Below are 271459 nucleotides of genomic sequence, written 5' to 3' on the forward strand. Positions count from 1 at the left end.
CTCACAGGAACCACGCCCCTCTACCACAGCAACTCTGCTTTTGAGTGCTGCTTGTTCTGTGGGTCCAGGGAAGATTTTAGTTTGAATAAAAATTGTCTTATCCTATACATACATATTATATGTATATTTCATACACACACACACACACACACACACACACACAGATGATTGCTACAGTCTGTTTCATCAGTGACACTCTATGTATGATTTCTTTTCTGCATCTGATGGGTAAGTCAATCAGAAGATGGCTTGTACAAATTCAAAGTTTTAATGGCTGTTAAATCATAATAGGAAGGGTATTTGCACTGTGCACATGTGTTCACTTAGGGCGCTGTCAGCCAGCCACGCGCATCTCATTGCACAATGAACAATGGACGAAGATCTTGAAGACGTCTTAGCCATACAAGGACTGCATTTCGAAGAAATAAAAGCCATTTTACAAAATATTGAAGCCATTCATATTATACAGCCAACCACAAGAAAATACTAAAAATTAATATCAAAAGAAATATTTTAATCTTGAAAAAAAAATCTCTCAAAACAAGGATTACAGAGCTTCATGTTGCCATATATACATGTAAAAAAAAAATATTTCAGGACCCTGCATTCCCAATGCCCATCAAGGTGCAGTCATCTAAATTCCTATTTCTATAATCAACCTTTGACTGTCGCTTACACTGAATACGCTCTTTGTTCAAAGTGTTTTCTTTTTTACATCATTATGCTATTGGACAAAACAGGTATTTGCGCAGTACAGGAAAATATTAAAATATATTTTAAACTCGGTTAAAGTGCACAGTACATTTGATAGGAAGTAACTGCTAGCTGCCAATCCAAATGACTATTTTCAGTAACCCCTCCCTCCTTGCCTAGAAAGGAGGGCAGCCTTGGCGTTGGCTGATGTTAATTAAGTCTGTGTTCAATTTCAATGCATTACTGTCCTCCTGGTGTCTTTTCTTTTGTGTTCGCCTTTATATTTGGCTTATAACTTGTGGCTGCTGCTCTAAAAACTTACAATGGCTTTTCACAGAGGTGACAATGCAGTCAGCATTCACAAGATTTTGAGAGACGAATTACTGGGCTGTCTGTAACTGCAGGGCAAGTGCACACGCATGTTAACTGCCTAAAATAGGTTGTGTGTCTGAAGTCTTATGTGACTCTCTCAGACCAACACGGACCCCTTTCCTTAGCTGGGTTTCCTCTAGTCATTGCTTTCTTTGAACTTGCTCCCTCCTGGGCCACTCAGCCTCACAAACGCTACTTACTTCACCTTCTCCTGAGCCCTCCTTGCTCTTGCATGCAACTACTCCACCAATTTACTGACTCACTTCTGTGGTTTCACACCAGAGGCTGTGAATCTTGCCGTGTTTGATGGACTACTTTGAAAGCCACCAACTAAGCTGCAATAAAATAAGCACGTCTACATCTCAGAATCGTTTCCTCTTTTAAAATGGGCAGCTGCAGAAAGTGCTGGTCCCCTGATCCAGGTCCTATATGCCTTCAGTTCATTCTTGATCACTCTTCGCCGAAGCTGCCCTTAAAAAACTTTTTGGTTAAACGATAACCTTTTTCTCATCTCCACTTTCCTATACCACTTCCTTATTATCTACCTTTGGTGCTAGACTTTTAATTACCCAAGTTACAGTGCAAAATTACACTACAAGACACATGATGCCAACACTTGTTACTTCTTCGTGTTAAAACGTGAATGTTTTGTGCATAGCAGAATAAGTATGAACCCAAAAAAATAACTGTTCACATTTTATCTTCAAGTTTAATATGTCTTTTTTTTTTTTCCATCACAGCTATTTACAAACAACTTTGGGGTGCTCTCTTGATTTCTGTCAGTTCATTATATCAGGGGACAACAGGGCTGCTGGAATGTAGGAAGCTGGATGGAATGCAGAAATATAAATAAGACCAATGTTCCAGGAACCAAAGTATAAATAATGCCTCCTCAGAAAATAGTTCTTGTCACAGAAGCACCTGCTTTTTGCTTAATTTTTTTTTTTTTTTTTTTTTTGCGTCATATACACCAGAAAACATGACTGTGGAGACCTAGAACTAACTACTTGCACACCAAAGAGGATAGAAAATAACTCAATATTTATAATATTAAAATAAAGTGTTTAACCACAAAAAAGCAGTAATAAAATAGTTTCCTAATTTACAATTTGCATCCAAAGGATGAATAACAACTCACTAATAAATAATATTTATATAAATATTTTGTATGTCGAAAATAGTTTTTTTGAAAGGCAATGGTCTCAAGAAACTTCTTGAAAAATTTGGTGGCAAAAAACCTGACTGCAAGTTCCCCTCCCCAACCCCCCCAAAATACACATCGCGTTTGGTTTTAATAAAACAAATGCATCTTGCTGCAAAACGGCTGTGCTTGGTGTTTTGGTAATGGCAGTGGGTGAGCATGGATGGAAGGGATGAAGGAGGTTGTAGAAGGCATTGATGAGCTGCTTGGTCCTTCAGAACCAGCCCCCTCACGGGGTTTTAGGCAAATACCTGTCAGGTCTTAATGTCAGAGTCAGTTATGAAAGGTAGAAAATCTTCTTTTGTGTCCTCCGGTCAATTCAACTAGAGTCGGGGAACTGACAAGCAGTGAGTGGGAGGTTGGAGGGGGCAGGTGCTGAGAGAGAGGAGAGTTTATGATCTCTGACCGGAAAAGCGTCTGAGCCACGACCCAAAGGAGAGGAGTTGGTCTCATGTGAATAGAGCCTTTGTTACAGTTACGTCTAGCAATGCTTGAACGGTGATGCCCACTTTGACCAGGCCTTTCTCTTCAAGGATGTGATGGGGCAGACACAGTTTTTCCTAAAAGGAAGAACAAAGCATTGATTTTTAGATGACTGGAATCTAATTATAAAATCTCGAGACACCACTGACAGGAGTTAAGTCGAGCTCTGAAGTATGCCTATCTAATCACTTCAGACTGTGCTCTCTCCCTAGCTTTCAACTCATTTTGCAAAGACCTTCTCTGTGTTTGCAAAGAAAACAATGATTTCCCACAAGCGAGGTTGCTCTAGAAAGACTTCCAATCATCCTGAAATGTGCAAAAGAGCTAAACACTTTTTAAAAACCTTAACACTAAATAAGTGAGCTACATACCGTCAGTCGGAAACCACCCACCAAGAACACATTAGCTTATATTCTTATAAAGCAAAATTTCACACAGCCTCTCACACATTTTAAAGGAACTTGAATACTCATTTATACAGACCACACACCATTCCACTGACCATAAATCTTGATTTAGTTCATTTTATTTCCTGTGATCTCTGGAATGGAGGCATGCTTTCTTCACAGTTTATGAACAGCCTTGTCAATAAGTAATTTTAACCACAGCGTTTAAGAGCCTCCCTTCTAAGACTCTTTTATAAAACTGTCAAAGACACAAATATCCTACTACTTTCTCATATTGTATTTTTGCTCTTGGGAAGTGTCCAGCACATACTACTCAAGGAAGATGATCCAGGCGACTCACCCCCTGTGTGTGGCACCCTGCACGCTCAACCACCAGTTTACCAAAGAGCAAAAACAAAATAATTTTACACTTTTGTCATTTGACCCTGGTCTGATACCATACAAGGGAATCTCCTTCCAGAGTGTGTCTCCTTGGCTGGGAAACGACTCCACAGCAAACCTCCCTCTCATCTACCCAAAGATGGTGTGTTTTCCACAGTCCAATAACCACTGGTCTTAAGGACAGTTGAAATTGGGAGCTGCGTCAAGCCCCAGGCGGTGGACACAGTGTTTAACATGAAGCCAATCAGGTCTCTGGTCAGCACTGCTTCCTTGCAGTTCTCTTGCTGGAGGAATCAGATATTCCTGCTGCGTCAATGCAGGACTCTCCACTAAGTACCCCACATGCAGGCACTGTGCTCTTAAAAAGATCATCCAAAGACACATCATGACATCTCCAAGAACCTGTTCCACAACCTCGAAATGTTGGTGGGCTCTACACTCGTAGCCTTACCATCCCCCATCCCTCCCACTTCCCTAACTTACGGTAAATTCAGAGTAGCTCAAACTCTGGCTCCAGGCCTTGAGAAATGGCCACTTGTCAATATAAAACAGCCGATTCTTTAAAATACAATTTTAACAATTATTTCAAGTGGCTGCTGTGTATCAAATAGGATTGTCATCAATGGTGTGTTGAGGGGAGGCAAGTTTATGCTGCTTGCCAACTTAGCAGCCAAATGTCAGCCTGAGAGAGAACAGGAGGTTCTGAGTTGTGAACTGGGCACTAGGCTAGGATGGACGGTGCTTCCTGCTTCCACCGCAGCCAGAGGTCACTGTGTACCCTTTCCTGACACCTTCTGCTTGCTGTGGGCTTGTGAAATCACCTGAATCTCATTTCATTGGTAAGGCTGGTCCCACGGGGGCAGGGATATATTTTCCTCATTCGTATGGCTTCCACAGCACCCCCAGGAGGATATTATAAATGGCTGCTAATTATGGTTAAGTTCCTGGTACAAGGTATTACTTGGGGAAAAAAAATAAGTCTTCACTTTATACCATATGCTAAAATCAATTTGAGATGAGTTGAAGAGTTAAATGTTAAAAAAGTCCACAATATTCCTCCCAATAAAATATAGATACGTATTTAATATTTTCTCTAGTAAATGGATGGGGATGAAAAAGTGATATAAAAAGTACAAAGGAAAAGATAGAAACAATTGATCACCTGAGAGTATACAGCTTCTGTGTGTCCAAAAAAAAAAAAATTAAGGATAAACAAACTAAAAAAAATTATTTGCATTAAATTACAAAGGGTTTTATATTGACACATAAATGCTCAACAAATTGGTGAGAAAAACACTGAGATCAATAATGGAGCACTGGGCAAGGACCGTGAATAGAAATATTAAAGCAATAGATTTGCCCAAGGCATTGTGAGCAAGATATTTTGCTTCTTGACCTCAGTGTTCCCCCATGTTTAGTCACAAGTGTTCCTGAATTCTAGAACTAATATCTGCACAAAGCCTAATCTCTGTGCACCATGGCTTTGAGGGGGGCTATCCTGAGTCCTGCTTGAGCTGTGACATGTCTCCACTGATGAGTGGTGGCGCCAGTGGTCTGCAGAGTTGAGTTTCCACGCTCGAGGTCATGCCTGGGGAGGGCTGGGGCTCCAGAGAAACAAGGATGGGAAGATACTGCTAACAGGACGTTGGGAGGTGTCACACACCGAGTCAGCTTAAGGTCATGCCCTCTCCCAGGCATTTCTCACCTTCCTGGTCTCCTCACTCCTAAACCAGATGCAGAGTTCAAAATTCTCCCTTCCACCCTTACAGCTGATGACAAGGAGTAAATAAGAGACATAAAAAGGTATCCCTTGCATCCTTTCTGGCTTTCTCTTTTCATTAGGACTTCCTAAGAAGCCCTGAGGTGCCCTCAGATTACATTATAGGGTTAGAGGTACCTACGAAGACTGGCGTCAGATCATAGAAACCTTATGAAAACACGGCAGTTGTGGTTGTTCTATCACAGGACTGGGAGGGAGACTGATGAGAATCATGACTTCAGATGCTGGTTGACACGACAAGCAAGGCGAGTCTGCCAGAAATATGGAGGGGCTTTGAGGATGGCCAGAGGCCATTTCTAGTCCTGTCACTGCATATCCCATGGGGGAGGGGACCCCTGAAGTGAGCTACAAGTCATGATGGGGAAGGAACTGCTGCAGATTTATAGCTTGATGGGAAATGACAGCTCACCTTGTACATAATGAATCTAAAGGAGAGAGGTGAATATTTATATTGAGTTTAAATGCATTAAAATTTCTTTGTTAGAGGAGATGAGTAGCTTTCACTGAGAATGTAGCAGCAGACTGCTCTAGGATACCCATGAGCTCCTTTTGTTGTATTTCTTTTTAAAGCACAGAACAGAATCATAAAGTAGTATCCTGCATAAAAATATTCTGACCCCCGTCTGAAGGACTCGTCCTGTCCTTTGCATTGTTTCTCCAACGGCGGAAACAAATATTCACTCTTATGCCCTCACCCACCCCTCTTCTGAGCCACAGCAAGCAGGGTTGGAAAAGCCAGGTAAGCCTTAAAGACTAAATTCCAACTTTGCAAGACTTCTGGGGGCACCTCCTACAGGCCTGGCACCAATGCTATGGATTTGCACTGGTCTTTTCTTTATGGCAACTCTGCGAGGTAGATACAACATCTCTACTTTGCAGAGGAGAAAACTGAGATATAGAGAGTTTAACTTTGCTGAAGTCACACAGCAGGTAAGTACTGCAACCAGGATTTGAAACTTGTGTCTCATCTGACAGCTGGGGCCCCTTCCACGACATCATGCTGCTTCCCATAAGGTCCTTGACCAACCAGCGAGCAGGTCCCGTCTGTGCCCAGGAGATAGGATGAGGCCCCTGGCCCCTCGGAGTCCTCTCCAGGCCAGTCCCACCAAATTCAACGTCAGGTGGGCATCAGAGAACCCTCGACTCGGGGAAGGCCGTTAGCTCTGCCACTTAGCTCATCTGGTTTCTCTTCGCAGTGAGGGCCAGACGTCTTGTTCTGGCGGCAAATGCCTCATGGGAGTAGGCAGACTGCCATCACCGCCTGGCTCTCCGTTTTCTATAGTTTCTTACACTCCCCAGCAGTCACAGGCCTCCTGCCAGGCCCCCCGCTCGACAAAATGAAGTCACCCATGCAGCACTTTTCATGTTGTTCAGTCTGCTTCTAAAATGTAAAGTCCTGGCACTGACTGATTGAACCTTCAAACAAAACTGTCTGCATCATTTTAATGTAAGAGAACTTCAGTTCCTGCTTTGCCGTGTGAGGGCTCCGAGGGGCAGCTTCTGCTTTCAACGTGAAATGCAGACCATGTCAACCTCTTCCAGACAGAGAGGATTCCTTGTCACTCTTCATTTGATTCTCTGCTTTTCAGCTGTGCTACTTTCCAGTCCTTCTTTCTAGAACATTTATTCTCTACACACAACTACCCCTTCTCTCACCTCCCTAATCCATACACCCTTCACCTGGCTATTCCTACACATCTTTAAGGCCTCAGTGCAAACATCACGGTTCTAGGAAGGCTTCAAAGACCACCCACTCCCATCAGGGTTGGGCCCCCCTGTCCAAGTGTTTGATATACAGAATCATGTACCTGATCTATCACAGGACCTTATCACATTGAATTCTTCTTTATCTGTCCACTAGATCCACTACACAGGGTCCAAAAACCTGCAGGCCAATCCAGCCCATAGGCTGATTTTGTAAATAAAGTTTTGAGACACATTTACGAGTGTCTGTGGCTACTTTCACACTATAGCAGCTGAGCTGTGTAGTCCTAACAGAGACGGTATGGCCCACAAAGCCTAAAATATTTACTGGCACTTTACAGAAGAAGTTGCTGACTCCTGATTTTTGAAAACAGGGTCATGTGTCATGGTCACCTTTTAATCCCCAAGATGGCATCTTGTACAAAGGGTGCTCATTCAATATTTGAGGAATGAATGAATGAACACAATCATAAACAAAATCCAGTGAAAAAGCAAGGAAGTGGACCCTCATAATCTTAAGGAGAAAAGTGTACATTCTATCATATATACCTGAGAGTTTATTGAGAACTAATTTCAAAATCTGAAGCCTAATTTTAAAAACCTAATCTCCTGAAAGAAGATCACATTAAAATATTTTTCACCTCATCCAGAACCACTTTCAAGCTCCTGAAATTTTAATCTACTGTCCATGACTTTTACCCTGTAGGTGAAACACACTTTTTCCTTATGACAGAGACCAGCATGGATTTTAGATAACCCTAGCCACTATGCCCTACATTTAATTTCTTACTCACAAATAACTAGTATCCGGATATCAAGTGTCTTTACTTATTTACTCATTGACGAAACTCCTACTCAGCTGTCTTGCTTTTGAGTTCTGTAGGGTCCTTCCCACCAGCACTGTTTCATATGTCTCTCCCCAAGTATAATGAGCTGCATACGAACCACAAATCCATAACGAGAAGGAACGAATAGAACTCACTTAGTTGTCACATATTTTGGAAATCCTGACACGGAGTAGCAAGTTGCTACCAACTGGAAGAACCGGAGAAAGAGAACTTTCTATTTCAAATAGATCTTTCTATTTCAAAACGAATATGTAAATAAATACTTGGTAATTTTTATCAGGCATTGTAAGTACTGAAAACAATGGTCTTCCTTGTGAGAGGAAGATTTATTGCACATATAAATCACCCAACCACCTCCCAGATGACAAGTGCATTGGCCAAGTATCCCTAGTCACGTGGCAACAGCAGGCATCATGCTAGCCTATGAGTCGCTGTGTGAGTGCCTTGGGGAGGAACCATGAGGAGGCTTACTAATATTCGGAATAGAAATGAGCAGTAACGGGCAAGACAGTTCATTCCAAGCTTTGCCTAAAGGGCTAAATTAACTGTGTTCTGCTTGTTACCAGACTACTTGATGAAAAAATACCACCTAACAGATCCCCAGAGGAGCAACACATTACAGTACAGATACACTAATGACATGAGAAGTGAGAGTGCATCCAAAAACTACTTTGGATGCCAGAACTGAAATATGAACACAGCCAAAGAACTATGTCAAGTCGGCACTGAAAATTAAATCTGATCTCCCAGGATTGCGCTACTCAGTTTTCACGGACAGAATTTTCTTTCAGGTGGTCACCCAGTAAGTCATCTCTCTTCTTCCCCTGTGCCCCCTCCAAGAGGAAAAATCCAAACGGCAGTGATCCTTGAAGGGAAGCCTCAATGCGCTGCAGAGCTGGACAGAAGTGCTGAGCGCGACTCTGGATGCAAACAAGTTTACGTATTGATGGGCCCATAAAAACTTGGATCTGTCACCCAAAATGTATTTATTAAGCAACTTATGGCTCGGGGCGCTCGTCAGACATGGTACAAAGGGATTTTATTGTGTTACAGATTGAAGAGTACAAGATAGCACCAAAGGCAATTCAGTACATCCGCGGGTTACTTATTACACAACCGACGTTAGATAACTTCCACATACCCTGTTGATTTCACCAATCAACCCAAAATCAGGAGGGAAAAGCTCAGTTAACTCAAGACATTATCATGTAAAGAATGTCTCCTGTTAGAAAATCTGATCTGATTTACCAACAAAGGATCTTTATAAATATATTCTTCTAACTATGTAACCTTTCCACATCCTCAAAGTCCCCTGGATTCATGGAAACGTTCAGAAAAATAAAATTATCTTCTTAGTAGCCATCTATAAAGATTGTTTCCATGTTGAGTAAACTAGAAATTTATCTTGAGGACATGAACTCCATCATCCCCCCCCCTCCCCCAATTTAAGAAACAATATTTGGCAACCAGATGTAAATTGAAGCACAGGGGAGTCTGTCTTCACCATGGAGCAGGGCCGTCTCATATTATACAACGACATCCCAGAAGCAGGAAGATCTTGTCCTAGATAAGATGCTAATGTCTTTTTTCTTTAACTGCAAACTGATCTCATTGCTCCGAAAGCAGATATAGTTATTAATATATAATCCTTTAAGCTTACTTACACATAAAAGCAGGTTGCTAACGTCACTGGAAATCCAAGGTTAAATGGAAATTTCAAGTCACTGAAGAAACTACATTCTTCTAAAATAAGAGCAATCTTGTTGGCTCCCGTCATAGTAACCCCAGCCCTAGGCCCAAGAATGTTCCATAACTCATGGCTTTACTTGAAAATAAATACTGTCAAATCCATCACATTCTAGACCTGAAGTTATGATGTGATGTAGCGAAAAAAAGCGAAATGACCCATTACCTTAGTTAAAAATAGAAACCCTTTTTGGAAAATGCTTTTCTAAGAGCCTCGGTCAGAGTAGACCAGACAAGGAATAAGTAAAACTACGCAGAAAGAGTGGCGCGCTGTGGATCCTCCAGGCGGCACTCTGACCTCGCCGGACCCTTCCTCTCCAGCGCCCTTCTCCACAGCTCTGTCTCAGGCAGCAGGGCAGAGGGGCTCACTCAGGGTGGAAGTGGGGGGTCACTCTCCCTGGTGCCCTTCACAGCTCCTGCTGCAGGAAGCAGGGAGGAAGCCAGCTGGGTGGCCAGCAAAGCAGTCATTCTCCAGATGGTATTTTTCAACGTGGTCAACAGTGGCATTATTAAAGATTGTTAGAGACCACATTGGACCCTGGCTTTCTGTCTTCCCTCTACAGTTAAATTGCCCAATCCTGAATTAGGAGTCGACTTAAATACTGACCCAATGGAAAGATCTTCATATGCTAAATCCCCTCTGCTCCTGTTCTGGAACCTTCTTCGGCTCTACCCAGGGCAGCAAAGCTCACTGGGAGAGAGAAGAGGCGCTGCAGAGCACTGCTGCTGGCACTAAGGGGCGAGGAAGCAAGAGGTGTGGATACACTCTGTCCTCACTGCTTCTCAGCCAGTGAGAGAAACTATCGAATGGGAGCTGCTTCCTGTAAAGTTTGTGCTTCTGGAAAATCTGATGCGGAAACGTTCGGCTTCAAAACTCCAGAGATTACTGAAGAGATGACAGGGATGGAAGTTTGCAAGGCAAAGGCCCAGAGGGAGAAAGGACCCTGTCATGGAGCAGGGCGACAGAGCAGAGTGTAGAGATGCACATGCGGGCATTATGCAGACAGGACATTCCAGCGGTAAGTGATATAGATCAGCACTACAAAGAGAATATGGACAAGACAGAAGCTTATAAGGTCCCTGGAGCGGAGGGCAGAAGTTGGTTGTGGGGCTTTCTCCCCGAGTGCCAGCAGAGTGTCAACAGTCTTTCGAATGTGACGAAAATCCAACTGCAGGATGTCATACGGAGAGCAGAGGTCAGCCTATTCCGAGGGCAGCCATCAGAACAGAAAGAGACAGTGCATACAATTAAAAATACACAGAACAACGGCTGAAAAGAAGTACACATTTTTAGTTACTAGCAAATGGCAAGAGTAGCCCCTTATTTCAAGCAGGTAAAACCCGTTCCACCACAGATTTTTAAATTAATTCCAAAAAGCAGCACACCCAACACGGTCTATGCAAATAGGACAAAGAAATTCCTCACCCAGAATCTCACTATCGAGGAATAGAAGGTTCTGTAATTTATACATCCTGCTGGTATTCAAACAGTTTTAATATTTAAGGGGTATCATGAGTCAGCAATGGCATAAAAATAAGAGCTTTGCACCTGGGACATTTAGGTCTTCACTTTACTGAACGGAAAAATACAAACTTAAAAATTTCATCCCCACCTTTCCTCACCATTCTCTTAGTGCATTTTTTACCCTGGTCTATGAAGACTGAATATAAAGTATTTCTCTCCGAAAGGTAATACATGCGCCTAATTTGTTTTCCTTTTAGGATTATTGATAAACTCTGGGGAATGCTGGTTTTAATCATGTCCCTGCATGTGCCCCCAAACTACATTAAGTTTCACATTTTTACAACTGGACATAAACCAAAAGTTTAAAAGAGGCTTCTTAGATCTGCAGTTAGAATAAAAGTACATTCCTGCAGAGAGGAATTATGTAAATTTCTTCACCACTAAACAGGTCTGTGTAGGGGGAGGGGCAGGGAGAACAGGCCTCCGTGTTTAGTCGACTTGACAGTCACCATGTAAGGAGGCCGAATTCCTACTTTATCAACTAAACACACAAATAAGATAGTCCTATGAGTTGACCTCGGGATGCCTACTGCTATCAGGAAGCAAATGGTTTTCTGTTACCCTGAATTCCTGAACCAGAAATGACCGCAGCTTCAAATTAGAAATGATTATAATTGCTATGTCAGTATGCACCCAAGTTCTGGCTTTGTTTCCAAATTAAACAAGGATTGAAAATATCTGTGATATATTTCATAAATGCAGCTTTATGTCCAAATTAGGCAAAGCATTTAAAATATATATATTATATATTTTATCATATGCTTTGCAACAATATTGCCCTTTGTTTTAGCATCACTGCTAAGCAGATGCAAATCACAGAGCTACTGAAAGATGATTCTAAGATAGAGATTCTGTCTTGCTCGTATCTTCTGCAGTTAACTTGATGCCCTCTGGTAAAGAGGGATAATCAATGGAAGTGCGTTGAGTAAGACCATCAACCTCCTAATCTTAAATTACGAAGGTAGAGATCCTCTTAACAGAAGATTTTTTTAAGGATATTAATAAATCATGTTATATCTATTCAGACTGTGCATCTTTTCTCAGCGCATTTAGAGGAATCAAGCTACCATTGTTATTTTCTCCAGAATTAAAACAGCTACACATAGAATGGATTTCACTGGGACAGAGATGCTGATCGGGAATTAACAGGTGGGGAAACATCTCAGAGAAGTACTTTCCTATTGCAATAAGAATTTTCTATTGCAATGGTGTGCTTAATCAGTGAACCCTGAGCAAAACAGACAGAAGACAGAAGGCGTATGCACACGAAAATGTGATTGTCACCAAAGTGGTATTCCCACGTTCAAGGCAAATCATTTTATCTCCAGGATATATTTCAATACATTTCCCAGAACCCTATGGAAAATGTCTGGTCTGCTCCCCAGCAATTCTCATCAAAGAACTAAGAAGTAGACTGTCTGCAGTTTCCAGTGTATTTATTCAGTAGTATACTTCTCGCATGGGTAGGCAACACAGACCATTCTTCTCATTCTGGAAATAATTTCATGATGCCCCAGATTCTGGGCTTTATTCAGATTAAAGTGGGTAAAGCCTAGACTCACAGACCACAGCAGGTGGTTTAAATTAAATCACGATCTCTGAGGAAAAAAGTAGGGGTCTAAGACTGGCTGGGAGGCAAAAATCTGAAGCATCATAATGTGTGGAGTGTGGGCTGCTCTCTGATTCTACCCCCCGTTGCACAGCCCATGGCCGTCAGATCAGTCCCTCAAGGATGCTATGATGGGAACCAGGGCTGAAGTTGCCAGGGGAACCTGGGAGTTTTCTGACCCTTGGGCTTTCCAAGTTTCAGTCTTAATAAGAGGGACTTACAGATTATGCTTTATTTTTTTCTTACAATTAAATTGGAAAACACTAAAAAGGAAGGAAATTTAAAGAGGCCAAATTTCACCATCTATCTACAGAGCACTAGTAATTATTGCAAGGCATTTAAAAAACATAGTTAATACACTCAAGAGTCCCGAGAGGCAAGTGCAGATGCTAATTCCCGTTACGGTGAACTGAAATCACAATCGCCAGAAGTTAACTGATTCTCATACAAGTCAACACAAGAGTGTGTGACTAAGATTACTATTAAAGATTAACTCAGGTTCCCCAAATACTACAGATAGAAACAAAAATGTACACAGATCTGTCAAAAGGTCTAATTTACAGGCATTCTGAGTACAATACAGACTAAAGTCTAAGAAATTTAGAATATATTGTTTATTTAAATTTGATTTTGAAAGGCAGTATGCTCACAAAGTATTTTTAATCTAAAATGTCATAGCACAAGAATGTTGATGGTCATTCTGAAAATATAAAGCCCTAACTGACAAGGTGTAATTTGGCAGAGAATGGAGTGAGGTAGGAAAAGGTTTCCAGAGTTTTCTCCAGATATATAAGAACTAATCACCAGTTTTATGCACTTAGTAACTCTAATATCAGTAAGCTAATTCATCTAGAAATGCAATTTCAGCTCTTTGAAGATGCTGCTTTGAGAAAGTATTTGTTCTCAACCATGGACCAATGTCAGACCATTGACTGGAAGTGGTTCTACCACCAGGAGACACACAGCGGGAAAGGATTCTTACATGAATGGTGATACACACCTACTAACCATTGGAGATGACTGGTTTTACAAGCTAGAGACCGGCTCTTCTTAATGCATTAGGGATTTAAAAATTTACATTAATAAAATAATAACTTGGTGTCAATCTGCACCTCTGATCATCCAACCTCGGAAGTAACCAATGTAAATGGAAACTTAAAATAAATCTTGTAATAAGAATCTCACCATCCCCCAAAAGTGTTTATTAGTTATGACTTAAATTGATACTAAAGTCATTGATTTGGGGGAAAAAAGAGACATAAGGTTCAAAGAGGCGAAGGAATTCATCTCTCCTATTCTCAAGTTTAAAACAAACAAACAAAAAAGGTAGCTTCAATTTATAGAATGACTTTCAATTTAAAAAATTCAGATCATTTACATAAACTGTCCTAAACCCTTACAACAGGTATAAAGTAGGAAAAGTTTTGCAATTACTTTCAAAAATAATATCTCCTTATAAAAGTCAACAAAATACAAATATGAAAGGCACTGAAAAGAAGACTCGGCCATAATTCCACTTGTATCAATGCAATCATCGTCAGCATCTCAGCGTACTTTAGGATTTTATTTTTAACTCCATCTGGCTGATGCAGAGGCCGGACAACAAGGGACCTGTCCTTGTAGATACGGAAGGAAAACCTTCCACCTCTCACAGTCTAGTGAGGACCCCTGGCCTCTGTGCTACCTGGCAGGCAAGAGCCCTGTACAGCTGACGGAGTTGCTGCCCTGACCCTCCTCCCCAACTCCTCTCTGGAGACAGCGATGAACAGGAGGGGCTGGGCAGCTAGAAAACAAGGTGCATTTCTATTCCATGTCCCTACCTCCTCTAAACAGGGCAAGTCTGTTAAATTAAGGACCTTGCTCCTTACAGAGGTTTGGAGGCCAAGGCTACTTATTTAACATCAGGTAGACAGACAGAGACCAGGGGGTAGACAGACAGAGACCAGGGGGGTCTCCCCTCAGAAAGGGACCAGGGCATCTTCCCTCAGACAGAGACCAGGGAGCCTCCTTTCAGACAGAGACGTCAGTGTCTCCCCTCAGACAGGGACCAGGGCAATTTCTCTCAGAAAAAGACCAGGGTGTCTCCTCTGAGAGAGAGAGAGAGAGAGAGAGAGAGAGAGAGAGAGAGAGAGAGAGAGAGAGAGAGACCAGGGGATCTCCCTTTAGAAAAAGACCAGAGTGTCTTCCCCTCCAAAAATATAAAATCAAGGTGAAATACTGCCCTGGTGAGTAAAATATATATATATATTTTTTTTTTCTAATACTTTTGAGGCTTCACAAATGAGAGATTTCTCTCGACCTGCAACAATACTAGTAAGAGCCCTAAAACAGCCCTAAATTTGGATCAAACTGGAGACCCCCAGTAGCCAATCATGAATCCTCCACATCAAGATCAGAGGCCAGGAGTAACCAAGCTGACTCAGAAAAGGCCAAGGAAGCCTCAGTATGTCCACAAATAGCCTCATGACCCCAAGGCTTAATTGAAGTCAGATTCCTGGGTGATACAAAGAGTTTACAGTGAAGAATTTGGAAGCCCGCCAAGGGTAAGCCTGTGTTCAAGATCAAGTTGACACTTGCACCAGAGGTCAGAGACAGCTGCACAGTCTGACCACGGGCATCAACGCTACAAGCGGCCATGGGATGGTGCCAGCAACATCACCTGACCCCCAGATTTTCCAGGGTGCCTTGAGGCACGTGGGGTAATTTTCCTGCCCCGGAGGAGCTGGTGGGGGAAAGCAATCATGGCGCTGCGGGATGGAGCTGAGCGTCTATGGACTATCAGCTCAAAGAGACCTTAAGGGTCTAGTGATTTTCAAACTATAATTAGCAACAGGACACTTTTCCCCCAAAGGAACTCTTAACTGGAAAGCCAATGCATGCCACAGAGGCAAGGGAGAAATTGCCGCGACTGAATCAAGGGGGTGGGAGTGATCTGCAGCTCTGGCTTGGCTTCCGAAAGAATCAAGGGGCTCTGGAGAATGTGGTTTAATCCATTGCTTAAGTCCAACACCTGCAGTTTGCAGAGAAGGGAACTCGGACGCAGAGCACCCCTGTGTGTGGGGGAAAGAAGGCAGGCGCTGGACGCGGACGGACCGCGGTTCGAACGCCAGCTCTGCTGCCTCCCAGCTGCGGGCACGAGCTTAGGAAATTGTGTAACGTCTCTGGACCTCATTTTCCTCAGAGCATGGTAATAAGGTAATAAAATATTGGCCTCCGAGCCTCAACCGTGAGCATCTGAGAAGATGATGCAGCTGCAAGAAGATTCCGGCGAGTGGTTCACGGCTCTAGGCTTTAATGCGCTTGCCTCAGGGCACATCACCAGTTAACAGCACAGGTGCAGCGAATTCACCCTAAATCTTGTGTCCCTCGCTCTGCTCACAGATCCTCCGCACTCGCCCTCATGCCTCTCCTTCCACGTGGCGGGCGCTCAAGCTGTCCCTGTAGTTGAAGAACTGGCCCCAAACAGAAAAACAAAAACAAAAAACCCCAAGGCACTGGAAATGGGCAGCAGGAAGTGACCCAGGCTGAAATATACTACCTGAAGAGATATTAACTCTGCCACCAGAAAAGGAACTTGCCGAGGTGGGGCGGGGGCGACATTTCCAATTTGTTTTTCAGGATCTGCCCTTGGTATTCTCATCAGCAAACCTCTGCCTCTTCCCAGAATCCCTCACTGATGATGGCAAATACGCCTGCTGTCGCCCTAACAGAATTTCTCCAGAAACCCAACACCGACTTCTTTCTGTGATGTCAACCCCTTTCTATAGGTGGCGTTGACTGCCAAGTCCTGTCTGTGCCCCTGGACTAAGGAAGGTATAGATCTAGCCTCATCCAAACATCAGGAATAACAGACAGAGGTCTAGAGTCGCCGTATCCATCTACTCTTGAGGCATACTCCGACCTTCTGCAAATAAACTAGGCCGCTTACACTGTGTGCAGTTCTGAATGCAGCCAATTCGAAGAAGCCACATTTATAGGGAAGCTTCTCCACTGGGCACACAATAAAATGCTTCATGAACCTTGACCAATCCTGAGGCAGGTACCTGGGACTGGGTTCCTGAGGACTTCTAGAGAAAATATAATAAAACCTATAACAACTGGAACGATTTTAAAATTGCTTCCTTCCCATTGTATTCATTTATATGTCATCATTTGCTCAGTGACCACATTCCACCCAGATAAACCTCATAAAACTGAGTAAGCGGCCGACCCTGACTTTGGGTTGTAGTTTCAAACTGTGATTCTTTTACAAAGGGCAACAAACCTGGGCTGAGAGCCAGCTGTGACTTCTCAGTCTCTACAGGATGATTTATCATTGTCAATTAGCTATTTAGCTTAAAATAATACAGAACTCCAGATCTCCGTGACTTATCCGTATGTGTATGTAGATAAGTTATGGATGGAGAAGAAAGCAGGGCAAGCTTGCCAATTAGGAGGAATTCACTAAGCTGCCGGGAAATCAGTGAGTATTTTGTTACCCAAATATTAAGTTTGAAGCAAAAAAAGAAAATGTAATGTTAAAGGTCCTCCGCTTTCAAGTCACCAGGCTTTTAACATGTCTGACTGCAAGGGGAGAATTCCTGCAACTAGAATTGCAGTGTGCTACATATACACTCAAATCATCAACCATCTTAAGTAGTGGAAGAAGGAGTTATTTCCACCCCTCCCCCAACTTAGTATCGCATTCCTAGATGAAAACATTTCCTCATTTCCAATAATTTATGACTCATTTATTCCAAGAGATGAAAGCACGTTCCTTTGCGTATATATAGCAAGATTTGCCAGCTGTACTCCAATTGCAATTTCTGGTTTTCCACTAGAATATTCCTCCCTTCTTTTAACATGTCTCATTAAAGAAGTTCAACTGCTAACCAACCAACAGACTTTTTCTAGTAGCAATGAACTTAATGTAACTCTAGCCACCAGTAAGATGCTACTGGATTATCCATCAGGATGGATATCACACACACACACACACACACACACATACACAATGCAGACTTGAAAATCACCTCAAATCTTAAAAATTGTTTCAAAAATAGCCTTAGTGATATATTTCTTACTAAGCATAGTTAAGTTGGGACACTGGCAACAAAGATGATTTACTTCTTGTAATTCAATTGTTTCTGGAATTATCAGTTGCCTATTAGTGCTAGGGGCATAATTCAGATATTACGATACAATTTTCTCTGCATTTTGATGCTAATTTAATTTCCTTTTCCTCACTTTAAAAGGAAGTCATAATTACCAATCTTTACTCACAATAAATGGTTAAGGGCATTTCCACGTCATTTTGTGTCATCATAAGCCAAGAAAAATGATGAGTTTTAAAATATCACAGGGGATTGGTCATAACTCGTCACTGCTTTTGAGTACAGACACAAATAATTTACAATCTGAAACTTGGTGTGATAATTTTGATTCACACATGGGAAATCTTATTAACCCATGATGGAATCGAATCATTAAAAATGGTAGGCGCACGACAATTTCACGAACATTTGAAGTCAAGAACGTATGGGCAATAGTAAAATGCACATGTACAATGCAGACACACAGATTAACACTGCTGAAAGACATCTGGATTGATCATAAAGACATTTAGTACCTTATACAAAGATTATACTCTATTTAAAAACGAATTTGAAAGCTTCTTTTAATTGGTACAGTTTTGACTTAAAGATGATTTAATAATTCTCTCCTTTTCCTCAAATAAGATTAGAAGCCCACCATTTAACTCTCACCTTCAAATGTCACCAAGCTGAAAAGTAGGAAGGAAGGAAGGAAGGGAGGGAGGGAGGGAGGGAGAAAAAGCCTTACTCAATTCCAATAACTAACTCCTATCAATGAGTAGAACTGCATGAAAATGTAATTCCTTCACATACGCAAAAACAGTATCTCATGATAGAGTTTGTCGTTACTTTATTCCTGGAACATTAGTAAAGACAGAAGAAAATTTTAAGAAATGTAGTTTCTATTTCCCTTTAACACAATGATGAAAAGCTTGTCAACTTATCCCCAAATTCTGAGTGAACTGTCTTTTATCTCCCTAAGAAATCATTTTATGTTACTGATAGTAAAGTTGTTAGAAGACCCAAATCAGCTATCGGGCTTAGCTTGGGAGAAAGAAAAAGTAGCAAATCATTGCTGGGCTGGCTACAGGGAATTGCCCGTTGGGTCTACAGTGGACTAAAGGGGAAAATGTAAATGCAAACAGTTAACAAACTATAAAGCAATATACAAACAATGTTATTATGAATGGTTGTGATTAATGATAATAATAACAATTATAATATTTTCAATGCTTATTATTTTGAACTACATATCCCAAACCTACAAGGAGTGCAAATCAACAAATCAGAGGTCAACTACAGGTCTACTCTGCTTAAGAGCTTTGGATAGGGAAAAAACATTACCTCCAAAATTCTACCCTATGTAACCCACAGAAGGCTCATTGAAGCTTCAGCAATTTCTGCTCTTTGAGACGAGAAACAAGCCGACTAAATTTTTTTTTTAAGTTTGGAATTTTGTATTTATTTCAAAACCTTAAAAAAATTATATTCCCCTTTCCTTCAGAGTTGACCATACCATTTTAAGCCATTTTTATTTCACTGCAATAGAGTAATTTAAACTAAAATTTTATATAACTTATTCAACATTATTCCTCAAGAAAGACTGAGATGAAAAAGGGTGGACAAAGGTGTATATGTATTCAACAGGTTCAAACGCATATATTAAGTAAAATCTTTACTCAAACATAGTTACTGGAACTAAGTTTGATGTTACCTCTGGTACTCCTAATTTTCGGCATGCTTCCAGGAAGTTTTCCACGTTTCTTCTGCATTTGGCCATGCTAAGTTTAGGCTATGAATGCAAATATTCAGAAATAAAGAATTATTAAGAGAAATACTTGTAATAGCAGGTTAAATTTTAAACTTTCTAAATGGCAGAAGTACTACATGTTTATTGGAGAAAAATAATACATAAGCAAACAGAAGACAATAAAAAATTATCTAGAAACATTCACCTAAAGAGCTGTTAATATTTTGGATTATATTCTTCTAGACACTGCGTGTGTACACAAAGATATGCATATATATATATATATATATATATATACGCACATAGATATGTGTTTATGTGTAGAATTTCTGCATACATGTATATACATGTGTGCAAGATTTTCTGCACATGTATGTGAATGTGTATGTGTGGATACACACACACACAGTTTTTATGAGATCATACTATTGTGTAATCTACTTTAGTTTACTTAAAAGTATACCGTAAACATCACCTTTTCCCATCAGCAAATCTATTTCCATATGAAGGGTTAAATTCACCAGGCCAATGACTCTCTTTCTCGCCAGAGCAATCGGTTTTATTAGAAAGCTGGTGATGCCGCAAGGCGAGGAGATTTAGAGGCAAGGTGGGGAGCAGCCTTCTAGGTTAGAGCGAGCACCTGTGCAAACACGGGAGTGGACAGTGAAGGCACAGACCGGAGGCGGAAGCAGGTTCTACGGCTATGCCGGGGCTGCGTCTGGTCAGTGGGGGCTCAAGATGCTCAGTGAGGGCTTCCCTGGTGGCGCAGTGGTTGAGAGTCCGCCTGCCGATGCAGGGGACACGGGTTCGTGCCCCGTTCCGGGAAGATCCCACATGCCGCAGAGCGGCTGCACCCGTGAGCCATGGCCGCTGAGCCTGAGCGTCCGGAGCCTGTGCTCCGCAGCGGAAGAGGCCACAACAGTGAGAGGCTCGCATACCGCAAAAAAAAAAAAAAGATGCTCAGTGAAGAATTTCTGAGAAGTGGACACTTAGAAACATTTCTAGAAGGCAAAACTACAATATAATAGCATAAGCTAAAATATTTCACAGCTGTTAAAATGGATATTCATGAAGAGCTTTAATGACTTGGGGAAATACTTAGGTTTTCATAAATTTAAAAAACTACTAAATAGTATATATGAGAAGCTCACAATTCAAAAACAACTTATATGTAGGAGGCATGTTAGCAGCATAAAAGCCAAAATGTAAACAGTGGTTGTCTTTGGGTGGTGGGATAGAACATGATATATTTTCCTCCTGCATTTCTCCATTATCTCCAATCAAGCATTATTCCCATTATATTTTCAATTAAAGTTTTTTATTTGAAAAATTTAAAAGGTGACAACCAAAGAATGTAGCAGGATTTTTCCTGAAGAATTGATCAAATATACAAATGTGTGTAGATACATGACTCATAGTACATAGGAGTATTCATATTCCTCATACCTGATAACACAATAACTGTATATTTAAATTGGAGGCTGAGGAATCGTACTTTCTTTCTTGTAAGTTGGGGAAAAATACTGAATGAGAATCTGGTACACAGCTCAAACAACTTAACAGTAGTTTGGACTTCAAAACTTTTTCATATTCGATTATAGGACAGAATTTACTGCCCAAACTAAGGCAAATAAAGCAGATTTGAATCAGAAGACAAATTGTTTTGTTTTGGTTTTTTTCCCTGTGTTTTCTGAGGCAAAAAAGTGGTCAGTCTTTTGAAGGGAAAAATATATTCAACTGTATAGAAAGAAAATTGACAGTTCAAATGCGATCATCAGCTAATTTTTCCTGCTGCCAAGAGAAAAGAAACTAAGAAAAATAATGCCACTCCGATGCTTTCCTGGGCGGGGAGTGGGGCTTCACGTGTGGCTTTCACTCCACACACCCTTCATATGATATTTTATGAACACTGTGCCTTGAGGTTGGGGGCTCTGGCTTTTGAAAAATCTGTTCATAAACACTAATGGTCACAATGGCTTGCATTCACATTTATATCACAGGTAGGCCCTCATTTCATCCTCATGGGAGAAGCTCCATGACAGAGAAGAGCCAATCAAGTTAAAGAAAGGTTAAATAACTTTCCCAAACTCATATGGATTATATAGATGTGGAATTGGAATCCAACCCCTACATTCTTAGCCCCTAAACTCTTCTGCTTCACCTAATAGTAAATAGTATGGATAGAGGTTCTTCTCTACTTGTCTGAACCCTACGTAGGCTTCAAAGACAAGCTTATCTTTGATTCCCCCTCCCTCATCTGAATGACCATAAAATGACTCTTTAGCTCTCTTCTGGATGGTAATATGGTCCATGATGTATAGGAAGAGGATGCCAGTGCCTGCTTTATCTCTCCCACACGGAGACAAGGATTTTTAGGGACTAATGGTATCTCACTCGGTCTCTTTCATCTTTCCCCAGTTTCCTTGGTATCTCCACCTACCCCTGAGCCAGTGATGAAGGAATTGTTGAATTAATGACCATCTGACCAACCTCTGGCCTGACAGGTTACTAATGATATTTTATACAGAATCCACATCTTTTCAGAGCTATCCTAAAATCCTCAGTGATTAATAGAGGAAAGAGTTTCCATTTAGAAGAGAACTCATCAACCAAAAGAAGTTTTCCAAAAAGACTTCTCACTGTTTAAATAATTCCTTGTGAGGAATGAATCTTTGTGTCTCTACAGTCTTAAAGTTAGCACCCCAAGCATTTCTTTAATGTGTTTTGCTTTATATTTGAAGTAAGTTCCTTTTCTGTCATTTACATACTTACTTTATTTTCCCTTTTTACAGTGAAAATATTGCTTCATTCAGAAATGTTATTCCTTTTCTGCTCTTCTAGTTGTTTGGGGCCCAACACAGAGGATTTGAGCAGGGTCCTGGAGATCCCATCGGTATCTTTAACCAGCAATACTGTCCCAAAGGAGTTTGTTTGATGTAAGAATTAGTTTCCTTTTATATGGTGTTACTTACAACTGCTGGTGAGGGGACATGGATGCTTGCGACGGATCGTGGGCGGATGTGGTTGACTAGATGGCAGAGGACGACGCCATCCATGAGGGCAGCCCCCAGGTCTTCGTGCAGGCTGACCTTGAGTCTCATCTCGATGCTCTGGGAAGGAATCAGAAGGAAGCCAATTGCTCTCAGGCAACTGAGGGTAAAATACAGTTATGGGTATTTATGAATTGAGACTTAAGTTTCATTATGGAGAAGGATAAGAACATGTGGAGAACACTGACATGATTTCAACCTTTTCAAAAGATATTAAAATAAAAATCTCTCTGTAGAAAAACAAATTCAGTTGTGTCTAAAATTTTTAATTAGTTGAGTTTTTAAAAGAATGGCCTTCTTGGGACTTCCCTGGTGGTCCAGTGGTGGTCCAATGCAGGGGACGCGGGTTCGATCCCTGGTCAGGGAACTAAGATCCCACATGCCACAGGGCAACTAAGCCCACGCGCCACAACTACTGAGCTCGCGCACCTCAACTAGAGAGCCCGAGTGCCGCAAACTACAGAGCCCATGTGCTCTGGACCCCACGCCACAACTAGAGAAGAGAAAACCCACACACCACAACTAGAGAGAAGCCCGTGTGACGCAACAAAAGATCCCACATGCCACAGTGAAGATCCCATGTGCCACAACGAAGACCTGAGACAGACAAAAAAATAATGGACTTCTTAAGCTCAACATTGCCTCAGACTTAGCAATGAAAATAGAAAAACAGAATGAGTTGAAAAATAAAAGCCAAATCCATAGTGATCGTTTTGCCACGTGTAAAAATATCACATCACTATGTTGTACACCCGAAACTAAAATCATATTTTAAGTCAATTATACTTCAATAAAAAATAAATAAAATAAAATAAACAAAAATAAATTAAACCCAAATCCAACTGGCTCAGACAGACTGCAAGGGGCAGAAAAGCGATTAAGAGATGCTTTTCTCTGAGACCATGTTTTAGTTCAAAAAGCAATTTTTCTCCCTTTTTAAAAAATTAAACACTTTGAGATAATTATAAATTCATATGGAGTTATAAGAAGTTAATACAGAGAGATCTCATGTACCCTTTCCCAGTTTCCCTCTAAGGTAACAACTTTCAAAAATATATACTACAACATCACAATCGGGACACTGGCATTGACAGAACATGTCCATCACCACAAGGATCTCTCACAATGCTGTTTTACAGCCACACCTACTTCCCTCCTACCCCCAAGTACCTCTTTGGCCCTACTCCCCTTCTCCTCTCCTTCCAGGACTCCCATGACATGAATGTGTACCATCTGTTACACTCCCACAGGTCCCTGTGGCTCTCTGCTCATTTATTTTCAGCCTGTCTTCTCTCTGCTATTCAGATTAGGTAATCCCTATTGTTCTGTCTTCCAGTTCACTGGTTCTTTCCTCTGTTACCTCCGTTCTGCTGTTGAGCCCACCCCCTGGGCTTCTGCTTTTGGATAATGTATTCTGCAGTTCTACATTTCCATTGGTCCTTCTTTATGTCTTCTATTCCTCTGCTAAGATTTTGTATTCCTTTGCAGAGGCATTCTATTTTTTTCTTTGTTTCACCTGTGTTTGTGATTGCTTGTGGAAGCGTTTCTATCACGAACAGTATAAAATCTTTGTCAGATGATGACATCTCTGCCACAATAGTATTGTCATCTGTTGATTATCTTTTCACATTCATTGTGGTTCTTGGTAGAATGAGTGATTTTTTTGGTTGAAACCTGGACTTTTCTGGTATTATGAGACTCTGGATCCTATTTAAACTTTCTGTTTTAGCTGGATTTTTTGGACACTGCTCTGGCAGGGAAAGGGAGGCTACCACCTTGTTACTGCTGTGTAAATGCAGATTTCCACTTGCTGTCAGTGACTGGGGTGGGTGTGGAAATCCAGGCTCCCCATGTGGGTTCCACTGACACCATGGGAGGGGACGGGATCATTCTTAGCTCATGGGAATGAAATTCCTGGCTCCCAACTTGGCCTTCTCTGATACCATCCCAGCAGAGGTTAAAGTCTAGCTGCCTATGCCATCTTTGCAGGCATGGGTAGGGGTGGGACCACAGGTTTTCTGTAGTGTTTAGCTGGACTAAGAGCCCTTAATGTCTAAACATTTTCTATCTCACTAGGCTGCCCCTTTTCTGGTCCTTTGCCCAAAGTAAGCAAGCTTTCATTGGGACTTTTTTTTCTTAATTCGTGCCCTTTAGCATTTCTGGTTTCCAACTACTTCACCTTCAAGTCTGAGAAAGATAAGGCAAAAAAGAAATCCCAATGGACTCACAACCACTGTCATTCTTAGTCCCGAGGAGCCCAGCTAGTCTGAATTATTCTCTCCACTTTACAGATTGTTCCTATGCTTATTTTATATATAATCACCAGGGGGTTTAGTTGTACTTAGTGGGATGAATGAGGAAAAGTACATCAACTCCATCTCCTCAGAAGCAGAAGTAGATAGATCAGTTTTTAAAACTTCAAATACAAATTTCTGATTGACAGCAGAAGCTCCTTGTAAATGGATAACAGCATAAGAAAGGATGACTTTATTGGGAGATTTGCAATAAGTGAAGCACTTGAAAATCAGTGCATGTAACAGGGTTGCATAATTCTCTTTCAGAACTGTCTTGTATAGACACCTCATTTTTTTTCCAAGCATGCTTTGTCTCTAATTTTACATCACTAAATTAAAACATAAGCTATCAATATGACCCAGGCTTTAAGATAAAATTATATCACTCTTTGAGAGGCATAGCTCAACTCCTGATCTTATTTTTACATATCTCTGAAAGTTCACCTCCCAAGTTCACGGCACATCCAAATATTCTAGGCAAATGACAGAGGACTGACTTGCCCTATGTGACTGCTGAGTCAACCACAGTGGCTTAAAGTGGTGGTAAGAGGTTTCTGGGTTTTTTTTTTCTTTCCTCCTGTCTATGTGCTAAACCGTATATAAAGTAGCATCTGCAACAACAAAGATTCTGACCTACCTTAATTCGGCGTTAATCTTAATTATAGGATTCACTGCTCATTTGTAGAACTCATTGCTATCTGAAATTGTGTATGTGTTTGTTTCCTTCTTACTTACTCTGTCTTCTCAGTAGACTACAGGCTTCATGTGAGCAGGGACCTTTTTGTTCTTTTCTCTATCACCTAGACTATACAGCATGGCACAGAGAGCAGTCAATAATCATTTGCTAGTGAAAGGAGAAGATGTAGTATAAAATCTACCTCCTCTAGTTCATGGCTATGGTACTTCTCTTTAAATATAAAGAACTTATGTAGTAATTCATGATGTACTGCCTTTAATAACTAATACCAGTGTGTTCTTTGGTGACTGACTCTTGTCCTGCTCTTTGATCTTCCACATATTTACATACGATCCTCCTAACTAGACACAAAGACCATGAGGGTAGAAAAATACATACACAGTTCCCACTAGGAGCTGTGCTGGGGATAGAAACACAACAAGGAATAAGACAGCCGTGGTCCCTGCCATAACCAAGCTTGAAATCTTCCCTGGCACCCAGCACAAGACTTCACTCTTGGTAGGAACTCAAACGGCTTGCCTATTATGACATTCGAAACTTCTGGCCGGTTTGGGGTACGTAGTAAGGATAACTATAAATATCTTTAAATTCATGGGATATCATTAAGGAAATTAATAACAGTGCATTTTTAAAGCGTACCAGAACTGAAGTAATACTAGCTCTTATACATAGGTGTTAAGTATTTCTACTTACATTATCTCATATATTTCTCATAAAATCCCATGAAGGGAGATGGGAACTATTGTTTTTAATACATGAAAAGGCTCAAACTCAGGGATGTTAACTGACTTGTCCAATATTAAACAGTGAGGCTGGCTAGATTTGAAACTAGACATTCAGTTTGCAGTGATTCCAAGTCTACTTTTTTCTTTTTAAAGGTTTTTTTGATGTGGACCATTTTTAAAGTCTTTATTAAATTTGTTACAATGTTCCTTCTGTTTTATGTTTTGGCTTTTTGGCCATGAGGCATGTGGGATCTTAGCTCCCCGACCAGGGGTCGAACCCACCCCCCTTGTATTGGAAGGTGAGGTCTTAACCACTGGACCACCAGGGAAGTCCCCAATGCCTACTTTTTAAAAATACAGAACGCTGCTTCAATTCTGGAAATAATTATTCAGTTATACAATGTTTCCCGGTACCTCTCGGAGCTGTTCCACCAGTTCTTTTTCTTCTCTCATCTGCTCCATTTTCCGCCGAATTGTAAACTGTGGGTCTATAGATTCCAAATTTCTCTGTGGTCTAAGAAACACTGTAACAGAAAGGGAAAAAAGCCTTTATGGGCCGCCTAGTACAGGTTGCCGTACAGGGCTGCTCATATTTAAATCAAATAGTTTATTTATCCCAAATAATTCATTCACCACTCACAAAACAATAAATTCTGACTTCACATGAAAAGCTTGATTCGAATATTCTAGAGAGGATTATGTATTCAATTATTCTGGGTTGTGAGGACGAACCATCAGCTGAATCCAGGAAAGGGCTTGGTCACCCTTGGCACCATTCCAGATCCCTTCTCTCTCATTTTCCCACTGCTTTTATTCCAAGTTTTCATCTACACTCCAGGTTTCACAATCCTTTCATTAAATTTGGATACTTCGTTTCAACTAATAAGACAGAATTGCTTTACAGGTTCCAAACAAGCACAGGTTAAGGATTCTGTTGGCTGAGGTTTTTCATCAGCCTGGGTTAGGAACTAAGGGATGATACACATTATCCACTCAGATAGGTATCTGAGCGTGGAGGGAAAAATTCTGCCTTCTATCATGTCACTGACAGCACATCCCCAAAGTCGGCTCTTCAGAGATGACCACAGACTCCTTTTAGAAAAGCTGGCAAGATGGGAGACAGTTTTAAGAGAGCATCTCTGGCGGCAGGTCCTTAAAATTACAACCTCCAGAAACAGCGACTCACAGTGGCAACTCTGGAAGGAGTTAAGGCTCTGGCTGCAGAGAAAATGAATGCTCTCAACCTTTGCAGGATGACATCTTTTAAAGACTAACAGAGAAGGTACAAAATATGCTATGTATGGGCAGAGTGATTATGGCAATTTTTATTAGGATACAAAGCCCAGGGCGAATTTAAACTTGAATCTTTTTCTTCCTTGAGATCCTTATCTTATTAAGACTGTCAACTTTCCATGCACACCAGAGGGGGCAAAGAACAGAACGGTTAAGAGCTGTAGTTGGTTCCCCGTGTCCCATAGATTTTCAGATTGGGGGCAGGGGGGACGAATGAGGGGGGCGCCTCAGAAAATTTGGGGCAGAGAACTCCAATTTAAAAAATCAATACCACGTAGAAGGCTGCAGTGACATACTGCAATTCTAGGAGTTTCAATCACCGTATCTTCAATAATGTAGAATAAGATTATGTAACGTTTATTCTATTCTGCCAAACATTTGCTATGAACCACTTTAAAAGCATTTCAATTTATTTGTTTTTTAATTAAATACGGTTTACAAATATACTTTGAATAAAAACAACTGGAGTTCACCATATAATCAATTATCCCATATTCACCCAACTATGTCGTTTGAACCTCAACTTGTATCTTTGAACCAAAACACTTTAATAAGTGTCTTGCACTATACTTCTCACATCTCAGTATTTTCTTTCTAAATCAGTTCTTGGATATCTGAATCAGCCCTCTGGTGCTCTATAGAGGACCAGAAAGTTGACACATCTTAAGAAATCCGTGACTTACAGAAGTTAATGGAACGAGGGAATGATCTGTTGTATGTTAACACCTTCTGGAACCTCAGAGAGAAGTCAGCCTGGGGCCTGGGCTTCTGCCTCAAGCCACCTAAGGAAGTCACAAGCAGAAAGAGCCAAAGTCTTGTCACCAAGACCTACAAAAACCAAACCCCACAGGAAGCGAGACCAGTTGTTTCAAAAATAAAGGCAAGGCAGGCAAAGGAAGTAGGATGGACCAACCAGCAGGGAGAGATGAGAAGTTCTCAGAGCAAAGGGAAATGAGGAAGAATTTGACAAAATAAGAAGCACGAAAGAAACTGGAAATGCATTATATTTGCCTTTACACCATATTGAGACCAACCAAAAAATCTACCCGTTTAAACATAGTGACCAGAAGAGATATATATTAAAATGTGAAGTCTAGAAATAATCCACACCACCAAAGAAAAAGTCAACCAAATTTACCAAAAAAAGTCAAGGAATGTGGACTTAGCTGAGCAATACACACACTGGCCAGCAAGGGGAACCCCAGAACAGTTTAAACAAATCTAATGTTTTCTTTGGAGGTTTTATTTTCCTTTCCCTTTTTTTCTGGGGGAAATCTTATCTAATACTACATGTTTAATATTTTCAGTATGTTTTTACTGGCAGATTTCATTCTGAATACGAAGCTATCAGAAAGTTAAATTAACGTGAGCTTTTGGCTAACAGCAACTCTTCAAGTATCTTATACCCTGTTAGAGCCCTGTGTAAGACACCAAGATAATTCAATGGTATCTGGGTTTCAATTTCCTGGCATTGCTTTTCATCTTAAATTCCCATACATCTCAAAAACCACAAAATGCATGCTTGGGTATTTGTTTTATGAATGTAAGTAGTCAAAAAGTGTTAAAACATGTGAACCATTATTTTTAAAATGAATACTTCAAATGTATATAAAATTACTGGAAACCTGACTATAATACTACTAGTTTTCTAAATAGATTAATTATTGTAGAATATATTAGAATTTAAAACGAACTATTTAAACTAATAATAAATCTACAGAGCACATAAGTTTGTTATGACAGAATAATTTTAATAGGACCATTATGATAGCTCTGATTATTTTATCCACAGTTTTTTGTTTTTTTTTTTTTTAAGTCATATTTAAATAATAAATGCAGTGACCAGCCTGGTCAAAACTTCAGGAAAGTGATCTATGGAGGAATTATTCTGGTCTTCCTTAATTTCATATCACTGCATTTTTCAAGAACTCCCCTACTTAATTCAGGGGAATAAAAGTTTAGCTTGTGGCTGCAAGACACTATTAAGAGCCGCCCTGTTAGTAACTGTCTTTCACATCAAATGTCACACTGACTGTGTAAATAAGAAGAAAAAAAGAGGGGCAAGTGAGAAGAGTGAGGGTGTGTGTCAGTGTGTGTGTGTGTGTTTACACACACATATGCATGCACAAGGGGTACGAAGAGACAAGGAAATAGGTGATTTAAGATGTAGGAAAAAAATGAGTCCTGCTTAGCTGTTTAATTACTGTATATCAAACATTGATAACATTCAAAGAATGAAAAGGACGATTTGTTCATGTTTGCAATTTCTTTAGCTGAAGAGACAAATTTCTAAGCAAAGACTCTGCAGGGAATAGTGAATATGCTTATGCAGAATATCAAATGCATCCTTGCAGGTACACGTTCAAGTCCACTGATTTTTCTCTACCTCCTCCTTCACCCTCCTCATCACCTTCATCCCTGACCTGGGAGTGGTCTGTCAGCTGTGAATGTACAACATGCTTTATCTGTGTCTCTCATGGCACTCTTCACTTTTTGTCTTACAGGAGAGATGTGCTTTTCTCCATTAGGACTCTGTAAGAGTTTATGTTTGTTTCAATTTAAACCTCTGCCCCTGCCCCACAAAGCAGTTTGTTAGATGAATAAACAAACAAGTGTTTCAAAAACTCCCTCATTCAAAGATCACTTTCTATGGAGAATACCTTGTCAGAGATTACCCTACCCTGATAATCAGTCATCTCAATTTTTTTTTAACATGAAAAATCTCCTAAAGCTTAGTCTCCAGGTCTGGATGCATTAGACTCTGAAATAAAAGTTCCAGGAAGGCAGAGATCTAGTCTGTCTTTTTCAGATCTGTATCCACAGTTAAAGAGCATCATGTCTAACACATAGGACACACTCAGGAAATATTTAAGGGTGTGCACAAGAAACTTTTTCTAAATGTTGTAAAAGTATCTTTCAGTTAAGCAAAGAAAGCTCGCTCCTCTAAAAATTGCCTGAAATGCTACTTATTTAATTATTAAGTGAAAGGAACTTTGCATAGAAATTCAGTCTATATTATTAACCTTTATTATCTAAATTTAACTCTAGATTTCTTCTCTGTGGACACATGAGGTTTTGGAATTTGGCTCTCAACTTCTCCTTGGAAATTAAAAACCTGGACTGGGTGTGATGTTGAAGACATACAAATTCAAGGGCAGCAATATGGTGACTTTGAAAAAGTATCATGAGCTGCAGATCCAGGTTAATGTGAATCCGAAATCTAATTAGTGCATTCATTTATTCCCTGGTGCCCAAAAATGAATTATGTAAATCCTCTGCCCTCAAAATGCTCAGATTTGCTTTCTATGGTCTTGGGCAGTTTATTCAACCCAGTGGTTTTCACCTACTTAAGCATAACATAAAATCAGTAAAATAATGAGAATAATAATCAGTGCGAAGACTCCATGCTACTCCGAATAAATCAGCACAGGCAGTGTGGGGTATAGGCAGCTATTGTTTATAAAATGCCCAGGTGATTCTAATATGAAGACAGGTTGAGAACCACTGAAAACACCTCTCATCTCACAGCTTCAGTTTCATCATTTTTGTGATGGGGAAAATAATACCTAGAAGTGCAAGATTACGGTAAAACAATTCCAGAAAATGTCTGTAAACTGACCCAAGATAGATATGTCCATTCATTCACTTTCCAGTGACAGTTTAAAGATCAATTTTAAGTATAAATTAGCACCCACCAATTCACTGCAAATGAAAAAGGGAAAATAATTCAAAGGAAGATAGGAATGATTTTAATTTCAAAATGAAGGGGAAAAGGAAAGAAAGATGCAGAGTATTAAGAGGGCACAAGAAAAAGGAGCAGAAGAGAAGTTATCAAGTTAAGAACAACTTGAAGTGAAGCTGCCCCATCCAGCTCCAGGGGTGGAAAGACATACAGACACACATCCACATCCTTCCCCATCCATTTTAGGAGGCAGAACTTTGGGAATTGTGGGAATTCAAACTCCCAAGGACCTTCTAGCCAGTTTGACTTTTTTTATTTCTTTGAAGAATGAGTTTTAGGGAAAATAGGGAATTTGAAATGGGATATATTTGAAACAAAATATTAGAAAGCTATGTTTATTATTTTAAATGTATTTCTTTAAATAAAATTTAAATTTTACTTAAATATTGAAATTTAAATAAAAGGGTAATTTTAACATAAAGCAAGACAGTGAGCAAGGTATAAAAATGCCAACTTTACCAAAAATAATTAATAAAAATATAAATGAAAGGTAAGCTATATTATGCTGGGTTGAATTGGTAATATGATGCCATTTATTTACACAGGGTGAGATAGCTGCAGATATTGGATAATGGAGAAAATATGAGGAAACAAAACTGCTGGGGTAATCAGCTTTGAAACGCCATGAGAGGTCACTGAATAGGATCTACAATTTCAGAGGAACCAGTAAGAACAACATAAAAGTAGGCTGTATTCCTTCCTCTTCCAACCTTAGCGCATATACTTGGGGATCCATATAGTGCTTCTTCATTAATTTAAAAAATGTATTCAAATCAGAAGGCAATATTTAGCACAAAGAGAATGAAGATTCTATTTGAAAGGTCAGATCTGGGAACCTACACAAATATTTGCAAAGATTTCTGTTGCCAGAAAATTAATAGATAATTAATAGAAAATCATCTCTTGCCCAGGGCATATTGTAGACAAATTACAAATAGGGGAAAATAACAACTATCCAATATCTGACATGATTAACCCAGGTAGATAAATACTGAAAACAATTCTTTTATTATTTGTGGAGGGGGGGGTGTGTGGTACAGCATAATAGCTACACATGAATCCCTGGAATTTTCTCTCAAACAAAAACTACCAGAGAAGTATTGCCAGGTTATTTTATTTTCAGAAAGATTTTCACAATGATTATTTTTCTATGGAAATCTTAGGACTTTCAATAAAAAGAAGGCCATCTGGTTTAGTAGCTTGCACAAAGAACCCTCAATAAACAGCTGTAGATGAAGGTAGATATGGTGGAGAGGAGATGATCAGAGTTAGGAGCCTTGGGTGTGACCCCACCTCTCCCTCTACGTAACAGCGTGACCCAGCGTGACCCACCTTTCTCGTTTTCGTTGGTTCATCTATAAAGACAGAAACCTTACTGCTATGTAAGATGTCTAGATCTCACCCAGCTTTAAAAAAAAAAGTCTTTGGTTTCAGATATCACTCCTAAGGAAATACCAAATCACACATAAATCTTTCATTCTAGGCTCATTTCCTTTAAACAATATCAATCCATAAATAGCCATGCTTTTTGAAAAACAAAAATGCCTCTCTCCCCTTTTTATTTTTAAGTAAAGGAACAGGCTTATCAAGAAAGTTTCCATTTAGCCTTCCTCAACTTCCAGAATTTAAAATGGGATGATATAAGAAGGGACTTTGGTTTCCCTGTTGTTGTTTAATCACACTTGTTTTCGGTTAAAAATTTTAGAAATCTAAGAAATAATGAAATTCCTTTTGTAACTAACCTGCCAAGATATACATTATCCTTCTACATAAGGAAGTCTGGAAAAGCATTTTTGGGTTGAATTTTGACCAGAAATCACAGCAAATGTTTTAAATATATGGTTTCTATTCATTACATATAACATATTGATACTTAGATTAAAAAATAAGTATTATCAGAAAATACATCTTCTTATTGTGCTTGCATTGTGGTTTTACCCCACATATCACACTCTCTATTTCATTTCACGTTACTTTTATCTTCTGGTATCCTGGAGTAAAATGTTTAAAATCTGAAGTAACAGACCAGTATGGAGATTCAGATATCTGTGGTAAGTATATCTAAATAACTATATTTATTTTATTTTCATCTTTTAGGCTACTTCAGATATTTAGTGGCATGAAATCAAACGATATCCACATTAATCCTAGCTAGGTGTCCGCAATTTTTTATTTACACATTTGGTTCTCAAGCCAAGTTACCATTCTTGAATATCATGTAGATGAAATTACACTCAAAAGGGCTGAAGGTATCAAAAGTCAAAATGTGCAAATAATTTGCAGAAAAAAAGGCAAGTGATTTCTCTTCATATTTAGGAATTTCTCACTTCTAACTATTTTCAGTGCAGTCCTCTTGGATCAGCCACAGTATGTCTTGATTACTTTAAAAATTTCATATGGTAAGCATAGATGATAAAAGATGAAATTCTGAAAGCATTTAGTTCAGAAGCAGGAGCAGCAGAGATTATCCAAATGTACAAACCCCCAATTTTTATAAACAAACAAACACACCAAAAAAAAAAACCCCAAGCAGAAAGGATAGAGAAGAAATTATTGTACAGTCTTTCCAAAATTCAGAATATTCAAGATAATTAAATGTAGTTTGACAAACTGCCAGAGAACAATGCACATGCACTTTTCTGGACTTTCCAGGTTTACTATTATCTCTTATATCAGGCATGCAGGAGAATATACACTCTATCTTCAGCTGCACAGAAATGAATGTTCAGTATATTCATTCACTGGCTTATTAATGAGCACATCGAAGAATAGGTACAAAGCCACCTACCATTGTCACTGTCTCCTTCAGATGGAACACTGTAGCTAGAGTTGTCCCATGTTTGTGCCTGTGTAAGTTTGTTGAAGGAGATAGGAGGAAGAGTGAGGGCTGGGTCTGCAGGAGAGCGAGAGAGCCAGTCCACGTACAGTTGCACAAGGACCAGGAAAAACCAAAGGGGCAGCAGCATTTCACAAATGGCATAAGGATTGTATGGAAATGAAGCGAATTTCATATTATGGAATTTAATTTCAAATGTACAATATAGGAAAAGAATGAAAGATGGCGCATGGAATAAAAAGAATGATAAAAAACTGAGTGTTAGTACTTATCAATCATATACTTGGCAAGCAGTTAATACCGTTAATCGTTAACAGTTTGCAAGCCCACAGACTTAGAATACTAATGAATGTCAGTGGAAAGAAAGAGTACCCATAGATTATGCAGATAAAAAGCAAAAGACCTACCAGATACCTTTCCCAAAGACCTAAATAACTAACGATCTTAGCAAATATGATTCACACAAAAAATTTGTTTACATAGAAAAAGCTTAATATGTATAAATATGTCTATTATTTAGAAATAAATCTATTATAGAATCAGTGTTTACCACTGGTGGATTTTTTTCCCAACTTAATGTAAAATTTCTCTTTAAAGACATCTGTAAGTCTGCTGGCATGCTTTATGGATAAGTGAATCTAGCCAACTCTGCTCAACCCTTGACACACAGGTATACCTCTCAATACTGTCTTAGATACTGATCAGTATAGAACCTATTTCGGACACTAGTAGAGTCTCTAACAACAAACCTAATTAACCAATAGATGTCAGTCAATTCAAAGCACTTCTAAATTGGTCATTTATGAAATAACATCTCTTTTTCTTTTTGTACTAACTATCCATATAGTAATTTTTGATGTTTGGGAAATAGCTATACAATTTTTATTCAATCATAAGGCAGGGCCAGTAAAATACAGGGACATGATTCTAGTAATGCATATTTGGATATATACAGTTGTCTTTCTTGGGAGGAAAACACAGAAAAAAAATTTCTTTTGAAGAAAACTATTAGCCTACTTTAAGAATCTAAGTTTCTATTCCCACTTGCTAATTTGAGCAGTTTTGTTTTTATTTTTAACACAGAAATCACATGAATTCATATACTTAACTTTAAAATAAAAATTAAATCACTTTTTAAAGTTCCAAAGCTACTCAATCAAAAATAATTTCTCTCTTTTTGAGTCATGTGATCTTCAATTAAGATTAGTATATATATTATTTTCTAGAAAATGTGAAAAATACATACTGTAATATTTTAAAGTCACTAAATAAAAGTTTTAAAATTCCCAATACATGATGCTAGTTTCATAACATTCCAACATGCCACTTGATGTTCCTGAAGAAAAATCAGCATTACTTACGACAACCAAACTCCACAAAGCTTTCAACAACTGGCACAATTTCCACACTGGTTAGTCAGCATTATAGAAAGGTTGGAAGCTAGGAAAGGAAATTATCTTTGTTTCCTGCTATTCAAAATAAATACTTCATTTATTTTTCACCACCACAAAGAGTCTGAAATGGTTCAACAGTGTGGGTATGAGGTTGATAAGTTGAGTTTGGACCCCATAAAAAGAATTGAAAAAGTCAGGGAGACAATTTTGCAACTAAATTGCAAAGATGCACATTCAAAGGAATATTATTCTTTGGAGATTCTTTCAACTTTTGATTTGCTCAATTATAAGGTAGTTTTTAATTGTGTAAAAGTGCCTGTAAGGGATAGGAGAAAGTCTGTAGCCCAATATGAAGTCCTCGGTGTATAGAGAACATTCCTGGCAGATCATCACTCAAGGCATGGAAACCTCCATTCCTCCCAGCACAATCTGAGACCTTGGAAATGGGGGCCCAACCCAGATCGGGCTGCATACGCTCAGCTCCAAGAATGGTGAGGCCAGCCACTGGAGTCCTATTTCATGCACAATTTGGTTCTCCATAAAACACCTCTTAACCCTTGCCACACCCAAACATCTTCTCAAATGGCTTTGTCTTACAGCCCATTCAAAATGCCAGGAAGCCATTACACCTGGCCACGTTACCATCAATCAACTTTCTCCAAAAACGAAAAAACATTCCTTTATAAAAGAACCATCTTCGTTTTTTTTCTATGGGTACCCTTTTTCAAAATATACACAAGTATAACTTCAACTGTTGCCAAATGCTTTATTAAAAAACCCAAGAACAGGGCTTCCCTGGTGGCACAGTGGTTGAGAATCCACCTGCCAATGCAGGGGACATGGGTTCGTGCCCCGGTCAGGGAAGATCCCACACGCCGCGGAGTGGCTGGGCCCGTGAGCCATGGCCGCTGAGCCTGCGCGTCCAGAGCCTGTGCTCCGCAACGGGAGAGGCCACAGCAGTGAGAGGCCCGCGTACCGCAAAAAAAAACAACCCAAAAACATATGAGTTCTTTACTATCTTTTGCTTAAAGCGTCTGAGTCCTTTCTTAGCACTTACTGAAAAGCATTGGCAGTGAGTATATGCAAAAGACTTAAGAATCAAAAATATTAAAACAAAGAAGCACCTAAAAGAAGGTAGATAGTACTAGAACTTTAAGTATGTGGAGAAATCAGAAGAACCAAATTTTTCTACACAGAGTCCTTTTTAAAATCAGTAGTTGTTTTGCACATTGCTATAATTTACATTTGTGAATATACTAAGTTAAAATAAAGTAGGTAATATAAGCAGAAATGCTGTTAAAAACGTCTCCTGACCACTCATGTGAGTCTTGGGATGACCACTCTGTCACATGAGTAAATTCACAGTCCTTCCCAAGGCCCAGAGAGCAAATGAGGAGTGTCTCAGAAAAGAGTCACCAGCCTTAATTCAGCAAGGTACCAGGAACCACCGGGGCAAAGGGGTGGCTATTTTATCAACAGAATATTTCTTTCCCACTTACATGTCCCAACATCTTTTTCTCTTTGCTCTGATTCAAAAGAAGGTAAGATAATCTATTACTGATATCATGGCGTTAATAGGTGATTCACGACCACAAGGCTCGAAAATATGGCCTCCCCACGCTGTAATGGGGTTCTGATGCCAGGACTCAAACTCACCAGAGTTGACAAGGCTGCTCACACTATAATGTGTGCATTTAAAAGGCTAAAGAGAAACTCCTGAGCTGTTCACACATGCAAGAACACTAAGGTTTCAATTTACCTGATCGAGGCTTCAGGCCAAACAGAGCTGTGCTAGTGTTGGTAGGAGAGACGGCAGGGGAGTTCTCTCTCATCTGTGGTGTTAGAAGGAAAGGACATTTTTTAAAGAACTGGAGCAGAGCTATGCATGCTTCTCTATGATCAAGGATTATAATAAAACCACGACCTCCTTGCATTTGCTGCTGTGAGGAAGTCCTGACTAAAAAGTGATAATTGATGCATCTTCACATTGCTAATGCTTTAAGTGGTAGAATCGACAGAATATTGTTTTGGGGGAGATGCGTCCAATCGTTTATGTTCTCACTATAAAAACAGTTCATAGTTGTGTGATACTGGCAATCCCTTTCTGCTCCCGAATAGATGCGGGCATTCAGGTGCAGGCATTCACACACACAAGCATTCACTCACATCCACCTCACAGAGGGCACATCTGCTAAAGAATTGCATAACACAACGAGCTGAGAAAACAGGTAACACCGAACAGATGTCTCAGCTATAGGGAAACCACACACTGAATCATCTATAGATAAGGAGACATTCTAAATGTTGCCTACATGAGCTATTTTCACTTCGTTTTCTATAAAAATGTTCCCACATTTGGTCTTCAAAATATGTCTTATAAAATGAGTCTTTAATTATGGATAGGGCTGGATCAGGCTATGAGAGCTAATGAGAGATTCCCTCAGAGATTCTGCAATACATTTAACTCATGAATCATCATGGTCTCAGATTATAGATTTCTGTACAAGATATTACAATTCAGTCTTCACAAAATACCTCAGCTTTCATTAATCTTCAGGAAACTTACCTCACTGGGAGAATACTCGCTCCCATTACTCTGTAATGTTAGATCATTTTGCACCTTAAGGAAGAAAAAAAATACATGGTACGTTCCATCAGACTATAAAATTAGTGAGGCGAGAACTGAGTTTTTCTAACTTCCATCATATCCCTGGCACATAGGGACACAATGAATAATAGGCTGAATTAATTAATTAGTAGTTAAGTAGGCCATACTTACATTTTCTAAAAATATGCAACTATATTCACAGAAAAATACCACTAAAATATCACACAAACTAAGCAAAGGGATTTCCCAGATCAAAGAGCTCAGCCCGAAGTACCTGTGAACATCAGCTTGCCTTGCTAGGTTACCAAGCAACCTGCAGGCTCCCACCTGCTGGGAGCATAAGGGTTTTTATAAATGGTCCAAGGCAGTAGTTCCCAAATACACAGAATCTCATTGGGAGCTTTTTAATAAATATACACACCCGGACCTAGGAAAATCCTGCGCTATCAATTCAACATCAGTTTGCTTTGTCAACAAATGGGGAAACTCGATAGTTTATTTTACCCAGATCTGCCTTCTTTATAAGGTAATCAAGAACCCCACTGAGGGAAGTCCCTGGCTGTCCAGTGGTTAGGACTCCATGATTTCACTGCTGAAGGCCCGGGTTTGATCCCTGGTCGTGGAACTAAGATCCCATAAGCCAGGCAGCACAGCCAAAAACAAACAAACAAAAAAGCATTGATCCACCCTAATAAAAAATTTGGTGATAGCTAATATAAACATCTTCATACATACCACCAAACTAATATAAATTTAAGATGTCTGTTCCTATTCTTATTGTTGAGGAGTGCTATCAAAAATATTCCCAACTGTGACAAATCCAAGGGAATAACAAAGTTTTAGAATAAACAGTCATTAATTTCCCTATTCAATTAAATGTCTGAACTGCTAACAAATAACTTGCAGGTTTGATTCTCTCTGTAAGAAACTCATTCCTCTAATTTTCCCTGTTGTCCCCACCTCACAGCATCCTTCCCTATTGGATATTATTTATGTATAAGAGAATAATTTGCAATTCTTCCTGAATGGTTGCCAGTGGTACCCAAACTTGTGAACAGTCATCTAAAGTGTGTTAAAAGTCAGATAATGTGATGTGCTGACAATTAACAAACCATTTCATAATCTTGGCCTCACCTGTCTAACTGGGCACCAGCCTATCCCTCAGTGTTTCTTTCCGGTTCATGCCCTGTGCTGATTCAACCATGGCCAAGCTGCCTTGCTCAGCACGGCCTCCTGGGACCGATCCAAATCCTAGCTGCCCCCCAGATCTAGGTTTATTTCCCTTTCCTGAGAATAGGGATTTTATCCTATATAACCCCATTTCAGTTATCAACTTCATACATTTACATTGATAAAATATTTTCATCTAATCTGCTATCCATATTCCAAATATTTAGGTTGATCTAATAATGTCTTTCAAGGCACTTTTTCCCCTTCAGTGTAGGATCCACCCTAACCTCTTATCCTTTCCCCAGTCTCAGAGAGCACCTAAAACACTCAGGATTATGGACTATCTCATATTCTTCTCTAAGTTTTCTCAATATCTAAGCCTTCTTTCCTCCACAATTTTTTAAATACCTTAAAAGTGAGGGCAACTTCATCTTCTTCCTATCCCAGTCTTCGACACCCCAAACAAGGCTGAATCCAGCACAAGGACTCAACAAATACTGGCCAACTGATTCAAGACTATGCTAAAGAGACTGCTTTCTTCCTGAATGAGAAGGAAGAGAGAATATAAAAATAACCAAACCATAAAGGAGGGTCCCACTTAAGTTCCACGTAATCATCAGCCCTGGCCTTGCTAATCTACCACTTTCTTTTCCTCCTCCTTGTGACTTCTTTTTTCCACCAGAGCCAGCAATTCCCCTGCCTTTTAAAACTCATGTAGACGTATGTCATGGACAGAGAATTGCCCAAAGAAGGAAGACAATGTGTAAGAATTCCTTACACTGAACACGACTCCTCATTCAACCAAAAACGGAAAAAAAAAATATTAACATTGTAAATCAGACATGGAATGGAGATCTTTTTTCCTAGAGGCTTGGTGTCTGCCTGATACTCCTGAAATCATGCACACAGGAGGGCATCTATTTCACTGGAATCAAAAGTGGGTCTGCAGCAGGATTCTAACACGGTCTCAAAGTACCTCTTGGCTGACTGATTGTTAATTGCAAGGGGAACATAGAATACTTAGACGGTGGAGAAATCATATTCTACCTCGATTGGGCAATCAAATTAATGTCACCAATGAACCACAGATGTACACAGTGTGCCTCCAAATGTGGTACCTGAGAAGGACACTGCATCACCTGTGCAGCATCCCAAACACGAATGCAGGGACTCAATCTAATCATGAAGATATATGAGGGACTTTTGTCCCACAAAATAAGGGACAGTTCATTTTACAAAAAGAGGAGCACTATAGTCTTCAAAATTTTAAGGTCATAAAAAACCAAAGAAAGGTTATGGAAATGTTCCAGAATAAAGCAAACTATAGTTACCTGACAATTATTGCCTCTAGACTGGATCCTACACTGAAGGGGAAAAAGTGCCATGAAAGACATCATTAGATCAACCTAAATATTTGGAATATGGATAGCAGATTAGATGAAAATATTTTATCAATGTAAATGTATGAAGTTGATAACTGAAATGGGGTTATATAGGATAAAACCCCTATTCTCAGGAAAGGGACACTGACATGTTTAGAGAAAAGGACTATGATGTGCAAAACTTTTCCTCCAATTTTCAGAAAAAGAACTATGTGTGTGGAGAAGTGTTTTAACACAAATGTGTTAAAATGTTATTCACAGGTAAATCTGGGTGCAAGGTTATAATTTTTTATAACCTTTTGTAGAATCTTGTAATTTTTTAAGCGTTTTATAAATTTTAAATTATTTCCAAATAAAAAGCTACAACTAAAAGTGAGTCTGTACAGAATCAAAAGCAGCATGTCTCTAAAGAAGAGCCTGAGGAAATGGGCCCAGGGCAGGCTTCACATAAGAGGCTTCCTGATGTCCCACTGCCGGGTCATTCAGTGATGCCTCCACCTGGGGAACAGGGAGTGCAGTGATTCTAAGGGCCACACTGGTGACAATCACAGAGCACAGTAACAGTAACAGCTAAGTTAGGTGTCCTGGGCTACAAGATTGATCCCAATTTATAGAAAATAAAGGTGAAGTTAGAGAGGTAGCCCACAGGAGCTCATCGTTAGCCAGTCTTTGAGATAGAGCCGAAACTTAACATAATTCCAAGTCACTACACTCAACTATGAAACCACACTCTCTGGGAACATGGGTTTTTTTATTACAGTTCTTTCCCTCATTTAACACAGAGACTTAGCTAGTTAAGAGCGTGAAACTGCTTTACTATGGTACGTGTCCAGACACCTCAGGGGACATAAATTGGTTGTACTGAAATTAGACATCCTAAGCCTATTCAGTAAGAAGGGATAAAACAGGTCGTATGTAAAACAATATTTTACTCCCATGTCGCTGACTCAAGCCTATCTGTCTAAGCCTGCTTCTTCGGGACCTTCCAGGCTCATCTCTAGTTAATTATGTCAAATCTGCTTTCTTCACGGACACCCAAATTTCACCCTCTGTAGCTGCCTGACCTACCCTTACTCTGTCCCCAAACCACGCCCCCCAGCTCCACCAGTTTCTCTTTGCTAGAGTCACCTAATCCTCCTAGGCATATCTCAAATCATTCATTCTTGTCTCTCAGGTCTTTCCTAGTTTATGTTCATCTGTGGCTGTAAAACTTGCATCAGATGGTCCTACCTCCAGTTTTTGACAGAGGAGGTTTCTGTGTGGGTCTTAGTTGCCAGGGCCTGACTTAAGACAGACCATCTGACATAAAAAGTTTAGAGAACTTAATGGAAACAGCCAACTCTCATCTTTAAGGGGAGGTGAGTATAATAGATAAGCAGGAAAACAAAAGAAGCCAGAACTATAAAAAAAATTGAAAACTAGATCTTGAACAAATCTGAATATTGATCTCACTAATGAATGTTCCACCCAACGATAAATCTTGATAAAATATGGTGGCCACTCTTCTGTGGCAGTATTGCACCAGAGCTCTGGTGAATCCAAGAGCAGCCTTACCTCACATTCTGGAGATGTCTCCAACTGTATTTGACCACTGTAGGAATTAGAGGAAAAAAATGATACAAAGTGGAATTTAAAGCAAAACTATTTCAATGTAAAAAGGTAAAATATATTGTTATAAAAAGGTCAACATACTTTAGTGCAGAGTCTTGTAATTCTAAGTCTTCTGCTGAGTCCACAGGGTAAAAGTTTACAACACTTCTCTCTGTAATATCTGTGCTTAATCTAAAGCGTAAGGGAAAACAAGTGTTACCAAATTTATTAAACTTCTAATAAATTCTACTGCTTTTAGTCATATATTTAAAAGTTATATCTATTGTTAAGATTTAATAATGAAAGGTTTATGGTAGAAATTTCAACCTACATGGTATTCTCCCACCATGTGCCAAATACAATATAATGTAGTTTTAATATAATTTTCCATCTGCTTTGGTATCAAAATCCAACTTATTTGAAATATACTAGTAATTTCTGATAAGGTCATAATATTCATAGGTAGCACACGCTAAATTTTATTCTAGAACTTTATTAGTTTACAGAAGCAAGTAAAGTTGTTCTATACTATACTATACAGTACTATATTATGGTATATGTACCAAGGGCATTTGTTTTAACAGGAAGATCTCTTTGATAGACCCTGATACTCTCGATTTAAAAAATAAGAATTCATAAGCAATTTGATATGCATTTTAAATTCTGAAATTGTCTTACAGTTTCTGAATTTCTGTGATTTTAAGAGCTGAATGTTTTTTTAAGATCTATGAAATAAGGAATTTCTATAAGTCATATACAAGTTATAAAACTATTTTTAAAAGTAGGGATAAGTTCATATTATACATGCCCATTGAAAATGGAATCAAACCAATAGTGAGAAATCCTTAAGAGAAGAAACCAACACAAAAACAAAACAGGATAGCAATATTCAACTCAATTTTTTGATGTTAAGGTTGTGTGAAAGATAAAGCTCTAAAATTTAATCCTGTAATCAGCAGCTTGACTAAAACAAAGAAATCTGGATCTAGGAAATACGAGACAAAGGAAACCTTTAATGTGTACATAAACTTTTTATTACTATTATTCAAAAGCAGCTAGAAATAAGTGACCTCTTGAAGTGCCCTCTCTTTATTAGGACAAAAACAGGACTCCTTCTTTATCCCTATTACGCTGGCACAAAGACACGTTATTATCAAGTTAGGATTGTCGTATTATAATATCTATTTCAGGATGTACAACGAAGATCTGCAGCAGCCAAATTAGTGGATTATTTTAGGGAGGAAATCAAATCCCTATAAAGTTTTACAACGTAAATAATTTTCAAATAGAAATCCATAAAGATGCAAATCAACTATCCCTTGGAAGGTTACTCAAGGCTGTTCTCTTCCACGCCCACCAGGCTGACTTGCTTGACACCCTTGGTGACTCTTTGCCTCAGACCTTTCCAAGCTGGAGAGGAATCTCCAGATCCTCAGTTCATCCCGCTTCTCAGGAAAGATGATGCAACTGAGGTCCAGAGCGGGGAGCCACACCTTCCAGGTCACCCCGATCTTACACTTAGTTCCAGCCCCACATTCCCTGTTATTTCCATCAAACAAGGCTGCCCTTTTTCACTTTGGGGCTCACATAGTAATCTCGAATTTGTAAGAAAAGTTTATTGGAAAAGGAATACAAAATGTAGAAATATTAAAACAATATAAAGTTTGAGCCCAAGTGGGGCCTTCTCTCTGTCACATCATGTCTTCTAGGCTCTGTCCTGGACTCACACTCCCTTCCCATTGCTATGCTTGCCCTTGGGAACCTCATCCCCTTATACTACTTCTGTTATGGCAGCACCTTATGAAAGTAACTTTTAAACCTAAGTCTCGAAGCCCCAGACCTAAACATCTAGCCGCTGAATGGATGTTGTCACATTGCCACCTTGGATTCTACTCAGCAGGTCCTAAACTGACCCCAACATTCTCCTCCTAAAAACCTGCCGTTCCTCTTGGTTCCCCATCTCAGATGGAGACATGAGGGGTCAGGTCTAAAATACCTTAGATTGTTCCCTCCCATCCTCACTATCCACTTTAAACAATCACCAGAGAACTACCACAGTACCTACCACTGTGTATCTACAGTATTTCAAAGTATAAAGAAAAGTAGTAATTTAGAAATACCCACAGAAAAAAGTCCATCTTAATATATTTCTTTCTAGTTTTAATTTCTCCTAAGCTTCTTATATAATTGGGACCTAATTCTATTTATATCGTTGGGATCAAACTTTATGCATTTTTTATTCTATTTATATCATTGGGATCAAACTTTATGCATTTTTATACTTTTTAAAGTTAACATTATATAATGAGCAATCTAAAATATAGTGGAAAGTTTAAAAAACATTTTACTGGTCACATATTCCATCTTATTAATGACCAAAATTTAAGTATCTCAAAATTGTTAGATCATTTCCTTTTTTGCAAATATTTGCTATTAAAAACACCTCTCCCCTCACAATTGCTGTTCATATATCTTTGTCCCCTAGGATATTTTTTAGAATTAATTCCAAAGTTTTATATCTATTTTTAGACTATGGCTACAAACTACAAGGATGTCTTTTGGAGTGGTTCTGCCTGTTCACCTTTCCACCAGCAGTTCATTTATTATTTCAAATCTTCACAACACTAAAAGGTAAGTACTTATAGCCCATCTTATAGATGAGAAAATTGGGGTACAGAGAAGTTATATAACTTACCCAGATTAACTGGTATTAGAGCTGGGTTTGCAACCAGTATCTGGTTGATTAAGATATGTTCTTCTCCAGCCATGCTATTTCCCCATTCCTTATAATTTCTCTCTCTCTCTCTCTCTCTCTCTCTCTCTCTCTCTCTCTCTCTCTCTCTCTCTCCCTCTCTCTCTCTCTCTCTCTCTCTCTCTCTCTCTCTCTCCTTCTCTCTCTCCCTCTCTCTTGTAGGATGTGAAACTCAGCTCTTTAAGGAACACACCTTGGTTAGGTGTTTACTGATATGCCAGGCCCTGAGCCAAACATTAGGGAGAAGTAACAACATGAATTATCATATTTTTAAACCATCATTACCTCCCCCTACATATAAAATAAAGTCTCAGCTCCTCCACACAGCATTCGAAGTCACGCCTGCATCGCTCCGAAAGGTGTCTCTGGTGAGTCTCAGTCCTGGTAGCACATCACAGGCACTGGCAGAACTTTTTTTTTTTTTTTTTTTTTTTTGTGGTACGCGGGCCTCTCACTGTTGTGGCCTCTCCCGTTGCAGAGCACAGGCTCCGGACGCGCAGGCTCAGCGGCCATGGCTCACGGGCCCAGCTGCTCCGTGGCACGTGGGATCTTCCCGGACCGGGGCACGAACCCGTGTCCCCTGCATCGGCAGGCGGATTCTCAACCACTGCGCCACCAGGGAAGCCCTGGCAGAACTTTTAAAGAATAAAAACAGCCAGACCCCCAGCACCACAGGTAGTGCCGGGCAGAGTGTCTGTGTTCTGAAACTTCTACAAATGATACTGCAGCACAGCCGGCATGGAGATCACCTTTTCTGCCTGAGGTTTTCCAAGCTGGCTCCATTCTTTTTGACCTCTGTGCCTCTGCATAAGCTTTCAATTCAATCCAGAATTTGCTTTCTCCTTGAAAATGCCAGCTATTAAAGGCCCAGGTAAAATACTCCAACCTTCAGGAAGGTCAGCCAAGCCACCTTCCCTTCTCCGTCTGGGGTCAGGCATTCACTCTAGTTATCACTCTTCGCCTTCATTTCAAGCACTTAAATCAATTGCACTTATAAATCCCTACTCAAAGCAATGTCTATTACTATAGTTTACCTTCCTAGAAGGAAGAGCTGTGTCTTGTTCATCTTTATATCCCCCAAGGGGCACACTGTAGATCTTTCCATGCTCTAAGCACTCAACTAATGTCTGCAGAATTGAAATGCTGTTCAAATCAATTGCTAAAGATTTCCAGCCATACTCAACCCGAGCTAAAACGATTCTTTTAGAGCCAGACAACAGTGGTGGTGTACTCTTACTGGCACTCTGGGACTCACTCATCACCCTGTTCATAAATTCCCAGAATGTGGTGTGATTTCCACGCTCACCATATTATCAATACAAGACCACATTATCCTCACATTTAAATTCCCAAGATCCCTGAATAGTTTACCAGGGATAAGCTTCGGATCTATTTCTCTATTAATACGGTAGTTATTACCTGATACCAGGTATACTGCTTTACTGAAAAATATTTTGTCTGCGGGAACTCCGTTATCCTCAGCTAAGAAACCAAAAAATATACCTATATATAAAGTGCTTATTATTGATAATGACTAATTCAATTAAAAAATTATCTTGTCACCCAAATCTTTAGAAATATATGATTTAGTTATCATATATTTGGCACCACCAGAAATAAATATGGTAGTACTTGATAAACCAAGTCTTCTTTCTGGAAACTCTCTTATATTTCTCTATTCCAGGAGTTTAAACTTCAAGCTATATAAATTATGCAATTTTACCGTATTTCTGTTGTCTAAGAATTATACAAAAATTGCCCTATGAATTCCACGAAGGGTGAATGAATTTCATGAAGGGATGGAAAAGCGGGGAACTGATCTCAGTCCCTCCAGAAGAAGTTTGACTCTTCTACTTATGGATCTCGGGAAAACAGGCAGTTAAAATGACTTTTCTTTGTTAGTGGTTAATGGTAAGCCCATACTGTGTGTATAAATATCTTAAAAACTGAGATAATGCACTCAATAAATTAGTGTACATTACTGACACCTGAAACCTGGGCCAAGGAAAGACACACATACCTATTGGGATCTTGCAGCAAATCCACCGCTTCTCTCAGCTGTTCAATCATTGCTATATTCATGTCCTGGTCTTTGGATGAACTTACTCTGCAACATGAAACCAAGCTTTAGACTGTAAACGGTCACTAGAACATGAATAGCACCTAGGTTCTTAAGAACACACTTATAAAGATCCATCTGACACTGCAAAAATGATTTTTGACAAACTCAACATTTTAGTGAAGATGTGTCAGTGCCCTGTGGGGTGGGCTGCCGGAGTGTAGCAGAAAGAGTTGCTGGGTGGGAGGAGCCAGCTAGGCTGTAAAGCAGCTCACACAAAGTCTCAGTGCCCGTGGGCATTGCTCATCTGTAAAATCAGGGCAATGGACTGGCTGGGTAGTTCTCACGCTGTACTTTCCTGAGCCTGAAGGGGCTCCACAGGGGTGCTCAGCTACGGCGGGTCTGCACTACTTCCAATTCCAGTTCAACCAGCCTGGATCAGTTCTATTGCTTTCATACAATATGGGACTTCAGTGTGGGATGGTGGTTCCCAGTCCAGGCTCTTTAAGCAGCAAAATCACCTATGGCGCTTAAAAAAATATGCCAGGTCTGATACTCCTAAGTAGATCTGTCTGGGGCTTGGACATTTTCTTAATCAGATGATACGGATTTACAGGTAGGGTTGGGAACAATAGATATAAGCTTGAGAAATGGGGTTTCCAAAGCTTTACACAGTTTAAAAACTCTTTCCCTATAAAATCCTTTTCCCTATAATTCTATGATCAAGCTAGTCCTCCTCGGCATCACAGAAATATATCCAACAAATAGCTGGTTATACTGGACAGTGATTTGAAAGGAACTCTGCAATATTTTTAAAGGGCAAGAGAAATTTGATCACAGTTACTGCTTTCCACTACAGAATATAAGCCAATGGAGTCAATTCGCACTAAGGGGAAAACCCTCATGACGTTTGATGGACGGTCCAGGCCTACATGCCAGATCATGGAAAACAAAATCCTGGGAACCAAAAACCTACCCTCTGCCATATGGTCCAAACTCAATCCCCCTGGGTGGTATACCAGTAAAGTGGTTTACTGTCGGTTAGATGGATCACTCATGCCCTCCTGTGTAAATCTTTATATGCAACAGAGCAGAAGCAATGTCCATCTGGTACGAGATCCCAGCCCTCTGTAACCCTGGGGCAAGATAATCCATCTCCCTGGGCCTCAGTTTTGTCATCGGTGAAGTGAAGGATAACAATAGGACTTATAGGATTGTTGTAAGGAGGAAATGAGTTACTACCTGTGAAGTATTTAGGACAGTGCCCGGCACGTGGTATTTAATAGTTAGCTAGTACAACTATTAGACTTAAGACCAAGACATTGAGGTCTATGGTTTTCTCAGATCTTGAACTTGAAGACTCTGGGGAAAGAAGTGGGAACAGGACCACGTATCACTTTAGGTCCAGTTGTCAGTTTGTTCAGAGAAAGGAAAGCTAGAATCTCTAGTCTAGAAATTCTATCTGATTTCCTGAATCACATCCTACCTACAGCCTCAAATCAGATAAAACTCAAGGCCAAGGGACAGGTATGACCTGGCCCAGTCTGGCCCCAATGCTATGACAGTAAGCATCAGACAGAGGAAACTTGCAACTTCTGATCAATATCGTTGAGCAAGGTGTCAGCTTGCTCAAAGAAAAGCGGACCCAAATTGCGTCAGGACAAGGCTGCCATTCGGCTTGAAACATGAACTTTACAGGATGCTGGCTCATCACCAGCCTTCGGTACTCACATCCCCTCGGATGGCCAGTGCGCGTCCTCTTCTATCCGTAACAGTTCTTCACAGGCCTCAGTCCTTTCCTGTGGACGGAACACATGGGTCTTCTGAGAGCCACCGGCTGTAACAGTCAACAGTCTAAACCTGCCCTCATCCATATTCACAACAGCCAAAAGGTGGAAACAACCCAAGTGTCCATGAATGGATGAATGGAGAAAATGTGGTCTATACATACAATGGAATATCATTCAGCCTTAAAAAGGACGGAAATTCTAACACATGTTACAACATAGATGACCCCTGAGGACATTATGCTAAGTGAAATAAGTGAGTCACAAGAAGAAAAACACTGTATTATTCCACTTACATGAGGTTCCTAGAATAGTCAAATTCATAAAGACAGAAAGAAGAATGGTAGTTGCCAGAGGAGAGCGGGGAGGGGATTGGGAAGTTATGGTTTAATGGGGAAAGAGTGTCAGTTTTACAAGATGAAAGAGTTTTGGAGATGGATTACACAACACTGTTTTGGTTACACAACAATGTGAATGTACTTACCCTTGAACTGTATACTTAAAAATTGGCTAAGATGGTAAGTTTTATGTTGTATGTATTTTGCCACAATTAAAAATAAAATAAAATTTTAAAAAAGAAGAAAAGAAAACCTAGCCGAGGACTACAATACCTGTTAACTTAGAAAAGAGTCAGAAATGCAAAGCTTAACTCCATTCATTATTGCCCTCTTAGCACGGCCTGATGTTGACAGATTCCTCAGTTGGGCTTGTCAGTCACATGAGAATAGGCATTCTGATGTTGGTGAGAGGAGCAGTGTGTGTGTGTGTGTGTGTGTGTGTGTGTGTGTGTGTGGTGTGCACCCGTGCACATGCGCACTGTTAACAAAAAAGGAAGTATTAACGACAGAAAAATGCCTCAAATTGCATCTAATAGTTTTCACATGTACAACGTGCAGATTTCACTGAAATGCACCCCCCTCTTAATATCCCAAAGAAACACTGTGGTGGGAGTATTTAGAAAGGCGTGTCCCACTGTTGGAACTTCCATGCGAGTCTTTCCATTTTGATCTCTGACACAGAGAAATGCTGCTTTAACTCAGCTGACAGCTAAAACGGAAGCCATCCCTGAACGGGCAAACATTCCCCTAGCAATGAAGGAACAACAGACAAAAGCACTGTTTTCTGTGTCAAAGTTCTGACACTTCATTAACTAACTCAGGCCCAGCCAATTCTCCAGATGTGTCACAGAAAATAAGTCTTTTTCGGAGGAGGCATCTAGCTGCATGATGTCAACCTCTGGCTTGAAAAACACTCAGACTTTTTCTATATAGATTATACTTTTAGTGCATAATAAAATCAATATATAAATTACTGTGTCTCTACCCAAATGCTAGTGAAATTCATGGGTGAAAATATACTACAAGAAACAACCAAGAAAACATGTTCTTATCTCTTCCTGTTGGGTTTCAACTATAGGAGCCATGGGTATTTCCTTCTAATTTTCAGTTTCATAATAAAAAGTAGCCAATAGTAGAAAATATACTTTTTTTTCAGTGTGCAAAATAGAAGTATACTGGGTTTCTTTTGCTAAGTTAGATGGTGACACAGTTGATACACATTATTCATGGATTCCGTATTTATGAATTTGCCTCCTTACTAAAATGTATTTGTCACCCCCAAACCAATACTCCTGGTGCTTTTGCAGACACACGCAGAGCTTGGTGAAAAACTGGAGTTCCCAACCCCAAAATGCACTTCCAAGTTGAGGCTGAACAAGGTAGCGAGCAACCTGCTTTCTTGTTTCAGCTCTCAGACTGTAGAAAAGTGTCCTTTTCAGAGCCTATTTAGTATCACATTTTCACACTTTTGTGCCTTTCGTTGGTGATTTCGCTGTTTAAAATGCCCCCTAGCATAGTACTGAAGTGCTGTCTTATCCTAAGCACAAGAAGGCTATGATATGTACTGTACCTTATAGAGAAAACACCTGTGTTAGGTAAGCTTCCTTCCCGCATGAGTTACGGGGCTGCTGGCCGCAAGTTCAGTGTTAATGCACTAACAGTACATATTAAATAGGGTGTCTTGAGACAGAAATACACATAAAACCAGGTTATGTACTGACCAGTTGACAAAAATGTGTGACCAGAGGCTCGTAGGAACCTAACCCTGTATTTCCCGTGGGAGTAACAGTTCAGGATTGGATAATTCAGTGTTTGAGGAAACTCTATCGAATAGAACTGCTGTGAATAAGCATCAACTGTAGTTACAAAAGCACACGATGCTTACTCAGTGGAGAGAAAACAGGATTATATAAAACACAGAACTCTTGATCGTCGAGGACTGAGTAGTTCAGCACACTGGCTGGCGGTCAAACACACTCTCACAGACTTTAAAAGTGATGCAAGTCAAGGGTAAAATGGGCCTGAATTGCAGCGTACAACTTTTAATTGTAGATTTATGTTTTATTTTATTATTAGCGTTCTTCTCCACTTGCCAACAGAAGCCTCTTGTAGGAGTGGGCACTCAGGAAACATTTGCTGTAGATTTCTACACCCCGTTTGCTCCCCTAGATTCTACCCACAGGACCCATGCTATAGAGCAGCCATTCCCATGGAGCCCTGTGCATCCTGAAATCTCTACATCTAGAAGAATTTGCTGTTTTGAAACATGTTTTATTTTACTAATCACTTTAATTGCTTTCCTTCAAGTCTTCCATCTTTACTTTAGACCCTCAACTTAAGATAAACTCTTCATAAAAGAAAGACAAAAGCCCAACTTTCCATGTTTTCCTGACAGACTTGTCTCAGAGCTGATAGACAGGCACCAAGTCTGGGAGAGCCTTGTGAGAACCACTGGCTGGAGAGTCATAGGATGGGGTTTTTACTTTAGGAAAATGTCTGGCGGAAGCAGGGGCGAGGTGCTCGATGCTCAGCTGGGGTAGGAGGGGCTCCTGCTGTCATACGAATAAGCAACGATAAAGCTCCACTGAAGTCATGTCAGTGGAGGTGGAGGACAGAAAGGAGGCAGTGGGTGCGAGATATTTTGAAACAAGAACTGATGGATTTATGATGGATTAAATATACAGAATAAAGAATTAGGTTTTCTACAAATGTATGTCGTATGAGTACACCAGTCTCCTACAGTGTATGATTCAGCTGTTTTCCTCCCAGTTCCCTTGAAGGTGATACCCAGAGACATTAGTTGAGACACAGCCCAGCCATCCTAACACCATCCTCAGGAAATAAGAACCAGCACCTAGAGACCCTGGGCCCGACTTTAACACAGTAACTTAGAGACCATTGTCTCTCACAAGCCACAAAGGAACCTGAATTTTACCAAAAGGATTATCTTCGTGATCCTTGGGTGCCATGACCTGAACCAAAAGGACGGGCAGAAATATACCAAGGCACCTAATTGTGCCACAAAGTGGAACCTTAACTACCAGGTTCATAAAGGGCTAGTTTTTCTCTCGTTTTTGCCGCTCCTATGACGAAGGTCTGCCTGACAATTTAGTGACTTCATCTAACGTTTCAACACCTCAGCGCCACTCTACCTGTTTATGAATGTGTCCTCAGAGTGACCCTTCTATAAAGGGAAGACACTCATTTCCAGATTTTAAAAGTCTCCATTTTTCTTCTTTTACTATGAATATACTCCCAAGAAAAACTTACATACCTAGAATATGCTGAAAAGCATGTGAAACTTTGTTTTAGCTTTTTACTGGATGGTCATGGTAATTCTGATAGCTTACACAATGCACTGACTACCAGAGAGCTGAGTAATTTCTGAATACAAAAGAAAATCATCCATATACACAGACAAATAGAGAGGTACGGATGAAAGGGACAAGTTCCTAGTATCGGCAAATAAACACATTGGACTTTGAGAAGATGTTATAAAGGCCCAAGGAAGGTGGTAGCAAGCTGACATTTAAGGTGATGGACTGGCAACCTTAAACATAAATTCTAAGGCGCCAAACAGAAGTAAAAAAGTTAAAAAATTATTATCCTCCACTTGCCTTAATATAGTTTATAAATTCCGAATGGAGAACGTCTGTTCCATGGGAATGGTCTCTCTCTTCTCCTGAGTTCTCATTGTCACTCACAAGGGAAGGCGCTGGTTGAAATTCCTGATGAAATTCCCCTATTAGGAAAATATAGAGAAAGAAAGAAAGCATGATTTCATAAACAGATGAGCAAAACATAGATGACTGTAAAATACATCACCTAGTTTTTCAATCTTCTCCCTGACCCCTTCTGGAGGTATATGAATGATCCAAGTTTTCTCTTTCTGAAAGGATGTGAGGAAAAGGTGAGAAAAGGAGGAAGAAGAGGAAGAAAAGAAATGGAAAAACCCAAATCAAATGAGCTTAAAAGTCAAGGCCCCTATATGGCTTAGTTCCTTATGAAAGAAATGAAATTTCCTCTGATTTATTTTTTAGGAACAGAGAATAGAAAGTATAAAAGAGGGCTTTTTGCGCTCTCAGCAATGTGTGACGAGTAAGTATTTCAAACTCAAAATTCAGTAGTTACCGAACAACTACTAAATGGTAGGTATAATACTAAACATTTTGGGGATTAAAAAAATTAGTGAATGGGACTTCCCTGGTGGTGCAGTGGTTAAGAACCTGCCTGCTAATGCAGGGGACATGGGTTTGAGCCCTGGTACGGGAAGATCCCACATGCCACGGAGCAACAAAGCCCATGTGCCATAACTACTGAGCCTGCGCTCTAGAGCCCGCGAGCCACAACTACTGAAGCCCGTGTGCCACAACTACTGAAGCCCGCGTTCCTAGAGCCCATGCTCCACAACAAGAGAAGCCACCGCAATGAGAAGCCCGCGCACCGCAACGAAGAGTAGCCCCTGCTCGCCACAACTAGAGAAGAGCCTGCGGGCAGCAACGAAGACCCAACGTGGCCAAAAATAAATAAATTTATTTTTAAAAAAATTAGTAAACAACTGCAAGAAAGAGTGTGGGAAAGGACTAAAATAAGGACCCAAAATCATAACAACAAAAGAAGTGACTATGATGAGGACCACATGGAGAGGAAAGCAGAGTCAGAGCTCATCCAACAGGTCTGTGTTCTAGATGGTGCAGGAGAGGTGAAAGGAGGAAAAGTAGGTCTCTTCTCTCTGATCTGGACACTGGGAAAGAAACAAGTAGGACCACACCACCTTCAAGGACTCCTAGCCAGCAAAAAATACCCACTTCTAGAACAGAGGGGAGAAAAACTGGTGACAAATGATATAATTCTTTTATTTAAAAAAATGTGCCTAAAACACTACCTCTTATACTGCATATATTGTTACAACGCTTATCTAAATTAATAAAGTGGCAGTCATATTTTTGCATAATGTATACAGTTATACTTGGGGACAATGTATGGTTCCAATCATCATCTCAGATAAACAAATGCTAACCTTAAAAACCTGAGCATAATAAGTGAGAGCAAACACTAGAGCGTGAGTTGGTTTAAACAGTTCTCCCGTCACTAGGGAGAGCAAGTCAAACTTTTAGGGAGATAATCTGCATATTAATCTAGTTCTATACTATCCACATGTCATCAAACAGTCTCTGCCACAAATCTAAACATTACATTTTACAATTTACTTAAAAGTCACTGAATAAACAGAAGCAGTCAAATTACTGTCATAATGTAATCGAATGAGGGCTACTCACCAAGATATGAAGTGTATTACTAGGATTTTAAAGTAGGCAAGATGTAGACTGTTTAGTGATCATCTGGTGATTATCAAAGAATCACAGACTTTTAGAGCTACACAAAACATTACAAATCACCTCATCTAATCATCTCATTTACAGGTGAGAGAATTAAGGTCAACTGACTTGTTCAAAGTCAAGTAGATTCCTGGGCACACGTCCCAACTACATTTTCCACCCTTGCATGTAGTTAGATGTGACCTCTGGGCCTGTGAAAGGCCCAGCCCACGCTTTCTGCGTGGCTGGTAAAGTTCTGTTTCTCTAACTGGGAGCTGGACCCTTTGTTCCCATTCCTGGAGCGAACCTCCATGCTCTTTCCCCTTTAGCTTGAAACAGATGGACTTGGAAATACAAATTAATATAAATTAAAGATGGTAGAGTCACCAGATAAAAGGAACTTGGGTTCTTGAAGAACTGCGTGGAGGAGAGTTGCCTGGGAATCACTAACTCCCCTTTGGACTTACTTTGGATTGTGTTAAGTCAATGAAATTTGGGGATTTTATGTGTTACAATAGCTAGAGTTGTCTTAAATAGTATATCTACATATCAATATTTTTTTCCAATAATGTATTTAAAGAATCTTAAATAAATCTTCAGAATGAGAATAGCTCTACTATTACTAGCTAGGTGACCACTGGCAAGTTACTTAAACTGAGACTCACCTATAGAATGGAGATGATTAGAGTATCCATCTCAGAGTTTTGAATTTTAAATGAGATGACCTTCACAGATTAGCACAGTGCCTGGGGCATATGAAATGCTCAATAAACATTAACTATCACTGTTGCCATGTTTCTGCATATTTTAAACATAGCATTTGAAACTTAAAAACAAGCTCTTTCTCCCCATCCTTCATTCTCAGACCTTTAACTGGACTAAGGCGATGGCAGGAGTCCTCCTTGATCTGTTCTTCTTCCATGATATTTGACATTGGCACATTGAGGCTAATGGTGTCTTCATCAGAAGGCTGAAAAGAAACAGAACACTGCCTCATTCAAGGGAGAAGTGTTAACAATATAGATTAAGAGAATGCTATGTGATTTACAAAAAAACATACTGTGATTCTCACAAACATAATATTGAGTAAAAGACACCAAAGGACAATGCCACTTAATGTAAGTTCAAAAATGGGCAAAACTAATCCACGGTGTTTGAAGTCAGGATAGCGGCGGCGGCGGCTCTTAGGTTAGGGGCGTGGGCGCATGATGGGGGCTTTCTGGGTGGCTGGTAAAGTTCTGTTTCTCTAACTGGGAGCTGGTAATAAGTGTGTTCACTTTGTCAAAATCCATCAAGCTAACACTCACGTACTTCTCTGTACATATGTTTTGAGCTGAAATTTTTTCAGGTACCTGATGATATTTTCGAACCTAAGAGCCATAGTCAGGGCACTAAGAAGGACATGGTAACACCTGAGAGAACAAAGAAATAACTGGAAATACACTACCATACCAGCCCTAAGTCTAATCGACCACTTCAATAGCAATGGTGCTCTGAGATCTGACAACACAAATTTACCAAAACTATATTAAGGTTTCATGTGGCCAGTCACAGAAAGCAGGCAATCAGCCTCTGGGGCAACATCTCATTTATTTACAGTGCATCTTACATGCAACATCAAGCTTCAGTTTATTTCCCTGTTTAGTCTGAGGAAGCTGCTTTAAATATATAAGAAGCTGCTTTAAATATATAATATACAGTACTTAAAAGGAACAGGGGTTCTGTGCAGTTTTCAGAATAATGCTTCGATTGAGTAACTAGAGTTAGTTCTCCCTGGGGGTCTTGTTTCCCACACTAACTGATGAAGTTTATTCAGATAATCTATGATTCTGTCACAAATGAAATAGGAAGCCTCATTTATTCTCCTATGTCTCCATTTTAGCATCGCTATTTCATGAAAAGCTTTTCAAATCACAGGGATCAGGAACCTCCACAGAGCATGTTTCTGTGGCTTGCTTCTAAACTCCTGAGGCTATAAGTTTTCACAGTACAGTGTTCATTTACTTTTGGACACGTGCACAGATTGTTCAGAAACTGGCAGAAAACAAATGTACATTTCATTCATTACACAGCTATTCACTGAGCCTCACATTTTTTTTGCTGTTTATCTGAGTGACAAATGCTAAATCAGCCAATGGCAACAGCCAAAGAAAGGAATGAGGTGTGATTTCTGAACCCCACAATGAGATGTAAGTAGGAAGCAAGACTGACTGACCACAGATAACAAAATATTTGCCAAATAAAGTGAAAACAGAAAGCTACATAGAATAATCCAGAACCCTTATCCTTGTAAAAAAAACATTTCTAGGAGGTGTTCTCAGGTAAGGAGGCCACAATGCAAGACAAAAAAAAAAAGCCAAAGGGAAAATGTATACACTTCATGCTGTTGAACATAATCCTTTCTGTAGTCCTTCCTTCCACTCTCCTCCCATCTTAAAAACTTATTAGCAAAATTCCAAGATATGCATCTAGTTAAAAGGAGGAAAATAAACCCTTGGCCTCCTTTTAGAATATTAGCATCCTACTTATACTAAGTGAGAACAAAAGGATAATGAAGTTCTTTGTGTAATGTTTTATTAATGAACTTAATTATCCTTAGAAGACAGATAAAGGATAAAGCAGAGTCTGTTTTAATTTAACAGAAAATAAGCTCGGGTGAGTAATTTCTGAAACAAAGGGCTATTTCAGGGGACTTATGAGTTTTAATAAAGTTAAGGGAGTAGAATTGAATACAACTTATAAAGCAATGTGTTGCGTATCTTCTCCCCCAGGGAATCACAGTAAACTATTCATGTAGGTTCATGAGGGTAATTTTATTTTATTGATACTGGCCTTCTTTTTCTGCCTACTACTCTTCTTCCTTTTGAAATATTCTGTATTAGAAAGATTTTAAGGTATCCTAGTGCTTTATGAAGTATATTGTGGAAAATAAATTCGAATATCTTAGCTACATATTAAACCTCAAAGGCCTTAAGAGAACAGGGAAAAGGCAATTCTCCTGGACTTATAGATAGTAAAAATGTGGATTTCTTAGACAGGGTAACTGACCTACTAAATACATCTTCAAAGAGTATTAACAATGTTTCAAAACTCAATAACCACAAAAACTCAGTAAGTTCCCTCAAAAAAGGAAGGCCTGATAATACATACATCCCCTACTCCAGCTATCCCTCCTAGCTCTGCTGGTCAATAAACCCCATTTAATGGTTTATTAGTGAAAGATTTTGGGGAACCTAATAGACTATAAATAACAAATATTCTAATTGAGCTATATATAACCACTTTACAAAGCTCCAGTGTGGGAGGCCTCTTAGCTCACAAATAACCAAACTTTTATCCAATTATCTGAAAACAACACAATCTAAGAATTTCAGGAAAACAAATATTGATATAAAAATTATGGCTACCCAAAAATGCATTTCCTGTGGATAAAATGCAATGTACGTTTATAGTGGGAAGCAGCCGCATAGCACAGGGAGATCAGCTCAGTGCTTTGTGACCACCTAGAGGGGTGGGATAGGGAGGTGGGAGGGAGATGCAAGAGAGGGGATATGGGGATATATGTATATGTATAGCTGATTCACTTTGTGATACAGTAGAAACTAACACACCATTGTAAAGCAATTATAGTCCAATAAAGATGTTAAAAAAAATGCAATGTACGTTTGATTCCTTAACATTTATGCAGGCATATAACAACTTTTTCCTAAGTTACTCTGTCACTTAAAAACAAACATATTTATAAAAATGCCTCTGGGTACTTGCGCACCACTTAGTCATTTCATAATATTTATTAAGCATGCAAGAATATTCCAGATTATGTGAGGGGTGTGGTAGGAGGGGAAGGAGATAGGGACTCTGTTTTTGAGACATTTACAAAATACTAAAGATTCAGAAAAATCTAACAACAGTTAATATTTACATAACAGAGGATTTCAAATAACTTTCACAAACATTATCACATGTTCTCATGCAACTGCCTTTTATCTGAAAGGAGTACAGTGAATGAAGGTAGATACATCTACAAGCACAAAAGGAAAAAAATCTGATCACGAATTTACCTCTGTGGCAGATAATCGCTTATCTCCATTATCACTCCCAACGCCCGAGTCAGAATCCTTCTTGCTGGGTTAGATGCCATCGATATTGAATTCATTTAGAAAAAATTAAAATCACAAAGTTTACAACAAGAGACATCAACTTATATTCGAATAATGACTTTACTAAACAAATTTTTATTATTACCAACAGACAACAAATCCGCCCAGTATTGAAGGTTGTTAAGACAAGGGCCTAATGAAAATCAGATACTTGTACCGTCTAAATATGGTACAAGATAAATTCTTTGTGTTCAGAGTTTCATGGATTTACACTCTACCTGAGTGGCCCGTTCTTTGAAACAGTTAACAATTTTCTTATTTTACTGATTCTAGCATATGAAAAAGCAAAAACTACCAATTGCTTTTCCCTCTTATGTTACGAAATTTCCTAACTTTCAATAATTCTGTAAACTTTTATTCAGTGACTAAATAAATTTGATAGTATGTTTAAAACTAAAATAAAATAATGAATACATATTTTAAGCATTATATAAAGGTACCATTAGAGTAGGCTGAGATTTTAAGTCACTACAGTATATTTACTTTTTTTAGTAAAAAGTTCAAGAAAGATTTCTGCAATGAAGACATTTCAAAAACAACCTGCATTTCTACAAGTGTATTCAGTGTGAGAATTTTGTTCTCTGAAAATTCAAGGCTCAGTTTACACCACAAAATGGCCAAGGACATGTTAAACGATTCTAAAACTTCCATTCTGAACAGGAAATGGCAAAATCTATGCACACTCCTAGAGGGGTGGGATAGGGAGGGTGGGAGGGAGGGAGTCGCAAGACGGAAGAGATATGGGAACATATGTATATGTATAACTGATCCACTTTGTTATAAAGCAGAAACTAACACACCATTGTAAAGCAATTATACTCCAATAAAGATGTTAAAAAACACACAAAAAACTATGCAGTGCATTTTTAAAAGACAATTAACAAAAATAAAGTCTGCATTTTTTTCTTAACATGTTCTGGAAGCATATTAAAAATTAACTTTAAAAACCATGTCTCTAACACAACATTGTAAATCAACTATACCCAAAGAATTTTTTTAAAAAAAACAACAAAAAACCATGTCTCAGTTTGATGTGGTTGTTTTAACTGATAGGTCAAAAATACATATATTTATATTATAGATCTGATTTATAATATGTGCACACAGACATATGTTGCACTCAGGAAGGACTGATTCTTGATTAGGAGAGGGCAGATGAAACCTGAAAGATGCCAAAATGTTGTCAACAGCATCAATTTTCCCTTTTTTATTCCCAAAGTGTTTGAGACTCTGATGTATAAATCTGCATTGGCTGAGTGAAACAAAAGGATTTTTGGAGTTAGTTATCTGGAGCGCCTTGGCCTAAGCAAACTTTAAACAGGGGCTAGTAGCCGAGGGGGGGTCACACTCACCCGTCTTCCACGTGCTGGTGTAAATGTGGCCTCTCCATGGTGTGGAGATAAAGGGAGTCCGTTGTCTTAATCTGGCATGCTTGGATGCTCAGATACTTAAATATGTGCACTTTGCCCTTGGTGCAAATCTATGGAGAAATTAATAATAAATACATTTTTAACGGCAAAAGAAAATGTAAACACTAGACATCTCACTCTGTATATTTTAGTTTTTGCATTTTCACTTTAAGTAACACGCCAACAATGACCACCAAATTTGACCTCTCCAAAACAGGTAAGATTTTAGGCAATCATTTCCTCCAAATTCTACTTCAATAGAAAACCATGTTCAAGAAATTTCTAGTTTCTCTTGCACTAAACCGCAAAGTTCTAACAGAAATACATTTAAGTATAAATAGTGTAAAACGTATATATGTCAGATAACTAACCTGGTAATGTTCCAATTCTGCAAGCATATATACTTCATTCTGTTCTCACATAGTTTAATATTTGAGCTTGAATCTTGTCTCTAAATGACTGACAATCATATTTTAAAATGGTTAAACTCTAGTTTCCAGCTAACTTCAATGTAAGGAATCTATTATTCCTTTTGTAATCCATACGCTCCATGAAAAAATTTCAAATGCACGTACAAAATGATAAACACAATAACTGAAATAATCAAACATCATAATTCTGGGATTGCGGTGGCCAGAACAGTAAGGCAAATCGGTGGTAAACAATTTTGATGTCACAGAAGACAACATACTGTAGTCAGATTCACCTGAGGTTTCATTTTTTAAGAGATTGTGACTTTATGGTCGTATCCATACATTAATTCTGCAAAGTATCAACAAACCAGTTCTGCTGAGAGTTGCTTAGGTGCTATTGATAGCTTATCCCCCCGGCCACAGCTTTGCTGTGAGACCCCTCACCTGTGCTGGAGGAGACTGCAAAGGGTTATTCTCAAGCAGTAATACTTGCAGCTGCTTCATCTCTCTAAAACAAATGGGAATCACGAGCACTTTATTGCAGGAAAAGTCAAACTTTACCAAGGGAAGATCTACTAGTTCTAAAAGAACAGAAAAAAAAAAAAGAAAGAAAGAAAGAAAAAAAAAAAAACTCAGAAAGCAACAAGATTAAATGGCTAAACACATTCAAAAATTTTCTGCTTATCTGGAAATATATCATTTAGCATAATTAAAACCAAGTTGTGTACTAGGAATATAAGTTATGTATATATTACACTTTACTAAAGAGGAGAGGAAAGCTTTCATTGGGGGCCCAACAATTCTTAATTTGGTGTTATTTCTGATACGAGCTGGAAACACTTGACATATATAACACCTATTGTTTAAAAAGTCTTTTTTTCCAGCGAAACAATCACATAAGCCACACCACACAAGATATGCTTATGTTTTAACTTCAAAGTGTTTTCAAACAGCTTGCTAGCTTATGAATAATATGTTAATTACAACATATTCTTATGCATTCCATGTATGTGGGCTGGCAGAATCTCAGAACCAGTTACTAGAAATACGTTCTTGATTGTTTAACTCCACTTTAAAAAAGAAATGCTATCAAATTTGGAGCTTTGCAACAGACCCTGTAATCCTGATTTGATTAGGCTTTATTCTACTGCTTTAAAAAAGTCTTCTGTAGCTCCACAAACAAGACAGAACATTATATTTAGCTTAAAATCCCCACCCAGTGGCATAGCAAACACTCAGTAATTTCAAGCATTCCAACCGACATTGGCAGCTGCAAGAAACGAAGTCAAATATATTCCATAGAGCAAAGACGCTAAGCAATGCCAGAGTCGGGTGACACGGAGCAAACCACCAAGATCTCCATGTGAGAGGCTACGGAGGGTTCATTTCAGAACGGGCCTCTCCACGTTTGCTATGAAACCCGGTAAGGGAGGATACACGGAGCTTTCAAATACTCAAGGAATTCTCAAGCAAATGAAGGGCAGGGACTATAGGAAGAAAGGAAACAGAAGGCAGTGACCTGGAGAAAGAATTCATACTATCCCTCCGCTCCCCCTGTACTGCTGCAGGGTTTTCACTAGACTAGACTAGACTACTTCGTGTTCCCCCAACAAAGGTTCACTTAGCAACCAGTCTCTGCAAATTCAGCTCGCTCTGCGTGTGGAAGGGACTTTCCTTCTTTCATACCTTAGTGAACTACTTTGTATTAAAGAAAAGAGTCATGAGGTTGAAATGCAAGGACAGAGACACAGGACCATCAGCTCAGCAGCTCCCAAACTCAGGTCCATGATAGGCAGGCGGCTGTGTAAGAGAAACTCAGGATGTGTATTTTTAAATTTTTTTTATTGAAGTATAGTTGATTTACAATGTTGTGTTAGTTTCAGGTGTACAGCAAAGTGATTCAGTTATACATATATATGTGTATATATATTCTTTTCAGATTCTTTTCCATTATAGTTTATTGTAAGATATTGAATATAGCTCCCTGCTAGGTCTTTGTTGTTTATCTATTTTATATATAACAGGGTGTATCTCCTAGTCCCAGACTCCTAATTAATCCCTCCCCCGCTTTCCCCTTTGGTAAGCATAAATTTGTTTTCTATATCTGTGAGTCTGTTTCTGTTTTGTAAATAAGTTCATTTGTATAATCTTTTAAGATTCCACATATAAGTGGTATCATATATTATTGGTCATTCTCTAGCTGACTGACTTCACTTGGTATGATAATCTCTAGGTCCATCCATGTTGCTGCAAATGGCATTATTTCATTCTTGTTTATGGCTGACTAGTATTCCACTGTGTGTGTGTGTGTGTGTGTGTGTGTGTGTGTGTGTGTGTGTGTGTACACATTACATCTTCTTTATCCATTCATCTACTGATGGACATTTAGGTTGCTTCCGTGTCTTGGCTACTGTAAACAGTGCTGCTATGAACATGGGGGTGCATGTATCTTTTTGAACTGGAATTTTCAAATTAGAATTTTTGAATTCTTATTCAAATTGGATGTGTATTTTTTAAATGGCCCCAAGTAATTCTCTGCTCAAACTCAGCTCTCCCACCAATAGTGGGATAAGTGACTTGCCTCAGGTCTCACTCGTCCTGGTTGCCTTGAAGAAGCACATGGAGAGCAGTGAGAGATGGAAGAGAGGACGTGAAGCCAGAGGATGGCACGGAATCAAGAAAGTCAAAGCGAAAGGGAAAGTAAGATCTTTTCAGTTAATAGTTTGTTTTGAAAACAGGGCTGAGAATTAGGGGGACTGTATGTAAAAAGAGTATCTCCTTGCTATAACTTCCAGTAATATGAATCCATCTCTCCGATGGCTAACTGGACTCCCTCAAGTTAGGCTGGCAAATCAGGGATGAAGTTTAACTGCACTCTGGCTTTTCAGCAATTTGCCACTTAAAATGAAGACTCTGAAGCAAGACTAGAGAACTAAGTGCTTGGAAGACATAGCAGGAGGCAAAGGAAGGCGACTTACAGTTAAATAAAGTAAGAAATGGTTTTTATAGTGACAATTCCTTTTAGTGCCTGTTGGGGACAGAATTACCATCTTAGTTCAGGAAAGCTAGAATCTGACATTTTCACAACAAGGAAACGAAGGAGAAAATGATAACTCCAGCTCAGAAAAAGCCAAAGAGACAGAGCAGGAAAAAAGGGGTAAGAGAAAAACTAAAAAGAACAATGAATCCAACTCCTCTGCATTGCAAAGAGGGGCAATGAATGACTACTTTAATCTTCTGTCCATTCTGGTGCCAGAAAGAACAAAATAGAGTCTCCCTGTTGCATCAGTTGTAGTAAAACCACCACAAGATTGATGTGGGCAATTAGGCCACAAACATTTTCCCCCTCCTCAAATTGAAAGCATATGAGGAGGGGTACTAAAGAGGAAAAACAAGTGAGTAAATATGAAAAGTCTTTAAATTCACTGCCTGAGCGCATTATCAATGCTCTTTTGTTAACAGAGTTCTCCAGAGTAAAGCAAAAAGAAACTTGATATTCAGGAAATTATTTTTTTTTTAAAGAAGATTTTCCAGTAAACTGACATTTTAGCTCCTAGTATATATTAAAATACTAAGCCTGAGAAAACATAATTATGAAAAGTATAGAAATTTGTAAGTGATCTTTTTAGGAGAAGGAATGTTTTTAAGTTAAGAGAGCAAGGAGTGGTGAGAGAAACAAATATCTTGATTTTACAGATGCACTTTCTTCCCACATGTTTCTAAACCATTACAGGAAACTTAGATGATTAAATTAAATTTTTCTTTTGAAAACGAGAGTTCAATAATTTGTGATGACTTCTCAATAATTAACCTAAATTAAGAGCTTAAATTTAGATGAAAGTTTTCTTTAATGCTATGAAAGGCTATATGATTATAAATTTGCTGTTAGTAAGAGTTTTCTCTTTGTACTTGCTCAAACCAAGAAAAACAATTTCATCCATTCAGAACTGGAACCGCACAATGACAAAATGAAAAATCAATGTTTTTATACCAAGTCATCTCAAGTAATAAAGTAATAAATCTTTAGGCCGAGATAGTTTCTAATTCTTGTTCTTTAAATACTAGCCAGCATGAGAAAGGTGAAGATGGCAGATAACACTCAAAACTCCCATCTTGGGCTTCCCTGGTGGCGCAGTGGTTGAGAGTCCGCCTGCCGATGCAGGGGACGCGGGTTCGTGCCCCGGTCTGGGAAGATCCCACGTGCCGCGGAGCCGCTGGGCCCGTGAGCCGTGGCCGCTGAAACTCCCATCTATAAAGCACATTACATTTTATAAAGTTCTTTCCCTTTCCTGAGCTCCATTTTCTTGCCTTGAAAAATGAAGCACTTCAAGCCAAAGATCATGAAGCAGGAACAGAATAATAAAAATCAGGCAGCTCTCAAATAGCTGCATTAGAGTCCGATAAGCCAAATACTGACTGTTCCCAAATATACGCTTTAGCTTATCAGGCATCCTAATGTGTTTAAGTGAAAGTGATAGAAACCAATGTGATCTCTGAGAACCAGAGTACGTTTCGGAGAAAGCATTCACTGTCCTGCTGTTCATCAACTCATTCCTGATTAGGTCCAAATGAGGATCCCAAAATGTGAAATTCAGATCCAGCATGATCTACAAGGCTACTTATCAACGTTCTTAATGGTATAACATTTCTGAATAAATATATCTTTTTAATTTTTAATTTATTTCTGTTTTATTGAAGTACAGTTGACTGACAATTTCTTTTTTTTGGTTGCGCTGCATGCGGGATCTTAGTTCCCCAACCAGGGATCGAACCCATGTCTCTTGCAGTGTAAACACGGAGTCTTAACCACTGGACGGCCAGGGAAGTCCCTGACAAATTTTTTATTGAATCTCTTTTTATTTTAACTTCACCACAACATATCAGAGGGACACACTATGGAAGCCCAGAGCTGCAGGGAAGGGTTTGCCCGCGTTTGGCTCCTGGGTGGGGCTGTGTGAGGGGCTCGGTGTTCGTGCTGTTTCAGGGAACCCGAGTCTCAATGCTGAGGCTCTGGAGCCATCCTTGCTGCAGGCTTCAAGAAATTCATCAAAACAACCTGTGATATCAGTCCAAGTTTCACTTCCGCAAAGGCATGCCCTCGCCTGAAGCATGGACTCGAGACACTCAGGGTTCCTACTCAGGGCTCCCAGATCCCCAAAGCCCCAAACCCTGACTTCTGGATCTGCAGGACCAAGTGCAGCAACTAACTATTGGCTGGGTGTTCCAGGACATCACACGTCCATCCATACCAAAAGCAATTCACGTTGCCTCCTGTCAGGAGCTGAACTGGGTGCCCCCCAAATTCATATGTTGGAGCCCTGAGCCACAGTACCTCAGAAAGTGACTGTATTTGGAGATAGGGTCTTTAAAGGGTACATGAGTTAAAATGGGGTCATTAGTGTGGGCCCTAAGCCAGTGTTATGGGTGTCCTTACAAGAAGAAGAGATTAGGACACACACAGAGGGAAGATGTGGGGAGAAGACGGCCATCTGCAAGCCAAGGAGAGAGGGCTCAGGAAAAGCCAAACTGACCAATACTCTGATCTCAGACTTCCAGCCTCCAGACCGAGGGAAAATACATTTCTGTTGTTTAAACCACTCAGTCTGTGGTACTTTGTTATGCGAGCCTGAACAAACTTAATCACACACACACACACAGCTTTATACAGGGGAATGATTTTGTTACTGAACCCCCGACTAAAATTACAACCTGAATATAACTTCTCTGTTATCAGCACATGCACTTCAAATTATAATTAACATCAATAGGCACACACAAACATGACTAGAGCTACCTTCTTCACAAAGGTAAACAAAAAGTAATAAAAGCCTCCTGTTTGATTCATTGTTCCCTCTTGCTTTGTTTACCTTGTGGTAAAACTTTAAGGTAATTTCTTCTGACATTCAGTTCTCGTAGGGATTTCAGTTGCCCTATCTGCTGAGGCAGGGCTGTGATCTCGTTGCAGCTGACGTCCTGCATTGAAAACAAAGAGAGAAACAGTAAATAAACGCCTTTTGCCGGGAGATCAAGCACTTCATGTGAAATCCCCTTATGGAATTTAAATATTAGGACAACTACACAGGTACTTTTATTAATTTATTTATTTTTGTGGTACGCGGACCTCTCACTGCTGCGGCCTCTCCCGTTGCGGAGCGCAGGCTCCGACTGCGCAGGCTCCGGCTGCGCAGGCTCCGGCTGCGCAGGCTCAGTGGCCACGGCTCACGGGCTCAGCCGCGCCGCGGCACGTGGGCTCTTCCCCGACCGGGGCGCGAACCCGCGTCCCCGGCATCGGCAGGCGGACTCTCAACCACTGTGCCACCAGGGAAGCCCCACAGGTACATTTTTATATTGGTCTCCGGGTCCGAGGTCAAGTGAGGGTTAGCACAGAGAAGAATAAAGAAAGTGCAACATTTAAAACATCCTCTGAGAGAAAACGGAGAAAAGAAGCATGTTAGTAGCCTTCGGTAGCTACTCTGCCAGCCTCGAGGGCTGCTGTTCTCACATGCTTCAGTCTTATTTCTCACAACAAACCCATGAGGTAATATTAATGGCCTAATATTCACAGATCAGAAAATTGAGGCTCAGGAAAGTTCAGTCAATTGTCCAAGGCTTGCAAGTACCAGGGTTAACACTTGGAACAAATTTCCAGCCCACTGGTCAGTCACTGGTCAGTCAAGTCCTTAAACATCCCACATCACTGCTGAACCTGCAAAAACTCCCCTTCACTCATCCTTTTAGAAAGCAGCAAAGCCTTGTTTCAGAAATTGGTTTCACATTCACTCGGATAAGAACTCACCATTGACCAATTCCTAGAAACCTCTGTGCTCCGTGTAAGAGCAAGGCTGTACAGAACACAGTGGATCACTGCCCTCTAACCTCATCTCATTTACATATCCTCAGGTGACCTCCCAATCTGTCAAGGTCATGAAGGCGCTAAATGGATATCACTTGATGAAGAGGAATAACATCGCTCCTCTTAAAGGAAATGAAGCTGTGATCTGTAAAGCCTGGGTGTACGCATTGGAATCAGCCTGCCATACTGTTCCGTACTCAGCTGTCTGACTTGGGGTTGGGGCAGGGGGCTGGCGTGTGACAGGTTAAGGACATTAGGTGTTCAACCGCATCACCCGCAAGCTGGCTATTGCTGCATTGCTTCTGGCCTAGAAAAGTCACACCAAATTTTATGAAAGACATCCCTAATGTTAAAAAAAAACCCCAAAAAACAGACAAGTGTATCTGCAGAGACATAAATGTCTAAGGAAGTAATTACATAATTAGGAGGTCCAGAGATTTGTTCAGTCACTCTTAGCCCCTCACTGAATCAGTAAATTACTCTGCCTTTCTGAATATACTTCCATATATGAGAAGTGAAAAGTAAAATGCCACCTTTTCCCAGTTACTATGGCATTTCATCAGCCACAAAAGTCAACAACCAAAACCTTTCAATGAAAGTTTTAGCTTTCTTTGCTTCCACCAAGTTACCGATAAGCAAGAGGTACCATTTTAAAATCTAACAGTCCTGGGCTTCCCTGGTGGCGCAGTGGTTGAGAATCCGCCTGCCGATGTAGGAGACACGGGTTCGTGCCCTGGTCCGGGAAGATCCCACATGCCGCGGAGCAACTAAGCCCGTGAGCCATGGCCGCTAGGCCTGCGCGTCCGGAGCCTGTGCTCCGCAACGGGAGAGGCCACAACAGTGAGAGGCCCGCATACCGCAAAAAAAATAAAAAAATAAAATAAAAAAATAAAAAATAAAATCTAACAGTCCTCACACAAATGGTACACAGGTAAGCCCTAGAAATATATGAAATTAAATCATTTTATTGGACTCAGGACCAGGCACAGTCATGTTGGTGATGGCTGAGAGGAGGGGAGGTCATGGGAGAAGAATGAGTGAGAATTATTTTCCACCTCTAAGGAGAATTTATGTTGACACCTAAAATGTTTTATAAGTCTGTGAGTGATAGCATGAGAAAGACCCTTTTGCAGATTACGGGAATCACGTATGTTTTTTCAATGTGAAATTGATGATTTTCAGAAGTTTTAAGGACATAATTTTTTAAAAAAACATTTCTCTTAAAAATAGAGAGGTGGGAGAGGAAAGCTAAAAGAGGACAGATATATTTAGGCAGCATAGTCTCACCATGAAACCTCCTGAGATGAAATGCATCTTTATTCTATTTTTTCCTGTGTACTACACTCACCTTGCACGTTGTTGATTAACCCTGGCTAGCCATGAAATTAGAGTATGCTGTTTCCATAAATATAAGGTAATTTTTCCAACATATATTTCTAAATGGCCTTATCAAAGAAAATAGACTCCCCTCAGCTATACTGAAACACTTATTTACCTGCAGGGAAAATGCTTTCCTAATTTCTTTTTTTTTAAAAGAACTTCACATAATGATAAAACAAGTTTTTCCTTCTAACTTACAAGACAGGACATCTGTAGACAATTAGAAACAAAGTCCAATTGTCCACTCACATTTTGAAGGGTATATGGTGAAAGTCAAATTATTTTAATAGTACTCTGCACTGCTGTCAGTTACTTCCTGTCCTGCCAAAATAATGAGGGAAAAAGCAAGATAAAGACTTTTCACTTTTTTTTTTTTTTCAGTACGCGGGCCTCTCACTGTTGTGGCCTCTCCCGTTGAGGAGCACAGGCTCCGGACGCGCAGGCTCAGCAGCCCAGCCGCTCCGCGGCATGTGGGATCTTCCCGGACCGGGGCACGAACCCGTGTCCCCTGCATCGGCAGGCGGACTCTCAACCACTGCGCCACTAGGGAAGCCCCCTTTCTCTTGTATAATCAATATTGCAGAAAACTGTGCAAACTCAATGCCCTCCCAGCTACTGAACCTTGCCAAGTTTTAAAGAGGTTATGAATTTCATCACAAAAATAAAACCCCATAGGTAATTATGTCTTAATTAGTTGGGAATGAGGAGGAGGACAGAGAGGAAAATAGTCTAGATGTTTTCAGATAACATATTTCAGGTTAAAAAGTATAAAAGCAACATTCCTAGAATAGCCTGGTTCTCTGGAACATGTCTGTCCACATTTAGTCTAAAAGAAATAATGGCATTTTGTGTGGAGGTGGGGAGTTCATTTTTAAAAGATATGATTTAGGAAAACAAATTTTAAAAATAAACAACATTAATGCCCCATATTTCTGCAATAGTGAGAATTTATCAAGCTATGAGTTCCAGATCCAGTAACTTCTTAGAATAGTCAAATGAATCCTTTCTAAATTGTCTATTAGCCCTAAGCTACGTCTTGGAAAATAATTACTCCAAACTACAGTGAAATCAAATTACCATATATTCAGCATTATAAAGTTATAAATATACAGGTAGGCCCAATTCTATTGCTTGATACAGAAATGAATCTAATCATTGTACATTATATAATCTAATTCTATTCTTCGATACAGAAGTGAATCTAATCATTATGCATTATATAATCACATAAATACTCAAACTTAAGTTTTATGAACCAGCCAGTCTAATTTTGTCATTTAGATAAAAAAAACAAAATACAGAATTTTAGCTATGACTTAAAATACACTTATTTTCCACTGGTTTAATCAAGATGCTTTTAAGCAACCAAAAGAAAAAAACTTTAGAAGTTAAGATTCTCATTTCAACACAACTCTTCTGGGCAATTAAAAAAGTCTCTAGAAGGGTTAACGCATGTTGGAGATTAATACATTTTAGCTGACTGACTGCTAATTGCTACCTTACCTTTAGAATGCAAAAATGACAAGGATTTAAAACATCAGCGTAGGTTCAAGGATTATTAAACTAGGAAATGTTCACTTTCAGAATATATTTTTTAAAAGACTAGACATGCTTTTTTTTTTTTTTTTTTTTTTTTGTGGTATGCGGGCCTCACTGTTGTGGCCTCTCCTGTTGCGGAGCACAGGCTCCGGACGCGCAGGCTCAGCGGCCATGGCTCACGGGCCCAGCCACTCCGCGGCATGTGGGATCTTCCCAGACCGGGGCACGAACCCGTGTCCCCTGCATCGGCAGGCGGATTCTCAACCACTGCGCCACCAGGGAAGCCCTAGACATGCTTTCTTAAGTTGTGACTTCTAATGAAAGCCAACATAACTACTGCGTCAAGATGATCTTGGTTAGAGAAGGTTTCCAGTAAGACCAGGCTAAACGGCAGAACTGCACATGGTATTCTCATGAGCTACCTTCCCCTGACTCTTAGGTTTTCAGGAACTTAGCGTGATTATACTACAGCTTAAGTCGTATTTTAAAATCTACCTCTTGGGCTTCCCTAGTGGCACAGTGGTTAAGAATCTGCCTGCCAATGCAGGGGACATGGGTTTGAGCCCTGGTCCAGGAAGATCCCACATGCTGTGGAGCAACTAAGCCCGTGTGCCACAACTCCTGAGCCTGTGCTCTAGAGCCCACGAGCCACAACTACTGAGCCCGCCTGCCACAACTACTGAAGCCCGTGAGCCTAGAGACCGTGCTCCGCACCAAGAGAAGCCACCACGATGAGAAGCCCGTGCACCACAAAGAAGAGTAGCCCCTGCTCGCCGCAGCTAGAGAAAGCCCACGTGCAGCAACGAAGACCCAATGCAGCCAAAAATAAAATAAATAAATTTATTTTTAAAAATCTACCTCTTTATTTAATTGAAGAAAATGCAAACTTTCTAACAGGAAATATAAGCTATTAATACTGGCCTCCCATCATGTAACCATGTCCATTTTTGGAAATGTCTTTTGTATGACTCACTGTGTAACTTTAGGTAAATATCTTAACCTCTCTGTTCCTAGGTAAAAAGAAGAGGTGAGATTATAAATAATTCCAATTTCCTTCCAACATCAGGAAAATCCATCTACCATATCAAAAATAATGAAGAGGGCTTCCCTGGTGGCGCAGTAGTTGAGAGTCCGCCTGCCGATGCAGGGTACGCGGGTTCGTGCCCCGGTCCGGGAAGATCCCACATGCCGCGGCGCGGCTGGGCCCGTGAGCCATGGCCACTGAGCCTGCGCGTCCGGAGCCTGTGCTCCGCAGCGGGAGAGGCCACAGCAGTGAGAGGCCCGCGTACCGCAAAAAAAAAAAAAAAAAAAAAAAAAGAAGAGATTTTGTTTGAAAGATAGATACTTAACTCAATTAGGAGTAATGTCAATTTTGATTCTTTCAGCAATCAAAAACCTAAATGCCTGCAGTGAGAACTTTAAGACAAATCAGTATGTTCATTTAAACTCAAAACTTTTTCAAGCAACCTCTGATATGATAAATTATTACCTCTCAACACTTACTGAGAGCCTCCTTGTAGTATAAAACTCTACCTCACACCCTTCCACATACCCAGCAAACACATACCTCACCCCCACTGCTCTTCATAAGAAACGCAGAGATAGAAGCAACAGAAAGGACCCTGCACAGGCCATGAGTTTCCAATTCCCTCACAGAAACCAGAGAGGTTAGGAGGCATCTCCAGAGACTACGAATGGACCTACGATTACATCAGACGTGAATTCATGTCTCCATTACACCTACCTCAGAGACTGGAATGTGACACATAAAAAAAAAAAAAAAAAAAAAAAAACGAAGAAGAGATTTTCCTCAGAAGTTCCTCAATACATTCTGTGTCTATAATCAGTCCCTGAATTCCAACTCTCCACACAACCAAACATTTCACAAAAAAGAGAAAAAAAAAGTAGCATGTCTAGTCAGGGCCAGGAAGTGAACCTTCCAGTCAGTTATTACCTGAGTCAGGCCCAGTGAGTTTGGGGTTGTAAAAGCAGGTTTCTGAAACAGTGATATTATGTTCTCTTATATGAAGTTAAGAGCCGGAAGACACAATTTTCACACACGGCATGCGTTGGGAGAGGGCAGAATTAAGAAAAACCAAACAAGAGATGGACCCCAGTGTGTCAGCATGTACAGAGAACTGGTGAGAAAACTTCTAAGACCTTTGGCAAATGCCCCATAAAAGGTTCTCAAATTTACTGTGTTCTTACTTAGCGTGCCTGTCCTTCTTCAGAGCCGTCTGTTAATTATAACATGGCATTCATACAGTATTTCTTTTTTTTTTTTTTTTTTTTTTTTTTTTTTTGCGGGCCTCTCACTGCTGTGGCCTCTCCCGTTGCGGAGCACAGGCTCCGGACGCCCAGGCTCGGCGGCCATGGCTCACGGGCCCAGCCGCTCCGCGGCATGTGGGATCCTCCCGGACCGGGGCACGAACCCGCGTCCCCTGCATCGGCAGGCGGACTCCCAACCACTGCGCCACCAGGGAAGCCCCATACAGTATTTCTTACCAAATATTTAACACACCTTATCCTTCGGGTATGATTTGACAAGTAAAAAAAAAAAAAAAACATGTTTTTTCCAGGATGTTGACACTGTCTTTATGAGTAAAATGAGGTTTAGTCAACCCAAGAGAAGTCTGCTGACCCTGGTGCCTGGCTTGAGGTTCTTCAGTGAGGGAATGCTCAGACAGACGGCATCCATTTGTACCACACCCTACTTTGGTAACATTCTCCCTACTGTTCACCGCCTGCCCCAACTTGAATGGGAAAACCACTGCAAGTTGAAACAGGGCAACTGCCCAGAAAGGAATCATGGCTCCTCTCCACGAGAGGCTTACGATCTAGATGAGGACCCAGTGAGCACAGCTGCATTGTACTGCGGAAGGGCCTTGGGCTTTCAACAGACAAACCTGGTTTTCACTGCAGCTCCATCACGTCATAGCCCCACGCCCTCTGGGTAAGTAATCCTGAAACCCACACTTGTCTGTGCAAGGTAGACAGGATATCCACCTTGCTGGGTTACTTTCAAGATCAAATGATAGAACACATGTCAAGTACCCAGCAGAGTGCCTGGCATGCAGTAGGTGCTCAGTAAATGCCAGTGCTTTATCTCTTTCCTGGATAGAAAGAACATGCAGATACAAAGACTTACAAAGCAACACAGACACACAGCTACAGCTCTAAGGAGACAAGTGGTACAGAAGTAATTCAAAGTAGCTGAGGAGCTCAGAAAGTTCTAGATCATTCTCATCAGAAATGACCCTTGAGGGGCAGCTCCATAGAGCTTAGGTTCCCCTAAGTCCTCCAGCACCCGAAACAATGTGGAAATATATCCTCGCCTCTCCTGTGGACTCAAGAAAAGACGTCTCAGAAGTGTTACTTAATGAAAGTCTTCACGGAAGGAGGAAAAACTGCTTGTCCATATTCTTTGCACAATCACAATCACTAAATTGCAATGCTTTATGTTTTAAGATTCTTAGATAATTGTGATATAGTCAAGAAAGTCAGATACTGTTTTCCAAATCCAACTCCTCTCAAAAATTAGAGAGGGCACCCTTCTTGCAGATGGACACCGGTGCTTTGGTTTTTGTTTTTTAAGCGAACGATGACTCTGGAACATTCGCTCATACTTGGAAGAGAAGAGAGTTTACAACTCACTTTAGGATACTCTTTGAGTCTAATGTGAAAATTTCTCAAATATTTCTACCAAAATAGTTCAACAGGGCTCAGAGCCTAATAATAAGCTGAGAGATTTTATCAGCGCTACGTGACTGAAGGTATTCTGAATGCTTGGGGAGCACCCAAATGTTTTTAACAAGTTGGTTACTAGGTAACTACAAAACAGGAGCCTCCCACGCAATTCTAGAATTACTTCAGGCTCTCCAGGGAACTGTTTTTCCAATTGATAGCTAAAAATCATCTGACATGGTTACCTGTAGTATCACTACTATTTTAAGCAAAAAGATATGAAAAATAAATAAGAATGGATGGAAACTAATCTTTTTTTAGTCTGTGACCTTAAGCAAGGCCAGTCACCCCTTGCGGTTAAATAATGGCAAGTTATTAAATATTCACCAACTTCACAAATAAATGCTTTTTGTGAAGGTCACACTTGCCCACAGAGCAGAAAGAAGACAAGCTATAGAGCTGCCCTGTCTGGTAGGGTGGCCACCAGCCCCATATGGCTATTAAGCAGGAGAAATGTGGCTAGTCCGATCTGTGCCGTGTCAGTGGAAAACCTCAAAAACTTAGCAGGAAAGAAAGACTATAAAATATCTCATTAATTTTATATTGTAGAGATGTTGAAAAAATATTTTAGCTATCTAGGGTAAACTAAAATATATTACTAAAATGAATTTCACTTGCTTCTGTTTTTATCTAATGTGGCTGCTAGTACATGTAAAATGACATTTGCAAAAGGACAAATATCATATGATACCGCTTATATGTGGAATCTAAAAAAAATGGGACAAATAAATTTATTTACAAAACAGAAACAGAGTCACAGATGTAGAAAACAAACTTATGGTTACTGGGGGGGGAAAGAGGGGGAGGGATAAATTGGGAGATTGGGATTCACATATACACATTACTATACATAAAATAGATAACTAATAAGGACTTACTATATAGCACAGGGACCTCTATTCAATACTCTGTAATGACCTATATGGGAAAAGAATCTAAAAAATAATGGATATATATATATATGTGTATATATGTATAACTGATTCACTTTGCTGTACAGCAGAAAGTACACAATATTGTGAATCAACTATACTGCAAGAGGGAGGAAATTTGGTAATGTATGTACAGGTATAGCTGATTCACTTTGTTCTACAGCAGAAACTAACACACCACTGTAAAGCAATTATACTCCAATAAAGATGTTAAAAAAATTAAAAAATTTTTCTTAAGGCAAAAACAAAAAAATAAAATGACATTTGCTGTTTGCATCATGTGCTGGGTGAGGGTGTTTCTGCTTGGGTTCTAAGTCAGCTATGCCAGAGTGACCGACCCTCTGGACATCGCTCACCGTCTCTCTGCCTTGGGTTTCTTCTTTTGTAAGATGTTGAGAGCTTGGACTAGATGTCTTTTTTTTTTTTTTTTAAAGATTTTTTTTTTCTTTGATGTGGACCATTTTTTTTTTTGTCTTTACTGAATTTGTTACAATAGTGCTTCTGTTTTATGTTTTGGTTTTTTGGCCCCAAGGCATGTAGGATCTTAGCTCCCTGAGCAGGGATCGAACCCACAGCCCCTGCATCGGAAGGCGAAGTCTTAACCACTGGACCGCCAGGGAAGTCCCGGACTAGACGTCTTTTAAAACCACTATGGCTTTAACGATCTAGGATTCAAGCGTGCAAGAGTTATTGCTGGTGGAGAAAAGACACAGGACAGGCTGATGGCAGTGCTGGAATCAGGAGGCAAAACAGCTTCCCTAGAGCTGAGCTCCAGACGGGGGCCTGAGAAAAGCCCAGGGCATCCCTTACAGCCACCCAGCAGCACATGTGCCCCGAGCCTAGAGACAGTGCTCTTCTACCTCTGCCGCCTGCCACCAGCAGCTGACAGGAGAATTTGAGGAAAGCCCTGCCCCGTGTGGAGCTGGCTGCAGGGCTCAGCAAGTGCACCACCTATTAGCGGATGAGCTGGTCTGTAGCAGCACAGCCCATGGCTGGCACGCTGTCAGCTTAAGCCCGGGGTGCAGTGGGACAGAAACACATTACAGCTGCCAAAGGCTGACTTCACCGATGAGCCACACATCCACTCCGCAGGAGCCCGACAAGTGGAAAAACACCAACGCTGTACTCATACAGTGTTTGCAAGACCTAATCCAAATTCTGGCAAACCTGGATCTGGGGGTTTATCACACTCCTGAAAGAAGCATTTTTTTAAAAAGCAAATAACTATCAGTTTCATCTGAAGTGTTATTTCCTATATCTTTTGTTATCCAGAATCAGTTAAAATGGAACCTTCTGAATTAACTTGGATTGAAAGACAGAGTCGCCCCTCACTGGCACGGCACTTGGGAGTCCTCGCAACCGGTCCCAAGCCACCTTCTCGGTCCACTGTCCACGATTTGACTGCAGCCTTCAGCAAACATTTTTTGGGGGCATCTATCTTGTGCCAAGCACTGGGATAAAACAGCTAGTAACACGCAGTTCCGGTCCTGAATCAGCTGTCAAGGTGTAGCGGGTGTTGGCCTGGAGAACGCCAAGTGAGAAGACAAATGTGGTTCCATGACAATTCGGTGATACGTAGAGGGTGCTGGCCTTAGGAGCACCCAACCCTGGCTTGGAGGATCTGGGAAGGCTTTTGGAGGAAGTGGCTAAGAACTGACCAAGAGAAGAGAAGGAAGAAACAGTCCTTGTGGAAAGAGTGATGTGCTCAAAAGTCTGGAAGTGAAAATGAACAAGGCTGGAATTCAGAGGGTAAAGGAGCCAGGGACAAGAGATGAACCTAGAGGTGTGCAGGGGGCCAGACTCAGCAGGGCCTTGAACACTCTGGGAAGGAGGTGACAATGGCCTAAATCTAAGCCGTGGCCTCGAGGATACAGCGCCCAACCTCACTCCACCTAGCCTCGATGGGATTACACTGCTTCACACTCCCAGGGCATGCTGTGCCCTCCCGGGCTGTCGGGCCTTTGCACAAGCTGTCCCTTCTCTCTTGAGTGCCTCCTCTGTCCCTTACATGGACTTATGTAAGGCGCCTCTCAAAGGTCTCTTCCTGTACAAACCCTTCCCAACCCCAAGACTGAATCAATCCATCAGTTCCTACACCATGCACTTACTTCTTGTAATAGAGACTTTGTGGAGAGGAGGATGTCTGCCCAAATTAATATCTGTCTTCTTTCGGAATCACCCCTCTCGGTGGCAGCCGAGCAGCCATGTCCGGGCCACGTGACCATGTGCCTTGGGCATCGCTGACCAAGTCAGGAGAGGACGCTGGAACCAGGTCTCGCCTCTCTCACTCAGAAACCAAGGCTGAGACGTGCTAGTAGGTCCTGCTATGTGTTTTATCTGGGGGGACATTTAAACTTGGGATCTCTGGGCTAGGCGACCTCTCCATTGTATGGAAAAGAACAGAAAGCTGAGCAAGAAAACCAGTGGCTTCCATGGTTCCTGACAACTTTCCAGTACCTTGTTCTAGTCACCCACGATCCCTGACCAGATGTCCTGGTGCTAGTGATGTGAAGACCCCTGTATCCTTATGACTCATCCCAACTCTTGGTGTGAGCTAGTTGGAATGGGTTTCAGATACTGCTCTCCTGAAAAAGGCACTCTTTTTAGGGCTCTATTGCCTTTATAAAGAAATTACTCACTTCTGTCCTAAAATCAAAGTGGATACATATGTGACATGGGGGCCGTCACTTTCAGAGCCAATTCCAGATGAACACATGATCATGGAGTCATAGCACTCTTTATCTGGGCCTCACAAGCCATCACCCCAGTGTTCCAGGCGGCCCTGAAAAAATTAACTGGAACTGGCACACAAGAGAAAAGTCATTGGCCATCAGTGTTCTAGACTGGAGACTACTTGACGGAAGGTATTATGTCCTTTGCATGGTTGTAATCACAACATCCGGCTTTGTGCTGGACACGAGGGGTATGGAACAGTGCTTGTTGGAGGATAAATTATGACTATTATGGTTTAGACCAGTTGCTCATTCTTGCCTCTTCATTCACCCAAGATATCTTAGCTCAACAGAAGTACAGAAAGAACTCATTCTTTCCCATTTTAGAAACAAGGTCAGTAATTCAACGAGTAGTGCAGGAGCTGACATCTCGGCCTCAGGTACGCACTTACAAGCCATCTCTGCCTATCTATAACTTGTTCTTCTTTCTTCTCCCTGAGGATATGGACACATTTTAAAGTTACATCAATTTGGAGCAACGGTTCCTAAAATCCTTAGAGAATCAGAGCATTCTCTTCCTTCCAAGTTAATTATATACATTTATAAGGTTTGGCCTACTAACTTATTTGCAGATTATTTTGCCAGTGTATCCATAATTGATCACAAATTTATTTATGCAATCTGAAAAAAAAGTGATCTAAATACCATAGTACAATCTGTAAACTTCAGGGACTGTAAATCCTGCAAACTTCAGGAAGCGTAAACTACAGGAAACCTGTAGTCACAGCAAAGCCATGATTATTCCTTTCCCCACTTAATGTCTCTAATCATATACAGACCTTCCCATGACATGATCCCCTCCTTGACCCACTGGAGCAAAAAGTCTTTCTGACTACCTTTGGTAGCCTACAATTAGTAAACAAACAAAAAGGGCATCTTAAAAATCAGTAACATACCAACTCCATTAACTGTTTGAGCTGACCTATCTCTTCAGGCAGTGATCCAAGTTTGTTGTTACTTGCAATTAAGACTTTGAGAGGAAGACCACACAGGCAGGCAGGCAGGGCGGACAGCTGATTCCGACTGTGAAGAAATACAAGAACTCTGGTAAACAGGCAGGCTACTTCACACTGTTTGTGAACATGTCTTTTTTAACAAACAAGCAGAAAGGAGGGACCCAAGAAAACATTTTGCAAACATAAGAAGTCTGATACACTTTTATAAAAATGCAAATCCCAAGTGTAGAAGAAAATTACAAATAGTTTTTAAAGAGAGGCATAGGCAGTTTTGAGGGAAACAACTTTTTCCAGCACAGGGGACCTTATCAAGCCCCCTGCAGATGCTGAGCTGTTGGCCAGCCCGAGAGCATATGGCAACACAGGCTGTACCACCAATAGCAACGGGAGGCTGGTGCCAACTGTTCCCTGTCTGACAGTGTGAGCGGGAGATTCAGCGAGAACGAAAGCAACCAGCCCAGCGCAGGGAAGTGTCATCGCATCCATCTTAGTAGTGACGAGGGAGATCATTTTGCTGTAACAATCCACAAAACCACTGGGCCCATTTCCAACATTTTGATTCAGCTTCCCTTTGTTAAAGCGAGAGCTCTGTGGTTAAATTCTGCTTGGGTTATCTGTGAGAGAGCTAATTAAAAAAGAAAAAGGAAAGTCGGCATTCTGGCAAAAGTGAAGCTGGAGCCAAGAGGGGTTCCGTTTCACAGAGGAGCATGAAAAGTGTGAGTCCAGGCCTGACCTCTGCTCTTCACCGAAAGGTCTCCACTTAATGGTCCACATTGAGAAGTCTTTAAATTTCCCATCGTCAATGCTAGTTGACTGAGAGAGGGGAAAATATCGGATAAATGAAATCTATGAATCACCCGTAAGTATATGTCGGCCATTTATTTACCTTCCCCTCCACAAGGAGCCCCTTTCCTGATATCAAGTAAGGAGACAGATGGCTTTCAGTTTCCCTTTCTTTCTCAGCCATTCTGCTGAGGGAGCCAACCACCAGGCAGTGAAACATCTACAAATCTGTATTTGGAACTTCTGTGTGTATTCGCACACATGTGTGAGACTTCGGAAGCTGTGGTGCCATGTGTGTATTTGTGGGTGTGCATATGTCTTTGTGTGTGAGAGATGGGAACAGACAGATAGACTGGAAACACACCAAAATGTTATCAGTAGCCATTTTGGGGGAGTAGGTACAGTGAGTGGATTTTATTTTCTTTATTATACTTTGCTGTATTTTCCAAAATTCCTACCAAGTGCTTTCATAATTTGGGAAGAAATATCATTATAAAAAGAAACTTCCCTTGGATACTGGTTACCTGGGTGCTTCTAGGTGTGAAAATTCATGAAGATGTACACTTACAATCTGTGCACTTTTTTCCACACGTATGTTATAGTTCAGTGGAACCTTTTTTTTTTTTTTTTTTTTTTTTTTTGCGATACGTGGGCCTCTCACTGTTGTGGCCTCTCCCGTTGCGGAGCACAGGCTCCGGACGCGCAGGTTCAGCGGCCATGGCTCACGGGCCCAGCCGCTCCGCGGCAAGTGGCATCTTCCCGGACCGGGGCACGAACCTGCGTCCCCTGCATCGGCAGGCGGATTCTCAACCACTGCGCCACCAGCGAAGCCCAATCAGTGGAACCTTTTACTGCTTCACCCTACCGTGTGAGGGGGTGGGTATCTGATTAGGAAAGGGTGTCTCTAACGGACGGGCTCAGAAAAAGCAGGTGCTGTGCTGTCAAAATAGCCTTTCCAACCTGGGTGCCCCCCTGTGACCACTGTGACCAGGTGCCTGATGCCAGGTAACCGTACTCCAGCAAGAAAATGTAGAACCGTGTCTTCTCTCCCCTGCCCAGATGTGAAAAGAAAGCTCTTTGCAAGAAGGCACAGAAGGAAAAGAGCTTTCTCCCAGGGGGTCCACCAGAGGGGGAAGGAGAGTGAGAGCCCTGAGGGTGGAGGTTGTATCCTGGTGCTGGAAGGACGAGCTGGCTCTTAGCTTCCCCCTGGTTAGGATAACAGGCTAGAATAGGGGCAATGGGCTCGCCCTGACACTCTCTCCTGATGTCTGGAGGCAGCAGACGGGAGAGCCAGGGCTACCGGGCCGTCTTTCTGTGCCCTCACACCCCCTTGCCCTGCCCCCTCTCAGCTGCCAGAGCCCAGTGGGGCTCCTTGGTCTCGAGGAGGGGGCCTTCTCAGTGCCCTGCTGGGACAGCTTTCTTCAAGCTCCAAAAAAGTTTCCGGAGACACTCCCTCTGCAAAGGAGAACTCAGTTTATTAAACGGCGGCAAGTAAATAATTTGGAATCTGTGGTTTAAAATATTTCTTAATATACAATTTCACATAGTGAGGACTGGTAAACTAAAACGTTAATACGGTAATTCTGTTACGCTGGAGCCATATTTGAACTTCCTGTGGAAGAGAGGATAACGGGAACAAAGATAAGTATTTTTAGAAATTTCTACGCTCCTATTTTCCACAGAATCAACAATTACAGTTGGAGATCTTTCCTGTGTTTCTCTGCTTGGAAACTCAGATTTAAAGTATTCCCAGTCTCACTACCTCAATGCAGGCATTTAATCGGATTAGCAGGTATTGCATTGAATGGTATATAGCAGGTACTGCTATATACCATTTATTAAATACCATTTGTTAACACCAGGTAGTAAATGGTATTTAATAACATACCTTTATAGCAATAAAGGTATTGCTATATACCATTTATTAATACCAGGTATTAAATGGTATATAGCAGGTATATAGCAGGTATTGCTATATACCATTTAAGCAATGCAGTGAAGCTTCTACTCCTTCAGACACGTGAGCATTTGAAATTACATGGGACTATTCCCACTGCAGTTCTTCCAGGATGGGTAACTAATTTAAAATAAAATTCAGGCTAGTGAAAGCATTTGCAGTTTCTTTGATGGGGAATGAATGCTTTTTATGCTTAAAGCAGCTGATGGAATAGCCTATTTATTTATGCCCTACACATTCCTCTACCTGTACTGTAGTTAGTCACCTGTAGGCAAATCGAGATGTCAGGACTAGTCATAATACAGCATGCCACAGGCCCGGGGCACATTTCTTCTATTTCATCCATCCGTTCCCTCAGCCTGTACTTTGTATATTTTATCACAGGATGTTCCTGTATTACTGGTAATTTCCCCCACAGAAAAAAGGAAATACACACGCACACAAAAACGCATTAGCTCTCCAGCAAATATTTATAAAGAAGAGGAGAAACTGCACACCCTTTAATCCTCTCCCCACTGAAGACCACAACAGCAGCCTGAGCTTTTTGAAACTACTCATCTGGCAGCAATTTTTCTCAAGCAAGTAAGTGCTTCAGGCCACAATCCACCACTCTGGTCCCCCACTTGTCTCCTGCAGCCCTCTGCACTATGAACAGGCCCTTGAAGGAAAGAATGGCTAAAAATAAGACTGTACAGCATCTGATCAGGTAATGGCCAACATTTATTTTCAAATCCAGCCTGGGAGTCACATCTGAAAGCAATATTTAAAAAAAAAATTTTTTTTTTTAACTCACTCATTACAAAAGAGTAAATTAACGGTGGAAAAGGGCCACTTATTCAAAAGTAGAAATGACAGATTCGGCCATGGTGGCCTGAGCCGTCCTGCCATCACAGAGCAGGGCCTCCCCAGTGTTTCTTGTCACTCTCCCTGCTCAGGCTGGGTGGAGGATGGCGCGAGGAGGAATGAGGACGGGAAGGAAGGCAGTGGGCTCTTACCAGTCTGTGATTACTGCTAACCCTTTGTCTTCCTTCCTTCTCGGCTGAAGGACTTCCCACTAGACTTACTGGTCTGTTTCCTCATTTCAGGGTGAAACAAGGCAGCTGGCTCATCATAACCTGAACAGTTCTGATGGCCTAAGTTTGCAGCCTGAATTCCTCTTCAAGTATCACTACCCTCGCTTAACAAAAGTCCTAAATTAAGGAATTCACAAACCAAGTCACTTCTGCATGGTTTCACGTTTATTTATTTATTTTTAAAATAAATTTTTTTATTTATTTTTGGCTGCGTTGGGTCTTGGTTGCAGCGCACAGGCTTTCTCTAGTTGCGGCGAGCGGGGGCTACTCTTCGTTGCGGTGCGCGGGCTTCTCACTGCGGTGGCTTCTCTTGTTGTGGAGCACGGTCTCTGGGTATGCGGGCTTCAGTAGTTGTGGCTCACGGGCTCAGTAGTTGTGGCTCGCGGGCTCTAGTGCGCAGGGTCAGTAGTTGTGGCACACAGGCTTTGCTGCTCTGCGGCACACGGGATCTTCCCGGACCAGGGCTCGAACCCATGTCCCCTGTGTTGGCAGGCAGATTCTTAACCACTGCGCCACCACGGAAGCCCTGGTTTCACTTTTAGAGAGTGTTATTTTAATGTACTTTGACTATGGCCTTCCTTATCAATATCCATGCTTTCAGACTTAATTTTGGTATTTAACATTATTTATTACTGGTTTATCAGAAAGTTATTTTCCTTAATGTATGTGATGATAAAAACATGCTATAGTCTTACATGTGATTTTATTATCAGACATCATATGTGTTTTTTATTCTACTGGAATAGATCCCTTTTGTAAGTGAATGGGTTCACTTAATAATGAAACATGGAACTCACTTAAAATAATTTATAGAAAGATTTCTACAACAGATTCACCTACTCAGTTGGTACAGAGATCACCAACTGTGGAATTAGAAAACCTGGGTTCAAATTTCATCTCTGCCATAATCGTCCATAGAACTTCAGGTAAGTCACTTCACCTCTCTTTGTCATCCATAAAACATAGATAATAATACCTACCTAACATGATACATGAGATTATGGATGTAAAAGTGCTTAGCCCAACACTAAATCCACATATTAAGGTTAAACCACTCCCAACACCACTAACGTGGCAAAGCAATGGGAGGAGACCAAAAAGAGCTGAATCAGGTTTTAGTTATTGATTTTATTTCCTAACTGCTAACATTTCAACCACTCTTAAACTAAGGTTGCATGTTCCATTTGTTGAAAACATATGCCAATTAAAGATGACCATTCGGAGGCATGTTGGGGAAAACCAGGCTGGTTTCAGGCCAGAACAAACCAAGTAACACTTTCCAATCTGGAGGACCAGAACTAGAACCAAAAAAAATCACATGAATGACCTTTTCCCTCCCATCTTCTCTAATTCCAAGATCCTACCATTACTCTGGGAAAACATGAATACCCAGGGATCATCATCTCTAGTTACTACTTAGTTTCCAAAAACTAACAGAAATAATAATGTGAAATCACAAGCCTATTAAGAAAATGTCACAGCGTGCCTCTAAAGGGCACCGAGAAAGCAGGGCAGGTTTCATGGTATCGGCACCTCAGGCTCACCCTGTATAGGTCTCAGGCAAGGAAGGGAATAAACAAGCACACAGGAGTTACTGTATATTGCTTGTTTGAATCACATTGTCTGTGCTTTTGGCCCATGAACTACGGTGAAGAGCAGTTATTTTACTTGAGCCAAATAAGTTTCCTCTTGCACAGGGTACCTCACGTACTTTTGATGTATGTTCTTTCTGCATAAGCTGTTCGCCTTTAATTAAATGCAGAGTGATTTTTTTCTGGTGTGTGTTTGCCACGTGACTGTTACTTGTCTTCACGCCCACACAACAGTGAACAATATCCATAGAGAAGGACTTCCTTTTTCCTGCTTGCTTCATTCTGTAAACCCACCATGGCAAAATTTCTCACCCTCATTTCCTCAAATGACTAAATACTTCCCCTGCATGGCCAGCCCTCCCCCTTCATTCTCACCATCCTCATACGCCTGAGACAAGGACCAAGAACAACCAGAGCCTGGCTTTAAGTCGCCTGGAGGATATCTTGGCCAACTTTAATCTTGTAAATATAAATTCTATAAATATAGCTTTAAAAATGTGTTACATGACATTTTTTAGATAGAAATTCTATTGAAATTATGTATACACATAAAATCTGGGAGTCCGCATCTACATATAACTTTGAAAGCAGTTCTGCTACCTACAACTTGAGGATGACAATCATTTGAAATGAAATTAAACGTGGCAAAACTAGAAACACAGAGTCATCATTTCAAGCGAATCTTAAACCAGTTTTGAACACTATACCAATCCATTTCACGCACTACACAATAGGGCCATTCTTTGAGAAAGTAAAAGGCAACTTTAGAAAACTAAAAGAAAAGGAAGAAAGAAGTGAGCATCTAAAGCAGCTCAGAATTCAGGCAAATTGCTGCACCAGCCATTTTGCTGTGCATACCTGCGCCATATTTGGCTTCTGCAACTGAACTGGTTTCCCACAAAAATAGTCTATCGGTCTCCTCTTGAGTATAAATAAACCTTCGCTTAAAATATTCTGGTTTTCTACACCCCTAACAGTCAGCAACCACCACTACCAATGTCTGTAATTAGATTTCAAAGTGCAGTTATTGATAACTTGCCCCTTTCTCAGCTATTTCCTCTCCTTTTTTCTAAGAGCTCTTGAATTCTATAAGGACAAGTCTCTAAAAACTATCCCCTAAAGTTTCCTCTATAACACTCATCATTTCCTTCCTTCATTGTAAAATGGAGCTAAGTGTTCAAAATCAAGGAAGCTTTAGATTTCAAAGAGAACTCAACACCTGATACTAGCAAGAATAATAACTGGCCAAACACCTCCAGAGGCAACAATGTAGATTTGAGGTTTTCAGTATTGAGACTGTAGAGGCCTGAGCCTTATGCAAAACATTGTTGCTGCCAAGTGGGAAAAGTACCACTAAATGGCTGGAAAAGATGTACTGGCGCTGAAGAGAATCCTCCCACTTTCAGGAACCATGTCCCAGACAGAATGGACACCACCTTTCTGTTACCAGGAAGGTACGCCTACCTTACCTGCCTTCTCCTCCATGCTACGCCACACCAAAGCCAGGGAAATAGATACTTTTTACTTTACCATTTTTCCCTGCCAAAAAAGAAAGGGCTATTGATGCTGATTGAAATGAGCACAGGCTGCTCAGATCAACTTTTACCCAGGGGGACTGAGTTAACAAAAATCATTCATAATAAAATTTAAGGTGCCTGAGCATTTTTGTTTATCATTTGAAGACGTGTGCCTCTCCATCCATTTCCAGGAATATTTGAATGTGTAATGCAGGTAGACATGCATGAATATATTACTCTATACGCATCCTCTTCTTCCCACGTATCCTTCCAAGTAAGTGAGCGTTCAGAAAGCTTCTCTCATGTAACTTGACAGCCAATAATAACTCAGTTCCACTTAACTGCTCTAAAACTTAAACAAATCAGCAGCATATCCTCTTTACTAAAAATGCTATAAAATCCATTTACTTTAGTCAAATACTAGCCCTCTTGCCACTATTTTTCTTAACCCATTTTGGAATCCATAAGATATAGTATGCCACAGACTTCATTCACCAGTTCAACAAACATTTCTTGGGTGGTTATTATGTATAAGGCACCACGCTAGGCACTTAGACAACTATTATTTTATTTATATTCACAATAATCCTGTAACATTAAACTCCCTACTTTTCAGACACAAAAACTGATGTTATTCAGTGAATTTAAATCACTTGCTCCAAGGTGCCTAGCTAATGCTAAGATATGAAACCATGTGGCTTGGGCTTTAGATCAAAGTCTGTGGTCTTCCCTCAATACAATACAGCCTCTTCTCATTTTACTTTGGAATAAAAAGTACAGGTAAACCAGGAAAACAGTAGGAGGAGAGCTCCAAATTCCAAACGGAGGCAACTGAGACACTAGACTGACAATTCAATGACTGATATGCTAATCTGGGAAAGAAATGGGCTTAGTTTAGCCGATGTTGAACTTTGAGGTGTTCCATCTAAGAGGAATTGAATTTTAGTCAATTGGGAAAATAAGGACTAGTGTTAAAATGAGTCAAAGTGACAGAGAATGTATTGGATACACACACACATAAGGTATGAGGTCTGAGAGAGAAGATTTAAGGCCCAAAGATGGGGGCTTCCCTGGTGGCGCAGTGGTTGCGAGTCCGCCTGCCGATGCAGGGGACACGGGTTCATGCCCCGGTCCGGGAGGATCCCACATGCCGCGGAGCGGCTGGGCCCGTGAGCCATGGCCGCTGAGCCTGCACGTCCGGAGCCTGTGCTCCGCAACGGGAGAGGCCACGACAGTGAGAGGCCTGCGTACCGCAAACGAACAAACAAAAAAAGGACCAAAGACGGGGCTTTGGAGAATACTAGCATTAAGGTGCAAGAGGAGAAAGAACATTCAGCCACCGGAATAGAGAAGAGACAGACAAAAGTAGAAAAGTGAGCAGGAAAGCATGTGACCAAATCAAGGGAGGAAGATGCTACGGTGTCAAATGCTGAAGGAAGCCAATTATTTCCTACACTTACTGAGTGCCACTCTGCTCAAGAACCTGTTCTACGCGCCGAGAAAATGTGAAATGTACATGAATCCTAAAGCTTAACTCCTACCAAGATAGGCAACATCGCTCTGAGCTGGTATCCCCTACCTCCTATTTGAACGCGGATCTTATATTTTAAAAGTGCTGGAGCAGCAAATATTTCCTACTGGGTTTCTCAAATTTTTTTTTTTTTTTTTTTCGGTACGCGGGCCTCTCACTGTTGTGGCCTCTCCCGTTGCGGAGCACAGGCTCCGGACGCGCAGGCTCAGTGGCCATGGCTCACGGGCCCAGCCGCTCTGCGGCATGTGGGATCTTCCCGGACCGGGGCACGAACCCGTGTCCCCTGCCTTGGCAGGCGGATTCTCAACCACTGCGCCACCAGGGAAGCCCGGGTTTCTCAAATTTAAGATAAAAAAATGAGTGACTCTTAAGGAATAAAGAAAGTGAGACTTCCTTTATGGGTCTCACCCTGTAAGCTGGAATGAAGGATTCCAGGCTCATCCTAAACAACTCTTTACACAAGTGTCTGCAGATTTGGACACCACTGTCAGATGCTCAAAGGTTGCCTCTGCCGAAGTCCCCAGGTGTTCCCTCCTGGTACTGAGGTCACAGTGGTCTCTTGCAGGGACTAATGCGCACCAGAGGGGCCACCACGCATACCAGTGTACTTCAATTCCCTGAAGATCATCCATTTAAACGGCCAAACAAAAGTGAAAGCAATGCACTGCCTTCAAAGCACTCTCACTATATCCTCAGTCCTCCCTGCCCACCTACATGCAAACAGCCTCTCACAGTCTTTAGAACACAGGATTTGAAAGGAAGCGTTTCACAGTCCCCACTGAACACCTCTTTATTTTCTTCTTCTACCTATAGTCCTGTTCAAATAGTTCAGAGAGCTATACAGTTCTTGCACGTGGTGATAGAAATTAAATTATTTGGTGTATCAGGAAAAACTGTGAGTTTGAAATGGACAAAAACCATTACTGGGGGTCTTGTCTAGCACACCCTTCCAGACTATCTCTGCTATTCATTGTCCTTGAGTTACTGTACAACTAACTCTGTGTTTGTAGAAATGGGTTGTAATGCAAATCATTTTTGTCCACACAAATACAGATGAATCATGATGAGTGTAGAGGAATTATAACTGACTACTGCCCTCTGGATACTGACCAGCTTTGCAACTATTTGTAAATTTACTTCAGCAAGCGCACTAATGTGTGTGTGTGTGTGTGTGTGTGTGTGTGTGTGTGTGTTGAATTCTCCTTTAAACAGGATATAACATTCTACTGGTCCCTTCATTAATTAACGGGTTAAATACAATCTTCAACAGATGTACATTTTATATTTGTATAAGAGTCATGATTTTACCTATTTTTAAAAAATTACCCTTTAACAGGTGATTAGTTTTAGCCATAGCGACTCTAGTGTTTCAACAATGAAATTTCAGGGCAGACAATTTAATTTAAACACCCAGCTGCTTTAGACTTTTGGTCAAGGTCATTCTTTTCCTCATTATATAATACAGAGCTCTGAGAAACTGAAAAAAATCCCCTCACGCCCTCCAGAAAAAGTTCAATCTTATTAAGAAGCTGGGGAGAAGAAAAAACCTTAAACTTGAGTACTAGTGAGTGACTGATATATTCTTTGTACTTTTCAGTACTTATTTTTTCTCAAAATTAATTGCATATTTTAATTGATCATTAATAATAAACAAAATTCAGATTTATACATATTTAAAAGGTGTTAAATAAAGAATAAATCAGCCTGGATGGCAGCTGTGTGAACACACTCTATGCTGTAGTACTTCCTGGGCCTTTCTCTTTTCTACTCACATTTCACCATGTCTTTTAACACATCCAGTCCATACAGATATCTTGGCCTCTGAACAAGGCATCACAAAGGCACATACTTTTTAACCTTATCCTTTTTTAGACATGAGATCAGTTCCTAAACCTTTAGGTGATAAACAATCTTCTAAATCAGTGTTTACAAAATGGTGTTCTGAAAAGCACACTCTAGATGCTAATAGGTAGGCCTCACAAAAAAAGGGAGGAGAGTTCTGATAGCACAATACATGGACTTCTTTTTAAAGCAAGCACACCTATTAACATCCAACATAACACTTTTCCATAGACAATACTTTTAGGAAACGGTGTTCTACTTACACCCTAATGTATCTAATGGCATCAGTGTGGTTAGAAATACGTAACTTCTTTTCTCCTAGAGAATTTGGCAAGCAGGTTTTCTCCAGTTCTGTTGCTCTCTATTCATGAACAGAATACTAATCATTCAGTAGAATGGATCAATTTTCTCCTATTATTTTCCCGTCCCTTTCTGTGATGGTTTGCCAGTTGCCAAATGGGAGTTTCAGAAACACATTGCCTGATTTCATGAGGATAAGGCAGATAAGCTGGGATTAATAGATAATACAGTTCCACACAATCCACCTCTCAAAATGACCCAAATCTTCTGGTTATTTGGATCTCACCATTCAGAGAGATCATCTCATTCCATCTGTTCTGACAGTCCATCTGGTCCAGAGAGTATAAAGGTATTCCAGGAGATGACAGGAGATGAAAAAAATGCCTTACAGAATAACCTGCTCACCTCACAACCACTCCTGTTGTACCCTAAGCACCCAATCCCTTGACTCTTTCTAGATAAAGCACTACAGACTATGCATTTATTCTTGACATTTCTCGTCCCTGAAAAAAAAATGTCATTTGGAACTATTACACATGCTGAAACTCCTGGCTACATTATTTTTTTTTTTTTTTTTTTTTTTGCGGTATGCGGGCCTCTCACTGTTGTGGCCTCTCCCGCCGCGGGGCACAGGCTCCGGACGCACAGGCCCAGCGGCCATGGCTCACGGGCTTAGTTGCTCCGCGGCATGTGGGATCTTCCCGGACCAGGGCACGAACCCGTGTCTCCTGCATCGGCAGGCGGACTCTCAACCACTGCGCCACCAGGGAAGCCCCTGGCTACATTATTTTATCGAGATTTCCCCTCCCTGAGTTCTCAGAGCACAAGCATTCCTTTCAGAAGTAGGATAATATTTTTAACATAATAATCTGCAATTTTCTAGCCACTACAGTGTATGTTTTATTACTTTTGAAAATGAAGTGATGCATTTAGATCTGGATTGGGAAAAACAGAAAACCAATATTGCGTCTCTTTTTCTCAAAAGCAACTCTTATAAAGAACTTTATTTGTCCAGTTACTGTCATTGTTACTAACAAGCAACAAAGAACACTAAGAGAACAAAGGGAAGACCTGGGTTGGCCATTATACCTCCAGACTGCAGTCAAATCCTACTTCCTTAAAGCCCTAATTCCAGGAAGGAAGGTATGGAGGATGCTGACAAGATAGAAAATGCAGAGTTCAACAAAGAAAGGATTGAAGATTAAGAAGTCAAATTCTCACAAACTTCAATTTAAGGTCGAAGGCAACAAGACTGGTTCTCATCAAGTTTTATAATAAAATAAACAACTCAAAGGAATTCAGGATTAAGTTGTTTTTAAACAACCAACAAAGTATACTACTATAAGAGTAAGAGAGTGCATAAGATTTCACTAATGAGTCAAAATGTATAGTCCCTGTGCTACACATCTCAATCACTAAGCGTCTTTTCCATTAAGGAATCCCATGGTGCTACAATTTTTCCTGCTTTCAAAGTATTACTGTACTTTCACTCTCAATATGTTAAAGGCATAGTCATGCTTGAAAAATACCCCAAATATAAAGAAATAAGAATAAAGAGACTAAAAACTGTGAAAGAATGAGAGGTCTAACATATAACTAATAGAGAGTATACAAAGAAGACAAAAATGATAGAGAAATAGAAGAAGGCACAATATTAAAAAAATAAATTTTTCTAGAATTCATGAAAGACATGAATCTTCAGACTCAGGAAGCAAAATTAAGTGTATAGTCAGGTAAATCAAAATAATATATGCCTATACATATCACAGCATAAAGTACAGAAACACCAAAGACAAAGATATGGGAAGAAATCTAATGGAAAAATATAGAAGGTTTTCTACAAACTTAAAATATGTAGACAAGCAAGGATTTTTCTATAGCAATACAGAGGCCAGAAGGCATAATGTCTTTGATATACAATAGAAAAGAACTGTCAACTTAAAACTTTATACTAATACAAATGAAAATTTTGTACAAATAATTGAATCTTCTAAGAATGAGGAAAGACATTTCAGAAAGAAGATTGTATTTACGTACCCTCACTGAATGAACTACTTAAGGATGCATATTATAAAGGAAGGAGAGTAAACCCTAAAATCAGTGAGATGCAAAAGCAACAGTAAGTTATACTTAGTGGATTTACTAGAACCCAGTACACGACACTTAGCATACATTCTTTTCAAGCTCATGTGTAATATTTATAAATTTAACTACACATAGACTATAAAGCAAATATCAACCAATCTAAAGAATCAACATCAAACAAAATATTCTCCAAACACAATGCAATTAAATTAAAAATCAATTTTAAAAGATAACTATAAAAATATATTCTATCTCCAAAATATACAAACAGCTCATGCAACTCAATATCAAAAAAACAAACAACCCAGTCAAAAAATGGGTGGAAGACCTAAACAGACATTTGTTCAAAGAAGACATACAGATGGTCAACAAACACATGAAAGATGCTCAACATCACTAATTATTAGAGAAAGGCAAATCAAAACTACAATGAGATATCACCTCACACCAGTCAGAATAGCCATCATCACAAAATCTACAAACAATAAACACTGGAGAAGGTTTGGAGAAAAGGGAACCCTTGCACTGTTGGTGGGAATGTAAATTGATACAGCCACTATGGAGAACAGTATGGAGGTTCCTTAAAAAACTAAAAGTAGAACTACCATGTGACCCAGCAATCCCACTCCTGGGCATATACCCAGAGAAAACCATAATTCAAAAAGATACATGCACCCCAATGTTTGTTGCAGCGCTATTTACAACAGCCAAGCCATGGAAACAATCTAAATGCCCATCAACAGAGGAATGAATAAAGAAGATGTAGTACATATATACATTGGAATATTACTCAGCCATAAAAAGTAATGAAATTGGGTCATTTGTAGAGACAGGGATGGAACTAGAGACTGTCATACAGAGTGAAGTGAGTCAGAAAGAGAAAAACAAATATCGTATATTAACACATATATGTGGAATCTGAAAAAATTGGTATAGACGATCTTATTTACAGAAATAGAGACACAGACGTAGAGAGCAAACGTATGGATACCAAGGAGGAAAGGGGTGGGGTGGGAAGAACTGGGAGATTGGAATTGACATATATACACTATTGATACTATGTATAAAATAGATAACTAATGAGAACCTACTGTATAGCACAGGGAACTCTACTCAGTGCTCTGTGGTGACCTAAAGGGGAAGGAAATCCAAAAAAAGAGGGGATATATGTATTCGTATAGCTGATTCACTTTGCTGTACAGCAGAAACTAACACAACATTGTAAAGCAACTGTATTCCAATAAAAATTTTGAAATGTATATATATTCTATAGGAAACTCATGGGTCAAAAATGAAATACTGGAAATCAGAAAAGATTTAGGAGTGATTTTTTAAAATACCGTACATCAAAACTTTTAAGCATCAGCTAAAGCACTAAGTACAGGGAAATCCATGGCCTTAAATGCTCTTATGAGAAAAGAAAAATAACTAGAAATTCCAGAAATTAGAAAAAGAATAAAGCTATAAGAAATAGACCAAAGGAAATATGATAGATAATATCAGAAATTAATGAAAAGGAAAATATCAACAGTTAGTCGTTAAACTTAAAAACTGATTTTTTTTAAAAAAACACAATAAAAACAGACAAACTTCTGAAAAACTGAATAAAGGAAAAAACAAAGGCACAAATGTATAGGTGTTAGAAATTTAAAACGGGAATCGAGTATGAATATAGTAGTATGAATATTTTTAATTTCCTTATTTAAATATTTAGGCTGGCCTCCTGGAAAATTCTGTAACAACTATGTTTATGATTCTGAAACGATTCAAAGGAGCATGGAATGCATCAGAGCACACAGCATTAAGCAAGATGACAACGGTGAAAGTGCTGAGCAAATAATAAATGCCATAGAAATAAGTTCCACTAATTCCTATTATTCTTATTTATGAAATAGTGTATCCTAGGGAAAAATCACTTTCCTATTTCCTACCTAAAGTAAAGGGCTGTTGGGACTTCACTGGTGGCCCAGTGGGTAAGACTCCGCGTTCCCAACACGGGGAGCCAGGGTTCAATCCGTGGTCAGGGAACTAGATTCCACATGCATTCTGCATGCCGCAACTAAAGATCCCGCATGCCACAGTGAAGATCCCGCGTGCCGCAACTAAGGCTCGGCGCAGACAAAATAAATAAATAAATAAATTTAAAATAAATAAATAAATAAAGTAAAGGGCTGTTGAAGGGCTCAAATATGATGGTATAACAACGAAATCCTACTTAGCTATTAAGAAGTGATAATGATCGTGATGGCGACAATGGTGAAAGTTATTTCGAACTTCCACACCTCCTTTCACATGTTTATGCTGTTTTTCTTCCTTTCCCTCTTCTCGCCTACATCACTTGTTATAAGACTTGGTAAACTGTAATGCTCTTGGAGTAAATAGAAGTTGATGATTGATGAAGTGGCAATGTTTCAAAGGACTTTGGTCTGTCTAGTGAGAAAAATAAATGTAATTTGCAGCTTGCTCATTTGGAGCTTGCAGAAAATATTTTGAGAATTTCCATAAACAAAAAATCTATACAGTGAATTAGGAGTGAGTGTTCACCCTATTTTCAGAAAGCAAATCTGCAGCACAAAGATCTTAAAAACTTTATTAAGATCAGAAGCAGAACTGAAAACAAAACCAACACATTCTGACAGCAGTCTGGCTATCAAAGCTATAATGCCCCTTTTGTGTCTCCCTGTCCTTTTTTTCAATCCAAACACTGATCTAAAGCAACGCCTGTGATCAGGTGATGTGAAGAATGGAAAAATCCCTTTTGGAAGTCTTGCCAAGCATGGGTTATACTAAAAGGAATGGAATCTGATAAGAAATACCTGTTACGAACTCATTCGCATTTAATGAAGCCCTTCAACTACCAACATCAATAACTTTACTGGCACGGTAATTTATAAGTATACTAAAATTTTTAGGGACTGTTTACTCAAGGTTCCACCTTAAAAACAAATGCCCAGTGAGCACATTAGAAAAGGCAAGGCTTAAACCACAAGTTGCTGCTCCTGCAATGGGTGACTCTGGTGACCACTTCCAACTCCAGCATTCTATGAAAAATACCTTCACATTTTAAGATGATACTTCCAAATTCCAACATGGTTCATAGTGTTTTTTTTTTTTTTTTTTTTTTTTTTTTTTTTTTTTTGCGGTACGCGGGCCTCTCACTGTTGTGGCCTCTCCCGTTGCGGAGCACAGGCTCCGGACGCGCAGGCGCAGCGGCCACGGCTCACGGGCCCAGCCGCTCCGCGGCACGTGGGATCTTCCCGGACCGGGGCACGAACCCGTGTCCCCTGCATCGGCAGGCAGACTCTCAACCACTGCGCCACCAGGGAAGCCCATGGTTCATAGTGTTTTGGAGCCTCCCTCCTGACTGTCAATTCACAAAGCACAACCTAGTCACCAGAAGCCAGTTCCAAAATATATACACTAAAATATTCTCCCTTCCCCTTTGAACGAGATAAGATCTTCACAAAGGAAAGAGGGATACATGTTTGAACTGAGCAAAATTCCTCCCCTTTTCCAGTTTAAGAAGACATCGTCCGTTTCCTCCGTTTCTAGAAAGAAAAAAACACTATCCTACAACTGAGACTTTCTTCAGAAAGGTCAGTCACAAGGAGAAGGTATATTTCCTAGGGATAAAAATCAAAATTCTTAGGAACAATGAAAATTAGTTTTTTGTTCATAACAAACAATATAAAATCTGTGCTTTCTAAGGCAGTCCTATAGCATGTAGGATGCTTCTCCCAAGTCCTGCAAATACAGAGCTATAGTCTGAGGTTTAAAGATTAATTCTCCAAATGAGCCCCCAAAGGAATGTGGGTATACAGGTTATACAGCCATCAGGAAGTTGGCTCTTTCTGCACACTGTTTAGCAGCCTAAAGGATGCCAGGCTTCATAAAAAGCAGCCAAAAAGGATTCCTTGTATGGCGTGATGACATTTTGCTCAAGAGATGGCCCCCTTCTCTATAGACAAGCCCTCACCATCCACTCCTAGGAGGCTGGGAGAGAAAAGGGCTTCTAATGAATAAACCAGCTTCTGGCTCTGTGCGTTTCACCCCAGGAAGGTAAAACCACTCACTGAGAGTTCTGAAAGCACTACGATCAAATGTTGTAAAGAACTTGCATTTCCTGGCTGCTTCTATTCCAGAACCTCTCTGAGATGAAACTTTTAAGCTAAGCTCCCTATTCTTAGCTGCAACCACAACACCATTACACCCGCCCAAAGCCTCTCTGCTCTGGATTCTTCTATTTTTCTAAGGTACATTTTCTTCATGAGTCTCCTCAACAACAACCTCTCCAACAATTTAAAACAGATTTTACATTTTGTGAGGCTTTCCTGTGTAACCCAGGTTCAAAGCGTTTGTTCCAATATAGGAACAAGTCTTGCTTAATCACTTTTATTGTTCTTGGCCACATTTCTTGGATTAAGACACTTTTCTAACAGGAAGAGCCACAGTAGCACATACATTAAGTCAACATAACCTTTTGTTGTGAACACCAAGAAGCAAAGATTAAAAGCCCAGTTCCTCAGACGCAGGCTACATAAACAGCGATAAATTCATGTTTTCCACAACAGGACATTTCTGTCACAAGAGGAAAAACTAGAAAACACTTCAGTGTTTTTAACTGTGTTTCACAGTGAAGGTTTTCTTTCCATGTGCTAAGTAAACCCGTCTCTAGTCTAAGATGGGAATTGGGTTGCTGGCACCAAGCAGCCATCTGACATTTAAAGATAATGTTGCTGAGACATCCCATCAGCCAAGAAGCTGGTGAGGCAGTGACTCACCATCACCGCCACCATCACCTCCATTGTCACCTCCACTGTCATCATTATCACCCACACCATCAAATATTTATGACTGTTTACTCGGCTGGAACATGCAATGTATCCTGGAGGGTGTGATCAATTTTGACTGGTTCCCATGCATTGAAAGTCACTTCACAGGATATCTCTCTTATTTTGGAACATACAAAATCAGCAATTTCTACCTGTGATTTATTTTAAAAGAGAAAAATGGTAAAAACACAGTGAGATCATGTTTAATTTTAAGTATAGAAACATGAAATCTGTGGAACTGGAAAAGCAGCTTCTCTGCACTATTTTATCGAGCAACTCTTTTTCTCTGGCTAATAGAAATAAGAGGAAAAATCCTAAGCACTACAGAAAAGAAAGTGTTTGGGGTATTTACTGATAAAGCCTACTGAACTTGCCTCTTTGTTAAAGCTGTTTCACACCATGCTATATCTGAGCCAGTCTACACTGTGTGCTCAGAAGTAATTTACAGTATTTCTTTAATTTTCTGAAATTTATACAGACTTCCCCAACACATCTAAATTAGTGACAATTTGATTAAATGCTTGATTTGATTAAATGCTTCTGTCTAGAAAATGTCTTTTCAAAATCTGTATGATATTGTTTATATGTGGAATCTAAAAAATAAAACAAACTAGTGAACATAATAAAAAAGAAACAGACTCACAGATATAGAAAACAAACTACAGGTTACCAGTAGGAAGAGGGAAGTGGGGGGCAATACAGCAGTAGGAAATAAAGAGGTACAAACCATTATGTATAAAATAAATAAGCTATGAGGACATATTGTACAACACAGGGAAAATGGCCAATATTTTATAACTATAAATGGAGCACAGCCTTTAAAAATTGTGAATCACTATGTCGTACACCTGTAACTTATATAATACTGTACATCAACTATACTTCAATTAAAAAATAATCAATCACTCAATCAAATGGACTACGAAAAAACAGAATATGAGTTTTTTTTCACTGTCATAATATCTCATTTGTAACTATCACAGAAAAAAAATGAGACTGAAGGGGACTCAGCAGCTCTCCTACAAAGCAGTCCTTTTGCAGCATCCTGAGTGCCTTGTTTCTTTTGCAATTAAATGGATTGGCAGTTTCTCCTCCAAAGGCCAAGACTCAACAGAATTCCACCATGCCTCTTCACCATACCCAAGAAGAAATACAATTTAATTAGATGGCACTGGTATTTTCTAGATATTATTATACATTTGGAGAAACAAGATGACCATCTGCTGGTCACTTTACAGATTGCCCTATGTTACTATTTTACATTACAAGTTTACATTTATGAAGTAAATTTGATAGAAGGCATCAAAAATAATTATATATGTATAGGGACTTTCACCGGTGGAGCAGTGAATAGGACTCCGCGCTCCCAATGCAGGGGGCCTGGGTTTGATCCCTGGTCAGGGAACTAGATCCCACATGCATGCTGCAACTAAGAGTTCACATGCCACAACTAAGGAGCCCATGTGCTGCAACTAAGGAGCCAGTGAGCTGCAACTAAGGCCTGGTGCAACCAAATAAATAAACAAGTAAATATTTTTTTAAAAACCTAGTGAATTTATTAAAAACATAATAATAATAGTTATATACGTATATATAGTACCTGGCTTTCAAAGAGATTAGAGGACGTACATACATTTTTCATATACCCTGATACAGTATCTCTGAAAAGTAAGAGACATACTTTTTCTTAATCTCCATTTAGTTATCAATTCCTTTAAAGAGTTCAACACTAGAGAATATGTCTTAAAACATGGCAGTATTAAAGTAGGAGATGTGAGCAAAGAAAACCAAAACGAAATAAAAATGAGCTATATAAATAGGACCAAAGATAAAAGAGATATTAAACCGAATGTGAAAGCAAACCATTACAAGCAGAAAACAAGCTTTAAAAAGTTGGGTGCTGGGCTTCCCTGGTGGCGCAGTGGTTGAGAATCCGCCTGCCGATGCAGGAGACACGGGTTCGTGCCCTGGTCCGGGAAGATCCCACGTGCCGCGGAGCAACTAAGCCCGTGAGCCATGGCCGCTAGGCCTGCGCGTCCGGAGCCTGTGCTCCGCAACGGGAGAGGCCACAACAGTGAGAGGCCCGCGATCCCTTTATTTCTTTCCTTTCCCTTACTTAGAAATTCATCACAAAACTTTGTCTACAATACTCCAAACACTTCCTCTTCAACCACTGTCAGTTTCAACAAATTCTCTCTGTTCTTGAATTAAAGACTCCTGAGATTCATATTCCAATATAGTCTTTTGACCATCTGAAGACGGCAACATTATTTTACCCTCAACTAGGCTCAACATAAAAATCATCCTACCAAAACAAATTTTATTAATGCTTTTAAAGCAAAATACAAAGTTAAGATTAGATTCTCTAGTATTTGTAGAATTTTATAGTTTACATCATGCCAGAAGAAATATGTCATCTATATCCAAAAGTTTCTCAGTGTATATATATTTAAAACAACAATGCAAAGTCAAATCTATTTACTTGCTGTATGCAGGGCTGCTGGAGGTGAAAGTGTCAGGAGTAGGTAAGTGAAGTAAACAGACCAACTACATAGCTCTTGGGTTATTTCCCCTATATGGGTTGGGATTAGAAGGTAGATGTTTTAGGGAGCTAGTGAGCCAATATCTGTAGACACCACTCTACTGGTTCCATCAGGCAACAAGGTAATCAACGTTCTGTTGCAGAAGAAACAGCATGAATGGCTCTTACACAAGAAAACTCAAATGAACTAGAAACCTGGAAAAATGAAAGTTACATATGTTGAGCCTCTAGATTATCCTAATAGTAACCTACATCTTATTTACCAAAAATAAGTAAGAGCCACTTAAAAACATGACCAAGATTTATTTTTCACTCCCAAGGAAAAAGATAGGCAGTCCTAACGAAATGCAATGGAAACCCATTTTTGACTGCAAAGAAAGCTGCAGAAGACTCCTAACTCTCAGTGGTCAACCAAAACAAACAAACAAACAACAAAAACCCTAAAAAAATAAACGACATTATTATCTATCATAAATTAATGCTATACCTGGTTTATTGGGAATCCTACACTTTAAAGTTCGTCATATTGTTACACAGCACAAGCCCTGCTAGTTAGGTGCTACTCTTTGCACATTAAGATAATGCAACTGACAAGAGTGAAGGCTGCACAAAGGCTTGAAGTTTCCAACTTTGTTTTAATAATAGAGATAGATTTGACAAAACAGCTCCCCTTCTCTCCTGACATCCCACATGTGAGTCAAGAATTTAGGAAACAAGGCGTCAAAATCTGGCCAGAGAAGTTGACAGTCACAGCAGCAAAGTCTAAAAGTTAGACCTTAAAATAGTTTTCTTAACTTCAGGGCTACTTAGTGCATTCATAGGTTACCACTGTGTTGTGCTTAATCAGAGTCAATACAGACCACTGACCCATCCTCAGCAAACACTGACCTAATTTAATGGGCTAAAGACAGCAAACTTTCTATCTTGCTGCAGTTGCTCAGTGCTCCTCCTTAACTTTCTCCGGTGGCCTAAAGTGAACAGGCCTAAAGTGAACAGTCAGCGCTGGGTAGCAAATCTACTGGCACCAATAACGCCCCAAACCTGCAAGGCCCTAATTTGTCCCAACCCCCAAACCTTTCCCACTTACTTCATCCTTCCTCCTCCAAAATCTATAGCAATACCCAAAGAAAATATACCAACAAGTTTCCAAGTACCAACTGGTCAAAGCGTATAAATGATGCTGTATAAATTATTTTAAGAAACCAAAACATCTTGTCCTCTTGACATTCAGAGAAGTCTAGTGCCAAAAACGAAATTAACGGCACCACAAATGTATTCGAAAAGATATTCTTCAATAATCTTCATGTGATTTACTTCAAAGGGTGATAAGAAAAGAGCAAAGAGAAAAAAAGAAAAAAAACTGATGGAAATGCAAGCAATTATTTTTTTTTCATCGAATTTGATTATAACCTTTATAGTCAACCTACCTTAAATTTAAGTAAGTCAGCATCTGCAGATTAATGATGGCCTCCGGAATGACTCTGATACAATTATGATACAGATTAAGAATTTCCAGTGATACAAAATGGCACAATTCCATTGGAACTTCAACCAGTCTGTTTTTAGATAAATCTATGAGAAAAGGAAAAAAAAATATCTTATTAATAACTCTTCAACATAATCCAATACAATCTTATCAACTATCAATACTTTTTCCTTAACACATTTTAAAATAAACATTATCATCTACATTTGAATCAACACTATCATTTTTTGCACCATTGTTACTATGGCGTTGTGATTCCCCTTTCCTAGCGTTGTATAGCCCAATTCATATAGAAAAGCAAAAATACTGCTGAAACACTTTTAGCTCTATTTTTTTAAAAATAAATTTATTTATTTGTTGCTGCGCGTGGGTTTTCTCTAGTTGTGGCGAGCGGGGGCTACTCTTCGTTGTGGTGCGCGGGCTTCTCATTCTGGTGGCTTCTCTTGTTGCAGAGCACAGGCTCTAGGCGCGCAGGTTTCAGTAGTTGTGGCACGTGGGCTCAGTAGTTGTGGCTCGCCGGCTCTAGAGTGCAGGCTCAGTAGTTGTGGTGCACGGGTTTAGTTGCTCTGCAGCATGTGGGATCTTCCTGGATCAGGGCTCGAACCCACGTTCCCTGCATTGGCAGGTGGATTCTTAACCACTCCGCCACCAGGGAAGTCCTAGCTCTTTATATTAATTTGTAAATTCAGGCCAGGTATAAGGGCAACTGAATAAACATTTACTTTTCGCTCCATCTGAAAATTATTTTTCCCCCGGACAAATATGTAAAATTGAATCCTTTAATATATCTGAATACACATAGTTACCTTAATATTTCATTTATTTAATTCAATTTTGCATTCATAGCATATTATCTCTCAGAAATGTCTTTTATACCTTTCCCAAACAAACACATAGTAGATACTAAAGTATTTCATTCACTAGAATTACTGAGCACGTACAATGTACAAGAAAGAGATAAATCAGTTTATCTATGAAGGATGAATACTATGCCGCATGACCTTCAGTAAAACTGGCTCCCTTGCCAAGTGTACCAAAGACAGTAATAATAGTCTACAGAGTAATGTAAACATACAGTACAGTTTACAGTATCACCATCTCAACAATAAAAATATGGAATCGTCCTTAACGTCCAAATCTGGGAATGGTAAACATGATTGTGAAATGCCATGAAACGCTGAATATAAAAAAGAGCCACCAACTCTTGAAAACAGTAACTCAACAACAACAGAGCACCTCACCCTTATTTAGCAGGGGCTTAATCAGTATGAATTGAAGATGTTCAGTAAATAATATTTCAGATACACTTAAGGAATCACGCTATGTGGGTGAGAGACTTACATAGGTCAATATTATAATGAAATATGAGTCAAAAAGCTACCTCGCTGACTGACCTTCCAACAGATAAACACATAATTCAACAAAAACAGGTCTAGATTGCTTCAGAGGGGCAATTCCAGGAAACTTTTAAGGGACAATTCTGACAATATTTAAACCATTTCAAACCATATGAAAGGCAGGGAAGTTTCCAAATCCTTATTTAAACAGCAAGGTATAATATTGATACCATCACCCCACAAAGAAAGTACACAAAAGGGAAACTATATATGAATCTCCTTTCTAAATACTGATGTGAATCCTAAATTAAAAATGAGCAAATAGAATTAAGCACTTACATAAAAAGATTAACATACTATGATTAAGTGGGATTTATTCTAGGAATATAAGGGTTTTTTAAAATTATTTCAACAATTCATCATATAAAAAGAGTGAAATATGAAATAGTATATGATCATCTCTCCACTTTCATCCTTGTTTTCCCTTCCCCTTCCTCTATGATCCACACTGCAGTAAACTTCTTTTAAGGTCTCTAAGAATTTCAATAGAAAAATCACATGCAAAACTATCAGCTGTCCAGGGCATGGCCAACAGTATCGCCCTAATCGTTTAATTGAGCTATTTTGTATTTTTCCAGGAATTCTTTTTTTGAGAGTATTATATTATCCACTATAAATAAAGTTACAAGGTGTTAACGGTGGGCACCTGTCATGCCCGAACCTACAATGCTAGCCAAATGAACAGACGTCCGTGTCCACGGAGTTAGTGAGAATTTACCTATGCAACGCACTCCTATCGTCCTGGGTTTGCGTACCAGTTTCTAAATTAAAAGGGAAGAAACTATAAAACCTTCATGTAGCTTAGATTCTTTCAGTGCCTGTATATTGACAGAAACAGTTGCCTAGCTTAAATTAAAACAAAGCTGAAAAACAGAAAGAAACAAAAGTTTTCCTTTCCTCTTTGTTTAGCATCACTACCCAGATTATTGACATTTTCATCAACATTTACTAAGTACATGATATCTGCAGAGATGAAAAACACAGAGGGCTACTTTTAAAAAGTTTATCATTTGAAAGATGAAAGGCACAAACCCTGAATTGAACCATAAGGTGAAAGGTTCTAATTGTGCTTAAAAAAAAAGTACAAATAAAGAGCTAAAATCCAGATGGGTAAATGTTATCATCCCTTGAGCACTTCCATCAAGCCAGGCATTATGCCTGGAGCTTCGCATGCAGTACACCTCGTTTAAACCAACGCAAGAAGCAGTGTCACCACCAACCTAAAGATGAGGAAACTAGGCTCAGAAAGCTTATGTGACTTGTCCAAAGCCACAGACATAAGTAATCATACTCACACCTAAGTATGTCTAACTGCAAGGCCTGACTGAGTTCCCCACGTGAGACCACTCTGCGAGGTCATGATGTGTCCCACAGCTAGAGTATTAGGAAGATACGGTGATTAAACCTTCAACTGCAGTTTTTATTTGCCCAAAATGCAATAAAAACAGAGTCAACATGTTCTGTGTAAAGACTCAGAGGATAAGAAAGTTATAAACATTAAGTTCAAAAGAGAAAGTAATGTAAACAATATGTCACCTGATGGGCTAGATTCTGGAAGTGGCTACAGGAAACTTGGTAAGTAGAAACCCTGGCTTCAACTGCCAATTATCCTAATCTTACATAAGCACTCTGTTTCAATAAAGAGTTTAGAATGAGATTTCAAATACGTGACTTACTTTTCCTGCTTGAGTCTGAGTATCACTTAATTCTCAACTAACTTTCTTATTGGAAGAGAAAAAGAGGGTGAGAAAAAACGAGCAGGTTTGCTTTCCTATAATTTACTTAGGCTCACGCAGAGAGCATCTTGGATCCTTGGGCATCCACTAACCGGCAATGGGAAAAATGCCCAGAAAGGCCGGGGAAGTCAGTCTGGATTAAGACGTTTTGACTTTGATAATCCAGAATGGATAATCCGATTATAAACAATGGAACAAATGACATACCAGTTTGTTCAAAATTCTTCCTATCAGCTGAAAGCAAAGAACTAAAATGGGGTCTGGTCCCTCTTTTAAAACACACACACGTACACACACACACACACACACACACACACACACACACACACACAGGAGGAGGAGGAAGAGATCCAGGACTTAGTTGTAATTAAACACGTGAGCAGATGGTCAGTTCATGGTGCCCACACAGATGTGAGTGTCCTTAAACTGGGACTTTGAAAGGGCAGATCCATGCCAGAGGCAGAGAGAGCTCAAGCAGGAGCCTGGCTGTCCCTGTCATGACTACAGACAGACCAACATGGGAGCAAAGAAGGCTCTCCAACTCAGGAAAGACAGAAAGAATAAGAGCTCAAAGATAACAGGCAAGTGTTAAGGAGGCAATTTGTATCTTTATTTTGAAATACAACCCAAACCAGCTTGGACAAACGGGTCAGGAGCTGTGAAGAGCCCAGTACTTTCTGAGTGATAGAAAGATAAGTAAGCTTTTAAACTAGGGATAAACAGCGATGAGGAATTGGTGTTTATTTTTGTTGTTTATTTCTCTAATTTTGTTATAAATACATGGAGGTATAAATGAACCCACTTATGAGCTATTTCCCTAAATAAAGTATTTGCCTAGTATTTCTCAACCTCGTTGGTATACTAGAATCACTTTTAAAAATCCTGAAGCCTGGGGTCCATGGCCAGAAGTACTAGGGTGTGACTCGGGCACCCCTGTATATCCAGTTGATCCCCACTATCCCAGGGGAAACACCAGTGATCCACCCTCTCAGCTTCCTACCTAAAGCAAGACCCACCAATAGGTGGCGCTCTCCTAGGAGCAGGCGATCAGGCCCAGGAAGGGTCCGGTTTAGACAACAGGCTTGGAAAAGAAAGCCTGTGCCAATCCAGAGTTAACCACTGCTCAATAAGATTCTTACTCTAAATTCCAACTCAACTGTTTCTTGGATACAATCAGAGCAATAAAAATCCGATCTGCAGGGCTTCCCTGGTGGCGCAGTGGTTGAGAATCCGCCTGCTGATGCAGGAGACACGGGTTCGTGCCCTGGTCCGGGAAGATCCCACATGCCGCGGAGCAACTAAGCCCGTGAGCCATGGCCGCTAGGCCTGTGCGTCCGGAGCCTGTGCCCCGCAACGGGAGAGGCCACAACAGTGAGAGGCCCGCATACCGCAAAAAAAAAAAAAAAAAAAAAAAAAAAAAAAAAAAAATCCGATCTGCAATAGAGTTTTCATATCATCGGTTGGCTACGATCAGAGAAAATTTGGTTTTTTCTTCACTGAATCTTCACCATAACCTAGGGAGGCAGGTGCTGTTATGACTCCCTGATATGTGTGGACACCAAGGCCCAGAGAGGTTAGGTAACTTGCTTGAGGTCACAGAGCTAGTAAGTGGCAGAGGCAAGAACTAAACCAGTAGGTGGTTCTGAACCACTGCTGGGTCAGCCTTGTAGGGCTGCGATTAGGGAAGGTCAGTTGTTCTTGTGCATATCTCTAATTAAAAGAATAATAATAATAACAGATCCGTTTCTGATGCCTGATCAGGAGGCATTAAATGATCTCTGGGCAAACAGCCGGGCAGCAAACCGGAACTCCAGAACCACGTCCTCCTCGTGTCTCCTTCTTAATTGAAACGTTCACATGAGAGCAGAGCAGCCAGAAATAAAACAATAAGTTCCGACCCGGCCAAAACAAGCGTTGCAAAGCCCTAAAATAAAGTAGCCAAAGGAATAAAAATGAGCAGAGGAGGGTAGAAAAACAGTCAGTGGAATCTGGTACGCAGTCAGCACCCTCAGAGGCACGATGTTGTTTTTGTATAAAAAAGGAAAGCGGTGCCTCAGGAGGGACTGGACGAGGCCTCCCACTCTCCACCGACGACATCCTGAGTTATCAGCCGCCACAGCCACCAGCGGGAGCCTAAAGGACCGCCACAGCTGGCAACCTCATTTGCAACGTCTTGCTTTCTGGTCAGAAGAAAAGGCCTGATCACTGGCGGTCGAATCACGCCCAGTTCCAAAAGGACCAAATGAGACATGTTCTGAGTTGAAGGATAAACATGTTATCATGGAAGTTTAATTTTAGCCTATTAGCACCTATCATGATGTCTCAATAATTGGGCGAAATATGTGTCCTTCACACATAAATCTAAACCCCTGACCCACAGACAAGCACGTGGGACCCAATGTCTTCTTTGTACTGAAGGGACACTCTGTGCCAGGCCATCTGCACTCTCCTGCTTGGTCCCTCCTGGGTCCACTGTTCAGAGATAATCCTTGGGTGGAAGGATGGTCTGGGGCCACTTGCCCTGTCTGGACAATCCAGATCTCTTTTCTTCTAGATAGGCGGGGGTCTCTCCAGAAGAATCTCAGCTATATCCTTCTACAGGCGAGCACTCCACAATGTCCTGGGTGTTGGACTGTCCCTCCTCTTTCAGCACAGGCACCCCACCCAGCCCCAAGATTCAGCCCCCATGGGCCACTCCTGGGACAACTGCACATTTGGAAATGCTCTGGAGTAAGGGAGCCTACTCCGGGCAGGGAAGCAGAGCCCATGGGCTGACTCATCCTTGACTCCGGAGATAAAACCACCAGACGCTTCCAGTGTTAAACAGGCAGAACTAATAAGAGAATTCATAAAAGTTTTGAGTGAGTCAGCCAAGATTTCATGCTACATCTCTAAGAGATCAAGAAAAAAAAAATCTTGTCAAACACTAGAGATTTGTTAAACAATTCCTCTGTATGAACCATGAAGTCTTCCCTGATTACCTACTTAAAATGTCAGCATGTCCATCTTAGCCCCCCTCCCTCTGTTCTACATTTTCCTTTTTGTCTTAGCACTTGGATAACCTTCTAAAAGAGCATACAATTTACTCATGTATTTTGGTTGTTAATTTTCTCTCTTCCTCTATTAGAATGAAAGTTCCATGAAGGCTAGGATCTTTACATTGTTCACCGGTAGACAGTAAGAGCTTAATAAATATTCATTGAATAAATGTGGTAGGAAAGCAGATTCTTAGGTCAGACAGCTGGAGTTCAAATCCTGATCCCACCACTTAGTGTGTAGACTTGGAAATAATTACTTAATTTCTCTATGCCTCAGTTTCTTTGCCTGTAATATGAGCATAATAATAGTACTGGCTCCGCTGAATTATTGGAAGGATTAACTGAGATGATACATATAAAGTCCTTAGAGCAGCTCCTAGCACACAGGGAAGCACTGTAAGAATAGTCTGTATCATTATGTTAGCGCTAATGCTGGGTTCCAAATGCAGTATTTCTAGCAAGAAAAAAGGCCTGGGCTGGGAAGGAGTTTAAAATCTAGCTGACAAGCACATGAAGCACACCATATGTACAAATGCCTCAGGATAATAATAAATCAGAGATGAAAGAACAGAAAAAAAACAATTGTGTATTATGAGTGAAAAACCTATAAGCTGGTTTGAAGGCTCCCTTTCCCAAGCCGAAGGAGGAAATAAGATATAGAAATTAGTCTTGGGAAATGCCAAAAAGGATATGACAGCCTCTTGGCCTGGTGACTTTATTAGCAGCTGATACCTATTAAGCCCACAAAGTACTAAAGAGGTAATTACCTATAGGTGGCCTTTTCCTGAACAACTGCATTACTGAAATGCTGATAGCAAAAATTGATTTCTTTATTGTACTTCTCCCATCCGAAGTGTTGCCAAAAAAAATGAGGAAATAATATTTTAAAAGACCACCGCAGATGGAATTGGCGGGTGGCGGGAAATTCCTGTTCCAAAGTATAATCATTTTGCTTAAAGAATCTCTGAAAGGCTCACTCAGAAGCTTTTACTCTTAAACACAATTCTAACAAATGCTACTATTGACTGTTTCAGTCCCACTGCATTTCAGAAGCAAAAATAGATTTTTTAAAGGGAGGTAGCCATAAGAAAGTGTGCTTCTAAAAAAAAAATAGTAACAAAGAGTGAAATAGACAGACATATTAAAATTTAAGTATTTTAAATGTAATGGTCAGAGCCCTTCTAAATATTATAGCACAATGTACTAGTAGCACCAAAATAATACAGTGCTGAATAACCTAGCAATAGTTAACATATTTGGGAATTAAACTGTCTTTATTTTTCATTTATTTTTGGCTGTGTTGAGTCTTTGTTGCTGCTCACGGGCTTTCTCTAGTTGTGGTGAGCTGGGGCTACTCTTCGTTGTGGTGCATGGTCTTCTAATTGCGGTGGCTTCTCTTGCTGTAGAGCACGGGCTCTAGGCACAAAGGCTCAGTACTTGTGGCGCACGGGCTTAGTTGCTCCACAGCATGTGGGATCTTCCCGGACCAGGGCTCGAACCTGTGTCCCCTGCATTGGCAGGCAGATTCTTAACCACTGCACCACCAGGGAAGCCCTAAACTGTCTTTCAAATGTTCTGTTCAAGAGAGCAGGGCAGTGTCTATTTTTAATGTTTTTGTGTAAAATTACTCAAAACAAAAACATTTTAGATGGTTACAGTTTCTCTGAGGTGACCCATTCCCTGGTGATTCTGTTTAGCTAATGAATCATTTCCCATTTGCTTGAACAGAACTTTCGCTCCGAGACATAATAAAAACAGCCCATCAACAGTAATAATCTTTAAAATGAGAAATACTAATTTGAAAGGAAAATACTAATTTTTTCATGGAACACGGTTGCTTGAAGTAGCATTATTTGCAATAGTCAAAAGGTAGAAATAACCCAAATCTCCACTGAAGGATGAATGGATAAGCAAAATGTGGTCTATGCGTACAATGGAATATTATTCAGCTTTAAAAAGGGAGGAAAGTTTGCCATATGCTACCACATGTCCTTGAGGACATTATGCTAAGTGAAATAAGCCAGTCACAAAAAGACAGATACTATATGATTCCACTTATACGAAGTTCCTAAAGTAATCAAACTCATGGAGACAGAAAGTAGAATGATAGTTGCCAGAAGCTGGGGGAAAGCAGGATGTTAAGTTATTATTTAGTAGGTACAGAGTCTCAGTGGATGGACGATGGTGACAGTACACGACAACATGGATGTACTTAATGCCACTGAACTGGGCACTTAAACATGGTTAAGATGGTAAATTTTGTGCTACGTGTTATTTTATCACAATTGAAAAAAAAGAATGCTTTTTAAAATGGTCACTAAATACAAACATTATCCTGGAACTTACAGTTTCCCAGAATCACAGAAATTACTAACCATGCCAGGCCGGAAGCCTGGTACTTGGTACTCTATGACCGAGTACCACTAAATCAGCACTTAACTTACCTAACAGTGTTCTCTAGCTCCATCCACTGATCTATATATACACTCATCACACTGCCAACCACTGTTAGGTGCTTGATACAATTGCACCTCATAAATGCTGGGAAGAAGAGAGAGCAGCAGTGCCTGGAACTCAACAAATGACCGTGGAGAAAAGAAATAAATTAGGGCATGGCTTCGGCTTTAACAATCTCACAGAGCAGGAAGGAAGAGAGACACAGAGCCCAATGGTAAAATTCTAGAGAGACATGTGAGGAGAGGCACGGTCACAGATAACTGCAGGAATGGGGGTCCCCGAGGGTGCAGAGGAGCCCAAAGGAGACACAGCATGGGGCTCTGCTGAGACCCTAGGCGGGGAACAGGGAGCGTGCAGGCCAGCCCCCTGGCAGGTCAGACTAAGGGCAACTGCTCAGGTGCTGTGAGCGGGGCGGGAGCCCTTGGGTTCTCTGGGGTGCAAGAGGGAGAAGACAGTCTCTGGAGCTTTCCCTGTGAGGTTCTAGAGCTCAAAGAGCGCTTCAGTAAAGCACATGATATTTAAAATGAAACAAATACCTTGCTGCTGGACTAAAGTTGAGCAGCTGATGACAATCTCTCACCCGCCAGTTCCTGGATAGTCTCTGTCACATTGTAACTAGAGGAAAGCTAGTTACTAGTGATTAAGGGATCTGGCAAGTGCTGCACAATGAGTAATTCGGGAATGCAAAGAAAGTGAGTCCCAAGGGCTCTAAGGGCTCAAACTCACATGAGTGTACTGGAGTTAAAGGAAGAGAGTGGACTTTCTGTGGACAGAGAAGGGAGCAGGGAGCAAGAGAGAGTGGCCAACCTTGAACTCCGTGACCTCAGTCTGGCTGGAGTTTACTGTCATTCCAGGTTTACTACCCCAAGTGAAACAAGGCACAGTTGTGAGTTGATTACATAAATATTAAAACTCTCAACCAGGGGATTCCCCGGTGGCGCAGTGGTTAAGAATCCGCCTGCCAATGCAGGGAACACGGGTTCAAGCGCTGGCCGGGAAGATCCCACATGCAGCGGAGCAACTAAGCCCGCGCGCCACAACTACTGAAGCCCGCGCGCCTAGAGCCCGGTGCTCTGCAACAAGAGAAGCCACTGCAACGAGAAGCCCGCGCACTGCAACGAGGAGTAGCCCCCACTCGCCGCAACTAGAGAAAGCCCACGCGCAGCAACAGAGACCCCAAACAGCCAAAAATAAATAAACAGATAAATAAATTTATTTTTAAAAAAACTCAACCATAAAAGAAAAGTTATTTGCTGAAAAGAAAGCCCTTTATAATAAAAATGACCTTACCATAATTTTTTTCCAGGATTTTTACCTTTGTTAGCTTTTGAAATCAAATACACTGTGAAAGAGTCTACAGAACGTCAGAAAACCATAAGCATCAATTAATTAGATTCTTTTCTTATATATTTTAAAAATAGCAAATAAAAACATTAGGAAAGTTAATATTACCCCCCCCCAAGGTAAAGAAGATGGAATGCTTTTATATTTTTTATTATTGATTTGGTCTCTCGTTCAAAGGAGGTTTTTAGAGGCAAATCAAATATTATCGTTTTTTGCAATGTTGTAAATAATCTCAGGCATGAGACCATGTAAGATCTTTAATTATGAAAGATAAAATTATTGACCCTCCAAGAGACTTTATAACTGGCATGGAAACACACTAGTACATTTTTAAAGAGTTCTAAGATAAAGAAATGAATCTTTCCTTTTATTAACTCTGAACTAAATCACAGTTCTACTAGCCAGATAATCCATTATTCAAGTTCCCCAAATACTTGTGTTAAACATCAAGGAGAGTGAGGGTAATAGCCATCACTTTGAAATAGAAATCATACAGAATTCAAAATTTATATCATATGGTGTCAATTATATCAGTGGTTGATTAATCTCAAATGAGACAAAATTTTAACAGCTACCCACAAGTTCTGAGCCAGTTTCAACATATTGCTGATAATGTCAAAGGAGGAATCATTACCACAAACTTAATTTTTTTAAAAAACCTTTAAAGATATTGCTAGTGATATTTTTAAGTAGATATGATTCAAGGAATCTAAAGTTATTATAATATTTAAATGTAATATTCCGTAAGAAAGCCAGTCTTACACATCAGTCTATTTGAAAATCTATCGTAATCTTCTGATACATAATAAAAATACTATTTTTACCACTAATGACATTTTACGTGTATAAAAATGCTCAGAGCACCCTTAAATTATTGTTTCATTTGTCTGTCCTTCTTTGAAAATAGACACATTATTTAGGGGAATTTTAAATTCAACTTTTGGAAAAAATGGAAACTTGAAATTTCAAATGAAGCCTATAGCTTTAAGAGAGGGAAAAGGACAATTTATTATGCTTTTCTGTTTGGGAAAGCTTCTTCACAACAGAGTCACTCAACAAATACTTTTTGTGCACCCACTGGGTACCAGGAATAGTTCTGAGCAGTGGGCGAACAGCAGTGAACACCAGCAAAATCCCTGCCCTCCAAGAGCTTACATTGCAGTGGGGTGTGACCTAAACAAAACTAAGAGAGAAAAATAAAGTAGAATAAAGAAATAGGAAGTCTGGAGCAGGGGACTGCAAATTTGAACAGGATGACCAGGGAGAATTCACCCATAAAGTGAAAATGAGTGAAGAGTTGAAGGAAGGAAGAGAAGAAGTCATGGGAACCTCTGGGGAGATGAGCCTCTCCCCAGGATGAAAAGCAAAAATGGAAGAGCCCTAAGGTGGGGGGAGGGGCCATAGGGCAGGGACACCCGGGAACCTTGTGGGGCTCCAGCAGAGGGAACCAGTGTGATGATCTTAAGAAGGTGGAGACGGCAGCCTTCCACAGGGGCGTGGACAATTAATTCCTCTCCAGCAACAGAGGTAAGGCAGCGAGAGGATTCGGGCACGGATGCAGATAACTGAGCGGATAGGGTGGTGGGCACACAGCGAAGTTCCCTTCTGATTGCCTGCAAGCCCAAGCAGCTGAGAGGGAGGGAGGGAGGAGAAGATGTTAACGGTTTTAGGAGAGACAAAGTCTGAAGTCGTCAATAAGACAGCAGGAAAGTGACAGCACTAGAGAAACATAGAGTGAGTGCCGGGTGACTTGAAGATTGTGGTCGTGAACTGAAAGTGAGAGGGCTGGGACAGCCACAGTGCATACAAATGCCCTAGAGAAGGTGCATATTTCACTGTGTTCATTTGGTCAGGTCCAACCTCAGTACCTTTGCCTATCAAAAAGCTCAACATAGAGATGAAAAAAAAAAAAGTATTGGCTTATAGTTTGCAGCTCTGGTCCCAGAGTACGTATCTAACTGGAGAGAGCCAAGCAAAGTCACCACATGTGAGCCTACTCAGCAGTAAGTCACAGATGCTGGCGAGGTTGCGGGGGGGGGGGGGGTACACTCCCAAGGCTGTGTGGCATGTGGCATCTTCCGTATCCCTTCCCACCACAAGTAAAACCTTCTACACTCACTCAGTCATTTACTGGATGTCTCTACAAGCTGGGCACAACATGCCAGATGCTGTATACAGCAACATGAATTGAACACTCAATTCATAACCTCAAGTAACTCAGAGTCCAACAGGGGAGGAAGAGAAATCAAAGAAAATGTACAATGAATTCGATCTATATTTATCAGCATGGTTAAATATCAATTCTGTCTGAAAGGTTGAGAAAGGCTTCAAGGAGGCATTGACCTGTAAGCTGAGTCTCTGTACAAGTGTCCGGGAGACCAACCAGAGGCAGAGAGGAGAAGTCACTCCAGACCCACAGGTGCAGCCCACCTGGAGAATGGAGGGAGGGGGTAGCTCACTGAGGAACTGGCACTGCCATTATGGCTGGGGCACATGGGGTTGACGTTCAGCAGGGATGCACGATTAAAAATAGTGGCGACAAAAATCCAGGTGAGAAATGAGAAGGGCCGGAAGTAAGGCAAAGACACTCGATAGGGAAGAATGGCCAGTGTCATTGTCACCCGCACCATCACCACCATCATCATCCGGAGGGAATGGATAACGGAGACATTTATGAGGCAGAACTGTCGGTGCTTAGTGCTCCGTTAAATAACAGGAAGTGAAGAGAAAGAAAGAGCTGAGGGCATCTTGGGGTTTCTGGCTTTGGTAAATGCCCGGAAGCATGCTACTTGCTCAAAAAAAGAACTAGGTTTGTGGGTAATGGTGGGAGAGGAGAGCCATGCTGAGTTTAGTTTTTGATACACTGATTTAATGTATCTATGGAGCAACAGCGTGGTCTGTTGGCCATTGGATTTTGGCTCTGGAGCCCATAAGAAAGGTCTTGGCTAAAACGTAGGTTTGGAAGACATCAGCATATAAATAAGGAGTGGTCCTATATGACATTACCCTGGAAAAAAGTGAATACTGACGAAAGAAAATGAGCTAGCAAAGGACCTCCAGCAGCCGCTACCGTAAAGCCAATGTCCTTCTCTTTGCAATCACAACTTTTTGAAACCCAAAGGCTTGGTTCCATGGCCTGAGAGCCATGATGAGTTCTGGAATTCAGACTTTCTGAACCAAAATCCAGTGTTATTTCCACTATAGCATTCTGTCCCGTGTGTTATTGTACAGTTCAATGATAATGATAGTTTCATACTGACACCCTGACCAAGTGTGTGTAATATGATGACAGCATTTAACTGCTACATTATTACATTACTCCCCTTTTAGGAACCAATCACGATCCATGCTTTAGAAATGAGTATCCTTTCAGTTATACTTAGGGTCATGATCAATTCTTACAACAACAAAAATACTGTAGGCTAAACTACCAAGGCAATTGAGAAATTTGACTCCTTCCAGAAACACTTACTTGGGCAATTTTTTTTCTTAGCGCAAAAATACGAAACAAAGTGTGGACTGTCTGCAAAGTGCCTGATTTCCAATTTTTAAAGTTCACACTTAGCTAGGGCAGCACTGATAAGAAAGGCATTTTTGTGATGGTGACCGAATATAGTATATTCCATTGTAGGAACATGAATTTTAAGTCTAGAAATAGTTTCAGATGATTTCTGTATCCTTTTTACAGATCTAGCTGGAAGCTTCTTGCTGAACCAAAAAGTAATAAGATTGTTGATAATAAAACAGAAACTGCTTCACATTATCACTTATTAGAAACTATAATAGAAATGCAGTTTATCTAAATTATTTAAGAAAATATATTGAACTGGTATATTATTTTCAAATATACGGTTTCTGGAAGATTTAAACGTAAACAAAATGCTCATTTTCTTGAGACTTTTTTTCCTCTCATTTTGGTCAATGTACTTCATCTACAATTCATGCATAACAAATAATTGTTGCTCACATTTTTGTAAAGCAAGAGCTTTTTATCAAAGATTCTGAAAAGAGCTAGTGTGCATGGAATATATTCAGAAGTCTACCCACTTTCAGCCTCTTGAATTATGCTTTAAACTTGAAATCAACATAGGCTTTTATCTTTTCATTATTAATTGCTTCACAAACAATTTGAAATCCAAACCTTAGAAAATCTCTTTTTCCTCCTGAAGTTCAAACTGCACATTAGTCCCAAGCTAAAGTGGACACAAAAATGATGGATGCAAAATTATCCGGTGTCTAATTCTCTGGTCTTCACACTGAGTCAGTGGGCAATAATTGCCCCACCTAAGCGTTCATATATATATATATATATGCACCACACATACGGCACTAGTTCATCCTCGGTTCCTACCAGCAAATGCGGGCCCTGCCAGTATATAAGTCACCATGGCCACTAATCATTATTGAGCATTTACTGTCTCCCAGGCACATCGAGTGTTTTCCATGAGCTTATCAGCTCCTAAAAACTTAATGGGGATGTTATCCCCACTGGATAACAGTTTCTCAGATGAAGAAACTGAGACAAAGAGGGGTAAAATAATTTGATCCATAACACACAGGTAAAAAGTTGTAAATGTACTTAATGCCACTGAACTGTATACCTAACAGTGATTAAAATGGTAAACTTTGTTATGTAATATTTCGCCCCCAAAATAATTTAAAAAAGAATAAACAGCCAGAGCCAAACTTGACTCCTTCTACCAAAATAAATTCCAGGTAGATTAAAAATGTAACAGTAAAAAGAAACAAAAGTACTAGAAAAAAAAAAGCTGCAAAGCTGAGATTCAAACCCAAATAACCTAGCTTCAGAGTCCAGGCTACATGCTAATGGTCTTCCATACTCATCATCATCAAATTAAGTTTCATAATAACTCAACAGCACCGCATGGCTTGTTGGAAAATCGGAATGCACTGGGCAGGTCTATCTTCTGAACATGAGGGGCAAACCCCAACACAAGGTTGGAAGCCACCTAGAAAGCCTCAACATTGTAACAAGTTGTTCATTCCAAGGGAGACTGCCAAATGCACTCGAGAACCCACTTTTGGAACCTGTAGTTTAGAGGGAAATGTTTGCTATGGAAAGGATGCAGAAAATAATCACACGCGTGTTTTAAGAAACCACATGCATACAGCGGAGAACAAACAAAATTACAGTTTTCCAAAATACCTCAGAGTTGAAAGCTTGCAAAAAGCCTCAAAACTTTACTGCAGATCTAAAATAGAGTTCAGAGAGAGGAAGGAGAGGACAGATCCCAAGCTGAGGGCTCCCGGTGGCCTTCAGAGAGAAAGAGTCCCAGACCTAGGGTGCAGAACTGGAAGGGAGCTAGAGAAAACCAGAGAAAAGCAGAGCTCCCCAAAGCCTGCGGTTTCATAAATGTCTCCCGTAAATGACTGCCCCTCTCATTTGTTTTACCATCTATCACATATTAAGTTAATTAGAACTTTCTCATCATTGTTCGAAATATCAGTTTAACTGCACTTGAAAAAGGAAGAGAAGTCAAAACGCCCCTCTCCCCATGGCATTCAAAGCTTCGATGCTGAGTATAATTTCCATTTGACAAACAATGTGGTCCTTTCCCTGTCCCAATTTCTTAACGCACACAAACGCCTGGCAGAGAACAACTGATCGAGAAACAGAAGGGACTGCTGGGTAGAGCTCTCATCAAATTGTGCGACTGCTGAGATGCAGTTAAGTGAACCTTGGATTCTTGGACAACGGGTCACCTTATGACGACTGGCATTGCAAGATAACACAAAATACATTTCCATAGGATTAGCCAAAATAAAAACAAGTGAGATGTGAAAAGTAAAAGACAGACATGGGCTACAGACCCAGAGAAGACAGTTTTCATCAGTACTGTCTTACTAATTGGGGAAAGATGTCTTTTCTTCCTACAAAGGATCCTATCTGGGTCTCACGAGTTTGCTGGGCTGCTCACTGATTTTGCCCAGGTTTGAAACCCTCGAAAAGCTCTGCAACATGATCCTTGGCCTTTTTTCATTTCCTTAGCTTACCGGGAACGTGCAATTAAAGTTCTTGGGAAAGACCTCTGCGATATCTTTACTTTCTGGTATTGGCGGATATTTAGCCCAGGCCACTGTCACATTCACAGTGAATAAGACATTCAAAATACTTTGTAGGGCTTCCCTGGTGGCGCAGTGGTTGAGAGTCCGCCTGCCGATGCAGGGGACACAGGGGGGGGGGGGGGGGGGGGGGGGGGGGGGGGGGGGTTTGTGCCCCGGTCCGGGAAGATCCCACATGCCGCGGAGCGGCTGGGCCCGTGAGCCATGGCCGCTGAGCCTGCGCGTCCGGAGCCTGTGTTCTGCAACGGGAGAGGCCACGACAGTGAGAGGCCCGCATACCAAAAAAAAAAAAAAAAAAAAAAAAAATACTTTGTAAAAATTACTCTATGGGTAATCCAATGGGTATGTGTTCAGTGATGTTTAGTGGCATCAGCAGCACTAGATATTGTCTGTCACTACCCAGCATTTTCTGTCATGTGAATTAGACGGGCAAGAGGGGACGGGCTGAGGACAAAGCGGGAGTCACGCATCGTTTAATAAGTTACAGTCATGTTTACCAAAGTGTGTCTGTATACAGTAGGAATTTAATATGGCTTCTGAACTGTGCTTTTTATTCAGGTTTTTACTGTTTCTGTTAGTGCTCTAGTTGCAAATTAGCATAGATTTAGAGTCGTCAGCCCGACGACCCTGTATTTTTCTGCAAAGCCGTATTCGAATGCGTGATTTTCTGGAACTTGAGGTTTTCAGGAATGTGTGTATCAAGCTTTCACTGAGACACCTGTCACGGTAATTCGGTCCACAGAAACTGAGAAAAAGAGAAAAGAACGCAGGCGCTTTAAAGATATCATATGGGTCCCAAAACTACAGATGAAAAGGAAAACCTGCAAAGAAAAAATTATATTTAGCTCTTTAAAATAAGCTATTGTTGTAAGTGACCAACAACCAAGGGCCATGTCTCACCAGGAATGGTATTGGCAGCTCCCGTGGAAAAGGAGCCTGGACGCTGCATCCTTCTTGATCTTTGCCATTTGTGTGTGTGTGTGTGTGTGTGTGTGTGTGTGTGTGTACACACACCCTAGTGGAAGGTGGACCAGGTTGAGAAGGAGGGAGAAGGGGAGGGAAAGACCGTGGGAAAACAGTAGAACAGGCAGTGACCTAACAATACAATAAAACACTGGACAAAGTCCCCAACTCCGCCTCTCACGTGTTACAGGGACTTGCATGGTTCATTTAGTCCTCTGGGCCTCAGTTTCCGCATCTGTCAAATAAAAATCCTGTCTTATCTAAGTCTCTATGATACACTAAACAAAAGGAAAGAGTTAGAACAGAGCCATGCCTTCTCACTACCTTCGTTTCCAGGGAGATGGACCTGTCATCACATTTACATTTACAAACACCAGAATACACAGAAGCATGTAGATGCTGAAGACCAAAACGTTCCTATCAAATTTCAAATATACACATAGACTTTCAGACACGGGTCAGCTGGATTGAACTGAATCTTTCCAACTGGCCAAGAGAAACTATTATTATTTCTACTTTTCCCTTTTCCCAAGTAGTATGCTTACAAGTAAATGACAGAAACAAAACCCAAACCTAAGTGCATCTGACTCCAAATCCAGGGTTTATTCCATTTTACCATCTGTCTATATAAAAGACGTATGGGTTATATGAAAACTCCCAACCATGCCTCAAACATTAATTTGAGAAAAAAACATGAAAAAATTAAAGGAAATACTACCTGGTGTTTATCTAATTTACAATAAAACAGAAAGTCAGGATTTTAAAATCACTTTCACTTTTGTTTTTGTTCTGGGGAGTTCTCTTTCTTTTTTCTTCTTCTGCGTAAACCCACTGCTAGGGGCAAATAATGAAAGAAAACAAAGAAAAACAAGAGTGCCTATTTATTTGCTATATTAACATATGTCCTCTTTCCACCCATCTCAGCACACGAAAAGGGCTAAAACTGATCTAACGAAAATTCAGTCTAACATCACATGGTTTACACATAACACCTCATTATCAAGGTGGCCAGGCTTAAAATGTAATTAAGTAGAAACTAACCAACAAACAAAGGAAGTCATTCTACTTCCCAACTCTTTGAACGACCCAAGGAGCCACTGTTTTAGGGTGATCTGTTCCACAGAGGCGGAAAGCTGGAACACAGAGGTCCACAGAGGATGTGAGGGGAGTTTGGAAGCAGGCAGTCCTGATGGGGACTGTGGAGACAGGGAAGAGGAGACACTTAGGCTTAAACACCACATGCCAATAGGGCATCACTGAGTATGTGGGCGGGGAGAGGGCTGGGCATCCAAACAGGCAAAGCAGGCAGGTATGGTCAGAACAGGGGCAATGCCCAAGGCTGAACAGATTGTTAAGGCTCTCTGTGCACATGACCCAGAGGCTGCCTGAGCTACTGAAGGTTTTCTGTTTTCGGTTGTTTTTTTTTTTTTTTTTTTTTGGCTGCCTTGGGTCTTCATTGCTGCACATGGGTTTTCTCTAGTTGTGGCGAGCAGGGGCTACTCTTCGTTGCGGTGCGCGGGCTTCTCATTGCGGAGCACGGGTTGTAGGTGCGCGGGCTTCAGTAGTTGTGGCACGCAGGCTCAGTAGTTGTGGCGCACGGGCTTAGTTGCTCTGTGGCATGTGGGATCTTCCAGGACCGGGGATCAAACCCGTGTCCCCTGCATTGTCAGGTGGATGCTCCACCACTGCATCACCAAGGAAGTCTGCTACCAAAGGTTTTTAAGAAAGTAACACAATGAATTTCAGTGGGAGGAAGATCACTGAGCATAATGAATCTGCCTAATACAACATTCCACTCCACAAGTAAATGCTGTTGTCACAAGGGTTAAAATGTATCTTGAAAAAGTAATTCACACATTTGGAGTGGCTGGATTAAGTTCACAATATTGAGATTTTTCCCATCAATAATATCACAAAGTCATGCCAAAGGTGTTAGTAGTGTTTTATTTTTTTCCTTCATCTTGGCTAAAACAGATTGTGTCCCCAAGATAAGCAGCTGAATTCTAACTTTGCAAGGAATTCCCCCTACCCGCCCAGTCCTGCACCTGTTCTGGGACTTCTCAAAACAGAATCCCTTCAGGCTCCACTGATTCCCTGCAAGACTTCTCAACTCTGTGGATCTCCTGATATTCAAACCATTTTAAGAGGCATTTGTGTCCTCTTACCAAGGAAAAATGAAAAATTTCATTTCCACTGAAAATGGAGCTTTGGGGACTTCCCTGGCGGCGCAGTGGTTAAGAATCCGCCTGCCAATGCAGGCGACACAGGTTCGAGCCCTGGTCCAGGAAGATCCCACATGCCGCGGAGCAACTAAGCCTGTGCACCACAACTACTGAGTCTGCGCTCTAGAGCCCGCGAGCCACAACTACTGAGCCCATGTGCCGCAACTACTGAAGCCCTCACGCATAGAGCCCGTGCTCCGCAACATGAGAAGCCACCGCAATGAGAAGCCTGCGCACCGCAACGAAGAGTAGTCCCCGCTCGCCGCAACTAGAGAAAACCCGGGCGCAGCAAGGAAGACCCAACGCGGCCAAAAATAAATTAATTAATTTTGTAAAAGCCTCTATACAATTCCTTAATGACAAGAAACAATGTCAAGCATATTTTTAAAAAAGAAACAAACAAATAAAATGGAGCTTTATCAGCTGCAACAGCCCGTGACTTGGTGAGCAGGTATGGGTTAGCAATGGGGAGAGACTGACGGACTGACTGCCAAAGGGAGGTCATTCTGAAACTCAGTTTAGTGGGTCCTGGCGGCCTCTCAAAGTGCTTTCCTTAATGAGGTATACAGCACACCCGCTCTCAAGCTGCACACCAGCCAAATCGAACACCAGAGAACAAAACCCAATAAAAGAAGAGATTACAGTGGAGTGTTCTATTTTATCCACATAAACTCAGTCTGCAGAAAATGTACTGCAAGTTAAAAAAAAGAGTCACGGTTGCATAAATTACTCTTTAAGTCAAGGAAAGGGGGTGGGGCAGCAGAAGGGAAAAGAATGATCAAATTGGCACCATCACTAATGGAAGATGATTAATTAAACATATCCCTGGAGGAAAAGGCTGACTTTGAACAACCAAAAAAGTCACCCTCCAAGGATAAAGCAGATTTTTATAAAGGCAGCTAGAGATTGGACACTTTCTCTTCCTGGTACTTAAAAGCTATCACTTTATAAACATTTTTTAAGGCTCTTAATCATGTATTTGTAACTTTCCTTATCCAAAATATTTGCCTACCCCTCATCATTACCCTTTTACTAAATACTTGGCTTCTCCCACCACTATCACCTTTAATGCCAAAGCCCCTACTCAGTCTGCACATTCTAATAAGCACAAGCATTATCTTTCACCAAGAATATGCTTATTATCATTATCAGGTCCCAGAAATTGCTCCCAAGATGAGGCAGGATTGCATTAAACACACCAGATGATAGGTCCCCAACTCACATGGAATCTGCAGCCCTTCACCAGCTGCTCTCAGCGGAAGTAGAATATAAAGCTCAGTCTGAAATCTCTTGCTCAGTTTCAATGGATGCAAATGACAGATCGGCATCTTTCAACTACACTCAAAGCTTCCAGCCCTGCTTTCTCTGGGACACGTACCAGTGGGATCAGCTATTATATACCCTGGGTCTCTCTGCAAATGCTGTTTTCCCAAAAGTCTTCACCACTGATACTGGAAACACAATCCACTTACAAGGGTTCTAAAAGGTAATGCCTGCTGCTAGAGACACCGTCAGGATCTGCACTGATTTTTAATGAGCTTCTGCAGGCGAAACACTTGCAGATGCTTGTCTGTTAGGAAAGATGCAAATCATACCCACCCAAGCTGAAAAGAATTAAAATCTATTTAATAGCTGAGATTGTACAACGCTAGATGATTGACGTCCTTTGGAGGGGTTCCGGTGACATTGAGTTGGTAGATGCTACACTCCGTGAACCAAGCAGGAAGTTGGCCAGCTGGAATCCAGTCAACACAGAAGAGAATAGAACATGGAAAGGAGAGTGTGCTTATTTGGATTTCAGTTTTTTTAAGTTCTTTATTTCACAAAAGTTTCATCATAGGGCTGCTTTAAATAGCAACTTACGTTAGCACATTCCATTTAATTCAATTTACTCAGGACATTTACACACACAACCGTGCATAAACATTTCTATCACCTAAGGAAGAACAATGCAATACTTGTTTCACATTTGGAGTCCACTGTCTGGAACACAAGCATAATAACCGTGTATCTTATCCATCTTCTAAATCCTTCTAGCTTCTAAGAGCACAGAGAAGGGACTAGATGAAGGGCTACGGTATCAAGAGGTGAACGCAAACTTCTGAAATCAACACTCCCACCCACTTGATGAGTTTTCTATTTTACTATCGTAAGACAATGTAAAAAATATCTATTGTTTAAAAAATATTATCCTTTCTGATTATAAGGTGGTTACTAACTCCCTATATTCCTTATTTTACTAGCCTTTCTATAACTTTACAATATGAAGGGTATTTACAATGTCATATTTATCATATACTTCTGATATAAAATTTACCTTTTTCTGAGCAACTTAGCTAGAGCAATGGGAAATAAGTACTGCAGAGCTCCATCACTGCTCACCTAGACTTTGTCAAAAGCCTTACCCCAACCTCTCCCCTCACCTAATGCCACGAGAATTCACTTATCAGGATGCACATGGAAGCCTGTCACTCTCCTGATCAATAACCTTCTATTGTTTCCTACTTTGGTTTCCAGACCAAGTCTAAACTTGCTGTCTAAACTTGTCTGTATGGCATTCAAACGCCTACAGCTCAAGAACCGAACTCTGGAGAGTCAGCTTGGTCTCCATTCATTCAACATGCGCCGCGTTCCCACCGCGTGCTAGACGCTGGGGGTAAGCACAGCCCTGACCCTGAAGCCAGTCAGGGCTCAGTGGGAAAGACGGACGTAAGGACAGACGCAGAGAACACACTGTGGTACCTGAAGTGCGTCTCCCACAGGCTGGCAAATGCCATTTTGCAGGTGGAGAAATATGATTGACTGCATTTACATGATACTGGAAGATCTGTCTGGGCTGAGGAAGGGGTGTGAAAAGGCTGCTAGGTACAAGACAACGTGCTCACACATAGCGTTACTTGAATGACCCCAAAATGTCTTGGGTGCTGAGGTGCAGAGCATGAAGAGAAGGGTCTAGGGGAAAAGGAGCGTGTGTGGGCGTGGCAGACCAAGACCCAGAGCCTGTTTTCAGAGCCCACGATGCCTAAACCGGTTTGCCTTAAATGCAGTCAGAGCTCAATGAATGACACACTTCTTACAGAAGCCAAGAAAGGTATTAAGTTCCTCACAACATTACAGCATGTGATATAAAGTAATTATCATCAGCTAGTGATTTACTCAATATCCCTGTAAAATGGAAAAAGAAGTAAATGCGAATTGAGTATAGTCGTAACTAAAAGTTAAATTAAACGGGAGGCGTGGAAATGACCAAATCCAAAGGCAAAATTATCCCTAAATAATGAGGTAAAAAGCAGGTTCCTGTAGACTTCAGCGACACAACTCATCAGTGCTCTAGAAAAATATGGCAGATCATACACAGATCACTTCACGACTGCACAGCTCCACACCTGATAAATTACCTAAACAAGGTTTCTGTGATGACAGAAGGACAGCACTGTCCTTTGAGGCCCACACCTGTTTCTAGTGGAGAATACTATAGACTTTCAATTTATATTTTCATTTTTTCCCTCAGGAATTAACCAAACATAAATGCATACACCATAGAACAGTGAACACAGCACATCATCATTAGTGTAAAAAGAGGAAGAAAATAATAGTCTTTTGTATCTATTGGTACGTATAAGGACATACAAGAACCTGGTAACACTGGCTGCCTGGAAGAAGTTGAACTGGGCGGCTGGGGATAGATCTGGTAAGGACTTTGCACTCTGTACCTCTTCGTGTCTGTCAAATCTGAAAACGTGGAAATGAATTACTGAGTCCAAATATTTTAACAGCCCAACACAGACACCAGAATTACATGATCTCCATTCATAATTTAAATTGTTATTGAACCAAAAGGAAATTAACTGTACTCTTTCTCTTGAAAATATACTTCATCCGATATTAAAAGAAGTAAAATGCAATTCTGGCATTCTGGAAAATGTGTTGCCAGCAGCGGTACCAGGACTGAGTATGTGGGTGTAGAATTTAGGAAATGTTTCAACATAAGGACCCATTTTAGCTAAAATTCTCAACACATGAAATCCACAAGGCTCACAATTTGCTACATCTTCCAAAGGAAAAATAGTAGTGAAATTCATGCCTATCCAACAGCTTCTTCATCCAAATGTTCACTTTCCTTTCTTCTGACTTCAAACACTGAGCTTTGTGTGTGATCTCTTTTTAAGAATAAAATTACCCCAAGGATGGTTTCCATACTGGAATATCTTCTCTTTCTAGAACATTACCATCTCCTTGCCTCTGTCCTTCAAACCGGGGCCTCATTTTGAGCCTGTTTTGCTGAAGAATTCATTCTTTAATGGATTCTCTGGAAATACTTGGTCACTGCTTCAAACCCAACTTCTTAAACCAAAAAGAGGTCAGAAGAAAATGTTTTAAATGGATACTTAAGACATGAAGCTAAAGATCCCAAGAATCTGGGAGGATTTTTCTAAACATCTTTGTAAACTGTGAAGCACCATCCGTTAACAGTTATTATTTCACCTAATAACAATTCATTAATAAAACCCACACAGGGAAAACATGCCATAGGGAGAGACACAGAGGCAGTAAAGTTTTATGTGGCTACTAACAGAACTCAACTCTGTACCTCCTCATGGCCAAAACGAAAATTAAAAAAATACAAACAAACAAACAAAAAAACTATAACTGATGAAGTAGAAAATGAACAGTTACAAGGGGGAAAACCCTACAAATTACTCAGGGTACACTAAGTTTTGTTGCTGTCATTGTTTTGTTTTGTATTAAACTTAGGCTTTGAAGAAATGCCCACTGAGGCCTTCCTGAGGGGCCGCTGTAAGCTAATGTCCCATGTTCTCAACATCATCTTCGCGGGAAATGCAGAGATGCCTCTATACTTAGGATTTGGGGCAGCAACTTTTCTTTTTTCTTGTAAATTAAGGGGAAAGTATCAAAGCAAAATTCAGTGCAGCCAACACAAAAGAATAATTTTCCTACACTCCAGGTTTTGCTCAACTTTGAAGTAGCTGTCATTTCAGTAGAGGAGCACCCATATACACAGCCTATGTAACACACTGAGGGTGTCACACTAGCAGGGTAGAAAGCTTCTAGAAGACAGGGGCTGTGTCTGATTTATCTCTGTGTCCAACTATCTAGTAATAGCTGATGCTCAGCGGACTCTCAAAAATATTCATTGAATGAACATCATGTGATACCACTTCTATGTGGAATCTAAAAAATATGATACAAATGAACTGGCTTACAAAACAGAAATAGACTCACAGACGTAGAAGACAAACTTATGGTTACCAAACGGGAAAGGGAGATGGGGAGGGATAAATTAGGAGTTTGGGATTAACAGATACAAACTACTATATATAAAATAGATAAACAACAAGGACCTATTGTAGGGCACAGGGAACTCTACTCAATATCTTGTAATAACCTATAATGAAAAAGAATCTGAAAAAGAATAGATATATGTACAACTGAATCACTTTGCTGTACACTTGAAACTAACATAACATTGTAAATCAACTATACTTCAACTTACACATTTTTTTTAAATCTAAAAAAATAATGAATGAATAAGTGAACGAACAAATACGAAAGGAGGAAACGACATCCTATCAGGATGCAAAGAAGGAGCTGGGGCCCATCTTTGAGGAGAGCTTTTATTTTTTCTTCAGGAACTTTCTTAAAATGATCATTTTCTAAGGAGAATCTGAGTAAATAATTCTAAGACAGTAAGACCACTTAACTGTACCAGAGAGAGGGCTTGATGTCTGTCTTCTAAAGAGAAGGGTTAGGGCAAGGACCAATGACATCCAAGATTATGAGACCTTCAGGGGACTTGAAGTCAAGACTGGCCCTGCAAGGACACTGCCCTGGGTCACATAGTGGCCCCTCTCAGCCTCCCCAGCAGCACAAAGGAATGCATGGCTCAGATGACCCTCTGTGAGCTCCTGCTTCAAATGTGTGGGCTCCAACTCACAAAAACACAGTGTAGGGAAGACCACACAGATGAGCCGACATCCTGATTTCACAAAAGAAAACAGGGACGTTCAGACAAATGAAGTGACTTGCCCACTCAGCTAGTAAGTCACTGGCCCCCGGATGCGAACCAGACTCTCCTGGCCCTGCGTCAATAGTTGTGCCTAAATTCACCACACTGCTCTGCCTGAAAGGCTGTCTCCCAGACTACTCCCGTCCAAAGCATACAAGTACCAACAACCCAAAACACATCTGCCATCAGCCAGAAGCCTGGCTGGAAAGCTCTTCACCTGACACAGACAGTCTGACCCTTTTGAACACTGGGTTATGCCACCTCTGAAAAAACAAGTATAAAAAAATGTTCAGATCACCTACCCTCGCAACAGAAAAGAGATTTATTCTGGGGTATTTTTTAAAAAAACAAGTGATAGTTCACTTCTGTTTTTCAGTACAGTACCACTTAAAGCTCTCTGGGAAAAATCCGGAAGTGACTCAAGAAATTACACTTGCTTTTTTAGAAATTCACTAAATACTAGATAAACATCAGCTGCCCGCCCCCCACCCAAAAGGCACTTGCACCCCACCCACCCTGTTATTTTTTTTACAGGTCAGGCTTACAACCAAGGATGAGGGTGAAGGATGCTGTCCTCTTAAGGGCATTGGAAAAGCTGTCTCTCAGACAGTAGTTCTGTTCTGAGCTTATTTTGATAACAAATAAATTATTATTATGGAGCTGTAGCATAAAAAAAAAACTTAGTTTATAGGGCTCTGTTTCTGTTTTGTGCCATTTACTTTCAAGTTTTATTTGCAAGTTGGTCTTGTGACCAGGTAGACTCATCTAGGAAGAGAAAGTACTGACTTCAGGGCACCATATCTTGTATTGTTCCAATTGGCTAAATAAAGCCAGTTTCCTTATCTACAAAACTGAAACTCACTCCAGGATATTTTTCTTTTTCCAATACACAATTCCTCTGCCAAGTGCATTAGGCAACTTAATTCTAAGTCTCATGTTTACATTTCCAAGAAACAATGTTTAATTACTCCAGGAGGGAAATAGGAAGGAGCTACTCAAATTGTTCACCAACTGTGTCGCCTCACATGGGGTGCAAACAGAGAGGAAAGGCGGGAAAGGACCCAGGATCTGCTGTACTTCATCTGGTGGGTTCTCCTCACCAGCACTCAAAGCATAAGGCTTCCTGGGAAATTTTTCCATCAAACCCGTAATAATGATACTTCATTTCTAAGACAATCCACACAGACTAGCATAGTTGGGCATGTCTGTATGTGTCAGAAATACTCGAAGAAAATACAATTGAAAAATATCCAATCTTGGGGACAAAAACATTCCTGAAACTCTTGTGCTTAAAAGTCCCTTTTGCTCTTGGGAAACAGTAAGACAAAAGCAGGTCCCAATACATATCCACAATGAAGGTCTGGATGAAGGAACAGAAGGACACTGAAAGCTGGATTTTAAAACAGTAAAAATTGCTAGAGTTACATCTGATGCTACTTAGCCACGGAAGAAATGTTTTTAAGAATAAAAAGAAAAAGAACCAAGTCATCGGTAGCAATAACTCAGATTCATTGTTACGCAATGAATTCATCAATGTGGACAAGAAACCAGTTGTAGCCCTAAAAAGAACAGCACGCTCACAATTAAATTTATAAGGAGGTAGGGCCACGGAATGAGGTCAGAGTCCCAGGTGCCCAAATGTCAGACAGTGATTCTGAAATGGTTTCTTACATTATAACTCAACTCCAACAGGATTTTCTGAGTCACTGTCATCTCTTCCTGGGACAAAATGTTTTGATATTGCACTGATATCCAATAGAGGAAGTCCTTCTTACGTCATTATTCATCTCAAATGTCATAATACCCTTCATCTGAGTTTGGCAGAGACAGTTAACACAACAATATATAGGATTCTCCTTGAAACAAGAATCCACTGATTATTCATTTTCAAAGGAAAAACGAACAAAACTGTCAACCAGAAAACATGATTCAGGGAAAAATTACAGATGTGATCAGGAAGTAGCACCTACCACTAGAAATCAGATTTTATTAAGACTTTCTTTTTAAAAGGTTTTCTTCATTGTGCACGCTTTTCCCTCTAAGAACATTTTGGTTATTTAGTCTTTTATGAATTCAACATTTCTTTTTGATTTTTTCCTTACGTGGATTTGTTTGGCAGATGTTTATGACTTTAGTTTTATGATTTTGTTCACAGATCATCTTTAAGCTCTTTTCATATTCTTTCCTCTAGTCTTTCCCTATCAATTTCATCACTGGATCCAGACAAAGCTTCCCAGAATTCAGTGATTAACAACCATCACAGTATGTTACCTCAAAAGGCATAATTAATGAAGCCAGGGTCAAGAGATTAAAATACATACAACCTGATGCACCTAAAACAAAACAACCCACTAATGTTTTTGATGCTGGAAAAAAAAAAAAAGTGTGTTTGGACCAAGCCACTTCAAAAGCCTAAGAGTGGGAGCTAGGAATTCAGAGGACGTTGAGGAACATATCAGAGTTGAATGATAAATTCTATGGTTACCTTACTCATCTTGTGTCTCTTCGAATGCTTTCAGCTACAAGTTACAAAGAACCCATTTCAAAATGGCTTAAGCCAGGTCCTTCACCAGACCGGTAAATCAGAATCTCGGTGGGTAGAGCCCAAGCATCTGTATTTAAAGCTCCCAGAGCGATTCTAATGAACAGCCAGAATTGAGCAATCACAGCTCTGGCCAGTCATGTTTCAGCCCTCAGGTCTTACACCACTTACCTAAAGAGCATAGAAGGTAGAGGCCTGAGCAAAGTTGGGGTTTTATTATTAAGGAAGAAATGATGGCGATGGGGGAAAGTGATGGCTGATGGGGAAGGAGCAGAGAGTGGTAAGTAAAAATTAAGAGGTTCGTGGGGTCTTTTTTCCAAGGATACAGAAAACCTGATAACATTTATTATGCTGAAATAATAATATACAAATTACAGGTTCCTGCAGCTTTTCTTTGGCTTTCAATAAATTACATTATCCATCAACGTACACACAAGCATATAGACTTAAAATTACTTAAGTTTTACATTGTATGATTTCAATAGGTCAAAATGAAAGTGGTTTCCTTATACTGTGGTTCTTCACAATTAGCCAGGTGCATAAAGAGCAAACTGTATTGCCTTGGAGATGAGCAGGAAATAGTGGCTTTCGATAACTTACGTGATCCACCAATGTACATATGTTCTTAACCAGGAACCCTCGCAGTTACTTAATCATTTCATTCTATGATTGCAATAGGTAAAAAATGAACAGAATCTTCCTTAAATTGCTGCTCTTAACTGACCAAATAAATAAACAACAAAATACATAGCCTCAAAGATGAGTAAGGAAATAGCTTTATTCTTCAAAACAATATTGCAGTGTTTTCTTAGAAATCATCTGCTAATCTAAGAAGCCATGCATAAGGAGTACAGAATTTTCCTTCTTTCTCTGATTTTGCTTTGAAAACACAAAACTAAACCTACTTAAAACAAGCAACTCCGGCATGCTAGCCTATACATTTTCCCCAGGAAACCCAAAGGTAAAAATAGAGTGGTTTTTCGAGTGATCTGCCTGATCTCAGGGCAAGAATGGAGGCTTCAAAATCAACATATACAGACCAGGCCCATCTCTCCTATGAGGTGAGAGTTTCAACAAAACTGTGGGCTCCTTTTATGAATTTACACATGGAGCCCATAATGTAACAGGCCCAATACCAAAGCATTATGGCACATCAAGTTATTTTTTGCCTACACACATTTAAAACTATGGAATAGATATATGTAATGCTGTTGTATGTTGATTATACCACAATAAAAAAAATAAGTGAAAATATTTTTTAAAGAAAAGCAAATTGTAAAATGATGAAGCTGTGTTTTATCAAATAAAAGACTCTTGGAATTTGTGCTGAAAGAGTAAACAATAAAATGTTTTTAAAAGTGAAAGAAAACTCTACAAGATAGAAAGAACTATTAATCATTATTCTACTCATTAATATGTTTATACCTTTATAAACATGTATATAAAATACACACATTTTTATTGAAGGTCTTCACTTTAAAAAGCAGCAAACATAAAAGTTATTTCCTTTTTTTTAAAATTTAATTTATTTATTTATGGCTCTGTTGGGTCTTGGTTGCTGTGCACGGGCTTTCCCTAGTTGTGGCGAGTGGGGGCTACTCTTTGTTGCGCTGCGTGGGTTTCTCATTGTGGTGGCTTCTCTTGTCGAGGAGCATGGGCTCTAGGTGTGCGGTCTTCAGTAGTTGTGGCACACGGGCTCAGTAGTTGTGGCACATGGGCTCAGTAGTTGTGGCTCACGGGCTTAGTTGCTCCGCGGCATGTGGGATCTTCCCGGACCAGGGCTCGAACCTGTGGCCCCTGCATTTGCAGGCAGATTCTTAACCACTGTGCCACCAGGGAAGTCCAAAAGTTATTTCTTAAAAGACCTATTTTATTTCATTCTCCAAAAGGACTGGTACATACCCCACCACCCAAGTCCACAGGAGCCCAAGGAAGGGAGCTATGGCAGCTCGGCCCTAAATAGGGTTCACCAGTGTGGACGCGTTGAGAAAGGCTGGCCCTCATTTGTCTAAATGGGTGCTGTCCAGTAAGGCCCTTGGAGGACCTACATGGGGGTTCAGAGGGTGGAGATACATCTCATTTAGGTGACAGCTGCAAAGTTGGCCCTCAGAAGCAAAGACAACAGAGGACACTGGGACCAGAACCTTATCCTAAAGCTTCCTAAAGGATGGGTAGTTAACTGCAACCAAAATGCTTAGGCTCCTGGACACAGCACCTCTAGAGCAGGTTCTAACTTTGGTTGTAAAACACCTCCCAGATAACATTTTAAAATTAAGAGTCACCTCTTCAATACCAATGTTAACAGGATGAGCGATTACTGGGCAAATTATATTCTATGTCGTTTACCTAAGCCATTGCCAGTCGATTTTGTGAACGTTGTGAATTTAAATCCCCTGCATCGTGGTGGATGGCAGAAAGTATGTCAGATAAATCCATATCTGAAAAAATATTGTGTTATTTCTGGGGAGGAAGATTTGGGTGAGTAGATTAATAAAATGTTACACGATCTTAAAGAAAAAATATAAATATAGTGACCATATTTTTTGCCAAATTAAAAAAAAAAGAAAAACAGGATGATATCGTCTGAAAGAGGCAGAATAAATCAGTTACTACCCTAGGAAATTTGCCTTTGAACATAAAAGAATGGGCAAAAAAAGACAACAAAGTGTTAAAAACAAGTTAAATGATTAACTTCTACAGAGGTCCCAAGGGAGAGATCATTTTGGACTGTCATTTCAAACTCTCTCCCAAATAAATTCGCACTAGGATTTAAAGTAAACCCTAAGAAGGGAGCATTCCACTTCCTCCTCTTTTGTTTTTGTCTGATGTTGACAGTGGAGCTAGTGAACAGAACAAAGGTCTAGCTGGCAGCCATGAAAATAAGGAGAAAAGAGAAATGGAGATCTTGTCCAGCTGGCTCCCGGACATCCTGACAACCACAACTCATAAAATACTGCCTTTTCAGGGCTGGGTTTCCCTGGTGGTGCAGTGGTTTAAGAATCCGCCTGCCAATGCAGGGGACATGGGTTCGATCCCTGGTCCGGGAAGACCCCACATGCCACGGAGCAACCAACCCACGGGCCACAGCTACTGAGCTTGCGCTCTAGAACCTACAAGCCACGACTACTGAGCCCGCGTGCCACAACTACTGAAGCCCGCGCGCCTAGAGCCCGTGCTCCGCAACAAGAGAAGCCACCACAATGAGAAGCCCGCACACCGCAACGAAGAGTAGCCCCCGCTCGCCGCAACTAGAGAAAACCTGCGCGCAGCAACGAAGACCAGACGCAGCCAAAAATAAATAAATAATTTTTTTAAAAAATACCGCCTTTTCTCCTTTCCTCACTTGACTTCCTTCTATAAGGACACTGGTTTAAGACTTCAAGAAGGGCCCTCTCCCAGACTGCCGAACCCTTGGGGAGATCCCTTTCCCTCCTCCCTCTTCTGATTAATTCCTCCTCATCCTCTTAATCTGTTCAAACATCCACTGCCCCCTTCCCCCCGACTAGATCTGGTCCCCTCCCCTCACATGCTCTCAGACCTCCCTAACCTCTCCTACGGTGGACTTGCCATAGTTTGTTTAAGTTTATGATGAGAGATTTTTTTTTTCCCCAATTACTTGAATATTGTCCCTCACCCCCCTAAAGATGAGCTCCGGGAGACAGGGACCACTGCTGTTGCGTTCAACATGTAATAAGCAGAGCCCTCAGAACAGCAGTCTCCACCCGGTAGGTGTTCCCTAAGTCTTTCTGGTTGAATGAATTAATTGGCTGTTTGGTATGTTCATCTAAGACCCCTTTTCATTCTGAAATTCTAAAACTCTCTATGAGATCTTCATTAAATGATGCTTTCAGCTTCGAATAAAGAGAAAAGATCAGCAGCCGAGTGTTTATAAAAATATACGATTTTTTTCCCTTGTTACTCTTGTTCCTGGCTTTCTCAAAATGCAGTTTTTAATCTTAAAGATTATCAATGAATAGCAAGGAGGCACAGTGGTATGAAAACTTAGGGAAAAGTGATGTCCAGGTCTTGTCAGCAAAACCGCCCCCCTCTGAGGATGAAGAATGCAGATGTTCTGTTTAAGGCAACGGCCCTGGACTTCCAGCCCAGAACAACATCACAAAACAGGGAAAGGCACACAGGCCTCGTGCCTTAGGCTTGCGCCCAGATGTGGAGCATGCGACAAAGTGGCCGGCCTCGGCAGACAAGGTAGTGCTCAATGCCCTCTCTGTGCAGAAATTACTGACCCTTTTAAATTACGGTGACAAGTTGACGGGCACAGACAACTAACCTGAAGTCAGCGAGGCTCTACGGACACTAAGAAACCATAGGGAAGAGGCTGCTTCTTCCCTGGTTCACTCGAGATGGTTATACAGCTTGGCTCACACAATTCCATGCTATGCAGAATGAACAACTGAGGGAAAACCAAGTTCCAAAAAGAGGATGATATTGCATTCTGTCCATTTTGCTTAAAAGACGGATGTTTACAGTGTATAGTAATTTCTAGAAGAATTTAAATCACTAGGCAGTGAATTGTCAATTACGTGGAAAACTAACCTACCTTTAAAAATCCATTACGTGGGGGCTTCCCTCGTGGCGCAGTGGTTAAGAATCCGCCTGCCAACGCAGGGGACACGGGTTCGAGCCCTGGTCCGGGAAGATCCCACGTGCCGCGGAGCAACTAAGCCCGTGCGCTGCAACTACCGAGCCTGCGTTCCAGAGCCCACGAGCCACAACTACTGAGCCCACGTGCCACAACTACTGAGTGTGCGCTCTAGAGCCCGCGAGCCACAACTACTGAAGCCCGCGTGCCTAGAGACCATGCTCCGCAACAAGAGAGGCCACCACAGTGAGAAACCCGTGCACCGCAACAAAGAGTAGCCCCGGCTTCCCACAACTAGAGCAAGCGTGTGTGCAGCAATGAAGACCCAATGCAGCCAAAAAAACAAAACAAAACAAAACAAAAATCCACTACGTAATTATATACGATGCTTCTTAAGTCTTTTAACAACCGACTGACAAATGTCACTAAATTTTAATGTTACCCACTTGGAATTCAATTTTGCCCTCTTAATTGTATAGAAAGAAAAGAAGCAAAGTGGGAGGAGGTATAGGTTACACTAAAAACCCTCTAATCTGTAGACTCAGGAAGAGAACTCGATTTGCTTTCCCAGAGAAGTACAGTTCATAAAAGCGTGTTCATCATATACTTATTATGAAAAGACTCCACTGAGCATATACTTCTTTTCTTCCAGAAACTACTCCAACTGTGTTTTATGGTCTTTTCCTCACACTGAGTGGAAATAAAATTCAAAGCTACCTGCAATGACACAAGGCACTGTCCATGGAAAATACGATCAGCAATGGACACAAAGAACTAAGCTTCTTTAATTCCAAAGCAAATCACCTCTACTGATGAGAGTCCCTCCCTGTGTTTGCACTACATCTGGAAAAGACACGAGAACATGCCTCAACTTTTCTTCTGCCGTGCAGTGAACTAGGGTTAATGCAAAGGATCAGGAAACAAACTTGAACTCGGACTAAGAACTAAATGTCCACTGGGCCCAACATTCTGGCATTGTTGGAAAAGCATCCGTGACCTATGACTCCCCTCCTCACAGATTCCTCACTTCTCGGACTGCCCACACGGTCGGAGTACATCTGCCAGCAACTCCCAGAAAGTAACCCATCACGTTCAATTCTGACTATAAAACTGGTACCTCGTGGGGAGGGAAGTCTCCTGACTGCCCCACAAGCAGAGAAGATGCCCTGCCTTCAGCTCTGCTTCAAAACTAATCAGTAATTATTAAGTTTCTTAGAAACGAACAGCTGCACTCAGTGCCACAGATCCTTCTCCCAGAGCCTAGGTGTCTCATTACAAAGGGAACCCCGCATCTCCGCTTCTCCGCCAGGCCTCTGAGACCTTCCCCACCCCACCTCTCCCCTGCACAAAGCTGCTCACCTGGTTAGCAGACAGGAATGACAATCATTTTCCTAAAGCATCTGAGGACGTTTCACAACATGCTTTCAACGATACCAATAAAAGCGCTTAACATGCCAGGCATCATTTAAATGTTCGCATGGAGAGCAGAAATGTTAAAAAGGGAAGAGTTGGTTATTTCTGACAGAAAATGTCTAATGCTGACAACTTATTGATAAATGAAAGGTTTTGGTCTCAACTGTGCGAAGGCAAAGGCTGTATCTTCCCTTTCCCCGAGCATCTTTCAGAATCCGGGCAGCACACCGGGGGCATCCAGCCAGTTAAAACCAATCGAAACACACATTCTTTCTCTCACCTATTTCCTCTAAGTAAGTGCAGGCGTGTGCATGTGTGTGTGTGTGTGTGTGTGTATTGCTGCAGAATGTGGGGTGTAGTTTGTGTGTGAGGGGGGGGTCTTGCTTTGATTATTGGAGAACATGTAGAAATCAAAGGCTTTTTAGCCCAGCACCATGTGTGAACCCTTTCTTTTCATTCAGTCCAAGTATCTGCAGCACTCATAACCCAACAGGAATTAGGAAATTATAAGTTTCTGACGTAGACTGTATTAGTTTCTTACTGTCACTGTAACAAGTTACCACAAACTTAGCATCTTAACACAACATAAATGTATTAACTCACAGTTCTGGAAGTCAGAAGTCAGAAATGGCTCTTACAGGCCCAAAATGAAGGAGCTGGCAGAGCTAGATTCCTTTGGGAGGCTCATTCCTTGCCTTTTCCAGCTTCTAGAAGCTGCTCGTGGCCCTGCATTTACCCCCAACCTCTGCCTCTGTCCTGTCATCACATCTCCTCTGACTGACCCTCCTACCTCCCTTTATAAAGACCCTTATAATTAATTATGTCGGGCTCACTGGGAAAATCCAAGAAAATCTCTCTGCCTCGACATCCTTAACTGAATCCCATCTGCAAAGTTCTTTTTGCCATGTAAGGTAATATATTCACGGGTTCTGTGACCAGGACCTGGACATCTATGGGGGGGGCGGGGGAGCAGGGGGCAGGAGAACATCATTATTTGACCTACCACAATAATAAATTACATTTCAGTGTTATTCATAAAGGTTTTGGCACTGGGGATTTTCATTCAAATAAAAATATAATGTCTGCCTACTAATGAATAAAATTAGGTTGAAGTATTTTTGATTCAATATTTTTCATTATTTGACCTTGGTCACCCCAAACTCCCTTTCTCTGCCTCAGTTAGTCCACCCCTAAAATGCAGGATTACCCCCCATTAGACCCAGAAATTCTGAGTAAGGCCTGTCTAACGCCTTAGAACATTTTATATATGTAGGCCGATTAACAGATCGGCCTACATATATAAAACAGATTTATATTACACAAAGTAGTTTCTTACAATCCAGGAGTCACTCAGCAGACAGTCTCAACTAACAAAACAAATCTGACATCCAGCAGGTAAGTAATAACAGCAAACAACAAGCCACTGTACATGTCAGTCAACAAATATTTACTTATGGGCACCTACTAAGCACACAGCTCAGCACCAGACACGAAGGGGAAGACGTAAGATAATAGAGGACCATGCCTAGTAGAGGAAAGAAAATGTACATGGCAAAAAACCGAAAAGTAGTAAATATCATATTAAAAGTACAAAAACAGTGCTTGCACTGTTAAGATGGCACCTGGGCTTGGTCTAAAACCTCGGTAGAATTTCACTACAGAACCTCTCCAAGGAGAAGAAAGAAGATGAATCAAGGGTCCCAGGACAAGAAAATCCTCACTCAGAATCTATTCATCACTTATGCATACTGTGTCTCCAAATAAAATAACCTTGTTTCTAATTATAAAACATATGTAGTCTTTGTTTTTAAAAAAATCCAAATTTACAGAAAAGCACAAAAATAAAGTAAAAATCCATCCCAAACCCCACCACTCACAAAAAAGTACCCACCCTTCCAGACATCTCTCTATGAAAATATACCCCAAATATACACACCTCCAAGAGGTTTGGGATTTCTTGGTTCACCACAGAAATAAATGTAGCTAAGTGAGACTGGGAAGTGAGACTTAGAAAGTGCTCTCATAAGGTGGCAAAAAGTGAGAAGTGACAATGAGGAAGAATACCAAAAAGTTGTAAGTTCAGATCTATGCATTAATGAGCCTGACATGCTGGAGTTTTAGCATACCTAAGGGCCCGGAGTTTTTTACATACAGTAGACGCTTCCCATCCATGGAGGATGCATTCAAGACCCCCAGTGCACGCCTGAAACCACAGACAGTACCAAACCCTAAATATACTGTTTTTTCCTATACACACATACCTATGATAAGGCTTAATTTATAAATAAGGCACAGTAAGAGAATATCAACAATACCAATAAAATAAAACAATTATAACAATATATTCTAATAAAAGTTATGTGAATGTGGTCTCTCTTTCTCAAAATATCTTATTGTACTGTAGGTACCACCCATCCTTCTCGTGATGACTTGAGATGGTAAAATGCCTATGTGATGAGATGAAGTGACCTGAATGACGTAGGCACTGTGATGCAGAGTCAGGCTACTATTGACTTGATCTGTCGACAGAAGCAGAGGATCACCTGCTTCAGGTGATCACGGATCACGGAGCCGTGACAACGTTGATGGTTGGGGAGCCTTGGCAGGACAAGCAGGATGGTGGGAGATTTCTTCACGCTACTCAAAATGGCATGCGATTTAAAGTGTATGAATTGTTTACTTCTGGAATTTTCCATTTAATATTTTTGGACCGCAGTTGACTTTAGGTAACTGAAACAAATGAAAGCAAAACCTCAGATAAGGGGGACTACTGTATTCAACAGTAGCAAAGGGTATCTATGTGTTAAACCACAAACAGTAACTGATGCTCACAAGACGATGTTGATAATGATGAGGTTTAGAAAAGGTTAAAGTGCATGCTACATAGTCAATGTTGACTTCAGAAGGTAAAGTATTTCAGAGAGACTTCTACCAAAAACTGTCAAAATTAGAGTTTGGACATTTAAAGGAGTATTTCAATTTTAATACTGAGCTCCTTTTTCTTCAACAGCTGGGGGAAAGCTCTGCTCTGGAGTTGGGCAACCCAGGCACCTACTCTCAAACTTTACCACTAACTTTGCTGTGTGACTCAGGGGAAGTCACTTCATGTCTCTGAGTCTCCATCTCCTGTAATGAGGGAAAGTGTTGGACTAGATCAAATCTAAGATTTCTCCTAGTTCTGATATCTTATATTTATAAGTGAACTGTCACTGTTAAACTGAAAATGTGAATTCCAATCACATGTTTCAGCCATTATCACCAATGATAGCTTTGGTTCTGCCTCATAACCAGAGATGTAAGGTTTTTATACAGTAAGGAAACTGAAAGAAAAAAGAAAACTCAGAGGTCAAAACCCTTCAAATCCTTCCTTAAGGAATGTATCGTATGAAGAAATACCCAACTTCCCCTATCAGGATGTTTAGAAATCACAGTCAAAAATTCCCAACAAAAATATTTACAGGCACATGATGAGGAAAAATATCCTTGTGATTATTTACAAAAAAAGAAAAAAGGCTGCCCAAGGAGGGAGGAGGGGGAGAGAAAGAGAGGGGATGTGGAGGGAGGGGGAAGGAGGGGGGACCTCTCTCTTCCTCAGCACATGGAGCCTCTAAACATAAAATACTCCATAATTTTTATACCTCTGCTCCTGCAGGACCCAAGTATGTTTTCCAAATGGATATGAATGGATAAAAGGCACAGGAATGCCATAAAATAAATACGTAAAGTAGCATGGAAAGAACCCATTATTGTTCAAGAGTCAGGAAGCTTTGGAGCCCAGCCCAGGAAAACACTCTGTAACCTAAGGTGTGCCCTTCTAAGTCTTGGCCTATTTATTTATAAAGTACTCAGAGAGATAATTCCAGACACGTGTGTTATTATGTCAATCCAACTTTTTTTTTAACGAGAAAGTGCTTTAAACTCAGAATAGTTAAGATTTGCAAAGAGTAGGTGGGGATTACTATTTCCATATACTTCTGGGTGCTGCTCTCTGCTAAGAAAGCAGAGGCCTACAGGACTGCCTTTCCTAAATGAGGAATGAATGGGTCGATTTCTTGAGGAAATAGCACCATGATGTAACCTGCCATTCTTCTCATCCCTGTGAGTTTTTACTCATTACCCCTCAACCAATAGCCAAAATGGCCTAAAAAAAAAAAAAAAAAAATGGCCTAGAACATTTTCTTATGCACCTTTTCCTCTCATCAAAGCATTAGGACTAAAAGAGCTGGCCTGCTGCTAATTCGATAATGGTCACAACAATGTCTGGTTCCTGAGAATAAGGGTCGAAAACTCTGCGGATAGTCTGTGATGAGATAAATGACATAAAAGTCCTTAGGCCCTAAGCTCCTCTAGCTCAAAGCATTTCACAAATCCACATCAGATCTTTCTGGTATAGCTCAGTCTTTGGGTCTTGGAAAAAAAAGAGAGGAAAAGTTAAATCTTGTAGGAAGTCTCAGGCTGAAGACAGAACAGGACCAACACGACCCAAGTTCTACCTGCTCTGCTCCAGTTATAACTCATGCTTATTCAGTATCACGGGGAAGAAAAGGCAGACAACTGATAATTCAAAGCACACTATCATGAAGTAACCTGAATGTGTTCCTTCAGAATGAAGCTATCCTATCACCTCGAGCCATCCCCTACATCCTATTCTGACTACAGGAGAGGACCCAGGACCACAGACTCAGCCAGTAAAGCTACCACACCGCAGTCATCTCCGCGTTTCACAGCCTCTCCTCCAGTCACACTCAGGGCCCTCCCCACCACTCCCTACCCCAGTTAGGGCTGTCAGATAAAATCAGGGACTCCCGGGCTTCCCTGGTGGCGCAGTGGTTGAGAGTCCGCCTGCCGATGCAGGGGACACGGGTTCCTGCCCCGGTCCGGGAAGATCCCACATGCCGCGGAGCGGCTGGGCCCGTGAGCCATGGCCGCTGAGCCTGCGCGTCCGGAGCCTGTGCTCCGCAACGGGAGAGGCCACAGCAGTGAGAGGCCCGCGTAACGCAAAAAAAAAAAAAAAAAAAAAAAAATCAGGGACTCCCAGTTAGATGTGAATTTCAGATAAACGACCAACAAATTTTTCAATATAGGTATGTCCCAAATGTTGCATGGGACATACTTATACTAAAAGCATGTTTCCTTGTTTATCTGAAATTCGAATTTAACTCTTGCATGGGACATACATACACTAAAAACATTCGTTGTTTATATGAAATTCAAATGCAATTGTTGTCCTAAACTTTTATTTGCTAAATCTGGCAACCCCTCCCCCAATTTTTTCACTACCCCTCTATGGTAATCTACAATACGAGAAGAAAACTTAGTTCCTGCCAGCGGAACAAATGGGGAGGGGTGATCAATGCGCTGTTATAAAAAACTCAACAGTAGCAAGGCCAAATGATTTTAGACGTGATCACTGTCCCCACCCCCTGCAAAATCTGAACTTCATTGAAATTAAAGGGTTTACTATCATTACTTGAAACAAACAAGGCACTGGGGTCTGCAGAACATAACCTCTTTTCAGAGTACTTTGAATATTAAATCATCTGATTAAAAAGCTGAAGGTAGATTAGACGGTGTTTTTAAATGCTGAAAATTCACCAATACTTAAAAAGTCTTCTAAGAAAATTGACTTAAGTTGCCTACGGTAGATATAATTTTCAAACCTGTTGATGGCATTCAGTGTTAGAATTCAGCACTTTCCACTTAAATTACTCGCTTTGGTGACACATATGAACCGCCCCCACCCCCCGAAATTCTCGTTAAACACAGAACACCTCTGCGGACCCCAGCCTTGGAAACAACCCATTTGGGTTATGTAAGGAGGGCAGCTGATAGAAAGAGAATGGGGCTGACAGAAGATTTAAGGGAGACCTGAGTCAGGGTCAGGAGGAGGAAACTGGATGGTTTCCCAGCACCTCAGATCTCTGCGGTGCGGCTTTATTCTTCCCTGAGTGGTCAGACACACCCATGTTCAAAATACAAAGCCAGGCCAAAAAGAAGTCATCTGGAGATCATCCATGTCTCTGTTTGATGCATATAATAATGGTGACGCTGAGTGCTTTCTGGGTACAGCCATAGCACTAACAGTTTCGCATAAATTTACCTCATTCAATCTTCATCACACTCCTATGAGTTAAAAAAAAAAAAAAGTATTCTTATTTCTATTTAATCTCACAGGAAGACTAAGTTCAAGAAGTTAAGTAGCTTGTCCAAGGCTACAGACACAGTAAACTGCAGGTGAGTAATTCCGATCCTCGGGAGACCAATCCAAAACCCATGCTCTTAACCTTGAGTGGACACCCTGTCCCAGATTAAATGACACGTGTTCTGGGTGGTAATCATGACGCTACCACTGACACAGTAAACAGAGGAAACACACTTCAATTTCTCTGACTCTCGGTTACACACTGAAGCTAGATCATCTCCAAAGAAGCTCCCACATCCAAAATATAGGCTCTATTCAATTTGAACCCAAAATTTCTCAGGGTCAGCTATACCTAAGTCACGTTTCATCTTCCTGACACCTTTAAGGTATGGAGAGGTTAAGTGACTTCCTCAAGGCTACACAGCTAGAACAGAAAGAAACCAGACACAAATTCCGATCTTTTGAATCCACAACCAGGGCGGTCACCATTAAACCATAGGTGGATCCATGATCTCTAATTTATATGACAGTGGCGCAAGTTGGTAGACACAAGACATGCAGCCTACAAACCCAACTACGACACACCAGCTATTAATTCTCAGGTTTACCAAACAGACTCTTTCTTCCCAGTAGAAAAGAAAGTACCGTAGATGAAAACTCGGACTTATAGCTGGATTCCAAGAGTTAGGAGCAGTGCTGACACCATGATGTGAGCCTAGCTTATGTCCCTAATGTCCCAGGCACTGGTGACCTTGCCGGGGGACCTGCCACCCCATGGCCCAGCCACAAAAAGCACATTGGTCCTACTGGGTCTTCACAGGGTGAAAACGAACTCAACAGGGCTGGGCTTGACGGGTGCTGGGTAACGGGCCACCAGAACATGGCTATAGAAATCCAATTAGCCTTATTAACCTAAGACTTAATTCATTAAGGGTTTTGTGATACTTCATATAGATCCAAGCCCCAGCTGGATTGAAAAGGATCGGATAAGAAAATTCAGATTGCAAGAGGACACTGAACGAACCTTAGGGGACAAGTCACTTAACATTTTTTAAAGCCTCTATTTACCTATGACCGATGAGATAATTAATAATCATTCTTCTGTATTCACTATGGCATTTAAATTTTTTTGTAATCTTACTTTTCCTTAAAGAGTCTTTTGCCCCAGTTTGCCTCAAACATAAACTTTCACATACAAGCAGTCTCCACCTCCCAAGCAAGTCACCCCCCTCCAGGTCATTCCACACTGTCTCTTGCTATATAAAATTCTGTTTTCTGCAGGGAGGAAGAAAAAGCACTGGAGAAAAGAAGATGGAGAATGAAAACACTCTACCGGACCCGAGGCTGATGTATCTTCTCCACGAGGCGTCGTGCTAAGGATTATTAATAGAGAAACCAGACACAGCACCTCTGCTCAAAGCACCCATGAGGTAAACGATCGTAGGTGAGCACACGTGATCGCAGGTGACACATGCTATTCCAAATGGCCACGAACTATGCTTTTGAGGTCCTGAGTGGGCTGACATGTGATTTCCTTCCTGCTGAGTCTTCCTCTGTGAACACTGCCCCCGCCCCCAAGTATAAAGCTGTTTCTATGGAACATTCAATCTGCTCTGAGGGTCGCACCTCCTGTGGCACAGCTCCTGCACAGGTAAAACTGAATGTACAGCCAGAGCTGGCATGACATCTACAATCAAATTGCTTTAAAGGGCTGACAGCATCCCATGGCAACAGGCAATCAGTCACCAGCAGAAAGATTGGCTGTTGTTGTAGAATATGAATAACAAAGGTCTAGGATGCCAGTGCTGGGTGTTTGTCAAACTGTACGACAAAATAAATCAATTCAGTGATTGGCATTTTATGCAAAGACATGGAAACACATATCCTTAGAAAGATCTGTATGCACTGCAACAAATACTTTAGGTTCCGTTGTGTGTGAAACGGGTCAGGATGGAAAATGATTTTAAAAGCTTGCTGTCTTAGGCTCAGTGGAAAACTCAATTCTGAGTAATAGCAGCAAAAGGGACCCATGAAAAGGCAAACAAAAAGGAATAAAAATAAATACTTCCTTGGAAGGGCTGACCATACAGTTCACTGTCTGGACCCTCTACTTTATTACTCTTGGCTCAATGGAATTCAAATATCTGAGAAAACTACGCAAAACACCTGAAAGCTTTCAAATGCAGGTGTTTAGAAGGCACACACACACACACAAAAATCACATCAAGTTTTAAAAGAAAGGAAGCCACATTCCCAAACCATAAAGGTATTACAAGAATAAAAATGTTTATGTTTCTACATATAAAAGCCTGGCCCAGTAGACAATGCATACTAAAAAAGCATGAAGGTGGCCCCTGGGAACACCACAGAGATTAATGTCACATGGGCAATGGCTTAGTGTGGGAAAACAGAATGGGATCATTTTTTTTTAAAGCACTAACACATTTAATATTTAATATAACTAACACATTTAATGTTGGGTTACATTTACCCAAATTCTCTTTTAAATTTATTAAATGTTTACCTTTGAATATTTAAAGTGAATATTTTAATGTTTTTGAAATAGCTAAGGAGTTAATAAAAATTTACCCTAAATCTTTTCTAACCTCAATATGTATCTCCGTAACAAATAACAGCTCAACTGACATCATGGTCACTGATTCAATCGTTTAACAGAAGTTCAGACGCAGACATGGAGAATGGACTTGAGGACACGGGGAGAGGGAAGGGTAAGCTGGAACGAAGTGTGAGAGTGGCATGGACATATATACACTACCAAATGTAAAATTGATAGCTAGTGGGAAGGAGCCGCATAGCACAGGGAGATCAGCTCGGTGCTTTGTGACCACCTCGAGGAGTGGGATAGGGAGGGTGAGAGGGAGACACAAGAGGGAAGAAATATGGGAACATATGTATATGTATAGCTGATTCACTTTGTTACACAGCAGAAACTAACACACCATTGTAAAGCAATTATACTCCAATAAAGATGTTTTTTTAAAAAAGTTCATTGAGCATCTACTAGATATCAGCCACAATTCTACGGTAATACAAGGTAAACTGGTTCTATCAGGTTTATTTGTAACCTACATGGGGGAAAAATCTTCATGACGTTGGATTTGGCAATAATTTCTTGAATATGACACCAAAAGCACAGGAAACAAAAGAAAAAACCAGATAGACTGTACTTCACCAAAACCAAAAACTTTTCTACATCAAAGGATACTAGCAACAGAATGAAAAGGCAACCCAGGGAATGAGAGAAGATATTTTAAAATTATATATCTGATAAGGGGTTAATATCCAGAATATATATATTTTAAAAAACCTACAACTCAACAATAAAAACAACCAACCATCTGATTAAAAAATGGGCAAAGAACTTAGACATTTCTCCAAAGAAAATATACAAGTGGCCAAACAAACACATGAGAAGATGCTCAACATCAATGATTAGTAGGGAAATGCCTACAGAAAAAAGAAATAACAAGTGTTGACAAGGGTATGGAGAAACTTGAACCCTTGAGCACTACTGATAGGAGTGTAAAACGGCACAGCCACTATGGAAAACAGTATGGCAGTTTCTCAAAAAGTAGAACTATTATTCTATTATAATTATTATAGAATTATTATATGATCCAGCAATTCTATTTCTGGGTACATATCCAAGTATATACCCAGAAATAGAATTATTATATGATCCAGCAATTCTATTTCTGGGTGTACCTCCAAAGAATTGAAAGCAGGGACTCAAACGGATATTTGTACACTCATATTCATAGCGGCCTTATTCACAAGAGCCAAAAGTGGAAGCAACCCAAGCGTCCATCAACAGATGAACAGATAAACAAAATGTAGTGTACATAGCTAAGGGAATAATATTCAGTCTTAAAGAGGAAGGAAATTCTGACACATGCTACAACTTGGATGAACCCTGAAGGCATTGTGTTACATGAAATAAGCTAGTCACAAAGGGACAAATAATATATGATTCCACGTATATGAGATACGTAGAGTAGTTGAATTCATAGAGACGGAAAGTAGATGGTGATTTCTAAGGTCTGAGGGGTAGGGAGAATGGAAAGTTAGCATTTCATGGGTATAGAGTTTCAGTTTTGCAAGATGAAAAGAAAAATTCCGGAGATTGGTTACACGACAACATGAATAAACAACGCTGCTGAACTCTATACTTAAAAATGGTTAAGCTGGTAAATTTTTATGTATTTTACCACAATTAAAAAAATATATAGCTAATATATATAACCAATATATACATGCATATTAGCTCTGGGGATTTGTCCACCACAGTGCTACCCGTGATTCTGGATGTAAAGAACAACTTTTCAAGTGTCCTGTGGAAGCTGAACCCCGGGTTTTGCAGCCACACACATTTCCCTTCCAAAAAGCCCATCCAGGAAGTTCTGAATCTTTAATTCATTGTCTAACCAAATAGCCTCACAAAAGCATTTCCTCAAAACACAGAACAGGGCTGTTTTGTTCGTGTCCTTTCTTTTTTTTCTTTCAGGGGTGGGGATGGGGTGTGAAACTGCAAAAAAAAAAAAAAAAAAAAAAACAGTCATAGGGACTCTAAAAAGGCAGACAACTTTTTCCCTTGAATTTTCTAAAATTGGATTTTTTTATCCTGTAAAATTTCATCCCGAAATTGGATTTTTTAGAGCCTGCAGCATATCATTATTCAGATGCAAAAGCTTCTAAAAGTCTGCAAACTTCTCTTTCCCCCAGACAGGCAAGTTCCTGTGTTGCCTATTTTTACTCTGATTGTACACTGCACTGGAGCACCCTGGCTGCAAGAAAGCCAGAGGAAACCACTCCAGAGATGCTCAAAAGAGGCCATTTTACACATAAAGAAATAGCGGTGTTTCTGGGACTTGTGGAGGAAAGAGTGTACTATGTATGCACTGACTTACTTTGAAACTGCCTCAAAAACTGTGAATTTTGAATTCTTTTGTCATTTTTGCTCTGATCTTATACTTGTTCATTGTGGTAGTTTTGGTTCAGTTGGCTCACAATAATGATAGAGGAAAAACCACTGCATTTTTTGTTAGGTATTTTAATCATCTATCATTGCCCATACAGGCATACCTCATTTTATTGCTTTTGATTTATTGCATTTTGCAGATATTGCTTTTTTTTTTTTTTAACAAATGGAAGGTTTGTGGCAACCTTGCATCAAGCAAATCTATCGGTGCTGTTTTTCCAACATCATTTGCTCGCTTCGTGTCTTTGTGTCACATTTTGGCAATTCCAAACTTTTTCATTATTATTATATTTGTTACTGTGATCAGTGATCTTTGATATCACTATTGGAAATGGATTATGACTCGCTGAAGGCTCAGACGACAGTTATCATTTCTTAGCAATAAATTATTTTTAAGGTAGGTACATTTCTTAGACATAAAGCTATTGCACACTTAATAGACTACAGAATAGTATAAACATAACTTTTATATGCACTGGGAAAATGTGTGACTCATTTTATTGTGATATTTGCTTTTTTGTGGTGGTCTGGAATTGAACCCTCAATATCTCCTCAAGGTATACCTGTATAAGGCTAATTTTAATTTGATATGGTAAAATGTAGAGATATCGTTATGTATTAAGTATTATAACTTCAAATGGTGCAGAATTTGGAATGCTAAAGTCATCATCATCATCATCAATCATCAAGGGAATAACACACATACAGCATTTACTACATGACAGGAACCGTTTTAAGTGCTTTACATATTTGGTTTACCCATTTAACTCTCATAATAATCCTATGAGGCTGTGGCTATTAGTATCCTCACTGAAGCACAGAGAGTTTAAGTAACTTGGCCAACATCACACAGCCAGTAAGTGGCAGGGTTGTGATTTAAACGCAGGCAGTGTGACTCCAGGAGACAAAAGTCAAGACAGTCATTGTCTTTACTTTCTTACCTATAGTCTTACTGTTTGGCACTGGACTCCTCCTTCATTTCAGGGAAAAAAAGTGGAAAATCCACATTTAACAATTAAGCAAACTAAGCATAGACTGCAGTAAATTTACAAGCTGATAGGGTATTGTTGAAAAAGTATATTTGTTGTAAAGCAATTATACTCCAATAAAGATGTTTTTAAAAAAAGTATACTTGTGGATGCAGTTTTTAAGAATGTCACCATAGGACAGATGTGGGACCCTTGTTATCTGACGAGTGCTACTCACCCAGAGAAAAATTTAATGAGGGGATCCTTACAGAATAACAAGTGATTTTTTTTTAATCCCCCTGGAAAAGTAAAGACCCTTTAGTTTAAAGCCACTATCGTGCTCTCTCCGTGAGGTGTAGAGATGCTTAGGGCCATGGGACAGGTCCCAGCTACTCTGGCACTTCGATGGAAGGAAAGCTGGCTTCCAGCTGAGTTTTACAGGAGAATCTAATATTTGAAGTTTCTCAAGTTGACTAAATTAGCACACATGACTTCATAAGTGACTGCTTCACTTAGCTTTGATGAATAATAAAACCACCAAATTATGTGGCTGCAAATTCTGAAGAGACACTCACCCCTACTTTCAAGTCTGTGCCTTCCAGAAATAAAACATCTCAGTCTGAAACGTGTAAGACTGTAATAAGATCAAATAACGAGAGTATCACTTTGGAAAACCTGATTGCCTCCAGGCTATCAGGAAAGTCTCATAACAGATTTTATCTGACTCCCATTCACATTATTTTCAGTATTGCTGCATTAACCTTCCTCTAATTTTTCAGGCTTTGGGTTTTCTCCCTACCTGATTCTCAGTTTACAGTCTTTATTTCATTACCATCTTTATGACGATCATTTTTAGGTTTGCTTTTCCTCCTAGGTTACTGTAGGTTTAATTTTATACCCTTCCTGGTCTTTCCTAGTTGGCTCTCTCATTCCCCGCAGACTCCATGAGAACGATATTCCCTCATGGCACACGGTGGGTTACACGTTTTCTTCTCCGGGGAGCTAAGAGGATGACTAGGCCTGGTGCAGCTGTTGGGAGAAGCCGTAGTTTGCCCAATTGTGCCACCTGTAAAACTGCCCCTGATCATGTAATACGCTCACTCCGTCGCGGCAGACCTGCTCTGTGTCTCCATCCCATTTCTGGATTCTGTGCCAGGTTGTGGGTCTATCTCCACACGGCACACTCAGAACGTGTAGGAAGCAACCGTGATCCGCTGTTAGATTCGTGTCAGCATTTTCACTTAGGGTGCGTGAGAGATGTAAAATAACCTTTGTTGCTCTCTGAGGTTTATTTCTGACATCTGTTCTGCCTGAACATCTCCAGCTGGCGCTGAAGCCACATCTGCACTTTAAACTTCCACCTACTTTTTTTGCTTTAAATGTATTTTTAGATCTCGTTTGTTTTTAATGGTGAACTCAGGAGAGAAAGACGGGTTCCAGCTATGACTCAGGGTGGGTTCCTATGTCCTAATTCTACATTTCTGGAGTGTCTGCACCTGACAGGAATTGACTCAAGGAAACAGAAAGAACAGGAAAGGCCCCAGGCACATACTGGTTGGCCGGACACGAAATTTTGCTGGTGACTCGCAAAATCGGCCACGTGAAAAGCTCAAACCATGGCTCAACATTTTTTCTTTGAATATTTTATGTAGGAAAGGGGATGGTAAAGGTGGGAAAGTAATTAAGAACGACAAACATATCTTTAAACACAGCAAATCATAACTTGAATGCGCAAAAGCTTTTTTAGTTGTGATTTCAAAAAGGCTTTAAACAACTTTAGAAAAGACTCTCGAGACCAATCTAACTTCTCCACGGTGTTTGTCCAATCGTTGGCTGTTAGAAACACGTCAGTTTCTCCTTCTGGACTTCTTAGGAGACTTCATCTTCTCCTGCCCAGTGACTTATTAGATTCCACAGGAATAGAATCAAGGTGAATTTTGTTTGAAAACAAGGCTTTAAAAAAGTAACCGGTTTCGAGACTTTGAAAAAGCAGAAGTTTTGGAGAGCAGTGCTTCCTATTTTCGTATGACTGGAAGGAGGCCGAGCTGAGAACTGAACGGGGGTGGTGGTGGTGATGGGGGAGGGAGCTGAGACACAATGAAAGGTCTCCTTTCCAAAGAACATCTTGGGCCTGATTGCTTTCATTCCAGGAGAGTGTTGGGTTGGTGAATTTTGAACTTTCCCTGCAGCTCTGAAGAAACACTGTGATCCTAATGAACTCCCAGGGCACCGGCGACCTGTCTTACGCCGCTAAACATTTTCTGCCTCAGAGACGTTAGCATGATTTGGTGCAGTCTGATACAGTGGTGATAAGTCAGAGTCTTTACTTCTCAGAGAGATAAAAAAAAAAAAATCATTTGTGGGCTTCCCTGGTGGCGCAGTGGTTGAGAATCCGCCTGCCGATGCAGGGGTCACGGGTTCGTGCCCCGGTCCGGGAAGATCCCACATGCCGCGGAGCAACTAAGCCCGTGAGCCATGGCCGCTGGGCCTGCGCGTCCGGAGCCTGTGCTCCGCAACGGGAGAGGCCACAGCAGTGAGAGGCCCGCATACCGCAAAAAAAAAAAAAAAAAAAAAAAAAAATCATTTGTTATTTTGCAAGGACCCCATATGAGTTGCATTATGTCTGTCGTATGTTTCCATTTGGGGGATGGGAGACACTTGGTGAGGCCATGGACAGTAAAGAGGAAAAAACGGGGCATCTTTTAATCTTGAGTTTTCTCTCAAGCATATGTATGGAAATGAAATATTCCAAAGAACAGAGAAATCTTTGTTAGAGTGTGAAAGAATGCCAGCAAATTCTAACTTGAAGTTACATTCAGATGAGACTTTAAAGGCGTTAAAGGCATGAATAGACAAAGGGAATGATTTTGAGGAAGTGCCTTCTGGAGATGATGGGAAATCCCGTTGTGGGTAGACGGGTGGCTGGTGAATGGATCCCAGTCCCTCAGACGTGGTGGTGGTAGATGCTGGTAGTCAGACTGCTAGGTCCATAGTGATTGGCACTTTGCCCAGTGCTTGGCCTGCTGAATTTGGGGGAGGGAAGGGAGCATTTCAACCATCTCCGGCAGGCGGTCACTTGTGTGCAGTATATGCAGCTCAGAACACCTGAATTTTCAAATGGTTTTTAAAAGGGCCACCACTAATAGGCTGAATAGACTTCGTATTTATTACTTGAAGTGGTAAGTCTAGGAAAGTTCTCTAGTTGGCTAGTAAGTGGATCCTCATTATTCAAGAATTCTTTAGTTTTGAATTCTCCTGCTTGCTGAGACTTATTTATTGCCTCCACATTAGTACTCCTGGTGCTTTTTGCTCATTTGAAGATGTGTAGATGGGCAAAACACTGGAGATGCTGGAGGCAATGCTCGGCCTTCTTGTTTAAGCTCTCACTCTAAACAAGCATCCTTTCTGCTATTGTGCCACACTTTCTGCATTTCTGTGCTTTCCAGTGGTGCTGTCACTATTTAAGCGCCCCCAAGCGTAGTACTGAAGTGCTGTCTGTGTTTCCAAGTGCAAGAAGGCTGTGATGTGCATTTTGGAGAAATCTATGTAAGTTAGGCAAGCTTTGTTCAGGCCTGAGTCACAGAGCTGTTGGCCGTGAGTGCAATGGTAAGGAGTCAGCAGCATATGTCAACTAAGATGCTGTTAAACAGAAACACACGTAAAACAAGCTCAGTTGACTAGAATGTGAGGACCAGACGTACTCAGGGAACCTAACCCTGTTATTTTCTCCAGCAGCGATGGTTCAGTATTTGCTAATTCAGGGTTCGAGGTGACTTTCTAGAACAGAATGACCACACATAACGAGGATCAGCTATACGTAGGAGTTTCTTTCCTTCTCCCCCACCAGTTTCCTCTAGACTTTTTACGAGAGTAGTTAGATCATCAACCATGTGACCTCACCAACAGCACCCAAAGTTCTGGGAACCTCTGGAAGGTTCTTGATACCATTTTAGAGTTGGTCCCTCACTACAAGTGGGGTTCCATGTTAGTGTGCTGGTCCAGAACCACAGATATGAGTTTACATTTCAGAAAGGCAGGAGAAGAAGCTGATAGGGATGGGGAGTGAAATATGGGTCCACAGGGCAATCCCATGCTCCCTAGACTTGATCTAGTGGGAGCACCGGCCTCACCTCAGAGCCTCCCTGGCTACAGGATGGTCCCTACCTGGGTCATGTCCCTGGCAGGGCAGCAGGATTAAGGGCACACTGCAAATGCACAGGTGTGACCACTGGTTCATGAGGCAGCACTAGAAAAACTAGCCATTCGTATCAACCCACAGAACAAAGTTATTCAGAACATCACCTCACTTTTCTGAGATTGTGCTTGATTCAGATCACAGTGATGATTCACAAAAGTCACTTTGGTTTCTCCTGGCTCTAAGATTCAGTGACTCTCTGGGTAGATTTTTCTTTCATTCTGCCTTTGTATTTTGCAGCATAACCTAATCAGCTACCAAGTACTGGGATTCCCAGAAATGTCTTAAGAATGGCATGTTCTGATTAACTACATTTGTCTAATCAAATTCAGGTCTTAGGAAGACAAAAAAAAAAAAATAAGTAAACGAAATAAACTCCTAAGGAAAAACAACAAACATTTGTTTCAATTCTCACTGCACTGATAAACTTTCATATTATGTAAATGGAAGTCCTGAACATTGTTTAATATTTTTAATGACTTGAATCGTAAATAAACTTTCTTAGAGTTTTAAGAGAGCTACAAATATTGAGTTAGCAATTCAGAGGAGGATGACATTATTTCCAATTTGGAAAGAAACAAGAAAGACTATTTGGGGGTGCAAGTCTCAGAAGGTACACGGGGATCTGAGCGGGTGGAGACTGGAGGGGGCAGGGCAGGCGGCTGAGGGCACGAGAACTCGGGTGAAGAGGGAGCTTTAGGTAGAGGAAAGACACAAACTTAACGGAAGCCAGAAATGCAGCAGTGTGTTCGGCACGACAGCAGGTCCAATGCAAGCAGGAAGCGAAGTCTGAGTCTAGAAAGGTAGGACAGGGCCAGATCACAGGGGCCCTCACAGGACACACCAAGGAGTTCGGATTTTAGCCCAAATGCAGTAGGGAATCACTAAATGTTCCTCAGCTCTAAGACCAGGGATTGGGAAGAGGAATGATGTGATCAATTGAGTGGTTTTGAATAATAAAACTGGCAGAAATATAAGTGGCCCGTCATGCTAAGTACCAGTTGTAACAAACTCGCTAAGTACTTGATATACTCTAGCAATTTAGTCTCATTTTATAGATAAGAAAGTGAGACATCGAGGATTAAATAAATGATTCAGATCACTGTGACTCCAAAGTCCTGTAATGCCTGGCATAGGGGATCCTCACGTCCACAAGGCATCACAGCACCTTGTGAGCAAGTAATAAAGTTCTTCCCTCCCTTGCCCTGCCTATTCTGAATTGGAAAAGGCAAATACAGAAGCAAAAAGGATGGAATGACACAGTGCCATGTATCACGGGGACACAGGGCAGGCATTACCTTTTCAAGGTCCGTCAGTGATTAACGGGGGATGCAATCTCCAAAAACTGCTGCCCCTTGAGCGGTGGCTCGCTCTGAAACAGAATTAGCAATCCCAAACCAGGAGACCCTCATTCTCTATTTATGTGAGGCTTTGATGAGATGATACATTTTAAAAATCTATCCAGCGGTTCACACCAGTCACAGAAACCCTTGAGGGGCCTCAGCGTTGCACTGCTACATTCAAAATAAGGACTGAGCCACAGACAGCACTGCCGGGTGGGAATTTTGCCTATTCTGACAGTTTTAAAACGAGATTCTATTTTTGATTCAAATACTTCGTGGCGCTGGGGAGGTCTTGAAAACCAGGGACGTTTTTCACCCAGTTCCATTCCAAAGTTCAAGAAGGACTCCACGACAAAGTCTTAAGTTGCAAACAGATGATTGAACTCCTCTAATTTCTCAAATTGTAAATATTATTTTCCTTGATATTAACCAAATGAATTGAATGGAAAATAAAACTATTATTAGGGAAGGAAAACTGCAATAAAAGAAGACAACACAGGCTCCAGTTCGCTGTGCTCCTTCATTTTTTTCAAAACACATTTGCATTCAGATTCTTACCTGGAAACAGGGATTAATATCTTACTGGCATAAAGGCAAGGGTCTTGACCTGCTGGTTTTCTCCGGCCCCTTCCAGATCTAAGAACTCGAATTTAATTAGGTTTGGGAAACTGAGAGCTCTCCAAAATCCTGACTCTCTGCTTAATTGCCTTCAGGAACCTGGTGGCTAGCCTGGAGCTCTAGCTGAGAAAACGATACTTAGAAGTGAATGCTGACAGCCGCCTTTCCTACTTATCAAGTGCACATTCAGAGTAATATTTCTCTCTCTTCGAATTTGATTAAAGTATCCATTTCATTATGCCTTTCCAGAAGGGAGTCACAACGAAGTCATAATAATCCTACTGGGATCATTTCCATTCTGACAAATTAGATATTAATGAAGGTTTATTCTTATAGCTGAAAAAAAAAGGAACTAATTCATTATGAAAATGAATAGCACACATACATGCTTATCAACGGCCCGTAAAATAAATATTTTCATATGAAAACTGTGTTTTTAGATCCTAAAGTTATTTCCAGCATTTGGCATGGAGCCACAGCAACTCAGTAACTTTGCCATTTATAGCAAAGTTTAGTCTAAGTTGCAGGGCACACAAAAAGAAGTCGACTTACTTGACATTTTAAGGCCATAGAGCCAATCCGAATGTCCATGCAGGAAGGAACTTTGCCTAACCTGGGCAAGCGAAAGACAGGCCGCGAGTTTCCACGGCTACAGCTGGCAGAGTGCTAACAGAAAATAAAACGCCACAGGCAATGGAAAACTGACACACATCAACTCCTGAAAGCTAGGGCATCCACTGATAAACACATTTACTTATCACTTCGCTTGGGGGTAGCTGAAGACTAGAAATGCACATGTATTACCTTCCAATGAAGCCATTATTCTTCTCCACCTTACTCAGTAGCACAGAGGCCTGGGTGTTAAGGAAACTTACCCTTAAAAGACAACATTTGAACATTTGCTTTTTCTTTTTTTTTTTTTTGCGGTAGGTGGGCCTCTCACTGCTGTAGCCTCTCCCGTTGCGGAGCACAGGCTCCGGAAGCGCAGGCTCAGCGGCCATGGCTCACGGGCCCAGCCGCTCCGCGGCACGTGGGATCTTCCCGGACCGGGGCACGAACCCGTGTCCCCTGCATCGGCAGGCGGACTCCCAACCACTGTGCCACCAGGGAAGCCTAACATTTGCTTTTTCTTAATCTTCCTCCTCCCCTACCCCCCCCCAAAAGAGTAAAAGAAGTAATAACCTCCAACCTTTGTGCCTAACTTCCAAATGGTAGAAGTACAGGAACAAGAGCAAACCGAATGGCCCCAGGGGAAACAATCCATCAGACACATCCTCAAGGTGGAACATTCTCCAAGGTGAACGGCCTGGTCTCTTTAAAAAGTCAGCGTCATAGGAAAAAAATGTGAGAGAGCTTTTCTAGATTCTAGAATAAACGAGCCCTTAGGGCCATACCATTGCAATGCATGAACACTGACTGGATCTTAGTTCAGGGAAAATATAAACAATCATAGGAGACATTCTGGAAACAACAGGGGGGATGTGACTATGGACTGGCTATCAGAGATCATGAGACAATTATGGCTAATTTTCGTATTTTGAATTATTACCGTGGTTATGTAGGAGAATGTCCTTATTTTTAGGAGATAGATATTTAAGAGCACAGGGGGTGAGTATCATGATGTCTGTCTACCCCTGCCTGCCTCAAATTGTTCAGCAAAAAATATACATGTATTGGGCTTCCCTGGTGGTGCAGTGGTTAAGAATCCGCCTGCCAATGCCGGGGACACGGGTTCGAGCCCTGGTCCAGGAAGATCCCACATGCCGCGGAGCAACTAAGCCCGTGCGCCACAGCTACTGAGCCTGCGCTCTGGAGCCCGCGAGCCACAACTACGGAGCCTGCCTGCCACAACTACTGAAGCCCATGTGCCTAGAGCCCATGCTCTGCAACAAGAGAAGCCACTGCAATGAGAAGCCCGCGCACCACAACAAAGAGCGGCCTCCGCTCGACGCAACTAGAGAAAGCCCAGGCGCAGCAACGAAGACCCAACGCAGCCAAAAATAAATAATAAATAAATAATTTTATATTAAAAAAATATATATACATGTATATATGCACCCACCCCCCCCACACACACACAAAGCAAATGCTGGACAATGTTAACAACTAAGGAATCTAGGCAGTAGATACACACATGGATGTTCAATGTACTATTCTTTCAATTTCTCTCTGTTTGAAATTTTTATAATAAAAAGCTGGGATGGGCGGGGCTGAGGGAAATGCTGCTAAGACCTTAAACATGTGAACAGAAAGTTAATCTAACTCTAAGGAAACTTCGAAGCATGAACAAGTTATGTATTATGTATCATGTAACTAGCAGACACATTTAATCAGACTAATAAGTAACTTATTGATCTCTGAAAGTTGCTACCACCTTCAGTAGCTGAGATTTGTAGGAGCTGCCTGCAGTAATCTATCCCAGATTTACTATGTACATTAAAAACATGTCATGACTTCAGATGATAACGAAACTAATGGTTCTGGTTTCCATGCTTTCCTGCACAGCATGTTGTAAATGTTAATTACTCCAAGGTAAGTCAGTCAGGAAAAAGCAAATAACTCTGCATCTACAATTCTATCAGAGATATATGACTGGATTTACCCATAAGGGAGAAATGCAGCCTCAAGTTTGCACATTCCTTTAATTTCCTCATGTCAAATTATATTTAAATATCCCCATGGTGCTAATAATCATAGCCCCACCATTTCTTGACTACTCGGTGGTACTAAAAATGAAATGGAAATACTAAGATTGATTTCAGCAATTGAGATGGGGAAGGAGAGAAATCATTAATTTCATACAGTGCATAATAATGGAAGTGATATGTGTATTTTTACTGTTTCTCACAGCTCTCTGACCTATGCTAAGATTATAGTTTCCAGTTTATATTATCACAGATGTTGACACTAAGGTAGAGTTGTTTCAACTTTTCACCAACAAAACCAGTGGCATTTAGTGAAATTGACCTCCAAAAGTCTGCTAGAAAACAACAATAATAACAATGCACTCCTCTAAAATTTGTCTCTAACTCCTAACTAATCAGAACTGCCAAAGAAAGCATTTATTAAAGAGGCCCATTCACAAATCAGGGACAACCTAAAATTTAGCTTTAGTCAAACATTTCCTCTCAGGCACCCATAATATTTTCCAACACCCTCATTTTCTTCTGATCCTTCTTCAAAGATGTCTTTCACATACTGCAAGGTTATCAAAAGTGTCCTGAAAGGCTGTCTAATCTGCCTTAATTCATCAATGCCAAAAATCAGTTGTCAAGCCTCAACATTTTTCACTTAATCAGCATGACAATCTGCACATTCTATGTGCAGTGCCACCTACCAGGCCCTTGTGAAGGCATAGGGCCTATCTGAGGATAGACTTTCCTTTCAAGGAATTGCCACTGACTAAAGAAAGTGTGACACATAAACAGAGTCAAGGACCAAGACGGCGCTGAAGACCATGCTTCCACTCTTTCTAGAATCAGGGCAAATGGAGATATGAAGCTTTACCTTCAGCAAGCAGCATCCTCAGGGTGCTGCTGTTAGAGCATTTACAACTCAAGCAACTTGGATGGGTAAAGAAAAGTCTAGACTTATAAGCCTCTTCCAGTATCTGTCATGAGCTGTTTGATCCTCAAAAAGCTGCACGACATCTCAAGGGTCTGAGCTGGAAGCCACTGCTGAGGTCATTGAATGGTCAGCTGCTCATTTTCCTGATAAGGAAATCGAGACCCAGTGAGAGCCACGGTCCCTCTGCTGAAGCTGAGACAAACCACATCTATATAAAACATCCAACAACCCTTTCTGCTTGGGGAGATCAAAGGTTAGGAAAAGCTGCTCATGACAACAAAATATGGCAAGACCTATCCTGACCCCCAACACTTACTGTTACAGCTGTAATATTATTCCTTAGCCCAGGGAGGGATTCAATAAAAGTTGGCCAAACGAAAAAACAAATGAATGAGGTTCTCCTCAGCCTTTGCTGGAGCTGTTCTTGGCTTACAAACACATGTGACAGGTGGCCTTGGACCCCATGTGTGGCCCTTCCTCGGACCTTCCTGGGTGACAATGCTGAGTTTAGCAAAATGTGCCATCTCTATGGTCATACCCACTGATCTTTCTCCCTGTCTCTCATTCTTTCTTGCCCTCTATTTTTACGACCATTGACTTTTCATCTCCTCTAAGTCAAGCTATTTCCAGATGCTAGACTGACAATAAACATGTTATCCTGGTGAGGAAGATGCATGATGTTTTTAAGGTTTAAAAACTCGAAATGGAAAGTCAAAATAAATTTGAAAGGGCAATTTTTTTCCCCAGGACTGGACTGGAGATCATAAAGTCAAGGAAACTGTAACGTGGACACCTGTGCAGCACAACCAAGTCTGAATGCATGGCTTAGATTTAAAAGGCAGAAAAATACGTTTACAAAGACTTAAACCACAGTCTTTGTGGTTTGTTCCTTCAGCTGGAAAGGATTTCTTAGTACTGCAATTACATTTATCATTCCTAGGGGAGAAAAAAACGACAATGTTCATTCTTATTCCTGGTAAATCCAGTTACAGCCAAAAAGAGACAGAGATGGAACCTAAAGAATGAAAATTACTTAAGTGAACAATACCTATGTAGGTAAAGCACATTCGGGAACACTCATTTCAGATCACACTGATTTCTACAGAACTGCTGCAAGTTACAGAAATGCTGAAAAACAAAACAGAAATGCTGAATGTATTCTTATGAGTAGCAGAAATACAAGTGCTAATGCCTTTTAAAACATCATGCTTAAAAAGTAGATCCAAAATGTTTTGAAATATATGTCAGGAACTCTACCAAGTTGTTCCTACTCATTTCCAAAAACCTTCCTAATCATGACAGAAAAAGACATCTGTTCGTTTCAAAAACTGGAAATGTTTCCAGTTACCTATGAAAAATGCAGTTCTCTTCAAGAACTACTTCTTCTCAATGTCACTATGACCCCATAAATTTCTTTTTACTTTTCAGTAGTGGAGCAAATTGCGAATTCTCTGTGCTTTCATTGCTTAGTTGTATGGAAGCAGTTCCAGGAAGGAACTTTTATAACAGACCAAAATATACTTCTCCATCAGTTCCCAAATGAGGCACGAATTCCATCCCTATTTTACATATAGCCTCATCTCAGGAAGATCGGCTTTCTTTCATAACAAGTGGAGGTTTATAAAACATTATTAAATAGGTACCACGTGGGTTTTGACTGTAAAATTATCACCAGACTGAAATGCCATGTTAAAATTAAGAAATAAAAAGCTTAAGTTCAAGAGGACTTAAGAAGAAATCAAAGGGACAAAATCTTAAAGGACAAAAGCACATGGGGGCATAGCTAAAAAGCTTAGCAAGAGAAACACAGGATACAGGGACCCTCAGAGGCCCTATGGTGGCATTGAGGTTTCTAAGGCACTGGGGGAAAGAAAGGATGGGCATCTCTGCTATATCAGCAACACAAGCTACGAAACCCAGACTAGTCTGCTTGCCACGTGACTCTGAAACACAGTTAACTTTGGTGTCTTGAGTGGTGCTTTGCAAATTTTAATACACACTTGAATCAGCGGGGATCTTGTTAAAAATACAGACTGATTCAGGGGGTCTGGGGTGGGGCCTGAGAGTCTGCATTTCTCTGGGAGCTCCCAGGGGATAATGCCACTGGTCCAGAGAACACACCCTGGGTAGCAAGATCTTAAATCAAATGTAAGAAAATAGGATTCACATAGCAGGATGCTACAGGAAGGGATGAGACTATGTGTGTAAAGAACTTTAAGTTCCCTGGAAGAAAACCACTCTCTAGCTAAAATGAGAATTCCACCAGTGATGAATTGAGCAGACCATAATTTAAGTGTCTTAATTATCCTTATGTCCCTGCGTACAAGTCCTGTTGGCCAGAATTTCAGAATCAAGCATACTTCAGATAAAGTTATAGAGAGATTAATTTTTATTAACAAATGTAATGTGTTTCCAACCTTATGTGGACTTGGCTGATAGTTCAAATAAATTTATAATAGAAGGCGTGTGTTCCCCTGAGATACTGGAAAACAGTTACCATAGTTTCTGTATTTCTTTTTTCTTTTCTAGGCTAAACATCTTCAACCATTCTTTGAATAATAAGGTTTTGATTTCTTTCACTATTTTAGTTGCTCTATTCAGAAGATCACTGTAGCGGTCTACATGTGTCACTCTCCTGTTTGCTATTAAAAAGCTATAAAATAATATGAATAGAAATAGTAATATCAGTTCCCATTTATGGAATGTTGACTGTCAGGCACCTTAGGTGGATTATCTCACTTAAATCTCCCAGAATCCCTTGTCTTCCTCATTTTGCAGAACAGAAAAACAGGGCCCAGAGATATTAAGGAACTTGCCAAAGGCCACACAGCTAGCAAGTGGCCAGGCCAGGATCTGTGTAAAATAAAGAGTCTTCAGAGGTCACATCCTTAGCCTCTACTCGCATCGTCTCTAAAAAATACCTAGAAAATAGTCTTCCACATGAAGGGAAAACACGTTATGTGAAAAATACATTTCCCAAGCTCATGGCGTTTAAAATCTAGGTGACTAAAAAAACAAGCAAACAAAAAACACCTTAGTTGAAACATTAACAAAAATACAAATCAATAATTAAGGTCAAAAGTTTGCAGTAATCTGGTCAGATCAAATCACATCACTAACATTTATTCTATTAAATAGAAAAGAAACCTAGGGAATGTAGTTACTCGCAATTGTCTAGAACCTAAAAGCTGGATATCCTGCCCAGAGTGAGTAATGATATGGGCAAATGCAGCTAGGAATCTGAAAGCATCTTTTGGAGCCAAAAGCTCATGCAGTGGCTTTCCAAGTTCAAGAGCAGAAGACTAGAGGAAGACAAAACTACCCCGCCATACTCCCAACCAAGACTTCCAGTGCGTGAGAGAGGCCATGGACTTAATTTACCAAGGAAAACTGTCTTGGTCCAGTGAACCTCATTCTTTTTCATTTGGCCCGTATTCTCACTGGCTATATTTCTATAGCACCCGGAAAAGAACAAAATAGTCATGCTTTCAACATGGTTGACTGAAGATGGGCAGAGGAGGTGACAGCAAATTTCACCAAGATCTTGAAGGGAAGCTAGAAGTGATTTGTCTTCATAGCTATCAAATTAAGCATTTAATGTGAGAATTGGTAACTTTTAAAAGACAAAAAAGGTATTCAGTTTTATGACATTAAGATCAGCCCTTGGAGACTCTGTAGCAGAACAGTCCTTGAGATGGCAGTATACAGACACTGGATGGTCTCTGGCTTGGATTCAAGTGCAGTTCTTGGGAATACATTTTTGAGAAATGTGTTGTGTTTCTGGTTCCACCCTTGGTTGACTAGAACTGCCATTTGTTTTCTTTCTGAGAGCACAACTCTTTGTGATGTAAGGTGTTAAATAAGAGCTGGAGGGGCTTCCCTGGTGGCGCAGTGGTTGAGAGTCCGCCTGCCGATGCAGGGGACGCGGGTTCGTGCCCCGGTCCGGGAGGATCCCGCATGCCGCGGAGCGGCTGGGCCCGTGAGCCATGGCCGCTGAGCCTGGGCGTCCGGAGCCTGTGCTCCGCAGCGGGAGAGGCCACAGCAGTGAGAGGCCCGCATATCACAAAAAAAAAAAAAAAAAAAAAGAAATAAATAAGAGCTGGAGCCTTTATTCTGAGCCCAAAAACCTCTGGAAGTGCTTCGTGGCACTTACGGCTTAATTCCATCAAACAGCAAAAGGCTCATCCCCGTTAAGACAGGCAAAGGAACGCAAAACAACCACGGGGCGTCTCGTACTGGTTTCAGTCACTGGAAGGATGAAATGGCAGAAAAAGATGAGAGCAACAGTTGTTTTCCCAGTGGCGGAAAAACCTGGTGATAAGGGTCCCTTGTATCTTAAAACACACTCCGATTTTTAAAACTGCCAACGTCCCATGGAATGAGCAGCTTTTAGCTACACCCTTCACTTTCTTCAAATAATTTTTAAAATTCTTTTGGATTATATAAAGGAAGGGCAACCAATAATGGAAAGAAGGGGAGAACAAAAAGAAGAACACAAGTACGTGGGCTTGAAAGGATGGCATACTAATGCGGAGGTAGGGCTGGAGTCGGTGGAATAATCTGAAAAATCACCACCTTCCGCTGTGATTGGCGGGCCCACCCTTTGTTCAGTCCGTATAATGCTTAAGGGTATAAACAAGAGTTTAATCCCTGAAAGGGCTACTTCGCAACTGCAAAATGACTGCCTTTCCACGCTGCAGATTCCTCACATCTAATAGGAGGATGTGAGAATTCCCTGGCGGTCTCGTAGTTAGGACTCAGCACTCACACTGCTCAGGGCCCGGGATCTATCCTTGGTGGGGGAACTAAGATCCCACGAGCCCCGTGACAGGGCCAAAAAATAAATAACAATAATAATAATACGAGGATGATAATGATAGCCTTTGAGGGTCCTTGTGAGACTGAGATGAAGTAATACGTCTCCTGCGCTGGGTACCACGCCTGGCGCGTGGTACATGTTCAGTGGATGCTGGCGAGTCTTACCTACCGCTCTCTCAATCCCCACCTCCAAATCCTCTGTGCCGCCTTTCCTTGACTCCAGCTCCCCGCTTCCATTTTGCTGCTGTGGTTATTGTTGCTTTGCCTTCTTTTCTGCCCGTGGCCTTCCCAGCCTTTCCCTCAGATGCTGCAGAAAGCACAGTCAACACTGGGTTCCATTCAGCCCACAGAGGTTTGGGAGACGGGGCGCAGAAAACAGGAGGCAAAGGCCTCCAGCTGCAGTGGGGTTCACCGAGGCAATGAAAGAATGAGGAGACCGAAGAAGCAAACACAACCCCACCTGCGAGGTTCCAAATGTCAGCAGGGAGTTGACACATGAACCCACTTTCTGGTACAACAGTGCCACAGGGGCTGTGTTCTCCTTTATTTCATTAAGCAAAGGCAATGCTTAGATGCTCACCGGTGATGCATCTATGAACATCAGGATGAGTTCCAGCTACACACTTCAATTCTGAAGTGTCATGATAATACCGCTGCTGCTGCTACTAATAATAATAGTAGTAGAGGCCTAGAGTCAGCCCTTGTACATAAAGTCCCTCTCCTAGAGCTTCATTAGAGCCAACCCAGCACTGAAAACTATAGAATTTTTACCAATTCCCTTTCTGCTCTGCTCCTTTTTGGTAAAAAGAACTTTGTCCCCAAAGCTCTGTCACTTCTGATGTCACTGCAATGTATTTAAGCTTTTCCATCTCAGTCTGCTGCATATCAGGAAGGTCTGACAGATGACAATAGGTTCTGTCACCAATTAACCCACATTATAGGATCAATAATAACAAAAAGGGAAGGAGCTTTCCTTCTGGTCTCACAAACAAGTGCATCTAACAAGCCCGGCTTCAAAATGTGAAGTAACCGGTGATTTACCAATCTTAAAGATTTCTGCCAGATCAGAAAGTCCCGAATTCCAATGGTAGTGCCCCTGAAACAGAAAGCAGGGTACGCTAACCCTGAACACTGGCGTTACAAGAAGACATGGGTTCCTTTTGTCTTAGCAGTTTTGCTATTGTTGTTTCAACTGCCAGGTAGGATGCAAGTTGCAAATTACACTTTGGATAATTTCATATCCTCATTCTAAAAACACACGATTCCGGGAAAGAAGTAAGAAGAGAAGGGCCCTGTAAGAAAAGAGTAAAATAACTGAAGCCTTTTTAATTATTTTAGAACTTTAGATACAGTCTACAGTCGGCTTATAATTTGATGACAAATGACAGAATTAGTTTTAAAACTCCTTCTTCATTGAAAATAGTTCTATAAAGCTTTTCCAGAGCTAGTTCACAATCAAACAAGAATGTCAGTGACATGGGACTTAATTTTTTTGTTCACTGGAGGCAGTTGGAGGGGGGCCTGGGAGAGGAACAAATGCTATAAAAGGGTCTTGAGCTAGAAACTCAAAACAAATGCTCCAGGAGCTTCCCTGGCCCATCCCACTTGCCTGAGAGGTTTCACTCTTTGGTGAAGCCACTTTCTAGACCTGCCTTGGCCAGGTATAGACTGTGAGTCTACCCAAATTACCCTGAAGCTCCACAAGATTAACAATGTTACAACACCAAGCATCTTAAGATCAAGCACCTCATGCTTTTGCATTTTAAGTTGCCAGGTGATGAACAACTGGACGGGTGTTTCTGAAACCAGATTTTTTTCACCGATGGTTATTTTGATGTTCACATTGCTTAGGTACGGAAGGGACAAAGAAGCAGGCACCTGCCTTCAGATGAGTCCACAGAAAAATTAACTCTGAAACGTATAAAGGTGGTGAAAAGGTAACTTAGGGAAGAAAATACAGTTTATTTACTTTGTTCGATTATGGAGGTGTTATTACCTCTTTATTAATCACATCATCAGATCCATAGTGATAAACCCAAGAAAAGGAGCCGACCCTACCCTCTCTTCAACTTGGCTGAAAAAGCATTAATATAAGGAAAAATCATCTCTCTCTCACCAGCTAAAAGTCGTCATATGTGGAAAAACTGTTACCAAGAAAGAAAAAATAACCATCGGCAAAAAGACACAGGGCCTATTAATCCACCTGAGACTGACCTCTTGTTCCATGTAGTTCTGGAAGCTACATGTATAGTCAGGCCACTTCTCATAGTGATAAATATTTCTCTGACGAGCTAAAGCAATGAGCACTGATGAGGGCTGGCAGTCAGAGCTAGAGTGCAGTTGTGTTCTGCAGGTTCACATCAGGTGGCCATCCAGGCTGCAAACTCTGCCCATAATTAGATGCTGCAGGCGAGCATAAGACGACACTCCTGCTCGGCTGAGTCAGCCAGACCAGGGTTTCAAAAGAACGGCCCTTTGGCATATTTTGTTCTTCTTCCAAGGTCTACATACAAATTCTTGAAAATGCAGACCCGCACAGGCCAAGTCCCCCACCTTCACAACAGGGAAAATCTCTCAGCGTTCTCATGAATGAGGGCACTTTCACTGGCATTAGGGTTTTTTCTCTGCAGAGTTGGGAGACTGCAGTGTGGCTCCCTCAGTTCAAAACGTTCATAAAAGTAAGAGAGTGACAATGACAACCCCTCCTCCCCAGGGAGATTCCCCCCAGAGTGTGCTTCCCTGTCCTTTCTGGCAGGAGGGCCAAGCCCTATGCTTCCAGCTCCCAGGCTGTCAGCGTCTGGCTGCACAATCCATATGCTCCCAAAGCCAACCTAGCAACTGTCAAGGCTGCGCTGGCTTGCAGGGACCCGCCACCAAGCTACTTCAGTTCTCAAGGAAGTCCAAAGGACCAGCATATTAATTTTGGAGGGAAAAAAGAGAATTGAAAAACAGGGGTAGGCTATGGTAAAGGAGAATAACATAGTCCTATCCGGCTGAAATGCTGGTTCTTACCATCCGGAAAAGCACCGAGAATGTATCCGGCTGTTAATCAGATGAGACAAAGACTCTTTCACTGTTTGTACCTTACCAGGCTCCAGCCTTCATAATTTTCCTCCGAATTCTAATGACATCCTCCAGCTGCTATTAATGTGTCATCCTTTAGCTTCTGCAGGCACTGAAAGCAGCCGTGTTTACACACAGTGGCACCCACGCCTGGGAACTGTCAGGGAAGCAGGGCCATTGTCTGCACGGGAAGCTTCTAAGGCTGGGCAGGGTGGTATTATGTCATGGAGACTCTTCTACCACTGCGCTATCATAAAGCACACACCCTTTCTGCCCTTCCAAATGAAACACAGATGGCCACGGTTCAATTTGATTTTTTATAACCAACTGCAGCCAGGAGATTTGAAATTAAGGCTTCCTTTCCACACCTAATGCATCTCACGGCCAGAGGATTCCAAGGGGATGCGGCATGTGCGTGTGGTTATAAGGGATCGAAGAAACACTCACACCAGGTTTTCATTTCAGCCAAAGGCAGAGAGACCTCATCTCTGGAAACTAAAAGCAAACTTGAAGGGGGTTCCCTTTACTGGGTGCCTCCACCCTTCTGTGTCCACAGGGGCTGTGCCTCGGAGCAGAAATGAGGAAAGGCTCACAGCCCTTGGTCTCTGACCAACTATGAAAGTCAGCAACCCGGCAGGTGGGTAGAGCTCCTGGAACTGCCACCTGAAATCAGCCCAAGACATGATTTCCTTCTTCTTCTCATTTTCCTTCCTTCCTTTCTTGCTGTTTCCTCTCCTCTACTTATGCCTTTGTAGTTCCAGGAAATAGCTCACACTAGTGATAAAGAAACTGCTTGCAACTGCTTTCTGCAATAAGGAATTCAGTACCTTCTCACTCATTCTACCATAAGCTGCTTGCTTTGTTTGCCACCCACCAGAACTCTTTCTTTCAACACCATTGAGCATTCTGGTAGGTAGAACTTTAAGATGGTCCTTAAGATAGCTGCATCCCCCCCAGGATATATATACCCCGTATGAGCTTCTCCCCTTGAATGTGGGTGGGACCCACGAATATGATGGGTCTCACTCACTCCCAGGATTATGTTAACTTATTGAGCAAAGGGATTTTGCAAATAATTAAGGATCCCAACAGTCCACTTTGAGTTCATCAACCGGGAGGTGATCCGGAGTGGCCTGACCTAATCAGGGGATGCCTCTAAAAGAGGGACTTGGATCCTTTTTTTTCTTTCTTTTTTTTTTTTTTGCAGTTCGCGGGCCTCTCACTGTTGTGGTCTCTCCCGCTGCGGAGCACAGGCTCCGGACGCGCAGGCTCAGCGGCCATGGCTCACGGGCCCAGCCGCTCCACGGCATGTGGGATCCTCCCAGACCGGGGCACGAACCCGTGTCCCCTGCATCGGCAGGCGGATTCTCAACCACCGCGCCACCAGGGAAGCCCGGTTGATAACCTTTTAAAACTCAGAGGTCTAATCGACAGCAGCCTTGTGACCATGTAGTGAAAGCCCTCTTGGGTCTTGAAATACAGAGAACCAGCATAAAGGATGCAATTATTTCTGTTGAGTTTAGCACCACCCGACAACGTCAGGTCATCACAAGGGCATTTAAGGTATTTAACTTGGGAATTCTAACAAGTTTTACACTGACAACCTGAACCCTACAGAAGAAGGAAAAAAAAAAGTGTTCTCCTTTAGGGCCAGCATAAAGGAAGCACTATTATTAAAACACGCTGCCATGCATGAGAACCTCGCTGAAAGTGCCTTTCAGTTTCTTGTTTCTCCGACTTACGGAGAAATTACATGAACACAAGGTCCATGGCAAATGTCTAATCCAGATGGCTTTCCCCTGGTCGCCGGCATGCCTCGGGGCTGCCACTTTCTTTGGCCGTAATCAGCATGTGCTTCAGGAGTACCAACTAATTCCAGTGTTTGTCCAGGCAGAACATGGGAGGTAAATCCGCTGCTAAAAATAAAAATGCATTCCCAAGTCAAATATTCGTTACTCTCGGATGATGTACTGTTTGTTCTGTATCATCCCTGCCAGGGCTTTCCTCCTCAACTTCTACTGATCACATTCACGCCCTCTGAACTCCCCAGCACACCTTCGAACTATTCCACCACCAGACACGTGAGCTCAAGGGCTCAGTAGCCGACTTCGCTCTCTCATTTCAGCCAAAATGAGGTTCCTGCCGGCGTTTCAAGAAAAATTTAAATAGAGTGAAAGAAAATATAAATACCTAAATATAAATTTACTTAAATACAGATTGGGCAATGGTTTCTGTATCCTTCCATTTCAATGGAATCAATCTCTCAGTTCAGTTTAAATGGGTCCCTGAGCACACACTGATCTTCAACTGTTTTCAAGGCACCGGGCAGGGTTCAAGAAACTTTGCTAGTATTTAGTCAACACAAGAAGCTGAAAATCACCAGCCCTATGCAAAGCTTTGGAAATCCCTGCCTGATGATTTTTACAAGCAGGACAGAGACCACTCTGTATCCCTCTCCCAGACACACACAGGCACAGCTTTCTGTTTTGCAGATCTATGCTACAGAGCAATGTCTCCCTCAACTTGGAGAGAAAACCTTTTGTGTGCGGAGCAGATGAATGAAAAGCCCTCCCCAGCACGGTTCTTTCTTAAGAATAACCACACACACACACACACACACACACACACACACACACACACACACACCCCTCCTGGCTGTGTGAAGCTAAGCTGTACAATAGGCAATCTTCACCAAAGTTCGGGGTGCAGAGCTGAAGCTAACCTCCCCATCTATAAAATTACTGATCGCAGCAGGGAATATAATCATTTGTGCTGGTGATGACGGAGAAGCAGCAGCAAAGAGCCAGCCCTTCTAGCAATTCTCTGCTGCCCATGGTCAGGGTCATTCCCAAGGTAGGACAGGAATGAAGCAAGAGTCCACCTTAACGAGGACCCCCATCTAATAAAAGAAGGTGATTCTTGTCTATGAGACATTTTGGTTTGATTTTTTCAGTTATCTCACTATCCATTGGCCAAAAGAACCTGTAATGCTAACATTCAAGAATGTACGTGCAAGGCTTCCCTGGTGGCGCAGTGGTTGAGAGCCCGCCTGCCGATGCAGGAGACGCGGGTTCGTGCCCCGTTCCGGGAAGATCCCACATGCTGCAGAGCGGCTGGGCCCGTGAGCCATGGCCGCTGAGCCTGCGCGTCCGGAGCCTGTGCTCCGCAACGGGAGAGGCCACAACAGTGAGAGGCCCGAGTACCGCAAAAAAAAAAAAAAAAAAAAAAGAATGTACGTGTAAATATTTAATGTAAGACTAAGACAGAATCTTTATCATTACTCATCCAGAAAGAATTTTACTGGCTGAATTTATCCAATCATCCAGAAAGAATTTTACTGGCTGAATTTATCCAAACAGACAAGGGAAAGATGAAGGAAAACCAATAAATATCCCATATACCAAAATAGAAAAAAAAAAAAAAAAAAAACTAATTCCAAGCAACCAAAAGCAAACAAGTGAGTGTTTCATAATCAGTTTTAAGTTCCATGGGTTGACTTTTTAAAATCTTTTAAATCATTAAAGTTTGTTTGCCTTCCTTTTAAAAACTTTAGAACATGCAGATAATCGTTTATATATGTTTGAAGGGAGGGAATCATTGAGTGGAAATGCTTTAAAAAGCAGGGGGAGGAACCCACAAATAATTATTTTAAGTCTTCGAACGGCCGAAGGGAAAAAGATGTCCTGTTTATCAGTCAACATGCAACATAGTCTGAAGATGCTCCTTCCTCCCTGACCACGCAATCCAAAACAGTCCCAGCTGGTTCTCGGCCTGCATGTCTGTCGCCATTTGTCATTATACGTCTCCAGTTTCCCCTCCCCTAGACTAACCCCCAGCTCCATGAAGGCAGGCACTGCATGTGGTTCACCGGTGTAGATGAAGCATCCAGCCTGCAGCCTTGTGTTCATTCATCCATTCATCCATTCATTTCTTGAGCTTGAATACTTACTAACTTCCTACCATGGGCCAGACTAGGGTTCCTGGGAACTAAGGATACTAGTTACAAGACAAAAAGAAACACAGGCTCGCTCTCCACATCTCATGATATGGAGGGAGAGAAGGACCAGAAAGAAGGGAAGAAATAAATATGAAACAAATAAGAGCTAACAATGACTGTTTCTCATATGCCAGGCACTGCTATACACGACTCCCTCTGAAATAGGTGCTGTTATCATTTCTATTTACAGGTGAGGCAACTGGGGCACCGAGGGATTATGTAACTTGCCTGAGGTCACTAGGCCAGGAGGTGGAGGAGCAAGAAGCTCAACCTTGGCAGGGAGGATGGGGCCAGGTGCACGTTGCTGTTCTTACCACAAAGGGAGAAAAGCAGAGGAAGGGACACGCTCATCAACAGTCTACATACACTGGATAATAAATACACGCTGGATGAAATGACTGAAGAACAAAACACAGCATTTCTTACTTGATAAAGTGTGAGGTGTGAATGCAGAACTTAAAAAGCCTTTTAAACTCCTTGTGAGTTTCACTACCTCAGTTTGCCCGTGTCCTAGTACAGTGCCTTCTCACGCTGCGTCCTACATTGCCCCCAGAGGTTGGCGAAGATTTTATTGAGCTCTTTTTCTCTAGTCAGTGTCATGAAAATAATGCTCACAGATATTTTTTCCAAACTATATCCCTGTCCATCAAGCATCATCACCCTAAGCGTTCATACCACTAAGCGAAATGGGCCTTTCCATCACCCTGCTCTCTGGCTGGCACCACTCTCTCTCTCTCCCTCTCTCTCACTCGCTCTCTTTCTCTTTCCCTCCCATTTCATCTTTACCAAGAGCTAAGACGCCATGCCACATCACAGTTGGGCCCCAAATTAAAGTCACGGGGCTGAGGGGACTTCCCTAGTGGCGCAGTGGTTAAGACTCTGAGCTCCCAATGCAGCGGGCCCGGGTTCGATCCCTGGTCCGGAAACTAGATCCCACATCTATGTCACAACTAAGAGTTCACATGCCGCAACTAGGGAGCCCATGTGTCGCAACTAAGGAGCCAGTGAGCCACAACTAAGGAGCCAGTGAGCCACAACGAAGGAGCCTGCCTGCTGCAACTAAGACCCGAGGCAACCAAATAAATAAATAAAAATAGAGAAAGAAAGAAAGTCATGGAGCTTCAAGGAGTATTGCATTGAGTCCTCAGATGGCTCAAATAAGATGGTCAATGTAACTGGTCAGAGGATCACAGCCTCATTGGAGCTGCAGTTGACCAGGCAGCCCGGTGGAGACAGTCAAAGTCCTCCCATTAACAAGCAGCAAGCTCCAGTCTGGCTAAGTATCACTGACACCCTGTGTACAGTAGGGAGTCCTCAGGCACTGCCTGGATTGGGGGAGTACAAAGAGGATGCAGAGAGCTGGCAGAAGGGAGTAGTAAGACAGTTGTATCAGCCAAGAGATATGTTCCCAGACTAGTGACAGAGACAGATGCAGGTCCCCAGCTCAGACATGGACTGGAAGCAGTGAGCAGATCAGTCATTTAAAAATAGCTCTCCCTTTGGGGCCACCGTAGTTCAAAGAACAGCTACTACTAATGTCTCACACATACACAACGCACACATGTGCCAAGTGCCATGTATTTAGGATTTGTTATTTTAATCATCACAGCAACCCCAGGAGATAAGTTTTACTACTTTCATTTTACAGATGAAAAATCAGAGCTCAGATCTGCTCCAAGTCACCCAACTAGTAACTGACGGTGCAGGGATTTGACCTTGATCTGTTGGACTCCAAGCCCATTACCTAAACAGCCGTAATCATTTTAAACCTCAGCAAGCAAGAGATGGAAGCCGGTGACAAAGACACGGTGATGTGAGCCCTTGGTGTTTCTTTCTGGGAGAGCTCGCCCATCATGTACTGACAATTCTAAGAAGCTCACAGCCAGCGCTGGGAGATGCCATCCCTAGCACACTTTGAGAAAACCCAGCGCACACAGCCAGCATTTCTCCAGTTACTGAGAGCACAAAGGGCCGTGTGTGGAAGGCAGAGCCCGCCACTCAAGAGTCTACACTGCAGTCCCCTCTGGCTCCATGCTAACACATATCTCTGCGAATACCACCGACAACTGCTCCCTTGGTACGCAGTACACTCTGCAGAAACGCTCCGCTGACAAAAACAAAAGTAGAGGACACACTCCAAGACCCAGGAACTACACCTCACGCAGACCTGTCCTCTCTGCACACTCGGTTCCTTGGACTAAGAACGATAAGATGCACAAGATGTACTGAGTAGTCAGAGTATGTGTGTTTTGAACAACAAAATTCTAACATATTTTTAGAACGTAGAGGAGTTCCTTTTTGGTTTAGTTTTTTTTTTTTTTTAATTGTTAATTACTTTGAAGGGTGAGCTCTAGGGTGGATTTCAAGGGTCTCCAAATCCACCAATGAATGGGCCCAGGGTAACCGGCCATTAGCTTTTATTTCTGTACCTGAGAAGGGCAGTTGTAAGTAGGGAAGTCAGCTGACTGGAGAAAGCTAACAACACAGCATCTTCAAAACTGGAACCAGAATACTTAAGTCATCCTCTCCTGTCTTTTAATTTTAGACATTCTTGCTTCACCAGAGCAAAATTCAGGAAGGGATAAAGTCATTCTCTCAAGATAAACAAAATTCTGTGGTTCCTCCATGCATTCGAGAATCTATTCCACCTCATCTTTGTTTTTATACTGTCCCTTCCCTAAAGCTAACATTCTTTGTGGGCTCTACACTTCCCCACTGAACTACTTCTCACGCTTCTAACAGGATAAAAAGAACCTTTGATTTTTTTCACTCAACCTGTAACTAATTGAAAAGTTTCACTAACATCCAGCACTGTGCTAGGCCTCACAGAGAATTTTAAAAGGAATATATAGTAGGAGTTCCTCGTGCACAGAGAGGGCATCTCTAGGGGCGGAAAGAACTGCTTTGATTTTGATGTCTCACTTATCAGTTCTTTAACCTTGAGGAAATTATTTACACTGAGCCTCAATTTTGGGGAGACCACGATATCTAATTCTTAGCATTAGAATAAGGATCCTGTGAGATAATACAGTAAGCTACCTCTACCACATGCTGTAGTAAAGGCACAATAAATGTCAGTTTCCTTCCTTTTCCGTGCTTTTCAAGGGATTTTCAAGGGGTCAGTAAAGAGTAAGACGGGATCACTCAAGTCAAACTGGATGTGAATCCCAGTTTCAGCTGAGGTTTGAATCCTAGTTTAGTAGCTATGCGATCTTAGGCTGTTTTCTCTGAGCCTCGATTTTCTAATCTGTTAAACAGGGAAAAAACATGTACTGACATCCTAAGATTATTTGGCAGAATTAACTGAGAGAAATACGTAACACAATACCTGTCTCAAGAAATAAAGCTATTATCATTCTTCTTGTTGTTATTACCAACTGGAGAGAAAAGAAATGAAGTTAAAGAACAATTAAGGATCAACTCAATCAATTAAACTACCAGTTATAGACCAAAAGCCTAAAGTTCAGAAAAGATGGGGGTGAAGCGGGAGAGAGAGGCCAGGGTTTGGGACATCACAGAAGAGACAGGTGTTGAGATTCTGGGGTGACTGACAGGGACTAGAGATCTGGAGTTTTATTTTTTGATTGTTTTGTTTTCTGTTTTATTTTCTTTGGCACATGCAGAGAGGAAAGGGAAGGCATGATCAAAGGCAAAGTAGAGGCACTTAACCTGGAACATATGGAGGCTAAAGACAAAGGCAGCTGGAGCCACGAAGGCTGGTGAGGAGGGTGAGGGGAAACCCAGTGGGTAAGGGGGGAGGCGCTGATCCCAGAGGCCTGTTAGATCAGGCAGCTGACCTGGGCGGGCAGGAGGGAGCCACGGAGGAAGCAGGGCAGGGAGGGTGCCTGGTCAGGGCTGTCACACAGGAAGGTCGCGGGTGGTACATCACACTATCCCAGGCTCCAGGGGACAAGCAAGGAGCTAGCCAAAAGGCCCTGCTTTCCCCAGCAGAAGGCAGTTCTTTCTAATGGCTGCTCTTGGTGGGGAAGGCAAACGCTTTAGAGTCAGGCTGCTGGGGGTTACACCCGCGGCTCCTCCACTTTCCACGTGGGGATCCTGGGCAAGGTGCTGAGCATCTATGAGCCTCAGGATCTGCACTCCACAAAATCTAAGGTACACGACACCTCTCACGTAGGCTGAGGGGAAGAATGAGATCAGGCCTGCAAAGTGTCTGGAGCCCGGCAGGTGCACAGCAAATGCTCTTAGGCCCTGGATTTCATTAGCCAGCACCATCCCAGTGTTGCCAGGAAGCCTGGCTCAGTTTCAGTTTTTTCTGTCAATAAACTAAACTGCCACTCATAAAGAGAATTCGAATATTTGATTAGTATGACTATGTAGTCAGTTAACAAGCTGTTTTGAAATAAAGAAAATGAAGATCAAAGAATCTGTCCACTAATACAGAAATATCAGTCTTGTTGTAGGCACCGATTCAGCCATAAAGCCCCAATTATTCTGTGCTTTTAAATGGCTTGGTTTTTTTTTTTTTTTTTTTTTTGGTGGTACGCGGGCCTCTCACTGCCGTGGCCTCTCCCGTTGCGGAGCACAGGCTCCGGACGCGCAGGCCCAGCGGCCATGGCTCACAGGCCCAGCCGGTCCGCGGCACGTGGGATCTTCCCGGACCGGGGCACGAACCCGTGTCCCCTGCATCCGCAGGCGGACTCCCAACCACTGCGCCACCAGGGAAGCCCTAAATGGCTTGTTAATCAGGGATAATGCATTGGTATGGGAAATGTTCCACTTCTCAAGTTGAATAATGGGTACATAGGAGCATTTTTAGTCTACTTTAGTAAGGTATAATTTATATACAACAAAATGCAACCATTTTATACCTAGAGTTTGATGCGTTCTGACAAACGCATACTTACCTGCGCGTTCACCGCTAACTCAAGACAGAGACTGTTTCTATCATCGCTTGTACTGCCCCAGGCAATCACCTCCCCAACCCCAGTCCCAGCTCCCTGTCTGCTCTAGGTCTCTATGCCTGTTTTACTATCATCATTTAAACCATGCTTACGTTTTATATAGACTCCTTTCTACGCGTGCTATATTTCACAATTTTTAAATGAGTGCTGTATTTTGCCCACTAAAATTAGAGACAAATGCCAAAGACCTTCCTGCGAGGGTTTCTTGGTGTGAAAGTTAAAATGAGAAACCGGCCAGGCATTGCCATTCCCTCAAAGGGCAGCAGTAAGGGCAGTTGACAGAGATGACCAGGATAAACTGTTCAGATCCTAGACCTGATCTGACACTGAAGTGGCCAGAGGGCCTGGGCGAGTCATTTACCTTGTCTCCACTTCCGTTTATCTTAAAACGTGGTGTCTATGTCCCATCGGTAGAGTGATCATGTAATTTATCATCCAAATCAGGATGTGTTAAAAAGAGGTGCTAGGGCTTCTTCCCTGGTGGCGCAGTGGTTGAGAATCCGCCTGCCGATACACAGGACACGGGTTCGAGCCCTGCTCTGGGAAGGTCCCACATGCCGCGGAGCAACTAGTCCCGTGAGTCACAACCACTGAGCCTGCGCGCCTGTGCTCCGCAGCAAGAGAGGCCGCGACAGTGAGAGGCCCGCGCACCGCGATGAAGAGTGGCCCCCCTTCGCCACAACTGGAGAAAGCCCTCGCACAGAAACGAAGACCCAACACAGCCAAAAATAAATAAATAAATAAATAAAATTTTAAAAAAAGAAAAAAAAAAGAGGTGCTATTATTCAGTAGTCGAGGGCAAAAGGTATAAACCAGACTGTCCCCAGCAAACGTGGACTCAGGTTGACACTATTTAGGAGCATCCTATAAGAGCACTTCTTGTGATGTCCACAGTGACCTAATGTTCTCTTGAAAAATGAAAGAGCGTTGCATAGAATTATACAAAGCAATGTGTTTGAAAGCTGAAGTCTTTCATCCAAAGGTGATGGAGCTCCCAAGGTTCACGGCAGCATTAATCACAACCGCCAAGGTATGGAAGCAACCTACGTGTCCATCAACAGATGAATGGATAAAGAAGATACGGTATATATATATATACTATAGAATATTACTCAGCCATAAAAAAGAATGAAATTTTGCCATTTGCGGGAACATGGATGGACTTGGAGGGCATTATGCTAAGTGAAGGAAGTCAGAGAAAGACACATACTATATGATTTCACTTATTGTGGAATCTAAAAAATACAACAAACTAGTGAATAAAACAAAAAAGAAGTGGACTCGCAGATGTAAAGAACAAACTAGTGGTTACTAGTTGCGGGGAGGGAATATAGGGATAAGAGGGAAAAGGGTTCTTAAGGGAGTATATGAAATCATGTGTGTGAAACTTCTGAAACTAAAAATTTAAAGAATCTTTCATTCAATTTAAAAACAAAAGTGGACTTCCCTGGCGGTCCAGTGGTTAACACAATTCGCTTCCACTGCACAGGCCACCGGCTGGATCCCTGGTAGAGGAACTAAGATCCCACATGTGGCGTGGTGAGGCCAAAAAAAAAAAAAAAAAAAAAAAAAAGGTGATGGGGCTCATCTAACCCAATCTACTGTGTGGTATTAAGAGATCACAATCAAGGAGGCCTGGCTGACAGAAGAGAGGAGATTTCTAAGACACTGAGACACAGAGAGTGCACACACTGAAGACACAGACCGACTTTAGAAAGACCCAGGCAGCCTGACTGTGAAAGCACTTAGCTGGCCTATCCTGTCTTTGTCATTCACTCCCTGAGAGGCAGACATTAAGCTCTCTGTCAGGGCACATTACCTCAGAACTCCCACTGTGCAAATTTCATATTGAGATACCAAGTCTTCATTAACATACTGATTCCAAGGACTTTGGCGGGTTGTGGGCGGGGCGGGGTAGGGAAGCAACAGCAAGTCTTCACAGCTGCCAAATGAATTTCATAAAACAGATCAGACTTTGGCTCATTAACACTCATAAAGTTATGGCATGGCACCCTTTAAAGTACCGCACGGACACAAGAAAGCATTAAATGCAAATATCTGAACAAACCACAGTTAAGAGTTTATTACAGGAGTATAGCCACTGGAAGGACTGGTACAACTAAAATTAACTTTGATTTATCCAGGCTTCCTAAAGACAGAAAAATACACATAATTGCCTTAAATTGCATGCAGAGATTATCATCCTCACCTCCAAGGGAACTGCACAAAGAGAGGTCTATTTGCCTTCAATTGCACAATCAGATTCCTTTGAATTAGATCAATTTGCATAAACACAAAAACTTTTGGTTATTTAGCCATAAACTGTGCTGCCATTTTAGCCAAAATGGGCTGCTGTGCTATTTCATTTATAAGATTTTTTAAGCAATTAATTAATGCATTGAAGGATCTTCATTACAATATAAAATGCATTAGAAATCGACTCAATGATTATTAATTAAAAAAACAACTTTGAGAATGTAAGCACTTGTGTTACAGAGGGAATGGTCTAGAAAGTCAATTACTTGGTCACTCACTCATTCATTTCTCATTGGAGGGAATAAGATAAAGTAAATTTTAAATAGGCTGCTCAAATAAGTTACATATTATAAAGTCTAACAAAATTTTATACCAAAACTAAACACCTGAAGGTGTTATTTAAAGTTTTAAATAATAGACATGTTGGAGGATTTTTAAAACCAATACTGTTGCTTGCTGGAAAGCGCAGTTCTTAGAAATGGAGCTGATAACTGGCCACTAGCAACAGGTAAAGATTAGGGCTAGAACTCCCCATGCATGCACCTTGGTCCCCTGCATCCACTTTCAGATCAATGAGAGAAATAACATTAGGCTGGAATCTGACTCCTCAGTCTATAAATCACCTGGAGGACTGCCTATTAAAATGCTCCGGGCTCGATTCTCATTGCAAAATCTCCCCCTCGCATCTGTCCTTCCAGCTCTAAATATGCAATAACGCTACAATAGAGCACAGCATAGAGGAAGAAAACGTAATTCCTTCTTTCCTTTTAGGTTCTTTGGCTGGCCTAATAATCAAATTCATATGAAACAATTAACAGGAAAAAAACAAATTCCCTATGTACAGGAGCTCAAAAATATACCACACTGAAAGAAATGACCAAAGCAGGCAGCTGTTGTATCTTTTAGACAAAATAAATAAATAAATAAATCTGTGAAAAATTGACAAGACAAAGGGGTTTGAGCTTGGGGTGGTAAATGAGTGAAGAAGTAAATTTGTTTATATAGCCTTCTCGGCCCTGGATTCCCTATCTCTGGTGATAAGAATGCCTTCTACCCCTCTTTGGTACAGGAAGAGTACCTTTCACACAGGAGATTTATTTCCTGCTTTCAGGGAGAGGAAGGAGGCCACAGTGTCCCTGCACTGACTGTTTCTTAAGTAACTTTCGGTTCAAAATAATCAATATGCCCAAGTGGCATATTTTGGGGGTGGCATATTCTGCTCCCCTTCAATGGCAAGAGACTCCAGCACTTCTTAAACCAGAGTTCTGATCCCAACTTTAGCTCTGGCCTTACTGGCTCTACAAAGGTACTCAGATTGCCTAACCGATGTTTCCTTCTCCGCTCCAAGGATACTACCCACCTTGCAAGGGTAGGGGTTAACCCTTATGAGGGTTGAAGGAGGAAACACCCTGAAGGCCCCAGACCATATCCCCCTTTCAGTTCCCTTGGCAGTAACTTCAGGGTGATAATGAACCTATCACCAGGCTTTTGATGAAATGACTTCTGATTAAAGTTCAAAACAAATGCTGATGCCAAGAAAACAGTGAGAAAACAAATGATACGTGTAAATCCAGGTATTTATTCTTTAACCTCTGCTTCCTCACAGACATGTTCTCACTCCTTAGAGAAGTATCTGCGCCACATCTTCAGAGCAGTTGCCGGGAACATAAAAAGACTCACCAATTGTGTCTTGCCAAGAGCATCAAAGGTGATCAGTTTGTTTATTTTGATCTGGAAGCGTTCTTAAATCCATGGCAGGACTCTTGCAGAGGGCGGAGAGCTGTGCTACAAGCCCTCCTCTGAGGCCCCACCCCCCTCCTTCCTACCCCTCCATCCCAAGGCCCAAAACAAGCCTTGGTCCCAACACCCTTTGCAGGAAATACATAGTGTAGCCCCAGAATACGTTTCCCATTCTCCACCGGGGAGCACTCTTCTCTACCAGCCCGTCCCCTCAGGATTTCTTTGTCCTGATGAAATCAAATCAAATCTACGAAGGCTATTATACTGAGGGATGAATGGAAATCACATAAAAACTCAGAAGATACAGTCCTGGCTCAAACACCTACTAGTAACATAACCCAAGGAAAATGATTTCACCATCTAGTCTGGGTTTCCTTACACGTAAGCCCTGAATGTTTAGAGCTGGAAGAATAAACAGGACCTACTCTATCACCTTCCAAAGACTGTCAAAAGAATATAATGCTTACACATACTTAAAGCATGTACATTGAAGCTTTCTGGATATCAAGATTATTTTATTAATGTCACAATATTTCTAGGAATTTAGTCTTTTTGTGCCTTAGAAGATTGACTCTCTTTTCTAAAGATAATGGACTATAATAATAATAATGGCGGGGCTTCCCTGGTGGTCCAGTGGTTAGGACTCCAAGCTTCCACTGCAGGGGGCGCAGGTTCAATCCCTGATAAGGGAAGTAAGATCCCGCACGCAGCTCGGCCACAATAATAATAATAATGGCAAACGTCAACACCAGGCACTGACCTGAGCACTTTACACCTATATTCATTCATTTCCTCCTCACAATAATCCTATGATCATTATCCCTCATTGTACGACCAGGCTCAGGGAGCTTAAGTACTAGCCATATCCTGGTAGAACCAGGACTGAGACCCAACCACGTGTGCTCTTAGCCACTATGCCAATGACAGGCTGACAATGTCCAGTTATTTATTTTACTGAAGTTATATTATTTTACTATGACACATAACCCCATGGGAATCTAGGAAGGCAAGTGACATCTATGGACCACTCACTCTGAGCCAGACCTGAACTCTGCTTACCTCCTTACAACAGCCCTGAATGAGGAAGAGTATTTTCACTATTAACAAATTACAAACCTGAAGTTCAGGGAGACTCCATCATTCGCTTCAAAGTCTAAAATAAATAAGTTGGGGAGATAATACGTAAAAAAAATACTACAATTAGGCAGAGAGGTGTTTAAATCCCTGGCCGTCTCCCTCAGGGGGCATCTCCTGGGCCAGCTCCTCTTAGCCCTGAGGCCTCCCTGAGAACCAGAGCTGACCCCCAACTCATGCCGACCCTTGCTCCCCACACCAGGGGGAAGGGACACCCAGTCTGCTGAGCCCACTGACCAACGGGCCTAGAAGGGAGGGGAGCTTTCTGACGTCGGGTAGGAATGGCCGCGGGGGCGAGTTATCCCCAAGAGGCAGGAGTTTCACATCCTGATGCCACAATCTCCAGATTCAGAATTCCTCGTCAGAACGGAGCTTACATTTTTCCAAAGAAACACCATCGACACAAAGGCCCACCTCTGCTAGGGTTAAATAGAGGGTTGGCGGGGGAACCAAACCACCACTTACTACTGTACGTCCACAGGAAAATGTATTCCAAGTGCCAAGCAAACCCTTGCTGTGATGGGCGGCTGTGGACCTCCAGGTTGTGAGTCTGGGTGGGACTTCCCAACACGCCTTTTAGTACTTGGGAGCCAATTTACACGGAGCCCATGCATGTCCTCCAAACCACATGCAGTAAAATCCTGAACTAACACATTTAATCTGTAACCACTCTTAGTTTTCTATCTTATTCTCCCCAGCTTTGGACCACATGTTATTAACGGTTTCACAGTATTTTTTCTTTTAGGGACCTTCCTCGTGGCTGGTCTGGGTGGGGCTGACCTGAGAAGTCTATGGAGGGAGGGAGGTCTTCCATCCATCCAATGTAGCCTCCTGGCTCCACAGAAACGGCCCTCTCCTGGGGGTTGCCCACTGCCCTGCTGTGTGACCTTGAGCAAGGGGCTTAAGCTCTCTGAACCTCAGTGTCCTCAGCTCTTAAATGAGGGAGAGATGTGAATGGGTGGTTTCTAGATATCTAAACCCCCTCTTCAGGCTACAATGGTCAAGAAAGGGATTTCAGAGGCAGATGAATTTCAACCAGATACAGGTGGTTGAATGGAACCTAGCTAACAGCTGGAAGACTTAGGAATTACTAAGCTCCTACTACAGTTAAAACAGAACACTCAGCAAGAATTAAATGAGGTAATGTATATATTACATATAGTTAATATATATATTAACATATAAAGCACTCGGAGGAATGCCTGGAACGGAGAGAGCACTTGACATTGTTATCTAGTGTTGTTATAACCATTGTTCTCACCACTCAGCTAAGTACCTATTGTTCCCATTTTATAGCTGACATCAGTTTACAGAAAACTGATACTCAGGGTTTAAGTTATCTGGTCAGAGTAACACAGTTTATAACTGACAAAGCCTAGATTTGGACCCAGGTCTTTGAGGCTCAGAAAAGCTGATGTTTAACCTCTAATCTACACAAGACGGAAGACTGAAAGGCTTTATCTGGAAAAGACACTTGTTAATGAGAATACTATACATGTATAGTACTTTCAAACGTGTGATTTCTTTAATCCTTATGCAATTCTGCAAAGTATGTACTGTAGAACTATGTCTCTAATTTTTTTAATCCTCCACAGCTCCTATACATGATAGGTACTCAAAAACTGTTGACTTTCACTTTACTTGTTAATTTCAAGCACTATTTGATACAATAAAACTGCACCCATCCCCTTCGGAAGTCAGGATAACTCTACCTCCGGATGTAACCTGGCTTATCAGACACTCGCAAATGTTGAAGAAAGCAACCTTATCTTTCTTTTTACTGCTGTTGAGAAAGCGTAACTCTGCGGACCCACCAACCACCAAAAAGAAGATTCTAAATTTGTGAGAGATGGTGGGGAGAAAGGGGGCCCAGACTAGCCAGAGTCACCCATTTTTAAGTATGAATGTGGCCCCTTCCCCTTTTACAGCACATCACGTGCTCAGTAACATTTACTGAGGGTCTACCTCGCCCCCAGGCGGGATCAACATATGGTGTTGTGCTGGGTCCTGGGGATGGAGTGGTGAATAAGACGGGCCTGGCCTGGGCCTCATGGGCGGGCAGACTTGCACGGCTCGAAGTCACTGTATCCAGGCTGGGGGAGGAACAGTAGCTAGCTACCAGCAACACCAGAGGGAGTGCGTGCTGGGCTGAATCGTGGTCCCCCTAAATTCATGCCTAGAAGCCTTATCCCTCAGTCCATCAGAATGTGATTTATTTGGAGATTAGGCCTTTCAAGTGGTCCTTAAGGCTAAATGAGTAGGTTACGGGTGGGCCCTGATTCAGTGTGACTGGTGTGTGTATAAGAAGAGGAAATCTGGACTCGCAAAGAGACACCAGGGACTCTGAGGAACAGAGGAGGAGCCCTGTGGGAACACACAGGGAGGCTGGCCGTTCACAAGCAAGGGAGACGCGCCTCGGCAGAAACCAGCCCCGCTGACACCCTGACTTTGGACTCAGCCTCCAGAACTGGGAGGAAATAAATGTCTGGTGTTTAAGCCCCCCAGTCTGTGGTATTTTGTTATGAGGCCCGAGCCAACTAATACAGTGGGTGATGCTGAGAAGCAGAAAGGTGTCATGTGAAAAAAAATACGGTCAGCACTGAAAAAAAAGGCAGCAGGTCAGCAAACTGTGCATAGTGGCAGATCCAAGATGATGGATTGAGAGTGTATGGACTAAGAGAGGGCTCTGAGTAGGAAAGAGGAGACAGAACAGTGCACTGATGTTAATCTAGCATTTTCTGTGACAGGCATGAAGAGCACATACGAAAATAAGGAAAAACCCCTGCCTAGCCAGACCTCACAGGCCAGCGAAGGAGGAAAAAGCTGAAACCTGGGGAAAGCACCAAAGAGGCAGGCAATAATTAACAAAAAATGCCATAAGGAAATAATGCCAAAGTGCCTTAAAGCTATGCCTGATTCAGTGCTCAGATCTGCAAGGAAGGGATGGCAGGGAGGCCCATGTCTGGAGTAGGCTGGGGACCGGATAAAATAGGAGCATGGCTAAGGAGCCTTTTCCAGGGCAGGGAGGAGGGCGAAGTGAGGGAAATGACCTGGAAAAGCAAAACGAAGGCAATCTAAAGGAAGGCCAAGTCAGGCAGTCTGCGGGTGATGCTATCTTTGAAATTGTCACTGTTGCCCGCAGAGCTGAAGTGCGTCAAATCAGAGCCAAGCTGACGGAACCAGGTCAGATGCATTGATGCTACTCGTAACACTGTACAGCATCAACATCAAAAAATAGGAAAGGACGTTAGGGAAATACACTGAGTAGCAAAACTCCGTGGCCTGCGCTGCTGGGGTCAGCTGTCAAAAAAGCAAGGCCACAGGAGAAGCCAGAAGATAAAGGAAACTAAAATGGGGCCTCTCTCTGCCCATCTGGGGAGAACAGTGAAGGGGAAATTCAAGGCTCACTGAGCCAGAGGGATCCCGGCTCTGCTTCAAGTCACACGGTCTTAGGGCCCCTCCAGCAATGAGACTGAAGAAACACAGCAAAAGGAAGAAAGTGAGTATCAAGGCAGATTCCAAAATTATAAAGCCTGACCTTGGTGACTTAAAATATCCTGGAGGGACTTCCCTGGTGGCACAGTGGTTAAGAATCGCCTGACAATGCAGGGGACACGGGTTCAAGCCCTGGTCCGGGAAGATCCCACAATGCCACAGAGCAACAAAGCCCGTGCGCCACAACTACTGAGCCTGCGCTCTAGAGCCCGTGCGCCACAACTACTGAGCCCACGTACCATAACTACTGAAGCCAGCACGCGTAGAGACTGTGCTCCACAATAAGAGAAACCGCTGCAATGAGAAGCCCACGCACAGCAACGAAGAGTAGCCCCCGCTCACTGCAACTAGAGAAAGCCTGAACGCAGCAACGAAGACCCAATGCAACCAAAAATAAATAAATAAAATAAATTTATATAAAATTATTTCTATACACTAGCAACAAAAAATGAAGATGAGTGCAAAAAATTTTTTTTAAAAATATCCTGGAAAAGTTCCAGGTACCATAAGTTAAGCTGGCTCAGTATCAACGTCATATTAACACAGGAACAATAATGTCTCATCAAGCAAAAAAATAAAATGTTTCTGTGATGCAAATCAAACACTGTTGTTCTCTGATTTTTTTTGTCCCCCCTGTACTCCTCCTCTATGGTCAGTGAAGGAGGATAGGGATGGGAAAAAGTAAGAGCGCACAGAAATCCAACTATAAAGGCATTTCCCTCCTACTGCCTTGCTGGAGTTAAAGCAAGAGAAGCCACATTCTCACAGTTCCTCAACTTTCTGTTCATGTAAACAGTCTCACTCAATTTTTGAATTACTCTGTGGGAACAGATGGTTTCCAAATGTATGACTTCTTACTACAGTTTATGGAAGCAATACTACTGAACTCTGAAATTAAGATGAAGAAAACACAGACATGCTTCAAGCTTGCGTCTTTATGGCAGGCCTAGTTTTCCTGAACTAAGGCTTACATGGAATCCTGACTTTCCTTATTTTTTCTTTTCTTTCTCGCCTTTTTTTCTCTTTTCGTTAAACAATTCACACGACACACACAAAAACTTGTCTGACATATAATAGCAGGTGAATATTCTGCGGCAAAAAGACTTCCACGCCACAAAAAAACAGCAGCGGTAACAGAGGCCTCTAGACTTCCTATAAATTATACATAAACAAAGGCATCAGATATGTAAATATAGCTGGGTTTGGGGTCTTACATCCTTAAGCCTTGTATGATAGATTATAATTTTATATTTGAAATAAACACTGCAATTAACACCAAATTACCTTAATTCCAACAAGTGACACAGTCACTGAAAGAGTTCACAAATGGTGATCTTGGTGGCAGTACCAGATCAAAGCCTAGGCCAGTTTTCCCCGATGTCTTTCTAAGGCAGAAGTCTAATTTTCCAAAAAGCTAAACCAGACAGGTTTTTGTGAGGCACAGACAAAAGTTCAAGTATTGTGGTCTGACTGATGAACCCATAAGCACCTTAAATAGAGTTCATAGCATTTCTGCCATTTAAATTGCCAAGTCTCTGGAAAAGCATACTCAATACAGCACCTGGGGGAGATGACTCTGGGAAGAGATGAAGAGAAAGTAAATGCTGCCCAGCCTAAAGATAAAACATCTTTATGCCTATATCTCTATCTATAGAAATTTATAGAGCAAATGAAAATTTTGGTGCAAAAAAAATACTTTCATGCAGCAAAAGAACTGTAGCAATAAGAGATGCCTCTAGACTTCCTATAAATTATACATAAATAAAGGTATCAGATATGCAAACATAATTGGGCTTTCTTTTTTGGTTAAGCAAGTCACACACCTACATAAATTTATATAGATATAAATATATACCTATAAATACAAGTATATAAATATACCTATAGACATATAAATAGATATACCTATAGATATAGATAGACAGATATAGGTAGGTAGGTAGATAGATAGATAGGGAAAAAAGGGGAAAAATAGAAAAGTACACACAAAAGAAGGAAACTACTTATGCTTACATAAGTAATGATGAAGTTGAGTACCAGGACAGAAAAAGCCTTTGTTCACACCAGTAGGACAGCAAGAGCAAAAAGGAAATTAACTTCTGCACTGATCAACACCAACATGGATTTCAAAAGGTATCTACCCTTTAAATGCTTACACAAAAGAACTGCTAAAGCACAGCATGAAAAATTTAAGTTTGCAACAAAACTCAAAAAAAAAAAAAAACTTAGTCAAACAATCGAAGTTAAAAATTATACAGAGTGGGGTGTGCCGGATTTTTGCCTAATAACATACGCTCACCAAAAATCAAATAAGATGTCGCAGTGACTGACAAACAGTCCGGTAGAATCCTTTCAATGATGAAAGTCAAACCTCAGGCTGACCTTATAAACTGGCACAGATTAAAAATTACCAGAGGTTTTGTTGCCTATGGTTGTATGCTGTTATTCTAGAAACACGATTAGAGCAGCCCATAATGCAAGCAATGAGAATAGAGGTACGTTTGTGGAGATTGTTTCCGCCACAAACAGAAACGTGGAATAGCACATCTGGATATGGTTCAGAGACACCATACATATGGAGTCTTAGTAGTTCTAACAGCTTTTACTATTAGAAGTCCTCTGCGTTGAAACTGATCAACAAGAAAAAAATAATAATAGGAAGGAAAAGGATGTGACTCATTGTTTATGAATGAAGTATTCAGAATATATGTCATTAATATAGCCATTTAAATAATGACTACCACAATAAACAATCATTACAGCAATGACTAATAAATTTAATTCAATAGCAGAAACATAATTTGAAATAAGATATAACTATAAAAGAACACACGTTCTACCAAAACACAGGTGATTTCAAGTTTCATTACATTTGTAATGAAAAAAATCTTTATGACCAAAATGGAATGGTTTGGGCTTCCCTGGTGGCGCAGTGGTTGAGAGTCCGCCTGCCGTTGCGGGGGTCACGGGTTCGTGCCCTGGTCCGGGAGGATCCCACGTGCCGCGGAGCAGCTGGGCCCGTGAGCCGTGGCCGCTGGGCCTGCGCGTCCGGAGCCTGTGCTCCGCAGCGGGAGGGGCCACGGCAGTGAGAGGCCCGCATACCACAAAAAAAAAAAAAAAAAATGGAATGGTTTTTGAGACCAAATAGATATCACCAAGTCCTGGGTGCATCGCAATGACTAAAGGGTGCTAATATCCCAAGAATTCGGTGGCTACAGGATGGGAGTGGGGCAGGGGAAAGTCAGGCTTCAGCAGATAAGCCTGCCCACAAATCTCAGAGAAGATTCTTTGCCTCTGTAGACACTGGAGAGAGGTATCTCAGACAGGCTAGGGCATCAATCCCACAGGCTGACATATCCCGGGCCTCAGCCATCCCCAGCATCCTCAAAGGGTCCTAAGAGCCCTGTGCTCTGTTGCCTCATTACACGGTGACAGCGGGGAGGGAGCATGTGACCAGAAGCACAGGCCTGAATGCCCTCTCTTACTGTTTTATTCTCAGCAAGGCTTAGGCTGTCAGGGTCTCACTCCACACGTTCAAACCACCTTTCCCACCACAGAATGCACGTGCACTTCCATCCGAAACCTCGCCATCCTACAAAACCTGACCCAAATCCCACCTCTGCTATGAGTCTTTCCTAACCCATTTAACTGAAATGGCCTTTTAGTGCCTGAATTTTGCAATGTCTACCTACGCTATTGGCATCTCACCTTGACCTGCCTCGAGAGTCCCGTGGCTTCCTGGACCTGTCGTGGCGCTCCTGTCATGTCTTACACTTTGCACCTCCTCCAGCACCTGCACTGGTACATACAGGACCTCGATGAGTATTTGTCCCCCGCGCTGGGGAAGCCCTTCATTTCCCATATAGACTTTTCTGCTTCAAGCCACCCCAAAAAGATATTGGCAATGACACACCCCTCCCTCTCCTTAATGAGACCAACTTTCAACAACTGTTCTGCACATCAAAACCAAGAGCTTCCTTTTTATTTTCCAGGACCTCCTGCAATCAGCCTGAGACGGAAGCTTTCTTTTCTTACTCCTCTTTGCAATCTGCTTCTTTTGTCATACAAACACCCTTTGGAACTTCCTTATCCCAAAATGACACTATTTAAAATATCAGCACGAGGGACTTCCCTGGTGGTGCAGTGGTTAAGAATCCGCCTGCCAAAGTAGGGGACATGGGTTCGAGCCCGCGTCCTGGAAGATCCCACATGCCGCAGAGCAGCTAAGCCTGTGTGCCGCAACTACTAAGCCTGCGCTCTAGAGCCCGAGAACCACAACTACCGAGCCCACGTGGCACAACTACTGAAGCCCATGCACCTAGAGCCTGTGCTCCACAACAAGAGAAGCCACTGCAATGAGAAGCCCACGCACCGCAACAAAGAGTAGCCCCCGCTCACTGCAATTAGAGAAAGCCCGCGTGCAGCAACGAACACCAAACGCAGCAAAAAAAAAAAAAAAAAAAAAAAAAAAAAAATCAGCACTAGAAAAAAAAAGTTTGCTTTCCTGATGCACATATCTGTGTACTTCTTTTTATCAGGCAGATTTTCTGCTTCAGTTGATATTTATTACTAGTCATCGTTTGTGCTGTTGTTGTTACAAGCTGCTATAAGTCATCTTTAATACGAAGCAGCATGTATACTTCTAAACAAAGATATTAGAAGTATAACTCTTCCTACTCAACCTGCAAAATCTACTTCTTCATTTATCTCCTCACCCACCTCCAACTAGAATGAAAACTCCATCAGAAGGGACACAGGGATTCTCTGTCGGTCCCTGCTGAATCCCTAGTGCTTAGAACAGTACCTGGCACTCAGTGCTGCTGGGTGGGTACTTGAAGAATGAATGTTGGTTGAATGAATCTCCAGATACCCTCCCAAATTCTGCTCCTCTCCACCCCTTCCCTGCTTAACAGGAATATGGTCAAGAACATATACACTAGGGACTTCCCTGGTGGTGCAATGGTTAAGAATCCGCCTGCCAATGCAGGGGACACAGGTTTGAGCCCTGGTCCGGGAAGATCCCACATGCCGCGGAGCAACTAAGCCAGTGCGCCACAACTACTGAGCCTGTGCTCTAGAGCTTGCGAGCCACAACTACTGAGCCCACGTGCTGCAACTACTGAAGCCCATGTGCCTAGAGCCTGTGCTCCGCAACAAGAGAAGCCACTGCAGTGAGATGCCCGTGCACCACAACGAAGAGTAAACCCCGCTCGCCGCAACTAGAGAAAGCCCACGCGCAGCAACGAAGACCCAACGCAGAAAAAAAAAAGAACATACACACTAGAGTGAAACCATCAGGGTTCAACCCCTGATTCACCATTTAAGCAGGGCTATGATCTTCAGCAACTATTACTCAACTCTCCCCAGCTGTACGGTCTAAATAGCTTGTAGTGAGGACCAGGCAGGACAATGCAGAGCACACACCCAGTGCTCATCGTGGCTCTTTTGTTCAGCTTTCTCCCATTCAGCCAGGGCCACCTGTGCCACCACACCTGCATGGATCAGCCTCTCTTTCCCCTTCTCACCTGCAAAAAGACTAGACCCTGACACAACCAAACTATTTTCACTCAAATATGAGTAAATCGATAGATAGGCTCAAAGTGAGGGGGAGAGCCTGAGAGCTTTTTTCCTATGAAAAATATGTATGCACTTGATTGACAGAGCTTAAACAACTACGGAGCAGCCCAGGACCTCTATATTTCTGTGTTTGCATCTGGGTTTTCACAACTCCTGTCCAGATAAGCTACATTGCCCAAGAGTGCAGTTCTGCTTAGGTGGCTGCCAGAAGAGTTACTTTTACAGGGCATAAACCAAATGGTCTGTATTATACAACCGAACAGTGAGAAAAAGCTTTCTATGTCACTCGCTGTCTTCCAAAATTTATGAAAAAGTCCACTTTACATCTTAGGTCTTTAAGGATCTTCATATGTCCTTCTGATCTTAAGAGATATTCTGTAAACTAAATTTTAACCCCAGAGAAACCACTGTCTTTATTGTATATGTTACCGTTCATACACTCCACTCTACTAGAACTCTTTATATGCAGGAAATGTCAACACTGTACAAACAGAGGTAATTTTAACTCTTGCTTTATTTTGAGTTTTGCTCTTCCAAATAAGGAACAGTGCTCGGTAAATAGAACAAAGGGCACAATACATTTGGTTTACACCCAGCTTTGACCTGAGGCAAAGATGTTTTTGCAAAAGCCACTCTTTAACACATTCAGGTACTGAAATTTCATGTAAAATAGCTGTCTACATGGAATTCTCTTTATCTTTATAGGGCTTTCCTAACTTTTCTACAAACTTCAGTGACACTCCCCCTCCCATAATTAACACTGCCTTATTTTTTTTCTTTTAACATCTTTATTGGAGTATAATTGCTTCACAATAGTGTATTAGTTTCTGCTTTATAACAAAGTGAATCAGTTACACATATACATATGTTGCCGTATCTCTTCCCTCTTGCATCTCCCTCCCACCCTCCCTATCCCACCCCTCTAGGTGGTCACAAAGCACCGAGCTGATCTCCCTGTGCTATGCGGCTGCTTCCCACTAGCTATCTATTTTACGTTTGGTAGTGTATGTATGTCCATGCCACTCTCTCACTTTGTCACAGCTTACCCTTCCCCCTCCCCATATCCTCAAATCCATTCTCTAGTAGGTCTGTGTCTTTATTCCCATCTTACCCCTAGGTTCTTCATGACATGTTTTTTTTCTTAGATTCCATATATATGTGTTAGCATACGGTATTTGTCTTTCTCTTTCTGACTTACTTCACTCTGTATGACAGACTCTAGGTCCATCCACCTCACTACAAATAACTCAATTTTGTTTATTTTTATGGCTGAGTAATATTCCATTGTCTGCTGGTGGGAATGTGAATTAGTACAGCCACTGTGGAGAACAGTATGAAGGTTCCTTAAAAAGCTGCAAATAGAACTACCATACGACCCAGCAATCCCACTACTGGGCATATACCCTGAGAAAACCATAATTCAAAGAGTCATGTACCAAAATGTTCATTGCAGCTCTATTTACAATAGCCAGGAGATGGAAGCAACCTAAGTGTCCATCATCGGATGAATGGATAAAGAAGATGTAACACTGCCTTTTTTGACGACAAGTTAAGCCTCCAAGTTTTAACTAGTTAGAATTTTCTGAGTATCAAACACACGCAAGTGAGTCATAATTTTAAAACTTCCAGAACTCACAACCACAGCTCGCCACAAGCAAACAAGAGAAAACAAAATATTTTTAAGCACTGCCATGCTCACATGGTAAGGCCTTCACTGAAAGAGGTGGTCTCTGCTTTTAAAAGCACGGGTCTTGGGCTCCTCTGGTGGCATAGTGGTTGTGAATCCGCCTGCCAATGCAGGGGACACTGGTTCGAGCCCTGGTCCGGGAAGACCCCACATGCCACGGAGCAACTAAACCCCTGAGCCACAACTACTGAAGCCCACGGGCCCTAGAGCCCATGCTCTGCAACAAGAGAAGCCACCACAATGAGAAGCCCGTACACCGCAACTAGAGAAAGCCCAGGCAGCAACGAAGACCCAACGCGGCCAAAATAATTAATTAATTATTTTTTAAACGTCAGCATAACTGAATTGTAGGAACAACTTTCAATGTCCCCATCCTGAACGACAAACACATATTATTATTGGTCATGCCAGCTCCATTTTCTGCAGTCATATCCAATCCTTCCACAGCTCACTGTACACTCTATAGCAAAAGGGAAGTGGAACTTAACAACGGATTTTTTTTTTTTTTAAGTTAATGATTCAGGCAATTCTTGGAATAACTTCCACTTGAGAAAATGCAACTGAGAAGTCCTATCAAGAGACTCCCCAGCTGTTGACAGCTCAGCTCTGGAAATTCCCTACTTTATGCCCATTCCTGACTATCCCTGAATCCAAATTACAAAGTTTAATGACCCTTAAGAACCCTTTTTGCCTCCGGTGAACTCGGAACTCTGTCTAAATATTCGTTAGGACTCAATACAAGTTTACAGAATTAAAGGAGGGGAACACTAAAAACCTAGCTCCAAAAGGCAACTGTCTGCCCCTCCCCCGAAGCCCTCTTCCCGCAGGAGAGGGAACTGGGAGATCTGGAGCTGACAGTCAAGCCGTCCAGGATCCTAGGGGTCTGACACTAGGCCCTTGATGTGATGACAGCCACGAGGTCTGGGCGGTGGCTCCAAAACGGGGCACCCACTGCTCTGAGAAATGCTGGGCGCTTGCCAAGATACAAACCCTCCCCCAAGGAGCTGAAACCGGACGGTCGGGAACCGAGTCAGTTCTGTGGGGATCCCAAGGCCTGAATCGCATTCCATCAGCCTCCTTCCTGTTTATAGATGCCACTCCAGTAACTCCAACTACCAAAGAGAAAGCCGACCTCTCAGAAATATGTCAACACATGACATAACTTGAAAACGCTGTCTGCTCACTGGCGCGAGTTGCAACTTGTCGGGCTCACGAAGGAAAACCGGCTCACTTTAATTACTTTATTTTTTTTTTCTTTTTTAGTATGCCATGCCGTCTCTTTCCAGGGCCCCCGCAAAGATCGGGTTACTGAGAACTAGGTAGCCTCGGTGGCAGGAACCAAACCGCGTGGGCGGTTAGCTAGAGGCAACGAACCGGGGAGTCGACCCCCCAGCAAAGTGGCGGCGATTCGGTTTCGCTGTGATTCGGCGGCCGCTCCTTCCTCGCACAGGCGCAGGAAGAAGCCTCGGCACCTCCTCGCAGTCGGCACCAAGTTGCTGGAGCGCTCAGTGATGTCGCCGCGGGGGCCTCGCGGCACCGCGCCGATGCCCTCGGGTCGGCGGAGGGCGCGCCACCTTTGTCTGGGTTTCCTCACCAGGACGGGCGACGCCTCGACGCAAAGCGGAGGCGCAGACACCGCGGCCGGGTTCCCAGCCCCTACCCGGGGCCCAGAAAGCGGCCGCGGCCGCCTGAAACCTCCCACTTCCACTGCGCGCACCGGGCGCGCCCGCAAGTCCCAGCCCGGCGGCCACTTCCCCCACACGGCCGCCGCGGGTGGGGAGCCGGAGACCCACGCGCTCCCACACGCTAGTGGGCCGAGCGGCCCGGAGCGGCCCGGCTCTCCCGGCGCCTCAGCGCCCACGCGGGTCCCTTCCTCGGGAGAGCACGGGCCGCTGGTTCCTCAGCAAGGCCAGATTCCAGACTGGCCACCGCGTCGGGGAAGGGACGACAGCCAGCCAGACGGCCACCCACGCCCACTGCCCGCCCTCGGCCCTCTCTCACCTGCCTGCACCGTGTCCGAGAGGTCGTGCGCGGGGGCCGCCGTCCTCGGAAATTCCTTCAGTTTCCTAGCACTGAGGTTCAACCCCCCGGAGTTGGCCGCTTCCTCCAGCGCGCGCTCCAGCCCCCGGTTCAAGGGCAGGTTGAAGCCCCCGCCGCCGCCGCCGCCTCCTCCGGCCCCGCCGCTGGCTCCGGCTCCTCCGTGGTGCTGATGGTGGTGGTGGGGGGGATGATGATGGGGGTGCAGAGTAGCCACTGACAGGGCAGGGACGAAAGGCTGGGGTTCGCTTCCCGGCGTCGCCATCTTCTCCCGGGCCCCCCACCCCGCCCCGCCGCTCCTGCGGGGGGGTCACAGCTTTCCCCCGGGTCGGGGAGACGGCAGCCCGGGCCGAGTCCCTGCAGTGCTCCACCAAGAGATGCTGGAAGAAGGGGAGGAGGGTGTGAGAGGCGCGCGGAATGGGGGCGGGGGGCAGAAGGGGAGGCGGCAGTGGCAGCTCGGTCTCGAAGCTCTCCTGTCCCTGGCAAGCTAAGGACTGCGGCGGCGGCGGCGGCGGCGGCGGCGGCGGCAGGCAGCGCGCATGTGTCTCCTCCCGCCTCTGCTCCCTCCTCTAGGCGGCTCTCCCCTCCTCCGCCGCCTGCTCTCTCCTCCTCCTACCCGAGAGCCGTCAGTCCAGCCCCGCGCCTTCCTCCGCCGCCCGCCGCGCTGGCCCTGCTGCTTCCCCGCGCTCGGCCCCGCTATCCCGGAACGTGGGGGGCTGGACGCCGTGAGATCACGGGGAGGTGAGAGGTTATCTCAATTTTGCAAATTATTCTGGTTCTTTAACCCAGAGTTCCCCGAGAGGCAGTTTTTCACTGTGGGGTCAGGCCAACAGACGACCCCTGGCATTTGGGCACCTACGATGTGCCAGTCGCTGGTCCAGGTGGTCTGCATTCGTGATCTCATTAATCCAGGGACCCCGTGAGCGGAAAAATTGTTTCCCCTAGGCCACAGAGGAAGTTAAGAAACTCGTCTGAGTTCACCCATGCAGTCAGAGGCGGAGCTGAGTTTGAAAGTAGAGCCTTCAGACTCTAGGGTTGCCCTCCTTCCTGTAAACGCCCTCCCGGGCCGCACCTCGCTACAAACAAATAGGAGTAAGGCAGAGGGTTTTCTGAGCGATGGCAGAAAACTACAGACACGGAAAGGAAGGACTTTTCAAAATGCAGGTCGTTTTTATGGTGGACAGAACCCATTGTCCTATATGGAAGAGGGGCTGGCTGTGGCTCTCTGAGCCCAGAATTGGGTGGGGCTGGAAAGGTCAGAAAGTCAGTGACCCCAACTAGCCAATAACTCAATCACAGTTGGAGCCTGCGCACAGCTACCGTCGAGGTATCCTCGTGGGCTTCCTCTAGCCATTGTGGGGCATGGGAGCTGATGTGTCCGCCTGCAAGCGAATTCATGTTCTGCCCAGACCAACGCTGGCACACCAGGGGAGACAGAATATCTGACACCATGAGAGCAGACCAGCTGGAAGATTAATAAAGTCCCACTCCTTTCCGAAGTTTCGGCTCCAACTCTCTAGGGCCTTTATTTTTGCTCTATACCCAAGGCTTGAGCAGCGTCCCTGTGAGTAGCTTAGCTAGGGGAAGTGAGGATGCGGGTCAGTACGAAAATAATTCAACCCTTGGAGTAGAGGAGGCGTTTTTTTAAGTGGTGATGCAGAAACGTGGTGGCCTGAGCACCAGGCTGGATCTAAAGTACCGCGTGATCTGTGTCACTTGCATTGACTGCGTGCGTAGTACGTAGCCCTTGAGTCCTACAGGATGCTAGGATGAGTCCAAGATTGTAACCTCGGAGGAGGAGACAAGCGCCACCTGCTGGTAGCCTCCCCGAAAGCCTCTCCTCTCATCAACTTTTTCTCCTCTGCCTCCCAGACTTTTAAAAGCCAAGCTTGAAAATAATCATGATGATATTGATGATGATGAAAGTGAAAGTGTACTTATAAAAAATAACCTACCATTCCCTTTCCTCACTGGTCTTTTCCCAAAAAGCCAGTGAGAAACAGAGAAACACAGAAAAAAATTTCATTTGAAAGTCTTCAGCTTAAACTGGGTGGTAGTCTGTGTGATCAGTATGCAGGGTATTGTTGAAGACATCTTCTGGCGACTGCAAATGTAGTTCAGACCGTGAACTGTGGTGTTGCATCATATAGAGCATAATTTTTTTAGGACCACAAACTCTTTTTTTTTTTTTTTTTTTTTTTTTTTTTTGTGGTATACAGGCCTCTCACTGTTGTGGCCTCTCCCGTTGCGGAGCACAGGCTCCAGACGCCCAGGCTCAGCGGCCATGGCTCACGGGCCTAGCTGCTCTGCGGCATGTGGGATCTTCCCGGACCGGGGCACGAACCCGTGTCCCCTGCATCGGCAGGTGGATTCTCAACCACTGCGCCACCAGGGAAGCCCCCCACAAACTCTTTTTTAGAGGAAAAGATGGGATATAAGTTCACGATTTGCTTTGTAGTAACCTGTTCTTATGTTAGGTTGACCTTGTTATTATAGCTTGCTTTATCTTCTCCAGATTACTAAAATGTAAACTCCTTGAGGGAGGGACTTACTCATCTTCGCAACTTCTTCCCCATATCCCGGAATCCAAAAGAGTACTTTGCATATAATGAGTGCACAATGAAGATTAGTAATTCAGCATTGCTCAATAGACCAGGTGTTTTACAGGCTGCCATTTGTTGATACATCTTACAAATGATGTCCTTGAATGAAGGAATTTTTCCTTCAGATGGGGGAGAGTACTTTACCCTTGAAACTGATCTTGGTTATTCATAAATATTCAAGAAACTTGACAAGCCATTTTCTCTTGCTGTCTTGTTTCTTCACTATTTTTTTAAGAAGGTGGACATTTCTGCTTTGTTCAATACCCTTTTTATTTCTTCTAAAAACGGAACCCTCTTCCTGTTTCACTCTCCCCACACCCTACATATAGTCCTCTGATAACAGCTGTGTTATTACATTGACCCAGCTAACCATATTGGTTATTCCAGAAGTGGCCTTCTGACCATATGACACAGCACCCAGAGGATCAGAGGATCCTGTTTGTGTTCAAACCCTAGATTCTGACTGTTCGTAATTCACATCTTTAGCTTCTATGAGATAGCTAGTAGTGTATAGAGAATACATTCTGCTGTTCGCCTAAGTCCATTTTATTTGGTTTTCTGTCAATGCAGCGAAGGGTTCTGATTAATATATTTAATTTACCATATTTTAGTCTTTATTCCCCCTTGTTTTCCTATATAGCCTCATTTTTGGATGGTCCACAAATAATCTTTTACAAACTACTTGGATGATGACAGCAGATTCTTTCCATGCTTTGTCTTTAGTACCTTCCAATCATTCAAAGTTAACAGAATTCAAATGATTGAGAAAATGGGGGAAATGGAAATCTTTCCTGCTTAAAATATTGGCTATTAGGAGAAAATTGATCAGTTTCATCAATAAACCAAAAAATTTTAGAACCTATCTTTTTTTAATTCTTGTGCTCAGAAAACATATCAGGTCATATAGAGCCTTCCACATTTAAGACCCAGCTCTTTTATTCTCACCTGAAAATGGAGTTGTGGACAAGCTTATAAGAATCAGACTTATTAAGAATAGCATATAGATTTGAGCAGGGCTATTCAGCCCATATCACCTTCTCAGAAAATCACTGGGAATTATCTTTTGGAGAGTGATCAAAACATTTGCTCAAGAAGTGGGCATGGGGCTTCCCTGGTGGCGCAGTGGTTGAGAGTCCGCCTGCCGATGCAGGGGACGCGGGTTCGTGCCCCGGTCCGGGAAGATGCCACGTGCCGCGGAGCGGCTGGGCCCGTGAGCCATGGCCGCTGAGCCTGCGCGTCCGGAGCCTGTGCTCCGCAACGGGAGAGATCACAAAAGTGAGAGGCCTGAGTACCGCAAAAAAAAAAAAATAAATAAGAAGTGGGTATGGTCAGCCAGGTGTGCCTTTCTTTTTTAATTGAAGTAAAGTTAGATTTACAATGTTGTGCTAGTTTCAGATGTACAGCAAAGTGATTACGTTATATATAATATGTATATATATACATATATATATTCTTTTTCAGATTCTTTTCCATTGTAGGTTATTACAAGATATTGAATATAGTTCCCTGTGCTATACAATAGGTCCTTGTACATAGTAGTGTGTATATGTTAATCCCAAACTCCAAATTTGTCCCTCCCCCCGACCTCCCACTTTCCCCTTTGGTAACCATAAGTTTGTTTTTTATGTCTGTGTGTCTATTTCCGTTCTGTACATAAGTTCACTTGTATCATTTTTTTAGATTCCATGTATAAGTGATATCATGTGATATTTGTTTTCCTCTGTCTGACTTACTTCACTTAATATGATAATCTCTAGGTCCGTCCATGTTGCTGCAAATGGCATTATTTCATTCTTTTTTATGGCTGAGTAATATTCCATTGTATATATATATACCACATCATCTTTATCCATTCATCTGTTGATGAACACTTAGGTTGTTTGCATGTCTTGGCTATTGTAAATAGTGCTGCTATGAACTTTGGGGTGTGTGTATCTTCTCAAATTGGAGTTTTCTCTGGATATATGCTGAGGCAGGTGTGTCTTTCATGGTCCTGACTGCCCCCTCCAGCCACAGGGTAGATAAGTGTGTCTACCAACTCTCCTGAAAATTTAAGCAAAAGCAACTCCAAAACCATAAGCAATTAACAACAGGCATTTGACCCCAAAGGCAGGACGAATCCGGGCTTATTTATATCTTTTACTTTGATATAGTCCAACCTCTCAGCTTTGGTTTCCTCTTTCCTAATAAAGGAGCAAGAATATTCCCCGATTAACACCGCCCTTTTTACTCTCTCCACACTCTCTCAGTACTAACATTTTCTCTTTGTACAGTATCTGTAAATATTTATCAGTCAATATGTATCTGTAAATGATCAGGGTACGTACTTTGTATTCATTAGCTTTTAAATACATCAGATGCTGAGCTCAGTCCTTTTCTCTAGAAGAGTCAATAAGTAATGTTGTCTGAGTTATTTGTATATTGTAAGGCAACTAATAACACAAATGTGAATTTCTCTGAAGATAGTCAATAATACTATCTTGGGCATGTTTAGATTTTTTTCTAGCATTCCAAAACACTAATCTGACAAAGCAAACCTGGCAAAATGGAAAGATTAGAACAATATCCCAAGTTTTTCATTAAAGCTAAATGCATTCAATTTTAAGAATTGTATATAAATGTTGGACTATGTATGTAAATGTGAGACTGTGCTTTCCTATTTTTTTTCCTAGTGGAAAAAAATAAAACAATGATAATAATAAATTATAGCCAAATTAGTCTATCCTTATTTGGAGAAAAAAAAAAGTAGGCTACTAGAGTCAGCTTCCAAAGAAGTTTTTTTTAAATGTTACTTATCTGTGAAATCAAAAAGCCTATGAACCACTTGCTTAGATTCTTGGTTTTCTTAAAAGAGAGTTAGTCATACTAAACTCCAGCTACCTGCCTTCAAGCTTTTTCTCAAGCTGTGCTCACACCAACTGTAATTTAATGTAAAACCTAGTATCTTTGTGAGAGTGTAAGGTTTTTTTAGGTCACCACCCCTATCTGTTTTCTAAGCATTCTTATTCCAGAATTTATCATAAGTCTGAAAAGAAAATATTGCCTGCCTTTTAAAAACTATTTCACAGCTGGCTATTGTCCAGATCCAGCTTTTTTGCCCTCTCCACTCCAACCTCCCAGCAAAAATCCTCAACCTCCTTACGGGGGCTCGTTTTTTTTTTTTTTTTTTAACATCTTTATTGGAGTATAATTGCTTTACAATGGTGTGTTAGTTTCTGCTTTACAGCAAAGTGATTCAGTTATTCATATACATATGTTCCCATATCTCTTGCATCTCCCTCCCACCCTCCCTATCCCACCCTTCTAGGTGGTCACAAACCACTGAGCTGATCTCCCTGTGCCATGCGGCTGCTTCCCACTAGCTATCCACCCTACGTTTGGTAGCGTATATATGTCCATGCCACTCTCTCACTTTGTCACAGCTTACCCTTCCACCCCCATATCCTCAAGTCCATGCTCTAGTAGGTCTGTGTTTTATTCCCATCCTACCCCTAGTCTCTTCATGACATTATTTTTCCCTTAGATTCCATATATATGTGTTAGCATATGGTATTTGTTTTTCTCCTTCTGACTTACTTCACTCTGTATGACAGACTCTAGGTCCATCCACCTCACTACAAATAACTCAGTTTCATTTCTTTTTATGGCTGAGTAATATTCCATTGTATATATGTGCCACATCTTCTTTATCCATTCATCTGTTGATGGACACTAAGGTTGCTTCCATGTCCTGGCTATTGTAAATAGAGCTGCAATGAACATTTTGATACATGACTCTTTTTGAATTGTGGTTTTCTCACAGTATATGCCCAGTAGTGGGATTACTGGGCCGTATGGTAGTTCCATTGGTAGTTTTTAAAGGAACCTCCGTACTGTTCTCCATAGTGGCTGTATCAATTTACATTCCCACCAACAGTGCAAGAGGGTTCCCTTTTCTCCACACCTTCTCCAGCATTTATTGTTTCTAGATTTTTTGATGATGGCCATTCTAACTGGTGTGAGATGATATCTCATTGTAGTTTTGATTTGCATTTCTCTAATGATTAATGATGTTGAGCATTCTTTCATGTGTACTACCCAAAGCAGTCTACAGATTCAATGCAATCCCTATCAAACTACCACTGGCATTTTTTACAGAACTAGAACAAAAAATTTCACAATTTTCATGGAAACACAAAAGACCCCAAATAGCCAAAGCAATCTTGAGAACGCAAAATGGAGTTGGAGGAATCAGGCTTCCTGATTTCAGACTATACTACAAAGCTACAGTAATCAAGACAGTATGGTACTGGCACAAAAACAGAAATATAGATCAATGGAACAGGATAGAAAGCCCAGAGATAAACCCACACACATATGGTCACCTTATCTTTGATAAAGGAGGCAAGAATATACAGTGGAGAAAAGACAGCCTCTTCAATAAGTGGTGCTGGGAAAACTGGACAGGTACATGTAAAAGTATGAAATTAGAACACTCCCTAACACCATACACAAAAATAAACACAAAATGGGTTAAAGACCTAAATGCAAGGCCAGACACTATCAAACTCTTAGAGGAAAACATAGGCAGAACACTCTATGACATAAAATCACATCAAGATCCTTTTTGACCCACGTCCTAGAGAAATGGAAATAAAAACAAAAATAAACAAATGAGACCTAATGAAACTTAAAAACTTTTGCACAGGGGATCGTTTTTACTTCTCACCGAGAAAAGCACCAGAAGCTCCTCCCTTGTGGCCAGGCCCTGCTCTACTCTTTCTTCCTATTCTCTCAGAGACAAAGCAGAGCTCTAGCTCTAGACCAGGGAGACTTTATTTACATTGTCCTTTCCACTACAGCTCCTATTGAATAAAGAAACCACAAACTCTGGGCCATCAAGACAACAGTCACAAAGAAGCTGCCTTCTAGAGCCATTCTCTGAATGACAAGAGAGGAGCTGTCCATGAATTAGGGGACTTTATGGGCTTTAATCTGTGTTCTATTTCAGAAGTTTACTTGGGCTTAGGATAAAATGCCAATTTTGTGTGATTTTTATTATTTTTAAACAATATTTTTTACATTTTATATATATACATATACAGTTTAAAATATATATATATTTGACATTATAACCAATTGTGTAGCAGAAGGACAACATTCCGACCAGCACTTATGAGACATAATAGCATTTGAAACTATGAGGCAAGAAACTATGAGGAAAATATAGTTTGGACCACTCAGATGAGAAACTGATTATAACAAAAAGAATTTCTTTGGCTTTATGAGGTTGATATCTCCTTAAGAAAAAAATATCAGTGACCAACAGCTGACCGTCTGGTTCCTGCCAGAAGTTTCTTAAGAGGATACCAGGGAAAAAGTCACTGGAAGGTAAGGATGGAAGGACCCCAGCTAACTGGACTGCAACTTATAAAGAAATGTATTTTTTAGTAACTGGCTTTTTAAAGATGTGAATATAAATATTAGATCATAGATAATAATAGATAATAGCTTTACTGTGATTGGTTTCCCTAAATAATTCACCTATTCATTATATTATGTTATTAGTTTATAACATAATGCATGTTATTGGTCTGTAATATAATGGATACATGAAATATTTAAGGGAACCAATTGTTCGTTTACAAATAAATGGCTTAACTTGCATGGAGAAACTGAAGCAGTACTATCCAGTATGTGTCCCTCTGAACCTTAGTTTTTAGGCTGTTAATAGACATTGTGCATAAAGGGTTTCATCGCCATATAAGTTTGGGTTAATAAAAAAGTTTAGAAGTTATTTTACTCAGGAACCTCTCAGAACCTTTGATATGCTAAAGTGCACTGTGAATATGCAAGAGAGAGGGAGGGTATACATCAAGCTTTTCTCTTATATATTTTACCAATAAATCTCTTATTGCAAGACTGTTATCCTTGGACCACATACTGAGAAACATTATATACATATAGATAGATAACATTAACATATATAACATATATATGTTAACATATGTGTAACATACGTAATATATAACACACATATATAGCATAACTATAGTATATAACAGATCAGAATTTACCTCCAAATCAATATTTTAAATAGGCCAAGTGTCACTAAGGCAGTACCTCCTCAGTAAATACCATTCCAGGTCTGTTGTGCATTAGATGGATTTCAAAAGAACAAAAAAGTCTTCCTGTTTATTCTTAAGTTACTTTGCATCTAACGAAAACAGTAATTTATGTTCTCTCAAGGCAGCTTTAATACTCTTGATGTCATTACAGGGGTATTTTCCAAACCCAAGACTGTCATTCCTGCCTCATCAGATACAGAACTAGAGGGTGGCTCCCAGAGTGACTCTTCTCCCCAGATTTAGTAGGAACTGTACTCTGGCTATAAGGACATCCAGCTTTCTACACCCAGATGCTATCACAGGGTACCCAGTAGACATGTACAACCTTGAGTTATATCTCAGATCATGCTGGTGCATCACTTGAAGAGGGCTCAGACCTGGACTCGGTAGTAAGGCCACATGATGAGGTGATAATGCAGAAACAAAGGAACGCTGTCATCACAGGCTCAGCTCCTGGCAACCAGGTCAAGAGGCAGCACATCCCACCGTGTTTCAGAAGCAAACCAGTGAGAACTTCCTTCAGTTTCTGGTTGGTGCAGCAAGAGCAAAGTCAGGGTTAGTGGGATTCAGACTGGACCACTGACCAGAAAGGAGGTTCACTCCGAGGAGGGTGAACAGTGCTGGAAACCCTCACAGTAGCCACAGAGGGTGTGTTGTCTGCGGGTCCCTCCCAGCCACCGGAAGCCCCCAACCATCTAGTGAGAGCAGGGAGTAGTCTCAGGCTGTGCAGCCTGAAGCAAACCTCAGGCTGTGATTTAGAATATGTATGGTAGAGCCCAGCTCTGGGAGAAATGGCCAGCAGGCAAACAGGCCCACAGCCCAAATGGCTGGATTCAAGACGGGGCCCCAGGCACGGTGGTGACCTGTAGACCAATCAGGAAGAACTGCATGCACAAAATGTCTCTGCAAGGATGGGCAAGGATGTATAAGAAACTGCTAACGGGTGATTTTGCTCCTGGGAGGAAAAACGGGGAGAATGGGAGGAAAGAAGGATTTTCTCTTTCTCTGGTACCTTTTTGTTCAGTTTAAATGTTTCACTTGGGCATCTATAACTCTTTTTTAAGCAGTTAATTAATTACATTTTTTAAATACCCATTGAAGAGATGGAGTTTGGATCAATAGTCCCTGGGGAACTGTCGATGAGTCCTGAGGAAGATTTAAGTGATACAGTGCTCTACGGGATGAATTAGAAGTGAAGAAGCAAGCCAGAATTTTTTTTTTTTTTTTTTTTTTTTTCCGGTATGCGGGCCTCACACTGTTGGTGGCCTCTCCCGTTGCGGAGCGCAGGCTCCGGAAGCACAGGCTCAGCGGCCATGGCTCACGGGCCCAGCCGCTCCGCGGCACGTGGGATCCTCCCGGACCGGGGCACGAACCCGTGTCCCCCGCATTGGCAGGTGGACTCCCAACCACTGCGCCACCAGGGAAGCCTGAGCCGGAATATTGACACAGTGATAGGAGGTGAGACAAGGAGGGCTTGTATTGCAAGGAGACACAGGATGGATGGATGAGAAATATCTGGAAGGAAGAGGCAACAGAGAGCTTCAGTGTTCAGCGAAGGTTTCCTGAGCTGCTGCTGAGTCATGGTCAATGCTGGGCCCTGGAAGGTGACGGAGCAACATGCTGTCTCCACCCTGCATTTATATCAAAAACCAGGGGCAAAGGGAAGGAGACCATGGAAAGCCCTGCTTGGAGAGAACTGTTCCAGGGCAGCTTATGAACATCCAGACTGCAGAGGCAAGAAGATGGCAAAGGAAATAGAAATAGTAGGTATAAGCTATTTACTCCAAGGAATTGTGGGTTGGGAGAAGGAAATAGGTTTAAAAGTGGCTAAAAAGACAAAGAGAGCAGAGAAAGTGGTTTAATGTTTAAGATAAGGAGGATCTGAGAAGATCCCGCAGGAGAAGGACAAGGCTGCAAGGAAGGCAAGATTGAAACACCCAGAGGAGGAAGTGAGATGAGGGTGGAACGGACAGTTGGAGATGTGACATCCAGGAACGGGGACAGGGATGAGAAGGATGGAATCCAGGAGAGGTTGGAGGACTCAGAGGCCTCCTTTGAGCCTGGAGTGAAAAAGTCAGGGGACCTGAGTACGACTAATATGCCAAAGTATCAATTCAGACACCCTAAGGATTGTACGCTGAAGAGTCTAGAATGGAAATATATATGATCCGCTATGAACAGCACGAGAGATTGGAGGTGGGAAGGGAGATTTACGAACAATATTTCCAAATCAGAAACCACAGAACAGGCAGCCCATCATAATCAGAAATATTCAGGGCTTCCCTGGTGGCGCAGTGGTTGAGAGTCCACCTGCCAATGCAGGGACGCCAGTTCGTGCCCCGGTCCGGGAGGATCCCACATGCTGCAGAGCGGCTGGGCCCGTGAGCCATGGCCGCTGAGCCTGCGCGTCCGGAGCCTGTGCTCCACAACGGGAGAGGCCACGACAGTGAGAGGCCCGCGTACCGCAAAAAAAAAAAAAAAAAAAAAAAAAAATAAGAAATATTCAATCTTTGGCTTTGGGCCCTAACTAGCCCATAACCCATCACCGACATCATGATGCTTCACACAAGTGATGTTTTTGCTCTTGGATGTACGTATTTGTTTATAATCCTTCTACAGACAGTAAAATCCAACATGTCTTAAAACATATAGCTTGGTGTTTAAGATAGAAGAATAAACCAGCTCCTAATGAAAGACCAGTTCCTCTGCCGATACCTCTCTGCAGACAGGGCCACGTCACGAAGTTTGTCCACAGCCCGTCATGTCCTCGGCTAGGGAGGCCTCAGGAATCTAGTCCAACTTCCCCATTCTACAGATTGGGAAACTGAAATAAATACATGAGGGTGAAATGCCCAATGCTGTGCACTGGCCAGTGCAGAATGTGGACAAGTACTCAGCTCTCCATTTCCCGGCCATTGTGTTCTCCTTGTCCCTCATAACACTGGAAGTTTCTGACTATGCCACAACCTGCCCTGTTGGGACATCTGCTCCTGTCCTTCCATCATAATGGTTCATTTGCCTTCTGCCTGAGTGTGGCCTTATTAAAGGTATATCATCGAGAGAGCTGGCTCACGGGGCTGATGCTGGGCAAGGACTGTGTTGGGATATGGTTGGAAGGACCTGAGATGGTCTAACTACTTGTCTCTGGAACAGAACAGGCAGTGCGCCCTGGGCCAGCTGAAGGGTGATGGAGGGGTGCCCAGCGGCCAGGCAAAACACAGGCCATGAGTTACCTCATATCCACTTCATGCCGTGACCTTTCAGGATTCTTTCTGCCATAATCAGAAAGGCTGGGCTCCTCTGAACTCTACAGGAGTGCCTACAAAACATTTTGGAGTCACAGATCTTTTGAGATTGTTTGGCACGAGATATAGATACCCTCTTCCCAGAAAAATGAATATTAAATCCTATAATACTGTTTTGTATACAATTTCAAAGGTATTAGAGGCTCTCTGAATTCTCTAGGGCAGGTCAAGCGTCATCTAGTCAACTCTGACTCTGAACAAACCTTCTTTATTGAAAAAAGTCTCGGGGCTTCCCTGGTGGCGCAGTGGTTAAGAATCCGCCTGCCAATGCAGGGGACAAGGGGTTCAAGCCCTGGTCCGGGAAGATCCCACATGCTGCGGAGCAACTAAGCCCGTGCGCCACAACTACTGAGCCTGCGCTCTAGAGCCCGTGCGCCACAACTACTGAGCCCCCGTTCCCCAACTACTGAAGCCTACGCGCCTAGAGCCCGTGCTCCACAGCAGAAGAAGCCACTGCAGTGAAAGGCCCGCGCACCGAAGAGTAGCCCCCGCTCGCCGCAACTAGAGAAAGCCTGTGCACAGCAAAGAAGACCCAACACAGCCAAAAATTAATTAATTAGTTTTTTTAAAAAGAAAAAAATCTCAAAAGAAGTAATGTGTTCCACGATACAATCTCAAAAAAGATTCTACTTTTTATGTGCAGCAAGTTTTTCTGGTCCCGAACCCCTGACATTTCCTTTGGGCACAGAGAGAATTGTGTGACATTGGAACTCTCTTCCAACACAGAGGAGAGGGGGGGAGAGTTGGGGTGATACTCATGCTGAAGATTCTCCCCTGATGACCAAGGGCCCCCGTCTTTAACACTTTCAACTCCTGTTCAGGTTTCCCCAGCCACACACTGGTTTGATCTCCACGCAGCCAGTCCTAATTGCCTTCCACAGCCCAGGTTGGATTATCCTCAGGCCCTTCCCAGCGTAGCTGCCATCTGGCTAATGATGGGGCACCATATGCCAGCAGCAGGATATGAGCACCCGCCTATGGGTTGGGGCACAGACCTGCCCTCGTGAACAGCATGTCTTCCCAGTGTGAGGCTCACTCCCCTTTGACCCAAGACATCTCTGTGGCATGAGTCTGCAACTAGGACACACACGACTCACGTTCCTCCCACGCTGGGCTGAGTTGGTGGTAAATGGCATAAAAGTGTTTGAGTTCCCTTTAAGTCATCCGTCACCTTCCATTTACCTAGAGCTGTTTCCCACATAGGCACAGAGATTATCTCACTAAACAACCCATTACCCCTGCAAGGTTAAAAATCAGGAGGCAAGAGCTTTCTATTGAGTTCAGTTGATAGTACAGTAAACAAACACCTAACACCATCCCCAAGGGTTTCCAGATTACTCAGATCACACAGTGAATTATGACTGAGAGGAAACACACTTTCCAAACCTGATGTTAAAAAAACATACGAGGTATCTGCAACGGAAGCAGGGACTTTGTCTTCACGCTTCATCAGATGGGAAACCGGTAAGCGTGTTGGTTTCCTTGTGTGGTTGGCACTTCTATGTGTAAACTGGGGAGTGGGAATGGGGGGACTGAAAGGTGAAGGTCTCCCAGATAGTGGATGGTAGCCTCGTGATCGGATAAGGGAGAAGCACACATCTTTCAGGTCCTTGGTACTGATTAGGTTATGCTGTCCTCCACTGGCTGTTTCTAATCATATGTGCCTCTTCCTGTAAACAGGACCATTGGGGTCCAGATGTCTGCGTTAAGCAATACCTGTTTCTCTTTATCATTCTTGAAAGTCAAAGGGATCCTCTAGGCTTAAGGTTTTCTAAAAATAAAGCCAGACTTTGATTCACTTTCCCCCCTCAAACTTCCTTGTCAACTAAAAAAATAATTAGAATGCAAATGAGAGGTATTAAATGCAGGGTTCTTAATAATGGACTGCTTTCCTGAACTGTTGAATTCAGTAGGCAAACAAATACGTGGTCAGCAGCTGTTGGCCAACCTTGCCTAACTTCAGCAAGCCCAGGAAAAATCCAGAGGGCCTGCATACATGGAGGGAGGTGCAATGTGTGACAGTCACGCGATCTAGTCCTGTTAGTGAGAACAGCGAAAATCTGGTATTAACTTAAAATTTATTTTTGCAAGTTGTCATTTAAATGCAAATTTGCTCCCATTGACCTTGCCCTTGATTTTTCCTTCAAGTACGTAAAACAATAAGCTTTGATAAACTGCATGATTTCATAAAATCAGAGAAGTTCGGGAAATTAATGCCTGCTGTAATTATTAGCTACCGAGCTAACCTGAGTTCTTGAAGGCCAAGGTCATTGAAATGCTGTATGTCCTGGAATGAGAACTGAACTGGAAATGAGGGTGCAGCCCTCTTTCTAGCAAGGCCCACAGTCAGCTGTGTCACTGTGGCCAAGTCATTTAATTTCTCTAGAATTCAGTTTCCACATCTGTCAAATGAAGAGATTGGATAGTTTATGCCTAAGATCTTTTTTTCTCTAAAATGTCATTATTCTCAAAACTATAATCAAAAATTTCCAGTTTCTCTTCTACCAAAAAGTACTTCTTATCCAGAAAAAGACATATTTCTAAAGTGTCCCCTGCCTGCTCAGAATAGGATAAAACTATGATTGGCTAATGAGCCTAAGGCGGGCAGAAAGGGAAACTAGTATCCCGAATAAGCCACAGGACACATAATAATTTGTCATACAGTGAGGTGTGTGAAGTATTGCAGGCAAATTTAATTCTAAGCTTCTTCTTGATTAACTACTGTTGGAGAGTCCCCTTCCAATACTCCCTTGTTTCTATAGAAACAGTAAGCAGAAAATCTTAATTGTGCAGAAAAAGAGAAAAACGGTGTCAGAAGGAAATAGAGATGAAGCAGTGGTAGCATTGGAGAAAGAACTGAGGGAAGGACCATGTCAACATCAATCTCAAAAGGTAGCCAGTCAGTCAAGTGGGTTTAGGGAGAGTCCAGAATTTTCACGTGTCTCGATATGCTAATGCTGTGGGCCCCTAAGTTACGAAAAAGGAACCATAATAATGAAATAACACTGACATTGTTTCTGATTATATTGATGCACACACACAAAATACATTCTGTTAAAATAATTTTTAAGGGTAAAATCATGAGTGACATACCTATATAAAATAAACACATGTCAAGGAATTGAACTCATTAATTAATCACTGAACCAGTAAGATATTTCAGCTGGTTCAAAGGAGAATTCAAATTAATACACACGTATTATTCTGAGGCAGATAAGGAATGCTGAAGTGAATTTACAAATAGATACAAAAAGCAGTCTAGGGCTTCCCTGGTGGCGCAGTGGTTGGAGGTCCACCTGCCTTTGCAGGGGACACAGGTTTGAGCCCTGGTCCGTGAGGATCCCACATGCCCCAGAGCAACTGGGCCAGTGCACCACGGCTGCTGAGCCTGCGCTCAGCCTCAAAGACCCAACGCAGCCAAAAATAAAAATAAAAAATTGCGCTCCACCAGACACAACTGATTTGCAATTCTGTGGACAAGAATCATTTTCATTATTACTAGTTTTCTACAATTTGCAGAGTTGTAAAATAGCTCTGAGACAAGGAAAGGGGAAGATACCTCAGAAAGATGCACTGAACTGGACATTCAGTAATCCTTTTTCTTTTTTTCTCCCTTCCAAGTCTTTCACAATCTTTCCTGTCAATTTACACTGAAGGGTGTAATGCTGTAGAGTGTAAGGAACCCAGGACGTGGCGACAGGCAGCCCTGGGTTTGAATTCCTTTGTCATCTTGAGCGATATACTTGACTTCTCTGAGTCTCAGTTTCCTTTTCAGTAAATGACAATCCCTACCTTTCAGGATTTGTTGTGAAGGTTAAATAAGACATAAAGGAAGGAATGTCGTTCACCAAATAGGTTCTGAGTAAGTAGTAGCCTTTATTTGGCAGTAATAATTACACAGAAAAGTCCATAGCATACCAAAGAGATAATATGGCTTTATTTTTGAAGAAATATGTCTTTCTGTGATCCAGGTTCAGTTCATAGAGTTAAAAGTGCTTTGTAAATTTATAAAACCATATATGAAAAATTAGTTCTTTCTCATTACTTGCTGATGGGGGTATAAAATGATACAGCCACTTTGTAAGACAGTTTGGCAGGTTTGCAAAACTAAACACACTCTTACCATATGATACAGCAGTCGTGCTCCTTAGTATTTAGCCAAATGAATTGAGAAGTTATGTCCACACAAAAACCTGCACAGGAATGTATGTGGCAGCTTTGTTCATAATTGCCAAAACTTGGAAACTACTAAGATGTCCTTCAACAGACAGATAAATGGTGGTACATCCAGACAAAGGAATATTATTCAGTGATGAAAAGAAATGCGCTATCAAGCCACAGAAAGACATAGAGGAAACTTAAGTGCATATTGTTAAGCAAAAGAAGCCAATCTGAAAAGGTTACATACAGTATAATTGAGCTATATGATATTCTGGGAAAGGCAAACATATGGAAACAGTAAAAAGATCAGTGGTTGCCAGGGGTTGGGGGAAGGAGGGAGGGCTGAATAGGAAGAGCACAGAGGATTTTTAGGGCAGTGCAACTATGCTGTGTGCTATTTTAGTGTTGGGTACACATCCTTATATATATGTCAAAACTCATAGAATGTACAACACAAAGAGTGAACTCTAATGCAAACTATGGACTTTAGTTAATAATAATGTATCAATATCAGCTTATCAAATATGACAAATGTACTGCACTAATGCAAGATGTTGATAATGGGAGAAACTGAAGGTGGGCCGGTGAGGGAGTACATGGGAACTCTCTACCCTTCACGCAATTTTTCTATCAACCTAAAACTGCTCCCCCCAAAAAAATCTATTAATTTTTTTAAGAAGTTAGTTATTTCCAAATTAGTTTTTTCCTTGTACTGACTGTGTGCTCTTGGACAAGATCTTTAAACTCTGTAGTTTTCACTTCCTTATCTGTAAAAGAGATATAAGTGCCGGATCTTCCCTCACAGGCTTGTGGTGGAAAGAGGCTATAGCACAGGGCCTGGCAGTTCTGATATTCAGCTGGTGTACCTGGTACATCTGTACACGTTATTCAGATGTGGATCACTTCCTTACCAGTTAGTAAATAGCTTCCCCGAGCACGTGTCCCCAAACACAGACACCTTCCTCCTAGATTCCTCACACTTCTGTTATGGACCAGGGTTCATGGCCTGCTTAATCAACAGAAATTGATCAGAGGCCAGACAAGAATTTCAGGCAAGGCATTATTGGGGCCCCTGCTGCGGCAGGAGGGAGCGAGAACAAACAACGGTTTCCCTCGCTTGCTTGCTCCCCAGGCGGGGGGGGGGGAGGCGAGCTTGTTCCTTATACGGGGTGAGGCTGGGGTGTGTCCAGGGGTCGGCCGGAGGGGTGACTTTGGTGTTTTGCCCACTGCTTAGGTGGTGTAGTGTGCACGGGGCATGCGCAGTACCCTGCTTTTGCTTCAGGATCTGCAAAAGTGGCAGTTGGGTTTTTTTGGTCTCTTTGAATCTTTTGTCCAGAATTTTCCCTAGCTGCGCTTGCACGCAGTTATTTTTAGTCCCATACAGTTTCTTTGAATTTTGTTGCTTGAAGAGAGGTGTGTCCAGGTGCAAGCACTGCAGCACTGCAGCAGAGGGTCCCAGGTCCCAGCCTGTCTCACCTCCTCAGGACCCAGCAACTACAAGGTCAGTGTCCCGCATGGCAACAGACCTCAGCTATCCTATTGCAGGGTTAAGACCCATGTCAGTTCTGATTGGTCAGTGCCCTGCCACACTGTTTGTTGACTGCTTTTATATCATTCCTGGTACCTACTGAGTTGTAAGCCCTCAGGACTGTTAGCCGTTGTTATTAGCATAACTATTTCTGTTATTTAGATTTTATGCTTTAAGCACAGTCTTGTTTTTATTCAAAACGTCAATAGCCTATGGCTATTAAAGGAATGTGTGTGCCTTAAAGGAATTTCTTTCAACCGTGGAAAAACACTATACACAAGAGTGGAAGCTTTTTATGCCAGCTTGTAGTGTGGGCTCACGACGCACGCTGCAAAGACTTAACTGCAGGATGATGAAAGCAAGGCACTCAGCTGATGGAATCGTGGTACATAATTTGCGTAAGCCTTCCTGTAGCATTCAAGACCCACTGGGCAATCACTGGAGATGAGACTCTTGTATCTCCACTGACAGAAGTGAACAACACCCTCTTGAATTTGGATGCCTGTCCTTACATGTTGCCATCACCAAGGAAGAATAAAGAATAAAGTCAGAGCTGTGACTTCCAAGAAACAAAATGAAAAGGGAGAGGTGACCATTTCCGGGGCAATTTGATGATCTGAACTAGATTATCTAAGAGTATAATGGTCTGGACCATGCTTTTCCCCTAAGGACAGCTGGTATAGCGCATGTGCTGGAGTCTGTCTGACTGCCTGAACTGTCCCTTTCACACTGCCTGTGCTGACTTCAGGAAGGAAGAAGGGAAGGTGACAAAAGGTAATACTGTCAGCGGAACACTGGGAGACCTTTACACGACCACCCACCAGCATGGAGGTAGTCGAAGTGCCCTCTTCATTCCTAAACATCAGTGAGGGGAGACTCTTTTTGGTTAGACTGGCAGAAAATAACCCACCCTGTAAGTCAAACCAATTGAATCAACTCTTGGTCCAAGGAGAGCAGCTCTAGAATGAGGAGGACTCCAGGGTAACTCACCCAGACAGCCCCATTAAAGGCTGGAGTGGTTTGATAAATGGAATATTGCCTGCCATATCAATAAACAAAAGATGTCACAGTCATCAGTGATTGTAGCCATAGCCTATGTTAAGCTGGTGAGCCCTGAGGGAACCCAGGAAGTGAAAATACAGGATACTGGCCCCAGAGAGCTGAGGTGCATATCTAAGGAGTGATTTCAGTGAGCCCAGACTCTGACATCTTCCCATACGTAGAAAAGAGCTACATTCCTTGAGATTTCTAGTTTTCTTTAATTAATGATCATCTTTTGTTCCTACTACCTGCCCTTTGTTGCAAAACTCCTATGTATCCTAGCTCCCCACCTTCCCCTCCTCGGAGCAGTTCTCTAAGGGTTGCTTGAGATGCTGCCTCCTGGGCTTGAAGTCCTAAAAATTCCCACCAAATAAAACATAACTCTCAACTTTTAGGTTGTGAGTAATTTTTTAGTTGACAGTTATTTGGCACATTCTTATGTTTCCCAGACAGCCCGTGCAAGGTCAGTGGTATCTTCACATCATACATGCCATCATTTGTGTGGCTCCTTCAGACAAAGCAGGTTACCCTCCACTGATCCCTGCCCTCCAACCTGCTCACAGAGACCCATCAAGGGACACGGCAGAACAAAGGTCTTTGCAGAAACACCATCTCTTTTCGAAGAGCGCAGCACCGTTTCGGGGGTGGGGTGGGAGGAATATAGGTAGTCATTTTTTTCTATTAGGTCTGCATATAAAGAAAAACAGAGGGACACACAGAAGCGCAGAGTCAGGAGATACAGGATGTCACCACACAACCGCGTTCTCCCGAGGTCCCCCCACCTTTGTCTCAGGCCCTGTGTGCTCTTCTGGTCCAGCTCGCATCCCCGCCCCCGGTTTCCCTAGGGCTGTGCTGTAGTCTCTCCTTCACTCTCTCTCACGACCCTCCTTCAGGCCATCATCTGGGTATTTTTATCCCCAGCTTCAAGGCTGGAGCTGACACACAATCCTGAATTGGAAGATTGCCTTCCAGCATAGAAGGGGAAACCCTACTACATCCTGACTTACTGTTTGTCCGTCTGATTTTTTGTTTTGCTTCCTTTTTCTCATCTGCAAACATCATCTATCCTTTTCTAATAATGTATGTCTGTTGAATCGGTTTCTGTCGAAAAGGAGTTTGTCCTAACATACTCCTAAACCTTGGGATAGAGTTGATAAATGCACTGTCTGAGATATAGTCATAGCTTTCTTTGGAGATAGCCGTGCCAGTGTGTGTGTGTGTGTGTGTGTGTGTGTGTGTGTGTGTGTGTGTATTTCATTCAGTGGGATGATATTGAGTACTTGCAAGAAATGAGCGTCTACTGTAAATCTGGTGTCTTCTCATCCTATCAATTGTTTTCCCATCCCAGATGCCTCTGCTGGAGCTGTGCCCCATTCATTATTTAAGCATTAAGTCACATGCGCGTTCATGTGACTTCCCAAAGGTGACCAAGAAGACCTAAAGCCCAGAGCCCCTATGCCATGTTATCCAGTTACCTGACTGTTAAAGGTAAGTGCCAGCCCATTGGTGGATGTCCTCTCACCAAAGCCACGTGACAGAGGCTATAGGTAGGCTGCTAATCCCATTAGGGGGCTAATCTTTGCTCTACTCTCACATTATTAAAAATACATTTTAATATCTGATTGGAATAGTCACTCAATTATTCTTCTAAATTTTATTCGATATCTTTAGCCACTAGTTCTTCCAAATATACTTGAAAATAATTTCCCCCCCTCTTCCCAGAGTATTAACTGATTTTGATTTTAAAGGGAAAACCCCCGAACCTTTACAATGGAGAGTCCTGGTGGTCACCGTCTTATCCATCTAACGAACTGTAGGACTGCCTAAACTATATGCCTCCGCGTGTGATGCCATATGGAATATATAATGTGTCCTAGGTAGTGCTCTTGTTAAAAATCTTGACTCTGAACCGAATCAAGCCTTTATAGGAGATACAGAGACTGGAAGAGCAAGGTAAAGTACACCATGAAGGGATAATCAGGCCCTTCCAGGCCAAAAGGATTGGCCTGATGTTTTCAAAAGATCAAAATCATTTTCAAATTCCCTCAAAATTATTTTCAAAAAAATCAAAGCCATGAAAAATAAAGTGGAGGGACTGTTTTCTACAAGAAAAGCGCCTAAAGAGACAGAATAGCAAAATGTGACCCCTGATTAGATTATGATTTGAAGGGAAAAAAAGCAGTAATGACAATCTCAGGACAATCACAAAGTTTAAATATGGATGGATATGAAGACATAATTGTCACTCTTCTTGACACAATCAAGTTATTGTGATTATATAGGAAATTTTATTTTGAGGAGATGCATATCGAAGTATTTAGGGTGAACTTGGTTTCATATGATTTAACAATACAAAAACAGTATAAAAAATTATTTATATATAGTAGGTGTATATAAATATATTTATAGTGTATATATTATATATACATATATAATATATACATACAAACATAAATGTATACTTGAATAGGCAAGTATTAATAATTATTGAATCTAAGTGGTGGGTATATTAGTGTTCTTAATACTATTTTTTCCAATTTTTTATGGTTATTTTTTAAGTTTGCATAATAAAAAAATGAGGGGAAAAAAATAAAATCATTTTGTGAAATTTCCAAACTCTTTCTGACATTTTGATTTGAACTGCATTAAAAAAGTAAGTTAATTGGAGAACAATTAGCATGCTTACAAGAATTTCGCGTTCCTCTCCAGGAACGTGCTGTTTCTCATTTACTCAAGTCTTCTTTTATCTCTCAATACATTGTTTTTAGTTTTTTTAATAGAGATCATCAGATTCATAAGTTTGATAGTCATTTACTTTGCAGACATGAACTGCAGTTTTTGTTTAATCATTTAGGTTGCACTTCAAAAGCTGGAGCTAAAGGGGAATCAAAGGTCTAGCTTGTGACTAAATACTGCCCTTTATACTGTGTATAATATCTCACAACTGCCTTATATGTTTGATGGGATGTGGAAAAGAATGGAAGAGAAAAAGGGTCCCCACTTTCTGAGTGCCTTTAGTCTTCTGAGAATGTTTTCTTAAGAACTTGGTAGGTTCCAGCATTGTTTTGTCAATGGTTGTTCAGCAGTTAGTTGTGATTTTGGTATTTCTGTAATAAGAGGTGAGCTCACGTCCTTCTACTCTGCCATCTTATCTCCCCTCCGCCTTCGGAACTTGGTATCAAGTTATTACAGTAACCTACTTAGCTTTGCCAATTCTCCCAGGTCCTTGGTGTATGTTTGGGGTTTGAAAGGAGCTGATCATACCTGTCACCTAGTCTCTCCTCCAGATTCTGAACCGATTCAAAAAAGTAACAAGCCAAGCCTCGTTGTAATACATGAGCTGTATTTCAGGTACAGCTGGTACCTAGAGACCGTGGCTTGTCCCAAGCCTGAACTAGAGCTTCCTATTCTTCCTGACCAATGTGACAGACACAGGCTGAATGGTGGGGAACAGGGTGGGAAACCTCTCTGTTGAGCTGACTGAGGGAGAGGAGGAGGTGGGGAGGAGACCTTGTCTGTTTGCTGGCAGGTAAGAGCCAGCATAGTGAGTCCTGTTCTCACCATTCCTGTGGTCTCTCTGCCATGGGCAGGAGCCAGCAAGAGGGAATGTTTCCTCTCAGCTCCTCTCCAAGAGGACTGAAGGGCTGGGCAAGTTCCTCAGCGTATCTTGGAGCATCCAGAAGTTGGCACTATATAGCCAAAGTAGAGGGAATGCACTGGACAAGAATGAAAAGAAATCCCACTCTATTGTGAATTAGGTTTCATTCATTCACTTCTTTCCTTCTGAGCTGATTGGTCCTATGGCCGATGAACTGTGGACTCCATGAGAAGAAGCTTCTAATGGGGAAAAACACATGGATGAACCATGAATGAAAACTTTGTGTGGAACGAAAATGAAATCAAGCCAATTTTTAATGTACCTGACATCATCAGAAGACTAATTATCTACATCGTAGCCCCGGTATTATAAAAGGCAGCCTCTAAAGTTAACACAGAGATATAATATAAGGCTGCAGAAAAGCCTGGAAGTGAGGCTCAGTCTTTCCTTAATCTCACTGAAATGTTATATGGCTGTTTCAGCTAAAATGTAATTAAATGATAATCATTGTGATAAAAGTCAGGCATGTAAAATGAATGTCAAATGGACGGGATTGTGAACTTAAAATAGCACAAGAAAATCCAAACCGTTTTTTACCTTGACAAATTCTCTCTCCCCCCTCTTTTTTTGGTCCTATTTCTATTTCAGGAAGAGGAGAGATGCGTATAGGGGAATAGCTCTTATAACAGAGGGAAAGGTTTCACCCAGCAGATTTAATTTAGTCTAGGGAACAACACAACTGTGACAATGGAGTTCTAAGTTCTTAAAACCCCTGCAAAACCTTGGATGAAATGAATCAACAAATGATTCATTAAACAGCTCCATTTTTTCAAGAGTCTGGAAGAATAAAAATTGTGAAGTTGAATCACTTAGGGACTTGCATAAGTTCACCAAAGGAAGACTTAGGCACATTCATAACATTTGATAAATGCAATGTAATAAAGTATTGTGACGGTTAAGTTTACATGTCAACTTGATGGGGCCAAAGGGTTCCTGGACATCTGGTCAAACATTATTCTGGGTGCGCCTCTGAGGGTGTTTCTGGTGAGATTAACATCTGAACTGGTGGACTGAGTAAAACAGATTGCCCTCCCTGAAGTGTGTGGGCTCCATCCAATCAGTGGAAGGCCTGAAGAGGACAAAAAGCCCTACCTTCCTCTGAGTAAGAGAGAATTCTTCCTGCCAGACAACTTTGAGCTGGGACATTGATTTTTTTCCCTACTTTCAGACTCAAAGTGAAACATTGGCTCTTTCTGGGTCTTGAGCTTCCTGGCCTTCAGACTAGAACTACCCCATCAGTGCTTCTGTGTCTCCAGCTTGCCAACTGCAGATCTTGGGACTTGTGAGCCTCCATAATCACATGAGCCAATTCCTTAGAATAAGTCTCTCTTCTCTATCATTCTATCACTCTCTCTTTCTCTCTCTCCCTCTAGATTTATCTGTCATCTATCTATCTACTGAGAGAGCGCTAGATCTCTCTATATATTCTATCGGTTCTGTTTCTCTGGAGACTCTGACTAATACAGGTTTACATTGATATTTGCGTCTGTTAGGACTCTGTTGATGGCAGGTGGGAGAAAACTGTACCTAAATTGCCTTCCATAAATGGAAACTCTGGAGGTAGATGGCTTGGTTTAAAGCCTGGCTTTATACTGTGGATCAGATGACAACACCAGAATCAGTTTTCCTGATCTCTCCGTTTCTCAATTCTCCTTTCTTTGAGTGGACTCCATTCTCATACAGACTTTACTGTCACAAGATGGCTCTTCTAGATTCTCCTCTGAGGTAGAGGTGGGGCGGGAAGTGAGGTGCCCGTCCTCTGAAGCCAAAGCTTCAAAGGTTTCATTTCATCTCAGTAGTTCTGGTTGTATGCCATGCACATCCCTGTATATGGCCAAGAAACTATGATCCTGGCAGAAGAAGCATGGCCCTGAGCATCTTGCACGTACCTGCTGGGTGTGCATGGCCTGTCCTTCTCCCAAGCAGCTCTGTACCTGGTCACATAGGCAACCAAGTAGGTGAAGGTGCTAGAGTTTGACCACAGCCTTTCAGGGTGGGAGCTGGGGAGGGAAGACTGACTCGTTGCTGGTCATAGTGTTCTCTGTTTGCTCACAGTCTACAGGTCCCTCAGCTCTGAACTCCTCTGCTGTAACGCCACCCACTATGTATGCAGGTGTCATCCGGCCCTGATTATCACCCGGGGGATTGCAGCTTGGGGAACAGTGCAAACTGCTGACACTCTGGCTGCTGCTTTTGCTGTAATACCGTGCGTGTGTGTGTGTCTGTGTGTGTGTGAGTTTGTCAAGGAATCTTACGTTCTCTCCCAGCATCCATAAAAAGGTAGCAGACTAACTTGCTTTCTTGCAAGTAGGGTAAAATCTCAGGGACTTCACGTGTCTCGACAGATATACGGATTGACTTCAACCTTCAGTCTGCTCTGGTGCATCTGCCCCTGGAACATGTTGACATAGGAGGGGGGGAGTCCTACCAGAGGAAGACTGAGTGCAGATACCAGAAGAAGGACAAATGGATTGTGGGTAGGGAAAAAAATTAGGAATTGTGCCAACTTGCCCATGTGTGCCCTACCTCCATGCTCCCACCTCTGCTTAAGATGCTGTATTTCTTTTTTTAAAAATAAATTTATTTATTTATTTATTTATTTGTCTGTGTTGGGTCTTCGTTGCAGTGCGTGGGCTTTCTCTAGTTTCAGCGAGCAGGGGCTACTCTTTGTTGCGGTGCACGGGCTTCTCATTATGGTGGCTTCTCTGGTTGTGGAGCACAGGCTGTAGATGCGAGGGCTTCAGTAGTTGTGACACACAGGTTCGGTAGTTGTGGCTCGCAGACTCTAGAGTGAGGGCTCAATACTTGTGGTTCATGGGCTCTAGAGCGCAGGCTCAGTAGTTGTGGTGCATGGGCTTAGTTGCTCCGCGGCATGTGGGATCTTCCTGGACCAGGGCTCGAACCTGTGTCCCCTGCATTGGCAGGCAGATTCTTAACCACTGCGCCACCAGGGATGCCCCCAAATAATTTTTATTTGAACTCCCTTTCTAGTTCTTTTTCATATGTATTCATGTTGTTTATAAAATTATAGTAGAAAAATATAACATTAATCATCTTCATTTAACCTGTACCACCATCATTTCCCCATAGTTTTTTGTTATTTCCATTTTAATTATTGAGAAAAATTTAAGGTCAAAATATGAGTACACAACCGTATTTACCATTCCCTTCTAAATGAGTACTTCCATTATTTTCTGTTTCTCCCTAAAATAACACAAGTAAATAACATTTGTATATCTAGGCTTTCTACACTTTGTTTCACTTGATCCTCCTAGCAACTCAGTGAAGATAGCTTTGTTATCTATTTCCTTCTCACAGATGAGGAAAGAGAAACTCTGAGAGATGAAGTAATCCATTCTCGAATACAGAACCTGTTTCACTGGGTGATGACTTGGGCCCAGTGCCTCCAGGCTTCTAGATGCCATTTGCTTTGCAGATGTTGGTGCTGGCAGATTTTTACTTTTAGAACTTACCTGCCCAATAACTTCTACCGGTGACACAAGTATCCATGTCAATAAGCAGAGGTCTCTGGCTTTATGAAAGGACCTCACAACTCCCTACATTTGAAGACCCTGAGAAGCCTTTTAGATCCCTAAATATCCCATCCATCAGGCCTGTAATGTCTCTATTAGAAAGGCATTTCTCTGAGTTTGGGTGACCTTTTGGTCTTTAAGAGGCCCTTATTAAAATCTCCAAAACAGAGGGAAGATTTCCTAAAGAAGGTTTTGCTAACCCTGTAAGAGATTGTTTTTCAGCCCTGATGTCAGCGGACTATCACAGACATCTGTTGTTTTCTTTGCTCAGCATCCTACCCCCATTCTCACTTAATGGAATTGTCTCTTCCTCCCAATGACATGGTTATTATGGGAACAGTCGTGTTAGGATAATGTGATTATCGGTGGTGATCATTCTAGTGTCAGAATGGAGTTAATCGAATCTTCCTTGAGACTTTGGGATTGAGATGCAGAGAAGAAGAGCTCTCTCCCTCTCTCTCCGCTTCCTCTCTCTGTCTCCCTCTCTCTCTCTCCTTCCCTCCTTCTCTCTCTCTTTATGTCTATTTCTCTCTCTCTCTCCTTAAAAGCTAATTTCACAGTCGTACAGAAAGCAAAAGCAGAAACTCTCTGCCCGGAGGATTGTGAAGACAAAAATTGAGTCCTGTCCCAGTGAAATCTATAGAAACACAAATTTTGAGCACTTTGAATTCCATGGAGGTGGTAAATAAATGTTAGTAATCACTCACACATCATTACAACTTGTGCCTATTTAGTTCATCTTTTATTCAATAAACACCAATTGAGAACCTATTGCACCAGGCCCTGGAGACACAGGGATGAGATCAGCCCCTTCCTCAAGAAGCTCCCGGGCTGATGAGAGAGCTGGACAGGCAAACGAATGATTTCAAAACACATGACTGGTACACTGAGGACGATAGAGGTGTTAGGTACAGTAACCAAGGAAGGTATGATGGGAGAAGAGGGGTCCAGCCTGGGGTCAGGTGAACTTTGGGGAGGCGTTAACCTTTGAGTGATCCTTGCTGGATGAGTGGGGATTTTCCCATGGAAAGTGGGAAACATTGAGACATCGAGTCTGGGCATGTACGATGCTCCGTGTGGGAGAGCAGAGGGTGCAAATGAAGGAAGGAGAAAAAAGTATGGTGTTTGGGGAACGACTCGCGGTCTGTGGGGTTGAACCTTAGGATGTGGGAGGAACAGGAGTCCTCAGGGGAACAGGAGGACAGGAGGCCTAAAGTCAGGGAAGGACCATCCTGTTTTGGGCTGGTGGATTCCATTCCGTGTTTGAGGACGATCACTTTGAAAGCAGAGGAGTAAGGGGTGAAGCACGTGGGCTCTGGAGGTAACTAGGCTGGGGTTCAGGGTCCCAGCTTTGATGCCCAGTAGCTGTGCGACCCTGAACAAATTGATGATCGTCTCTAAGCTGCAGTTTCCTCATTTGCAAACTGGTGTTCTTCATGGAATACACCAAAAAGGCTTCTTGAGAGGATTAAATGAGTCGTGTCTTGAAAGCGCTTAGCACAGAGTCTGACACCTAGTAGATACTATTAGGAATTTGAATAGCAGTAGGTCAATGGGTCCAAGAGGGAGTAAAGACATTTACGGTGTATCTAAGGATCTCAAGGAGGGGAAAGCTATCACTGCTTCTGGAGAGAAAGCTTAGAAATCTTGTTCACTGGACCACTTGCAGTCCTCATTGCAAATTTCCTGGAAAATGTGTTTCCAGGTAGCCATGTAAGAGAAAAACAATTAGGAAAAACAGTGAAATAATTTTCCCTGAATAGTTCATGTAAAGTACAGGATATAAAACCAAAGATGTTTGAAAGTTGCCAAGAAAGCAAATCTGGGGTTTTTTTAGTATGTTTATTGGGAGAGCAAATCTTAAAAGTTCTCATCACAAGAAAAAAAAAAATCTTGTAACTCTGTGGGGACAGATGGTCACTAGACCTATCGTGGTGATCATTTTATAATATGTATAAATATCAAATCATCACATTGTACACCTGAAACTAATATCATGTAATATGTCAATTATACCTCAATTAAAAAATAAATTAGATGAACTCAAAGACAGGGTAAGGAATGTTTAATGTGTCCTGCTTACATGGGTTTGGGCTTCATCACACTAGCGAAAACCAAGATCTGCTTTTTTCTCAACAGAAGAACACACTGGCCTTTGATGCAGATGCATTTAGCTGATTAAATAGTTTGTAAAATGTGCGGGACTTTTCTCTCTTTGTCAGATTGGCGAGCAACAAGAAAAGAAGACTTATGCGTTGGAAAATAGTTGTGTGGGGGGGCTTTTGTTGAGAGATACTTTTTGGAAGCTGAAATATTAAAATCTAGTCACTTCTAAGCAGACGTACAGTCTGTGAGATGACAAAACATTCAAGCATATGTTGATTAATTCGATGACAATGGAATATTTGGCCAGTGAATCCAAGTTTTGTTCCACATGATGCCAAACATCTGGATATTTAGAAGCAGCTGTCTGGCATCCTGTGGACCAAATAGAAGCATCATTGTACAGCTGTGGCTCTAGATTGCTTTCTCTCTGATCTGCCCCCCTGTCCCTAAGATACAGTCCCACAAACACGGTTGATAAAGCAGGGCCGATACTAGTTTGGGTCGAGGTCAGGTAGTAAAGTTGATGGAGACAGAATTTTTCATTGGGATTCAGATCTAAGGAGCAGATGTGAGGCATATTTATTAGAAAGACTGAACCTCCTAAATGCAACAGTTCAGAAAGCCACAGTGCACCAGTACAAGACAGGAAGTAATATGGAACCCAGGACAAAAGTGATACCTCCTTGTTTCACCTTTTGCTGTCAATAGCATGGAGTAGTGAAAAGAGCATAGGACCAAAATCTAAAGGAACTGGGCTCTGCTCCTGGTTCTACCACCCTCTTACACATAGGACCATGTGCCCACTCTCTGAAACTCAACTTTCTTTTTTTTTTTTTTTAAGTCTTTATTGAATTTGTTACTATATTGCTTCTGTTTTATGTTTTGGTTTTTTGGCCGTGAGACATGTGGGATCTTAGATCCCTGACCAGGGATCAAACCCGCACCCCCTGCATTGGAAGGTGAAATCTTAACCAGTGGACCACCAGGGAAGTCCCCTCTTTTTTCTTTTTTAATTGGAGTATAGTTGATTTACAGTGTTGTGTTAGTTTCAGATGTACAGCAAAGTGAATCAGTTATACGTATACATATATCTACTGTTTTCTTGGATTCTTTTCCCATATAGGTCATTACAGAGTATTGAGAACAGGTCCCTGTGTTATATAGTAGGTCCGTATTAGCTATCTATTTTATGTATAGTAGCACGTATATGTCAATCCCAATCTTCCAGTTTATCCCTCCCCCCACTGCCCTGGTAACCATAAGCTTGTGTTCTACATCTGTGACTCTATATCTGTTTTGTAAATAAGTTCATTTGTACCAATTTTTTTAGATTCCACATAAAAGCGATATCATATTTGTCTTTCTGTGTCTGACTTACTTCACTCAGTATGACAGTCTCTAGGTCCATCCATGTTGCTGCGAATGACATTATTTCATTCCTTTTTATGGCTGTGAAACTCAACTTTCTAACAGGTAAACTAGAGATAGTGATAACTATCTCAAAGAACTGTTGAAAGGCTCAAGTGAGACCTCTGACATGCTCCATAAACAGTAAAGTGGTACAAAATGTAAATTATCAGGAACAGTTTTTTTTCATTCCCACTTTTTGATATCATGTAAAACTTACAGTGATTCGCTAAAATGATGGGTAAGAATATTTCAGAGAGTTCCTGGTGGGGACGGGGTGTCCGAAAAGGTACTTGGAGACCCTAATGGAGAAGAGCTTGGGGTTTGGAGAAAAACAGACCTGGGATTGAGCTCCTGCTTCAGTGTGGTTTAGCTGTGTGTCCTTGGGCAAGTGACTTCTCTGCTCTGGTTTCCTGATTTGAGAAGTCGGCTTATGATAGTAGCTGCCTCAGGGAGCTGTGGGGACTAAAGGAGATAATGCCACCAGAGCTCCCTACCTGGCTCAAAGCACACGCACAGGAGTTGCTTGCACCAGGAAGTGTCCCATCACTGAATGGGCTCAGGGAGAGGCTGAACCCCAGTCTCTCCAAGGCATTGATGCTGTGTGAGGAGGTTGGGCAAAACGACTTTCCTTCAAATTCAAAACTTCCCTGAGTTTCTGACATCAAAATACTGAATTGGAGGAAAGCAACAAGAAATGAATTTGATCCTTGGAAAAGATCATTCCACTTATGTGCAAAATGAGAAACTATATATGAAGAAACATCAAACACTACTCTCCAAAGCTCTTTACTGGCACTGAACCCAGCCCATTACTTAGCAAAGCCCAACACAAACAACTCACCAGCTTGTTCACACTGTCCTGTGCTTTGAAGTGTCAGAATTTCAACTTCCCCGGCTCTTGTTGGGTTGGCCCCAGTACAAGATAAGGGACCAGAGGATCTTGTTGGAAAGTGAAAGAGTGAAAACAGTAACAGCAGTTATCAGGGTAACTGTGCCATTCAACCTAACTTAGGTTGTAATTACTGGTTGCACAGATAAAGTTCTTCGGGGCGGAGCTATCAGTGTTTCTTGCTTTGCAAACAAAACGCTATTCTTCCCGTTAAACTCATCTTTTAGGAGACAGAAAGGACAGCCCAGCGTTGGACACTGAACCCTTGTTGAACAATCTGTGTTGTGGAGAGAAAAATTCTCCTTAGCAAATGTATATTTCTCTTTGGCAGAAGTAAAGTGAACCGTGAGGACCTCAATAAACATAAGCTACGTTTAAATATTTTTTTCCTATTTTCTTAACTTCTTCCACTCATTTTTTTTCGGTGCCCACTATGTACTCAGAACATTGCTAGGCCTTCTGCATGTTGTGGTGGGGATTCTCCATCTGCTGCTCCAGATCCACTTTTCCACCCTGCTCCGGGCCCCCCCAGGAAGCTGAACTTGTGTGGATGCATCCCCCAGGCTCCACTGGCTTCTGGTGTGTAGCTCAGTTTGATCACCGGGAGGCAACAGCAAGAGTCAGAAACACGAGAGGAGAGAGAGATTAGGTTATCTATTTCCAGACTCCCATCTCACATCTGCTCCCAGAGTTTCAGCTACTGAAAATCCAGGACCTGCACTGAGTTGTTGGCAGTCTTGGGAGGTCTCACCATCCCTTCTGATTTCTTTTAACCCTGCTTACACCTTTGTAAGTAATCCATTAAATAAGTGGCCCTTTAGAGTGTGCCATCTGTTTTTGTTTGTTTCTTTTTTGCTCAGATTCTGACTGAAATACATGCTTGTTTCCAAAGAACTGTAACCAGAAAAGACACAGCTACTTTGAGGCCAAGGGTGTAAAGAGCCAGTGTGGGTCCTACATTCATCAGGAAGCAAAGACCTCCAAGATGTTAGAGATGCTATTTGGAAGCAGCCCGGATCCTTGATCACCCTTGGAGGAAAGCCACCTGCCCCCCTCAGGCTGTGACATGAGCAAGAAGTAAAATTTTATCAGGTTAAGCCATTGAAAAATTTTATCAGGTTAAGCCTTTGAAAGAAGCCATTGAAATATAACAAATATCATTTGTTACTGCAGCAGAACCTATTGTATCCTGACTAATCCTCTTATCTAATTTAACCCTTATGACCACCCTGTGAAGTAGATACTAATATTAATCCTCATCTTATAGCAGAGTGCTTAAAGAACTTGCAATGACACCAGAAGCAGCAGAACTGGTGTTTCAGCCAGATCTTTCTGACCCCCAAAGCCTAGTACAGTTTTCCCCTAAACTGTACTCTTTTATGTGGGATAGGGAGACTATCTTTGCTCCATGTGTAGGAAGATGTACTCCCTATCAGTGAATCTTGCAAATGGCATGAGCCCAGGACAGGCCTGCTGGCCACACAGACAGTATATCCAGCAAATATTGAGGGACCTCTCCGGAAGCTGAGAGGTGAGTAATACTCTAGCTCACCTTCCCTGGAAAAGAAGGATATAGGACTTTTCCCCCTTGCTCTAGGCCTTTAAATTATTCGTATGGAAGTATCACAGTTTTCCATCCTTCTCTGGAATGAAAACTGTAGCTCTTTCTTTGTTGCCCTTACTGAGTATATTTCTTCAGAGAGACTAGGGACCCATTTATAGCTATTTATTTAAAAAATATGATTCTTAATGTGCGTAATGCCACTGAATTGTACACTTAAAAATGGTTAAAATGGTGAATTTTATGTTACATACGTTTTACCACAATAGAAAAAATTGTTTTAAAATACGGTTCTTCAAATTTTGATTGAAAAAGGTACAGGACTGCCTCCTTGCCATGGATGATTTGCTGTTGAAAATGCATGTTCAGTGCCTTTCCAGGGTTTCATTATCAGCTGGAGGAAACAGGCTTTGTCACTTGCAGGAAGAAATCATTGACTCGAGGTCAGATCAGTTCCTTGCATTCAACAATAATGACTGTTTTTTCTGTTACCGAAGGAAATGCAGCCACACAGTGACTTCTGAAATTTTGTGCATAGGAAGGAAAAGCCAAAGGAGGGCTTGGGGGCCCAAGCCGGAAATGTGACCTATTGAGCTTTTCTGAGGCAATGAGGTCAGAGAATCCTTTTTCCCTTTAAGCTGGATGTGCGAAGCCTCAGCAGTTTGCATTCTAAGGCTTTGTAGAGGATGAACTCGAAGGCTAAGATTCTGATCCAAATGTCTTATGTGTTTCCCATGATCAGTTTGCCCTGGCTTCTTTCACTGAGTTTTCAATGCATCTGGAGTAGGTCTTAGTGTGTGGAAACCATTCTCGCCTACTTATGTTTTCTTAAACATGAAGGTGCTCCTTGGAAAAGAAGGCAGGAATTTACTGGAAAAGCCAGGCTTTTTATTTAGAATAGCGTCTGAACCAATACATACTTGCAGGGTCCTTAAAAAGACCTGACTTGTCGGGTGAGGTGGGAGTTTGTGGTCCGATTCTCTGTGTGGTGTCTGAAGCCAAAATCGGCAGAGAAGGGGACTAGCCTGAGGTATCCACCACCTGTTGTTTGCTTCCTGTTAGACCTGACCTCAACTCTTGGTCAGTGTCCAACAGACCATGTCAAGAGTAGCCTTATCCCCACTCTGTCCTTAGGGATGACATGTTTTTGAGTGGCCACGCATTTCTACAAAGAGGATGAGAACTCCTAATCCAGTCTGAAGCTTTTATTTTAAGGGCTGATGACCTGCAGAAATTTTCCACTAACCAGCCCATATCCATTTCCTGCCCTTTTCTGTCCTGCTCTTGTCCTGACGTGCTCTGAAACTACTTAACTTGGAGGCTTGCAGAGGCTTGAGTCACTTTTAATGCTTCAGTAGTGACAGGGTTATGCTTTGTGGCAATGACATTTTACTCTGAAAGAGATTATCTAAGCTTTTGTCACCCAGCGGCCGCAGCATCACCGGGAACTTGTTAGGAAGCTCAGGCTGCACCCAAACCTCCTCCGTTAGAGTCTGCATTTCAACAAGATTCCAGGCAATTGGGGTTTTTGAGAAGCACTCTTGTAATCCACAGATGACTGAGATCACTGGATACTATTCCATGTGCAGAGCCTAGCTGCAAAAAGACTGTTAGGACACAGAGGCTCTCGAGCCCGTGGCTCTCCCCTTTCCGACACACTCTGGCCACGTGCGCAGCTCAGCGCTCCGTGTCCCCTCCTCTGCGCGCCCGCTGGCCGGTGGGGAACCCGTGAGCCTGGGCTCCCTGCGGGCCAAGGCGCTGCTCACTGAGAACTACGTGGCGTCGCTCGGAGTTAAGACGGTCCGGGACCACACCCAGATGAATAAGCTGCAGCGGCGGCACCTCCGGGGCCCCGGGCCTGGTCGCGCTCGGCTTCCCGAGCAAGCAGTTTAGGCAACAGGTGCGCAGGGCGGAACCGGGGTGGGAGCGCGACCCGGGTCAGGAGCGCCGGCGGACCCCGCGGCCGCTCGCGCCCTGGGCGTGGAGAGGCGGGCCTCCGGCTCGCTTCCCGCCGGCGCTCGTCCCGGCTGGGGTTCAAGTCCACCCAGGGGTTTTGCAAGAAAGGCAACAGTCCAGTGACTCATGGGCAAACTCCATGTTTGCGGTCAGGAGGTTTCCCCTCCCATACGGTCCCGGGTCCCAGCTGCTCTTTTCTCCCGCAGGAAAATGCCAAGAATGAGGAGATCCTGAAGGGCCTTAGGTACGTCCGACCAGACGGCGGGCTCCAGCCCGATCTCAGGCTCCTGGCCAAGGGCGAGGGGAGCGGCGCGCAGGCGCACCGGCTCTTCGCCGCCGCGAGGCGCTGCGCACGCCCAGTGACGACGCCCCTGCCCTCGTGACCTACCCCAAGCTCCTTCCCTGGTCTCTGGTGTGCCGCAGCGACGTCTCCTGGAACTTCCAGAAGCTCCTGCTGGGCCTGGACGGTGTGCCGTGCACACGTACAGCCGCCGCTTTCTGTCCCTCGACCTCGAGGCTGCCATCGAAGCTCTACTGCCCCAGGGGCCCAGCTGTGCCCTGGGCGCCCCTCCTACCCCTGCTGCTTGGCAGTCACAGCTCTGCTCTCTGGGGATTTGATCCGTGAAGGTGTTTCCTCTAAAGCTGCGTGGAGGAACGCCTGAGGCCCAGGTAAATACCCCAAGATGGGCGCTGGTCCATCCCAGCCTCCCCTTTCCCAGACCACAGCTCCTCACTAATAAAGTGCTGAGTGTCAGGGGGAAAAAAAAAGACAGAACAGAGGGTCAACTATGAAGTGTTTCAGTGATAGGCTGGTGAAAGCAGAGGAAAACTGGGTTATCTCCCCTTTGATCACGACTTCCTCTCAGGCATCTCATGAAATCCTGTTCTGTTTTCTCTCTTCAGCCCAACTCTAGAGAATCTGGTAGTCATTCACCCTGTAAGAAATGGATGGGAGGATACTTTTTCATTCCATCAAAGCCAAACATTCATTAAGTGTCTTTTATGCACCAAAAAGTGCTTTTCCGGAAGAAATGGTGAACTAGAGTGGAAAAAGAGAAGGCTGGTGTGAGAAACTGAGAAATAATTAGGAGATAAATTAGCGAGAATTTAGTAACTGGTGATGTGGTTCTGGGGTGGGAGGCTGGGTTTGAAGGAGGGCGTGGAGATGAGGTGTTTTCTCAATTTTTAGCCCGTGTGGCTGGGATCGAGGTGGTGCCAATACCCTGAGAGAGAGGAGACAGCCAGAGAAGCAGCACGTTTAGGAAAGAAGAGGATGAGGTTAGCATTGCCCAGGCTGAGCCAGACATTTCAGGGGCATTTGGATATATGTGTCTGGAGGAAATTGAATTTCAAAAAAGAAGAACTAGCCAGGAAACATATGATTGACCTGGAGCTACAGAGTGGGGATAAGTGGCTTATTCCTCTAATTTGACAATAAAATAAAGGACAGCGCCCTCCTGACAACCTGTACACTTGAGTGGTGTCAGGTCCACTCTGCACTAGTTTTTCCTCCTGGGAGCAGGGCCGGGCACTCGTCTTCTTCGCATTTCGCTAGAGCACATCCTCCCTCCACACCCGCTCTCGAGGCTCCTCACCCCGCGCCGGGATGAGGAGTCGGATGTGGCTGCCCCGGACCCCATTCTTTGTAGTTCCTGGATGTGGCACGTAAGCCTTCGGTTTGGGGTTTTTCACACCAATCCCTATAGGAAACAAGAGGAGGAGAAAGATCGGAGCAAGAACAAAAGTGGTCTCCTGTGTAGTATTTCTACTGGGAGATTTTCTGAACCATTCAGCTTGTACTTTTCCTGGACATCAAAGGTGCCCCTTGGGAATTAAATGGGAAAGGAAACTTATGTTGACTGACTTGACTGAGAGTAAAAACAAAGGGAGTTCTAATAATGAAAATGATGGAATGCATTTTCTTCCCGAATTAGTAGGTTGCTCTCTGGGTTTTTTTTGTTTCTTTTTTTCTCTTTCTTTTAGCTTTGTTTTGTTTTCTTCTTTATTCTTATTTGCCCTTCTCTTGGGACCAAATCTTGACTCTTATACAAAATCTCATGCATGCAGATCGCTGTCTGTGAGGTCCTCGTTGCTCCAGAGAATGAAATCAAAGCCTCCAACTATAGGTATTATTAACACAAGGCTACGGAACTCAGATAAATGAACTTCAATGCTGCCCTGTGCGTGATGAATAACAATTCCTTGCACTAAACAGGATATAGGATTTATGTGACATTCTGTGCTGAGAAATAGTGTCATTAACCAGGCAAATGGCTTGTGGTTTCTCCACTTTTCTCTCAAATGATAACAATATTCATTTTCTCCTCTTTTTGACAAGGAAAGAAAAAAAAAAACTGGACCACCAGCCCTTTAGCTTTCCTTCGAAGATTTTGTGCAGCATGAAGTAATGCTGGCATTTTTAAGTGAAATTAAGTAATTAAAAAGACTAATCTGAATAGTTCCTCTCCCTTGGCCATCCTCTTCACCTGCAGGTACTCGAAGTAGCTCAGGTGAAAGTCATTTCTCCTGATTTACCAGAATAGTTGCTGTAAGGTGATCATCGTTTCTTGGAAAGGCTTCTGGGAAAATCCTTTGGATTTTTAAAATCGGAGATAAACATCACCCTTTATATTTGATTGCTAGAAATAACTGGTGGACTTCGCCTAACAGCAAAAATAATCAGTGCAATTTCTTTACACACATTCACTCAATAACATTCCTTGACATCTACAGTGAACACGGATTATGCTTGGTGCAAAGAGATTCCTGCTCTGGGGAAATAACGTGTTCTCGGCAGAAGACAGATATATAGTGATGAAAACAGTGTGAGAGTGATGTGATAGAATGATGTCGAAAGGGCCAAGGGAGCGTGGAATAGAGACGTTCTAATTTTGTGGGAAGGAGAGAGGATGAATCGGGAAGCGGCATAGTAGAGGTAACATTAAAGCAGGGTCTTGAAGAATCAGCAAGAGGAGGGCAGGTAGCACGGGGAAAGAGAGAAGAGTGAGAACGCCGTGGGTTTAAGGTATATGTGTGTTTAGGATATGAGGTGTGTGGGGGGGGAGGAAAAGGAGGGCAAGGACCTGATTGTGACTGTCAGGTGGGCAAGGTCAGGAAGTTTAGATGTTATCCTACAGATAGTGAGGAGCTGCTGTGAGGGTTTTAATCAGGTAACTGCTGCTTTCTTTTATTTTCGGAAAAACACCCAAATGCTCTATTTTCACACTCTGGTGCTACAGAAATAAACAGAGTAGGATTATACCATTTATAAAATGTTGCTTACTCTTGGGATGTGAAGGTCTGATCCTGTCTAGTTCCAGGTCTCCCTTTTTGCATACGTATGCAAAGCACACCCACATGCTTGCATGTGGATGTACGTATGTGAGCAGGGGTGGAGATGGGGGATGAGGATGATACCCGTGGACACCTACCAGCCAAGAGCACATGCCTAGACATCTAACTTCCTCAATGTCTACCTGCCCTTCTCAAGTGGTGTTCCTCCATAACATGAATCCTTAATGCCTTAAGGCATCTGATGTAGTTTTGATAGATCAACTTCCCTCTTACGTATCTAGAATGGAACTAGCTATGGGCTTGGGAGAACTGAGAAAACAGTCACTCAAATCCCTCCCGGTAGGGCTCAGTACTTCATACCCTTCCAGTTAAGAAAACCGGGAGAGGGACTTCTCTGGTGGTCCAGTGGTTGACTCTGTGCTTCCACTGCAGGGGGTCTGGGTTCGATCCCTGGTCAGGGAACTAAGATCCCACTTGCTGTGTGGCATGGCCAAAAAAAAAAAAAAAAAAAAAAAAGACAGGGAGAAAAGTTAAGATGGTACTGCAGTGGTCCAGGAGTTGGATGTATCGTCTTTGTATGGTTCCCAACAGAAAGATGGGCCCCGTAACACAGTAACCATGTCTGTGCTCTGCAACTATGTTCCCAGCCATAACGGACTGCTTTAAGGGAAGATATTTCACCCAAATACACCAATCAGATTCTCTCACCTGAGAATTTGAAACTTGGAAAAGAGGCACAAAAATTGGGATCCTTTGAGCTGATTCCGTATGGCAGAACTCAGGAACAGTACTGTTGAGATTCTTGGTGCTATCTTGCTTTCTGCCTTCTGGAGGCTTGACTGTTAATTTCTTTCTAAATTTCAATTTTAATATATTTATTTCATCACAAACATTAAAATGAAAAAAATAAATTACAAAGTAAATCCTCCCCCCTGAGGCAGGAGATAGATGGGCCCCAGGCTGAACAGTTTCTCCCCGGTGGACAAATACTCCAAAATGGCAGAAGAGAGGAGCTGAGCCCTGCCCAGATGAGAGATAAAAGACCACCCATTCCTCCTTCTCAAAGTCAAGGAGACCTCCCCAACTACACATGCGCAGAAAGGCTCCTCGGAGGTCAAAAGGGAGGGGGGCGTCACTTCATAGTAAGTTATGTCAACCTACCCATAGGCTTCTTTGCTAGAACCTGTCTTGGCTAAGAGGTACACGCCCACACGTGGGAGAACCCTGAGAGGTACCAAATACAGACTCAGAATCAGGCAAAGCAAGATGATTGGCCAAAGCAAAACTGGAAGAAATGCCCTTTAAAAGTGATTCAAACTACCACGAGGGTGTGACGCTCTCTGAGCCCGCCCATGTGTCTATCCCCACATACTCGTTTCCCTCCTAATAAACACTTTACTTGCTTTCCTACTTTCTGTCTCTATGTGGAAATTCATTTCTACAGAGCTGATGGGCCAGGGCCTTGTCACTGACCACTGGTCTACTGTCTGGGATTCAGCACACTCACTGCCGTGGCCCGACTTCCGTCTCTGGCCAGGAACCGAAATCCTGCTTCAAGCTGTTGTAGGCCGAGGCCTCCCAAGATCACCCCCATATATACATTCCGTCCATTATTTATAAAATTAGACTTTATAAAAACATATAGAAGTATATACATATATGGGGGCCATATACTGTTTTATAATCTGTGTCAGAGTGTTTTGGTTTTGCTTTGTTTTGATTTTAGTCAAAAAATATATTGTGGTTGTCTTTCCATGTCAATTGATACAGAACTTCTTAATGGTTTCATAATATTCCATTACATAGTTAGAGCATAATTTATTGATTGTTAACTTCTTCCTGGGCTTCAATTAGAAGCACTCCTCAAATCTTAACTAAGTTCTACTGCGTTAACAGTAGAAGTTGAACAGTAAAAGGCCTATGTAAATCGATGAAGCATAAAGATGAAGAGTCAGAAATAAAGCCCATCTTTTAAAAAAATATATATTTATTTATTTATTTGGCTGCACTGGGTCTTAGTTGCAGCACACAGGCTCTTTAGTTGTGGCATACAGGCTCTTAGTTGCAGCATTCCCTGACCAGGGATCAAACCCAGGCCCCCTGCATTGGGAGCGCAGAGTCTTAACCACTGGACCAACAGGGAAGTCCCGAACCCTCATCTTTATGATCAATTGCTCTTCAACAATGACGCCAAGACAATTCCATGGGGAAAAGAATAATCTTTTCAACAGATGGTTCTGTGATAACTGCATGCCTCCCTCCCACCATATAGAAAAGTTAACTCATTGATCAAAGGCCTATATATAAGTATTAAAACTATAAAACTCTTAGAAGAAAACTTGGGTGTAAATATTCATGGTCTTGAATTAGGCAATCGTTTTCTTAAACATGACATCAAAAGCACAAGCAAGAAAAGAAAAAAATAGATAAATTGCACATTATCAAAATTAAAAACTTTTGTGCTTCAAAAGACACCAGGAAAGTGAAGACAACCTGTAGAATGAAAATTTTTTGCAAATCATATATCTACTAAGGTACCTGTATCTAGAATATATTAAAAACTCTTACAACCTAATAATAAAGACAACTCAATTAAAAATGGGCAAAGGATTTGAGTAGACATTCCCCATTTGTACAAGAAGATGTATAAATAGCCAATAAGCATATAAAAAGATGCTCAACATCACTAGTCCTCAGGGAAACACAAATCAAATCAACGAGATCCACTTCATACCCACCAGGATGGTAAAATCAAAAAGACAACTAATGACAAATGTTGGCTAGGATGTAGAGAAATTGGAACTCTCAAACGTTGTTTATGGTAAAAACATACAATGATGCAGCCACTTTGGAAAATGGTCTGACAGCTCCTCAAAAGGTTAAACATAGAGCTACCACATGACTCTGCAATTCTCCTTCTAGACATATACCCAGGAGAAATGAAAAAGTATGCCAATACAGAAAATTGTACTTGAATGTTCATAACAGAATTATTCATAATGGCCAAAAAGTCAAAACAACTAAAATGTCCATCAACTGAAAAATGGACAAAATAAAATGTGGTCTATCTATACAATGCAGAATTACTTGAAAACAAAAAATTTAAATACAAATACATGCTACAGCATGGATCAACTCTGAAAACATTATGCTAAGTAAAAGAAGCCAGTCACAAAAGACCTCATATTATATGGTTCAGTTTATATCTCATGTCCAGAATAGGCAAATCTATAGAGACAGGGAATAGATTGTCCTGGGCTAGAGGGAGGAGGGAAGAGTTGTTGGGGAAAACTGGGGAGTGCTTGGCAACGAGATTCTTTCTGGAATGATGAAAATGTTCTAAAATTGACTATGGTGACGGTTGCACATATCTGTGAATATATTAAAAACCATTGAATTGGTTTACATGGGTGAATTTTATGCAATGTGAATTATATCTCAGTAAAGCCGTTATTTAGAAAATCTGTGAAAGTGGATAATGAGATGATTTTGTAAACTCCTCAGCAAGTTTGGGGGTTCTTCGGAGACTCTGCTAGGGTTCAAGGCTCAGGCTCACAGGTCTAAGGATCTGGGGTGTGGGAACAGCCACGACACCGCAGTCCCATGAGGCATCTCTAGCGTTGCTTTAGCAGCATTTTAGTGTCCAGTCGTGCTTGTCCTCTGATCCCAGGGCCCCAGATCTCCAGGGAATAGATAGATTCTGGCTCTGAACCCGAGCCCCAGGTGACGTTTCATTTGGCCTTTGACCTCAGCAGCTGGAGCCTAATATTCTTTGGGCAGAAAATGGATCCGTTCACTCTATCTTTGCTATGATGATCGGGGCAGAACAACATGGCCATCTGAGGCCAGCACTGTCTGCCATTAATCAGAATAATTCAGAATAACCAAGGTAGGGCTCTGTAAGGCCCACACTGTCAGGTTAATGAATGGGAGGAGTAAACACCATGTTTCCAGACCTGGCGAGAGTAGTTTGAAATCTCAGTTATGCCATTCAGACCGTGTAATTCACCATTAATATTCCTAAGGAGAGATCTCCAAAATGGAAGGTGCCCACCCCAAAGGGGGCCAGTCTACTGGGGAACAACAGCATCATATTAGGATTTCTATGCATTCTTTATTTAATCTTTTTTAAGTTTCTATTTTTTCAAATTAATTAATTATTTATTTTTAATATTTTTTTGGCTGCATTGGGTCTTCGTTGCTGCATGCCGGTTTTCTCTAGTTGCGGCAGGGCTACTCTTGTGGTGCACGGGCTTTTCATTGCAGAGGCTTCTCTTGTTGCGGAGCTCTAGGTGCGTGGGCTTCAGTAGTTGTGGTGCACGGGCTCAGTAGTTGTGGCACACGGGCTCAGTAGTTGTGGCGCACGGGCTTAGTTGCTCAGCAGCATGTGGGATCTTCCCGGACCAGGGCTCGAACCCGTGTCCCCTACATTGGCGGGTGGATTCTTAACCACTGTGCCACCAGGGAAGCCCCTGGTTTTGTTTTTTAATATACTTAATATTTTAGGAAAATTGTACACACATATTACTTATACATGGATAAATTAATGTAAATGAAGGTGCTCAAAAGTTTATTATTGATGGTTGTAAGCGACTTTAAAAAAAAAAAGTTTAGGAACTGCTGCTCTAAAGGATGTTGTGGCTTTCTGTTAGACAGAGGAATAAAGATTGACTTAAATGATACCTTAATTCACATTTGAGACCTAGCCCCCAAAGAAAAACTAGTTCAGAATACCTGTTTGCAAAGATTTATTATTTAGTATAAATTCATCTTAAAAGAACTCAGATCTCTAGAGTTCAAACTGTCTCCCCACAATGGATGAGAGCAAACTCCATGTGGCTGGCCCTGCTTGGGTTCCTAAGTTCCTAAGTCCCTCTTCTTCACTAATTGGGCAGTTAATCCCGCTTTTATAGGTTCACTCTTGCCCTTGTCTGAAGGATCTACCCCCACTGTAAACTTGAGGATTTTATACCTATGTTCTTGCACGAAGTTATCCACTTGCCTTCATTGCTAGTCTAACTTCAGGCCACTTCTCCAGTTCTGAGAACTGAGCTTGTGTTTCAATCCTGAGACCCACTGCAATCAACACTCTAGTTCTAGTAATTGAATCCTATCTTGTACCCCGTAACTAAGTCTGAATCCGAAAGCCCATCTACTACGCTGTCCTATAAGACTGAGAACCACAAAGGCCTCACCAGTCTCCAGGCAAATGATTAGGGCCTGGGTACTTGCTGACACAGTTTTCAGTGGTTTGGATTCTTGGAATGTTTACATGTAATTGACAAAATGAAGCTGTGCCTAATAATCTCAAGTATTCTCATAGTATACTAAAATATACTAATAATATCTGGTTGTTAGTACCAGATATTAGTAACCAGAAGGAATGTTCTTGATCAGCATTTAAATGTCCTCTTCAGTAAACAAAACTCGTCTTTTTAAGAATGCAGAGCTGCTGCACAGCACCAATTCCCTTTCAGTTTAAAGCAAAATCAAAGACACTTCCAAGTGTATACAATCTGGAGACCATAGATAGCACCAAGCAGCTAAGCTCCCTTGGAGAACTAGGCACTGCTTACAATGGTGAGGAATTTAGCTGTGGTCAGCCCACTCCCTGAACTTTGCACACCTGCAGATAAGTTCTCTGCTTTTCTATCTCCAATCCTTCTTAGGTTGATGCTGAAAAACTGCTTCTATGAATTTACTTAGCTCTAATTTCTATTAGCTGTCTTCTTCTGCTTCCTATGTTCACTTTTCATATGCTCTCCAGATGAAAACAAAATTATCTGTAGGAAACACACCCAAGAGTTACCATAAAATGTTCTAAAGGGAATTTAGATCTGTCTCACTTGTATGTCTGGGTTCTCTTTTAACTCCTTCATACCCCTGAGCACATCTCCATTCATTAGATTTCACAGGTGACTAAGAGAACTGGATTTTATTCCAGCTCAGGTGAAGTCTTGTTGATCTAGACCCCACCCTACCTTACCTAATCATGCCTATCAGAGAGGCAGGTTTGCTCTCTGATGACCTAACAGCCAAACAACTCCTGGAGGTGTACCCAGAAGTCACTACACCTTGTAGAGTTACTTCACTTATCAGTTGCCTCATATCTTATATTGTCACAGTGATCTACTTTACAGGATGATTGTTTGAGTAATGAGTAAGTGTTAAAATTACTATAAAACATTCTTATTTCCCAGGTGTCATAATAACTAACCCACATATATCAAGTTCTTCAAATTTTTTGTAGAATATTTCATATGAATATTTGTGCAGAATATTTTCATATGACTGTACAAGGCAAAAGTCCTTTTTGATGTCTAACTTAAGTTCCTCTTTAGTAGCCCATCAGCCTTGCTCTCTCTAGGGGCGCTTACTATCACTAAGACTAGACCTTTCACTAGATGGAAGCTAACTGTGGCTTTCTTCAAAGTTTACCCAATAATAAATAACATTCAGATAAGAAAGAGGTCCTTTACATGTTTGATATTTTCTTTATTATTAACACCTCACCTCTCAGAGCATAAACCATATACTGACTTTGAATTTTTATGAATTGCCTTAAATTAGCAGTAAAACTCATATGAAAGTGAATGGAAAGATTTGAAATTCTGAGAAGAGAAAGTAGAGCAAAACCAATTCAGGGGAAAAAATACAGTCTCTGATACCTGGAGTTGATTTACCTGGAAGCTTGCATTCTAGCTGTGGAAACCTGAGGAAGGTGTATGATTCCTCCAAGCTTCATTCCCTTGTCTGTAAGATGGATATATGCCTTAGGGTAAGGTTAATGTGCTGTAGCAGAGACCTAAAAATGCATCAGCCTAAAGAATATAGAAGCTTATTTCTATCACATGTAATAATTCCTAGGTGAGTAATCAGGTTGACCAAGTAGCTCTGCTGAACAGCCATTTAAGGATCAAATATTATATTTAAATCCCACATGTAACCCCATAAGTGTCTGCAAAAATCCATTCTTCATTCTTCTGGGGCATGTGGCTGCCCACCTATGCTGTGTCTCCTGCTTTGTGACATGAAGTGGCAAGTAGTTTCAAAACACATCTTGAAAACATAAACTGTAAGGCAAAATTTGATGAATTTGATTACATAAAAATTAAACATTTTTGTGCCCATGCTATAAGAAACCCAGGTCCTATGGTGGAACCATGGTGGATTGACAGGCCCAGCTGAGCTCCCAGCCAAGACTGAGTAGCAACTGGCAGTGCCCCATCCCAGATTGAGATATGGGAGTAAAAAAGCCATCATGAAGTGGCTCCTCCAGCCCCAGTGACTCAGCTGATGCCACAGGGATCAATACTAACCACCCAGCTGAGCACTTCCTGACCTGCAAAATACAAGAAAGACAAAATGGTTGTATGAAGTCCAAAGTTTTGGAACAGAGTTTAAGACAAAATCTGAGTCAAAAAACATAGATCTGAGACTTACAAGCATATAAGTAGTGACTGAAAGTCCTGGAAATACAGAATATCTCTAAAGATGGAGAGTAATAAATAGGAGTCAAATGCCAACATTTGTGGGTAGTCTGAGGAGGAGGAATCTGCAAAGGATGCTGGGAATAAAGTAATAAGGAAGAGGACATGGAAAATAATTTTGCTTTGTCAACTTATTTTTACTAGTTTAACTCTCAGAGGATTACCTGAAAATCTAAGTTGACTCAGAGCAACACATTCATTCAAATGATATGTGTGTAGAACTGGTGTGAGACGGTTCAACGCTTGGGGAGGTGGAAGTGACCAGATCAGGGCATGAAGCCCAGTACTCCATGTCTTTGCAATGCATTCTTTCTTTCTTTCTTTAAGGAATACAGTAAAAGTCACCCTTTATTGGTAAACAGTGCTGCGTGTTTTGAAAAATGCATATTGTTCTATCACCACCGCCAAGACCAAGTATCTCTTTAAAGCCAGCTCCTCTCCACCCACAGCCCTGATAACCAGTGTGATCTGTTGTCTGTCCTGGTAGTTTTGCCTTTTCCAGAATGTCATATTAATAGAATAACACAGAATTACTCTGTCTTGGTGTGGATTGTCTCATATAGCATAATGCCTGTTTTTAGATTCACCCACGTTGTTGTGTATATCAGTAATCCATTCCTTTTTATTGCTGAGTAGTATTCTATTGTATGGATATACCACAATTTGTTTATTCATTCCTCAGTTAAGAGAAATTTGTGTTTTTTATCCTGTTTTTGACAATTATGGCAAAAGTCACTATCAAGATTTACATACAGGTTTTTATGTGAACATAAATTTTCACTTCACTTGGGTAAATACTTAGGAATGACAGTGCTAGGTCATATGGTAAGTGTATGCTTAAGTTTATAAGAAACTACCCCATTATTTTCTAAAATGCCTGTACCCTTTTGCAGTCCCACCAGCAATCCGTGAGAAGTCCAGTCTCTCCTCCCCTGCAATAACCTGATATTCTCGGGTTGTTAGATTTCTTTACATTTTAGCCATCCTTGTAGATGTGTACCCCATTGAAGTTTTAATGTGCATTTCCGTAAGGCCTAGTGATGTTAGTGATCATCATCTTTTCATGTGCTTATTTCCGTTCATCTGTCTTCTTGGATCAACTGCAAGTAACAGAAAACTGATTTGATGGCTTCAACAACCAGGAGGGTTATTATCTGACAGAAGAAAAAGTCCAGAAATAGGACATATCCTGGGCTCAATTTCTTCTTTTCCATGGATCTCTTGGTAACATCCTCCTCCTTACAGTAGACTTATCCTCAAGGTTGCTGCTGTAGGAGGTTTGAGACATAACATCCAGAAGACATCCAGGGGAAGGAAGAAGGTCAGCTTTTCCTGTGGAAACGTATTAAGGTCACTCCTCCATCCCCAACCTTCTTTAACACCTCATTGGTCAGAATTGGGTCACATTCCCATCTCTAAAACATTCACTCAGAAAGAGGAATGGAATTACCATTGGCTGGCTTAAGCCAAGGGAGATTTACTACTAGACCTGGGAATAGGGTATCAGGAAAAATAGTGAAAGACTTTGAAATGAGCAAAATGAGCAAAAAGAAAGATTACAGGTCTAGCAGTCTTACCAGATTTTCTCCACTTTTCATTGCCTTTGGGCTATTTGAGAAATCTGTAAATTATAGAAAACTCCTAGTAACGTAAGTAATTCTTATCATGAGAAATGCAAACAAATTATGTGCAGTGGAATGCAGTTGGTCATTGCCTTGTGATTCTGTGTATCTGTTTGTAAATTCATCTCAGCAGTCCTCTTCTTCCTGTCTGTGTGTGATTATTTGAATTCTTCTCTCAACTGGTTATAACATCTTACTGGTTCTCTCATTATTGATTGGGTTAAATAAAATCTTTGACACATGTTTATTTTACATTTGAATGAGACATGATTTTACCTTCAGAAAAATTCTTTAACAAGAGTCACCTTTCCTGAGGGATAGGTTTCATCCTGCAATTTGGGACCCTAGAAGCAAGGAAGAAAGCTGAGTGGGCAACCAAAAGTGTCTGCTATAGAGATGGTCCCGAGAATATCAGGAAAGATGGAATTAATAATGTAGGCAAGGTAAGAGAGAATAACTATTTCCTTGTTGAATAACTGCTGAAGGAAAAAGTTGCCTATGGATGAAAATACAGAATTCTTAGGAGGAGGAGAAAGAGGTCAGAGGAGCTCACACCCTTTTCTGTTAGCTTATAGAGAGCCACAGAGAGCCTTGGTAAAGTACTATAGAGCAGCGTTACTCAAAGTGTGGTTCCCACACTGACAGAACTGTAAGCAGCCCACCCAAGATACCTACAGAAATTTACAGTAAGTATTGAGACACTTGTAGTGCTTTACTATTGCTGTGAAATGCAAATGTTCGGTCAGTGTACTCATCTTACTGAACAGGGCCTGGACCAGTTTGGATATTGTCAAACTCCTATTGTGGGCAGGATGTGGTGTGAGCTGGAGGCCCGTCTCATTGGAGAGGTCCCCATTTACCATGTGATATTTTAAGGTTAGTTTGCCAACTGTAATGTGTAAAATGTGTAAAATCTGGGATCCACTTCGTTCCCTGAGAGATAAGTTACAGTTACTTTCATAGGATAAATTTGTTGAAACTGGGTACTGAAAGGTTAGAGATAACTTTTGAAAGTACAGCATTATTTGCTTTATTTTCTTGCTGAAATTCCTTTGAAATCTCTTCTTGCATTCCTATCTATATGACTCTTTGAGATTAGCTTCTCTGCTAGGTATGCTATTAAAACAAAACATAGAAATGGTTTAGATGTACATTGTCCTCTGTGGGTGGTGTTATTATTTGCAACTTAGTTAACAAAAAAATAAACAAATACATTTTTCCTATTAAAAACGTTAAATATTGATATACATGATATTCATGAAAATGTGCGTGGAAGCATTTACTAATTGATATTTGAGGACAGAATAAAATAATGGAAGAAATTCTTGGAGAGACAAAATTGAGAATCACCACCTAGTTCAACCCACTTGAAGTGGTATTATTCATTGAGAAGGTAATTTATGTCTTATTTTCCTTGGGTTCTTACCTTCTCTTTTGATTCTGGAAGATGGTTGGGGCTTTATATTCTTTTATTTCAAGGCCCAGAACAGAGGTTTCTTGGACATAACCCCACTAATACCATTACCTTCCTGGCATTTACTTTTTGTTTTCTTATGTATTTATTTGGCTGTGCCAGGTCTTAGTTGTGGCACGCGGGATCTTTGTTGTGCCATGTGGGATCTAGTTTTCCCCGACCAGGGATCGAACCTGGGCCCCCTGCATTGGGAGCCCGGAGTCTTACCCACTGGACCATCAGCGAAGTCCCCTGGCATTTACTCTTAAAAGCCTAAAGTATCTTCCTAGGGGGACTGGGGAGGAGTGGATGTCTTTGTGGCAGGAAGTGGTAGAAGCTGTGATAATAGAGTGAGGAGAAGGCTTCTCCCAAGCCTGGAACATGCACGGGGTGAAGCACTGGTGACCTGAGCCTCCGTCCTTTGCAGCACTGTGAGGGGGTGACCAGGCTTTAAAAGGGTTGGAACACCAATGGTGGGTGGGCATCCTACATGGGGGCTCCCGTGCCCTGTGCTTGGTTGGCAGAGAAGGATCAGAGTGGCCCACCTTTGAAAGTCTTGGACAAAGGATGGAGCATCAATGCAGCTCTTGGACTAAGGACAGAGGACCCTTTCTCAGGTGTTGGTTGGGGAGAGAGGAGCCTAAATTTTCTGCCTCCTAGATAGGGTCAAGGTCAGAGTAAACTTGGCTTTAGAGAAACAAAAGAATATAATAGTATCCAGCGCCCCCAAGGTTGTGGAGTAAAGTTCGTATCTGCTTCATCATCATTATACAGACGATCACACTAAGTTTTGAGATTAGTGATATAGTGATTTCTCCAAGGTCACGCAACGGCAGAGGCCGTTGGTTTTTCTCTATCACACACTGACCCTGCTTAACGTTGGTAGGCTAAGAGAAAACAGATCCAATCACAAAGCCATTTAATAATAATAATACCAACAATACCCCTGTGCTGGGGGTTTACATTTATCATCTAATTTAATTCTCATAACCCTATGATACCATTACGATGGATGCCCCATCTTACAGAAAACGGAACCTTGAGGACTTGAACTAGCTCGCCCAAGGCTGCATAGCTAGGAAAGGCTGGACCAGGGTTGAAACCAGGCAGTCTGATTCCAGAGCCTGCACACCTAACCACCACCCTATTCTGGCGGCTTCTCCACAAAACCAGGCTTCAAGGAATGAGGGCAAAAGACTTGCCATCTGTTTTCTATTCAACCAACCCGATTTACTTTAGGCTTGAGGCATTGAAAGTGTGCTAACATGAAATCCTATGTCAGTAGTCGATTTCAGTTAGGGGAAAAGGGGAGTTTTGTATCCATGATGTCCTGTATTTATTTTATTTATTTATTTATTTTGCGGTACGCGGGCCTCTCACGGTTGTGGCCTCTCCCGTCGCGGAGCACAGGCTCCGGACGCGCAGGCTCAGCGGCCATGGCTCACGGGCCCAGCCGCTCCGCGGCACGTGGGATCTTCCCGGACCGGGGCACGAACCCGCGTCCCCTGCATCGGCAGGAGGGCTCTCAACCACTGCGCCACCAGGGAAGCCCTGTCCTTTGTTTTTAATGTAAAATTCTTTTAGCCTCGCAGTGAACTGTGCCCAGACCCTAATTCTGCCTTTTCACTCTTTACCTCCAGAAAGTTTTCCAGCAGGGCGGGGGATTTAAGCAATTGTGAACCTCCAGGAGAGTCTCACAGCTGAGGCACTTTGAAAATAGAACCATATTATTTGATTGTAGCTTTGGCAAATTCTCTCAAAGTCAATATATCCCTTGTCTGGTTTCCAAGAGCAATGCTTTTTGCCAGTGGTCACCTACGTGCTTCTAGTCGACCTCTGAGTGAGAAATAAAATTCTACGAACAAACCGGCTATGATTTTCTCCTTCTTTCAGAAATCTAATTCCTTGCGACCACATCACTGAGCTATTTCACGTGGTTGTAATTAAGATCACATTTTCCATACTTGGCTTTCTGGTCTCTGATAAATGGCATGAATGGAGTATTCAAGTTCTAAACTCCCTGGACACACAGACTGTTTTACTCCTGGCCTCTCACGTTGCTGATCTCTCAGGTAAAGGAGGTGATGCGAACTGAATGTTTGTGTCCACTCCAAACTCCTCTGTTGAAATCCTAACCCCCAGTGTGCGGGCATTAGGAGGTGGGGTCTCTGGGAAGTGATTAGGTCATGAGGGCTCCACCCTCATGAATGGAATTAGTGCCCTTATAAGAAAAGACCCCAGAAGAACACTCTCTCTCTCTCTCTCTTTCTGCCAAGTGAGGACGCAAGGCGAAAGTAGCCATCTGCAACCCGGAAGAAGGTCCTCATCAGAACGCAGCCAACCATGCGTGGCACCCTCCCGATCCCGGATTTCCAGCCACCAGAACAGTCGGAAATAAATTTCTTTCTGTTGTTTATAAGCGACTCAGGCCCTATTCACATTTATGCAAAATATTATGAATATTTACATTTCTCATTTTATTAGAGGACCAAAATACACGTTAAACAATAAGAGCAAAATCCCTTCAATTGTGACCTCTGCATTTGTACCTTGCGTTGCCCTCGTGTTTTCTTAATCCAGAAAAGTGAAGTCTGGTGCCCTCTTGTGGTCTTTTACTTTGTTGTCCTGGGAAATTTTTATTCCACTAACTTGCATCAAGCTTCTCTGTGGAGGAAGACTGCTTCCTGGAGAATCATTGCTTCTTCCGCTAGAAGACGGCTTCCTTGAGAATCATTGCTTCTTACGCTGGCCATGTCTCTCAACAACTTCAAATTGGAAGAGTCCACCCAACCAAAGATGTAGTCAGGCTCAATGTGATTTTTCTGTTCGCAGCCAGGGCAGATACTTTGAGGTCCTATGGAGTTTCTCTAAAGAAAGAGAATGGGGCTTCCCCGGTGGCGCAGTGGTTGAGAGTCCGCCTGCCGATGCAGGGGACACGGGTTCGTGCCCCGGTCCGGGAAGATCCCACATGCTGCGGAGCGGCTGGGCCCGTGAGCCCCGCTGAACCTGCGCGTCCAGAGCCCATGCTGCGCAACGGGAGAGGCCACAACAGTGAGAGGCCCGTGTACCGCGAAAAAAAAAAAAAAAGAAAAAGAAAATGTACTTAATAAGATAATTCCAAAATATTGACAGGTCAAGTCCATCCTCATGCCTCAGAAGACCAGCAGCTCATCTTGCAAAGCTGCCGAAGTGTCAGGAGGAAAAGGTACATTTTCCATAGCCTCTTTCTGCTCTTTGGAAAGTGATGCGTCAAACCAAACCCTTGATGCAATTAAGAGTTAAAGAGAGCTGTAAGCACTGCCTTTTTCCTCTGCTACGGATATGTGAGGAAGGTAGGACTCAAGGCACTGATAAAGAACATGGGCTCAGAGGTTAGGCTTGCCCCAAGTCACATGGCTTCTGAGTGATGGAGTCAGGACTAGAACGTGGGCCCATGACTCTCAGTTCCACACTCCATTCACTGCATTGCGCGGTGCTTCCTCTTGGCAGCGAGCTCGACTCCTGTCCTTGATATTTCGGCTGTCTGTGTACCACATACATACACGATATTTCAGTAAACAATAAGATAGTATTTAGATACTACAAGCAAGTCTCACTGACCAGGTGTCCCCACCCCCAACTAAAGTAAACTAGACAAACCCACCAATGAAAACAGATGAACAAAACCATCAACCACACTCCCATAGGATCAGCAGAGTATCAGGAATATTATGGAGGAATCTAGAGTCTAGGGGTTGCATTTGGATCCGTGCTCCGCCATTTATCTGTTTATGGCCCTTGGCAATTGATTCCCCTCTGCCTTCACTTCTTCATATACAACATAAATGAAAAGTTATGTGTGTTGAGAGAGTTCGATGAGTTCTGGTATATAATCAAGTATCTGATTAATTTTATCTATTATTGCTATTATTTGAAGAATTATTTCAGTTACCCAGATTGGACTGTCTACATTGGTGAAATTCACTGCACAATTAAAATGTTTCTTTGCATTAGCTATAATCTTTGATAGGTGATCTCTTTAAAGAAAAGCTTATTTCACCAACTATGCTATATACAGCAGCAAAACAGTCTGGTCCCTCTCTGTCTCTGTCTCCCTTTTGATTTCAAAGTTAAAAAATAGTTTCAGGGCTTCCCTGGTGGCGCAGTGGTTGAGAATCCGCCTGCCGATGCAGGGGACACGGGTTCGTGCCCTGGTCCGGGAAGAGCCCACATGCCGTGGAGCGACTGGGCCGGTGAGCCATGGCCACTGAGCCTGTGCGTCTGGAGCCTGTGCTCCGCAACGGGAGAGGCCATAACAGTGAGAGGCCCACGTACCACAAAACAAACAAACAAACAAAACAGTTTCAGTACCATCATTCCACGTAGGCTAAGCCCTTCTGCATGTCCCATTTCTGAGGTTCAGAGGCTCAAGGTAAGAAATTCTTTAAAGAACTGGCTAAGACTCTTATCAATACAGAAAAAGGAAGCCCTGCCTATTTGCTTCTCAGAGGTTCTCTAAATGGACTCACCCCAAAGGGAAGCTGGGTCTTGGGGCATTATTTGGCTTTGATTACTTTTACTTCCCTGCAAAGGGCTCCATCCCTGTGACCTCTTATCTCCTTTAATACTGACTCATGATACAGATACCCCTTGATGGATCAGAGAGCTAATAGTGCCTTCCAGCCAACTAGCTTCTGTATCCAAAAAGAGCCAAGAGCAATCACAGCTCCCTGAGCTCTTGGATTCTACTTTTCACTGTTGGATGCAGTGGTACTTCTCCTTTATCTTAACACACACATTCTCCTAGTCCAGTGGGATTTGCCTGGCCCTTAGACAGTGGTTCCATCAGACAGTATTTGCTTTCTCCCCAGAAGGCAAAAAGAATGTCTCTCTCCCAGAGCAACAGATTAAATCTTTATCTGGAAGAAGTCAACAAACAGATTTCTAGTGAGATCTTTGAACTAAGTCTTAAGAACGTCTACCCTTAAGACACCATTTGAAAGTGAAACTCAGCTGAAAGTTTCCTAGAAAAAAGCAAATGAAAAATTGTGTGGTACTAAACAAATGTGACTGTTACCCAGGACAACCTTGAGTTTAGTAAAACAGAGGAATCTCAGAACAGGCGCCTGTCAATACCTAAGCATGTGACTCCTACAAGGATTAGCAACTGTGACCCGGGTGTGTAGACAGAAACTTGGGCTGATGTTTCCTGACTTTGCACTACAGCATCCTGGTAAAACTGCAGACCCACAGCCTGGTAGACTTCTCTTAAATTCAAACCACATGTAGAGACATTAAATAAGCATATGTCATAACGTATTTGGGTAACTATAGGGCAAACTGAAAAGTTGGCAACAGATCTTAAGAAAGTTACTCAATTGTCTGGGAAGGCAAGGCGGCTTTTGAAAGCCCGGCCACTTGCCATTTCTTTAAGCTCTTGATGTGAGCAGCTGCAGGACGGATGAGGACTGAAAAAGCTGCTCTTCTTTCCTGGGCGGGTGAAGATGTGGCCTGGGGTCAAGCCAGGGATATGTGTCTGCACTGCATCTGAGAAGAATGAAGTCCAGCCAAGTCCCACCCTCTGCACCAGATATGTTGGTGCAAAGGGTGAAAAGCCAGACAGCTCATCCAGGCAACTGGGCCTCAACTCCTTCCCTCTGCAGCTTTGAGGGGCACACTGGAAGGCTGTTGGGTTAATTGGGAGCCGGTTCTTGAATCTCTCATCTTTCCTGATTCCATTATTTTACAAGGGTAGTCATTTACATAGGATGAAAAATACCAAATATCTCCCGAACACACTAACCCATCCCCCCTTTCTGGTGTCATGGCAGCTGGGAAATACAAAAGTGTTTATTGAGGGCTTCCCTGGTGGCGCAGTGGTTGAGAGTCTGCCTGCCGATGTAGGGGACGCGGGTTCGTGCCCCGGTCCGGGAAGATCCCACGTGCCGCGGAGCGGCTGGGCCCGTGAGCCATGGCCGCTGAGCCTGCGCGTCCGGAGCCTGTGCTCCGCAACGGGAGAGGCCGCAACAGTGAGAGGCCCGCGTACCCCCCCCAAAAAAAAAAAAGTGTTTATTGAGACATTTGGACTTTCAGGTTGATTAGAAGTTACTCTGCTCTTCTGTGATTGCTGTGGCTGCTCAAGATGACGATAGAAAAATAGGTATATATGTTTAAAGTCAACAAGCCAGACTCTAGTCTCATCTGTACAGCTGCTGCTGTGGCCGCTTCCTGTATGTGTGGTTCGGCAGGAAGAGATCAGGGGAGCCTGGGAAGGGAAGTGTTTCAAAGTGGAGGATATTGTCAGATTTCCCAAATACCGCAGATAGATCAGTAAATATAGTACTGAAATGTGTGCGTGGGACTTTTTAAAAACAACTTTTTTGAAGTTTAACTGGCATACAATAAGCTGCACATATTTAAAGCACATAGTTTGATAAGTTTTCGTATATGTACACACCCTAAAACCATCACCACAATCAAGCTAATGAGCACATCCATCACCCCCTAAACTTCCCTCTGCTTCTTTGTAACCCCTGCACCCCACCCTCCCCTAGCCATCCTCCCCAGGAAACCACTAGTTTGCATTTTCTAGAATTTTATATAATTGAAATCATACAGTATGTACTTTTAAAATCTGGTTTCCTTATTTTGAGAATTGGCCTAATTATTTTGAGATTAAGACTCATCCATGTTGGAGCATATATCAAATAGTCTCCCTCTCCCTCTCTGGCTCCGCCCCCCTCTCTTCCCCGCCCCCCTCGTCCCCCACCCGTCTCTCTTTCTTTTTGCCGAGTAGTTTTCCATTGTGAATATACCATGGATATATGGGTATATCTCTATTTGTTTATCCATTCTCCCGTTGGTGGACATTTGGGTTGTTTCCCATTTTCAGTTACTACAGATAAAGCTGGTTCGAATATTCATGTTCATGTCTTTGTATGAACGTATGCTTTCTTTTCTCTTGGGTAAATACCTAGGCTGGCTCATATGGGTATGTGTATATTTAACATTTTTAAGAAATGGTTGCACTGTTTTTCAAAGCGGTTGTACCATTCTACCTTCCCGCCAGCAATGTTGGAGAATTCCAATTCCTCCACGCCCTTGCCAGCACTTGGTACAGCAGGCTTTTTAACTTCAGCCATTCTAATATATGTTGTCCATGAACTCTGACGATCGAACGTTCTGATAATCTCCAGAAGCATCTGCATTATGGGACTTCCCTGGTGGTCCAGTGGGTAGGACTCCGTGCTTTCAATGCAGGGGGCCTGGGTTCGATCCCTAGTCTGGGGACTAGATCCCGCGTGCATGCTGCAACTACGAGTCCGTGTGCCACAACTAAGAGTCCGCATGCCGCAGCTAAGACCCGGTGCGGCCAACAATAAATAATAAATAAATACTTTTTAAAAAATGAAACCATCTGCATTATGGCTGTGGGTCCACAAACCAGACAGCAATGGAAGGAAGAGACAATGAATACAGGCGATTTTCAGAGACTTCTGGTTACAAGGGAGGGCTCCAAGTTCGTGTGAAAGTCATGGATATATACTCAAAACAGGTCCGCTCTACATCTGAATTACAACATTTTAAGGTTTATTATTTGCCAGGTCACAGTGTGGACAGTTAGGCGGGGCCTTAGAGGATAAAATATTTCTTTTTTAATTTTACCAAATCATAAGGCCACGCTGCTTCTTGAACAGTATCTAAGTATTAAGGTTGGATAACAATCACCTGGAGGTCCTCACAGCCCTCTAACCAAGCTATAAATATGTCACATGTGTCTATTCTTTTCAACAGGGCACACCCAAACAGAAGACAAACAGGGAGGCTGGAAAGGAGAGACAAAAACAGAATGAGAAACAGGGTGATTGACCATCTGTCCCAGTTTGCGGGGACTGTCCCAGTTTTAGCACAGAACGTCTTGAGTCGGTGAGTGTGCGTTCCATTTTAGTCAGAGCTAAAGGGAGAATCAAATCAATACAGCCTGAGGGCTTGAATGGAGGAAAGAAGATGTCACACAATCTCAAACTGGTTTAGAGAGTATTTCTCCTTGCTCCCTAAAAATGAGAAACGTCTCTTTCACAAATCACCAATGCGCTATGTGTGGGAGTTATACAAAAGCTAGGGGTTCATAAGGTGGAAAAGGTTTCAACCCAGTCACTCAAGTGAATAGACGTAGTGGAGCAGGGACAGGCTGAGTTCAGGGCTCCTCCCCTGACCACCTCCCTCCATTCTGTGACCACCAGCTTCTCCTGCCCTTTGGGATGTCATTGTGGGTTGAACTGTGTCCTTCGCCCACCTCCAACTATGTCCAAGTCCTAACCCCAGTTACCTGTGAATATGACCTTATTTCAAGATGGGCTCTTCACTGATGTAATCAAGTTAAGATGACGTCATACTGATTAGGGTGGGCCCAAATCCAAAGACTGGTGTCCTTATAAAAAGAGAGAAATTTGGACACAGAAACACACACAAGGCGAGAAGTTCACATGACAATAGCATCAGGGATTAGAGTGATGCATCTAGAAGCTAAGGAATGCCAAGGATTGCTGGCAGCCACCAGACATTAGGAGAGAGCCATGGAGTAGATGCTCCCTCAGACTTTCCAAAGAGGAAGCAGCCCTGCCCAACACCTAGATTTCAAATTTCTGGCCTCTAGAACTGTGAGAATAACTTTCTGTTGTGTTAAGCCACCCAGTTCTGAGTACTTTGTTATGGTAGCCCTAGGAAACCAATACAGATGTGCTTCCACATATGAACCCCAGTGATCATTTATGTCCTGAACATTTATTTAACCGTGGTTTACTGAGTAACTACCATGTTCCAGGGTCCATGTGGGCATTACAGGAGGAGCAAAGTAGAGTACCAAGGCCTACCCTCCTCCTTTGCCTGAATTATCATGTGTACTTGCCTAGTCTCCATGCAGCTGTTACCTCTGCTAGAAAGCGATTCCCTAGGTGGGTTCCAGTGGTTTTCAAGCATCTCTGGGTAGCAGAATCACCTGGGGAGCTTTTTAAACACACTCATGCCCTGAGAGCTGAGATTCTGAGTCCCTGAGCTTGGGAGAGAGCCAGGGCATTTTGTAAATTCCACAAGTGCTTCTATCATACAAGGTTGAGACTCTCTGGAAGGGTGCTTCACCTCTGGGCTTCCACAGCACCCCAGGACTGCTTCAGCCAAAGCACCCTCCACATTATATTGAAATGATATGCTTCTTTTCGTCTACCTGAAGAACATTTCTCAACTTGGGCTGCACAACTAAGCCAACTAGAAAGTTAAGATTCCACATGTGCCTGACCAATTGAATCAGAATCTCCCCAGGTGAGCGCAATTTGCAGCCAAGTTGGAGAATTACTGTACTAGATCACAAACTCTTTGGGGGCAGGCATCTAGCCTTCTTGATCCCAGTAACTCCACTGGCAAAACACTGCTGGTGCTTGTAGCTGCCATAAGCACACCAACAGATGTTCCTTAAGTAACTTAACTCTACCAGAAAATGAGTTTATAACCTAGCAGGGAGGCTAAGTGACCCTCCCAGAATGCACACTTGAATGGCTAAGGGCTCATTTTGAATATGTAAAGAAGCAGGCCATGAGGTAGACAGGCTGTAAGAGATCACCAACCCTACCTTGCTTGGTTCCATGGCTTTCCAAGATCAGTGTTCTAAACATGTCTTATCAAGAGACTCTGAAAGTAGGCCACTGACAAATAAAATGTGTCCGGACTTCCCTGGAGGCTCAGGGGCTCTACTCTGCTCTTGTGTGCCTCTGTGTGCTCAGGACAAGTGGAATATGGCAGCCATCCTAAGCTAAGAAGAGGGAATCCAGTAGCATCCTCCAGCTTTCATGTGCTTTGATGTGCTTCAAGCGGCATGTGATACATCACAGTGGACGCTCCAAGTCAGAGATCTGAGGTTTCCTTGGGGAAAAGGCAGTGGGCTCAGGAAACAGAATCGTGTGACTTCAGTGGAGGATTTTCTGGTTGTGTGGCCTGGCTCTGACTTCTGACGCGTCCCTGGGATCGAGCTCCAGGTCGACCCCCCTTGGAGTCACGTTCTCTGCTGGGCTCGGCCAAGCCTGACCCCCTGCCTTGATAATGGGTCCGGTAGTCTCAGCCCTTTAAGGACCAGGCTGCTCCTGATTTTTCAGGTGGTTAGAGTCCTGACCCTGAGCCAAGTTCAACAGCTGAACCTCACTCAGCAAGGCCTCATCTCTGCTGCTTTTCTGCACTTGACAACTCCTTTCAGAACACGGGTAACGTCTAATCTTGTGGTCTTTCTGCTTGTTCTTGCTCCAGGAGAGCATTTCTCATCATTCTTGAGTACTGCCCCCTCCCCAAGCCATTCTCTATCATCCTGTCTTATTTTCTTGATAGTACCCTGTGGAATTACCTGCTTAGTTGTAGAATTACTTACTTATCGTCGGTCTCTCTTGCTCCTTCACTACATCCTAGAATAGAAGTTCCAGGAATGCACGGACTCTTTTGTTTACACTAGATTTCTCAATAAGCATGTTAATGAGGGAATTCCCTGGTGGTCCAGTGGTTAGGACTCGGCGGTTTCACTGTGGTGACCCGGATTCAATCCCTGGCTGGGGAACTAAGATCTCACAAGCTGAGTGGCCAAAAAATATATATATATATAAGTATTTTAATGAATCCTTAGGCTAAACTGCCTGTCACTCTGTTATTTCTTACAGAGTCTGTCTGCGTGCGACCCCGAGTGTTGCTGCCATGACAGTAGGTGTGTACGTTCCAATTCCCACCTCTCCCTCCCTCCCCAGCTCAGTTGGCCCCATGCCAAGAGGCTCAGCGTCACTTAAGTTTCCATTCTGACAACTTGCCAATATTCGTCGATGTCTGCACCTCTGCTTGCATGCATAGCCTTGTTCTTAGCAGCAATAGCGCTGCCTACTGGACCTTCAGCCCCCATCGTGACCTCTGGTCTCCTTGGCTGCACTGTGCCTTCTGCCTCACTCATCTTACCCCCTCACCTTTCTGCGAACCCTCCTCCTTCCAGCTCCTGCCCTTGCTGTCTGGGGCCCCAGGATGGCCACAGAAGAGATGACATCGAGGTCAGTGTCACTCTCAGCCTCGAGTCCTAAATATGAAGGGCTTTCAGAGATCTCCAAGTGAGAGCTTCCCTCTGGTACAACCCAGAGTATGGCAGTCACTGAAATGTCAATGGTCTCATCTTTGAGAGAGTGTTTACCTTCCTAGGGATGATGAAAGCAGCCATCTGTTTCATATTCTTTTTTAAAATTGTGAAGTAAAACACGCACTCAGAAAAAAAAAATGTATAAAGCACACAGGTGTCATTTAATAATAATTATATAGCAAACACCTGTATGGCTACCACCTAGATTAAAAAATAGAACATGACCAGCCATCAAGCAACCCCCCGATGCTGCTACCCAGTTGCAACCCATCCCCACCCCAAGTCCTAGTGGGAACCACCACACTGACTTTTGTGTCTATTTCTTCCTTTTCCTTTGTAGCTGTACCACGTATGTATACATCCCTAAAAGGTAAAGTTGAGTTTTGTCTATTCGCAACTTTATATGAATGGAAACAAAACATATGTATTTTTTATGTCTTCTTCTTTGATGGTCACAATTTTTTCTGAGAAAGTTGTTCTTAAAACACATTTTCCAGGGCTTCCCTGGTGGCGCAGTGGTTGAGAGTCTGCCTGCCAGATGCAGGGGACGCGGGTTCGTGCCCCGGTCCGGGAAGATCCCATATGCCGCGGAGCGGCTGGGCCTGTGAGCCATGGCCGCTGAGCCTGTGCGTCCGGAGCCTTTGCTCCGCAACGGGAGAGGCCACAATGGTGAGAGGCCCGCGTACCACAAAAAAAAAAAAACCACATTTTCCTTTTTGGCCTTTCTGCCTGTACTGGCTTAATCTAACAAGAATCACCATTGCTATGTTCACCCTTTTCTCAGTCCAGGCTTCCTTGGAATGTGACCTGCAGTTTCCAGGCGGAGTTTATTGCTATGTTTTCCAGATTGCTTGGTAATAGTCAACCCAGTTCTGCAGCACAGACTCTAACTTCCTCCTAGCTGCCTACGACTCACCCCTTCAACCAAACAAAGAACATAAGACGCTCTCTTATCTCTACATCTGCACATTTTTAATAGAGATCCGAATGCTCAATGACTTGCATTGGCACCTAGTATGTAAATATACAAGCTCTTATTCTGTAGACAAAGAAAGAGAATTCCTGAGGCCATTGTCCTGAGGTAGGAAAAGAATATTGAAGAGTTAGCCAATCTTGGATAAAAACAATCAATGTGGAGCAGCTAACAATTAATCTCATAAAGAGAAGCTTTTCTCTAGGACTTTCAAAGGGGACACACTAATGCGTTTTGAAGTACCCCAATTCTAGAGCACATTCATATCTCTTAGAATTGAGATCGTCTAATTCTAGACTATAACAATGACCTCTCCCGTTGCGGAGCACAGGCTCTGGACGCGCAGGCTCAGCGGCCATGGCGCACGGGCCCACCCTCTCCGCGACATGTGGGATCTTTCCGGACCGGGGCACGAACCCCTGTCCCCTGCATCGGCAGGCGGACTCTCAACCACTGCGCCACCAGGGAAGCCCAACAATTTTTAAAAAGTAGTGATGTTAGTCAGTTTTTTGATTCAAGCTAAATCTTTTGGGAAGCCTGTTTGTGCAGTTGTATTTATGTCACACAATCTTGTAAATAGGGCCTGAGTGTATTCTCTGGGTTGCCATGTGTAACGAAAGTCACGCCTCTTGACCTTGTTCCAAATGTGGCTTTCTGTACTAGTGGTGTCACCCAGAACTGACTTAAACTCTGAGTGTGATCATTCTGAGGCAAAGAATGAATGAATGAATGAATGAATGAATAAAAACCTCTTATGTTGGCAATCAAGTCAGACGCTTCCATTGTGTTTCCAAGAAATTGTTGCATAAATCCACCCACTGCTCTGAGCTCATTCATGCTCTGCACTAGGGGAGTCTGGCCAGTGCGCGGTGGTTACAAAGGGCTGCATCAGCAGGTTCTATTTCTTACCCAGGCTCCCAGCTGCTGAAGAGGAGTTGGATTTATGCAACCTTAGCGAACTACTCTTATCCTCAGGCAAATCCGCACAGCCCGGTTGCTGTGTGTTTCTACCCCCTGCACAGCCAAACATTCTCCTACCAATGAGATAAGGAATGGGAGAGATTAGCTCTCACATAACCATTTGCAGGATATCAAATACAGCAAAAAGGAGGAAATGAAACATGAAGTTTAGACGACCTCTTGGTGCTCAGCCAAACTTCCTGTCAAGACCTCTCCTTCCTGGAGCGAAGGCAGTTGGGTAGCTCCATGCGGAGGGAGATTGGGTGACTGCAAAAAGCAGCTGAAGGCTGTCTCTGGCGGCCACAGGTCAGGGTGCCATGGCTTCTGGAGACTACACGCGGCAGAGTCCAGCGTCAAAATACCCTTCAAAGAGTCGATGCTGGGAGTTCAACTTCGGAGCTGATTTTACCTCTGCAACCCGGGAACACACCCACGTGGGGCTGGGAGGTGTGTTTTCTCTGTCCTCTCATTTGCTGCCAACAGATTAAAAAAAGACAAATCCAGGACTTCCCTGGTGGTCCAGTGGTTAAGACACCAAGCTCCCAATGGCAGGGGTGGGGCGGGAACTAAGATCCCACATGCTGCGCGTCTAGGCCAAAAAAAAAAAAAAATCCCAGCACAAAGTTAAGTAATTAGACGTCCTTCCTTTTGTGTGTGTGTGTGTGTGTGTGTGTGTGTGTGTGTGTGTGTGTGTGTCAAAGATTTATCTTTATTAATAAATGAAGGAATTGGCAGGATGATAAAGCTGATTCAAAAGATAAGTCAAGGAACAGAGGCTTATATGATCAGTCAGGAAAGAAATTGTGGAATAGATTGACTTAGATTTAAAAAAAAAACTGCTCAATAAATTGCAAGGCAATACAATTGTACCCTTTGGGCTTATCTTTTCTATCAGGCAGAAATCATTTGAAATTTATTAATCTTCTCTTAGTTCACATCTAACTTCACAGTTTGATATCTAATTCATGGTAATTAATAAGTCAAACAAAGACAGATGTTCCCCAGGGAATTGAGCAATTGTTGGTGGGACTGTTTGAGGATGTTCCAGTACGACACTGAGAGCACATGATGTCATCGTTGTGTTTTAATTTCAAGTTTGGAGAACTTTTCTTAACAGGGGTTTGTTTTATTTTTCTTACTTTCACCATCCTGGCTCATCCATTTGTTGTCCTGTCTATCCACTCTATATCCATCCTCTGTTATGCACATCGTGGAGTAGACAGAGCTGGTGGAGCCATCCCCCTGTACCCTCAGCATCCCGGGGCGGGGGCGGCCACATACTGGCTTCATTCTTTTTTAACATCTTTATTGGAGTATAATTGCTTTATAATGGAGTGTTAGTTTCTGCTTTATAACAAAGTGAATCAGTTATACATATACATATGTTCCCATATCTCCTCCCTCTTGCGTCTCCCTCCCACCCTCCCTATCCCACCCCTCTAGGTGGTCACAAAGCACCGAGCTGATCTCCCTGTGCTATGCAGCTGCTTCCCACTAGCTATCAATTTTACGTTTGGTAGTGTATGTATGTCCACGCCACTCTCTCACTTTGTCACAGCTTACCCTTCCCCCTCCCCATATCCTCAAATCCATTCTCTAGTAGGTCTGTGTCTTTATTCCCGTCTTACCCCTAGGTTCTTCATGACCTTTTTTTTTTTTCTTAGATTCCATATATATGTGTTAGCATACGGTATTTGTTTTTCTGTTTCTGACTTACTTCACTCTGTATGACAGTCTCTAGGTCCATCCACCTCACTACAAATAAATCAGTTTCGTTTCTTTTTATGGCTGAGTAATATTCCATTGTATATATGTGCCACATCTTCTTTATCCGTTCGTCTGTTGATGGACACTTAGGTTGGTTCCATGTCCTGGCTATCGTAAACAGAGCTGCAATGAACATTGTGGTGCATGACTCTCTCTGAATTATGGTTTTCTCAGGGTATGTGCCCAGTAGTGGGATTGCTGGGTCGTATGGTAGTTCTAGACGTCCTTCCTTGCCTCCGCCTACCACCTTCTCACCCCTCCCCCAAACAGAGTCTCACTTTACTTCCCTTTGCCCTGGATAAAATCTAGCCCATGTATTATACATCCCCGTTCTACCAGAATGTAGTGCAGCATTTTTTTTTTCTTAATGAAAGATTCCTTAAATTCTGCAGTGCTTTATATGTTTCAAAAGTGGTCAGCTTGGTATATGACTTCCTTTTAGTGTTTTGGATAAGATACTTAGATGTTTGCAGTTATTACAGTTTTAGGGTCAATTCTCATCCTCAGCTGCTCTGTTAATAAGAGACGATTATTAAAATGAGACTAGCAGTGAGCTGAGAGTTCCTCATAAACCCATCCCCAGAGGGCCAGGCAGAGCTCACAGCAGAGGGTGGCTAGTATACGGGGCTGACATGGGCCAGAGAGTGGGGCTGGCTCAGCGGCAAAGCAGGGCAATGCCAGAAGAGTTTTTATGGAAGCAAATCAGTTGACACCTCAACTTTTGAAAATAAAAGGAAGAGCTAGATATGTTTAGGATTTATGGGAAGAGTTTACATTTAACTTAGTTTTTTTTTAAGTTTTGCATTGCTTTTTTAAAAGATATTTTAAAATTTTTATACAATTTTTCAAGGTTACTTTCTATTTACAGCTATTCCAAAATATTGGCTATATTTTCCTAGCTGTATAATACATCATTGAGCTTCTCTTACATTCAGTATCTTGTACCCCCCTACTGCCCCCCCTTCCCCCTCCCCATCAGTACCTATTAGTTTAAGAAGATGTGGCATATATACACAAAAGAATACTAGTCAGCCATAAAAAAGAATGAAATTTTGCCATTTGCAGCAGCATGGATGACTGTGGAGAGAATTATGCTCAGTGAAATAAGTCAGAGAAAGACAAATACTGTATGATATCACTTGTATGTGGGGTCTAAAATATACATTTCACTTAGTTTGAACATCCCTTTCTTTCAACTGTAAATACAAATCTCCTCTCACATTAGAATTCATTCATCTACAACTCGGCATGGCCAAGAGGAATAGCAACACATGGTAGGAGTTAGTTTATCAAATGAACAAATAATTCATTCACCATCAGGGCTTTTATTCTTTAGGATCCTCTGGGAATATGTGAGTGAAAAACTAAATATGGGAATCAATGTAAAAACTTACCAAAGTGTTTATCTCCAGAGACAAACACATCAGTCATCGTGTGACCCCCTTCAAGGCAAAGTTTAGGGGTTGTGAAAAAATGAAGACCCAGTCAACATACTTATCTGCTGTCATTTCTTGTACATCTTCCACTTCAGATATTTAAACCATTAAGGTATCCTTTGGTCTCTAACTATACAAATAGAGCTTGACCCACCCTTTGCATTAGAAGAGCAAATTATATCCCCAGAAAGAGAATATATATATTAGGCAGTACCTGAGATACATTTCATTCTTTCTATAACATTCCCTGTGGTAGAATGATAATTTTATCATCTGAAGCAGTGAGTGTTGGTTAAATAAATTGTGGATCAGTCATGTGATGGACTGTTACCCAGTCACTCAAAATCAGGTTTTTAAAAAGATATTTCATAAATTGTAAAAACGCTGATGCTATAATATTATTTTTAAAAACTGGATAATACTGTATATACAAGATAAGTTCCCATTTTGTAATATGTGTGTATACATATACATATGTAATATAACATATGTACATATAGATGCAAAAATATAAAAGGAATATAACAAAATACAGTGGCTGTCTATAAGTTGTAGGATTATGTATGATTTAGAAATTTAGAATATTTTTCCATTCCAGCTATCCTACAATAGATATATTTTACTTAAAATTAGGGGAAAAAATCCATGTTTTGAACATTTCAAAGAATTGTAACTCCCAAAGTGTCTAATCTATTTTCTGGAACACTAGTGAAGGTGATTTAAGTAGATGTTTATAAGGCCAGGAAGATGAATTTGATAATTTTTCAAACTATTCCCTTTGGTTTCTCAGCCACATGCTACCCCAAATCTTCATAGTTGTCTCTAAAAAAAAAAAGCTATTGAAAAGTGCTGGAGAAGCAGCTTGAAGTCCTTTTCTTTCAGTTGGTCAATGGCATTATCACTGTCAGGAGGTAACTGATGCCCAAGAATAACCTGAAGGTGCTCACTTGCTTACAACTCCATTGAACACCCTCTGTAACTGGTGAACCGCCATGTGCTGGCATTGGGGGATTCCTCCCAGGAAGCCTAGAGATCTCAGACTTGCACTGACAGTGTGGGCTTAGACAGGAACTGCAGGGACCTGGTGGCCCTATGCTCTACTTCAGCTCAACCTGGATCTACACAAAGGATTGCAGAGTGCTGGAAATGGAGACCACAGGGATAAATGTGTGTTAACTCTATGGGAAATAGGAAGACTTTTTTCCTATGATTTACATGCCTTTAATAGATAATTAGTCGTCTAAAGCAAAAACAGGACTGTACTAAACATTAATACTATCTATTTTAACTTTCAAAGTGAGGTTTAGAGACCTTAACCATCTTGTCCAAGATCAAACAAAGACATCATTTGTACTCCGTTGCTTTGTGTCATTGACACAGAACACAGTTCCTTTCCTAAAAGTATGTGGAAGGGGAAAAAATGTATTGAGTAATTACTCTACTTAGCTGCTTAAACAAATACTTCTTTGTTTAAAAAAAAGACATTTATTGGGACCCATTACCACATTACCAAGTTACTCATAAATCTAAATATACAAGTCTACAAAAAAGGATGATGCTGATTCACTAAGAGGGAAATGACCTGAGGTCTGATGGACTGGGACAAAGACCACACCAGTTGGACTTTATGAGAAGTTAGATGGGAAGTGACTGGCTTTTTATGACAATCACTTGAGGAGAGAGAACAGCACTACAGGGAAATGTGTGTTTTAAACAGATTATGTGGTTTATGATTTCCATTTGGACTAGGGAAAAAAATCAATGGACACAGGATAAATAGCTCTAAAAGAGGAAATCGACAGTAACACAATAATAGTGGGGACTTTAACAACTCACTTAAACCAATGGACAGATCATCCAAACAGAAAATTAATAAGGAAACACAAGCTGTAAATGACACAATAGACCACATAGATTTAATTGATATTTATAGGACATCCCATCCAAAAAGAGCAGATTACACTTTCTTCTCAAGTGCGTACGGAACAGTCTCCAGGATAGATCACATCTTGGGTCACAAATCAAGCCTCAGTAAATTTAATAAAATTGAAATCATATCAAGCATCTTTTCTGACCACAGCACTATGAGATTAGAAATCAATTACAGGGGAAAAACATTAAAAACACAAACACATGAGGTTAAACAATATGTTACTAAATAACCAAGAGATCACTGAAGAAATCAAAGAGGAAACCAAAAATTACCTATGGACAAATGACAATGAAAACACGACGATCCAAAACCTATGGGATGCAGCAAAAGCAGTTCTAAGCGGGAAGTTTATAGCTATACAAGCCTACCTCAAGAAACAAGAAAAATCTCAAATAAACAATCTAACGTTATACCTAAAGGAATCAGAGAAAGAAGAACAAAGAAAACCCAAAGTTAGCAGAAGGAAAGAAATCATAAAGATCAGAGCAGAGATACATGAAATAGAAACAAAGAAAACAATAGCAAAGATCAATAAAACTAAAAGCTGGTTCTTTGAGAAGATAAACAAAATTGATAAACCCTTAGCCACACTCATCAAGAAAAAGAGGGAGAGGACTCAGATCAATAAAATTAGAAATGAAAAAGGAGAAGATACAACAGACACCGCAGAAATACAAAGCATCCTAAGAGACTACTATAAGCAACTCTATGCCAGTAAAATGGACAACCTGGAAGAAATGGACAAATTCTTGGAAAGGTATAACCTTCCAAGACTGAAGCAGGAAGAAATAGAAAACATGAACAGACCAATCACAAGTAATGATATTGAAACTGTGATTAAAAATCTTCCAACAAGCAAAAGTCCAGGACCAGATGGCTTCATAGGTGAATTCTATCAAACATTTAGAGAAGAGTTAACACCCATCCTTCTCAAACTCTTCCAAAAAATTGCAGAGGAAGGAACACTCCCAAACTCATTCTATGAGGCCACCATCACCCTGATATCAAAACCAGACAAAGATACTACAAAAAAAGACAATTACAAACCAATATCACTGATGAATATAGATCCAAAAATCTTCAACAAAATACTAGCAAACAGGATCCAACAACACATTAACAGGATCATACACCATGATCAAGTGGGATTTATCCCAGGGATGCAAGGATTCTTCAATACATGCAAATCAATCAATGTGATATACCATATTAACAAATTGAAGAATAAAAACCATATGATCATCTCAATAGATGCAGAAAAAGCTTTTGACAAAATTCAACACCCATTTATGATAAAAACTCTCCAGGAAGTGGGCATAGAGGGAACCTACTTCAACATAATAAAGGCCATATACGACAAACCCACAGCAAACATCATTCTCAATGGTGAAAAACTGAAAGCATTTCCTCTAAGATCAGGAAGAAGACAAGGATGTCCACTCTCACAACTCTTATTCAACATAGTTTTGGAAGTCCTAGCCATGGCAATCGGAGAAGAAAAAGAAATAAAAGGAATACACATTGGAAAAGAAGAACTAAAACTGTCACTGTTAGCAGATGATATGATACTATACATAGAGAATCCTAAAGATGCCACCAGAAAACTACTAGAGCTAATCAATGAATCTGGTAAAGTTGCAGGATACAAAATTAATGCACAGAAGTCTCTTGCATTACTATACACTAATGAAGAAAAAACTGAAATAGAAATTAAGGAAACACTCCCATTTACCATTGCAACAAAAAGAATAAAATACCTAGGAATAAACCTACCTAGGGAGACAAAAGACCTGTATGCAGAAAACTATGACACTGATGAAAGAAATTAAAGATGATACCAACAGATGGAGAAATATACCATGTTCTTGGATTGGAAGAATCAATATTGTGAAAATGACTATACTACCCAAAGCAATCTTCAGATTCAATGCAATCCCTATCAAATTACCAATGGCATTTTTTACAGAACTAGGCAAAAAATCTTAAAATTTGTATGGAGACACAAAAGACCCCGAATAGGAAAAGTAGTCTTGAGGGGAAAAAACAGAGCTGGAGGAATCAGACTCCCTGACTTCAGACTACACTACAAAGCTACAGTAATCAAGACAATATGGTACTGGCACAAAAACAGAACTATAGATCAATGGAACAGGATAGAAAGCCTAGAAATAAACCCATGCACCTATGGTCAACTAATCTATGACAAAGGAGGCAAGGATATACAATGGAGAAAAGACAGTCTCTTCAATAAGTGGTGTTTGGAAAACTGGACAGCTACAAGTAAAAGAATGGAATTAGAACACTCCCTAACACTATAAACAAAAATAAACTCAAAATGGATTAGAGACCTAAATGTAAGACCATGCACTATAAAACTCTTAGAGGAAAACATAGGAAGAACTCTCTTTGACATAAATCACAGCAAGATCTTTTTTGATCCACCTCCTAGAGTCATGGAAATAAAAACAAATGGTACCTAATGAAACTTCAAAGCTTTTGCACAGCGAAGGAAACCATAAACAAGACCAAAAGACAACCCTCAGAATGGGAGAAAATACTTGCAAATGAATCATCGGACAAAGGATTAATAGATTAATCTCCAAAATATATGAACAGCTCATGCAGCTCAATATTAAAAAAACAAACAACGCAATCCAAAAATGGGCAGAAGACCTAAATAGACATTTCTCCAAAGAAGACATACAAATGGCTAAGAAGCACATGAAAAGCTGCTCAACGTCACTAATCATTAGAGAAATGCAAATCAAAACTACAATGAGGGGCTTCCCTGGTGGCGCAGTGGTTGAGAATCCGCCTGCCGATGCAGGAGACACGGGTTCGTGCCCCGGTCCGGGAAGATCCCACGTGCCGCGGAGCGGCTGGGCCCGTGAGCCATGGCCGCTGGGCCTGCGCGTCCGGAGCCTGTGCTCCGCAACGGGAGAGGCCACGACAGTGAGAGGCCTGCGTACCGCAAAAAAAAAAAAAAAAAAAAAAAAAAAAAAAAAAAAAAAAAAAAAAACTACAATGAGGTGTCACCTCACACCAGTTAGAATGGGCATCATCAGAAAATCTACAAACAACAAATGCTGGAGAGGGTGTGGAGAAAAGGGGACCCTCTTGCACTGTTGGTGGGAATGTAAATTGATACAGCCACTATGGAGAACAGTATGGACGTTCCTTAAAGAACTAAAAATAGAATTACCATATGACCCAGCAATCCCACTACTGGGCATATATCCAGAGAAAACCATAATTCAAAAAGACGCATGCACCCCAATGTTCATTGCAGCACTGTTTACAATAGTCAGGTCATGGAAGCAACCTAAATGCCCAATAACAGATGAATGGATAAGGAAGATGTGGTACATATATACAATGGAATATTAGTCATGAAAAGGAATGAAATTGGGTCATTTATAGTGACATGGAGGGATCTAGAGACTATCATACAGAATGAAGTAAGTCAGAAAGAGAAAAACAAATATTGTATATTAACGCATATATGTGGAACCTAGAAAAATGGTACAGATGAAGCAGTTTGCAGGGTAGAAGTTGAGACACAGATGGAGAGAACAAACGTATGGACACCAAGGGTGGAAAGAGACCAGGGGGTGGGAGTGGGGGTGTGATGAATTGGGAGATTGGGATTGACATGTATACACTGATGTGTATAAAATGGATGACTAATAATAAAATGAATAAATAAATAAACATAATATTTATAAAAAGAGAAACCATAAAGTAAAGTGAAAGAAACAATTGCAAAAATGTAAAAAAAACAAAAGAAGAAACTGCCCTTCCCCCCCAAATATAATTTTTTTGTTGGTTCCAGGAATTAATTAATTTGTATTGAAGTATAGTTGATTTACAACGTTGTGTTAGTTTCAGTTACACAGCAAAGTGACTCAGTTTTATATATATATATATATATATATATATATATATATATATATATATATACTTTTTCAGATTCTTTTCCCTTATAGGTTATTACAAAACACCCAAGTATAATTATATTCAAGGAAAATAATACATTAAAAAGAATAGTCATTTTTATCTATCCAATAAGTTTGATGGTACAAATCACTATGACTGGACCTGAGCCTTTCCAAAGACCTCAAGCATTACACAGGTTCATGAAACAACGTACAGATTTTTCCTCCTTGCTCAACAGTATCAATACTGACCAGGGGAAATGTACATACAGTTGTGTGTGTGTGTGTGTGTGTGTGTGTGTGTGTGTGTGTGTGTGTGTGTCTACATGGCTAGTGAAGCAAACAACTAACAAAAATTTGTTTTAAAAAGCTAACATTTATTAAGTTCTTACAGTTATCAGAAACTGTACCACGCATATTTAAAAATATTATCTCATCTAATATTCATAAAAACCTATATAATAGGTATTATTATCCTCTTCTACAGATGGGGAAATTAGTTATAATGAAATTATCATCATTAGGAATCAATAATGTTTTGAATGTTTATTATATGATAGGCTATACTAAATATATACCTATTTTAATCTTCATAATCACCCTATAGAAGTAGATACTCTTCTCATGTAGTACGATTTACAAATAAGCAAATGGAGGCTTAGAGACCTTAAATGTCATGCCCAATGTCAAATAAACATACATCATTTTTACTATTTATTGCTCTGTGTCCTTGACATAAAAAATTTAGTCCCCATTGGTCCTTAGCCTATCTCTGAGAAATACATTCCAATACCAGATAGACTAATTTGGGCAAGTTACTTTTCCATTCTTGATAATCAGTGAAAGGCTGGGATACAGAGGATCTCATGTCTTCAAACTTGCATCTCAGTCTATTAAGGCTGCCCATTTTTCTTTAGTTTCCATAATAATGAGATATTCACTATTGTATGGGACACTGGGAAGCATAGATTCTAGGGGTTAAGGAGAGTCTGATTAAACATGAAGCATCTGGGGGGTTGAATCTTAAGGAGTATGAGTGTAGGTCAAAAATAGAAACATAGCTCTGGTGCACAAAAGAGGTATGATCATCATACGAATAGTTAACTCCCCCTTGCTGGACCCTGTGCTACAATCTGGATGCTGGACCCTGTGCTACAGTCTGGATGTCTAATGCTACATGCTAGATGGTATTAGTATTATGTTCATTTTGCAAAGAAGGGAAGTAAGGCTCAGAGAGAAGTATCTTGCTGAAGGCACGTAGCTGGTAAGTGGCAAAGAGGATGGGAACCTATAGATGTCTTTCTCTGAGCCCCAGCACTAAACACCCAGCTTAGCATTTCAGAAACTGAACTGAGGGGAAGGCTGCTGGCTGAGGAAGAGAGACTGGGTTTCTATACCAATCCTGTTTCAGCCTGTTCTCATTGTTAACCTCGAAAAGATTTGAGTCGGGAACCGAAAACCATAAGAGGAAGATGAGAATTTATGGAAGAAAATAAGATGGACAAGATGGTAACTGAATGAATCAAATGTGTGACATAAATTTTTAGCTTGGAAAAGAGCAGTTAAAGTAATAAAGAATCGGACTTCCCTGGTGGTCCAGTGGTTAAGACTCCATGATTACACTGCCCGGGGGCACAGGCTTGATCCCTGCCTGGTGGGGAAGTTCCATATGCCGTGTGGTATGGCCAAAAAAGAAAAAGTCACAGGGCTTTCTGAAATTATCTACCTTATTATCCTCTTTTTCTGATAGAGGAATCCAAAGTACCATTGCACAGATGATGGTCTCGCGTTTTATTTAAAGACTTCCCCAGAACTACCAACCTTTAATGTCAATAAGTTCATCCTTACGTCTGATGGTGAATGACCTGCTGAAAAAAGTTTGCGAGAAACAAAATCATCACTCCAGTAGCTGGGAGGGTCCCATGACTCAAGTTATTCTGACACTTTCATCAAGAGCTCTATGCACTGAGAGCCTGTTTTCTTCCCATCCTGTGGTCTTTTTAGGGGGATTCTAAAAGCACAACCGATTCCTCTTGTTTGTTCTCTCTTGTAAATCATGAGTTGGGAAAGGGTCTGGTGTTTTGCAACTGTAGTGCAGCCACAAAATCAATGTGAAACGTAAGGCTTTGTGTGTGTGAGCATCTGGGTCCATCTGAGTAGTCGTTCACAATACATTGTGAATCTCTAATAAATACAAACCATAGCTAACAAAAAAGAGAGCTAAATTGTAGGTGTTATTGAATACATTATTTCCAATACCAATCATATCTTTTATGATTAATGCTTCTTGTGTCCTGATTATGTAATCTTTGTTCATGTGTTTTTTAAAAGAAAGCTTATTGTTCTACCTTTCCCATTAAGGTCTGTGATCCATCTCAAGCTAATTTTTTGTGTATTGTGTGAGGTAGAGGTCAACGTTCAGTTTGATTCCACATGCAATCAAATTGCCCAGGCACCATTTATATTTATCTGAAAGGACGGTACTTGCCCCACTGAACTGCAGTGGCACCTTTGTTGTCAATCAAGTGACCATAGATCTCTGAGTCTGTGTTTGGACTTTCTCTTTTGTTCCCTTGATCAATTAGTCAATGAAAGCCTTTAGCATTCATTAGTGAGTTCTACTGTTTTTCTGAGGTTGGAAGGAAAAGAAGACCTAAGTTTAATACAGTTTAATACAGTAACTAAATTATAAAGCCACATAAAATTGTAAGAAAAGTTCCTGGGAGGTGAAAAGGTGTATTGAATACAATAATATCTGATGGACTGAAAAATTATCAGCATGTAAGTATTCTGGTCTTTCCTCACCACATGCACCGTGTAAAACAAATCCTGTATTTGCCTGTTTAGTTTCTCCCACTTTGTCACTTATACAAAGAGTCTTGCTTGTTTGGAAAGTGTCTAAAAAGGTTTATATAATATAAAAGAGAAAAGCCAAAAGTTGTTTGGCTTGTGTGTTGAGAGAGAGTTTAGGTGACCTTTGGAGAGAGAGCAGGATGCTTGCGAGTAGATTCTGGGTGTAAATGAATTGTGGGTGGTGAAGGAAAGCAATGAAGTCGGTGGATAGTTAATGAGTAGGATCACCTTTGATGATTCTCAAGAAATGCAAAGAAAGGGTTTTGGTTGTATTACAAGTTTTGCTGGTCGTTGAAATGTGTTGAAGTAAATTTGAAGCCATTTAAATTTTATAAGAAAGAAAAAAACAGAGTCACGAGCACATAGGCTGATTTAGGGAATTTGAGCTGCTTTTAGAATTATGCCCGTTGGCACTTCAACGAAACCCACATGGGCAAGGTAGCCTTGTTTCATGGATATTCCAGACAAGTGCGATTAAATTCTATTGTTTTCTTTACAATAAAAGCAAATTAGTAAGTGTTTAAGCAAGTTTAGCACAATTTTTATAACTTTATGAATTCCATGATTGCAAATCAGAAAATGTCATTTATCAGACTGTAACTTGATTTTTGTTACCACCATATTTAAAGGGATTGTCAACCTCTCTTGAACTTCAGAATAAGCTTTTTTTTCTACTTTTTTTTTTTTTTTCAGAAGTGTTATCGAATAGCCTACTATATTCGCCTTAGAGACAAATGCGTCTGAGGATTCTGCTGTTGTAATGTGATCCGAGGAAGCAGTGACAGGAGCCTTCTCTCACCAGAATTGTGAGAGTAGGTGTATATGTGTATCTGGGTTGATAGAGGTGAAGAGGAGAGGTTAATTTGCACAATGGGATTCAATTCCTCTTGGTAAAAACCAGGGGAAAACTAGGTCGTGCACTTTTGGGGAAGAACATCTCGTTCCATCCTAAGGAGTTAGGAGCACTCCAGAGCTGGAGAGGAGCACACAGCACCCTGACTTTCATTGAGGTCACTCCCCGGTCACTGTCTTATTGAATTAATCTAATAGGACGATAGGATGGGGAAGGACTGATGTTTCATTTTGTCAAGGAGACACCCACATCCTGTCCCTATTGCTCTTTTCTCTCTTGGATGGGTGAGAGAGGTGACCGAAGTTGAAGGGTTTTTTGTGGTTTGTTTTTGGTAAGAAATAGCCATTTACTCTAGTACTTTTGGAGTAAGAACTCTGTATTCTGATAAAACTCCATTCAATTTTGCAATTGTCTGCTGAGCCCTCACTGTATGATGCGCTCTGTGTCAAATGAAGGAAGCCACAGTGAGTTGAGTAACTCGACGCAGAAAGTGGCATTTCGAGAGAGAGAGAGAGAGAGAGAGAGAGAGAGAGAGAGAGAGAGAGATGCTTGGGAATAGATTCTGGGTGTAAATGAATTGGAGGGGAGGGGGGAAAGGAATGCAGTGAAGTGGGGGTGGAGAGTTATAAGTGGGATCACGTTTGATGACGCTCAAGAAATGCCAAGAAAGGGTTTCGGTTGTGTTGTGATTATTGTTGGTTGTTGAAATGTGTTTAAGCAAATTACCTTACTTCCTTAATCCTCCCCAAATCTCATCCTAGGGATGTAATTCTACTGACAGAAGAGCCATCATTGTCATATCCTCTTCCTTCTCATTCTCCACCTCATCATCACATGATTGCTATAGTGTGATCGACATCTACCTTGTGCTGTTCTAAGCGCTTTTCACGTGTTACTTTACTTAACTCTCACGACCTGTCTATCAAGTATAATATTTTGGTAATAATAGCTACCATAACAGGGACCTCTACCTAATGCACTGTGGTAACCTAGATGGGTGGGAAGTCCAAAAGGGAGGGGAAATCTCTATGTGTATGTTTCATCTCGTTGTGCAGTGGAGGCCAACACGACATTGTACAGCAACCACGCACCAATTAAAAATTAATTAAAAAAATAAACAAGCTCCATCCCCCACTCAGAGAAGAAAAATACTCCAACTCTTATGGTCACTACTCACTCTTAAAAGATTCATTTAGCAAAACTGAATACCCACCACAGTAATGAATGTCATTCAGCGGGAGAGTGGCTTGAGAAAGCTAGCCACGCTGGAAAGCATTACGTCGTAAATTAATGACAGATCTGAAGATTATTTTCAGATTTGGTCAGCCTTTTTGAGAGTGATTAGCCAGGGTGGGAAAAATCCAGATTAGTATTAAGTGTTTGCCTGTTGCATGGCAGAATAAGCTAAATCCAAGGCTGGGACTTAATATTCAGCCTCTCACCATCTGCTTTACTAGCCAAAATGGACACACAAGGTCAGACTGTGCTGTAAAACCTGGAGCATTCATAGTGTTGGTACGTTAAGCCCTCAGTGACACTGGATCCATCACAAATAAGAGCTAATCATGACAGCTAACATTCATTAAGTGCTTACTATGCCGAGTCAATGGAAAAGCACTTTGCGTGCATTATTGCATGTATGCCACAAAACTATACAATAAAGGAGGTATTATTACTATTATTCTTCTTCTTCTCACTTTTAAGATGAGTGAGGATATTTAGGGAATTTGATTCTGAACAATATAGCTACAGAGCCCACACCTTTAACCACTATTCATTGCTGTGTCGAGGACCAAAAATGCACACACCCACGCATATACACCTGAAGCTCCTCCTACATTTGTGCAACGTGGCAACTCATTTTCACAGGCCTTATCATAGCTAATCTTCCCCTAATAATGATAATGATAGTCAACATTCACAGAGCCTGACTTTGTTTCAGCCTCTGCTGTAGCACTTCACATCTATTCATTCACTGAATTCTTAAAACAACTCTGAGATACCTATTCGTATTAGCCCCATTTCCCATATGAGGAAACTGAGGCACAGAGACACTAAGTTTCTTGTCCAAGGTTACAGAGCTATAAGTAGCAGAGCCAGAATTTGGACCCACAAAGTTATATGAACCTGAAGATGCCAGTATTATTATGCTTATTTTACTGTTGAGGAGACAAGTTCGATAAGACTGGTTGTGATTTGTTTCAAAAAGGTGGTGTTAATCTATTGTTGCAAAACATTGAAGAAACTAGTATGTTATTTTGTAAAAATAATCATAATAGCTACCATATATTGGATGCTTCCTTTGAGCTAGACAGACACTGTGCTGAAATACTTTACATTTATCATTTCATTTATAGTGTACAAGGGCTATACTGACCAAGCAAAGGCTCTAAGAGTCCTGTGTTTCTCTCTGTGCTGTCAATTTAAAGGAACCTAATTTATTTATCTGCAACCTTCCTTCGCATCCCTAAATTATGCAAACCACAGCACGGTGGTCATTTCTGAAGAATGTGATGTTCTTGGCTTGGTGTCATCCTCACGAATCTGAGAAACCTATCCTGCTAAAGACGGCAGGAAAAAGGAATTTCAATGCCTGTTTGGTAACTAAGCACACAGATGGCAAGATGAGAGAGAGAGTTCTGAGCTAAAAGTGCAGAGAGTCTGAGCAAATGGTCCAGAACAAACGAAGCACTCAGAATGAACGAGCAAGGACATTGCTACAATGTTCTCTGCCCGGGCTATTAGGTCACCCCAGGAAAACACACAGCCATTTTGAGGATGAAAAGAGCTTTGTGTGTGCCCTCCAGCTGTTCCCTCGCCTTTCTGCAGGCTCTGAAAAAAAAATCAGTGGTGGATGCAGACAAGAAATTCTGTTTAGGCTTTTGCTGCCGAAAGCGTGGTCCATGGCTCAGCAGCTCTGGCATCACCCGCGAGCTTGTGGCGGCACCTGGGGCCCCACGTGAGAGCTACTGGATCCGAATCTGCATTTTACAAAGATTCAAGGTAATTCCTATGCACATTAAAGTTTGAGAACTTAAGAAATATTAGATCACCAAGGAAGGAAAATGCAAACATCAGTCCCACCATTCAGAACCCTTAGTAGCTTCCTCTGCCATCAGGATAAGGCTCCAACTCCTTAATGGGGCTTTAAACTCAGTCTCCAGTCACCTCTCCCCCCTCTTCCCTCTTACATTCTACCCAAACTCGACTTAGAGCAGCTGTGCGAACCAGCCAGGCTTTCTTTTTGCTCTATGTGCTGCATATATTTCTGCAAACTGAAACAGGAGCATTCTAAAGCCAAAGAAATATAGTACCAGTGAGGAGCAATGAACATGCAGAAAAGCTCTCCTGGCCCGTAGGAGCCTGGCGAGTGTGTATGTGGCCAAGTCAGGGTATCAGCTCCGCACACAGCTCGATGTGAGAAGCACATCTCTTCCCAGAAGGGTTCTTGAGTCAGCAACTTTCAACTGATGGCATGTTCCAAGGGACCTTTCTATTTACACTTGGCTTGACTCTCTGGCAGCAGCTCCAATACCAGAGAATGACAACAGGTTCTCGGGAGCTCTTCTTAGCTCACCAAACGTTGTCATGATTCATTGACACACTCTACTTGCCTTTCCTTCTTCAAATAGGCCCAGTGCTTTGTGTTGGACATGATATGGGTGTCAGCTGTGTTGACAAGAATGTCACAAGCTCTTTCACCAGCCAGCCTGAAGAGCTTCCACATGCCTGAGAATAGAAATGAAGCTTCCTCTTGCAGGAGCAACGTTACTACCCGAGGCTAAGACTAAGCATTGATTTTAAAACTGAATTCACACTTTCCCTGTAAGTGGAAAAGAGAGCTGGGTATTCTCACCCCAAATTCTCTGTTACTTCAAGTCCATATCATTTAACTACCAGTTTCTTGATAATAGAGGCATTCACTCACAACTAGTTACAGAGAGAGAGATGGTTAAGCCTTAAATTTTTCAGACTATCAATAATACACCAGTTATGGCTCACCATCTCTATATTTTCCCCAAAGCTCATTGATTCAACAAATATTTTTAAGGGCCTATATTGTGTTCAGAGCACTTTGTTGATCAGAGAGAGGGAAAAAAATTGAGATATTTTCAGGGGAGTGCAGGAACCCATTTGGCACAGACACGAGACTGCAGCTCCAGGAACCGCACTTGATCAGTGCAATCAAAATCACAGTGCAGGGCTTCCCTGGTGGCGCAGTGGTTGAGAATCCGCCTGCCAATGCAGGGGACACGGGTTCGTCCCCCGGTCTGGGAAGATCCCACGTGCCGCAAAGCGGCTGGGCCCGTGAGCCATGGCCCCTGAGCCTGTGCGTCCGGAGCCTGCGCTCCGCAATGGGAGAGGCCACAACAGTGAGAGGCCCGCGTACCACCAAAAAAAAAAAAAAAAAAAAATCACAGTGCAAAATAGTACAGTCTCTTGCGGTCTGTACTATTGCTATAGCGGTAACAATTCCCTATCGTAGAGCTGTAGCAGTCTCCTATTGCTGATTCACAGTGTTAAGAATTTAGTGGCTTAAAACAATACAAACTTGTTATTGCACAGTTTGGGGGGTCAGAAGTCCAAAATGGGTCTCACGGGGTTAAAATCAAGCTGTCAGCTGGGCTACATTCCTTCTGGAGGCTCCAGGGAAGAATCCATTTCCTGTCTCTCCCAGCTTCTAGATCTTGCCTGCAATTCTTTGGCTCATGGCCTCCTTTCATCTTCAAAGCCAGCGATGGCATCACTTTGACTCTCCTGCCTCCCTTTTTTACTTATAAGGACGCTTGTGATTACAATGGGCCCATGGGGAATTATCCAAGTCAGCTGATCAGCAGCCTTATTTCTATCTGCAACCTAAATTCCCCCTCGCTACGCAACATAACATGACTACAGGTTCTGGGGATTAGGATGTGGACATCTTTGGGGGACCACTGTTCTCCCTATCACAGGATCTGATTTAATCTGACGAACCTCACTGGAGATTTATATATAAGCAAGAATGATAACTTATTACTATTTACTGTGAGAAATGTAACTCTGGGGAAATGGAGTAGGTGGGAATGTCCATATTGGCTGGTCAGCATCTCATTTCCCTGTAGGCAAACTGACACAGAAAATCCATTTTTAAATAGAAGATAGCTTGGAGAGCATGAAATCAGAACACCAAGTAAAGCTGAATGATTTTAATGGCTGCTGAAATGAATCAGTGAGAGAGAAACTGTTGGTTGGATCCATCTATGTTATAGAGACGTAACTTCCGTTCATCCATTGGTATTCATTGTACTGGCACGTTAAATTTTTTAAAGTTTTAAATTTCATGGGGCAAAATAATTTCTTAAGAAACTCAGTTGTTTTGTTCTTACTGCTTTGCAGAAAAATCTGAATGAATGAGACCACTTTTCTCTTACCTCCTTGGAAAGGGCCAGCAGGGCTTTGGTTGCCCCAGGTCAGAGTTAAGAGATTTTTGTATTTGGTGTAATTGTGGTTTTGTCATACGATAAGCAAAAAGGCAGGAGTTGCCTGAGTGGCTTTTTCAAGTAGGAGCTAAGGAAAAGAGATTCTTTTTATTTACTTTTTACTTTTATTTTTGATGGGAAGGACAGAGAGGACCTGTGAGAGAGGGTCAGACTCTCTGAAGGGACATTTGGATGCTGAGTAAATGCATCCCTAAGAGCTTGGTGAAGGATCCTTGCACCCACGTCTGGCACAGAGTGATGGAACTTCCCAAATTAATAGACTTCAACAATGAGAACCATGCAGTGACCATGATGGAACAAAGACCAGAAATCTTTCCTCGGACGTTACGTAAGCATCTGGGCTCTTGAGAAAATCTAGGGAGGGAGCAAGGCTCTCTAGAACACGACAGATTTTTCTTGCCACTTATTCAAGTAGAGATACCAAGTTAAACTTAATTTCATTTAGAAAAAAAAAATTAGAAAAATAAGGTAACTTTGTCATGGTAACAGAATTTTGGAGAAAAATTCAATACCAGCCATACAGGATTTTATTTAGATGCTTCGGCCTTTCCTTATCAAACCGTCCACGTGGAAAAGAAGGCTCCCACAGAAACTAACGAAATGTCAGGCATGAAACACTGAAGGGTCAGCTCTGGGAAGCAGGTGTGAAACATATAAGATGTGGTCAATGGCTTGAGTTACAAAGGTAGGAAAATATGAAGCATTCTCCCAGAGCGGCTGGTGGGCCATTGTGGATCTCAGAGTAATTGAGGCAGGGGTGAAAGAAGAGACTGAAAATTGGGTTGAGAACACAGTAAAGAACACTTTAACTGTTGACTAAGACTCTGAACTTTGGACACACTAACTGTCCCCAAACACGGGGTAATCTTGGCTGAATGTCTTCCTCTTTTGTAGGATGGCATTCACATCACACCCCACAAGCCACATGAACAGTTGGAATTTTAATGAAACACCTAAAACATACGAAGTACAGGACTAGGCCCTGGGGAGGAGGCATCGTGGGGGAAGTAATTCAGAAATAAGTAAGGTCCTCTGGGTCCACAATCTAGTGGGCAAGACAGAATACAAACAACTTAATATTTTTAGTTCTAACGCAGATAACTGTTTACCATTGCACTCATGCGAGACCTCAGATTTGGGGGCATACCACATTTTTCATCACTAAAAGAAGCCAGAGAACAGGCGCAGCTTCCGCCTCTACTCGTCCAGCTGAGAGCATCTTCAAAAAGGAAAAGCAGGAATTGTGTGATGAAGAGAGAGAGAAGGAGGACTAGGGGACAATATTTACTCCTTATCTGTCAGGCCAAGGGCCCAGGCCCCTCATCCGGACATCTCCATGGAACAGGCTGACCCTGGAGATCGGGGTTTGCCTGAAGCTGTGGGACTGTCGTGCCTGGTATTCCTTGAAGCAAAGAGTATTTTCACCTGGGGCCACCATCCTTTTGTTTTAACTGCCTCAGTCTCTTACAGGTAAAGAGGCTCTTTCAGGGCGTGGTGTCTCTGAGTATGCCATTAACAAACCCCAGGCTACCTAATCACAGCAGAAGCAAATAGTAAGATGGCAGGACTCTTCTTCCTTCCAAATGGGAGACGTGCAACAACCCAAAAGCTGGTCTCTGACACCCCTAAAGGCAAGCAAAAGACAGCAAGAGTTATTGAAATTTAAGAAACTACTCCCCAGAGGTCGGGGCCCCTCTCTTAGCACAGTGCTTTCACTTGGGCTTTTACTCCAAAGAAGTGTCACATCGTGATAGTAGATTTTCAGTGCGTACATA

At 41.8% G+C, this 271459-nt stretch overlaps 1 protein-coding gene and 1 pseudogene across 4 annotated transcripts; one reads left to right on the forward strand and one right to left on the reverse strand.

The window, feature by feature from the left end:
- Positions 1 to 2022: 2022 nt before the first annotated feature.
- LRCH1 (leucine rich repeats and calponin homology domain containing 1) lies at positions 2023 to 191615 on the reverse strand. Of its 4 annotated transcripts, none has more exons than XM_067016621.1 (20): positions 190611 to 191189; positions 100206 to 100350; positions 78665 to 78791; positions 66456 to 66561; positions 61033 to 61169; positions 60119 to 60246; positions 58668 to 58731; positions 55474 to 55576; positions 52906 to 53030; positions 48895 to 48962; positions 47125 to 47211; positions 42455 to 42544; positions 42317 to 42353; positions 38169 to 38222; positions 37362 to 37434; positions 34161 to 34265; positions 26752 to 26861; positions 22544 to 22681; positions 19536 to 19613; positions 2024 to 2826 (listed from the first exon to the last, which is right to left on the reverse strand). In XM_067016621.1, the coding sequence occupies exons 1-20, from the start codon at positions 190909 to 190911 to the stop codon at positions 2716 to 2718; spliced, it is 2187 nt and encodes a 728-aa protein (XP_066872722.1). In that variant the 5' UTR covers positions 190912 to 191189; the 3' UTR covers positions 2024 to 2715. The 4 variants fall into 4 exon arrangements, with proteins under 4 accessions (XP_058897847.1, XP_066872722.1, XP_066872721.1 ...); XM_067016620.1 differs by lacking the exon at positions 2024 to 2826 and adding an exon at positions 8838 to 10817; XM_059041864.2 differs by lacking the exon at positions 34161 to 34265 and having other exon boundaries at positions 2023 to 2826; positions 190611 to 191615.
- Positions 191616 to 224351: 32736 nt separating this feature from the next.
- On the forward strand, positions 224352 to 246262 carry LOC131743538 (glutathione peroxidase 1-like; annotated as a pseudogene).
- The last annotated feature ends 25197 nt before the right edge of the window (positions 246263 to 271459 follow it).

This window comes from Kogia breviceps, chromosome 16 (genome assembly GCF_026419965.1).
Source record: "Kogia breviceps isolate mKogBre1 chromosome 16, mKogBre1 haplotype 1, whole genome shotgun sequence".
Lineage (NCBI taxonomy): Eukaryota > Metazoa > Chordata > Mammalia > Artiodactyla > Physeteridae > Kogia > Kogia breviceps.

Coding starts and splice junctions, on each gene's coding strand:
- LRCH1 (XM_067016620.1), bottom strand. CDS start 190,911: ATGGCGACGCCGGGAAGCGAACCCCAGCCTTTCGTCCCTGCCCTGTCA. Junction 66,562..78,664: donor TCAAACAGTTAATGGAGTTG/GTATGTTACTGA, acceptor TTTTCAATGCAG/GACGTCAGCTGCAACGAGAT. Junction 19,614..22,543: donor ATGTCCCCTCACCAGCAGTT/GTAAGTAACACC, acceptor TTGCATTCATAG/CCTAAACTTAGCATGGCCAA.